We start from the raw sequence: 288358 nt of genomic DNA, 5'->3' as shown, positions 1-288358 counted from the left end.
AGGCCGGTTCGCAGTCCAACGAAAACTTTATATGAAAGTCAATAGCGTTCGCATTCTGGGAAACTTGTCATACCCCTCAGTTTGAAGTGTGCCTCTGAAAAATCTCCGTTTGAAGGGCCAGATAGCTCTACCACTTCCTCCTAACCCTCGTCTGAACCGGAATCGGGACACCCCTACCACTTCACATGAACGCGCAACACGAAGGGTTAGGGCCAAGGCCTAGGGCTAAGGGGGGAATTGGAATTCGTATGCCCAATTCCAATTCTAATTTTCATCCATACCCCTACCCCTAGCCCTTAACCCTCGCCCCTTGAAACGGAGCTACAAGGGGTAGGGTTGAAAGTCAACCTCTACGAATTTGGACACCCCTTAATAATGTAAGACCTGAAACTGAAATGTTCTGCTACCTATTACAGCAAATTTGTTTTCACAACTATTCCTGCACATGAGCTCTGTGATGCGATCAAAGAGCAGGAAAAAAGAAGAGTTTCTCAATGTAAGTTTCTAATTCATTTTGATCGATTAGATCGTCTCAGGATTGGATGTTAGAATTACTAATTGTCTTATTTAAGAGAAGCCCAATCAGCAGTATAGCGAGCAAAGTCAAAGGCCGTAAATCCAGACAGGAGTAATCACTTCCTGAGATGTTGTAGCTACATCTGAGGATCACATCATCTAGTCCACATGGTTTCCCTGGAGGACCTCGCTCTGTCATGTCGTCACATTATGACTCATGAGAGCAAACTCTGAAAACACAGATTTCATCTTAAGGACACGAAACAATAATGTTGTGATGGTGTTTTATAATAAATGTCATTAATGGTGGCTCCGTTCAATTCAGACATCACATTGAAATCATGATACCAGGTCTCTGAGACTGAATGTGTTTAATGGAATTAACACGTTTTATTATTTGCACAAGGTCCAGCTGGTGTTTGCATTGACTGCAAAGCTACTGCAAATGATTCCTCTGGTATACTCTGAATTTATGCACAAGTCATTTGTCCAGGATTAAGTTTTTTTTTTAAAAAGCACAACAAATAAAAATGAAAACAAGAAGAAGCTCTCTATGAAATGCTAATTGTCCCATTGTGTAACATGAATCAGGAGGAAAGAGAGAAGATTACTCAACACCGAGTTAGAACAAGAGAAGTTTAGCGTTTATTATTCATATTGCTGTTAAATAATGCAGCAGGTCTTTAAACACTGTGTGACCTCAGCACAGAGACACAGCTTGCGTGACAGTGTTTATTTAAAGTTTATCATGAAGAAGCAGCTTTCCTTGTGAACCAGCTCCTCTGCCATCTGCCTCCACTTCCTCTTGTCTTGTCCTTGTGTGTGTGTGTGTGTGTGTGTGTGTGTGTGTGTGTGTGCTGCCCACGTTGGCCCTATAAGTTACATGGCCGTCGCATGAGAGCTGCATACATAACAATATTTTTAATCATTACCTCACTTTCCGTGGACGTCATTGCAGAGCCGTTAAAAGTCACAGCGAATGAGAAAATTAAACAAAATGATAATAAAAGATGATAATGACAGCCAAGAGTCACAGGCTTTCTGTAAATGGAGCCGAGGACATTCACCGCCGAACGTTTTATTCTGTATTTTACAGTCGGTGAAGGTGCCAAAGAGCGGCCATTTGCCAGGATTTAGGAACTGACATCATGGGACTGGATTACTTTGTCATTGCATACGTTAGTCCAAGTCAGGGCCCAGTATGAGGACCAACCTGAGCCACTCTCATCTTCTACTTTGGTGATTGGTTACTGTTAATTTAAATTAGTTGGCATCTGTGATTTGCTGTCATTCATTTTGGAAGACAGAATCACAAATCTTTAAAATGACAATGGACATACATGTTTGAGGTAACACTCCATAGTTTTTCTCAACCTGAGAATCACAAGTCAAGTCAAGTCAGTTATTATTTACATGGTGCCAGCTCACAATTGTCATTGATGTGTGTTTGGTTCAAGACCCAACAAAAAACAAAATTTACTCATTTTTAAAGTGAAGAAAAAGATGAAAATATCATTTCACACTGAGTTTTTGTGCATATTGTGCAGCCCCAGTACGAATGGTAACTGTAAATCTGAACACTGATGAAAACTAATACCAGTAGTAATCAATATTATTAATTAACAGCAGGTGTTACAGACATACAGCCTCCAAAACATTAAAAAGGTAAGGTCATCAAGGGAATTCCAGATGCTGCTTTACCTCTGGAGGTTTGGGACCTACAAGTCTTTTTAGGTCCGTAGCAGACCTCTTCATGGATCGGACACAAATTTGTGTGACTTTTTTTTTTTTTTTTTTTTTACTGCACTTTACAAGAGAAAGATGGGGTCTTCAAGAGGAGCAGGAGGGCCAGTGAAAACTCAAATTTTCTTGTAATAGCCTATGTATGCTTTTAACTGCAGTGGAGCTTGATTGAGAGAGATGTTGCAGTCTGCTTCAGCTTTCAGATCTCTTCGCTCCATCAGTGGCACTTGACCTGTGAGTAGTTCAGAGATGTAAATAACTATCAGTGCAAATCTGTTGCATCCGTCCGTCCATCCATCCATAAAATCCTCCCACACACTGGACGACAGGCAGAGTCCACTCCACAGTCTGTTATCACATGTGGTAGCCACTAATTCTCTATGGCTGCCTGCAGCGTAGGCCATCAGAATCAGTGGTTAAACAGTAAAGATTAGTGGTGTAAAATCGGATGCAGTACAACAACTAGCCTACTAACACTAATGCATTACACTCATGAACTGGAAAGTACAGAAAACCCAATTGTTTTTGTTTGAACAACAGGTTAAAGGACTTTATAAAATGAATAACGATGGAACGCACAACCTCAGTAGAATATAGAAAAAATAGGCCTACTTGAATGTGAGAAATGCAATTCAAGAATGATTGTAGGCTAAATGATACAGTCTATGAATATGAATTTTAGTTTTGTAGGTAGAAAGTCAACCCTTCTTGGAGAAATGTTGGCACAGTGATAGCCTAGTTAACTATGTAGTGGTCTGTAGCTAATTCCTGGCAAATGTCTTTGTGTTGTGTAGTAGCCTATGCATCGTCTTTGTTAGGCTATAAACTAACACAAACAAACAAACAAAAAAACAAAAACGATTTAGCTCTGACCTAAGTTTTCTGCTCTTTATTTTGACAGGGGGAACCACAGGAAACAACATCCTAAGTAGGCTATGACTTTTTCTAGGCCCTCTTCAAAAAAAGAAAAGAAAAGAAAAGAAAAAAGACGAATTAATTTGTGCGATAAACTGAACAAGTGCTGTCCCTTTTTTAATAAGTTCCAGCTGGAGGAATTGTATGTTTTGACCTTTTACAGTCTATGGTTTTGACCGGACACTATTTAAGAGGCCATTTTTGTGTTGTGTGTGTGTTTTTTTTAGGACTTCCGGGTTGGTTGCTATGGCAGCACCGTGTACAACACAGAGCACGTAGTGAACATGATGGAGTACAGCACGGCCGCGCGTTTTCACGATTCAATCACTCGGTTTAAAACCTACGAGGATTACCTGGACTCCAAAGTAACGCGGATGGATTTACTTTACCTACAGGTGAGTGAGTGGCACAGGTACAAACTGTTGACGTCTGCCCTCTTTGTACTGCGTCAGAACCGCCTTGATAAAGTTGTCAATTTAAGTTTTTTTGGCCATTTTGTAAAAGTTCATGTTGATAAAACACAAGTTGTGACAAGTTTTCTGAATCTCCAACATCCTGTCTTTCATTCGGCGTGAAACAAATAATCTTATTCGGCCCTATAAACAATAAAAACATCGTTTGTTTCAGCTATAACCTTGTTCTGGCCTACCACGACCACGACAGCTAGAAAGTTGGTTTTAAGTTGATTTTTACGGGATTATCTGTCGTTTAAAACAGTTAGATGATTGCCGAATTGAACATGGTGTTCTTACAATTGTTAATCTGTTTTATTGGACGTTAGACGCTGGCTTTGACTGTTGCTAATTAGCAAAGTAACACGGTTGCTAAAATTGTGAATGGAGTCTGGCCCACGGGGATCCGTAGTTAAAATGAAATATAAAGAGTGAGTGTTTGTATTATTGTCATCGCCGACATCTCTCGTTATTTTGTTGACAGTTTTCATTGACTAACATTCACTTTCCTGTATTTACAGCACTTGTACAAATGTGAACTGTAACAGGAGTTTAGGGTTTGTTGGTGTAGTACCTACGGACAGACGCTAGGTGGCAGTCGCACACAGGCTTGGTAGCAGCGTTTAAAACTATGGAAGATACAACTAATCTGGTTATTTGAAGTCTTTTAACTGGAAACAATAATATGTTATGATTATATAGTTATTTCTGTTATAAAACCAAAACCAGGACTTAATTGGTAATAGGTCAATGGATTGTAGGTATCAGACACAATTTACAGAATTCACCACAAGTCCTATAGGTCCACTTTTACATAATGGTCTCATTGCCACTATTACCATAGTACTCATTCATTCAGTCTTTATTGAGAGCACCTCTCATGGAGGGTTCATAGTAAAAGGATTGAAATTGTAAATTAGGATTGAAAAAAAAAAGGTAAAACACCACAACAAGGCACTGAAATCTGTAAAATGAAACCAAAATGATCTAAAATTAAAACAACATGTCCAATAATTCAGAAGTCTCACTTTATGTCAGTCATTATTATTACAACATACACAGGCCAAAAGTTTGGAAGGAAGATCACATTTTTAAACAAAAAAGATAGTTTCATTGATGACTAACAAAAAAAACATGAATGTTATATAAAGAGTCACTTATCCGAATACATTTTTACTATAATTATAAGGTATTTGGGTTTGTCTTCCTTAGAGTTTGCTTTCTTCAAAGTAAACTCAACACGAGGCATTCGTTCCACAAGTTTTTGAAGGTAGCTTATGTGCCAGGAATTGCACTCCAAGCTTTCTTATGTAAGTTCATCATTGAGAGACTGCTGATTCGTGGGATGCACTTTTCTGACTGATCGATACAAATTGTCCCACACAAGCTCAACTGGAGGGAGGTCTGAGGCGTGATTTTTCGTTTCACTGACCTTTTTCTATCATCATAACTTCTAGTTTCTTCCTCTAGTCTCTTCGGGGTGTAGTGAACTCCTTTGTTGGACACCATTCAGCATTTTGCAATTTCTTTTTTCAGTGTATCCTTCTTTCCTCAATGTCTGTACTCTTGCACTCGTGTTTCTCTCCAGCCATCTCTGTGGTGGTAGTTTGTCAGACATATGAACACAGTTGAGATTTATTGGGACCGTTGTATGCAAACTCCCAAAAGCCAAAGAGTTAAAGTGAATAATGAAAATTGTGATTTGTTTTTGCACTGAAGTTGTGATTCTTGCAAATCTTCTCAACCCCCTTTATTCTGTTGAAGGGATACTTCACCCAAAATCGATAATTCACCAATATTCTACTCACCGTCATGCCAAGGAAGGGTTTGGAGAACTTTCAGAGTCATCAAAAAGCTTTAGGAGTTCCAGGGAGGGTCCAGCTGGCAACGGATTTTCATATAATGGCAGCGGATAGAGTTCACTTTTGAATCGTCCAAAAACACAATATGAAACATCCAAATATCTCCATACTGCTCGAGATTTGCTGCGAGATGTTCATTTGTTGATGTGTAAACACGGAAGAACATCTCGCAGTAAATCTCATGCAGCCACTGGGAGCTGCTGCTACAACAAGGATAAAAACAGAGATCACATTAATTTTTTCTGAACAACTTTTCCATGTGGCGGCTTCAGGACACTTGGGTCAGTACAGACGAGCAGTATGGAGGTATCTGGATGTTTCATAGTGTGTGTTTTAGACAATTCAAAAGTGAACTCTATCCGCCGCCATTATATGAAAATCCGTTGCCAGCTGGACCCCCCCTGGAACTCCTAAAGCGTTTTGATGACTCTGAAAGTTCTCCAAACCCTTCCTTGGCTTGACGGTGAGTAGATGATTGGTGGTGAATTATCGATTTTCGGTGAAGTATCCCTTTAACATTTATTCAGTAACATCAAATGAAGTGCATACCAATGAAAGGCAAAATTTGATCATGCAGTAAATACATAGCAAATACAATACATACTGGTTTAAAGACAGACATTGTGAACAGAAACTTGAAGTTGCTTTCAAACTTTTGGCCCGTAGTGTTCAACATGTTGACCTCATTATGCCCTTAAAATAAAGCTGGCTGACACACAATGAAAGTCCATGTTCACATTTACCATTATTTCAAATGGAGGTGTCAGAGTTTATGTTTACAGCTTATAACAGTGCAGGTTTCAGTCAACCTGCATGTCAGAAACAGGCAGTCCTGCCTTCGGCCAGTAGATGGCACACTTGTTAATGATATACCAAGCTGCTGCTGCTGCTGCTGCTGCTTTGGCCACTTTGTTTGAACACCTGTGTCCACACAGAGAAGAGAGCGTGTCCTATCTGACCTGATAATCAGCTGCAGTCAATCATATCAAACTCAATCACCCCTGTGTTGTGACAGAACCCAGTCAGTCCGGGTCATCTAACCTGTGCGGTCACGCCGACGATGACGCCTACTTTCTGATAAATCAGCTAATTATAAACCTATTTTTTCGCGCCCCCCCCCTCCTCAGATTATGTAATTTTAGGGACTTGTCACAAACTATGAGCGTGAACTCAGGGAACCGAGGTAGTTAGCAACCAGGTCGTATTACAAAGTCACTGTGGCCTTGGCCGTCGACGTTGTGGAGCATTAGTCCAAGTCCTGGTGTGTCGACGGTAAGAAGCAGTTCATTCAAATAGACTTATTCAATGAGCCTTGAAAATGAAGACAATGATTTTCAGGCCAATTTTAGGACCGGGCAAATGTCTGAGACTCATTTCTGGTGAGCCACATCAAAGTTGAAGGAAAATATAACTTTTCCTCTCGGGTGCGGACACGGGCCCGGCTGCGAGGATTTTGGGTAGGAGGACATGTGGCAGAAGCTTTGATCTGACAAGCCACAGGATTTGACAGCAAGATTTGGTTTTTAGATGATGACTTTATGGCTTGGCTTTAATGACGGTGGCTCTGCAAACGGTGATTGGAATAATGTAGCTAACAATCCCTACTACAGAGACACACACACACACACACACACACACACACACTTAGAACATGAATGGACCTGTGTGTGTATGCATGAAATCACACTGAAACCACAAAACTGAACTGTATCTGCAGCTTGTGGTGTTGCAGAGCAGGATATCGCTTCCACATTTTGGGGTAGGGAGGTAAAATAACATCTTTAAGCTAAAAAGGCTTTAGTGGTGAGTAAATCCAAAAATCTTAGTCCGTGGTTGACATAATATCTAATTTCATCTCTTGCAGCGGTGATTAATGAGCAGGACTCAGATCCAGGATGTAAGACAATCTGGATTTATGTTTTATCTAAACCAGCCACTGATGCATCAATCAAAGGAGAATTAATAGTTTAGGTCATTTGTCAAGTAAAAAAATACCAAATATTCTTCTGTTGTGGCTTCTAAACTCTCTTTTCTGACATGGTGAATTGAGCATCTTTATGTTTTTGGGGCTGAAGATGACACCTTGAGTTCAGAGAAAATCTCACCGACATTTTTCATAACTTTTAAAGCTCAAATATTTTCCTCGTCTTCTGTGTTTTTATTTGAAGTGTTGATATGTGTTTTTTTTCAAGCCATAAACCATCTCAGTGTAGTTTTACATCTCCTTTTCAGGCTTTTCTCTCTGGAGGTCGGTGTCAGCCAATCAGAATTGGCCTCTCTTCTGATTGGCTGACTGTTTTCTGAGGGATTGAGTAGAAATATAGTGTAGATTTTTAGGTGAACAAATAGGCCTAATGCAAAAGGTTGGATGGGGGGTCCAGGCGGTCGGGACTTGGGGGCATAGTTGAGTGGTGACTGCTTAGTTGTGACATCACAAAGTGACAGGAAGTCCTGACTGGCTGGTTTTAAGGCTCATTTCTGAATACAGGCTGGGGGCATTTCTTTGTGGACTGAGGCTTTGATACTTTCACAGTATTAATATAGAACCTAAAGCTGCTTTATGATAAAAAAAGAATTTGTATCTCCCTTTATACAACACAAGACCTTTAAATGTTTAACAATAAAAACAAAAAAACACTTGTTTGTTGCACCGTTACACCACATTTCAATACCAAAAACCTCCAACAGTCTCCAGATGTGACTGCGGGCCATGTCCCCTCTCCTTGACTGACTCCTCTCCCTCTCCCTTGTCTGTTGCAGAGCAGGGAGTTGGCTCGTGAGCTGGTGGAGCACGGCCACAAGGGCACGGTCCTGAGCAGGGAGGAATTCGAGGAGAAGAAAGCAGCTGCACAGGCTGCAGAGGCTGCGAGGAGCAACGCTCTGTACAACAGGAGCCGGCCAATGTGAGTTAACTCCCCCCCTCCTCCTCCTCCTCCTAACCCACCACCACCACCACCAGGCTCACTGAGGTGTGGTCTGCAATGACTAACAAGGGAGACAACCTCACACTAATCACCAGGCAGATGCTACATAGAATATCAGGAGACTCTGAGAATGAAGTTTGGTTTGTGTTAGAGTCTGAATGTGGTCGGTGAAATCTGGGAATCAATCAGTCAGTGCGGGCGAGGAGAAGAAAAGTTGCTCCTCTGGTTTCAGCCTCTTGGAGTCGGTGTCCTGTGGTTAATAGCTACCGATGCAGTGTGAAAGAATAATATTTCTTTCAGTGAGTGATCCTCAAGTCTTTTTTCACCCAGAATTTATCTGTCTGCTGCGGTGGTGGAAGCTGGGAGCGTTGTGAAGTCTCGGCTCAGTTTCAGCTCCAAGTCGGGTCTGGTTGTAATTTTATAAACGGATATATACGACAGAAAAGTGGCTCTTAACTCGCTCCCAGTGGAGTCTGATTAGATATTGTGCGATTGGTGTTTTTTTGTGTTGCTACATACGGTAAATAGTACTGGCCACTAGCACTGGACAAAAACAGTGTTTCAGACAGAAAATAGCAGTGGGGTTTTTTTTTTTTTTGCCTCAAGTGGCCCGAGGTGGTGTGGGTGTGTTGTTATTGTCCCCATGTCTTGACAGTTGCAAGAAACAGAGGAGAAATGTTCTGGCTGAATGTATGTGTATTGTTGAATAATGGTACATTGTGTTACAGGAAAAAGTCCCACCGATTTACGCTGTTCTTGTTTTATTTGAAATGTCGATTCCATAAGAAGATATATATATTTTTTTTAGCTGTAAAAAAATCGGAAACAATCCCAGACTCTTCTGATTGGCTGTTTTCTGGGTGTTTCAATAAAGATAGAGCAGATTTTAGGTAAAACATTCAGAGGAATTAATTCCTGTAAGGTTGGATTGTAGATCCAGGGGGGCGGGGCTTGGTGACTTGTTTAGTTGTGACATCACAAAGTGACAGGAAGTCCTGACGGCTGGTTTTAAGGCTCAGTTTCTGAATACAGTCTGTGTGCATTTCTCTGTGGACTGAGGCTTTGATATTTTCACAGTATTAATATAGAACCTAGAGCTAATCAATAATGACAGTACACATCTAACTCTATACAATATGGGACCTTTAATTATCTATTTCGACAGAGAGTGAGGTGAATTTTAAACAAAGTGTGAATGCACTCAAAATCTATTGAGAGCTGCAGAAACAGAGTGAGTTAATAACTGTGCAGGTTTGAAATGTTTGTAGAAATGTGCTGTCTAGAAAAACACCAATGCAACTAAAGATTAATATCTTCACTATCATTTAATTTGCTATTTACTTTACTGATTAATCACTTGATTGAGTTAGAAAGATAGTGATAAAAAAACATTTACCATTTCTTAGTCCACCTGATGCCGTTTACTTGTTTTGATCAAGGTCTAAAGATATTGAATTTATTATGACAAAGACAAACAGCAAATTACATTCTACAAATAAGAGCCAGACGTCAGGTACATGACCTGCATGGAAAAAGACTTTTACTCGCCCCATCTGTCCAAATTCAGATTAAAAAAAAAAAAATGCACCGAATGACAACAACTACAAACTGGAGAGCTGTGCAGAGCAGGCGGCCCCTCCCGAGGAAAGTGATCACACAGATTTTGTTCTCATTCTTGATAAAGCCATGTGGCTGTGGTATCTCCTTTGATGACAAGCCAGAACAGACTCCAAATAAGACCATTCACCACACACACATATACACACACACACACACACGGCTTTGGAGTATCCAAACATTTACCTGCTAGGTGTTGCATTTGATTGAACCCTCAGATGCTTATCCAAACGTGCAGATGTCTCACCGTTGCCTCCCTCCTCCCCCCTCCCTCTTCCTCCAAACGTCTGTGAACATCAGTGACACTGGTGAAATGGGAGCCTCCACACCTGCAGTTACAGTGATATTAGGCCACAAAGCCTTTCATCTTGTCCCAGCAGGATCGGGGGAAATGTTGTACGGGAACACTGGGACGTTATATACACAGTAGTCTGTTCCGTTTCCAAGATCTACATCCATGTGGACTCTGTTTTTGAAAGGCCGCCATCCTGAATGAGATGTGTTTGCGTGCGTCCTGGATACACGATCGACACAACATCCAGTCAGACTCGCTGATTTGAAAAAGGAAGATCTACGAGTACGAGTATCAAATTCTCACCTCGTGTAGGCTCGAAAGCTTTGCAGGTTTTTTTTTTTTACGACGGCTGCTGTAGTTTGTAGTGGATTCACAATGGATTCCAGAGCTACACCATAATAAATCATCTAAAATAAATACTGACATGTAATATATTGCGTTTTTCTGTATTGCCGCTTCATAGTAGGTGGCGGTATATTATCAATCATTTTACAGAAAGAACCTTGGCCTACGTTAAATGAAAACTTGAAACGTGAAAAAAAACCTTGTCAGTCATCAGGTGGGCTTTCCAGACTCCTCCAGAAATCAATACGTTTTGCAAAAAAACTGAAAAAGGAAACACTTGCATATTCAAGTCGTTGCACCATGGCCCTTAGGGAACCAGTTCAAACCGAATCAGTCGTTATATTAACTCACATAATGTAAACGGAAACCAACTCACAGATGTAGTTTGTCAATTTCTGTTTTGCACAAAACTGCGATGGAAACCTGACTACTGCATTGGTGTCAGTATTTAAAAATAAAAAAGTCATTGCAATCAATGGAAACCAGTGTTGTAGATGATGTGTGATCTTTCTGACTGCAGTTTCAGTCCCACATGATCAAACAAACTCCAGATTTCTTTAAACACAATCAGCGAAACACACACACAAAAAAACAATGAATCAATTTAACTGCAGGAGCTGAATATCTTGCTGTAGTATTTTCACACTTGGATCCAGCCGTGCAAAACCAATGCAACTTTTTTTCTTTCCTTAACCACGTGTTTACTGAGCGTCAACACCACAAAGAGTAAAAAAAAAAAAAAAATTTAAAAAAAATGGAGCAGAGTTGCTTCCAGTTTCCTTTTTTTAACGACTGTGGAACCACCAGAGATGTTTGGTGCTAAACCAGCACCTACATCCTTTTTTTTAATTTTATTTTTGGTTGTTGTCTTTTGCCAGGATCAATTATGGCCTGGTTTTGTTTTTGATGGGCGCTCCTGCAGTGGACAGATGGAAATGCTCCGTTAATAATCGGACGTCGCTGGGAAAGACATCACTCAGAAGCGTCTCGCCGAGTGTTGTTGTTCTGAGCCGACCGGACCGCAGCAAGTGGGTTTTGAATCGTCTCCAAGGTAATTAACCAGCGGTGTTATGCTATTTCAAAAGGAAAACACTTTACATTGGACGCGATCCTGTTCTAGGTAAATGATAGCTTATAGCAAATTAATGTAATCTTTTTTTTTTTTTTAACATTAAATAATAATCCGATACGTCTGCTTGTCTTTGAGGCTTCCTTACATTTTTGTCAGTCATTATTTGACCTCGTGACACTTGTGTGAAAAATCTTATTACGTTTCACCTGCTGTTTGGATTACGGCTCCAAAGCTAACAACCTGTAGGTGACTACGAGCCGACATGTGTTTTGTATATATATGTGGTTTTTGAAATAATTAACAGCTTTAATTGCTTTCCCACCCTTGAAAATTTGACATCTTGCAAAAGACCTTGACAAGACAGAAAAAAAAGGAAAAAAAAGTGCAGCACTCGCAGACTTTTTCCATCAAAAGTGGTCAGTTTAAGTCGTGTGCCCCCCCCCCGCCCCCCCAACATGCCTCTTTCTCTCTCTGTCTCAATGCAGATTGCTCTTTCCTCTGTGGTTTTTCTGATTGGACTTCCACCAAACTGACCCCCTGACCCCCCTGTTATGGTCGCACTGTGAAAACACGGGCCCCCAGGATGCAATGTACCACCTGCAAAGTGGCTGAGCACAATCAGTACAGTGTTCACTGCTGACCGCCGCCACAAAAAGCTGGCAGCTGCACGGTAAACAACCTAAATGTAGTAAATCGCTGGCTGCAGAAGACGAAGATGAAGAAGTAGAAGAAAACAAAGTGAGGAGTTGGGAACAGCCATCGATTTGGATTTACGTTTATTATTTAAATTCAAAATTTGCAGGCTTTTTGCACTTGCACACTCTTCCTCCATGCTGTTTTGGGAATGCCTCTGTAGGCCGTAAAGGGATAGTTCACCCAAAATTCAAATTTCACTCATTATCTACTCACCCTCATGTCGACTAAGAGCTGGGAGAAGTTTCAGAGTCCTCCGTGCCTTCTCTGAGTTACGGGGGGGTCCGCGCAGCAGAATTTGTCCATATAATGGTTGTCAATGGATACCAACTTTCTTCGTCCAAAAAGACACACCAAAAAACATCCAAATACCTCCATACTGCTCGTCTGTAATGTCCCTCTTGTATTGAAGCCCCAACATGAGAAATTGTTCCGCCGGTCCGTGCAAATCACGCGAGATTTGCACTGACACAGGAAGAGCAGTGAACCGAGACACTGGGATCTTCCGCTACAAACAAGCTTAAAATATAGAATTATTTAATTTTTTTCAGAACAATTTCTCATGTCGGGACTTCAGTACAAGAGGGACATTACAGACGAGCAGTATGGAGGTATTTGGATGTTTTTTGGTGTGTCTTTTTGGACAAATGAAGTTGGTATCCATTGACAACCATTATATGGACAAATACTGCTGCGCGGACCCCCCCGTAACTCAGAGAAGCCACGGATAACTCTGAAAATTCTCACAGCTCTTAGTCGACATGAGGGTGAGTAGATAATGAGTGAAATTTGAATTTTGGGTGAACTATCACTTTAACCTATGTCTCCTGAGGCATGTCTTTTTTCACTGCTCTGTCACTGCTCTGTGTTTTTCCCCCCCTTCCTTTCTCTTCTTTGTAACCTCCCCTCGCGCCCTTGGAGACCTTTAGTGCCTGCAGGTGTATAAATAGAGCTGTTTTCAATTAAGGCCGAACCTCGCCTGTAGCGTGCATCTGATCAATGAATGCCCCTGCACCTGTGGTAATAAAATACCAAGGGAGTGGAGATAGCGCCGTGAATGCTAATCAGATGTTTGCCCTGTTGTTGCCCTGTCTCATTCTTAAGGACAACACGCTTCCTCCTGACAGCTTGTGAGGCTGTGAGGGGGAGGAAAAGGGGGGTAAAAAAAGACCAAACAAAAGGCCCGGTGCTCTCGTCAGACATAAGTGAAATTCAATACGTTATTGAAGAGAAAAAAAAGGAAAGGAAACTTCAATGAATGAGATGCTTAGTCATGTTGTGTGGTTGTTTGGTTAGCGAGAAACCAAACAGGTCGTCACAATCAATAGCTGTTGAAGACCAGTTCCCTGTTGGAATTTAGATTAAAAAAAACAAAAAAAAGAACAGATGTTTTTGATGTTTGGTCAACTTGTGTTAATTAAACTGTGGAAAGATGAATCTAAATCAATCTGATAACAAGGTCCTGAAATGATTTGAATCTGAACCATGGGGTCAGATTTGATGAAAGAAAGTGTTCAAGAACAATTTAAAGATGTAGGCCATATAGTGTCATGTCACGACTTTTACCACGGCAGAACATAAATATCTTGTTCTTTTTATGTAATATTCTCAAACTGCCAGATGTTGCCCATGAATATCGAATACACCCCCCAAAATTAAGAAGTCTCAACAGTTTAGCATTTTTTCATCACGGAATAAGAATAACATTTGATCTAAAAAGTCAGAGACAAACAAGAGGAGAAGGGGAGCGCTGCTGAGCAGACGTGAGGCCTCCATTTCCTGCCTGCTCCGGCTCTGGCTCGGGCCCAGAAGTCCATGTCAGCATATGTCCTGACCTCGCGTGTGCTCACGGCAGCGCTGCGAGGTTTCCATCAGGCTCCCCGCGATCTCCCCACAGCGCAAACCACAGCCATGCTCATTGTCCATTGTGCTGCTGCTACGTTTTTACAGTCCGCCTCAAGAATTCTCCGCTCTCTCTAACTCGCTCCTCTATATTAAAAGTGAGCCATCACTCGCTGCGCCAAGTAAAACCAGTGCCACGAAACACGCACGGCGAATACATTTCACTTGCTCGGATCCGGCCTCCAGATGCTTAGCGAAAATAAGATTGTGGATGTGACTGACATGAGAAGCCTCACAAAGCTGATCCCATAGGCTCATTTTTAGCGAGCCAAACCACCGCCACTCTCCTCCGCTGCTACTCTGGCGAGGGCCCTCGGGCGACGAGGTTTTGCAGTCTCTATTACATTTGCTGTCAAGCCAATTGCCTTCCTTGCACTTTGCGATTTTGGACGGGTGTGTAAATTTGGAGCTCTCTCCCCTGCAAGCTCTGTCCAGAGAGACACACATCCTGCCAGGCTTAGGCTCACCACCACATCCCACCGCACAGCACATACATCAACACACGCGGCAGTTCAGCAGCAGCTGGTGCAGCAGATAATAAATAACACGCTGCTGTTTGACCTGGATGTTGCCACTTTTTAACAGTCATTTCATATTTCATATTAATGACTTGATAAATGAAGCATGTGTCCTCGCTCTAGGGCTGCATCAAAGACACCAAGAAAAATATTGTGATTTATTTTAAGAAAATAATTCCAGCTAAAAGTGTTGTAGAGATTTTGTCAAGGTGCAGGTAGGTGGACCCAGCGGCTTCCTGGTTTCACTGTGTTCTGCTTGTATTGAATCGCTGCAGCGTCAAACTGACTATTTACATTCACACTTTAATTCTTACAGTAGTAAAATGCTAATTCTGGACAAACACAGAAAGGGTAGGACTGGGATCAGCCATGGCTGTAGCCTCTTAAAGGGATAGTTCACCTCAAATTTGGGAGTCCTCCGTGCCTTCTCGGAGTTACGGGGGGGTCCGCGCCACAGCATTTGTCCATATAATGGTTGTGAATGGGGCTCACTTTTCTTCGTCCAAAAAGACACACCAAAAAACATCCAAATACCTCCATAGTGCTCATCTGTAATGTCCCTCTTGTATTGAAGCCCCGACATGAGAAATTGTTCCGCCGGTCAGTGCAAATCACGCAAGATTTGACACAGGAAGAGCAGCGAAGCTCAGCAAGACACTGGGAGCTTCCGCTACAAACAAGCTTAAAATATAGACTTATTTAATTTTTTTTGGAACAATTTCTCATGTCGGGGCTTCAATACAAGAGGGACATTACAGACGAGCAGTATGGAGGTATTTGGATGTTTTTTGGTGTGTCTTTTTGGACGAAGAAAAGTGAGCACCATTCACAACCATGATATGGACAAATACTGCTGTGCGGACCCCCCTGTAACTCGGAGAAGGCATGGAGGATTTCAATTTTGGGTGAACTATCCCTTTAATTAAAGTATACCTGGAATATATCTGGGAAAAAAAAAAAAAAAATGATTATAAATAAAAGTGTATACTTGGAATGATCCCTATCTATTGACGTATTGGACAACAAAGTTATAGGGAATGTTTATGTTGTTGCATCATTGATACTTGATTAATATTTTTGCGGTTGTTTTGCGACGCAACCACTCCAGGTTCCAATTAGGACTGAATTATGTGACTTCATCAGCATAAATCATCCAAACACTGTGATGACTTGTGATTATTGGTGCTACGTGGTTTCTTCTTTTTTTTATTGAGCCTTGCACTTTTAATATTTGACAGTTTGATTATGTTTCAAGTGATTAAAGGTCCCATGTTGTCTATATTAGTACTCTACTCTGATCGGCTCACCATCTTGTTGTTATTAGACCTCCTACTAGAGAAACTTAAGGAGATGTAAAGCTGCATTGTGACGATTTTTGGTTCTCAAAACCGCAAATATATCTGCTTAAATACTGTAGATAATACTTCAAATAAAAGACAGGCAAAGTTTAAAATAAAGGCCTTTCTAAGTTGGTGGTGTGACCTTTGGTTGGTGTCCATCACTGTCTGTTAGTTAGGACTAACAAGACCCACTCAGGAGGTGAGGCAGGTGTCTGCATAGTTTGTTTCCAAGCATTTCCAGACTGAAATGCAATGCAGGAGTTATAACTAAACTTAACTAAACTAGAAGTGTCCATTAAGGGACTTGAAAACTCTGGAGTGAGATCCATGGACCGTTAGTTGGACAAGATCAAAGACACATGATGAGTTTCTAAATGTCTCTTTGTTGGTTCATCTTCCCAACGTTAGCCCAAAGATTTGTTGCATTTCCAATGGGCAGCGGTGATATGAGCCACTGATCCCACCCAGCAGAAATGATAAAGCTGAACACGTTTGCTGATTAAATCCCACTTTGCAGCATCTCACTTCTTCAGATGCACAGGAAGAGCGAAGCCGTGTTGATGTGCTATTTTGGACCGTACGTGATAGAGGCCGCCTCGCTCTCACCACACCACACCCAGCAGACTATGGCTAAGTGCCCCTGATAAAGGGCAGGAAATGGTTTCCACATCACAGCTTTTCCCATCAGGCTACCAGGCCGCACAATCGTCTTCTCCTTTGTACTCCTAAGGAGGATGAGTGTCACGGATTAAGTGGCCTACAAGGTTCTCCAGGAGGCAAGGTCTGGAGGGAAGGGGGGGGGGTCTCTCATCTGTCGTTGAATTATTGCCACCTTGTTTTAATTGATTTCGGAGCGTAAGCATGACTCCATAGGTTTGGATGGAGTCCCGGCTCCTGAGTAGTTCCAGCAGTTTATAAACCAGAAATAAACCTGTAAGAATTTTCTTGCTAAGGAAATTCTTCGCTAATCAGCAGTTGAAATGAGTTGAGAAATAACTTTTAAATGATTTCATATGTGTTGCTTTGCATTACAATGTAAGCTAATAAACTGATGATGGAGAAACCACACTAGTAGACATGTGCGAGACAGACAGCCACTCAGCGGTGAGGGCCTGCTCCCTCCCTTCAGGACCTACTCCCTCTGAAGAAGATGATCTTCTCAAAGACGTGGAGGCTTCCCGTGGCTCTATCTACACATCCCACAACCTCTATGTCTCTTTCTGTCACTGCTTGGACGGCAGTAGGATATCAATCTTTGAATATTGAAGGATTTGCACGACACGCTCCCCGAATGGAACGCGTCTAAAAGTTTGCTTCAAAAAGAAGTCAGCATGAAAAAGATGACAATGATTTCCTTTGATCCGCACCCAAAAAAACATGCAGTTCGCAAGCAGCACGAAACGCACAATGTGCAACACCCCCCAACCCCCCCAAAAGCCAACGTGGCCACAATACACAAAGAAAACTCAGGTAGAATATCATGCGTAGCACATGTGTAACTGATACATTCAGCTCATTGTAATCAGAGGTGACAGAGGATTTTAGAAAAAGCCCAAAATAAAGTAAATTGTCATGCTGTGTGGAATTTCCCTTGACGTCCACCAGCCCAAAATAATATTTTCCATAAGATTCATTTTCCCAAGCACTCAGGAAAAATACTCTGGTACAGTATGTGTTGTTTCTGAAGAAATCACCGTATTATTGAAAGTTCCCATCTGTCATACTGTCAAAAGCTGCCGGCTAATGAAAGCTTCAATCTGCTAATCCGTCTCCAGAATACAAGGGGAAATTATTTTTCAGAGCACAACGTCTTTTTACCCGACGTGACGTGAAATTAGCTGCTCGTTCGCCAGTTTGCTGAGTGTTTATTTGCAGAACGAAGGCTACGCATTAAGGAGGAACGCCACAGGCCCCCATTCCTCAAATACATTTTGATATGGCATTTCCGTAATTATTATTATACAGGGAATTACTTGCTGGTGCAAATTTTGATATGAGTGAAAATGACTTTAACAACTTGTAAGATTTGACCCTTGTTGAAGTCATTTCGGTCTTCACACCTCCTGCATCCAAAACACTAAAGAACCAGTCTAATTAATGTCTAATATATCCAAGAGCCTGACATTTGCCGTTGCTCTATAAGATCATCAATATTGTTCACTTCATCTGGGGCCTGTCACAAGGCTTCGGCCCAGCGCTGTCCTTCCTCCTCTCAGCTGTGCAAACAGATAATGAAATTGTCTCTCGAGTCCATCACAGAGATAAATCATTGTTGAGGCTGTAGGTCGGTGAGGCTTAGGTTAACACACTTCTGAAGGTGATGGACGTGGATATATTTGGTGGCAAACACACGAACAGCAGGCACTTAGGGAAAGGTGAAAGGGCAAGCGGGCCGGGTTTTACACAGTCGTGTCAACTTTGACAACATAGCACTGAAGGAAGCAAAGTATGGTTGATGTTTCATAACGGGTTCATGTGCATAAATTGCTAAAAATTTTATATCAAAGAATTGTTTTTCAATTGGAATCCATTCCAAATTTCCAAGATTTGGGAAGTTGTGAAGAATCTAGTCGCAGGAAGCACATTGTGGATGTTTTAATCAGCCCTGATTAGACTCAAAGAAGCATCAGAACTTCACTTGTTTTTATTCTCATGTCTTAAAAAAAGAAAAATCATCTGTGCTTAAAGATGTTAGAAATACAGAAATAGGAAATCCAGAGCACGTCTCACGGGGTTAGACATTTACTGAGTTTAAAACATCAGCTTCAGGAAGAAGGAGCCTGGGCTTTGGTATGGTTGAACTGGTTTCACTGTAACGCTGTGTTTACACATGTGTAAACACACTTGGAAGGACGGTCGCTGTGCAGTAACAGCTGTTCGCCCCCCAACCGAGGTTGGACGAAGCGTCACATCAACTCCATGGAGCATTGATTGATTTTTTAAATTCTTGCCAACGGTGCAGTATGTAATTGATGAAATGATCGGAAACACTATCGAGTTTCTACAGCTGAGTTGTTGAGAAATTGATTGTTGTTTATCTAGCTTGATATTTATGGGTCTCTAGCCCCTAACGATAGATTACATTTCAACAGCCTTAGTCTTTATGGATCACGGTTCATTGGCCCAACAACTTCGAACAAACAGCTGTTTCTGGTACAAATCAGGGCCGGTCCTAGGCAGGCATATATGAGGGGTTGGTCAGAAATGTGAAGGGGGCATCATGTGAACACATCATGCTCCAGCACTTTATTTCTCCATGCTTATAGTAACTTCATTGAATTGGGTTGTTGACTATGTGTCCAACCTGGAGAACCGGATTGCACTTTGTCAGGCCTCTACCTTCAGACCTGTCCAACTAGGGGCCGGGGGGGCCAACCAGGGTCTTAGAGCCCAAATTTGTTACTGTTGTAATGCAAAGAGCCACATTATATGGGGGGTTAGGGGAGCATATACCTGAAGATGCATTGCAAACCCAGTGGGGGTAAAAAAGGTGAGTAGCTAAAATTTTGTGATTTTAAAATGTGAGTGAAGCATTCTGGTGTACTCTGAGAAGGGAGGGGGTCTACTATGGTCAAGATTTACAAAACTGAAAGGCAGTCTTATGAATATATATATATAAAAAAAAAAAAAAGAACAGAACATTTTAGAGAAGAACAGTATCCCTTTTTCAACAGATTTTTGTGCTACTGCAGATAATTTTGTCAACTTGTAATAAACACATTTTTTGAGTATATTAAAATGTGCTTTCTCAACTTCTAAAATTTGGATTTGAGGGGGCAAGACATTTATTTGAGGGGGCGCTGCCCCCTCTTGCCCCTGTGTAGCGCTGGCCCTGGTACAAATCTTTCCTCATTTGCATTTTTGAATAGTATTTGCTGCTTAATTAGAAATCTGTATATTTTTAATGAAAACAACCAATACTGTTTTTTTCTGTTCAACTGCTGGGAAAACGTAGATAGTCTTAAGCATAAACAACCAGTAACTGAGCAACACGTTGTGTGGCTGTTATGCTGTTTTGTTAAACCATAGTAACTATAGTAAATAGATTGTGTTTCTTTTCTGTTGAGGAAAGTGTCAGCAGATCCTGAGTGTGTTTCTCACTGTTAACTGACACATAACAGCAACATACTCTTTGTAAAAATAATGTTATATCTGTAGGACAGATGTTCTTTTTTTTTTTTCAACGAGCCAGATGATGACCGTTCACATCCCTTCCTCCATTCTTTTTTTTTCTTTTTTTTTTCCCATAATTCCAGGGCCCACCTGCCTTGACCACAGTCCAAAAACAAGACACTTAAAACACAGGCCCAGATCACAGTTAGCTTAATACCTCGTCATTAGCCACTAATAACCATCATTTAATCGTGAAATTCTTGTTATCCCTCCTAAATGAGGCTTGATAAGAAATTTGTTAATTGACGGGAAACTCAAACTTGCAGCGGTCCATGTGTTTTGCTGAAGTATTATTCACTCTCCGTGACTGTGTGTGTTGCTTTAGCTACTGGATGGGGTAACCCCAGTCACTTGCCTCCTCAACACCTGTGTTTACTTTGGGGCCTCGGCCCCCATGACCCAGCAGCAATCCTTCACTCACTCAGGAGATGGAGTGAAGTTCCAGCCTCCAAATATGTGCTGTCCCTGCACTTTTACCACCGTGTGATTCCTCTTAAGACTTTCATTGTGGGGCACGGGCCAAACGACAAGTATAAATTACAATCCTTTTCCAAATTCTGGTAAATTTAAACATTCAGATTCTGAGCTCTTTCACCATGATGTTAAGCTAGAGCAGAAATTGGCTGTTTGTCCGTGCTTGTTGTGGTTGTTGAGGCTTTTTAAAGTGCTTTGGGAATGGAAAGCGGATCTGAGGAGCCATTAGTGTAGAATATAACCGAACTTGTCTTGTCGTTGGCCCGAGCAGCAGACGGGAATGGATGCAGCAAAATTGTGAATATTCAGCAGTAACGTAAAAAGATGAAAGAAACAGATTTATAACTGGAGGGTTGCCGGTTCAAACTTGCAGGTGTGTTCAAGGAAGTTTGGGATTTTGACTTCCCCCTCACGACTTCTGTTCAAGGCCGAGCGCTCTGGTTTGATTCAGAGCAAATGTGTCTGTAGCAGCAACTATCCAAAACTTCCTGTTTACCCTTTTCCTTTGATCAGATTAGCCCTAATTCAAATCAACTGTATTTCATTGAGACAACGATCCTGCACAGCTTCCTAGTACAGAATTCCACCTTCTCTGGTTAAATGCAGACCAGCTGTGGAGGAGCGTGTTTATATTTCTGAGAGAAAGGTTTTGCAAAACATTTTGTTTTGGTATCGGCGTATAAACTCCTAAACGCTACTTCTGTTTCTGTGTAGTTAGTTTAAGTGTTCTTGAGCAAAGCACTTGATGCTCATCACTACCCAATGATCAGACAAGTAGGTTGTTTGCTCCTGCAGTGTAATACACCAATGACTTCATCAGATAGGAAAATGTGAAAGTATGGGCCACGTATCAAATCAATACCAATAGTACTATACTGTCCTGCTCAGTTAGTGTCAGTGAGCCAATCAGCATGCAGCATACTTGGACCACGATCTAATTGGATTGGCTGTTTATCTACATCCATGCACAAAGACTAGTTTACACCCTAATTTGTAGGTTATTGTAGCTTTCTTTGTGTTAAAAATGGATTTGATAGAATTGGTATTGTAAAATGTTTAATTTAGAGTCAGTATCACTAATTGAAGAAATATTTTTGAAGTTGAATTACTGGAAATTTAAATATTCCATAGTTCACAGTTTGTTTGTTTTTATGTGAGGGTTTGATATCCTAAATAAGATATACTGTATTTATGGTTTTAAGTTAAAACTCATCTCAGTGTGGCTCTCCAGACTCTGAATTGTCATAAAAGTTTAGATATTTAGTTTAGATTATTTGATTGTTTTAAATAAATTTTAAAAAAAGTTCAAAGTAATCCAGCCACTTGTAGAAGACGATGTGTCCGGGTGTCATTCTCGTTGTGACATCACAAAGTTGCAGAAAGGCCTGAGTGTTTCTAATCAGTAAATACTGTGCTTGAAATGAGACTTGAGGTGTAAATTTATCAGTTGACACATGGGAAAAAAAGTCAATTCAAACACATTCAGTTCAGATCAGTCTCTATACTGTACTATGAGTGTACCTCAACTCTACATTTCTCCCCCTCGGTGTTGGTAACCACATGACGGCCTGTTTACGGCCTGTGAGACGTTCACTCGCTGTGGATCTGATGAAAAGTTTTTTGCACAGTCAATTCTGGAGGCAGGCCAGAGCTCTGTTGCTGGTACTGCAGTGTTAACTGTTCAAATATTAGTGCCAATGTTATTTCAGGTGTGGATACGGTCGGTGTGTGCCAGAACCTAGTTTCCATGGAAACGGGCCAGCCGAAATGCAAAAAAAAAGCTGCGACGGTATCGTATAAAGCCATTAAACTCTCTTTTGATTAATATTGCCCTGCGTTGGTGAGATTGGCGCGGGCAGCTGTGACGTTGGTGGGTTTTTACACTCTTCACTCTCCTGTCAGAGCGGGAACGTTGACCTCTCAACAATATTTATGATCATTTCTGTTAAGAGGTGGTATTTGGAGTATTCGGGAGTGTCCCGGGAGCTTGGCAGGTTGGGTGAAGTGCTGCGTTCTGACATACTTGAAGCAGGTCGAGTCGGCCTCATGGCTCTGACTGCATGTCAGCCTCGCTCTCTTTTGTTTTTCTGCACATTCATTCATTGCATTAACCAATTTGATATTTGACTGATCATATATTTTGAAAATAATTCAGCAAATGAAGGTCATTTAGGTAATTGTGAGTGTCGAGTTAGGCCTGAGTACACTGAAGCTACAGTACAGTATATTAAAGGGTGAAAAGCTTCCATAAGGATCCTTTAAGGCACTGTGTGACTTTTTTTTCTCAGGTTAAGAGAAACATTTCAAACCGTTTGAGTGTTGTCTTTTCCAGGACACTGGCAAGTGCAGGAAAAGAACTCAAAGATAACTTCCTGAAAGCCCTGGCAGAGCGCGAGGAGGCCAACCGCACTGGGAAAATGACTGTGAGTACATTATTACAGCACTCCAATTGCTACGTAATGGGATTCCCCTCAAATATTTCTGCAATTCCATTAGGATGGGAACAGAATCCATACTGTGTCAAGTTGAGTGGAAATGCCCCCCCCAACCCCAGCTCACCCCAACCACCTCTACCCCCTTTACTCCAAAGACCTGAGAGCCCGCTGCCCGCCCTTCTCTCACCCATAAAACTATGTTTACCAAACTCTAACTACCTCGTCCTGTGTGTGCTGTTCAGATGGAGCCAGCACAATAATTTATAAAGAGGGCCTCCTCACCTGAGGAGCCTTGAAGGGGCCGAACCAATCTAAAGAGCATTTATGACCCTCCCTGCTATATGTAGTTTATTTAACCTTGCAGCAACACTTTGAATCTTCACAACATAAAGTGTATGATTAGTTTAAATATTAACTTGTTCAAGTTATGGATTAAAGGGAGCGTGGTATGCAAAAACATATACATAACATATATGAGCATATAGTATATTGTGATTTCAGTGTGAATGGTCATTTTCACTTAAAACATAATGTAATGATGATGATGTCTTTGTAGCGACACAACACTTGTTGTTGGTGCTGACAGTGCACAACGTTGTTAGATAGATAGATAGATAGATAGATAGATAGATAGATAGATAGATAGATAGATAGATAGATAGATAGATAGATAGATAGATAGATAGATAGATAGATAGATAGATAGATAGATGCTGCGATTTAGATATTGCATTTGGCCACACTGCAATTTCAGTAACATTACAATTAATTATGCAGCATTACTTACCACCGGTTGTTATTGTTCAAAAAATTAAAATAGCCATTAAATTATAGACTGTCGTCTAGTCTGAAAAAATATAAATGTCCCTTAATTTTACTGGCACAGCATAAGGAAAAACATGGAAAGACTACTACAGCCATCAGAGGGGGGGTGAATAGTTCCTGGTGATTCTTGAAGAGTGCTTTTTCTTGGAATGCCGGTCCTTAACTTCTCGTGGCTCCAAAGGTCTGCTTGATACACATTTCATCACTTATGTCCATTCAGACATGTGTGGACATGTTTGTCACTAGTGTTTTTGGACTTGAGCTGAGCCGTCATAGTAACAGGGCTCATCATCACCTGCTAGGACTGTCTGGGTCAGGTGTGTTGTTAGGAGCTGAGGTGACGCATCGTTTTTGGTGCGGAAAGATTAGATAATTGGTGCAGCTGGTAGACGGTGGTTGATACCATGGATACGGAGAGCAGGAGGAGTTGGATTACAGTAGCTTGCCCATCTCTCTGGCAGACGTCACTGAGGCAGTCTGAAAGGTTTGCAGTGCCAAGGTGGAAGGCACGGCTGAGGTTTGTGTTGAAACTATAGGTGCGTTTACATGGACACAAATATTCGGAATAAAAGGCTGATCCGAATAAAAATGTGTCATGTAAACACGTCAATTGGAAGATTCTGATCGGATTCGGCTCGATCCGAAAGAAATTCTGTTCAGATCGAGAGGGGTGGTTTATACCGATCGTTATTCCGAACGAGGTCCATGTAAACACTTATTCCGATCATTACATCCTTTCCCACTAGCGTGACTTGGCTGTACACGGTTCTACTCGGTTCTTATTTATTAGCCTATTCATTTTTGCTTTTACACACTCCAGTGTGACGTCCGACAGGAATCAAACCCGCTAAGTTTAAAAACACCCTGGCAGCAGCGCACACGGATCTACTGAGACTTGTTATCTGTCACCTGAGTTAACGAGGTGGACGAGTGAGTTTGGAGCTGGTGAGAGGAGAGAAAAAAGAGAGTGAGTAGTAGCCTACCGACCCGATATCGCCGTGTATCTCGCTTTCAGAGTAATCCTGCTTCTTTCCCCGCTCTCTCTCCGTTGTCTTCACCGTCTTCCACTGACGTAACTCCCCAAATGTCCAGAGCGCACATGGCTAATTAATATGCACGTGCTGTTTTGCATTGACCATATGGTTGTGTTTGGGTGTATAGAGGGCGGGATATGGCGTGTTCACATCCGCACTTTTCATGGGTCCGGTGTGATTTATCAATGGCAGGAACAGTAGTAGCTACACGTTGCTGAGTCTGCTTAATAACGATATAGGAGTACAGCAACAGCTCTTAAAATCTGGCGCAGGTCCATTTTGAGTAGGCTACTGAATGGGATAAACTGAGCCACTTCCGCGTTTATTGGTTTGTTTACAGTAGTACAGGAAGTAGGTACAACTCTTCTTCTGCTGTTGTTTTAGGGAAAAAGACAGCTCTGCGCATGTCAAAATGCTGTTATTCTGAATAAAGCTTGGTGCATGTGTACGCACGTCATGATCGGATTATTTGATTTTGCGCCCATGTAAACAGTGGATTCGGATTTTCCGATCCCTCAAATTTTTAATCTGATTAAGAAAATTTGCGCATGTAAACACAGCTTATGAGACCTTAAAGGGACAACGAGGAGTTTCTATTTGGTTATAAAAAAGTCTCACGTTAATGTGGATGAATCTACGCTACCCACACTTGTTAATGGGCCCATTTTCGAAAAAATATATTGTTTTGTCTCTATCGTTATTTTGTTATTATTAGTGGTGGTGGAAATGCTGGTCGAGCCGACTTTCGGTTTCGTGGCGAGTCATGAGAATAACGCCACCGAATCACCGTTTATGGTCGGAACTACGACGGTATGTGATCGTCTTTGAACCTCTGACTTTAATTCTTGATGAATGAAAACATGAGTCTGTCTTGCGCCCGGTCAAAGAATTTTACGGTGCGCGCGGAGGCTCATAAATGTAGTGTGAAAACGCTTCGCTTTTCCAAAACTCCTCGTTGTCCCTTTAACGGTTTTGTTGTCTTGAAAATGTAGGAGTTTCCTGTGGGACTACAGCTGGAAACTAATGAGCTGCTGGAGTGTTTACTACAAGTTGTTCAGAGGTTTGTCCTTTTTTTTGGACCACTAATACCTCATCACAGTTTCTGTTTGTGATCCAGTTTGTGATTGTGAGTGTCCTCTTGGGTTGGCACACGGAGGGGCAGCTGGCTGAAGATGGTCAGAACACGCCTTAAAGCGGTGGTTCTCAGCCTTTTTGGGGTCCTGGGGGGTGGGTGTGAAATTTGATAGAAAGAGCAGAAACTGCATTTCAAATTGCATCATGGCATTAATTCACTCTTTGAGGCAACTATGAGCTTTCAGTTGTAACTTCCAGAACCCCAAATCATATTTATGCAGTAGCTTCTTGGCATAATGTAACACAACAGCATAGTTATGGAGTTTCCAGAAATATGTAACAAAGTCATGTTGCCCTCTGTAGTTTAGGTAGATAAGGATAAGGCAGTTTAAGCTCACATTTGAATAAAATTTGCCATTTCTATAAATGTCTTAGGACCACTGGTTGAGAACGATCAGACTACACGAATTCAGGCCAATTTTCACACGATTTTATTGTGGCCAACAAATTCCCAGCGCCGGGCTCCATTATGAACTAACAGACGTGCAGTGTAACATACCTGACCAGCAGCGATTTTGCATCTAGGACGCTCTACGACGCCCCAACACAAAGTCTAGCATGTTAGAATATTTTGAATTTGAATTTTCTTCGCCTAGTCTGACATCTCCTACGAGTCGTGAACAGTTGTGAACGATGATCGGTCGGGGTGATACTTATAGTGTTGCCAGTCTCCCAACTGAGACACGGCAAGAATGTATGCCACTGTGACTGTGCGTTCACACCAAAAGCTTCCAAAGCGTCAAAACACCGGAAGTCAATTCATTTTCAAAGAGAGCCCGGCGACACTGAGCGACCAAAGCGTCAACTGGCGTCAGCGCACTTCCAAAGCGTCACCAGACGAGAAGCTGAGCCTTGGTTAACTTTATGGTAATTAGCTATGACGCGGTTCGGCTGCAACCAGTCAGAATAGAGATGTCCTTCGGCTGCCTTTTTTTTCTTTTTTTTTCGTCCTTCGGCTCCCCAATGACCAGCGCGATCGAACTTTGATGTCAGTCACGTGACAAGCGACCAAAGAGGCTGAAAATATTTGCTGCGTTGGAAGCTGTCTTGTCTGAAGCCCACCCTCAAGTGTTTTTGACGCTTTGGAAGCTTTTGTTGTACAGAGTCATAGTTTAATCTCAAGACTCAAGACTACTTTATTAATCCCTTAAAGGGCAATTCCATTTGGTGGCTCGCACACCATACTCATAGCACAAACACAGAACAGCACAAACACACACATAACATAACAGAGAAACCAGGAAAGAAAAAGAGAGTTGGCAGCTGTGTGCAAATTCTGCTAATTGCATGTAAGAAAATGAATAAATACATCATTAAAAATGGGAATTCTAATAAATATCACAATTAAAAGTACATCTCTAAGTCTAAATATGAGGTCAACTCTTACCTTACCTACAGTATGTCCATAAGCTAGGAAATCTATCTGGTGTTGGCTGACCTGGATCCTTCTTCTTGGTCTGAGGTGGTTTGGGCCTCCGATCAGGATGTTGTAGACATCCCCACCCAGGAGCAGACCTCGGGCTCAGGATAGTTGGATTACATATCTTTCCTCGGCCTGGAAATGGCCTGGAAATACCTCATAAACCCCCTCCCCTCCTTCCAGGAAGAGCTTGAGAAAGTGGCTGGGAAGAAGGACTTTTTCTTGGCATGACTTGGTTATCTTGCTGCCACCCCGGCCTCCTGCCTACAAGGGGAATATAAATGTACAGATGAAGGGCTGGAAGGTATTTTAATGTTTATTGCCCGCCCGTCAGAAGTGGAGCTTTACTGATTAGTGAGCCCAGGGAGGTGTTTTTAAATCATGGGCAAAACCTGCATGCTTAATTAAACTTGGATGCACTGGGGAGAGATTTTAACCTCTGACCATGAAGCTGAATATTTTTACTACAAACATTACTTTTAACACCGTCCTGTGTCTCTCTACTTACGGTTTATGATGAATGGAATGTGTGCCGTTTGAGCGATTGTACTCGGCATCGGTCTGCAGGGAGTGTTAGTGTTGACACACTTCAAATGATTCACTTCCAAGATGCCGGAGTACAAAAAAAAAAAGCAGTTTTGTTTGACCTCCGTTTACCTGCCCCTGTGGGAATTGCAATTATGAGATCACATGAAGTGCATAGAGGGGAGTAGAGGTAGTAACACCAGAAGTTTTCCCACTGGATGTCCACTGTGTAAACAGTACCATGCAAAGACCCACTCTCCCTCTCTCCCTCTCTCTAAGTCCTTCATGACTTTCAGCCGTTTGCGATACTGTAGAACTGCAGCTTTTTCCTCTCAAAGGAACTTCCAGTGAAGCGAGAGGCGATTTAGAGTATCTCTTCCTGTATACAGAAAAGAGAGCCAGAGTAAAAACAAGCAAAATATCATGTTGTGTATGCCCAACATTGTTTTGCTGACAAGATATTTTCCCACCTCTTCTTATTTTTCATCTCTTAAGAGCTTCCTCTGCTGAAAAATTGGATTGGGATGGTGTTTATTTTCCTTTGAAGCCCACTCTGTTTAAAATTGAACCCACATTTGTGCACTTAATACCTCCTCTCTTTGAAACTGTTTAAGTAACAGGTAATCTTAATACAGTTCGACGAGGCTTGACCTCCTCGGTATATTTACATTACACAGATGTATTCCAGACAACATGTGCACATGTGTGGACATACAGTGAAACATGTGTCGTCTCCTGTTTCGTCCATACGTTTCGGTTGGCTTTTTGTTTTTCAACTACGTATTTTAATGGCAGTTTGCTGGTTTGCATCGATGCATGTGGTATTTATTTCTACATACGTTAAACCTGCTGTTCTCATAAAAACATCTGCTAAAAATTGCAACTAACAACTTTAGTATGAAGGGAAGCTGGATGCGGTTTGGATTTCTTCCCTCTTATCTGCGCTGCACCTTGAATCCTCTCGATGAAAGTGTCAAATTACTCAACGCTGATCTTCGATAAGGTTCAATAATAAGACCACCCGGCTCCGTGGAGGTATCTTTCACACCGTTCAACGTGGGCTTTCTTAGAAGGCCTTTTTCAAACACATGACTCGGGCTCCCATCTGCCACGCTCCTCAAACCCGAGGATCAGTCCCACTAACACGTTCCAGGTCCTCATCGCTCCCTCTCTGCACACGTTTTAAAGCTCTCTAATGCAAAGCAGTCCCTGTCCAACAAGTGTTGTTTTTTTTTCTCTTTTATATTTTATGGGTGCATATCATTGTTGTTTAAGGTATTTAGAGGTTCCATATTTTACACTTTTCCGGAGTTTTATTTGACGTTTTGATAACCATATGAAGACATATTTGTGGTTTTAAGTACCCTCAATGTAGTGATACATCTCCCCTCTCAGGCTTTGCTGTGGTGGAGCTCTTGTGAGAAAAGGTTGATGAGCCAATCAGGAGAGAGGAGACTCTTAGCTTGTCTTCTGATTGGTTGATTGTTTTTTTTTTTAAGGATTTGTTTAAATTTAGAGCAGATTTTAGAATAAAACACTCAGAGAATCCAAATCCTGCAAGTTGTCGGATGGTGTGGTGGGCGGGGCCTGGTGACTGCTTTGTTGTGACATCACAAAGTTACAGGAAGTCCTGACAGCTGGTTTTAAGGCTCAGTTTGTGCATTTCTCTGAGGCTTTGATACTTTCACAGTATTAAAGGGATAGTTCAACATTTTGGCAAATTGGCCCATTGCCATAATCCCTATAGTTTTAGGACTGCTTGATGAAAAACTGCCCCGACAGGAACACACATCAGTGGTTTTGCATGAATTTACCTCTAAAACAACTCTGTCTGGTAACGTTCTGTTATTATCTCATAGTGTGGTGAATGTGCAGGTCACAACTTGTCCACCAGAGAGTTTTGGAGTTGTTGGATTGTGTATTTGATGAGTTTGATGAGGGAAACCAAGAAATCCCATTAGCCTCCGTAGCGTAGCTCTGAGCAGCTCACGGCTCTGCTCCACCGTTTTAAAAATAGCTTGCACCGACCATTAAAGGTAACGAACCTACTGCTATGACTATAGGGATTATGGCAATGGGCCAATTTGGGCCTATCCCTTTAAAATAGAGCCTTAAGCTGCCTCCTAATCAAAAAAACCCTGACATATTCCTTTATACAACATGAGACCTTTAAATATTTAGCGATAATAACAATGAAATAGTGATTGCACCGTTACACAATTCAACAGTCTCCAGATCTGACTGCAGGCCATATCTTCTTGATCGTATAGATCTTCTTTATAATCAAACAACACATTGACATCATTCATTCTTCTTTGGTTGCGACAACAGAACTAAATCTGCACACTCTGTTTTTAACTACTTTAAAATCTAATTCAGGCACAAATTGCCTCGATTGTTTAACTTGGTCTTAAACTTTTACTGTCTTTGTTGTAAAGTCAAGCAGAGTTTACTTCCACGGTCTCAGGTGTCACCTACTGCGTTTATCATAAAGGGCCTTCGTCATTGTTGTGAAGGGTTGTGAGGACACAAGAAAATCATCCATTTCAGCAGCACAATGGGCGAGGAGAAGAGAATACTTAAAGCTGAGTTATTGGCATTCCTTTAAATGGATGACATATTCATTGTCATCTTCCGCCTCATTCATCAGAGAGGTGGGGGTTTGGTGGGAGGGGGGGTCAGTCTTTTGTCCTCCTTTCATGTCACCACTCTGCCTTTTGAAGTCAGGTTGAAATTACACCTGTCAGTTAATACGCCTGTCAGGTTCTTCCCGTCTCTTCTGTCCGCTGTCACAAAAGATTGATATAGCAGACGTGACTCTTGATGAACAGAGCTCATCTTCCCTTTGTGTGCGACCCCTGCCCCCCCACACCCCTCCTTCTCCCATTTCCCCCTCTTTAAAGGGATAGTTCACCTAAAATTGAAATTTCTATTATCTACTCACCCTCATGTCGACTAAGGGCTGGGAGAAGTTTCAGAGTTATCCGTGCCTTCTCTGAGTTACAGCGGGGTCTCGGCGTAGCAGTGCATGTCCATATAATGGTTGCAAATGGATACCATTACCATTAAGTAGATCTTTCAAGCTTGTTTTGTAGCGGAAGCTTCTCGAAAGCTCCTCTTCCCGGTTCGTCCAAATTTGACGAACCGGGAAGAGGAGCTTCCGCTACAAACAAGCTTGAAACATAGACTTATTTAATTTTTTTCAGAACAATTTCGCATTTCAGGGCTTCAATACGACAGACATTACATACGAGCAGCATGGAGGTATTTGGATGTTTTTTGGTGTGTCTTTTTGTTACGAAGACAGTTGGTATCCATTTGCAACCGTTATATGGACATGCACTATAAGCCGAGATCCCCTGTAACTCAGAGAAGCCACGGAGGACTCTGAAACTTCTCCCAGTCCTTAGTCGACATGAGGGTGAGTAGATAATGAGTGAAATTTCAATTTTGGGTGAACTATCCCTTTAAGGTAAAAGCAGAGACATATAATAGAAAGTGAGGCCTTTTTAAAAGCAGAGACATATAATAGGAACATTAAAAATACGTTTGATATCTTTGATATATTTCTTTTTAGGTCTGTAGAAGGAGCTGTGGCTCACAAACAAGAGAGCTGTCATCTCCGTCTCAGGCAGTAACTTTACACAGAGATATGACGTGATGTCCTTGAAGAAATCACAATAAGAAATCAGACTTTGCAGCTGCGTCCTGATATATTTGATACATCATGTAGACAGCCTTGCATACCCTTCTAATGAATAGCTCGATTTATAAACTGGTGATGACATACAGGGATAAAGAGGTTAAGGCCATAAGTGCTAGTTTTATCGGACTGGTCTTTTCTGATTTATTCTCCTCTGCAAAGCTTTCAGGGCCTTGCCTTCATTGTGCTTTTTTTTTTTTTTACTTCCCTGGCCCTGTTGCGAAAGCTGCCTCGCTGCCAAAAGTCACACACAAACAAAAGCTGCACCTGGGCAGCTTTGGCTTTATTTGCACTGGGTTAGAAGTTAAGTTTTTTATCAAATCCAGGTCACACCTGCGCAGGATGCCTGAGGGTGTCAATTGTTGGGAGGTTCACATCTGAAACTGAAGGTGTGCTCGCTGCTCGCTGCTGCAAACGCCCGCCCACCCGGCTCTGTGTTTGTTTCCAGTTTGTTTGTTGAGAGGCTCTGGTGGTGTCAGTGTGAAGCTGCAACACAGACTCAGACTCAGGGTAAAACAGCAGTTACATGTGAAACAGTGAGTCTGACTTACTGGCCAAGACAGATCATCATCATCATCATCATCATACATGTGGAAAGTTTCATTTTAAATCACATTAAGTGCAGTAATTAAGGCAAAAAATGGTGGAAACGCTCATAAATACCTTCAATTATTGTTGCTGTAATTGTTCTGATGGAGATAAATGGATATAGATGCAGATAGATATAAATACATCATAACTGAGCAGATGCTGTTGCTATGAGATCATATTTGTTTGCGTGGTGAGTGAAGGTGAGTTTTATTTCTTTATATGTTTTGAAAATGGATTAATGTACTGTAAGATGCTCAGTAACACACGATGGAGTTGACAATGAATCATGATACTGTATGTTTCACCTTCATCAAGTTGTTGAATCACTATTATTGACTTCTAAATGATTTTCCAGATGACTGAAGTACTTAACGTACCCCGAGAGTAGACTCGACTCGCCTTAAAGAAGCAAATAAATAGGTTTCTCATTCAGTGAGTGAAGCCATCCGTCACTCGGCAACAAGAGGGAACTTCATTAAAACAATGCACCTGGCAAAGTGCCCTGTCATAAAGAGTGAATGAGTGTGTTTGCTCTCAGCTCGTTCGTCCCAGGAGTCAGTTTGTTGTGTCAGTGAAGAATAAATCACACTGGTGAACAAGAAAATCACTTTTTACGCAATTAGGTGTACATTTTTAAAAGCTGATTGACTGGAAGGAGCCATTCATATCTCATAATAAACGTCACAACACCATGATGCGATGAAGATATATGTATATGCTCAGATATACGTTCGGAAGAACAAGAATAAAACATGTTAAGAACATGTGTAGGCTTTGTCCGCTGGAGGCGAGAGTCGGTAATTGCGGTTACATAACGTGAGCTTGTGCGCTCTCAAAGAGCTAATTTCTCTGGTGATCCAGTTGAGCAACAGTGAGACCAAAGTGATGAATTTCTCAGCAGCCACATGAAACACGGTAATTTGTGTCAACTATTATTTTATCAGGCTTTAACATCCAGGTTCTGTTCTATTGTCTGTTGGCTTGTTGTACTTACAAATGACTAAAACATCCAAGAAACTACACTGGGATTGCGAAAGGGTCAAACTTGCTGTGTAACAGAAAACTTGCTGATGGGCAATGATGTTAGCTTTCATTTCAAGATAACCTAGGGAACATCTACAAACTGGTTATTCCAGTTGATGGATGGCTTTTCTTTTGTAATAATGGAGATCCATGATGATGGGAACTGTGTTTGACTTATATTTTCACATATAAATGCAGGAAAAGTCCTCCGACAACCAGCCACCATGACTCGTTTTAGACTTTTTAAAGGATCATACCGTATCTTGCTTCCAAAGCTTCCAAATTTGTGTCACTCACTGGAGAAGAAGTGAAGTTTTCCCTCCTTTAATCTGACTGTTTAGTCGGACTAATTTGACTGTTCAGACATGATTTTTCAGTCTCCCACCCTTTCAGTTGTGGAATTTAGCTGGTTGGCCTGCGCTGTGTGTCTCATGCCCAGAGGGGACATCCTGCATAAAGGAAGTGTTTGTCTTTGGTCTGTGGACCCAGCGAGTTCTGTATTGATAAGCTCCTGTCGCTATAGATAATAAGGTGGTCAGTCATGCAGCCCAGAGATCAAGTATAGCATTGAAATTAAAGAGGAATTCCCAGCGCTATTGCATTACAAGCCATGTGTGTGTCCCCGCTGCCCAGTCCCTTTGTCCCTGTCATGGGCAGTAAAAATAACAATGGCAAGTTTGATTTCAAAGCAGCAGGACCAAGGTGGACAGTCTTTAGAAAGGAAAAGAGTCCTGCAGGGCTATCATATGACCTTGACTTGAATGGTGTCACAGAGTTGTGGAGAGGTGGGGATACGGCCCCCAACAGTTTGCAACCATCTATCAAGTGGACAAAAAGGAACTTTTGTGCGGAGAATCGACCATTGTGATATTTGAGAATCAGCTAATGAGCATCTATTTTCCTGTTTTAGTTCGAAGACTCGATTTCACCCGATACGGACGCAGAAACCCCCAACACGGTCCACCCTTAATGACCCTAACGAAACAACTTAACAAGCTCAGAAACTGCTGCTCTAGCTAATATTTTGTCTATTAATTCATCAGGGGTTTTTGTTTTTCTGTGAGCTTTGAACTGTAATACTCTGGGCTGCACTTTCTCACAGTTGCAGGTTTTGAGGAAAACCATAACACTGGACTGTGAAATATTACTCTTGGCTGATTACAACACGTAGATTTCATGGTTAGTGTCCTAGTCTATAAAAAGAAAATGGATAGCCACAGCATTATGTGTTATGTTAGTCCGTGCGGCCAACATGGCAGCTGTGCCCCGTCTCTCAGTGCACCATATCTGCCACTGAGGGATTTGGAAAGGAATGAGGAAAAGAAAGATTAAACTCACGTTGTATAAAAATCGTCTTTTTTAGAGCCTCTTGATAAACGGCAATCGAAAGATAATGATAGACGACAGTTAATCTCAATCGGCCGTTTTCTAATTATTTAGACAGGGTTTCTTCTGAGAGATGCATCTGCTATCAATAGCTAAGCTTTCATGTGCAATATTTTCTTGAATGAAAGCATAATTAGTTGGTTAAGTTACAAAAGCCAGATCCAGTGAGAACATGCCGAAGGCCATTTGGAAGCTGTTTCAGGGCGGATAAAAGGTTTGTTTACCCATGAAATCACACATCGCATAATACATCAGACCTATCCCAGAATGCAAGTGGCACTGCTCACCTCACTGTTTTGCCACTGAAAAGCCTGGAAGAGCCCCCCCCCCCCACCTCCGCTATAATGATTTCTTCTGGGCCCCCCTCCCCCCTGTGAACAGCTGCTATTGTCCGGAGACCATCGCCCCAAAAATGTGGCCCCTGGACCATTTTCAGAGCAAATGAAAACTGATACACTTAATCTAATCTCTAAGGATTTTTTTTCGTACTTTTTTTTTTACTCATCGTCTTCAGTGGATTTCTTTCAGATACATTAGGAAGACATTTGGGACGTCGGCCAGGGAGATGAGCAGTCATATTAAACTGTCTACTGAGTATCAGAGGAAGTCTTGCATTAAATAGTGGCCATCTGGGACTCTGGATAAACGACGATTGGGCTTGTCACCAGGGATCTTGTTCTGGACACAGTTGAAGATTTATTGAGAGGCAAATTATTACAGGAATTACTTTATTTACTTTTGGTTATAGTTTCTTTTCTTGTAAGAAACTACCCTGCCTTATCTTGTATCCCTATCGCCTAATTCACAAAAACTGTAGATCCGCACAAATTCACAATCTTCAACCTGGGGATTCCTCAACTTATATTTGCTTGGATATGTAAACAAAAAAAGAGACTGATTTCATGTTAGGCATTGAAGTAAGATGAATAATAAGAACTGGTCACTGACCTTTACTTGGGATAAAAGTTCAGTGTTTTTTGTTTTTATTTCTCAACACAGATTTAAGCTACAATCAATGGTCACCTTTACCCAAATACTAATGGCGGTTGTTTTCCCTATATTGCTCTGCTTAGTAAAAGTGTTGGTTATCCTAATCGATGCAGATGAAGCAGTGGTTCTTTCCATTGCTGTAGTGTGATGATTCAGTTTCTTAGCTGCTGATGATTGGTGACTTAGAGGGACCAGACATCTTTACTATTGTTCGGCTACGAAAAGCTGGAAGCCAAACTAATGATGATGTCTAAACATTATTTTGTGCACGTAATATTTTTCAGAAGGTTCCCATCTGACACAATTTAACCACATCTATAGTCAAAGATGAAAGCTTGATTCATGTGTTGGAGAAAAGAAAAGTTTGCTGCAGGAATGTTTTAGAAGGTCCACCTATAGGAACAGAGGTTGGGACCTAAATTAGCAGTAGGGGACGGTCTGCTGCTCCAGAGACTTACTGGCTCTCATATGTGACGTGACAATCTTAAAGGTGTTCATAAATGGCCATTTGTCCTGTTTGTCGCACCTCCTTCCACGAGTTTCCACACGAGTTGCTGCATGAGTTTACCCGAGTAAGGAAAACAAATTTGATTGGGCGTTATCAAGTGGGCAGGATATTCAATGCTTGGGACGGGACCAAGCTCGGTATGTGTGTGTGTGCGAGTGTGTTTAGCTAACGTAACTAACTGTTAGCTAATAGGCTAGCTAGCTACAACTACCCCACTTTAACCCTGGAAAATAGAATTTTGCACAAAGTTTGGGCTACATCGTCTGATTGAAGAGTGATTACACTAATTTTAAGACCCATAGTGGGCTCAAATTAAATTTTCTTTTCTGAATACCTTGAAAGAAGCAGTCTTGATCTCAGATTTGTTATCTTTGGCGACACCTATGGACACATGTGGAAATTACATGTTTTTTGGGCCGCACTTGCAACTGTCACAAACACTGTAAAAAAGTGAAAACTTTTGTGCAATTTCATCAGTGGGTCATAGGGCAAATTCTCGCTGTGTTACCTCAGTGAGTCTGACATAGATAAGATTCTTATTTAAATGAAAACCTTTGAGATGTTTGGTAAGATTTACTAATTACGAAGTTAGTTACTCAGTCATCAGAGTAGCAGGCCTGTGATATGCAGTCCCTTGTCCAATCTGCTTGCAGAGTTCAGTCTGGCCAAACTGCATTGTGAAATTTTCCTTTGACACATCAAGGTCACAAGACTTTTGATATGATCTTGTGCTGTGAGATTGAAATCATCCGTTGCTGTAATCAATCATTATTTACAGTCATATTATCTTTTGCATTCCTTTCATTTGCTCGTTTCATAGACTCATGAGCCTTGGCATGTTTTCACTCCAACTCCCGTCCATGTATTAGAAAGGCACAGGGTGCATGGGCTTGTTAAACAGTATGTTAGGGAGGACTGAACATCTGTGTTAAATACTACCTAAAGGTTTCTGGCCCTGTCCCTGGAGGAATGTGCACCTGCCATGTGCAGCCGGTGTTTTTTAGACTCCTCACTCTCAAGATCAACACTTTGTGTAACAGGTCCTGTAGTAAACCTATTTCACTCTGAAAAATAGTCCCTAAAATACCTTTAAATCAGCCATAATGGGAGAGAAGTGCATAAATAACGTTTTAGATAAAAACATCCTCAACAGAGAAAACTCCCACACACTGCGAAACGCCCTTGCATCAGATTGATTGAGGTTACAAGGTTTCAGTCAGAAAGACCTAGTAGGCTATAGTTAGTTACTCTACCCAATGAAGGTCTTTTCAACCGAAACACTGTAACCTCAAAAAATCGGACTTTGTTGGCCATTTGGACCACCTGTCTAGCGTTTGTGTAGTGCATGCGTTTTTCAATTAGATAAAAGCATCCTAAAATAACCATGGTTTTATTGATTGAGCCATACTTTTCCATCTTTGTTTACATTTCTTCCTCATCTTGTCTTTCTGACAACATTCCTCTGGATTTTCGTCCAAAACAGTGACTTTTTCCAGGTCTCCTGTTGGTTACTCACGGTCTGAGCTCAACTTGAGAGATTCGTCTGGTCCGTGAGGCTGCAGGTGCTGTGAGATTTATCTTTTAAACAGCGGCTTTAACTACTGCATCCATTTTGAAGAAGACAATACATAGCTATAATCACTCAGTCTAAAGGAGGACAGGGTACAAATCATCACTCGAGCTAATGTGTCATTGAGTAGATTTAAATCCAAGCAAATCAAATAAAGGCGAAGGCTCTGTTTTTGATTCAAATCAACAAAATCTCGTTCCAGCTGCAGGCTATACGACAACTTGCCAGACTCAGTCGAAGGCCTGTTCACCATGTTAAACCAAATGTCTTCATTAAAAACAGAAACCTGAACCTGGTTTTTGTTTGTTTTTGAACCTTGAAGACAAAGCCTGAACCAAGTCCAAGAGATTAGTAACCAATACTGACCAAATCCCGACGTAGGAGGTTCAAGATGACGCATCGAGTTTGCGTTTTATTCTGTTGTCATTACCATGGCAACAGCTGGCAAATTTACCTTGAATAGAGCCATGTGGGGACCTTGTAAATGATCGTCAAAAGGCACTGTGCTAAATCGACCATAGATTGTTCTAACACATAGGCTACTTTATGCGATCGTAAAGAGGAACTAAGCAGGATTTCTGCCGTGGCTATGCTACATTTTTTATTAAGAAGGTCCGGACTAGTTGTGATAGTTAACTACATGACTTGTGACTTGTTACAAGTGAGAACGGAGGCTCTGTGCCTTCCACCTAGCATCTCATGGCTGAAAACCAACCTTGCAACATCAGTACCTGGCTGCCTCCCGGGTGTCCCAGCTCTCATCTCTGCGCACTGCGACACAAACGTGCTCCGTAACCCGCATTCTTTTGTTTATGAGAGTTAAGACTACACAAATATATACGTTGTAACATCGTATGTGTTATATAACGTTATCCACCGCTGATTTTTCGCCGGCTTCGTTAAAAACAAATGCACATGGCCATGTGGAGGGTTAGCAAAACAGTGGAAAAGCGACCAGACCTGCATAGTTCCTTTTAAAATCAAGCCAACTTTATTTCTAGAGCGCCTTTAGAGAACATCTTGAGCCCACACTACCGCACACTGGTAAGTAAAATAAGTAAAACACAACAGTTTTTATATTTTCATCAACAGGAACTCTAGAAGGTCAAGAAATCCACTTCCTCCGTACCTCAGAAGTCAAATGTTCGCTGTCTATTGTTTGGCAAAGATGACGACCCGACGCAACCTGACCTCAAACATCATTTCCAATTTTTTTTTTTTTTCAAACCTGGCTCGACCCATCTGGTTCCATCTGGCTCGGGTCGGTTATCCATCCTCCACTTAAAAGCCTACAGTATAGGAATGCAGCAAACCCAACCAGCATCCGACAGTAAATCTGGAAGCAACTCCGGCAACACCACTTAATCAGTCGTATTCTTTGATCAGGACCAAATGATTTTGGCTAACAAGGTAGCCGCCCGCGAGTGATGAACGAATCCATTTATGGTGAAAACGCCGACACTCGATCTGGGAATTCAGCTAATGCTTATCCGGCTCTCAGCAACATATGGAGCACATTCTTCAGAATCTTCTTTGTTTTATCACTACACACTGGACTGCTTTGGCTGTGTATTATTCCACCTGAGTAAATAATGGACGGCATCTCTCCTACTCAGAGCCGTGCACATGTCTTCCAGAGGCGTCCAGTGCAGGCTTCAGCCCATCTACCGTCCCTCCTCGTCTTTCGGCCCAATAAACAGTCACGTACCTCCCCCCCCTGCTATCTCAGAGCAAGTCCAGGAGTTAGTGTTTTTGATTCGTATCCTGAGAGACCAGCTGCTATTGATGGACAGCTTCTCATCAGGTCAATGTCAGTGTGTCTTTCTGTTTCCTGCACAGAGTCCCACTGAAATGCCAAAGAATTGAGCTCATGGTTTAACTTTCAAGCTTCTAAAAAATCTAGACAGGCCAAATTCTCAGCATATTTTCATGTCATTGTAATGCATATTAACACATGTATGAGGTCCATGCCAGAGAGAAATGCAGATGGTTTGAGTCTGTTAACAAATGCAAGAGATTTGAAATCCGTTACATTTGAGCTACCTGCTATTAGAGAGGGGAGATTAACTTTTAAGGTCTGTTTTAGGGAAATTCACTTATTTAAAACACATTTGATTATAAAGTGAAAGCCAGAAAAGCATCAACAAGGCTTCTCCAAAAAAATAAGAAAAGAAAAACAGTCCTTTTATTTATATAATGAAGAGGCACGTGACCTAAAAGCCACAGGGCCGTACCCGCAGAGAAAACAAGAGAGAACGAACACACAGCAATTAGTGCAGCTCATGTAAAGTGAATCACACCCTATAAATCAGTCTCACAATCTATCTGACACCTAAGGCTGCTATATGTCACATATAGGTGTTGAAACTGATAAAGGTATTTGCTTTAATGATCTTTGTTGGAGGGCAAACAAGAGTGAAATGCCGTGCACGCCCGTATTTGTCAGAGAAGCAATATGTAACCTATTTATCTTCTGTCAGATAGTGAGCCCCAGGACGTGTTTGTGATGTGTTTTCAATGCTTCGGGATGGTTGTACATCACTTCAGAGTCAAGTGGTCTCAAAACAACCTTTTTTTTTTTTTTACAATATGAGACCTTTAAAAAACGAGGTGTGGGAACCATGAAAAGATGCATACACCCCAAAAACAATGGTGGTTTTTCAGGCTGTATGATGTAGCAATAATTCACAAAATTGAAATGGAAACTGCATTTTTTTATATTTAGCTGATTTTTGCCAATCATAACTGTGAAGCAGACTGCTGGAAATCCGTTGTCATGTTTGATTAGAATTATATCACAAGAGGAGAAAGTCTTGCTTTATTTTCACGCCATGACTCAGTGGAAACGGAGATCGGTTGCAACTGTGTTTTGTCTGCTTTGTCGTCAAAAATAAAATCACTTTTTGCACAAAATTGCATCGGAAACCCGACTAATTACATCCCAGTGTGTCACGTGTTGGGAAGAGCTGAAGAGACGAGGTGCTGACAGTGTGTTGTGTGAAACAGAGGAGACAGGAGTCTGGTTGGGTTTGGGTCGTTGCGGTCCCGCGCAGTATAACTCACACTTTCACCCTAACTGCTAAACTGTTGTCTAATTTCCCTCCACTTTGCGCTCCCAATTATTTCGCCGAGCTGTGCCAATAACACACGGCCAGATGCGTTTACATGTTGCTCTAAACAGCCTGTCAGAAAGTCCTTTCCCGGGGAGAATCCTCAAACAGGAAGTGCTGCGTTTTCCGGCTGCAGTTAACATCGGTGAGGTCGGAGTAAATAGAGGAAGAACTCGTACACTGGCCTTTTCAGTAGGAGGAACATCTGCCTGATGATGAGGAGACACTTCACCCCCAAGGAGGAACATATCACCCCATCGCTCACCTTTTATTTTGAAGCACAGCGCAGAATAACACTGTTTATTACAGGAGCTTACTGCAGCATGTTTTTGTCTCCACTCCAAATCACACACACACACAAATCCAAACTAACATTTGGCCAGAGTCGCCACAGTGGCCAGCCAGAAACCACCTGCTCCTTTAAAGGGACATTGTGTAACTTCTCCTGTTATCTATTCAGGAAAATCAATTATTTCGTTTAAAAATGTGTGTTTTTCATTAATCAGTAATCACCCCCATCAACAAACTGAAGTGTTCCTTTCAGCTCTGAATTAGCCGTTCATATCATTCATATCTCCATGGAGCGGGTAAGCTCGGTGCTGGCTGCCATGTCGTCGTGTCGCCATGTTTTTACGTTCAGTGGCAGCGTGACGGTAGGAAACCACGGAAACTCAGCAGAGACACCAGAGCTGTCGGCTCAGGTCGAGGTGGCGTCTGTGAAAAGTCACCGCGGTAACGCAGTGAGTAGGAACGGAGCGTTACACTGATGCTGCATTCACCTGCAGTCGGGCAGACGGCCGTCGGTAACAAACCAGACGTCATTTTAGTCACAGAAGTCGAGAGAAAGCCGGTAAAATGTGGGTCAGGTAAACAATACGACATCGCCATGACAACATATTGTCACATGTATTGTTTTGCCTCATGCAGCAGCTGTCGTCCGTCTGCCGTCCGCCCAATTTCACGTGAATGCAGCATGAAAAATACGATTGAGTTGCTTGCGTTATACAACCGCAACGCTAGATGGGAATAATTCCTACACAATGCACCTTTAAGTATTTTCTTTAGTTACGTACCCAAGTGGCTGGTACAGCAGATAAACCAGCCTGAGCACCAGTGGACGCTCCCCCGTCCTGTCCTCTCGGCCCGTCCTTTCAGCCGTGCGCCCCCTCACAGTCCTTCCAGCGCGACTTTATTTATCAGCTCTGTATTTCCAGCCACCATCTGGGCCAGCTGATATCACAGTGGTGGCCTGCTGCTTGTAATATGGATATCCCCCCTCGTTTATCTTATCCCCTATGACAACGCTAACAAAACAAAATCTGCTCATCTTGTCTTAGTCTATCAGCGAGCAGAGACCAGGAAGAGGGTGAAAAAAGATAAACAACGTTTTGCACCACAGCGTTGGCTCTTATTGCTTCGGACACTCTTAGTTAATGTTGTCTTAAACCACAAGTCGCCTTTTTTTTTTCTGTAGTTATTTCAGATCCGCAGAAAGCAGAGATCAAACAAAATCACAGTCTCTATTATTCTTTTCCTCTTGCAGGGCTGAACTGAAGTGCATTTCATGGTTTGAAAAACACAGTAAAAACACTGTGAATTCCTTGTGCTGGAGTGTGACAGCCGGCGATTGCAGGAGTCTCATGGCAAGCCCAAAGGGGGAGCTTCTCAGCAGAGCTGCAGGCCAACTAAAACAGAATCATGTTTGAACACCTATTTCCACTGGGGATGGAGGAGGGAGGGCGGTGGGGATGGGGGGAGGGGGAGCTCCACAAGCTTTAATCAGGATCTTAAAACAGGCGAGCCTTTGATAAAGACTGGGCTCTGTACATTTATCTTATTCCTCCGAGGGCCGCGCTGGCTGACGTCATCCACTTTGATCCCACTTTTTTTTTTTTTGGAGAGTGTCGGACGTATCTCTGCTGCCGATAACACGCCGGACTGGTCAAGTTGTGATGCAGATGAAGAAAAACCTACAGCCCCACCACCACCCCCACTCTTCATATCCGAAGTACATGAGTGTGTGTGGTATGTACTGTAGAACCTCCCACGTACGACGTTTTTCTCTTTTTTTTTCTCCTCCTGTATGGAAACAGTGCCATTAATTTTCCGAGCGCTGTCATAAACATCACCTCCTGGTTAAAGAGGAGCTGTGACAGGGTGCTGCCCCACAATGTGCGAGGGGCAACAATATTTGACTTGGACGTGTTCCTGGTGATGAGGCCAAACCCTGCGAGCAGGCCTCTTGGCAGATGTCATGCCTGAGTGCTTTGGAATAATGCTGATAGGAGCCGAGCCGGACTGGACTGTGCCCATGACAGGCCTGGCTGTTTAATCTGTGCATCAGCATTCAGAGCACACCAGGCACTGGCACAGCACCGCTTCTTCTTCTTCTGCATGGACTCAAGTTGTGTTTTTCACGCTGTGAAATTTCCATCGATAATCCGACCGGTTTAAAACAATGGCAGCTCGAACCTGCACCGGCTGCACTGGAGCTCAAACTGTGATGTCTGGATGTGATGAGTTTGTGTTTGGAGCAACCGAGAGAGCAAAGTTGAAGATGTCGGAAAAAAAACGAGCTGAATAATAACAATACTGCTTTGCATGACAGTTAAAGGGACAACGAGGAGTTTTGGAAAAGCGAAGCGTTTTCACACTACATTTATGAGCCTCCGCGCGCACCGAGAAATTCTTTGACCGGCGCAAGACAGACTCATGTTTTCATTCATCAAGAATTAAAGTCAGGGGGTGGTGTTTAGCTCCCCTAAAAATATATTATTAAAAAAAGAAGAACAAAAAGAAAGAAAAAGAATTAAAGTCAGAGGTTCGAAGACAATCAGATACCGTCGTAGTTCCGACCATAAGCGGCGATTCTGTGGCGTTATTCTCATGACTCGCCACGAAACCGAAAGTAAAGAAAGCTGGTCAGCTCGCCCAGCATTTCCGCCACCACTAATAATAACAAAATAACAATAGAGACAAAACAATATATTTATCGAAAATGGGCCCATTAACAAGTGTGGGTAACGGAGATTCATCCACATTAATATGAGACTTTTTTATTGTCGCGGAATTTTTCGTTCTGCCGATGGAGAAACTCCTCGTTGTCCCTTTAAACATCTTAATTCAGTGTCAGAACTCCTCAAATATGTATTTACACTAAGGCCTGTCTGTTATTCAGCCCACTTCCATTGATTCACATTGGGTGGGAGCATCTGTCAACATAACACAACACACTCAAACAGCATCGCCAACTCCATTCTCCAAATCAGATCACACAGTCACAGAATGAAATCAAATCAAATCAAATCGAATCAAAGTGTTTAACTTTGTTACTCACTTGCAGGGAGAGGAGGCGGGAAAATAAACCCACAACTGATTGTTTGTTTTATCACAACCTCAAAGTGTCTCTGTGATGTTTCCTCCTCAAACCATCTTGTCACTCTGCTCCTTCACCTGTCAGTCCAGTGGAAGCGCTGGTGGTGGTGCACACGATGCTGAATTTCTGAATGTAGAAGTAAACAGATGTGCATGTAGCCTCAGTTTTTAATTTGGTAACACTTTATAATAAGTACACACTATTAAGCATTAGTTAAGCATGAATAAATACTGAATTCTTAATTCATGTAGTTTCTGAACACAGTTAAAAATGTTTTACTCATCATTGATAAGCACTAACTGTATTTATAAACTACATACTAATGAGTATTCATGCGTTATAAATGATGAGCTCAGTATTTAAAGGGATAGTTCACCCAAACTGTTTGTAAAAACGGGCTATACAAATAAAATTGCCTTGCCTTGCCTTGCCTTGCCTTGCCAAAATTGAAATTTCACATTATGAATATAACATTATCTACTCACCCTCATGTCTACTAAGGAGAAGGAGAAGTCTCAGAGTTATCCGTGGCTTCTCTGAGTTACAGGGGGTCTCGGCATAGCAGTGCATGTCCATATAACGGTTGCAAATGGATACCAACTGTCTTCGTAACAAAAAGACACACCAAAAAACATCCAAATACCTCCATGCATCTGCTACAAAACAAGCTTGAAATATAGACTTACTAAATTTTTTTTGGAACAATTTCGCATTTCGGGGCTTCAATACAAGACGGATATTACATACCAGCATGGAGGTATTTGCACGCCGAGACCCCCTGTAACTCAGAGAAGCCACGGAGGACTCTGAAACTTCTCCCAGCCCTTAGTCGACATGAGTAGATAATGAGTGAAATTTCAATTTTGGGTGAACTATCCCTTTAATGCTTAACTAATGCTTAATAGTGTGTACTTATTATGAAGTGTACCTTTAATTTTTGTTTATGTAGGAAAATCATGTCCGACAAAAACATGAGCCATAACAGTATTTTTATATAATAAAACCCAGGATTCAGCTGCATTAGATTTAGCTGCATGTAATGAACTGCTAACTGTGTATACAGAGACTTCATTAGTTGAAAATCCATAGATCCATTATCCTTTGTTTTAAATAACTCAACTCTGGATGAATTCATCACAATGTCAGCTTCATATGAGGAACCGTGGGCCCTAACAATATGGATTTAAGAGGTGCTAATTGTCCCAGTCCGTAGTTCTTGAAAAGATTTAGAGTCGCAGAGTGCAGTTGAACACAGAGGAAGTGCAGCCAGGAAGACAATGGGAATATTGAGAATTCCTCTGCGTCATTAGGGAAGACCAGGATTAGCAGAGACTTCCTGTTTGCGACTAGCTCGGGGGGCCAGACCAGCCTGTGATGTTGGCATTAAAGAAAAAAGACGGTAACCTTTTGAAAGGATACCTTAAACAAGCCGGGCCAACGGGGGGCATGTTTTCTTTCCCATGACACATTGAGCTGCCACTTAACCCACACGGAGCAAGTTCAGCCCACCTCCTTTCCCGGCGTTCCCCCTCAGGGCCAACTGACGGATCATAAACTGATACTAAAGAAAGAGCTCGCAAAAGAGAAAATTTACGATAATGGTTTGTAAAATAACTTTCAAATTACAAGGAGTGGAGGGGCTCTGTTTTGTGTCACTGCGCTGCAGCCGTCACAGCTGTGAGCTGTTTGGTGCAGAGCTCCGTGGCACTTGACCCCATTATCACTAAACATTAGCCGTGGCACCTCAACACGCTCGGCCGCACTTTATTTATTTATCTGGGACTGCTGTTCGTGGCAGTTTGTCACTCACATGTGGAGGAATTTCACCTGTAACGCCTCCGCCATGTTTCTGGTCACACACCATATTCATCTAATAGTTCATTACTGAACAATGCAGATAATTGTGCATAATATGAGATTGGATTTAGAGTATATTCTCCAACATATAACCCCCCACTTAGACTGTTTTTTGACGCCAATAACAATAGTTTCATACTGGCAAACATACACTGTAAAATTGAATTTTTTTTTTTTTTTTTTTTTTAATTAAAGTTGGAAAATAAACAAAGGATCAAATGACGAGATAAGCACAGCATTTCAGTATCCTGGGCAACTTACCTGCTGTAATCAGCCCTGTTTCCAGCTGTTTACAATGGAAACGCTTCATATGAACAACCAACCGTACACGACCTGCCCAGCACCAGACAGCAGTTACTAGTTGCCCAACATGTTCGAAGACTAAGCTGCTAAAATATCAGGAACCGTAGTGTTTTTTTTCATTCTTTGGCTGGATCGCAGTAGTGACACTTAAAACCAGCCTAAAAAACTTTTTTTTTTTTTCAAAGGAGGTTAAATCGAAAGCAACTGGACTTAGTTATTTGTCTAGGAAGACGTTTCACCTCTCATCCAAGAGGCTTCATCAGTTCATCTGACCAGGCTGGGACTGGTCCTAAAAAACACAAATGTTTGTGACTGACTGGCTGAGTGAGTGATCAAGTTACATCAGCTAATTTGCATAAAAGACAGTCACTTTTATTGACAATGGCTTGAAATTGAGTTCCACTTAGCATGAGGTCTTATGTATGCTGCATTTCAATCACTATTTCTGACTTGTTCCATCATTTAACAACAGCTTTAATGTTCTCCAGAGCAGCAAAAAGATTTAGAGCTGAAACTGGCAGACATATGGTGCCAAATTTATTTTATTTGGCGACGTTTATCTACTTTTTGAGCAGATTTGACAACATCCTACTGTACCCCACACCCCAATGAACGTAGGTGTTTACTGTACATCAATTCCACAACAGTTTTCAATGACATTCTCAGTTTCTCACATTATGGTCTAGTCATATTACTGGGTTTAAACTTAGTCTTATTTATCTCCAAGAGTTGGTGGAGACCAAACAAGGGATAGTGAATGAGTCGAACAACGGACAACAACATTCTCCACAACATCTCAATAATTTGACCATAATGTTTCCAGCATGTTCCATCTACAACTCCAACACTGGGGCAAATGTGGCCTCAGACAAGTTTCTGACTAAAAACTGATAACTTCTGATGTAGAATTGGATCGAAAAAAAAAGGCTTCACATCTGGTCTCATGAATGTTTGAACTTTGGATGGTTCGCCTGTGAAGAATGCATTTCAGTACTGAGTTTATGCTACAGTTCTTAAAATTGACCCTGTCTGAAATACTTTGTGTAATGCATACAGCTGTTGTGTAAAATTACGGGAATTATAGTGAAAATCGGCGCAATCAAACCGTGTGAAACTGCTTAATACCTTTCTGATAATGAAAATACGTGGCGATCACGCCACTCTGTTTAAACTGAGACATATTTCTGAGCTGGTTTGACCCTGTTTTTTTTTAAAGCTTCAGCTGTTAGGTATCATGTGCATTGGATGTTTAGGTTTACAGCTTTCACCTCGGTGTGTACCGTTCATAAGATAAACAAGTCATCTGAATTTCTAAACACTGATTGGTTTAAGTTCTGAGAGCCGGACAATGTTGCGGAAATGTTTGAGCTGGAACTTAAGCCTGTGTTAAGAGTGAGTTCATCCAGGCATGTAACGTTTTAACCTTCGCCCGAGGTAAACACAACTAATAAGAACTTCTCTAAATAAACAGGGACCCTTGCATAAAAAAAAAAAGGTGCTGAGGAACAACTGCAGCAGCCTGAAGCCTGAAGGGTCGCCACAGGCCTGGGACCAGAAGACCAGCAGATTGAAACCCTGCACAAAGATCTGTGACGGGGAAGTGAACGGCCGGTGCTCAAGGGCACCTTTTCATTAGTACCAAGGTGCCCTTGAGCAAGGTGCTTAACCCCAGCTGACCCAGTGTGTGGACCCTAGTGTGACTGAGAGTGAGGTTAACTCAACAGACGACAAGTTGAGTTGTAGGATTTTGGATACAATACTGACATTATGTAGTTTTGGTCTTTAAAGGATATTTCCAGTTCTATAGCTGGGTTTACATGGAGCCAAATTTTCCAGTGAGAATCAGTTTAGACGTCCAAACTGAATGAAAATGCTCCATATAAACAGCTCAATAAGAATAAACAGGCCCAAACCGAATGGAGTCTCATTCAGTGTAACAGGGGTAGAATATTCCTTTTCCCAAACAAATCGAAAGTAAAATTATATAATGTAAACTGTGAAACTGAATGTTGTCTGGTTAAGTTCTTTCTGCTCTGCATCGACGTAAATACGTGGTGACGTTTCTTCACTTGCAAATGCTTGAGTGAAGTGTCAAATCAATGACAACTGCATGCAGAGCTGATCAGACCATAGATCTCCATCTTTGATCACTCGCGGGATGTTTGGATCATAAGAGTTCTCAACGGGCCTGGAAACGAAAAATCGACCGGACCGCACCCGCGGGTGTTGAAGCCCGGACTCGATGCGGCTCACTAGCATTAATTTTCGGACCAAACCCGACCGGACTTGGCAAAAAAAGAAAAGAAAAAGACCTGAGTCATTTCTATATAATGTCAGCCCGAACCCTGTAAAATGTCTGTTCTGAATCAATGTAAACTCCAGATCAGATTAATTCATATCACATGAAAACAGTTAGCCCGAAAGAGTCATTCAGAATACATTTAAACAGGAAAAAGAAAAGGTGTCCATGTATATCCAACTTTGTAACTTTGTGCACTAAATCCTTCAGGTTAGGCCTTTAACTGCATCTCACTTTGGTAACAAAGAGGTATTGGCTGGTTTTGTTTTGTAAAAAAAAGAAATCTAACCCTGTTTTTTAGATAGACCTTATAGTGGGTAATTGTAACCCAAAGACACCAGTTAAAAGAAAGCAATTGCTATCAATTGTTTCTGACAGTCGTGTGAACAGTGGAGCGGTCTCGACCACCAAACAGGAGGCCTCTGCCTCGTTGAGATGGTTGGCATTCTTGGTACTTTCTCTGACATGTTTGGTCTGTAACGAACAGGCTCTGAAAGCTTCTGTCAACGGCAGAAATGCCTAATAACGTGGAAAGAGTTTGTCTCAGGTCAAAAGAATTAACCTCTAGTTGTGTGCGTGGCTAAACTTGGATAAGAGTCAGACAAGGAGCATGATAGTCAGGTCTTTCAAGATTTATTTTGGATCCCTCCCACTCTTAAAAACACACTTCAGTTAATTTTGCACGGCCTGCTTGGTATGTGTAAGATTTCCTCCTCTTCCCACCACACACCCTTATTGTTCCCCACATGAGGACACTCAGCATACTTGGAGATTAGCTGAAACCGAGGCTTTGGGGTATTGTGGCTTCACTACCAGGACACATGTTTGCCTTGTTAGCTTATTGATTCTGCTCAGTGGCTTAAGGCTCCTATTTTAAAGAGACGGCCTGCCTGTGGGACTTGTCACAGATGACACTAGTATCACTTTGATTTAGTGACAAGAAATGTGAATGAGAATGAAAAAAAAAGAAGAAATTTAAAGCAGTTTGTCATGAGATAATTAGAGAATCACAATGTAACACAATATCCACAGTGTTTCCTGAATGGTTAAGACATGATTAGTCAAATACGTCTCTGCAATGTGACATCAAACGCTAGGAAATCAAATTCAGTGCTCAGTGTCTGTGGGAACTGTTGGGTTTCCCTCTGTAATAAAGTTAAGTTCAATGGGTTTTGAGGCCTTGGGATAATGCGCCACACAAGTAAAACTGAACTGAATTGAAAAATCCAAGCAGCTCTCTGCAAGCAGCAGCGCATGCCGCACGGCAAAGCAGCTGAGCTCAGCAAGGCAAAGACGGTGTTTGATGCTTTGACTCGCAGTTTCCTGATGCAACGTCAGGCGTTTTGTGTCAGTAATATTAATTCACACTTCTACCACCTTCGCCACGAAAAGGAAGAAAATCATCACTGATGAGATTTTTCTTTCTCTGGTAAAGGCCTGTTTTTAATCAGTCAATCAGTAAAACAAAAGCAACGCATCCACAAATTGCACTGTTACATGTTCAAATGTCTAACCTTTCTCTTGTGTTTGGGTCACCAATGACCCGTTTTCAGGTTTTAACAGGGGCGTAACCACTGTATTCTTTGGGGGGGACATGTCCCCCCCCCAATATTAGGGGAACACCAATCTGTCCCCCCCAATATATATAAAAATATGTGACATACGTTCTCCTTTTAAGAACCCCAGCTGTTGACGCAGCCGTCTCTTGTTATTTCCAATTTATCTTCCATTTAATTCTATAGTTTAATTCATTTGTTAGGGAAAGCTGTGTGTGTGACCACCCCCCTCCCAGCTGTGAGTTGGTAGCGCCCATGCAGTGGCGGCTTGTTTGAAGCACTACATCTCTAAATAAATAGTGTTGTTGTCAAAATGACCGCGATAAATTTTAAATGAATGTGAAATGTGAATCACGTTGTAAACAGGCCAGTGTTAAAGCTAGAGTGAAGATACAGATATCATATTAAGCCAGGAGACTGGTTCTGGTCCTGTTCGACCCGTAGACCGAGACAACAGTGAGAGACCTGTCCCCGACCCGAAGGTGCAGGGAAGCGACCCTCTCGAGAGTTTTAAATACATAAAAGTACCACATACATTAGTTTATAGCATCAAGGCTTTTTGACTTTGTCAAGAACCTTCATTTAAACAAAATAAAACAAAAAACTTTTTTCACAAAATTCTAAAATGCTCTGGTTAAAATTTTGTGGTGTTAGGGTCAATTTTGACCCGGTTATAATAAGATATGATAATTATATATATATATATATATATATATATATATATTAGATATGATAAGTTATGAGTTAAAACTGAAATCATAAGTCAAAACCAACCTTTTAATGGATAAGGAAGCCTAACAACATAACCAAGAGATGAGGAACAAATGGGATGATACTGTAAATAATTGTTTTATTGTGTTTTACAGCTGATTTAAGACTTGGGTCAAAGCTGACCCGAACACCATAGATGGTACTGTAGCATAAAGCTGACAAAAGGAAGGTTCAATTGAAGCCAAGAGGTAAACTGACAAAAAAAAAAGGCCCAGGGCCCCACACCAAAGACTATTAAAACCAATATTGTCATGCATAGGAAGCCTAACAATGTAACCAAGAGAAGAAAAACAAATTGGATGAAAAAAAAAGTTTTTAGTGTTTTTTACAGCTGATTTAAAACACAAAACTGACCCGAACACCATAGATGGTAGCAGAAAGCTAACACAAGAGGAAGGCTAAAGGACTTCTTGTTTACATTTTGTCTTCACTATCGAGCTACAAAACCTGTCAGGGAGGAGCTGAGGAAGCCACAATCAACTTAAGTGTAAACTTGTGACGTCGAAAGCCATCAGTTCATTTCCATCTCCTGCCAATGTTGGTCTCTTTCAACCATGACAAGGTTCTTTCTGTGTCCTCCACCACGACATTCTTCATCCAACCATGACCCAGATCGCTCCCTCAAACCTCCACCAAGCACTTTGGGTTGACTTTCATTAACCTTGACCGAGCAGCCTAAATCTAACCGTACCCACGACGACCGCAGAGGTGGCGCGTCAGTAAACAGTCGCGTAAATCAAAAAGGACGTGTTTTTAAAACCGCTTAGCTCTGGAAGAGGACTCGGACCATGTGGTCTTGGTTGTGACTGAGGCCCGTGTGCGTCTGCAGCGCCGCTCTGATGTATAATCTGACGACGCTTAAACAATTACAGCGCTTGAGAGGCCGTTTGCATGCGGCTCGGTCAGCGCTCCGCCGGCGTATCTCTTCTGTTACCACATGCAAACTGAAGCCTATCTGCATCTTCAAAGGCCTAATCATAACCTTGCTTGGCTGTGTTTATTTCTGTCTGCTGAACCTTTAATTACCAAACTGAAAATCAATCTCTCGCAGCTCTTTCATCTCTTTCTGTTTGACCACCTAAATTATTATCTGCGTTTAGCCACCAATAAAATCCTACCACATGGACGTAGTAGATATAAGAGGGAGACTGAACTTTCTGTCCCTCTGACAGGAAGTGGTGTCATAGGAGAATATTAATATCCATAGCACTGTCACCTCATTTGCCTCTTGCAGTAGTTTAGAAAACAAGACGTAATTGGCTAAGGGATGTCGGCGAATCTTTAAATCTGGAGTTTGCTAAATTGTTGGTCGGCTTATTAAAGCTCTGTTGGAATTGAGGTATTTTTCAAAGTTTCATTAGTTTCTACTTCTGTTTAGTTTTTCAGTTTGCTTTTTTATATCTTATATTCTAGTTTTAGTTAGTTCAACAAGTGATTAAACGGTTCTAGTTTTAGTCTTAACTTTGAGTTCTTCAGGTATTTGGAGAAAAGCCTTGATTTTCTGTGACAGCTCTAAAGATGAACTTTCAAATTTGTGGGATTTTTCCCTTTCAGTTGCCTCCCACTAATGTTCCCATTGGTCCTCATCATGATACATGGGGTGTTGTACGTCATGAAATTGTCCCATTTTGGACTATGGTGTTTTCTTCCTGCAACATTAGCCATTTCTATGAATATAAAAACTAAGCTAATTTAATCTGCAGCTCATTTTAGTTTTAGTTAGGTTTGTATTGTTCATTGTAGTTTGTTTTTTAGTTTTCATTCATTTTTATTTTACTTAAAGGAGAACTATGCTAAGTTCGGTCGCTTTTCCTCTGTGTTGCTAACCCTCCTACCGGCCATGTGCATTTGTTTTCAACAAAACTGGTGAGAAATCAATCCATGGAGCGTTGGATAACGTTATATTATATACGTTTTACTGTACAAAGTGTGTATTTGGGTATAGTATTATCCGTTATAAACAGAAGATTACAGATTACGGGGCCCATTTGTGTTGCTCTGATCTTATAAGGTTGGTTTTCAGAGACGCTGAAGAGGCGCTAGGTGGAAGGCAGAGAGCCTCCATTCTCCCTACAAGTCATTTTCACAATTACTCCAAAGCTGTTTAATCAAGGTAAAAATCTTGTATAGTTCCTCTTTAACTAAATCATTTTTTCACTGCTAGTCTTAGTTTGAGTAAACTACAATAACCCTGGTTGGAATCTGCCTTTAACAAACACGTTTAGCACCAAGTCTGCCAACAAAAAAGTAATTGCATTTAGTGCAAACATTTCTCCCTGCAGCTCTGCCCAGCCCGTGGCCCAGCAGTCATTTGTCTGTCTTAAGAGCTGATTGTGCTGTGTACACTTTCCCTCTCGGAGCCGTCCACCTGCGTGCCCTTGTCTGCCTCGGGAATGTGTCCACAAATATAAGAGCCTGATAACGCTGCACCTGTTTTTATACGTTATTTTAAGCAAGGTAAACAATAATCAGGGAATAACTCATCAATATGCCACGTGCAGGGGCTATTAGAGCACTTATGTGTGCGTTAGCTTCAGTTCTGGGGCGCATAATTCTTTATGCAGCTGCAAAAGCTCAAAAAAACAAGAGTTCCTATTTGAAGTGGGACAAGGCAAGTTTTTTATATTAATGAGTGTAGCGGTGCAGAGCCGTCTCGTGGCTTTCAAAACAGACAAAAATTATAGTCATCTTTTATAAAGAGGGGCAGGGAGCAACGTTCAGACTCTTTTGGTCTCAATCAACCTTCCTCTGTGCATTTTTATGTTAAAAAGCACCTGTGTAATCATCCTAAATCACAGCTCAGGGCCCCAGCAGTCCACTTCCCTTCGACTGGGACGCCCTGTTTCCTAAATCTACATCAGTTGCTTGTGTGGAGATCCGCAAAAGTGATTGGATTAAAATTTATGAAGAAAATAAAAAAAACATATCTCCACACACCGGGGAGTGCACCGTCCAGAGACAGCCGCAGTTAGAAATCTAACATATTCTCATCTCTGTCGTATCCAGCGGTTGTAATTAATACAGACTCTGCAGCTTTCTGAATATACATGAGCAGTATACATTACATTATTAAAGTAAGGGTTAAACTAATGCCTGATACAACATCCTTGGATATGTTTTTCTTTGAGGTATCCACCGCCTCGATCCATGTTTCTGCCTTAACAAGCAAAGAGATTCAAGTTTAACATATGCACACAACTTTTTTTTTTTTTTGCACAAGCCTGACTCAGCTCAATTCAGAAAGATCTAAACTCGACACAGTCCAATTATTTCCAAAACCAGGCTTCATTTCGTGATTATTAAAATAGTACCTCACTCAACCCCACATCAAATAATCAGCGTACATGTCGTGCAGTAGATGTGAATCAGCGTGCGCTCAGTTTGGAGAAGCAGCAGGACAGAAGCTGAGCGATGTGCTGCGGTGGTCGGAGACAGCTGCGAAAACGTCTTATAGCCACCACAGGTCTAATATTCTCAGAAAAAACCCTAATGTACACTTTATTTTAAATATTTTTACCATTGTATCTCTGCTTTAACAGCCCTTCCCTTTCCTTTCCTGTGGAAATAGATTTTTTACAACCGTTGAACTGCAGTACTACGCACAATCTACCTATTGCTCTATTGTATTCCTACTAGGGCCCGAACGTTGTAGATTGCTCAACGTTAAACATTAAAAAACACAGTCTGTAAATACATACAGCCGTAAAAACATTAGATTTTTGGCTATTTTGCTTCCTGCATGTCTTCTTTCAGAATAGTGGAAAGAAAATCCACATTAAGGTGGTTATTTTACTTAATTTTGATTTCATTCGTCTAAAAAAAGTCTGACTGACAATAACAATTCATGAAATTTTACTATACAAATCTTTATACAGTAGGCTGTTTTCTCAAAATGAGTTTTTCCTCAGACTCTGAGCTTGAAATCTCCACTTCAGCAGCATTTACAGACACCAAACCGTCCAGTTTGATCCCTTTCTTTATTCTGAAGGTTTTTACAGAGGGGATTGTTGCTGTGCCATTCACAGCCTGATTTATACAACATTGTATTCTTTAAAACAAGGCAAACATTTTTTTTTAGGGCTATAGTGACTGTACTTTCTCATTTACAGAGTGATAAAAAGAGATATCCAAAATCTCCTCTGTAAAAACTTCTGACTCTAATATGTCAACAAAATAAAACAAGAATTTTGAAAGTAGCTTCATCCATTGTGCTGATTTCAGTTCTGGAAATGTAGGCAAATTAGCGCATATTTGATTAGATATTGCCTCATTTACATATTTAAACAGAATTTAACAAAACTTGTAGAATAATTGTCTTAATGTAAGTAAAAATCTTGGGAAGTTTCATGGTGACATCTGTTAGTTAATTTTTTTTTACCGTATTCGCCTGTAGTGTCTCACCTAAATGGCTTTATGGCAAAATTATTAGTATCAATCAGCATAACAGTTTTTGCAGCGGACTAAAGGACGGGGCGATAACGTTAACTGTTATGTTATTCATTTACTTGAGCACGACATCCTCCCATTGGACAAATAATAGCACAAGGACATCATTTCTATGTAAAACTAAGTCATATTGCACTTTATTAGAGAAAATGGAAACCATTGGCCACCTTTTGGCCGATTAACAATTATTCTGAAAAGGCTATTAAAGCAGTTGTTCCTTAAAAATCTAAATCTAAAATCTAAAATTAGGTACCCTTGTGCTTAGGTAGAGCAGTGGTTCAGAAACTGTCTTTGATGGCATCATAAAGCAGGGACAGTTATCACAACACTTCAACTGACATTAGTTTTGTGTCTGTTAGCTTGTTTAGCTTGTTTTGAATGATCTGAAAGTTGTTTCCTTTGTTTTTTTCTGACTCTGTTCACATGGAGGGAGAGCCGATCCAAATCCCCCACACCGACTGTAAATCACCAGCTCACATCAGATAAGCCAAACTATCAGTTTAACCCAGCCTGATGCTTTCTGACCGGACTCTGATGAAGAGCTACGGGTTTTCACTCCAAACCAGGTCCAAAGAACTGAAGCCAATAAATAATCCACACACTCCTACACGCAGATGTCGATGCGCTGTTGCCGTGGCTCAAACTGATGCCAATTTAAATGGATGAAAATAAACCAGAGAGGCTCAGATATACTATAACCCAACAACGAGCTGATAGATGCTTTAAAGTTGTGGCTGTGTGATAATCCCCTGTGGCCTGAGCGACCCCCCTTTTCACATAAAAGTAGTGGTGTGATCCCCTATAAATACAAAAATATTTAATATAGCAGCTTTAATGTTACGTTATAACGTTTATAGTTTCAGGCTGACCGGAGAGAATGTGTGCAGTAATGCGTTGCAGACGTCTAAAGCTGGCCGTAAAGCGGAGCTAGCTTCGCTCACAATCAATTTCACGTGAGCCTAAGTGAAGAACAGAGGTGCCGACCGATGAATTTTAAAGCTTCATTTGTATCATAAAGGCGGTGGCGGCGGCCCCGGGGCCCCGCAGCGTATCATTTGCACATTTTGGCGTTGAAGCTGACAATCTCGTGCCCGTTTTGCAGTTTGCAGCGAATGAATGAAAGGGGTTTGGCTTGGATTTAACTTGATGGACATATGGGCCATTGCAAGGATCACGCCTGTGACCTTTTAGTTACAAGGTGGTTGCTGTAACCACGAGGCCACCCTGCCGCCTTCAGCGCGCTGGTGGTTCCTGGCTCGACTCAGTTATATTCTCTAAATGTTAACAGACTGGGGATACGGTGGAGCTCCGTGGTGTCACATGCAGCGAGCGGTTTAGGGAGGCTGGTTCTCATTAGCCCGCTGACTGGAATCAATATTGCGAGTATGCGCGCATGCCGCTCGCGCACGCACATACGCATACTGTACGCACTCTTGTTTGCGTGATGTGTGCTCGCACGAATAAACGTGTTGAGATTCAGCTGTGTGTGTGTGTGTGTGTGTGTTTGTGGTTCACGTGAGATCAACAGGCAGGGACTTCCCCCTCTGTTTGGAGCTAATCCCCCGGCTGCACCGGCCAGATTAATGTGCACTGCAGTGGGAGCAAGAGCTGACAATTAGAAAAGCGCTTGTTCACTTCAAACCCTCACACAGAGGCCTGCTGCGACAGACACACACCACACAACCTTCACATCGGGGATCCCGGAGACGTGTAAAAAAAAAAAAAAAAAAAGTCAAAAAAAAGAAAAGTCAAAACGCCTCAGAAGAGGATTTTGTAATAACGCATGGCAACGCTGCAGCTTTGAACAGGAAGATGATTGTTTCATGTCTGCAAATTGCGTTTTGGTAGACTTGCTAAGATCAGACCAAACATTTTAGGGAGGAAATTGTGCCCCACCCCGTGGACTTTGAAGTCTGTTTTCTGTCAGAGGTTTTGACAGTTTAGGCTAAAACATGAGGAGCGGGAACGGCGGGTAGGTGGGGTCGGTCGGTGGTGGTGGAGAGGAAGGGGGAGGATGTGTGACGACCTCATCTAATCACTTTAAAGTCAGATCCGTGTAATCAGCGCTGCACACACTGCTACTGATTGCTGCTGAGTGAATGTTGGTGGCCACAGGGTGACGTCATTATTTAGAGAATTTTCTTTTGGTCTCTGCAACACAGTTTTCTTAAAGGGACATTGTGTAACTTCTCCTGTTATCTATTCATGAAAATCGATTATTTCGTTCAAAAGTCTGTTTTTCATTAATCGGTAATCCCCCCCATCAACAAACTGAAGTGTTCCTTTCAGCTCTGAATTAGCCGTTCATATCATTCATATCTACATGGAGCGGGTAAGCTCGGTGCTGCTGCCATGTGGTGTCTCCATGTTTTTACGTTCAGTGGCAGCGTGACGGTAGGAAACCACGGAAACTCAGCGGAGACACCGGAGCTGTCGGCTCAGGTGGAGGTGGCGTCTGTGAAAAGTCACCGCGGTAACGCAGTGAGGAGGAATGGAGCGTTACACTGATGCTGCATTCACCTGCAGTCGGGCAGACGGCCGTCGCTAACAAACCAGATGTCATTTTAGTCACAGAAGTCGAGAGAAAGCCGGTAAAACGTGGGTCAGGTAAACAATACGACATCGCCATGACAACATATTGTCACGTGTATTGTTTTGCCTCGTGCTGACGGACCACTTGTTTACATAGAGGCTTGTTTATGCCGTTACGTGCCGCGGCTGTCGTCCGTCTGCCGTCTGCCCAATTTCACGTGAATGCAAACTCAACATTAATGTTAATGTATTAACATTAATGTATTAATTGGGCTTTTATTGTGAAATAATGCACAGGAAGATGGTGTTGAATTCACCAAAAGTACAATGTTCAGTGTATAGTCACCATCTTTGTTTTTAGATAAGGACTATGGCGTTTTGTAACTTGTTATCTGTGTATTAGATTTGTAGCGGTGCATTGAATTCAAATTTGAATTAGAAATCTTTTTTCAGATCATGTATTTGGCATTTTTATAAATATATAAAGCTAAATTAGGAAAGTCATTATTTCTTCTTTACTTCTTCCATCTTCTCAGAAAAGGAAGAAAATAGGTCTTAGGTTCTTGTCTGGTGTCTTTCATATAATCATATGACTTTGCTCCAGTGCAAAGATGAGCAGCGTTAAAAGCAGAAACTCAATAAAGTTTCCAATGAACGTCCCGTTATTATCTCATAACGTGGTGAATGTGCAGGTCACAACTTGTCCACCAGAGCGTTTTGGAGTTGTTGGATTGTGTATTTGATGAGTTTGATGAGGGAAACCAAGAAATCCCATTAGCCTCCGTAGCGTAGCTCTGAGCAGCTCGCGGCTCTGCTCCGCCGTTCTAAAAACAGCTTGCACCGACAATTAAAGGTAACAAACCTACTGCTATGACTATAGGGATTATGGCAATGGGCCAATTTGCCAAAATGTTGAACTATCCCTTTAAACACCACACACAGGAGGTCAGTGACGATGTGAGAAAGGAGTTGAGGTCGGCTTGTTGGCTTCACAAACCTCCTCCTCCCCCTGAGCTGAAGTTGGAAAGGTGTCAGCTGAGAAAGGGGGCTGAGAGGTGGAGAGGGGGCAACGGCGGCGGTGGTGGTGGGACGGTGGAGGGGCAATTGTGGTAAACGGTATCAAGATGAACCTTTTTTAAGCATTTACTATGTGGCTTCCTGTATCAGAGGATGCAAGATGTTGAGGAAATGACTCTGAGATTCAGTGATTTTTACAGCTTTATGCGCTTGGTCATGGTTTTGAGTTATGTGGCTTTTTTTCGACATCCTGGATCAGTAGCGTTCGGACAAAAGGGCACAAAGTCTGGCAGCGGTAAACACTCTGAATCTGGTTGATCACACAGCCAGAGACCTACCAAACTACACAGCAGCTTTCAATTGATCATTCTTTACACTAAAACACTTTCTTCTCTCTCTCAGTTGTCAGACAGTACCATAAAGAGGTTAAAGGATCGGCGAGCGGCCGCTTCTCCGTGTCCTTTTCCCTCCGTAATCGGGCCTTTCACAAGCGAACATCTACGCCGCAGTTGGATCCCAGCGCAGACATGTAGTCAGTAAAAAACGTGGGAAATAAAGACACTAAACCCCTTAGTCTCACTTCATCTGACAAAAGCACAACCAAATTTTGTCCAAGACAAAGAAGGAAGGAAAATAATTATGTCTCAGGGGCTTTCTGGCGAGTGTGTTTTCACAGAGGTAATTCAGAGGACAACTCCCTCTCAACATCCTTGGGTTTTTGTGTGTGTCTGTGTGTTTTGTTTTGTTTTTTTTCTTCTCTCCGCCGCTTTCTGCTGTCCACACCTGAACTGAGGCGAACACTTCCACCTGCGTTGGCTCCCATGCAGTCACACCTTTTGAAAGTGTCTTGGATATGATATCTTAAGTTCAGAGATGGAACATTTCTCGTGTAAACAGCCTTTTTTCTTTTTCTCTCTCTCTCTCTGTCTGTGATGGCGTCAGAGGGTATCAGCTGTGAGTGGACTTTACCTCCCGAACGGACGGGATCAGACGAGCCGGCGTGGTTTCAGAGCTGCACATCAAAGAAACGTGCCTGTTGGTTTTACATTAGCAATGTTCTTCGCTTGTAATCTTTGAAGCCGGAGCGGAGACGAGTGGCGGCGGTGGTACGGTACCGAGGGAAGGAAGGAGGGGATCATGAGCAGGTGTAACACCTCGTACCTTCAGAGGAAATGTAACTTGGCTGTATCTGAAGCTGTCAATGACTCCATCACTGATGTGATTAAATCCACACATGCAGGTTTGGTTTGGTCCAGTAAAGCGACTCGACAGCTCAGAGTTTATTTACAGTAGTTGCTTGGCACAGCAGTTTATTATCATTAATGCCCTTTATGCTTTTATCCATTTTGGATGAATGACAGACACAAACAGTCGCAGCGCATCAGACGGTGACTCTGCCTACAAAATAAAAGCAGGAGAAAGTTTTTCTTTCTTTTCTTTTTTTTTTTTTTACAGCGATACAGCTGCATTTCGAGCCAGTGAGAGTTTTTACTATATTATACTCAGGGTTCCTATGCAAGTATGGAAAGTATGGAAAAGTATAGAATTTGATTTTATACATTTCCAGGTCTGGAAAAATGTGGAAAATGGAAGCTATTGTATGGAAATATATTTATCTTAATATTTATAAGGGGTTTGGTGCAAAGTCATTTGGGTTAATTATTTGTATGCGCTGTTGTACCTATCTCCTGGAAATTATTTGGTGACATAATGGCATACAAATTCAGAATAATGAAAACAGGGTTAGGGTTAGATAAAAATATAGAAAAATAGAAAAAATATATATATATCAACCAGTTTCTTAAAGGAAGAATCTGTAACAACTAAATACAGACTTATACAACAGAAATCCTGCTTCATCATCAGCTACGGGCTTCATGCTACCTTTGTTTTGATGTTTTGGTGAAGTCGGGATGTTTCTGGGCGGAGTCGGTGCGTTTTCCTTAGCCAATGACAGAGCGCAGGTGAAGTTTGGCGTTCAGCTTGAATAAAAACTACCACCAAGACAGAGACTGGACGCTGTCAAGCCGGGAGGAATGGCAGATACACACTTACCAGTGAAGGACGGGTGGGGGGGGGGGGTTGAGCTGTTGAGCCCAAGAGGAGGGGCCTTTGACTTTATCTTTGATTATATTCTGCTCCATCATGTAATAGATGTGAGAAAAAAAAAAGCCAAACTTCCTCTGACACCTGTTTCACATCTTCTTGTTCGCATGATTCTGCAAAAATCAGTGTTTTCACAGAAATGCTGTTGTTACCTAATACGTCAATTATATCATCTTTCTTATGTAACAGACAGAGAAAGCTGCTCTCACATCAGATTAGAATACCCTAATCAAAAACAGGGCTGGACAATAGGGGGGGGGGGTCATTGTGATTATTCTGATAGTGTGATATGATCAGGATTTCAGCTTCAGTTGTCATTCTTTCATTTAATTTCTCACTTACTAAACAGGGCTCCAGACTCTTTTTACTAGGAACACCGTGGACCCCTAACTTAAAGTTTTAGGGGCACAAGCAGAACATTTGGGGGTGCACACTGTACAGTAAATCGACTTGCAAAGCAAATATTCACATTTCCGTTTCATTTATGATCCTCACACACATTGGCGGCATCTGTGGTGAGTTTGTCTCCAAAATAAAAGTGTGAGAAAGGTTTTTTTGTTTTGTTTTTTGCAGCCAGCCAGTGAGAGCTTTTACTCTAAAAAGTTCTGTCAGGACATAATACTTCTTTGAGTCGCAGAAATAATGTTATTTATCTTTTCTCAGGGGGCGGTCATCAAAAGAAACTGCAGCTCTTGTGACATATTGTAAATTTAATAATATAATGATAATAATAATAATACATTTCATTTGTAAGCGCTTTTACAGATGCTCAAAGACACTTAACACTTTTAAAATCATAAAATAGAGCAAAGTCAGAGTGGAATGCAATTAAAAACAGTTTAAAACACACAAAAATGATATATTAAAAGCTTTAATTTAAGGTGATGATTGATTATTTGTATTGTAAACCTTCCAGTCTCAGGTGTATGTCAGTATAAGCTGCTGCTGCTGCTGCTGCTGCTGCTGCTGCTGCTGTGTGTTTTCTTGAGGGTGTGTGAGTTCATGTATTTGTGCCACAGTTACTAAGGATTCCTTTTGACACACACACAAAAAAGCAGAGTTTTCCAGTAAGACTGAAATTAGACTTTCTCCAAGTAAACCCTCAGATACCATCATCCCTCTGGAAGGTGCTGGTTTCTCTTTAAACTCTAATAGGTGTCGGAGTGAAAGATCGGAATGTGTTTACTACTGCTGGATCATCGTCATGTGGTTACCGTACCAACATCTGTGCTTAAAGTAGTACGTTTGTGAGCTCGGGGCGCTGCTGTGTCTTGTCGAGCTGCAGATGCAGCTGACCAGTGTAACATGTACTTGCCTCCAATGAAAAATCTGTTAAAACATCCGTCTCAAATAACAGGAAGGGAGTGCACTCGAAAATAAAGTTGTTTGTGGCAGCCGCGTTCGTGCCCACTTTAGAACCAAGGGCACTGTGTAATTTCTGCATAGCAGCGCTGTGGCTAACGGCTGTGCAGTAATCCGGACCACATTATAATGATTTGTCTCCAAGGTGACAATGACAAGTATTTGGACCCACCACCAAGATGAATTTGTTTCTGTTTCCAGCCGAACCGACGGCTCACAGGATGTTTGTAATGTGCAGTTTAGCATCAGTCAGCGCCTGTCGCCGCCGTGCTGATGTGCAGATGCAGTCGCTCCACTTCCACACCACCTAATGACTTTAAGTAGAGTCTGTTAATACGTAGTGTTCATTCATAAATACTAGAGAGCCTGACTGTATTTTCTTTTGTGAAAAGAATAATAAAAAAAGAGTTTAAAAAAAAATACTAGAGAGCCACCTGAAACAAAACACCACTCACTGTGGGTCACATTTAATATCTTGATACATCACAGTATGCAAAGTGGGCATACAGTATATTCCCATATTAATATGAGGATGATTATATTGTTTTCTTTTCTTTCTTTTTTTTGGTTTGTTTTTTAATATAATTTTTGATTTAGTCATATTATAGGTCATGTTTAGACTTTAGACTTAGACTTTAGACTTTAGACCTTTATTGTCCCTCTAGGGAAATTCTTTTTCACATGACCATTTCTTCACATTTCGTTTCACCAGACACATAAAAACACACACAGATTACAACACATTGCCACAAATTTTAAACTCTGGCCAGGTTATCTTGGCCTCTTGTTAAGGGTCGCTATTATTTGTCGATAGTTTTGGCCATTAAGTTAAGTTAAATGTATTAGTCCCATAGGAAATTTGTCTTGGACACATGCTACATATACACATTCCCATTCATGTGTGCACAGTATCTCAATATGACATAGAGGAAACTTATTATACCCTATATGATGATCATATACAAGTACATATAAGAATTACTTTATTTATCCCCAAAGGGAAATTTATTTGTCTGGCAGTTCATCTAAAATTTTAAAATCTTAATGGCTGTAGGTACAAAGGCTCTTATATATCTATTATGAAGATTCATATACAGCCAAACCAATGGGAATAATATACGCTTAAGGATGCACTCAGTAGATATTATTGGATGTCAGCCCAAACCTACCTTCATGAGAAGCTCCATGGAGCTCCAGGATTACGCATACTACATTTTCTATTGTACTTAATGCTGAATATTTGTTGTACATACTGTTCTGTACTCGTATATACACCACCAGTTTGTAATATTGGATTTAATTTGTCCTTCCTCCTCTACAAAACATTTACATTCTACAAATGTGCTTCTCCTTTTTATGTTTTGGAGGAAATGTCACATTTTAAGCTTCACGTTATTGTGTGTGACACCGTTACACATCAACAGAAGTTCACATCCTGCGTCCCACATGTTGTTATAGGTTCATGCAATTAGAGAAACGATTGTGGGGGTTTCTTAATGTTTAAAAAGCTACTGCAGAGCGCTGTACGGTAGATGCAGGACAGATGCTTCACACTGACTCATAACCCACAGGGGAAGTAGAAATCCTGAGGTCAGCCATGTTTTAAATTCTTTTTTGATTTTCCAGTTGCAAGAAAAGACCTCGACCTGTGTGGGGAGTTATTACCCCGGCCCGGTGAGGTGATGACTGACAGTGGTAGCTTCATTGTGTTCGCTCCGTCGCTCCGTCGCGTGTCGCTTTCAGTGAAAACAGCCACTGCTCGTCCACGGTGTTGAATCAGTTGTCGCGTTGTTTTCCTCGCTCCTTTGTAACACAGACTTATGAGAAATAAAATCCTTAACACAGCCGTCGTTACCTGAAGCTCTCGCCTCTGAAAACACAGCAGCTTATACTCAGAGCAGCCCCCCAATGACAAGAAAAACCGAGAAAGACGTTTATGTCAAACATTCATGAACAAATGTTTAAAGGGAAAGTCCATATAATGGTTGTGAATGGATACCAACTTTCTTCGTCCAAAAAGACACACCAAAAAATTGTATGAAGCCCCAACATGAGAAATTGTTCCGAAAAAAATTAAATAAGTCTATGTTTTAAGCTTGTTTGTAGCGTAATCTTGCGTGATTTGCACTGACCGGCGGAACAATTTCTCATGTCGGGGCTTCAATACCAGAGGGACATTACAGACGAGCACTATGGAGGTATTTGGATGTTTTTTGGTGTGTCTTTTTGGACGAAGAAAGTTGGTATCCATTGACAACCATTATATGGACAAATACTGCTGCGAGGAAGGAAGTGAAAAGGATGGTGGGAAGAAGGAAGGGAGAAAGAAGGATGGACAAAGGGAACAGATTAAGGAAGGAAGGAAAGATGGAGGAAGGGAACAGATTGGATCACGGAAGGAAGAACAAAGGGAAAGAAGGAAGGAAGGAAGTGAAAAGGATGGTGGGAAGAAGGAAGGGAGAAAGGAAGGAAACAAGGATGGACAGAGGGAACAGATTGGGTCAAGGAAGGAAGAAAAAGGAAAGATGGAGGAAGGGAACAGATTGGATCAAGGAAGGAAGAAGAATGAAGGGAAAGAAGGGAGGAAGGAAGTGAAAAGGATGGTGGGAAGAAGGAAGGGAGAAAGAAGGATGGACAAAGGGAACAGATTAAGGAAGGAAGGAAAGATGGAGGAAGGGAACAGATTGGATCACGGAAGGAAGAACAAAGGGAAAGAAGGAAGGAAGGAAGTGAAAAGGATGGTGGGAAGAAGGAAGGGAGAAAGGAAGGAAAGAAGGATGGACAAAGGGAACAGATTGGGTCAAGGAAGGAAGGGAAATGATGGTGGGAAGAAGGGAGAACGGAGGGAAAGAAGGATGAGGAAGGGAGGAACAAAGAAAGGAAAGGAGTGGAGAAAGGAGGGAGGAAGGAGGGATGGAGAGACAGAAGGAAGGGAGGAAAGAAGGACCAAGGAGGACAAGGGTTAAAGGTGAGTACAGCTCTTTTCTTTTTTGTTGTACGGTTCCTAATAGAGAAGAACAATTTAATATCAACTGCATCCGTCTTCATTGGATTTTTGGTTTTCCTGCTTTCTTTCATTTGTAGCAGTTATTAGGGTGAAGAGATGACGGGAAGAGGTGTAAAACCTTGTGTTCTTTAGTTAAACTAAACTTTTAAAATCCAAATATGCAATAAAAAACTAGGCTTCAAAGAGTATCATGAGCCATTTTGCACACAACACATCAGACTCATTAGATATCTCCAAAATAACAAAGTCTATTGCATTTATCTAAAATAAATCAAGATAATCCAGGGGGGAAATTTGTCTTGGCCACATAGTGCAACATAGCTGCTAGCATAAAATAATATGCAATATGAATAGGAGACGGAGAAGAAGAGTTGTCATTTGAGTTTTTTTTACCTTACACATGTTGGCTGAAGTCCTTTCATAAAGATACAGCTTAGATACTATAGAGACACTTCATGTACATTCCTAGAAATCAGTATATTTATATTTAATTACCTCTAAACAAACTGCAAGTTGATTTCTTGCATCAAACATGACACATTCACTTTGTCTCAATCATAATTAGTATACAATAATTAGATTGTCATGCGTTGGTGGTGTTTTAGGATTAGCTTTTATGTGAAAAGGTTTTTCAAAATAAGACTCTTATTTTTAGTTAAAGAAAATACTCCACATAGATAAAGAGAAGACCTATATATGGCTTTTTGTTTGGACAAAAAGTCTTAACTGATCAAATAGGTTGTATTTCATAGAATTTAGGATGTCTACTTTTACTACTGACAATCAAAACTCCAACAGTGAAGTTAAATGAGCCTCAGGAGTGTGAATAGTAAGAATAATTAGATGTAACGGTTAATTATTCTGCACAATCGCACCATCTACAAATATCTCTTGTGTGTCGACTGTGACAGTAGCAGAGGAGCAAACGTGCCAACCTGAAGGAGCGTCTCTTCATGCAGCATTAACCCTCAAAAACTCTGCTTAGTCAGACAGATGGGCTGTTTAACATCCAGTAATCCATGCTGCTGCAGTTCAGGGGTGATAAAAAATGTTTGCTCTCTGCATCTGGAGCAAACCTGTGCTCTGCCTTCTCAGATGTTGTTACGGGTCAGATTATTTAGATATTCAGAATTCAAAATAGCCTCTCTTTTTTTTTTATCAGGCAAGTGAATCTTTGGCGATATTTCCAGACATGTGGACAGTTGGTGCGATGTGCCAGCGCGACCAAGTTTAGCCCTCGGACTTACACATTAAAATAAAAACTCCTGACAGGAAATGCAACAGAGAGGATTAAAGTGCCCACAGAGTTAATGACACCATAATCCCAGTTTTTTTTTTTTGCATTTCTTCAGAAAAGCTTTTCGCAAAAAAAAAAAAAAAGCTCACCAGGGGACCAGCAGCAGCTCCGTTGCACTGCTTTCACATATATTTTAGGCTGAACTTGTATTCTTCTTCCCACTGGTAATTTAAAAGCCAGTGGAATGTGGAAAATGATTGTAGGAGTGGAGGGGAGGGAAAAGATATGCCTTGCTTGGTCACTTTGGTGTCTGAAATCCGTAGCTGAGATGGCGTTTGACTGATTTGTGTTTTGACCACATGTGCCAGACCCGCCTGCTATTCTCAACCCGTAATTCCTCCCTGGATTCCGGCATGCGACTAATTTACTGTAGGGGCAGGATTTTTTTTTTTTTCTATCCCAGGGAGCAGTAACTTTACCCCTTTTCTGTTACAGGGCTCTGCGCTGTAAGTGATGCCACCTGTCAGACTTGACAGCTTATTCTCCATATGGGGAAGGTCTTTATCAGCTGCAGTTGCAGAGACCAGGGAAATGTCTGCCACCTGCCAAGGATTTCAAACCTTTAACTCCGCTAAACAGGCGGCATACTTGTGATTCCATTAGGTTGCCGATCAATTTGTCTTTTTTTTTTGTTTGTTTTTTGCCCGTTAATGGAGCAGTGAGGTCTGGACAGTGTATGTTAGTTGTTGTTGTTGTTGTAGTAGTTAGATCAAAGTGCAGTTTGTTTCAAATGCACTCCTTCCTGTTGTGTCACACAGCACAACAGATGGTCGACTGGAACGGATCTTGCAAAAAGAACCTCACTGGTTCTGTCGCCACAGGTCTCCATTTATACACATTAGACTTTTCTCACCTCTAGGTTCAGTTTTGAAGAACCCATACGGTATAAAGGTAGATGTTTGTATCAAAGCTCCATACAGTATAAAAGTAGATGTTTGTGTCAAAGCTCCATACAGTATGCAAAAAATAATAACTTTATACTAAAGCTCCATACAGTATAAAGGTAGATGTTTGTATTAAAGCTCCATACGGTATAAAGGTAGATGTTTGTGTTAAAGCTCCATACAGTATAAAGGTAGATGTTTGTATTAAAGCTCCATACAGTATAAAGGTAGATGTTTGTGTTAAAGCTCCATACAGTATAAAGGTAGATGTTTGTGTTAAAGCTCCATACAGTATAAAGGTAGATGTCCATGTGTAGTGTGATTATAAAGCAGCTCTAGGTTCTATATTAATACTGTGAAAGTATCAAAGCCTCAGTCCACAGAGAAATGCACACAGCCTTTATTCAGAAACTGAGCCTTAAAACCAGCCGTCAGGACTTCCTGTCATTTTGTGATGTCACAACAACGCAGTCACCAAACCCAGGCCACCACCACCTGAACCCCCCATCCAACACTTTGCAGGATTTGGCTTCTCTTAGTGTTTTTTTTCTGAAATCTGCTCTATTTTTATTGGATCACTCAGAAAACAGTCAGCCAATCAGAAGAGAGTCTCGGAGCCTCCTCTCTTCTGATTGGCTGACACCAACCTGTCATTACTAGAGCTCCAGAGAGAAGCTGAGAGAGGAGATGGAAAACTACACTGAGATGGTTTTTGGTTCCTAAAACCACAAATCCTGATCAGATCTTCTTATTGATCAACTCTTCAAATACAAACACAGAAAAAGAGTAAAATATTTGAGCTTTAAATAAAACTTTCCCTTAGTTGACCCAGGGGGGAAAAATACCATAGTTATACGTACGTGAAGGGCAATCAGACTTTTGTTTTGTCTCCTTATGACAAAAATCAACATTGAAACTGGTTTTTGGTTTTAGGGAAACTGGTCTAAGGTCATGTTTTCATGTCTTTTTGCTGTAACAGGAAGTTGCTTTGGCTCCACTACAGTAAGAGCATGGTGTGACTCTGTTGCTCTTTCCCATTGAGCTCTACAGTTTAATACTCCGGTCCAATATGTCCTCCAAAGTACAACTGTAGCTTCCAGGTCACAAACCGTGCAAGCTGCTGTTTTTTTTCCAGTTTCAACTACAGTGTTTTCCTTGCCGCCATGCCTACAGTACATTGAAATGCATTGTTTGTGAGGACAATGAAAGAGCGTTCGGCTGCTTCCAGACCAACGTGAATTGACGCAGCCAGAGGAAAATAGCAAAGCTGCGCCGAGGGCCAAGTTAAGGAGGTTTTAATAGAATTTCTAAAACACCAATTGCGAAAAGCAGGATAGCATTTTCTGATTCCGAGTGCCCTGTAATTTGAAGTGTGTGGGTTCAAGCCACTTATTTTGTGGTGATGCCTTTACTGGCGGGTTCTCCAAAAAGACAGAGGCCGTTGCGAGCCTATGGGTTGAGCTAGCTGCCTTCGCCTTCCTTACTGATTGACTTGAGCCGCTTCCCCTTTGGTATCTGGCCACGGTCGCTCTGCCCTCATGGCTAACCTCACTGGGCGTAGCTGTCCACCATTGGGTGTTTAGAAAGCCCAATAGGAGGACACCTGCTTCTGGATTTATTTACTTCGTCTCTTGCACAAACAGCCGAGCAGTCTGTTTATGGATGCAGATGGAGAACACATGAGGTAAACAAATGCACAAATCTGCCTTTTTTTTTTTTTGCTAAACTGACTTCTAAACAACAACCAAACATCCTGGTATTCCAGCATCTGTATTTGCTGTGCATCACTTGGAAATATAAAGAAGCGTATACAGTATGTTGCATTATTACCTAATCTGGGCCCTAGGTCAAAAATGCTCCCGGCACGCCATCCCTTGCATACTTTGAGAATTTCCCAGAATTTCCCAAAATTATGGAAATACTTGTGGTCTTCAAGGACACAGAATGACAAACAAATGAACAACCAACCTTTTGCATAGCGCATGCACCAACACGCCCTTTATTTGATGTGCAAAACCACACGCACTCATACACGTTGTTACGACCCAGATCTCTAGGAAAGAACAGAAACGCAGTACTGTAAAGCCAATGGGAATCTGACAGTAAAGTAATTTATCGTTGTAGTAGATCATTAACAAACTTAAATGGAATAAGTTCAAATATTTGAGAAGGAATGAGCAGAGGTGAGCTGAGCTACAAAGGAGAAGTAATTGAACAAAAAGCGAGAGAGGGAAAAAAGCCTCTAATCCGATGCATTGCACAGAATAAAGCAAACGTTTCTTACACCTTTTTGTGTGGTCTGGCTGGGCCTTTGTGCAGGGCTTTAAGAGAATACAGATATAACATTAAACCACAGTGCAGAGCAAGAAGTCCTTTTGAACAGTTCACTTGTGCATTTTTGTATCCGGTGCCAAGACATCTGTCTAGTGACACACCCTGTAATTATAAACGAAAGGAAAAAGAAATGTCTTTTGATTATTTCCATCCTTATTGCTTGCACACACAATCAGGCCTGTTACGACAATTACAACAAGAAGCCGTGGACAGCTGTACATCTGTGCGACAGCGAGACATCTCCCTAAAAACCGACGGCTCGGTGGAATCCCAGACGGTGACAAAAAATGACGAGGTTTAAAATACCATGTTTGCATTGTAGAGACTCAAATATTTGAAGTCATAGTGGCCACTGAATCTGTGGGGCAGAACTGAAAACGGTTCATCTCTTTCCATGACGGAAACAATCAAAGCCCCAAGCCTTTATTTATTTTTGTAGATATATAGACCTGTTTTAAAATTAAACTCGCTTTTAGACTTTTTAGTGGATGGAAAAGCGGCGGCATTTGCCAGGAGAGAGTTGTAGGGAGGTCTGGGAAGGGTGGCTGCAGTCTATCAGCAGCCCATGTGGAGGGTTATGATGAGAGGGTATGTTAAAGGGTGCTCAAACAGATTATGGTGACTCACAGCGCTGTGCAAACAGCTCACAACCCTGCACGAGTATCTAGAAGGAGCGCGCGCCGACACATTTCACAAAGAGCGAGTCCGTACAATAGGCATGTTTGTGTGTGCTATCTGTGCAGCTCGGTATCTAATGTCCATCAAGAAGCTCTGATAGAAACTGAACTCAGCTGCTCAGACTTTAAAGTTGTGCTGGTTTCAGTTACTAGTATGTCCATCAGACTCAAACACTGACAGGACTTCTTTTTTTTTTTCTTTTTGACTGTAAAATGTCCGGTTCCTCTTCCAGTGCTTTTGCGGCTTATGCATCATAACATTGTTTTAACTCCTAGTCGTCTAAAAGACATGATGTCAGTTGCAATAACCAAAGGAAAACATCTGTTTTTGGCAGATCCACAGAGGAAAAAAACATAAAATAGAATCAAATTTCATCTCAGGTCTCAAAACGAGGATCTGTTTAAAATAAAGAAATGTTAGAGATATTTTAGGTTACTACAGGAGATGGTACAAAAGAAAACAGGCCATCACATACAGCTGTTAAAACATGGGAGTGGAGTTTCCATCAGTGTTTGTGGGTTGCAAAAAAACATATCCCATTCAACAGTCATCGTTATAAATACTCATCCTTTCTCATTGTGGCAGATAATCTTGTTTTAGTTTGTTTGTAATGGCGTTAACAACCTGTGCTCTAAATCTGAAGATATGCATTACCTCTTGCATTACTCAACAATTTTATTGGTGTGTTATCATGGACTTATTAGTGTCAACACTGATAATAAAAATGAGTGTAATGCGGTTTCTGAGAACATGTTTCACACTCGCATTAAAATGGGCAGAGCATAGAGTCATGAAGGAGTTACCGTACGCTGCATGGCGCTGGCTGATGCAGGTTAGCGAGGCCTTGATGAAACCGGTTCAGGCTCTTCGGTGTGTGAGCTCTGGCTCTGAGTCACATCCTGCAGGAAGTGTGATTCAGGTAGATAGATGCCCATGGCTGCAACACAACACACCTCGGCACATATGGGCTCATCTGTTACACAGGATGGCTGTGTGAATCACTTTCAAGTCAAATAAGCAAAGGACCCTTCCTCGTCTTAACTCCTGAATCCCTCTCCCCAAACTGCCTGAAAAACACACACACACATGCATACACACTCCTTGAGGAATATCCAGAAAGGGGACATGAGTAAAGCCTGCCAGAAAAAGGGCTCCCACCTAAAAACATTCCTGTAGTACAGGCCATGTTTTCCTTACCCCAACAAATTTACACAGTTGTTAGTGATGGCCCGGGATTCCTCCTAAAGCGCAGCCCACCAATAATAAACAGTATGGCAGCTGACACCGCAAGACACCTGCACAGCTCCCTGACACTGCAGGATTGTTCCCAGGGACTGGGTGGGGGGATGGGGGGATGGGGGAGCCGGTGTGGGCAGAGGTGGGCTGGAGGATGGGGGCAGGAGGGGGCCATGGGGGCCGGCAGACAGGTTGGTGGTGTCGGTGTGTTTGTATGTATGTGTAAGGGGGGTATTTAAAGTACAAGCAGTCAGTGGTGCACACTGGTTTAATTACTTGATTTGATTTACCTGAGGAACCTTTCATCTCATGTATCAAGTAAAAATACTACAGTATTAAATTATATTTCTACGATATTAGATACTCTTACTTTGAGAAAAGTTATGTAAATGTGGTTTTTATACAAAAATATTTTCAAAAGAAAAGACACCACTTTGAAGCTTTGTGAAATTACTGAGCAGTCAGACTTACAAAGCTACATAGCTAGTGTTAGCGTTAACAGCTCTTCAATGACCAGTCCTCCTGTCTGGTCCAATAATACGCAGTAGTTCCTGCAAATTTTTCAGCTACTTTAAATTCCTTTCAAGCTTGAAATATAATTTGAAAAATTTTTTTTTAAAACAGGGGCGATTTGTAGGTTTTGCTAATGTTACATAGCTAGCGTTAGCATTAACAGGTAGCCTACTAATCAGTGTTGCAAAGAGCTTCAGCCATTCTTGAGTAAACAAGAATTTATTATACACCCTCTGAACAACTTTACTTGTTCAGTGCAGACTGGACGCAACTGTGAATCACATTTAGCAGTGACAGGGCTAGCTGGTTAGCATGCTAACTTACGCAGAAGAAAGAAAGAGATTGAAACAAAAAAAATGGGTAGTGACCAAAAATGGTAAGTTTGATGCTTTACCTTCTTCAAGACTAGTAGCCTACTGTAAGTAAACAGCTGCTAATGCTGTTAGCTATGTAGCAATAGCATAACCCACAAATACTGTAGCTGTGACAATGCTATGACAATGCTGGAAAGTTGAACTACAGAGTATAAAAATAATGCATCGGACACATTTTCTTGGTGTTACGGACACATTTTTGAGGTTTAATACCCAGTCCTAGTGGTTAGCTGTAGTTTGACTTTTTGCACTCATTCTGTGGTGCACACACACTCACACAAACAAACACCTACACTCTCTCACACTCACACACATTCATGCACTCCTCATGGCACAGGATGTCAGGTGGTCCGGCCATTGTGTCCTCACCTGTAGGACATTGTCAAAGCACAAAGGAGGGGCGCAGTACGTGTCAGCCTGCTGTCAGCTTCTGTTTGACTTGAATTTGTAAATCCCTCTCTTTCAGCCACGGGCCTTTGAAAGATTAGCCACAGGTTTGTGGAGTGGTTCACATCTGTGTGGGTTTTACTTATTGTCAAGAGGCAGGGGATCCCTCCACAGTTTTCACAGACCTCAATAATTACAATTGTCAACACTGTTCAAGTTTCACTGTTTGTTTCCGAGCACATAAACATGTTCCTTGTGGATTTTTTAGAGGGCGGAGTACCCATGAGGATTTGAGATGCTTTGTTGTGTTTATTAACTTCATGGATCATGGATTTAAAGGCAACTCCCGCTCTACTGTTCTTTACGGGTTTATGTAACCTTCATCTTAAGGTCACCGGTGTTTTGCTTCCAGCCAGGTGAAATTTCAACTGTGTGCACACGAGAAAGAGTTTCAAAGAGGAGCAAACCGTATATTGAGTGTCACAAAGGCACAGAGCCTGTCCTACCTGGGACCTGCGCTCCGCTCAGCTTCTCAGGCACTATAACCAGACTGATGTTTGCCATAAAGCGGGGGCCTCTCGCTCGCTGCCCTGTGAGGTCACAGCACCTGTTCTTGGTAATTGCTGGCAGGTGACGTAAGGCTTCCACTTGTTTTCCATGGTGTAAGGTGGAGGTCCCCCTGGTCTCCCTCCCACACTGACGCTGGAAACTCATGTTGCTTGTTTGCAGCAAATAAGCGGCGGGGTCTGGCTCGGCCGTTCTGCTCCTTCAAGTTCCCTGAGAGTGGAATGAACTTTGGCTTACCTGTCAAGAGGCGAGTTAGCAAAGCACAAGTTATGTGTACATTTTTCTTCAAGCAGTTTCCACTGAAAAACACGTGGAGTTTTTCTTTATTTATTTTTTTATGAGCAGATGGATTTAAAAGCAGAGAACATTAGATCTGATCCTGAGATTTTGATTATAACCAACAGATGTTGCGACCAAAACCTTAAATTGTCAGAAACTATGTTCCAATTATACTATGAATCTCTCAGATTTAAGACTTTTAATATCTAGTTTCCATTGTTTTTGTGATTCACTGCTGCAACATATCAGTATTATTTGAATTGCCAGAAAATGGCAGGTCATACTAACAGGTAGGTAAAGGTTTCATCTGGAAGAAAAAAAAGGAATATATGTGTAAATCGACCCATAACCAAAAGTAGCTAACTTTTACAGTTTGCACCAGTTACTGGGTCATTTGACCTTAATTGATTAAAGACCAATTTAGCTGATATTTTAATGGCCACAAACCAAATGTGGCTGGCCTCTTTTTGCCAGGTCCACCTGATAATGTCTTTTCAAGGCTGGCTGCGTGAGGACAGAAGCCAGTAGATAGGGTATCTAGCCCAGGCCTCCAGCCAGCTGTAAACCTGATAGCATCTGTTTTAAACGTTTGAGAGACGTAGAGAAAGGAACCCTCTTTTCTTCTGAGCTCTGGAGCACTAGTTATCTCACGCCTTTTTTTAGTGAAGGGATCCACAGATGGCCCGTGTCCTGACAGTTATACAAATGCGATATCGCAAGCCGAGGCATTCTGCTTGGATCGTCTTTCTGTGTTACTGTAGGCCGACAAGTGGGACTCATTCATGCCCGTAGTAAACAAGACTAGTCGGACACAAAGGGAGTCGTCCTCTCTCAAGGCAAGAAGGAAAGAAAAGCTGTTTTATCTTTGTGAAGGCAGACACAACAAGCTCTTCACACCTGAGTGTGCTCTCTGTTTGGAGTTCTTCTCATCCATTGTCATCATGTGTTATCTAAACCATCAAATCGACATGAAAAGATCATTTCATGTTCTTCTGTCACCCGAGGGGGTTTGGACAACTTCCCTTTCATTTCCTTTGCCTGAATCAGGTGACAAAACCATTTGTCATCCTGTTTTTTCTCCACGTTGTGTCTGGTCTGAGCTCACTTCAAAGACCTGCACTCTGATGAGCAGCTGGGAGATTTATTTGTTTTGTTTGCATTTGAGGAACCCAATCTTTTCTTTTCTGTTCTGTTCTTACTTATTGTTTTCTAATCAGAAATCAGTGTTTGGACTATGAAGAGCCCAAGGGTTGTTCCTCAACAATTTCAGGAAAGATCAGACATGAACTGGGCCTGTTGCTTTCATATTTGAAGTCAAACATGATCCACTTGTGTATTCTTTGTACCACTGAGCAAATGTGCCTCCAACACTCTTAGTAATGCTTGTTACCGTGACGATGAAGGTCAGATAGTCCGAGGGGAAGGGAGGGTGATTTTTAAAAGAGGTTATGTCTCTCTGGTTTGGCTTGGTTTCAGATTGAGTTCAGAGGCCTGAACATTTAGACGTTGGTCTGTTGTTTCCATCCGTTCGCTCTCATTTTACTTTCGTCTTGTAAAGACAAAACTTGGTCTGCTACCGTCAGCTGGAAGGTTGAGTGGTCCATCACAGCTGATGCTTTTATTCAGCCTGAAATCATGAAGGTTGTGCAGGCCAGACATGATATGAGTCCCTAGACTCTCAAATTGTAAATGGAAAAAATTGAGAAACCTCAAGTCTAAAGCAGTCATCTGCATGATGTAGAGTCTGTAGCGTTCAAAGAAACTGAATCTAGAAGTTCTGGTTTCATTGCAGGTCAATCCGTCAAAGGGATGGCCCTAATACTAAACCCATCTAAAGCGCTGTTTTTGTCTTTACTTGAGTTCCATGCCTCCTCGTTTTTCCCACAGTAATTAGCGCAACGTATAGTCTAAAGTTTTATCTCAGAGCTCCACATTGCATGTCATTACATTCTCGCCCTAAACGTAGGTGTGTTGGAACGGAACTGAGACTCTAGTTTCTCTAAGTCGCTCGAGTCCCACGCACTTATCTGAGCAGGATACTCTGTAGACGTCCCACCTCGGTTATCCCGGGCCATCGCAGGACAGCGACACAAGTTGGAGTCGTTTCTGATTTGAGCCCGATTCAAAAGTATAACATGAGCCTTTGTATTTCAAAGTGGGAGGATTTGTAACAGATCCCTTCTATATGTCCACTTTTAACAAGTGACATTGGCCCCGCTGGCTTTTACTCAGGAGACATTTGATGGCCATGATTATTTACACAGAGGCTTTCCTTCTTTCTCTCTCTCTCTTTTTTCTTTTACAGTCGGTCATTTTCATAAGGGATCATAATACTCTTGGACAGGAAGTATCTGGCTATATAGACTACGCCCACAGACTCAAGACCCAAGATTTTGAACCATACTTCAGCGGAAAGAAGAAGCTCATGCCAGGACGTTCGGATTTATGGTAAGTCTCCTTCCATTGTAACATGTCCATGTTGGTTGGGGAGGCCCTGACTCGAGTGGGATTTGACAAGATTTGAAGGGTAAGGAAATCTTATTATCCAGGATTAAAGATTCAGGTTGACGTGAGAGACCAATATAGGCTTGGAAGGAGCTGTGCAAAGGGCCGGTGTAGTTAGTATGTACAGCACCAGCCGTTGTGGCTTCAGCACAGATGTGGAATAAATATACAGTGCTGTAAGTGAAGCTGAGTAGCGCTGCCAAAGTGCTGAACCTGTCTGGACAAGACAGACGTGATTAGAGTCAAGATTAAAGCAGCCTTAAACCATGAGATTTTGATCTTCTTTTAATGTGCAGTGAATTTGTCATCACAGATAAGTGCAAAAGATTTGATCACCTCAAGCTTAAACCAACTAGATCAGTTAATTGACGGATTTACTATTAGAGGGTACTTTATCTTCTTGCTGGTTTGATGGGGACAGGACTCAACATCAAAAAATGGAAAACATGCACTGAGTCCAACTTCATTTTTGTTCCTTTTTAGTTTTAGATGTTATATCAAAATGAAGTTTAGGCTGTTGGTCAAACTGAGAGTGTGACGGGTAAAATTGTCAGTGCTGTATTTCTGTATTTCCATCCACAAGTTCCTGCTTATGTTGCCAGGAAGTCACTTGTGACAAAGATAAACACCATTTCTATGTGTCCCAAGCTTTTTCAACACTTTAACACAACTGGTTTGGAAACCTCAGTGCTTCTGCATTGAGGGAAATGTCCCAGTCTCCAGATATGAACCTATAGCTTTAAACCATAAACTGGTTTGGACGTAATGTAACGTTCGTGAGACAGTGCTCTCCACCACCTTTATCATCTCTACTCATCATCAGTAGAGTTCCTGGAGAATCATTGACAAGGAAGTAATGAAGCCAAAAGAGGAACAACATTTGTTTTAACATTTGTGACCTTTAAAGGTCCAGTATGTAAAATGGGGGAAAACCATGACATCCAGCGTTTAAATTCTAGTTCACAGCACTCACTCGCTCGCTTGCACTTCCTCCTCCTGTCGGCAAAGTGACGGTGGCCTCCGAGGACAAAAACACTTGTTTATCATAACTGAGACGACTGGGAGTATTTCAGGAGCATGGAGCGATGAGGTAAAGATCTGAACCATTTTACAATATGTCTGCTGTTTCCTCCTCCTCCTTCTTTCCTTCCTCCTTCTTCATTGTTAGTTTCTTTATGAACACGAAACTCTTGAAACGTGCTCTCTGACCCTTGTATATATAAAAGAAGAGTTATAAGGCTACGAAACGAAACACATTTTATTTTATAGCGATTATACACTCAAATAAATATATTCATGGGTAGTATATTCAGATTTTGCCAATAAACCTTGACAATTATTACACACTGGACCTTTAAAGCAGAAGTAAGCGGTCCAGTCATTTTGTCAGCCGATGGAGTTAGCAGTCCCCGCCCTCGTCCCTACATCAACACATTCACGCGCATCCCTTGGCTGCACACACAGAGAGGACCGCCCCTTTATGCCGTTCTCTCTCCTCATTGGATAAAGGTTGTAGGATACAAGGAAAGTTTTCTCCTCGGCTTACAGCAGAGCAGAGTGACTGACAGACCCGCGTTTCGGACCAAACACTCTATATAAGTGATTGCTGTCGGAAGATATAACTATTTAAGACTTATATTAACACAAACATTCCGCTTACTTCTGCTTTAAGACAAGTTAGCCTAACTTTAATGATCAAAATGTAAGTTTCATATTTGACAAAATAAGTATAAAGAAAAAGACTTGATACCAGAGTGCTTTCAACCTGCTATATTTAGTCAGGATACATCATGTGCTGCATGTTGGACGACCTCATGCGTCGGTGCCAGTCGCACAATTCCAGCAGCGGCCACAGACGAACTGCTGACCTTACAGGTGTAAGCTAAAATCCAGGGCAGGTACAGTACCATCTTCATAATCCGTAGTGCAGCAAGGAGAGTCTGTGTACACAGAGAGTTGTCAGCAAAATTACCGGAGCCAAAACCATTCCCACATTCCACACACTCGTGCATAGTAACATATCGCCAACATTTTAGATACGTGCGAGAAATCCCATGAGCGCAAACACGACTGGACAGGGGGTGAGAAGGTGTCGTACATGGTTTTATCCAGAGTTCAGCCAAACGGCAGCCGACCTGTATAACCTCACAGTGACACCGGGGCAGAACATGGACGCCGTGTGCAGCTTCATGTAACGTATAGCACAGGTTTTATATCCAGAGAATCTCTTTTTAAAGGGACATTGTGTAACTTCTCCTGTTATCTATTCATGAAAATCGATTATTTAGTTCAAAAGTCTGTTTTTCATTAATCAGTATTCCCCCCCATCAACAAACTGAAGTGTTCCTTTCAGCTCTGAATGAGCCGTTCATATCATTCATATCTACATGGAGCGGGTAAGCTCGGTGCTGGCTGCCATGTCGTGTCGCCATGTTTTTACGTTCAGTGGCAGCGTGACGGTAGGAAACCACGGAAACTCAGCGGAGACACCGGAGCTGTTGGCTCAGGTCGAGGTGGCGTCTGTGAAAAGTCACCGCGGTAACGCAGTGAGGAGGAATGGAGCGTTAACACTGATGCTGCATTCACCTGCAGTCGGGCAGACGGCCGTCGGTAACAAACCAGATGTCATTTTAGTCACAGAAGTGGAGAGAAAGCCGGTAAAACGTGGGTCAGGTAAACAATATGACATCACCATGACAACATATTGTCACGTGTATTGGTTTGCCTCGTGCTGACGGACCACTTGTTTACATAGAGGCTTGTTTAAGCCGTTACCTGCAGCGGCTGTCGTCTGTCTGCCATCTAACCGATTTCACGTGAATGCAGCATAAAAAATACAACTGAATTGCTTACGATCTACAACCGCACCGCTAGATGGGAGTAATTCTTACACAATGTACCTTTAAATAGAGATTCAGAGTTGTTGTATAAGCACAGCGTGTTGGTTAATATTGAAAGCACGATATCTCTGGTTTACTGGAAAACCGCTGTGGCAGTTAAAAGACAAGTCTGCCTTTTATTTTTGGAAGTGGTTTTCCCTTTCTTTGAAACCAAAGTGTCAGACATGCAAAGCTTTGTTGTTTTATTTATCCATCTCTCACCATGTGTCCCGGCCGACACACACAGGCCGGCTCGTGGCCTTGAACTGGTCCCTCCTGTCCGGCCGGTGGAAGCCTTAACAAGCTCCTAGGTGTGAGTCATTGGGCGAGCGCGCAGCCTCCTCCCTAACGATGCTTTTATGAGGTCTCCCCCCATCTGACATCTGACTTCACACCCCCTCCGTCTCTTTTTTCACCCCCTTCATCAGATTTACACATCTCTCTCTCTTTATTTCCAACTTTTCTAACCGCGTCTTCCATGCTTTGCTACCTCTCCCCCGTTCTCCTCCCCTGCTCCATGTCATCCTCCCTCCCTCCCTCGCTCCCTCCCCTCCATTTTTTTTTTTTCATCTCTGTTGGGAACAATAACACCCAGTGTGGTTGCCGCTAAGAGGGAGCAGATGCTGGAGCTGCTGCCCACTCAGTGCACTAAACCTCCCACCGCAGGACTCTGAATCCTGTCCCTCCTCCTCCTCCTCAGCCACAAAGAACACAGAGCAGCGACACCAGCGCCAGCTCCGGCCTCTACCTCCCACCTCCAGCAAGGAAGGGTGGATAGGTTCACATACACAGTCTGCAGAGTCTCCAAGAGAAGAAGGAGAAAAAAAAGAAAGAGAGAGAGAGAGAAATGGCAGAGTATCTCCCTTGGAGCAAAAGTATGTGAACTTAGAAGACAAGAAGACGAAGAAGAAGAAAAAGAAAATATTGATTTTTGTGAAGTGCATGGAAAACCCAGCTCAACCCAGTCCAACTTTGCAAATTGACAGATTGAAGACGTTCTCCTTTGACATTTCCTTTCAATTCAACTCCCAAATTTTGATCAAGACGCTGCGCAGAAGTTTTGTAGAAACGTTCCCACATTTTCTCAGTCAGTTCCATCTCAAAATAAGTGTCATTTTTATATTAAAATGTGCTTTATTTTGAATTTTACATCACTTCCAAGAACAGGAAGTAGAGCCCACTCTCTCAAGACCATTCATTTTATGTTTTGTCATTAATAGATGTTAAAGGAAATGGCTTAAGTCTGATATGACTTTACGACTTTATTTCAAAGGATTGAGATACCATCTAATTTACGAGGGAGTCCTTATTAACAACAAAAATACAAAATAAGAGTTCAATCATCAATAGTACATGTTCATAATAGAAAGTAAACAAAAAAACATAATACAATGTAGAGACACAGACGCCCATTCACACATGCTCACACACTACAATGCTCCACCGGCAAAAATAAATACATAAACTGAAATAATGGGTGTATATGTGGGATATGGGATATATCCGCACTATCTAACACATCTATCTCTTAAATGTTTTTGTTTGTTTTTTCTCACTCACCTATATTCTTTAAGAGGCAGCAAAGAGTAAAAATATCAGCTCAAAGGGGCTTGATTTATTTTAGCAGGCACACTGGGTGGGTGGGTCGTATAAACATCATTTGTAAAGGCACATGTTGTAAGCCTCTGACCTCTTGGGGAAACCTGGGTAAATTAAAAAAAAAAAAAAGTGGCCATCAGTGGCTATGCTCAAAATCTTACCAAGAATATTTGTCTTATTTCTAGTCTAGTCAAATCTCATTATACTTAAAATAAGACTCATCACATTAGAAAGTAGCTTGTTTTTAGACACTTTTTACTTCTTTCAAGCATATTTTCACTTGAAATAAGTAGAAAAATCTGATAGTGGAGCAAGTTTTTCTTTCTTATTACAAGCACAAAAAACTTGCTTTCACTGGCAGATTTTTCTACTTATTTCAAGTGAAAATCTGTTTGAAACAAGTGAAAATGATCTAAAAACAAGTTCATTTTTAGGCGACGAGTCTTATTTTAAGTGGAAAGAGATTAGTTTTGACTAAAATTGAGACATTTTGACAAGAAAGAAGACATATATTCTTAGAAAGATTTTGAGTTTTTGCAGTGGCAGAAATCAAATCCAGAATTTCCCTCTCTGCATCTGTGGAGAGTTTCTATGCAAAATCAGTTAATAACACAAAACCACAACAATATTAACAAAAAAAACTTTTCTCTTGGCAAATGTTTACACACACTGATACAATAACCTAAATTGTGACACTGATACTACACATGACTGTAGGGAAATAAATACATCTACAACATCATCTGTGTTCAGAGGCCAAATCATTACAGTTCTGTCTCCATTACTTTTTACTGTGAGCTTCCGATATAGACACACACACACACACGCACACACTTTTAAATGCACACACACTAAAGTCCTGACCTTCATCTAATTATCCCACAGATCTGCAGCTCCGTGTACCCAGCTTCCTGCCACTCCAGATGTGCCTACAGCATCTCTGATGTCTATTTAATGTTCCCCAGCAAAGTGACCATCTGTTTATGCGCTCTGGCTGCTGCTGCTCGCCTCCTTCCTCCCGCTATCTCTCCCTCTCCCTCTCCCTCTCCCTCTCCCTGTGTTTAGTAGAGAAGACGACATATATGGCAGTCCTAATTGACTCCTTCTCCTCTTTAAGTGTGTTTTGCAGGAAAGCTTCAAGCACATTACTGCCTCTAAAAAAGAAAAAAAAAAAGTTAACAAGTGGATTTTTTTTATAGCTGTGGTTGAATCTTTCGACCTCGCAATACAAACAGGCTGATTTTTATCTGAGAGAAGCAGCAACCATGCCTTTATCATTCAATTAACCTCAACAGCTCTTTGCTAAGCTGGATCATATGACTCTCTTTCTCTCTGCCCTGCGTGCATTTGGCAAAAAAGGAGTGAAACATTGAACTTGAAGGATCTCCTGCGAACACAGCGCATGCCTCCTCCGCGGCCAAACCCCATACTGCCTCCACCACGCTCGGCCTCTGCAACGCACCTGTGTGTCTGGCTTCGTTCTCTCTGCTGTGAAAATATTTGCACTGCTGTCCTATTTTATTAACTTTTAATACAAAAGAGAAACTGTTCCAGCTCCGAAGGTGATTTGGCAGCTCCTTTCGGCCCTGCAGCAGCATTGTGTCTTGTGTGTGAGCTTTAATGGCGGTCGGTGTGATACGTTCTGTGTCACGTTGTGTCGATCTTCACACATGGCGCACACGCACTTTATTAAGAGCTGCGTCCTGGGAGGGTGTAAAAAAATAAAAAATAAAAGCCAGTCGGGACTGTTTGTTCTGAGCAGCTGATACTGTTTGGACTGTGTTTGACAGATTAACTCAATGTTCCGCCGGCTCTACCTCCAAGACCTCCTGCCAAGTTTGATTGGCTCCGTCCATGTCGTTAACGGTGAACATCTGAAATGGTGGCAGTGACACCAGCAGCTCTTATCTATGAGCATAAATCCTGGTCGTCATGTGTGAGTGTGTGTGTGTGTTATCATAGCCGACTGATAAGCTGTCATTAACGAGCATTCTTTGAATATGAGTTAATAAGACGCTGGGCCGGTCCACTGTGTTCTTTGGGACTCATTTAACAAACAGGAGTTGACCTCTGACCTCGCTCAGTGGAGGTGATGTTAGCCTCCTGAGCTCCACTCACAGACATTACAGGATAGTATCACAGTGGTTTGTAATGGTGTGTGTGTGTGTGCCTTGATATATAACAATAGACAATATTTAGCTCATCTATCTGTTTCTGTTAAGTGTTTAAAAGTCATTGAGTTCACTTTGTTCCCATTTTATCAATGCCATGGGTAACTTTATTTATATAACATCACTGTGTTTTACATATAAAGACAAAATATACACATATAAAGACATATGTAACCCAAAAACATGTAACAGCATCAGTTTAAAACAATTATCACCTTGATTTTATATCCCTGTTATATCCTCTGCTGCCTGTTGGGCAGATTTTTATTATTGATTTATCAAAAAAAAAAAAAAAATCTATAGATTCAAGAAAAGTAAAAAAAACAAAAACAAAAAAACCTAGTGAACATATATTAGTATATAGATAAAGAATCTTCAAATACATTAGAAATTGATCAAATCAATAAACAGTGATTATTACATTTTATTTAGTGCACTGATTAATGAAACACATTAAAAGATTGTATTTATGTATACACTAAAAGAAAGTCCAGAGTAGTGTTAGTACAGACTGAAAAAAATATATTTTTAATCTGATATTCAGTTAGTTCTTCACTTGAAACTGATTTCTCTAACTTTATTTGATCATTTTCACTGAACAACAAAAGCGACAGTAACAGGAACATCCCAGCAGTGCACGACCCATGAAGACGGACACACGTTACTCGTGCTTTAATATTAATAAATTCCCAGAGGAAACTAAAACTAACAGGAAAATGAATTAAAGGCGTTTGTATGGGTTTGTTAACGGGGTCGTCAACCATCTGCGATTCGCCGTTGAGTCAGTCAGGCCCATGACACCCCCACAAGGCTTAAAAGTAAATTCAACCCATTACACTCTGCCTCTCAACACCGAAGAGGCCTTTTTTGTGATTTATACTGGAAACATTAACTTCAGAAACAGTTACTGGACTTTTACTCTTCGGCCTCTACAGACAGAGAGAGAGAGAAGAAAAAAAAAAACTGAGCGAATACACATTCTAGGTATTTGCTCTTTTATGATATATATCGTCCAGCGCAGAGAGTCCAGCTCCTCTGAGCCCTATAATGAGACTGTTGACATTACCCTGGAAAATGACCGCCTGGAGATAACAATAGAGCTAAGCACGGTAACTGTGGAAAGTGAAAGGACACAGTGCACGTGTCAAATAGCCATGGTAAATGCATAGGGAACCATGGACGCGGCGCTGGGAGCACCGTCATTGTTTCCACCAAATCCAGGTTCTCACACTTTTACTGGTCCATGTGTCTGGGTGTGGTGCCATCCAGCTGCAGGAGCTTTCTTTGTGACCAAATGTGCACCGACCGTGCAGTTAGTTGCCCCGGTGACAGTTCATATGGGACACTGAGGGAGGTGGAGCCAATAAACACATCCAAGTTAACGTATGAACAAAATTGTCGGCGTTGCTTCAAAAAAAAAAAAAAATCCCTGTCAGTCTTTTTCATGTACAGTGTTAAAATATCTCACATCTGTCCCATTCTCCAGCAAAAGTATAGCGGTTCACCATGGAATAAAAGTGGTTGACCAAAAAAATGTTAATTGTTGTATGGCATCTCGGTATAAATAGTCACTGAAACACTGTCAGATCTAATTTACAAAGAGAAGAAGTTATGCATGTGTCTGAGAGCAGGTTTCAGACAATATAATTTTAAGGGAAAAACCTCAATTTGTATTTCATAATTGGGGCATTGCAGCAGTCTATTCTCAACCTGCTCTACTCAGCTCCGTTGGCAACTTGAACAAAAAAAAAAAAAAAGAAGCCAGACCTCTTGTTCTATCATACCTTATAATTTTATGCATCAGTGTATTCCCCCAACACTGTGTGTACTGGTCAGAGGCATCCAGGGCATGTGTTTGGTGTAGAAGAGGATCATGCAACAGCTGCCAGGAGGCGTTCAACCGATATCTGAGACTTGAGGTTTAGTTGTGTTCAATGTGAGTGACACCTACAGACTCACCTTCATCTATCAGATCTTCATCCAAGTGGCAAATATGAACAAACGCAATGTGTTTCAACCCATAACACTGCTCTGAATGGAGCCTCAATAAGGCATCATTCAAAGATTCACAGTGTAGGATGAAAAAGAATGACCAACTCATTAATCAGGAGGCAGAAGTTAAGTCCAGTCGTGGAAACGAGGTCGGAGCTGTGGGTTGAAATTAAAATAAAAACGAGCTTTGCAAACGAAGATCCCAGACGACTGAAGATCACGTCTTGTTTTTTGCATAAAGCTGAAGGGATTACAGAGTCATCTCATTGATTACAGAGTTCAGGTCTATATCAGTCCACAGTCAGACAGACAGACTGTCTATAAATGGACACCATTTGGTTCTGTGGCTTCTCTTCATAGATGAGGACGTCCAGCTAAGACGGCTCCAAAGACACAACACAGCATGATCAGTACCATGGCGGAGAACCGGAGGAACTGCTTAAGGCTTAAAGACTCATTGAGGCTGGTCAACTTGTCTGTTCATGGGTCGACTGCACTCAGAGTTTTACAAAGACCGGATGGATGGATGGATGGATGGATGGATGGTGAAACAAAGCTTTAATTCTTTGGAGGAACATGTATCACTCTATGCAAAATGTAAGGCAATCTTTGTATGCAAAAATGAAAACATCTTCTCCTCAAAGGTGAAGGACACGTTATGATTTTTGACTTTGCCTCTGGGATTTGGCTCCGCGTCATCAAGGTCTCTTGCTCCAACTCAGGACGGATGTCCACCTGCTGAAGCTCAGGAGAAGCTGGCGATGCAGCGGGACAATGACGTTGATTTATTTGAGAATGGTAAAGTCAGTCAAATAAAGCCCAGACCATAATCCTGTTGAGATGCTGTGGACTGAGCTGAAGAGGAATATTCAGACCAGATATCCTGAGAAGATTGCACCAAAGTTACTACTATTTATATCACGATCAGTTCAAACTTTATGACCATTAAATACATGAAAGGGTTCATTAACTTCCCCCCTCAAAATTCAACAACCATTTAAATATAGACAAAACTTCTAACACTGTTCATCATCATTAGGTTTTGTGATGTAGTAGATTTTACAACAGAATTTATTCTTTTAATTGATTAAAGTAATGTCTGTTTGATGCATTTGCTAATGTCTGGTTCTTTTTGCTTGGTGTGAAAACTGTCAAGCAATCTGTTCCAGACGAAATAAAAAACAGGTGTTAAGTCATTGGAGACGTCCATATCAAAGTGCACCAAGTTTATAAGACATGAGACTCGTCCTACACTTGTCACAATTAACTTAAACTGTTTTAGAAAGTCTCAAGTCAGAATCAATCAAGACCGAGTCCAAAGAAAGTCTTTAATAAGTGTTTACCTGTCACCATGAAAGTATTTTACATAGTCCTGATACATTTTTAATTTGTTTTGCAGTTAAGATTGTAGCTGTCTTTCTGTATGTCTCTGTTCAGCACTTTAGCCCGCATTTGTTGCCATGAAATGTGGTCTGCAAATAGACTGAATTTTTCCCCCCGGAGCTGGATCTGGGTCTAGATCTGGGTCAAGATATTCAGTCCTGGTGCAGGCCTCCAGAGATGGAGCGTTCCCCCTTATTCAGAAAAACTGTCTTTGAGAATATGACAAGTGGCCAATCCAGGAAAACCATGCAGCGAGCAGTAGAGTCCGTCTCTGAATACCTGGCCCTTTTCATAGTCCAATCTGCAAAAAATAAGTATTTACATTTCCCAAAGTTGCATAGTAGGGGTCTGTGGGTTTTGGAAAGGCCACATGGGCAAGTTTTTATGTTGCTTGAACTATACGTTTGCTTTTAATTTGTAGGGAGGCATGCCTAATATGTTGCAGTCAGAAAATATTTTCACGGCCCAAATGCAAATGGGTATTTGCAAACAGGTTTTTATGTGCCACAAGAGATTACCTCTGAAAGAAGATCCTGCAGAAAACATCTTGACACCAGCCAGACAGCCAAAGACAGCAGAGGTTTCACAATATAAATGTAAGTTGTGAGATATATTTTACACAGTGTAGGTCATTAATTCTTTATGTGTAATGTCCATCATGTGTTGGCTCCGGTAAAGCATTGCAGCAAGTGCCATATAATCTGCAGCATGCTGGCACCTCTCCACAACGTTATGGTCCCAAATTTACAGCTTGTTTCTGACCCCCTCTTCATCACTCCCACCCCCCCGGCTCACCCTCCACAGCACAATCTACCTTCTCCCAAATTTACACTGAGCTTCCTCCCTGAGGTGCAACTTTGTTCTTGGAACGCAAACTGTTGCTACGGCTGAAGCAACTCTTGTCGTGTGACATGTGGTGTTGTGTTACTGTGCTGTACAGCTCTGTAAGATACTAAAGCTCCACACAGTATAAAGATGTTTGTATTAAAGCTCCATATGGTATAAAGGTAGATGTTTGTATTAAAGCTCCATACAGTGTAAAGGTAGATGTTTGTGTTAAAGCTCCATACAGTATAAAGGTAGATGTTTGTGTTAAAGCTCCATACAGTATAAAGGTAGATGTTTGTGTTAAAGCTCCATACAGTATAAAGGTAGATGTTTGTATTAAAGCTCCATACGGTATAAAGGTAGATGTTTGTGTTAAAGCTCCATACAGTATAAAGGTAGATGTCCATGTGTAGTGTGATTATAAAGCAGCTCTAGGTTCTATATTAATACTGTGAAAGTATCAAAGCCTCAGTCCACAGAGAAATGCACACAGCCTGTATTCAGAAACTGAGCCTTAAAACCAGCCGTCAGGACTTCCTGTCACTTTGTGATGTCACAACAAAGCCCCGCCCCCTCACCACCTGGACCCACCATCCAACACTTGCAAGATTTAGTTTTCCTAAATGTTCTGCCTGAAATCTGCTCTATTTCAATTACATCGCTCAGCAGTCATTCAGCGAATCAGAGAAGCTCAGAGCCTCCTCTCCTCTGATTGGCTGGCTCTGACCTATAGAGCTCCAGAGAGAAGTATTTGGTTCTCATTACTCCAAATATATCTTCCCTTGGACAGCAACACTTTGAATTAAACAGAGGAAAAGTGTAATAATAATATTATGTGCTTGTGTAAGTCTTTTCAAAACAAGGTGTCACAGTATATATCACATTTCAGAGCAATAAATTAACAATAAAAATTTGTACAGTGCAAATAAAAAGTGGTTTGGTACATAAAGATGTTTCAGATGAATCAGATGAATTGAAAACAGACGGAGCAGTGAAGCTAAATCTGGACTCATTTCATTTTGATTTTTCTTTTTTCTTTTCATTTTTTTAGTTAAACCAATTTTAGAGACTTGTGTCTTTGGTTTTCTCATTTCCATGCCTGGCCCCTCTCAGCTTCGACGTTGTGCTGAATCCAACCTTAACATGGGAACAATGCACCATTCAACAACTACCGTAATGAGATGTTTTTAATTCCCAACCAGCCCCATTGTGTTTCACATCAACACAAAGGAAAGATCTGCCAAATTAATGGCGGGGGGGACGTCAAATAGATATTGATCTTTGCTCGAGGAATCTGCACTTGATCAGTGGACTATCAAAGTAAAAATGTTAATACATCACATCCTCAAACCGATAAACTCTTAAAGCACATTAATTCATTGCGAGTGTCCCTTTGACTCCTGCTCTGCCGTGTCAAAAATAACAGAAAACCTAAAAGCAGAGCAGGATCCAATCGGATGCTGTAAATTAATCGGCCATTTATTTTGGAATTCAACCCTTTTCTTTGGTTTCAATTGCTTATTACCCACAGCTTTACTTTAATGCCGGGCTTGGCGAACTCCAACGCAGCGCCCTCAAGATCAAATTGGAAACAGACTTGTACCTTCTCTCTCCTTCTTTCTTAGAAAAAGATACAGAACTCTGCAGGTTGCTTTACTTCCTCCTCTTCTCTGCAAAGCAAAGATCTTTTATTTTAACCTGCTGCTGCTGCTGCTGGATGTCGATACGGTGACGGCGGCTGCGTATTAATGCGCTGTAATCCGTGAAGTTTTCTCCCCCTCTGCGAAACCCGCCGAGTCGTGACCTCAATGTGATGTGGTGCTGGTGTGTGTTGTCTCGAAGCCTCCTGCTGCTGTGAGACTGTAAAGGGAAAATGATCCAGATAAACAGAACGCCACATGGTTCAGGTAGCACTCACCACTTCCACTGGATATCAGTCAAACTCCTCTCCAGACATGATTTAAATATCCATGAACTATTTACCCAGTAAGGGGGGGAAAAAAAGGAAAATGAAGGCTGGGAGCATCTGTGGTGAAGGAGTGGATGTATCACAGAGATTTAGCTCAGTTAGCATCTTTTATTTGTGGTTATGCTGTATATTAGCTTTTACCTGGCAGTGGATGACACAGTGTTAGTGGTTGTGCCAAAGCAAACTCTTCAGGTTGGTTTGGCTCCGCCCCTCTTCCCCACGAATTAAAGTGATAGTTCACCCAAAATTGAAATTTCACTCATTATCTACTCACCCTCCGCTACAAAACAAGCTTGAAATATAGACTTATTTCGCAGTTACTTCGCATTTCGGGGCTTCAATACAAGACGGACATTACATACGAGCAGCATGGAGGTATTTGGATGTTTTTTGGTGTGTCTTTTTGTTACGAAGACAGTTGGTATCCATTTGCAACCGTTATATGGACATGCACTGCTGCACCGAGACCCCCTGTAACTCAGAGAAGCCACGGAGGACTCTGAAACTTCTCCCAGCCCTTAGTCGACATGAGGGTGAGTAGATAATGAGTGAAATTTCAATTTTGGGTGAACTATCCCTTTAACAGGATTGGCTGCTTAGATCTGTGACACAAGAAGCCCCAGCTTTCTGCATCTGTTTTTTATGAGACTGTTATTGGTTTAGTGTAGGTCAAAATAATGTCTTGATACGTCTTGTTTTATATAAAACACATCGTGAGGACATTAAAATCATTGTAATCTTCAAATCGTTTTTATCTTCAGAGATGTGACTGTCAAAACACTGCTGAAACACAAAGTGTCACTGAGTTCAATTTGAGACGAACAAATAAATAACATGCTTACCTTGCAAAGTTTGACTTGTATTTCTGCTCATGACTGGAAAATGGCACCACACCCGTCTTTTCACTGTTTCACGAGTTGCAGCGATGCAACGAGACGATCAGAGTCCAACCCAAAACAAAACTCTTGATGCTTTTGAGTTTGAGGTAAATTCAGAGACCTGTCAGCTGTCGGCTGTTTTGACTTGCTGCGCGTTTGAAGTACGTCAGCCACAAATGTCTGTGAGCGGGGTTGTGTACTGTAAATCCATTATTATCTTATTAACTCAACAGCCCTTGACGTGTTTCACCCAGAACTCTATTGATCGTGTCCAGACCATTAAGCGCTCGGCTCCAGAGAGACATGATTACATCACTTCTGGTTCAGCGGCTTCTGGTTTGTTTGTTTGTTTTAGTTTGGTCCAGTATGCTCCTTTAGATATTCAGGAGAACTTTTTAAAGACGTTTTAAAGAGATAGTTCAACATTTTGGCAAATTGGCCCATTGCCATAATCCCTATAGTCATAGCAGTAGGTTCGTTACCTTTAATTGTCGGTGCAAGCTATTTTTAGAACGGCGGAGCAGAGCCGCGAGCTGCTCAGAGCTACGCTACGGAGGCTCATGGGATTTTTTATTTAACCAGGAATAATCCCATTGAGATTCAGAATCTCTTTTGCAAGGGGGTCCTGGGGGTCCTGATTTCTTGGTTTCCCTCATCAAATTCATCAAATACACAATCCAACAACTCCACAATGCTCTGGTGGACAAGTTGTGACCTGCACATTCACCACGCTATGAGATAATAACACAACGTTACCAGACAGAGTTGTTTTAGAGGTAAATGCAGAGACTACTTGCTGAAAAACTGTCCCTGAAGGCAACGTGCATCAGCGGTTTTGCATGAATTTACCTCTAAAACAACTCTGTCTGGTAACGTTGTGTTATTATCTCATAGCGTGGTGAATGTGCAGGTCACAACTTGTCCACCAGAGCGTTTTGGAGTTGTTGGATTGTGTATTTGATGAGTTTGATGAGGGAAACCAAGAAATCCCATGAGCCTCCGTAGCGTAGCTCTGAGCAGCTCACGGCTCTGCTCCGCCGTTCTAAAAATAGCTTGCACCGACAATTAAAGGGAACAAACCTACTGCTATGACTATAGGGATTATAGCAATGGGCCAATTTGCCAAAATGTTGAACTATCCCTTTAATTTCCTGGTATTGTTTTTGAATTTCTCTTTGAATTACTGTGTGGTTGGTTTTAGTGGTTTTTATCTCCTCTTTGGAACCTAGATACTGTTGTAGGTAAAGATTGTTACATCACATCCATAGTGAGTATTTCCAGGCCTGGACTCTAGTGCGTCACAGCTCAGAGTGAGAGAGCGAGAGACAGTGAATGCAAAGTCAGCAACAATACGGATTGGTTTTCTTGGTTTCTCATGTAAAGCTGACCTATTTTCAACTGTTTTTATTTGACAACAACAAAAAATAAAAACATGAAACCACGTCGCAGCACTCCCCCACCCTGCCTGAATTCTATGGGTTGCATCCTTTCATTGAAACACGCGAGTTTCCAACTGTGTCTCATCCATAGACTGTAAAAAGAATGGACGTAGCGTCCGTGACGTCACCCATTGGTTTTGGGGAGTCGTTTTTGTGACTCAAATATGGCGGCCTGAACAGCGCCATGTTGGATTGGCTGGCCGAGAACCCGCCCACTGGCCTCGAAGCAGCCTGTCTCCGGAGCTGCTCGGACCTGTCACTCAACGTTTCCGCGCCCTAATTGGTCAGAGTTTTAACCTAATAACAGTAAAACGGTAGAGTTAAAAAAAAATTCACCCCCCTCAGAGTGTGTGCGGGGGTAGAAACTATCGATTTGAGACAAAAAAACGTTCTGACACCAGGCTTTTAACATGTTTACTGAGGATGTAAAGTCGGCGATTTTAACATGGGGCTCTATGGGGAATGCTCCCTTCTGACACCAGCCCCCAGAGGAATTAGAGGGGATTGCAGTTTTTTGAACGCGGAAGTGAGCTTCACTTCTCAGACCGACAACTGCCCCCTTGGCCTGAATGGCAGCGCGACACAGACGGAGAGCAACATAAAAATGACTCAGTGGCTTCCAGTCATTTTTAAAAACACCTAACTCTTACTGTTATGTACCGTTTCCCTCTGCAGCTACTACAACTGGAAGACGCAGACGTCCACTTCCAACTCCAGCCCAAACTTTGAGGTGATTTACGACGACCCCAGTGGCCTGCTCTTCAAGAACAAGAGGGACAAAAAGATCCTGAACGTGGACCCTTTGGTAGGTTTCCCATCTTGTGTGTGTGTGTGTGTGTGTTGTTGCAGTCGTCCTGTTTTGTTTTAAAGCCCCCAGGGAGACAAATGGTCCGGCTAATTAGATCAGTTCACCTGTTGGACGGCAGTAAAAACGTCCCTGGAAAGCAAAGAGGCTATAGGTCAAAACACAAAAAAATAAAAAATAAAAACTCTTCAAATTCCTTTTTTTCTGCTCCAAGAACAGTTTTATAAACTGATTCATGTGTCCAACGACTGACTCATCATGTACCCACAACGTCCTGTTGGTTTAGGACGACCCAGGATGCTTTGAACGCATCACCTCCTCCTACAGTACCGCCTCTATCCAATCCATTAAAGGGATAGTTCACCCAAAATTTTAATTTCACTCATTATCTACTCACCCTCATGTCGACTAAGGGCTGGGAGAAGTTTCAGAATTTTATTCGTGCCTTTTCTGAGTTACAGGGGGTCTTGGCGTAGCAGTGCATGTCCATATAATGGTTGCAAATGGATACCAACTGTCTTCGTAACAAAAAGACACACCAAAAAACATCCAAATACCTCCATGCTGCTCGTATGTAATGTTCGTCTTGTATTGAAGCCCCGAAATGCGAAATTGTCCCGAAAAAAATTAAATAAGTCTATATTTCAAGCTTGTTTTGTAGCGGAAGCTTCTCGAAGCTCCTCTTCCCGGTTTGTCCAAATTTGACGAACTGGGAAGAGGAGCTACAAACTACAAACAAGCTTGAAAAATAGACTTAGTTAATTTTTTTCGGGACAATTTCGCATTTCGGGGCTTCAATACAAGACGAACATTACATACGAGCAGCATGGAGGTATTTGGATGTTTTTTGGTGTGTCTTTTTGTTACGAAGACAGTTGGTATCCATTTGCAACCATCATATGGACATGCACTGCTACGCCGAGACCCCCTGTAACTCAGAGAAGCCACGGAGGACTCTGAAACTTCTCCCAGCCCTTAGTCCACATGAGGGTGAGTAGATAATGAGTGAAATTTCAATTTTGGGTGAACTATCCCTTTAACGTTGACACCTCTCTACTTGGCTTTTAATGAGTCTTGATTAATTGAGATCAAGAGAGACAGAGTACATTTCTGGGGGGGGGAGGGGGGGTCAACGCTGTAGGAGAATCACTTGTAGAGAGAAAGAGAGAGAAAGACAGAGAGAAATCAGTGGGAGGGAAAGATATTTGCTTTCCACCTGCACAAAGAATTGAGGATCAAGGGGTCGAGACAGGTGCTTCCTCCACCTCGCAGCCTGACGGGGGCCCTCGGAAGACTAACGACTGACAGACGCTGTTTTTTTCTCTCCAGTTTCCCCTCTCTGCTGGGGAGGGGGGTGTGGGAGGGGGGGGCTGGTGGGGCTGCTGAACTATTTTGAAATTGCCGACGGAGCTGTGGGGACTGCGTTTTTGAGGCCAATCGCCAAAATGGCAGCACTAGTGTTCTAGCTGCGGTCGAGCACCGCCCCGACCAGGCTGTCTATTAAAAACACAAGAGAAGGCATAGGGAAGCCAGACACAGCAAACCACCCCGTGTGCCCAGATCCCAGCTCAGCTCGGCTCAGCCCACATTGGCTCGGTCGGCACGGAGCAGCGAGCGCACAACCGATCCGGCTTTTTTAACCCACCATGAGCTCACTTAGCTGCTCATGTGGCCGCATTGCAGATCCGCAGGGGGAAACCTTTCCAAAATCAAGACTCAACATCAACTCCGTTTGGGTGGTTTGTTTGTTTTTCTGCCTTTGTCATATACCATGACCACTTTTTTTCTGTCCGGGCCAAATAAAAAAAAAAAGTGGGTTGGGGGGAGTTTGGGCTGGTTCATATTTCACTTATGACAATGACTTGATTCAATTGAAGCAAAACCTCTTGAAGCTGACGTTTGAGGAGCAGAGGAAGCTTCTGGGATGACGTGAGTGTTAATGACACATGTTGGTTTCTGTAAAAAATAGACGCTTATCATTTAAGTCCGCCAGCGATTCCCATTTTCTCTTAATGCGTCTATGATGTCGTTTTATTTTTTGTTTTTTCTCTTCCTTTCTTTTTTATTGGTCTATTTTTATTGATGCTCTTTTGAACTTGCAAAGGAAGACCGCCTCACTTATTAGGACACCCACAAGTGTGTTTGAGGTAAAAGTGTAAATTGAGTGTAATGGTTGGCCATGGATCCACTCCCACTAGAAGCTTTTTGACACACTTAGCCTTAAATAAATGCTCCCAGCTGCCAGTGGCTTCACATCTTGGCGGTGGGGCCGCGTCAGCTCGGACGTTCAAAGTAACGCAAAACATCTTTGGTGGAAAATGAAGCGTTACGATCATTGTCAAATTATGCAGCGTTCCACCTCCTCCTTTTTAACGCACTACCTGTTATTATAAAGAGATGTGCTGTGGATAACTGCTAACACACTCTCTCTCTGACAGCTTTGCATTCAGAGATGTTTTCTTTAGATTAACACTGAATCAAATTATTCTGTCTAATGGGAAACACACTGTATGTATGTTAACCTATCTATAGACTTTGTTAGAAACTATCGTATTTGTCCAGCAGCTGCCACATATAAATGTATTTCCAAACAGTGTGAAGAAGGGTATTATGGGTATCGGCAGGTTGTGAAGGCTAAGATAAGAACCAACGTGCACAAATCATGCAGACCTGCACATCAGGATTGAACAATTAGTCAAAATAATATCAAAACTACAGTAGATACAGTGTTAAATACGTCAAAATAGACTATATCATAAGAATTATCCAGCTACATAGACAAATTGGTACAAAATCCAATCAGCAGCATCACTCATTGTATTTTTCAGTGATAATTAAATGTAAAAATTCCCACTCCCTCTAAAAGCTAAATACCTAATGGTTCAGTAATGCAACGTCCCTCAAAACACTTTGAAATGAAGGTGTTCAACACGATTTCTACAACTTTATTTGTCCCCAATGGGGCAATTCATTTGCAGGAGTGGCATAGAACATAAAACAACATACAAACACAAAACACTGACATAAACAATGAACAGATCACAGATGTTGATAGACATAGGCTATAAATAATCGATAAAATTGAACACACTGTGCTGTTGCTAGACCAAGATGGCACAACGGAAGAAAAAAAAAATCACCTTTCAATGGTAAAATAAGAAGTACAAACAGCCGTCGACCACCCTCCATGCAGCCCAGAGGAACATGTTTCAGCTTCAAGTAGCCGCTTGATTACAACTTCAACTGTGACATGGACCCATCGCGGGTGAAATTAGTCTAATGCTTCTTTAACGAACCTTCCTTCACGGTATGTTCAGCCTGAAAGTGAAGCTTAATCGTACAGGAAGTGTAAATGTAAATGTAAAGTCAACGGAAAGTGGCAGAAGTGGCGCCCGTGAATCGGCGTCTTCCACACGGACCTGAAAACGTTAGCTTGAGCAAACATTTTTCTAATAAGAGGGAAAAAAGCAGCAAAGGACTTGATTTTTTTTTTTTTTTTTTTTTTGCGTTACGTTTTGAGATCGGTCCAAGTTCAGACCGACGAGCAAACACGGCGAAAAACGTGGATTTAAACGGAAGAAGCAAAGTGGAAATTCACTTTGCATTTTAGTCTGAATGCACCATTATACACTAGTATAGCTAACACTGTCCAAACAAGCCCTGCATGCTAACTGCTCCACCTCTGTGCTGCTGGGTTGCAGTGCGGACCGGGCGAGGACTCACACAGGACATTCCTGCAGTCGGACCTCTACATCCATGTCGTCATCTACGACCACAACATCAGGACAGTCTGAGCTCCAGACTGCTGCTGCTGCTGCTGCTGCTGACACGTTCCTACATATGGCACATATTGGAGTGCACTGGAAGCCTCTAATTTGACCGAGTCGCTGTAGTCGCACCATCATTTACAAACTGTTCCCCTCATATCATGCATGCCATCTGGGTGGAGGTGCTGCAGTAAAAAAAAAAAAAAAAAAAGACTTTAAACTGAGGATTCCCAGAGGAAGAAGTGGGCGGACTGGTGTGACAACTTGGATGTTTCCTTTACAAATAACTTCAGATTTGTGACATTATTTTCCTTCTACACTGCAAAAAAGGGTCTAATTCTAATCTAGACGTGGCCCCTATTTCGTTCTCTTTTTTAAAAAATGTATTTATTATTATTCCGCTCTACATAGTGAGGACCGAGGCCCAGATTGGCTCCGTTTGTTTGACATTCCCTGAGCAGCGGTCGTAGTTGGGGGCAGGAACCTGCTCGGGGGACCCCGGGCTCGTTCCATGGTTTTAGCCTGGCATGTTTTGGGCTGTTTGTCTAAACAAATTAAAGGCGTAAGAGCTTTGAAAGATGATGGGGGTTTGCTTTTATGTCCTCCCCCAGGCTGCGGTAGCTCCAGTCGGACTGGAAGAATGGGTAATGGGCTTAAAGCATTCCGCATGTTCCCAGATGCAGGGCACACTTTGCAGGACATCAAAGTGCTCTATCATTTACATATTAGTCACTCACTCTGACATTTTTTAATGGAAGACGACTCCACAGCTTCTTCTTTAAAAAAAAAAAAAAAAAGATTTAGGATGTACTGAGGAAGTTAGGCAACTGATTCCCTTTTAATTACTGGATTAAATTTTTTATTTTTTTTGCTTTTACCATTTAAGCACATGGTGGGAAGCTCTTCCAGTAACATTATCTGTGTTTACAAGCAAACAAATTACAGGACCGTTGTTATTTGTTCATAAGTTAATTTTCCGCCGACTCATCAGAAACAGACACAAGCAGTTGACTCAGTGATGTAGGCTACTTTCTGTCGGCTCCTTGAAAACAAACGGAAAACAAAAAATTCACCTTTCATTGGTGAAATAAAAGAAAAGTTCGACAATACTTTTGGAAATATGTTTATTTGCTTTCTTGGAGTCAGATATCTGTTCTAGGGACGACTAGACGTCCACTTGGCCCCCGGGGCGATGGACATTTTGGAGCCTTTCCTAAACTGGAGGCGTCGTATGGGGGGTGCGTTTCATATGACGTTGACAGGCCTTCGACCAACCAGAGGCCTCAGGAGACAGCGAAGTAACAAAATCCAACCTATCTGCAACTTTAAAGCTCATAAATTAACATTTCATACTTTATTTTTAACGCCAACAATAAAGTTTCTCCTTTGAAACAGTATCATTTATTTTGACCTGCAGACTCGGCTATAGGCTGGCCTCACAGTAAGCCGAGCCAACTGTTTCCTGGTTTTATCTAGAAAACAAATAACTTTATTTCCTGCTTTAAACAACTTAGTTCTTTCTAAGAAAAACCTCTCACGTCTCCTCTGAGCCTCGCTGATACCAGAGCAGCCTCCGCCGGCCGGCTGCATCTGTTTGCCTGTTGACTAAAATCGAACCCCACTGGTCTCATTGAAACAATATGTGACACAGGGATATGGGTTTTGGTTCTGTAATAGCAGAGGGTTTGAGGAATGGGGGTCTGGTTTGGGGTTTTCCTAGTTAGTGTTTCTGTTTTTTGGGGTTTTGGTTTTAATTTTTCTTTGATTTTTTTTTTTTTTTCAAAGATGTGAGTTCTGGGGTTCAAAGTATGTCTTAAAAAATAAAATAAAAAATCTGTGATTGAGTGGGTGAAAAAATGATTTACTTTTTTTTCCCTTTTTCTTCCAACATATTTTTAAATGTGTGTTTTGAGCTGCTTCTGATAAAATGGCTCTAAGAAAAACTGGATTGTCTTTGCTTTTGTTTCAACAAAACAAACTGGACGGACCAGGATTAGAAGCACATTTAGATATTCATTTTTTTCCCCTCCAGCTCTTTGTAGAAGCCCAGATTTAACCAGGACTGTCCACCTGACCTCCTCGCTCTCCAGTTTCTGTGTCGCCGGGCGTTATAAGAACAGAAACAAAAAACTAAAAGAAAAAAGTTACTGGAAGCGCACCCAGACAGATCATGTGTCTGTAAACTAATGATTTCACAATAAAGTCTAATTTAAATGGTTATATCCCTCTTCATTTCTTTTACTGGGCTTTTAAGCTGTTGGGGTTTCAACTGAAGCGTGGTTTTATTGGTTTGAGGCCTGACTTGCCCCTAATATACACAACATGAGGTAAAGAGGTGGATTCAGACTGAACTGGGCTCGACATAGTGCAGCCACTATTTAGCCAGTTTCACCCTATTTTGGTGTCTCGACCTCTGTGGCATCTTTAAGTATCTGACGTTTCATTAGCAGCTTTTGATGGATGAAGACTAAACAGCAAAGTTCTGCATTAAACCAAAAGTGCTAAAAACAAATCATACCTATAAAAAAAATATATAAAAGTTGAACAAATGCAGTTTTGTGACCAAATTTATACGACTTGGATTAAGACAGTTTATTTCTAGCATGAGGATGATGATGTGTTGGCCGAGGAGTTACTGGTGCCGACAATGCCTGGATGAAACTGATGTCTAGCTCTTAAAACGTGTTGTAAAAAGTGAAAAAAAGAAGATTCAAGAACGATTTCAGTACAATTGTTTGAACACATATCAGCACTCGCTTTAAGGCCTTGTTCACACTGCTGCTCCAAATTGGATTTTTAGTATATCCAGAGTGTATCTAGTCTGAACGACTCTGCAGTCGCCTCGGTTTCTGTTGCTTCCTTGCAATTAGCCGACTCTTTGAACTGCAGCTTCACATGAGTTGGGACAGAAACAAGCACAGTTCACCGTCTGTGTTTGTTGGGTTTTTTTTTCTGGGCGTAGCCTGTTGCCATAGAAATCAATGTGGATAAGACACATGCATGCAGATCAGATCAGGTCTGATCACTTGCAATATGTCATGTGGACTGTCCATCAGTGAGACCAGATTCTGTTACACTTTGACATGACACCTGTCATAAACATCAATAAATACTTGTGACAGCTGTCGTTAAGTGTCATTCGGTGAGTTATGTCACTTTTGATGTAAAGTTAAAGCAGAAGTAAGTGATCCGGTGGTTTTGGCTAACTTCCTGTCAGCCGATGGAGTTAGCAGTCCCCGCCCTCGTCCCTACGTCACCACATTCACGCGCATCCCTTGGCTGCACACACAGAGAGGAACGCCCCTTTATGCCGTTCTCTCTCCTCATTGGATAAAGGTTGTAGGATACAAGGAAAGTTTTCTCCTCGGCTTACAGCAGAGCAGAGTGACTGACAGACCCGTGTTTCAGACCAAACACTCTATGTAAGTGGTTGCTGTCGGAAGATATAACTATTTAAGACTTATATTAACACAAATATCCCGCTTACTTCTGCTTTAACATTGTTTGGGATGTCCTTGTTATGACAGCTTGATATCATTTTTAAAATTTGGCAATTAGGTCTGCTATGACAGGTTATGTTGTCTTTATGCCAAGCTGTCATAACAAGGTCTCAAACAATGTTAACTTTGCATCAAAAGTGACATAACTTACTGAATGACACTTAACGACAGCTGTCATAAGTATTCAGGATAAATGTTACCCCAGATTCTGATCAGATTTGCAAAAAAATCAGATTTGGGCTGCAGTGTGAACAAGGCCTAAGAGACTCGGTGATGACACCAGGACACATAGTTGGTGTCCAGACCAGTCGCCACCTCTCTTCAGCCCAAAACAAAACAATAAAACATCATTTAAAACACAGTTTTTCCAGCCAACAGCCATCGTTTAATAAGAGACGCTTCAATCTCTCAAGACAGTGTCTCTGTGTTTTGTTCATACTGGATTTAAAACCTGTAACATCGGCCTCTGAGCAGGAAAGTGATTCATGGTGAGTGACGAGTTCTCTCGGTGCAGCGCGTGAACCAAACCTCCGGGCCGTTCAACAGGCGTCACGTTGACACTCATGAAGACGGACGACACTTTAAGTTCCCGCCTCACTGTGCTGCTTTGTCTTGTTGACTCTTATCAGGAGCTGCGTCAGTTCCAACATGTAAAAACTTATCTGTATTATTATGAAATATAATATTAGTCATCTCATTTTCTTATCACACCTACTCAGATCAGCTTACAGATCTGATACTTTTAGATCATAAATAAACACATTTAAAGGGATAGTTCAACATTTTGGCAAATTGGCGCATTGCCATAATCCCTATAGTCATAGCAGTAGGTTTGTTACCTTTAATTGTCGGTGCAAGCTATTTTTAGAACGGCGGAGCAGAGCTGCGAGCTGCTCAGAGCTACGCTACGGAGGCTAGTGGGATTTCTTGGTTTCCCTCATTAAACTCATCAAATACACAATCCAACAACTCCAAAACGCTCTGGTGGACAAGTTGTGACCTGCACATTCACCACGCTATGAGATAATAACAGAACGTTACCAGACGGATTTGGTTTCGAGGCAAATGCATAGACTGCTTGCCAAAAAACTGCCTCCGGCGGGAACGCGCATCAGCGGTTTTGCATGAATTTCCCTCTAAAACAACTCTGTCTGGTAACGTTGTGTTATTATCTCATAGCGTGGTGAATGTGCAGGTCACAACTTGTCCACCAGAGCGTTTTGGAGTTGTTGGATTGTGTATTTGATGAGTTTGATGAGGGAAACCAAGAAATCCCATTAGCCTCCGATGTAGCGTAGCTCTGAGCAGCTCGCGGCTCTGCTCCGCCGTTCTAAAAATAGCTTGCACCGACAATTAAAGGTAATGAACCTACTGCTATGACTGTAGGGATTATGGCAATGGGCCAATTTGCCAAAATATTGAACTATCCCTTTAACTCCTGACATTCAATGGCTTGTGGATCACAGGTGTTGTGATTATTGATTGATTATTGTGAGTTGGCTCCAGCTGACGTCACTGCCCGTCTCCTCCATAGGTTGCAGGGAGAGGAGAGGCGCGCGAAGGACAAGGCATGCTAATATTATTGCCATCAGATGTCCAAGGGCGGGGAAATGCCCTAATCATTTCCTCCCGAGTGCCCCTGAAAGAGAAGCCCAGTGGCGAGAGGGGGGGGTGTTTAAACCCGCCTGCATGGATGGGCTGTTTGGGGTGAGTGGGGTAGTGGTGGGGGTGGGGGGGTTGGGAGTGGGGACAGTACAGCATCCGGATCGGACCGTGATGGTACAGGATGTGTGTGCTTAACTCCATTGAACAAAACTAAATAGGGGAGAGAGCCTTTAATGCCGACAATAAGCCGCTTCATTCAGCAGCGCGGCCCAGACGCACAGCTCAGGAACCAGGCAGGGAGGAGGGGGCTGCTGCTCTGCTCTGCTCTGCTCTGCTCTGCCGCAGCACTTTGGGAACTGGAAATCAGTTCAATAAATCGATGGAATGTCCTTTAATAAAAATATTTTTAAAAATCCGCCTCGAATCAACTGACAAAACAGCCTCCTCCAGCTCCTGATAACACCAGATAATTTGTCCCCAGGCTGAATGTGCGTAAAAGTATCCCGAACAGGAAACTCTCTCTCTCTCTCTCTCTCCCTCTCTCTCTCACATACACACACACACACACACTCAGAGAGAGAGAGAGAGAGAGAGAGAGAGGGAGAGAGAGAGAGAGGAATACCCAGCTGGTCCCACAAGCCCTATAATACCAAGCACAACATGCTTTACCTTCAATGAAAGCTGAGACGGGGGCACGGTTGACTGCTGGTCCCAGAAATCAGCTCAGAGCTCGGATACTGAACCAGGAGCAGCTCGGCTCAGCTCTGTGGGACTTTTATCATCTGCTGCCTGCAGCACGTTTAGACCTGCAACTTATCAAAAGCAGAGAGACAACTTTGGATAACGCTCTTATATATATATATTATTATATATATATTTGAACTTTCTTGTCCTGTCCACCTTCCTCTCTCTCGCTGTGAACTGGTATCAGAGGTGATGGTCTCATTTCCCCACAGAGGACTGTTCCTCAGGTGATGGTATGTCCTTTTGGAGATAGGGACAACTTCAAGGTTTTTCCACAGCTGTTTTATTTTTTATTTTTATTTTTTTTATCTTTGCTACCTTCGCTTTGGCTCGAGCATGGCTCTCTACTCTCGGTTTGTGGTCGTGCTGCTTTACGGATGGAGTTATCTGTGCGTTGGATACTGCGCGATGCTGAAGACAGACAATATCCCCGAGAGACGAAAGGTGGATTTTACGCATTCGGTGGATAAAAAGCATCCGGCGAAGGAAGAGCAGGATCTGCTTTTACAGGATACAATGACGGAACACATGCAGATGCTTTACGCCAAGTACAACCGGGCTGGATTTCCCTTCAAGGACGGAAACACCGTCCGCAGTTTCAAAGCGCACTGGGGTACGTATCCAAACTTTTACGCATGTTTACACCACCGGGTTTGTACCAGTCTAGAGAGGGAACACGTACACGACTGAATGTATAGACACAGGAGATACTTTTATTTCAGTTTTGCTCACTTTGATTTATACGCACAAGTGCAACAACGAGCCTTTTCTTTGTGGAGCGTGTGCGCAATTTAACCGTATTGTAAAAAGAAAAGAAAAAAAAACACTAACGTCAATAAAGAAAGAATAATAATCCAGATTTTAGCCTTAAAACTAATAAACTAAGGGTGGAAATCGGTGCCGTTCATGTGCAAAAGTCTGCTGAGCTGAAACTGAAATCCACCTGTTGATCCAGTCATGGAAATGTGATCAACCTGTTACCTCCTCCCTCCCGGTGCCAGAGGCAGAGATTCCGCACCACATCTCCGCATATAACTCAAAATTGTTTGCCGCCACATTTGTTTTCACGCCTTAAGATTTTACTGTCAGATAGTCTAGACAGATTTTCCCTCGAGCCAGCATCTGGCAGCTGCCCAGTCTGCCTGTGTGTGTGTGTGTGTGTGTGTGTGTGTGTGTGTGTGTTGCAGGCAGCAGAGTGTGTGTGTGTATGTGCATGTGTGTGTGTTCACTGCACACTGAGATTCTGCATTTAAAGTGCTTTTACATGTGTTTTCTCCGGGATGTGTTATAATAAATTAAATCTTATGAGGCCGAAATGACTTGGAGGCTTCGCTGTGTTGTTATCACCGGGACACGGAGACTGGTGAAGACAGTTTCCACTCGGGGTCAAGTTTTTCTTAGATTATACTGCCTCCTATCGCCTGTTAGCTGCATATCAAAGCTTATAAAGGGTCAGTTCACCCAAATTACTAACATGTTTTTTTGTTTTTTTTTTCTTTTCTTTTCACTTAACCCCCAGTGGTATCAAGCCAGGCAGATGGTTTTGGTTTTATTTGGCCAGGTTCTGGGATATCTTGAGGTTACAGCCTCCACCCCGTTACAATGAACATGAGAGGAATTTAAATGGTGTTGCTTAAAGCACTGGAATACTATTTAAAACAAAGTCTCTTTCCAGAAACATTGTCCTGGTTACTCGGGATGATTCACTGAGAAAGATTTTCCCCTGGAACTACTATCCTCAGAAGAAAGGGTCCATTTTACAGCTGTTAAAAGTGTGGACTGTCCTTAGAAACCAGGAGGAAAATCAGTTTATGTTCAGTTTTTAATCCGATCTTTTCATAATTTAAAGACACAAACTATGGTTTATCAATAAAAGCATTCTTATTTAATAAGATCATGACCATCATAAGTGATAACTGTGTTTTCCTTATCGTTATATGCACAGGTACCATCAACAAGAAGCAGCTGCAGATTTTCAACCTCACTTCTCTCACCAAGTCAGAAGACGTTCTGTCGGCCACTCTTCATTATTACATCGGAGACCTTCAGAACGGCACCCAGGGCTGTTCCCGGTCCAAAAGCTGTGCTCGCCACGGCCCCCGGAGGCACAGCCACATCCACATGGTCATCTGGAGCTTTGCCTCCACGGATAACAAGATGAGGACTCTTGGACACGTTCGAATCAACGTGTCCACGCTCTACAGGGACTTCATATCTTGGCAGTGGAAGGACATAACTCGCGTGGTCAACCAGGCCAAGCACCACGACGAGCTGCTCATCGGGATCGACGTGGCTTCGCAGGGGCCCCAGCCGTGGAAGAAGCTCCTGTCGGACCGCTCGCCCTACGTCTTGGTCTACGCCAACGACTCTGCCATTTCGGAGCCCGAGAGCGTGGTCGCCACCCTGCAGAGACACCACTCGGTGGGAGGGGAGGGCTCCGCCGCACACGGCTTCCACAAACTGGGACTGCGTGAGCACAACAACACCGAGCAAGAGCAGCCGCAGCCCAGACAAAAACGCTCGGTGAACGTTCTGCTCCCGTTGCAGAACAACGAGCTCCCCGGGCCCGAGTACCCTTACGAGACGACCGGCTGGGACGAGACGAGTCCGTACGAACCTTTTGAAAACAAGCAGGCCCGCCGGCCGCGGAAAAAGACTCGCAAGAACCAGCGGCACAAGATGCCCCTGCTGCAGTTCGACGAGCAGACGATTAAAAAGGCGCGAAAGAAGCAGTGGAACGAGCCCAGGAACTGCGCGCGGAGGTACCTGAAAGTGGACTTTGCCGATATCGGATGGAGTGAATGGATTATATCGCCCAAGTCGTTTGACGCATACTACTGCTCAGGGTCCTGCCAGTTCCCCATGCCAAAGGTGAGACTCAGAGTCCTGTAGTGACCTAGTATGTATGCAAGATGAAACTTAGATAAATCAAAATCAATCAAGGCAGCAAATTTAACACTTCCACCAGTACTGGTTCTTTTGTCTTGGGATTCCAGGCCTTTAGATTTTATTTGCATGAAACAAGAGGGAATAACTCTGTGGTTGACCCAATCATTACCCAGAGACCTTTACACCTTTTCATAATGAGGGTTTGAAGGCCTGAGGTTACACGCCAGGCCTTGGTCCAACACTTCTAACATACAATCTGGTTTTCCCAACCGATTCTAGACTGTAGGCCAGGAACTGTTGACCAAACGGCCTCATTATATGTTTTTTTGCGCTTTATTCATGCAATATGGGAAACATTATGTAAATATAACAGGCTACGCTGGGCTATTGCTCCCTTGTTTACTGCCACTGTTACTGCTCTGTATTATGTTAATTCAGAACATTTACATCAGAAGCCCCTGAGGCCTATCTGTCTTATATTATAGATGATAATACCACAGACAGAAATGTATGCCATCTGCTTTAATCTTCAACTGCCAAAGATGAACCAGATACACTGGTAGCAGTTCCTCCTCCTGCCTTTTATCCCGCGTATAGAATATTGAAGGAATGAAGATCAATAGGTCTTTGAAGATTTGTATCAGAGCTAAATTTACACAATTTAATAAACAATGATTAGTCCAAGGTGAAGACCTACTGTGCTAAACGTGCAGCTGAAGTGGTCAAACTTCCAAAAGGAGCAGGTGGAAGACCTTATAATAGTTCTTGAGGCAAGGCAAGGCAAGGCAAAGTAAGTTCTTGAGGAGGTCCAACCTTGCAGGGAGGACCTTGAGGAAAAGTTTCTCTAACACCAAGTGGTTCTGCACATTTTGACAGAGATCACAAAGAAATAAAAGAAACAAAAGAAGAAAAAAAAAAACTTGATGTTTAACACCAGCTCCCTCCTGCAGCTCGTGGCCCCCTGGTGACAAGATAACATCACAGGTATTTTAAACACGGCCGGAATGCACGAGCTCCATCCACTTAATTCATTACCTCGGAGTCACCGGCCTTTGTAGTTGGATGTAATTAGTCCCAGAAGTAAGGCCCAGGGCCTGAGGCAACCCCCTCCTCCTCCTCCTCCTCCTTCCCCATCCCTCCCTCTCCTGAAGGTTTGCCGCTCAGTCCGACAGGCCTGTGATCCTGTGATGTTGCTTCTCCTTTGTCAGGTCCGAGCTTTAGAAGCTGCTAAATAGCTGCTATTAAAAGGCGCTCCGTGACGTGCGGGAAGATCCCTGCTGTCACTTTAGTGGATCCCACTAAGACCTGAAGCAGCTGATCAGGTGATACAGCTGTGTGTGGGAACCGCTGGCTTCCTCTCAGGCCGTCACCACTTTGATCTACCTGCAGCTGCACGTTGGATGCACTGTTAAATCATAGGTATGCTAACATGGCAAATAAACTGTGAAAGTTGTCAGCTGGGATCCAAAAGGTAGATACCTTTATATGATGGAAAAAAAGAAGAAGTTTATTTCAACCTGGGTCTTAGTTCTGTGTATTTCACCTCTGGTTGCAATAAGACTGCCCCCAAAAGTTACATCAAATGAGCATTCAGATGATCAGACTGACTGCAAGATTAAATAAACCACTTTATGCACCTGAAATGTCTAAAACTACAAGAAAACGATTTGCATCCACAATTACGGCAAACACACTAGTTCAAAATAGAATTAAAAACCTAGCTTGTAAGTTATTACAAATGCTATCAGTGACAATTGTAAGATTCTCCAATGGTGCTTTCTGTGATCTTGGTAATATGTTAGCGGGAGGAATGAGTTTTCAAAATAAAACCCAAGCTGTCAGATCTTTCCTTCAAGTTTGTCTTAAAATAAAAGTTACATAACAATACAATACTGAATAGTGTAAAAGGCAAATGTTTGCTTTACAGATTTATTCCTCTTTTCTCAATGCATTTTAATTAAAACCTTTGATAAAGTTGAATAATCCTCTCGTCCCTTTTGCTTTAGGCTCTGAAGCCCTCTAACCACGCCACCATCCAGAGCATAGTGCGGGCAGTGGGCGTTGTCCCCGGCATCCCTGAGCCGTGCTGCGTCCCAGAGAAGATGTCTTCCCTCAGCATCCTCTTCTTCGACGAGGACAAGAACGTGGTGCTCAAAGTCTACCCCAACATGACTGTAGATTCCTGCGCCTGTAGATAGTTTTTTTGTTTTGTTTTGTTTTGTTCCTTCAAAGCCTTCTCACATAAAACTAAATGTCACACAGAAAAGAAAGAGAAAAAAAAAAACAAGTCAGCACATGCAGCCAAAAACAACAACTCTCTCCTCCTGTTCCTTTTAGTCTATACACTCATTTCCAAACACCCATTTTGAAACGCAACTTCCCTTTTGCACTGGAGGAGAGCTTTTTTTTTTACTGCCTGTTGTTCCGGGTGAAGAGGAGACTGGTCCGTTCGTGGGAAGGGATGGATCGTGTGAGTTATCCTCGTGGAAGATAACTGGAATGGAAAAGTCAAAATCTCCACGCTCCGATTTCACCTCGACTGCTTATTATCCCCCCGTGTCTTCATCATCGCTGCTCAGGTGGGCGATCACAGCAGGGTGAACGCGATCACAGACTCACTCTCAAGATATTTTACAAACACAGATCGAGGCATAAGAGACAAAAACTGAAGGAAAAATCACTTTTCAGGAAAAAATGATCTCAGTTTGAACTGAGGTGGGGGAGGGGCGGGGGGGCGGGGGGTCATTCTCATCTTTCTCTTCTTCATAGCTTGAAGTTGTCTTTGGTCATTACCACAAAGTCACCTCTGCTCGCACTTGCATGGTTTTTTGTTACTATGTGTATGTATTTATGTCTGTACTATCACTGTGTTATTCACTATATGAGAAGTTATTGTATAATTATTGGCTTGGCTGCTATAGAGAGATATATTAGGTTCCAAAGCCAGAATTTGTGATGTAGACGGTAGATAGCCTTACATATCTGTGTTTAGATCACTGCTCCCGTGTTTGTACAGAAAACCCGCATTTTAAGAGTTTATTATATCCGGAAGAGTAAGCTACTTTTCATTCGTGGTCTTCATTAACAGTCGGCATGGGCAGTTTCTGGAGGAGACACACGATGCCATTGCTTCGCCATGGGAAAACGATCAAGCTTTACGAGATTTCATTTTTGAAAGATAAAGGGATCGAACATATCAAGAGGAGAAACTACTATATTAAACAAGAGCTACAGTGCAAGTGTAAAAAAAAAACCCATCGGACTCTCAAAGCCACTTGATGCTTGTGTGGGATTTCGAAACCTTTGTTGGACCCAATCATTTCAGAGAGGAATCAAATAGGTCACGGGACTTGGTGTGAGGGGACCTGGTTTGTTTTTTTGGCTTTGTTTCAGTTCAGAAGATGTTGACATTACAATTCAGAGTCATACAGCATGTAATGACATTTACTATGAGGAAAAACTATCATAAACTCTCAGAATGCCTCTAGAAAAGTCGGTATCGAGTCAATATAAAGTGCTGGTCTGGAATCAGTGTTGCCTTGAAAACATTATCATCATCATGTTTTGTTTTAGCTAATTTCATTGAAGTATGCCCAGATGTTTTCAAGGTTGTGATGGTGACGTACAAATCAAATTGACACTGTTTACATCACTGGTGGCTCACAGGCCAAAACCGACAGTGATCTGTCTAATCACATTATTAGACCTCACACAGTCGCTGTAGTGCACAGTGCAAAGAGCGTATTGGTGCTATGACAGTGCTCCATCTTGGCAATAACAGTTAACAACAGAAAACATTTCTCTAAGTGATTTCCCTTCATAATAAACACACAAGAATGTTCAGTTGGTATTTGTTTTTTGTTTTGTTTTTATGAATTTTATTTTTATTCTGGAAAAAAAAAAATTTACCAGGAAGTTCCAAATGTTATGTTATGCTTGCTTGACAGACCTCTGAAGCAGACGTACAATACGTGATATAAAGATATATAAAATATGTGACTGTGGACCAGAGCACCATGTGAACAAACAACAAAGCAAATTCCAGCGTAAATGAGCCTAATTGATTAGAGAGAAACTTGCCGAACCTCTGGTTTACAGTGAACGGGACTATCTTGTGTGGAAGGACACCTCTGAGATAAAGATACAAAAGAAAAACAAAAATGAGCTGTATATTGTGAGCCAGAGAATTTTTTCTTTTTTTTTTTGACGGCATAGATTTTTTTTAAAAACCTACTTTTCTCAGCGGTTTTCTTAATAAATAAATAATGAATATGATGAGCAATACATATAATATATAATTGATTGATCAGGGAGAGCTGATCTGTTTTTCTGGGTCGCATTAACCCTTTAACGTTACTGTATAGAGTGGTTTTTACATAAATCATGAGGAGATGTGTTAATTGATCACTTGTAACTTACAACAGGTCAACTTTAAACATCTGGCACATCTGGGGGTGGGGGGGTACAGCCAACGTGTCGTAAACGTTGCCTCAGGTCGTGCATTATTGTCAGAGTTCATCAAACCAAATGTTTATCCAGAAACATAGCAGCAACCTTTGTTTTTCTATAGACTTTGTACATTGTGTTTGTATATAGCTCCCTGTATGTCGATGACACTCTATTGTCTCCTCGAGATGGAAGTGCCTTTTGAATGGGTGGATTTCTGCTTTTCAAAAGTTTGATTTGATTCATGAGCTGGTCAGAGGAACCTGGCTGTTCTCAGCTCAGTTTGCTATGAAGCTGAAGTCAAAGCTGAGAACCTTTTTTTTTTTTTTAATGGTACAAAATAGTTGACAGTGAGTGAACATAGTGCATATTCTTTTGATAAGGATGCTCGTCAGTGGAAATTATTCTATTATGTATTTCAAATAATTCACTATTTTGATATTACAGAGACATTTATTTTGTGTCAATAGCTATGGGCAGATTGTTTAACTTTATATATTTTGTACTGACACTTTTTTTTTTTCCAGTTTGTGCTTCCTCATCTTGTGCCAATACAGATTTTTTTTTTTTAGCAATGCATGCTGCAGAGTGGAGTGGCCTCCTCTGATTGCACCAGTGCAACACTGCAGCCATGACGCCTGCTGACCAGTTGTTTTATTTTTTACAGAGCCTATGCTTTTTGCTGCATTTGAGACTCAACCCAGGTCTAAACTTCACTAACGTCTGTTGGAGTGCAGGTATCACAGACACGTATATACAGGACAGTATATCAGCAGTTTATAAGAGGTTATTCTACTTCACTGTTCAATCCTATCTTGTAAATGTTACGCTGTAGGTAAGAAGAAAAAAAAGAAATGCTTGTACAATAAGCTTCATAAAATATATTTGTATATGGAAATGACCTTTAACATGCATCTATTTATTTTCTGTATGTTGCATATCTTGTGGAGGTGTGGTCTGGGACAGGGAGACTGAAGCCCCGACATGTTGATGGTCTTTATATCTGTGATGGACATTTGTCACTACTGATGTGAAGGTGTGGTGAACTGTTTAAAGGTCTCCCCCCTCTGAGCTCTGACCCTCCTTACAAAGCATTCAAAGACATGAATAAAAGTATGCAAGACTCAGATCTATCCAGGATCTTTTTTCCCCCATTTGCAAACTTGAAACTTTGGAAGGAACGTGGCAGAAAAAAACAAGAAAAGAAAAAAACACACACACACAGCAAAATACTCCAAATTTATTCCCATTGTCTCTCTTGTTAACCATTATCCATTTCATACAAGTTCAATATTTCTAAAATTCAGTAGCAAAACTTAGATGCATACCTCTATTTACATTAATCTTGGTTACTTAGTGCTCAAAAAAGTAGATATTTACATTTTTTAAATAAATGTACAGGTTTTTGCAGGATTGCACTGGATAAATGTAGTATGTGGTGAAACAGCCTAAAGCCTGTGCATAAAATAATAGCAACTACAGCATTTTTACCAAAGTTTAACATCTTTTAAAGGTCCTGTATAGTATAAAGGTAGATGCTCCATACAATATAAATGCAGATGCCCATGTGTAGTGTGATTATAAAGCAGCTTTAGGTCCTATATAGATACTGGGAATGTATCAAAGCCTCAGTCCACAGAGAAATGCACACAGCCTGTATTCAGAAACTGAGCCTTAAAACCAGCCGTCAGGACTTCCTGTCACTTTGTGATGTCACAACAAAGCAGTCACCAAGCTCCGCCCCCCACCACCTGGACCCACCATCCAACACTTGGTTGGTTTCTCTGTTACAACTGATACCTTCCATATAGCTGACAATGTTCAGTATCCGTATACACGAGGTTTAAATACGTTATGAGGTTTGTGTAAAACTTTATTTTGAGGTACAGTTCAGTCAAAATCCCACACAAATGAAGCAACGAATGCTGCAGCGACGTCGTATTAGTTGTAGGCCGACCTGGACGTTAGCATTGACTGTCCAAGGCAAATTTCCCTCCGGGGACAATAAAGTTTATATTGATTGACTGATTGATCACCCTGGTTCCCTCAGCAAAAAGTGAACAGGATTTTTACAGCAGTTCTGGGATCACTGCAGAAAATCAGATCATATATGACACATTTGATTCAGTGGGATAATCAACCCTGATGAACCACATCAAGGTTCCTTTACACCAACTACACCATCATCAAATGACTTCAACATCGCCTGAACTGATTCTCAATTTCAAATTTGATTTAAAGTTGTGCGCACATTACTGTAATTCATTCACAGAATAAAGCGTGAAAATGTCTTGATCGTCAGCCATCCAAACAAAAACCCCACAAACTTTGGGTTGAGGGAACCGTATGTGCTGAAATTTAAAGACTAATGTCCGGGTCCTGTGGCGCTCTGTTGCAGTAGAGTCGGTGTAATTGACATTTATTTATTTTTAAACACATCAAAATCCTGAAATCAGTCTTTATCTTAAGGCCACAGCTCATCCAGGAAACTCAGGTGCTTCCATACTGCAGACACACTGTACATATACTGTACACACACATTCACCTGTCAGTGTATATATACATACATATATATATATATGTGATATTTACAAAGTTCACTCACCCAGTTTGAAGGTTTACAGAAAGGAACACGTAGCTTGGATTGTATAAATTGTGTATTTTTCATGATTGTGCTTTACAGTATACAGTATATACATAGACACATGGTGCACCGTCCACTTCCTGTAAACCTCAAGTGTTTAAAAGTGGAAAATAAATGTCTTTTTTTAAACCCTGACCCCCTCATACAGTAGTAAACCCAGAGGGTTTTTCTGCTCTTCGCTGCTCCGCTCCTCTTCCTCCTCAGCGCCGCAGCCCGAGCTGAAAACTCACTTTCTGTTTAAGAAGCCGGGAACCGCAGAGTTGACTCAGCTTCACAAAGGTAAATATTTCTTCAGGTCAAGCACCGTACCGCGAGACGCTCACACTCCATAAGTGGAAAAGGTGTTTCTCTGTGTGTGTGTGTGTGTGTGTGTGTGTGTGGAGAGCGACACTGTTAGCACAAATTCATTTGAATGTTTGGCGAGGGTTAGACGAGCGTGTGTTTGCCCTCCTCGCCACCACCTCAGCTCCTCAAACAAACTGCGACAAACCAGAGGGAGTAAATGCAGTAGCATCTCTAAACCACATCTGGAGCCATCGTGTGGACCCAGATGAAAAAGAAAAACAGATTCACAGGCTTCCGTAGATTCATTAAGGGATGTAGAGACATATAATACTAGAGAGATGAGACACGAATTTACTGCACAGTATGTCTGCTTCTGTCTCAAGGCCTCTGTCAGTCAAAACAATAACAGCAGACCGAGCTTGGTGACATGGTGTAGCAGCGTGGGATCATGGGAGTTATTATCTTCACCACCAGTTGTATTGGGATCCCTCCATCATTCTGGAGTTGTTCACTGACGTCTCCTCTTCAATCTGACCAGGTGATTAAAAAGCTGAATTAAATAGTTTTGCGTCAAAAATCTGTGTCATCTGAAGTGTATGAAATGTGGAATTGAAACTGTTGTTTTCTTTCATTAATTCTTGCAGGTTATAATTGTCGAGTCTGTTACGATGCAGAGTTTATCTCATCCCCTCTTAAATCATCCAGAGTCCCAACTGCAGCATCAACATGGACTTGATCCCTCACTGGCTTCCCATCCCATCCCACCACCACTGTGCCATAGCTGTGTTCGATTCAGGTGAGTTTATCCACTGCAGCCACACACACAGAGGTGACATCAGGTTGCAGCTTTGCCCGTTCAGTTGTTTTTTGGTGTTGAGGATGTGAAATCGGAAGGAGAAACGGTGACAAGATGGAGCAGAAGGTCTCAGAAGTCCACGTCCCAGCCAGACAGCTCGTCAGGAGGACTGTCCTCGTCCGGAGGGTAGCTGTCGAAGTAGCTGTGATCCGTCGGGCCCAGGAGCTGTCGAGGGAGAGGAGATAGTAGGACGGGCTGAGAGATTTTTTATAGAGATACGTCAAACCACCTAAACTCACAGTGACAGTTTTTGTCAAGTTCATATCTTCTACTAGAAATCAACAATCAGGGGTTCACTCCTGCATCTGTGGGCACAGAAATGTTTTGTCCTCTCGTCTAGGGAGCAGGTAGAGCTGCTGCACACTCCTGACAAACTCTGATACAAACCAAAAAATCTCACTGTAAAAATATTATCGAAGTATTTTAATGGATTAAATTCACATACACACAGGACAGATATATTTTAATGCCTCAGAGCTGCAGGGATATTGTTTTCTTAGATATGATATCTCCATAATGCCTTAATGAAACTTCTTCAGATGTTCCACAAATGTCCACTTGGACCCGACAGGGAACTGATTTTGATTTTAATGGTAGAATGTCAAAGGTCAAATTCAATGTGACCTCACAGTCCCTTTGAATTTGGCACATATGTTCACTTTGGATGAGGTGAAAACCCTTTGGATAAATATCTGTACTACTTACCTCTCTTTTGAGTGGAGATGGTAGAGTCCTGGCCTTCAGTCCTTCCCAGTTGAAACCATTAAACCACCTACAGAAACATCACAGTTAAAAGACGTACACAAATACTCCTGTTTTAAAAATGCATACCTTCAAACAACATAGATATCTACACATACAGTATATATTCAATAGGGATGGACATATCAAGCAAAAGCACTATTCCAAAACCAATCGGGAACTATTCAACCATTCTTCAAATATTTGACACCCTGTCTTGGAATCTAAGACTCTCTGTCTTATATAAGATAAGATAAGATAAGATAAGATAAGATAAGATAAGATGTGAGAATGGTGGTTTCCTTGATATTGTGACTTTGTGAACATTTTCCCTCAACCCTTTTCTCTGGAAGGATGTATCTGTATCGGTATCTGTATCTGAGCCTTCAAATTGTCGTCATGAAGGACAATAATCCTGATATGGTTTGATTATTAAATTCAATAATGTAATAAGTCTTTTTGAATGCATTCCTCATGCTCATGCTCGCGTGCACTGTGCTCAGTGATCATCTAATTGCTGAGGTCACAAACCTCTGGTCACATTCATAATGTCCAGTTAGTGCTAATTTGTGCAGCTAATCTTTCCCCGCTGAGATCAGCAACACAGTGAGTCAGTTCCAGGAATACTTTACCTGTGCTTCTTGATGTCAGTTATTCCATTTTTCAGGTTGCCCAGTCGCTCCGAGGGATTTCGCCTGTAAAGTTCAGCAGAGCGCAAAATGAACAAATTACTGTATGTGACTCAAGAGACTTTGGTAATCTACTCCTGCATGGTCCAAACTTTGAGCAGATCTAGCTGCATGTAAGGGTCTCAGTTGCACTTCAGACTGGATCACATCGTCACATCTAACTTGTTTTCTAACTTGTGTACCTGCAGAGTTTGCGTATGAGGTCCTCAGGTCTCTTGGTGATCTTCTTGGGGAAGTCCATCTTCTCAATGCCTTTTAAGATCAGAGTGTAGGTCATCATCTGGTCACTCCCTGTGAACGGAGGACTGTGGGACGCACATAGGAAAGATATGTCATGTCTCAGTCTACGTGGTAAGTTTTGGTTGACACTTTTAAGTCTTGCTGTGGACTGGATCTACAAACCTGCCAGTGAGGAGCTCGAACACCAGGATCCCCAGAGACCAGAAGTCCACACTGAAGTTGTGGCCTTTGTTGAGGATGATCTCTGGGGCCACGTACTCCGGGGTCCCACAGAAGGTCCAGGTCTTTTGGCCACATCTGATCTTCTTGGCAAACCCAAAGTCAACCTGGGAAGAAGAACTGATAAGTTCACTGAGGAACGATGTCGTCTTGGCAGCGCCTGGGGACGGACTCACTGTTGGAGCCAGACTCTAGTGGTCATTAGAGGAACAGCAGGTTCTGGTATTTCCATGTTCATACCAAGGGGGGAGTTGTGGGTTCTACAAGTGAAGACCACTTCCGTGTTCAAAAAGCTGAAGTACCCCGGCGGCCTCTGGGGGCTGGCTCCAGAAGGGAGCAACTCCAATTGAGCCCCATGTTAAAATAGCCGACTTTACAGCTTAAAAAAACATATTTACAGCCTGGTACATTTTTTTTTTTTGGTCTCTACCGATAGTTTCTACCCCCGCACACACTCTGAGGGGGGTGAATTTTTTTTAAACTCTACCGTTTTACTATGATTAGGTTTAAAATTCTCGCCAATTAGGGCGCGAAAACATTGAGTGACAGGTCCGAGCGGCTCCGTGGACAGCTGCTTCGAGGCCAGTGGGCAGGTTCTCAGCTGGTAAATCCAACATGGCGCTGTTCATTGTCCTGGAACTTGTTGTGTCAGTTGTTCCATGTCTTCGAGATACTTTCAATGACTAACAACAACACACTCACCAGTTTGATGTACCCCTCGGTGTCCAGCATGAGGTTCTCGGGCTTCAGGTCTCTGTAAAGGACGCCTTTGCGATGGAGGTAGTCGAAAGCCTCCGTGACGCAACCGACACAGAATTTGGCAGTGGGCTCATCGAAGCTTCCCCTGCAGACGAGACAGAACGTCAAGTGTTTCTGCCGACAGGGAAAAGGTCAGCAGCTCCGAGAGCGTCCGGGAGGCTTCATCACACGCACGCACCTGAACCCACTTCCAGACTTCCAGCTCTCGATGCGAGACAGGGTTCAGTCTGAGCTGCTCCCTCATTAGACGGTAACTGACACTAACACCATCACTTTACGCAACAAGCCGGTAACACAATTACACCGCGACTGATGAAATTATGTTGTTGTTTTTCGAAATGTATGTTTCAGAGCTCTGTGTCTCCTACCTGTCTCTGAGCAGACTCCAGATCTCTCCACCCAGACAGGCCTCCAGCAGCATGTACACATACTTGTTGTCCTTGAACGTCCGGTACAGTCTGCAGAGAGAGGAAGACGCAGGAAGTAAGTATCAAAGCAAAAGTATCAATGGAAAGGAATCAATGTTCTATTGCTCTGCATGTTCTTTATTAGTCAATATTTGCATGTTTAGCAATTTTCAGGTCAAATATATGTTAGAGCCACATTGAGTGCAAATAGGAAATCTTGAAGACATGAAAATATTTTCAGCGGGACCAGAGGAAATAATCAATTTTAAGGATATTACATGCTCTCTAAAAAAGAAAAAAAGTATCTGAAACAATATACAACCTAGAATTTTGAATTTATTTTCAGAGTCTTAAAACCCATTTTTATTCCTTGGCTTTCAACTCAGCATGAGACTCTACCTCTGTTTTAGCGTTTTATGGTCTGTTTTATTTATTGTTTTTATTGGTTTTTATTTGAATTGTCTTATTTAAATTGTAAATTGTTTTATTGCTTTTAAATTGTTTTAAAAGCAATAAACAATTATTATTTTATATTTATTTTTCTGCTAATTGTTTTATTTCCATATGTTGCATTATGTACAGCACTTTGTTTCAGCTGTGGTTGTTTTAAAGGGCTTTATAAATAAAGTTGAGTTGAGTTGAGTTGAGTTATGACCGTATCCCCATAATTGTTTTCCTCTCAGTGTGACAAGTTAATAAAAACTCCTCTGGATCATTATTGTAATCTACTGCAGTGGAAAATCAAACATTTAAAGGCCTAATTTCTCTAATTGTAGCTTAATGTTTGATCTAATTTGTCACTAATTGGTACTTGCGGTGTGATTAATTGTTAAAAGCAACTGAGGAGCATGTGCAGCTATTATATCACCCTGCACCCTGCATCTGATCCTAGATCAGTGAACATGAGAGCAGATTAGAAATATGAAGAGATAATAGTTAAAACACATGGAAAGAAGGTGAAATAATCACAGAGAGAGTGTATGAAGAGGACGTCGGTGGGGGGTTCAGATGTTGAAGAATGGCTTTAATATCGGAGCCTGTTCACTGCATTCAGTGAAATTGGATCATCAGTAATCTCACAAAAGGCAAAGAAAAGCTGCTGCTGCAATATTTCAGAACAAGTAACTAGATTTTCACAGCAGACGTCTCAATATCCCGCCGCCGCCCTCCCCTACCGAGAAGATGTAATCTGCTCGAGCCCTCCGCTGTGATCTCATCAAAAACTAATAAGCGCCGCGCTGGTTTCTCAGACTAATGGAGCAGGGTTTCATCACCGAGGATAAGAAATGGAAATGTGTCTGGGACGACGCACTTGACGACAAACGGCGAGCGCGCCTCGGCGAGGATCCTCCGCTCCGAGTGGATGTGCTCCTCCTGTCTGTTGTCCACCACATGCTTCTTCTTGATGACCTTCAGGGCAAAGGTGATGTCCTTGCCCTTCACCTTCACCTGCAGACGGCAACAACAGAGTGAGGTCACCAGATAACAAGCGTTTACAGCAGACAGATGAGGTCCAGTAAACTCACTTCAGGTCTGAACCTCAAACAACAAATTGACTCAAGTAACATCACATGGGAAAACTGATCAAATTTCCCATAATTCCCTATGGGGTCATAATAGGTTTTACACAACTGAATTGCCGTACTACTCACCAAAGAGAACTTATTTGACTTTGTAGAATGATATTGTAAAATTTTAAGATGGTATTGACAAACCAAGATGTGTGTTAGCATACAGGCTAATAATAACACCAACAGTGTGAGTAGTCAAAATTAGTAAAATTAAAAAGTAAAATTGTAAACAAACATTTTTTTCTAGATGGCAATGATTTGTTCTCACTAACTTCATTGTTTACGGCTACATTATCATTGGGAGACCTGCTGATGAACTAACTAGCTTAATTAGCAAACAACAACCTGGCTAGCCAATAACTTGGCTATCTTAAACAGTGAAGCAAGCTAGGCTAAGTTGCTAATACCTTAAGTTATTAACTGAGATAAGTAGGTAGCTAGTCAGGTAGGTAGCTAGTTGGGTTGGGTAGGTCGGTCGGTAGCTGGTTGGTTGGGTACGTAGGTAGGTTGTTAGGTTGGCAGAATGGAAGCTGCTTGGGTAGGTAGTTTGGTAGGTCGATAGGATGTCAGATAGGTAAACGGTTTGGGAGGTAGGTGGGTAGAGGTAGGTAGGTAGCTGGTTGGGGAGCAGGGCCTAGGAATTCTGGGCCCCCTGAAAGTATACTAAAGTGGGCCCCTGCCCCCTGACTTTTCCACTTTTTTTCATAGACTACGTATATGTATTATCATTTCTTATTTAGCCTACTTTGTTTTGATGCTAATGCAGCATTACTATGAGTATCAGTCAGGGTCTTATGCAGAATAATTCAGTCATACAAAGATTAGACTGGGATTTTTGTGGGCCCTACTGGGCGCTGGGCCCCTAGAATTATCATCACCTTTCTCCCCTATACAATGGCCCTGTTGGAGAGGTAGGTTGGCAGGTAGGTAGCTGGTTGGGTAGGTAGGTCGGTAGGTCGGTAGGATGTCAGGTAGGTAAGTAGGTTGGTCATTAGCTGGTAGGTAAGTAGGTAAGCAGGCAGGTAGGTAGCTGGTTGGGGAGGTAGGTAGGTTTGCTGGTAGTTGGCTGGTTGTTGGGGACATAGATAGGTACTAACTAGTCAGATAGGTAGCTAGTTAAGTAGGTAGGTAAGTAGGTAGGTAGGTAGGTAGGTAGGTAGGTGGTTGCCCAGTCGGTCGGTCAGTTGATCTGTCGGTCGGTTCATCTTTCAGGTCTTACCAGTTCTACACGTCCAAAGCCACCGACGCCGAGTGTAGCAACGACTTCCAGGTGGTCGAAGGGTCTGGACGGAGAGAACACCGACACCATCTCCTTCAGCTGGAGGACGTCAGGAGACAGCGGCTGACTCTGGTGGCGTGACACCGACCGCCTGGATGGAGATGAAAACATTAAAGACGACTGGAACTCCAAGCAAAGGTGTGTTTGGTTTCTGTTATCACGACTTATATTCTCCCTCTTTCATAAAACCTACAAACATCAATGAATGAACAGCCTTTGTTCATTGATAGATGGATCATTAAAAGAATCAAATCTGCCTGACTAGGGTTTCATCCGCTTTATTCTGCCGGCACCACTTCTCCAGAACCACTCCACACAGGTTTTAGTATTTGATCCATTTCTATAAAAGCTCTCTGTTCAGATCTCCGGCCTGAGCTTCTGGCGCCGCGCCCACCTGGCATGTCTCTTCTTGTCGTCACGATCGAGTGTTGCCACGTAGCCTTGGAGGTACTTCTGCAGCTCATTGAAGGTGCCCACCGTCTGATCAAATGTCCTGGAAAAACAAAAACCGCACGTCAACAATAGAGCCACTGGAATGCCAGATGTGATATACTTCACAAACCCCCGACTTTGATCCTACTGAGATAAAAGAACAAGGAAGATCACACCAGCACAATGTAGATGTTTCTCTCATCACAGCGCAGGGTAATCGGACGACACACCGGACCTTTCATCTCCAGAGGTTTTACTTTAAAATGATAATTTACAGAACAAAAGTATGCATCAAGAAACATCCGGATACTCACTCTCTGTCGATGACAAGGCACTCCACCCCGTTCTCCTCAGCCACGATGTTCGCTGACCTGACATCATCACTGAGAGACAGATAGATGGACATCACAAACACATTTTTGTACATAAAATGAAAGCGAATCAAATCAACATAAACACATAACATGTGGGATCATGGGAGCTTCTCCCAGTTTGGATTCATCCAGGAGCGTTTAACCTGGAGCAGAGGTCTCCAACTTTCCAACTCAAACAGACCAGGTGATAATAATTATTATAAACACAGAAAAAGCTATTTCACAAAATAAAGTCAGTGTTTCACCAATGCCGTACGACATCTGATAACTCATGGACCAGATGTACAGGAGTTTTTTGGGTTTTTTTTTTTTACCAGCAGCTGGATTATCAGACCAGGAGATAGAAACTGGTTTCACTTTAGACATCAGTGATTCAGCAACAACTTTGGATGTTTGAAGTTGAGCTGTTTGATAGTTACTCGGCTTTTTCCTCTGATGAGTTAAGATCCAAAATCCTTTAACTCGTTAAAATATATAATTGAAAGTATTTAAGATTAGGATTTATGTTCACAATGTGGCTCAAAACTGGATGAATGTCAATTTTTTGCATTGAACACACAATGCCAAGAAAGTAAAGGAGTGCACAACTAAGGTTTTTAAATATTTATAATACAAGATTTAGTCATTTTTAGACATTTTATATCAAAAGTTACTTGATAAAACTTAACTGTGGCTGTTGCGTTGTTGTTTATTCTCAAGGTGACAACACACATCGGTTAAATGAGTAGTTTTTACCTTATGAGCGCTTTCTCTCCAAAGTATTCTCCCTTCTGCAGCGTGTTGATGATCTGCGGCACCTTGTGGGCCTCAGTCATCTGAGTCACCTTCACCTGCACAACACACAACATCTGGAGTTTTAAAGCCTCTTCACAGCTTTGGCTTCACATCTGCTTTCAACTGGTTTTACAGTTCAAATAGTCAATGTGTTTTGGTTAAAGTATCATCAGAAAATCCAGAATTCATTTGTAATTCAAAAACACAAAGAACATTATGCGCTATTTACAAAACCATAACAGAATAAAAATGTTTATCCAAAACCAATCAAACCATTTTTGTTTGTTTTAGCATTTTTTTTTTATAAATCCTTTTTTTTTTTAGTTTGTTTGTTTTGTTTTGAAAAATGAATTAGAAAAAACATAGATTTTTATGTTATTTTAGTTTACGTAGTTTGGAAATAAAAATGTGTTGAGCACACGATTTTTGGTTTTTCTTTTAAAAATCAAATAAAACTACATTCATTTGTATTTTTGGTTTCAACCAAAATAACAGTGTTTTGTTTGTAACTTAAACATGAGTCACAGAAATTGATAATACTCAAACCATATTCAGTCATGATAACAGTTGTTAAAACAGTAGTGGCGTCATGAGTTTGTGAAGCGTTAAAAACCACTGGTCCATCGTGGCCATGGTCACTCGTCCCACTCGTGGCCACACAGTGACATCACAGTGACATCACAGCCTTAACGTCCATGGAGCGTTTTAACTAAGTCTGCCGTTTGACCTTGGTGACCTTCACTTCCCCTGTTTTTCCTGGTGGCTCTCCAGAGTTTATCCCCTCCCAGGTCGGCTAGTGAGCTAGTTGAAGAGGGGGGGGGGCAACACAGTGGAGCCATTTCCTGTATTAACCCCCCCACACACCCCTTCACCGCCTCACCCTCCCTCCCAACCCAACAGCATGTGTCCTTCTCTGGTTGGGCTAGCTTAGCGCTGAGGAGCCGCTGTCTCATAATGGCATTTTCAAAGTCCCCAGTGGACGCTGTGGCCCCTTCTCCATCTCCCCTCGCTCCCCGGTGTCAGGTTGCTCACTTATCAGACAGACGGGTGGAGGATGTGAGTCTGGGGGCGTCCCACTCCTCCCAGACTCTCGTTGTTTTGGTGGAGCATTGGGCAAAACTGGTTTGTTCACTGCAAAAATTCAAAATCTTACCAAGAATATTTGTCTTATTTCTAGTCACAAAGAGTAGACAAGGTCTAAAAGGTTTAAAAGGTGATGTGTGTGGTCTCCTTTTTTGCCTTTCTTATTTCTAGTCAAAATGTCATTTCTAGTCCAAATAAATCTAATTATACTTAAAATAAGACTCATCACATTAAAAAGTAACTTGTTTTTAGACACTTTTTACTTTTTTCAAGCAAATTTTCCACTAGAAAAATCTGATAGTGGAGCAAGTTTTTCTTTCTTATTACAAGCACAAAAAACTTGCTTTCACTGGCAGATTTTTCTACTTATTTCAATTGAAAATTAGTTTGAAACAAGTGAAAACTGTCTAAAAACAAGTTAAGTTTTAGGTGATGAGTCTTATTTTAAGTGGAAAGAGATTCGTTTTGACTAAAATTGAGACATTTTGACAAGAAATAAGACAAATATTCTTGGAAAGATTTTGAGTTTTTGCAGTGTTATTGTCATTGTCTTTGATCTATTATTTTGATTATAGCTTTCATGCATGAGATCAATATTGCAGTCTTTGCAGTGTAGAGCTTTATTCACACTAAAACGAGTCCTGCAGGACTTTTTTTCTGCAAGCAGCGTCCTCATTAGTCCAGCAGAGACATCGTGCAGCATTGTGTGACCAGGGAAGTAGAGGATTTATTATTCTGTCGTGGTAAAGACAGGATTACGGCTCGTGTCTCCGGCCCAAATGAGCGCCATTGTTGTTGCAGAGATTGAAAATACACCGTCAGCAATCTCCACAGCTCAGCTCAGCCCAGCCCGACTTGGGTCGAACACATTTTCATTTTCTCTTGTTTTCCTCGGCGGCTTTTTATTCACTCAACTGCACAATTATCTGTTTTTTAATTAAGAAGTCTAACCTGAGAGAAATGAGTTTATCTGTGTTCAGCAGAGACTGTGAAGGTCACACGATGAGACGACCAGACAGTCAATAACACTTCAGACAATAAAAGACACAAACAAGCAGCACAAACTGTTCAATAGTTCTCCACTGTGGTCGGTTCGAGAGGCAGATCAGTGTTTGGTTCAGGACTGGAGGTAGAAAAATGAATCATGAAGTGAACTAAACAGTGTTCGTGCTGTTTGTTTGTGTCGTCTGTTATGTATAAGACACATTACGTCACCTTCCCCTGCGCGATGATGAAGAAGGTGCTGCCCTCCTCTCCCTCACGGATGATGTACTCTCCCTTGTCGTAGTATTCCTGCAAGGGGGGAGAGAGAAAAGGGGGGAGAGAGGGTGTGTTAGTGCAGTGGTTCTCAACTGGTGGGTCGGGACCCAAAAGTGGGTCGCGGACCTGTTCTGGATGGGTCACGGACAGCTGGTCAAAAAAAGTAAATATTTAATGAGCATGTGATGTTGGATATGTCTTTTATTTTGAAATATAACTTATTTTGAAAGGCACACGACACTTGCGCACATGCAGTTGCATCTCAGCATCTCAGTTTCTTATTATTTGCTCTGAATGCAAAGATATCAGTTTCTTATTAATGTGGCCTGAATGCAGTGAAAATACCTTGTTTTGTTTTGTGGGTCTTTATTTTGTGCAGTTTGATATTTATTCACTTCTGTGAACATGCTCTGAATGCAGAGATGCATTAGAAGTCAAATATATCATTTTGTTGGTCTCCATTTTGTGCAGTTTGATATATTTGTATTCACTTACATGCAGTTGTCATGGTAACTCCTCAGTTTCATTCATGTGCTTTGAAATGCACTTTGCTCAATAAAGAGCTAAATTAGTTTTTAAAGGCTTTTTTTTTTTAAATCTTGGTTTAAATTCTATAAAAGTGGGTCGTGACTTAATGACCACGGGAAAATGTGGGTCCCAGAGTGAGACCAGTTGAGAACCCCTGTGTTAGTGGGCATTGGGTGGGAGACAGCAGTCAGAGCTGAACCATTACATTGATTTAACCATCGACCGGGTTGGTCTAATTCCTGGTAGCCGGTGCCCCTGCGGGAGGAGAGCCGGAGTTCAGCCGTCGATGATGTTCTCTCTCCTCACTTGAGCCTCTCGACCTGCCGCTCAGGACGAGGCGTTCGGGGGTCGTGGGGTTAATGACGCATTAAAAATATTCGTCAATAGTTTATCAGTGTTTTCGGTGTGTGTCACGAGGGTCGTTAGGATCGCGTTCAGTTTGTCAATGTTTGCGGTTCACTCAACGGTCTGTGTGTTAAATTAACTAAATGTATACAAACTAATTTCTTGAGCACACATCAGTAAAAAAAAAAATATATATATATATATATATATAAATAAATAAAAACATGTATCAATCAGATTTTCGCAGAGGTGATCAACTAATCAATACAATAAAGTCAATTATGTATCATTAGCTTCAAAGGTGTTTCCAGTCTACTCTGTATACATCTCCTTCTATCATTTCAGCACTAGTTCATTTAAGTTCATTTGCTGTTGTTGAGCTCTCAGGGCCACCGTAGACCTCAGCATTGTTGCCACGGTTACCTGAAAGTGAACACATTTATTTCATTGTGATTTTTTTGGCCCATTGCCATAATCCCTATAGTCATTGTAGGTTTGTTACCTTTAATTGTCGGTGCAAGCTATTTTTAGAACGGCGGAGCAGAGCCGTGAGCTGCTCAGAGCTACGCTACGGAGGCTCATGGGATTTCTTGGTTTCCCTCATCAAACTCATCAAATACACAATCCAACAACTCCAAAACGCTCTGGTGGACAAGTTGTGACCTGCACATTCACCACGCTATGAGATAATAACGGAACTTTACCAGACAGAGTTGTTTTAGAGGGAAATGCAGAGACTGCTTGATGAAAAACTGCCCCCGACGGAAACGCGCATCAGCGGTTTTGCATGAATTTGCCTCTAAAACAACTCTGTCTGGTAACGTTGTGTTATTATCTCATAGCGTGGTGAATGTGCAGGTCACAACTTGTCCACCAGAGCGTTGTGGAGTTGTTGGATTGTGTATTTGATGAGTTTGATGAGGGAAACCAAGAAATCCCATGAGCCTCCGTAGCGTAGCTCTGAGCAGCTCACGGCTCTGCTCCGCCGTTCTGAAAATATCTTGCACCGACAATTAAAGGTAACGAACCTACTGCTATGACTATAGGGATTATGGCAATGGGCCAATTTGCCAAAAATATCCCTTTAAAGCATAAATTCTGAGTAACTGAGCTTTACCTGAAGGGGGCGGAGAAACACAGAGACAGGAAGTGATCAGAAATAAACCTTTACTGTTTCTGGTTAGAATCAGAAAACACACTCCAGTTGCTGCAGAGTAAAGATTTGACTGTGAGTCGGTGTTTGGTTCAGTTTTATGAGCTTCATAAAGCTGAACGACGTGGATGAATTAAACACTGAGGTGAACAGTGTGTTCCTCTCTCTGAAGCTGAGTCAGCGAGCTGCCAGATCACCTTCCATTCTAAAGCTTTTAGGTGAGGTGAGACAGAACGAAGGTGACCAGGATGATAACGGCCGTCCGTTCTCTGGGACGGACGCCAAAACCTACTCTACATCCCCCCCGTCCTCCACCTCCTCCTCCTCCTCCCAGCTGAGACAACCAATCATGGCTCTGATCCATTCGACTGGAGATGACCGCGGTGAGAAGTGAACAAACAAATCAGGGCAACCAAAGTGGCGTAAACACGTGTCCCTGGCTGTTTACTGTCCAAACTCTCGACACAAGTGGCGTTTTCCTCGAGCGTCCGAGCCTGTTTACGTCCGGTTTGACGCCCGGAGACGACGAGCCAGGGTTTTGTTTATAAAGCCTGTCGGGATGATGCAGTGGCCGTTGGAGGAGAGCGACAGGGGTTGAACTGAAACCTCCCCCACCCCTCCACCTCGTCTCTTCTGCACCGTCACCTTCCTCTGCTTTGGTTTGGTTTGATCCGTGTCTGTGTCGTCCCATAAGGTTCTATCTCTGTTTAGGGTAGTTCCGAGATATTGAGCATCAAAGTTCCAACTTGGAACCTTTGTATTTTATGAATAACTAATCAAAAAATGTTGAAAATTTAAAAATAACACCACACAGGCATTAACAGACCACTAATGGATGATATTATGCAAAAAACACAGATAGAACCATATAATTCTAAGCTCACGCATGATTGTCAGTGACAGTCAGTGGAGCAGTCACAGCTCATCCTCAATCTGCACATCTAAGTGGAGGAAACACAGGAAGAGCTCGACCTATTTTTAAGACGACCAACAGCTCCCCTTGAAAGCATCGTGCCGCCTTCGAGGAACTGTTAAATATCAGTTTTGACACCAGCACACGTAAAAGAGTCAAACTGGGGTCAAATGTGTCAGTTGCAGTTTGGTTACGATGGCCCTGAGGGCTCAGTCCGCATGGTACAAAGTCAGAAAACAACTTTCCGGGGACACAAAAAGTTGACGGACTGACTGAGTGACTGACAGTGTCCCATCTGTCACCGTCAGCAGTGAACTACACATCAGGACCATCAAGACGTTTTCCTAGAGGTTTCACAGTCGTTCTGACCTCGAGCTCTCAACTTCACCAGCAAAAATATAACAAGAAAGAATAAATGGACCGACCAATCAGATCCACTGATCTGGCAAATAAATCTAATGGTGTGCAGCAATCCAACCTATAGCAGCCGTGTGTTCACAATTTAAGAAGGAGAACACGTGACACATGCAGCTAAATCATTCTTTGATTTTTGTGTTTTGTATTTTGTGAATTTGGAGAACTTTCTTTTACCCTGGTGACATCATTGCCAAATTTAACCAATGTTTTTTTTTTAAGGGGAACTATGCAAGTCCGGTCTTTGTTTGCTAACCCTCTTCCCAGCCATGTGCATTTATTTTTAACAACGCCAATGAGAAATCAATCCATGGAGCGGTGGATAACGTTATTTATCATCTACCATGTTACCATGTAGAGTAGAGTAGAGAATACTTTATTCATCCCGAGGAGGGAAATTCATATTAGTGTAGTAGCTCACAGTAGTCTTATCTGTCATAAACAAGAGATTACGGGCTATGGGATGCGTTTGGTGCCACGAGAGCCTCCATTCTCCCTCGTTACAAGTAACAAGTCATTTATTTAACCATCACGATTACTCCAAAGCTGTTTAATTAAGGTAAATATCTTGCATAGTTCTTCTTTCAGCCTCTAAAATCAGAGGTCTGTGTGAAAACAGTGACCTCAGGTGGAGTCAAAGTCTGTTTAGAATATAGAATCTATAGTTAGTAAGATTTCTTTTAATGTTTTTTCACTTTCCACCCACATGAAAACTCAAGATTGAAGACGATTATTTCTAAAAACTCAGAGATTTGAGAAAACTCTGAGTTTAGGTTAGGTTCCTGAACGTCACATCACAGTATGCAACAGAAAATGCTTTGACGTCAGGTGTGTGACCTTCATTTACTGTGAGATCTCATAGATAGACAGAGCTCCACGTTGTGTAGATAAATACGATCTGGTGTGTACGATGCTGTTATTGAAAACAGAGAGGGGAAAAATCTTTGTTGTTCAAATGAGCCAACTTCTACGTGTTGTGTTCGGATGCATCGTAGGATCATCAGTGACTGAGTTGATTCTTATTTCTCTATTTTACGTTTTCACTTTCAACAGGACTCGTCTCATTTCTCCAATGAATCGCTTCAATTCAATATCCAGTCTGCACTAATCAGACCCAAAACCTGTCACAGAAAGTCTCTCTCTCTCACACACACACAAGCAAAACACACTAAATTCCATTCTCCCACTGTTTGACAAGAAGCTTCAATATTATCTGGCTGGTTCTCCATGAACATCTGCACCACTATTAGGTTACAGCCCCGCTCCCCCCTCCTTTCCACTCCCCGACAGCCCCTCCCTCCCCAAGACTCGGCTCCATCACCAACGACGATGACTGACTGTGTGTGAGGAGTGAGCGAGGAGTGTGAAGCAGCGGGGACGAGCGAACGACCTTCAGGTTTTTTCGTTGTGAAAAGACGCTGAGAAAAGCTGTTTCTGACCCCAAAGCCGTTTTTTCTCATTCGCTGTTGAAATACAATGCTCGTGGCGGAGAGACGGAGGAAGCTGCTCTGCTGCACGTCTCAGCACACACACACACACACACACACACACTTTTCCGCACTTGTGTGTTCTCAGACCAAAAGCCTGTCACTGGCACATCTTTTAGAAATCACTCGTCCCCCATTTGAATAAACACCTTCTGGGGCCTTGGTCAAATAATTATGGTAACAATATACAGCGGCCGGCGATGACAGGAATAACATCGGCTCTGTTCATCAACAAGTTAATTTGCGAGGTCTCGCCAACTGGAGGCAGAGCGAATATGCTGACACGCAGTAATGGTATATGGCCAAATGGTAATGATATTTTGACAGCAGCTATCTGCAACGGCCGGGGCTCCCACGAGCTGCCAGAAGGGTTGTGCAACGCCGAGGCAGCAACGAGCACAACGAAAAAGTCAAATTGTCCCGCCAGTGGAGTTACACAGAGTTTGACAGAATGACTTACCACCTCCAGGCAGTCCACTATTTTGCTTAGCTTGTCCTCTGGTAGATTAGCCAGGAGTGAAACGCTGACAGGAAAGACAAAACACACATGAGCAAACATTCAGTTCTGTATCTGCAAACAGTCACACCATGCCAGGGACATTTTCAGCACATCTACATTCAACGTGTCAAAGACGTCAGGTTAATGCAGCACTTTTATAAACAGTGTAGTTGATCAAATTGTTCGTGAAGTCAGAATTATACAATCACCAACTTTTCTTTTTTTTTATAGGCTACTTTGATTTGCACCACATTTTACAGATTTCCCCCTTAATGTCGCACATGTGGATTATCGGTAGGTGCTGCAATTTACAGATATCATCCAAACGTCTCATATGCAGAGAATGAATAGATGCTATAATTCACAGGTGTCCCCTAAATGTCTCATGCAGATCTTGGTAAACTAGAAAAAGAAAAGTATTTCCAGCAGGAAATGCGTGTGAATGCTGAAAGGAGCTGAACGCTATTGCTGAATTAATGCTGAATGTGCAAAAGCAATGCTGAATGAGCTGAAGAAATTGTTGAATCAAAGCTAAATTAGCTTAAGAAACTGCTAAAGCAATGTTGAAAAAGGCTTTTGCTAAAGCTGAAACATAACTTGTAGTATGAGATGAATGCCTTTGCTTTCAGCATTCACACTAATAATACAATTAATACAATCAGATGTCCCACGAATGTCTCATATCCAGATTTTATACACTACAATTTACAGATGTACTTTAAATGTTTCACGTGCAGACTACTGGTAGATCCGAAAATTTGCAGCTGACTAAAACATCTCAAATTGAAACTGTCAGTAAGCACTACAATTTACAGATGCCCCCTAAATGTCTCATATGCAGATTTAAGGTTGATACTCCAATTTACAGATGTACTGTAAATGTCTCACATGCAGACTATTGGTAGATCCTAAAATTTGTCAGCTTACTAAAACATCTCACATCTAAACTATCAGTTAACTTTTTACAATTTACAGATGCCCCTTAAAAGTCTCATTCTCATATGTAGACTTTTGGCAGAAGCTACAATTTACAGATGTCCCACAAACATCTCATATGCAGACTAACGGTAGATCTGGTTACTTGTAACTAACTTCTGAACGTCAAAAAGTGTCATTCTCAAATAAACTTTTGGCAGATGCTACAATTTACAGATGTTCCCTGAAGTCCTCATATGCAGATAAAGCTACAGCACACGTCATCCACTGCTAGCTCATCGTGATGCTAACCTGCGCAGGAAGTTGCGGTACTGTTCGTGTCGCGTCTCGGCCGTCCTCCTCATGATGTTCTGAAACACCTCCCGGTCCAAAGCCCATGTCCGCACTTTGTTCACCGCTGTAAAAAAAACACAACAACAAAACATTCATCACAGACAGTGGGACATAGTTTCAGATTGACCTACTGACCCATGACCTGATTAGCAGATAAACTATGAAGGAGTGTTCACCAGGAGAGACATGTCAAACTGTCAAGGTGTTTCCAGTTCACCCTTAATATTATTGAGGTCACCCCGAGGGCTCAGCAGCCAGTCAGCTACTTGGTTAAATATACAAACCTAGACAAAGAGCACTCTCACAGTTCATGGTATTCACTCTACAGAGGTGAAAACCAATCAGAATGCAAAGCTGTGGATATCACGCAAAGCCTTTGTCAACACACCCACACACACACACACACCCACACAAGCTTGTTTACTTCGCTCTAATGGTGCATCTGATTGTCCCGCTGTCATTATCGGGCGAATCCTGAGCTTTAGGAAGTCATGGAGCTCAGAGGTGTCGGATTACAGAGAAGATGTGATGTTGAAGGGTCTTCAACAGGATGGGAAACACACAGCGCTGGGCACAAAGGTCAGTAATCTAATGTAACAAAACGTGACAACTTTAGCATCTTTTCAGCTCAATATCTTAGTAACCTTCGATATCTGCATACCGGTAAACATGACTTCTTATTCTAATTTTTCCTGTGGTCAAATGAAATTATGTTTTTACTTTTTTTACCTCCATTTTCTCACCAGTTAAAAGTCGCTAACGAAGCAACAAGGACGAGAATCCCTCACTGGCTTCCCTCCAACAAACACAGCTGCAGTTTTTACTTCCTCTTCATGTCTTGCTACGATAAACAGTGGTAGGTAAACACGTCTATTTAAAGTTGGAGTGGTATTACTGACACAACTGTGTTCAGATCCTTCCTTGATCGTTGGTTTCTTATCTGCACAGTCGTCCATTTTCTGGGAGCCATCTTGGATCATATTTTCCAGGCAGACGTCTTAACACATCTAAGGTTCTTACCAAAGTGTTTCTCCACTCGCTAGAGATTTGTTTTGTGTTATTAAACGGACATACACTCACTCTGGACTTCTGAACAGTGGCTTGGACTCAAAACATTGTTGGAAATACAGTTGTTGCAGATTTGTCCACTGCACATCCACGGTGGGAATTTCCCTAGCAACTTTTTTTCCAATCTTGGTTTGAATTGTCGCCCCCATTTCCTCTTGTTGGCAACAGGAGTGGCGCCTGGTGTGGTCATTTGAGTTACTGTTGCCTTTCTGTCACCTTGAACCAGTCTGACCATTCTCCTCTGACCTCTGGCATCAACATGGATGTTTATTTTCTCTTTTTCTGGACACTGTACAACTCTAGAGATGGTTGTGAGATCAGCAGACCCTTTTTCTTCCCTGTTCTGATGCTCGGGTTTGAATTTCAGCAAATCGTCTGCACCATGTCTACATGACTAAATGCAATGGTTTGCCATCATGTGATTGGTCTGTTAGATATTTGCCTTAATACGCAGTTGAATAGGTGTGTCACAGTCCTAATTTGGATTATTTGTCTTATGATATTTATGATGTTTCCCTGAGATCTGTGGTGGCGTATAGCTCAGGTCTGTCGAGTCTTTACCTCGCACCGAAGCCGTCCGGGTGCAGTTGTACAGGATGGCCAATTCCCCAAACGTGGTCCACACCGTGATCGATGTGAGCAGTTTGTTGTGCTGAAACACGTCCAGCTTCCCGTCTGTAAATATGAAACAAGGACGATCAATAGTTTGTTATGAACCCACATTTAGGACACAGACAGTGAAGAGACACAGGAGACCGGAGAAGGACACGTGCTGCGGACAGGAGCTAATTAACACTGCGGCATCTGTCGGGTCAGTGAAGACAGAGACGACAGACTGGTTGTGATTTTCATGGTGTCAGCAGCAGGTGGAGACAGACAGAAATAAAAACACCTGCAAACAGCTGCATGACTCAGCAGAAACACACCTGCAGGTTTCACAGCTTTACTATGATTCTGAGACATAATAATGATGCAATAATGATGGAATAAAGGCAATTCCTGCTGAAATATACACCACTATCTGCAAACAGGTGACTGGTTTTAAAGGTACAGTGTGTAATGTAGTGTATTATCCACCTGATATTCTTTGCTTAAATGTTGAGAATTATTATCAACACATCAATATACCACAGTAACTTATTTGGCTTTTTATTAGCAAAAATCATATATTGCTTTCATAAAAACTTATTTATGGAAGTCTAATCACAATTGCGTACAAATGAGAGCTTTCTCGTAGCTTAGAATGAGTTGTTTACAAAGACAGGTGGCGGTGCACCCAACCGAAGCTGCCATGTTGCATTGTCATCTTTGAATACGGCAGCCAAAAATCCCTGTGTGTTGTCGGGGGCGGGGAGGGAGGAACAACTGAAAAATGATACATAGTTTCATTTTTCAGTTGTACACACGTTTGTTTTCACTCGCCACACAGCTGACAGGGTGACAAGTTTCCATGACTGGAAAAAGACGCGCGTGACATTATGTTCAGGCTACATGACTCAAGATTGGAAAAATTAGACTCTAAAGTATCGATAAACATTAACAACAGAGACATACGTACGCAGTACATAGGTTATTTGTAGCGTCGCTCATTTTGTTTAATAAACGGACTGCTCCAGTTTGGCTGTAGCCGCTAACGAAGCTAACGGAGCTAATGGAGCCAAGTTTTTTGGTCCTCAGAGGCCACCGTCACTTTGCAGACGGAAGGGGTGAGTATGAGCGAGCGCTGCAATCTAGTTTCTGAACGCTAGATGTCACGGTTCCCTCCCCATTTTACACACTGGACCTTTAATGGTCTGACTGGGTCAAAATATGAAGCTGTGGTAAATAATTAAAACAACAAATTAACCTCTTGAAAATAATCACTTTTTTCCACAGTGAATGAACGAATGCATTAGCAGTTTCAGTTTGAACACTACTGATAAAGGATCAATGGATCAAAATTGGATAAAATCAACAGATAGAATACCTAAAATGTAAAATGTGCTCTTATCAATTCCCATCACTTCCACATCATGTGCTTCTTTAAGCCAATAAGGAGTCAGCAGCCCAAACAAGACTCCACCCACTGATGAAAACACCTGTCGACACCGTCACATGTTCCTCTAGCTTCTCATTGGACAGTAAGTGTCATGTGATGTTTAACCACAGTTAGTCATGACGATGATGATGCACTGCAAAAACTCAAAATCGTCGAAATAGTTGTCTTATTTCTAGTCAAAAATGTAATTTCTAATCAAAACAAATCTCATTATACTTAAAAAGTAGCTTTATTTTTAGGCACTTTTAAAAAAAACTTTTTTCAAGCAGATTTTCTCTTTAATTAAGTAGAAAAATCTGATAGTGGAGCAAGTTTTTCTTTCTTATTACAAGCTCAAAAAACTGCTTCCACTGGCAGATTTTTCTACTTATTTCAAATAAAAATGTGTTTGAAACAAGTGAAAATGATCTAAAAACAAGTTAATTTTTAGGTGATGAGTCTTATTTTAAGTGGAAAGAGATTAGTTTTGACTAGAAATGAGACATTTTGACAAGAAATAAGACAAATATTCTTGGAAAGATTTTGGGTTTTTGCAGTGTGATGATGATGAGACCCCTACCTGCCAGAACGAACAGGTGGTTGCCCGGCTCCCCCTGCTTGATGACGAACTCCCCCTGCTGGTAGGTGCACTCGTACATGCACTCCACCATGTCTTTGATCTGCTGCAGCTCCAGCCTCTTCAGGTACTGGTTCTTGTTCAGGGCGTCCGTCAGCAGCTTCTTCACGCTGTCGACGACACAGAGCACAACCAGTCAGGTGTTTGAAATTTGAAATAAAAAAGAGGGTTTGATTCCCGCTTCCTCCGGTCCACATCATGTCAAAGCGTCTCTGTGCAGGATATTGAACCTCAGAGCGTGAGAGAGATTGAGAAAGTGCTGTGTGAGTGCTCCTCAATGTGGTTTGTAAAAGTGAAGCTCTTTATGTGGTCGATAAGAAAATGTTCAGTATAAGTGCAGTGGATGAACTCATATGACATCACAAAGGGAAACAGGAAGTGCCTATTCTTTTCTACTCTATGCTTCACCCCCAGTCACTAATCAATCAGTTCCAGTTAATTTCTTACATTTCTATGCAGACGACACACTGTTTTATTGCTTATCCTGTAAAGCACTTTTTCACTTTAGTTTAGAAAGACGATTTATAAATAACATTTAATTAGTTTACTTTCCTTTTCCTTCCTTCTTTCCTGCATCAACCATCTGAAAATATAAACATCCTCAAAGCTGTGAGGAGTGTTTCACTCTTCCTACGTTTTTACTTTTTACTTCTGGAACTAGTTGATGTTGACTTGTTGGATGTTTGGATTGGAGCTGCTGCTGTCTGTTTCTGTCTGTGTAGCTGCTCAAATCATAAAAGTTTTTAGAGTTTGAATCAAAGGCAACTGGATTTCTTTTAGGTTCTTGAAGATGTTCCACCTTCAATCGGTTCTTCATTTCTAAACCCTCTGGTGCTGGGTTTTTCTGAACATCTAGGCTACGTCTAAAGCAGATGGGACGCTCGTCTGAGGATGCAGATGTTCATGTTGTGGACAGAGATGACAGATGTTTCAGAGACCATCTTTGTTCATCTGGAATGACCATCATTGCAACAGAATAAGCGGCGGCTTACGACAGTGATCATCACCTAAAACACAGTCTGGAGCTCCTTCTCTGGTGGGTCAATGGTTCTCTGGAGGTTAAATATACCCACAACAAGTGTTTAGAGGTGAAACATCTTCAAGAACCTATAGAAAAAGAAGTCAGATTGTCTTTGAATCCAGCCTTTAAGACTTAAGACTGAGTTTCCTCTCAACAAACAACTGTGACGCTGTTAAATTCTTTCTCTGTGGTTCGATTCCTGAGCCACTGCGACGCCCACATCCACATTTCTCACACAAACGATGCCCGTTCGTTCACAGCCTCTGGTTTCCCCTTCAATGATAAATCAAGTTTTTTTTTTTTTTTTTTTTAAATGTTAAAAAACATAAAATAATCATGAGCTGTCAGAGTTGAGCGCTGTGCATTTTAACAGCTGCGGTGAGAGGCCTGTAAGAAGACGAGGAAGAAGACATCACTTGCTTCGGGGAGCAGTAAAGCAGTGAGGGTTAAGAGCCCCGGCTGAACGCAGACTGTAGATCACGGGGGCGGGCGGCGCAGGTGGTGGGTGGTCTGTTTATCCACCTTATCGTGCGCAGTAAATTATCACTCTGGGCTTTATAAAAACACCAGAGCAGATGACAAGCAGCTCTTCATCTTCCTCTCCTCCCACCTGTAGCTGTGTCATTACTCCATCTGCAGCTGAACACTTTGAGTCTTCTCCTTCTTCTTTCTTTCTTTTTTCTTCTTCAAAGGCCCAGCCTGCATGAGAGGGTCCCTGAATGCCTCATCTCCATCGGCCTGGGTTATATAATCCAGCCCGGTGCTTATTAGCGACACATGTTTTAACCATGAGGATTAGATTGAGAGACGGAGACTCGGCACGCTCACATTTTATTCACTGCAGCGGCACCAGAGGAACAATTTGGCTTTCATGTCGGAAAAATACAACACGACTTCCTGCTCTCATTAGATAATTCTCTTTCTCTGTGTCGTCGTTGCCGCTGCTGCTGCTGCTGTTGTTGTTGTTTCTCGTCAGACACGAGCTGGTCTCGTCACGTGACGTGAGGTCGCACATTCAAACTGGATCTGATCCCTAATGAATCTCTCCTCACTCCCTGCTGTCACGTCGCCAGAACAGAAAACAAATGTGAAAACACGACTGATGAATTTGGCTCTGAGCTCGTTTTTGTGTTTGTTCTCATTGAAGCTGCAGGGGGAGAAAATAAAAGGCTCGATGCCACATCAGAGGAGAGGATGTGGGTGGCATGTGTGTCGACCGGCCTGCAGAGCAGCCAAGGTAAAGTCAAGAGGTGTTTTTTTTATTTTTTTTTATCTGTTGGTCATTACTGATCCACATTTTAGGTTTTGTCTGTCACCTAAAGTAAACAGCACTGATATGACTGGTTTCATTTGATTTTAAAACTTAGGCTCAAACACATATGAAGCGTTCAGGGCCTTTAGGTCGTCTCAGGTGAACTGAGATCAGCTGTCATTGAACACATCACTGGAAAATCAGATACCATGTTTTGCATTCGTAGCTCCTGGTTTAATGTAATTGTTATGACTTAAATTGATTCAAAATAGTTTTTATTGATTTTTAAATCTTATCAATGCTCTGTTATTTAAGTCACTTATAGCTACTGTGTATAATATGTGTCAACTTTACAAAAACATGACCTCAGAACTTTTTCTGAATGTGTTGAAAGATTAGATTTAGATTAATATGACACCGCCTCTCCTTCTTTTTAATTAACTAGAAAGCTGATGTGACTTAGGTTGGAAATGTGTCACCCATTATACAACCCTTTATTGTCCAAATATATTTCAGCTTTCTTGTTTTTATTGTTTGTAGTTGTTCATTGTTTTATACCCTCATAACCGTCATGTGACTAATAAAATAATCAACATAAATAACATGTATACTGACTAAATATCAAATATCCCATTGTCATTAACCTAATTCCCCTCTTTTTAAATGTGAAAAATATCTTCCCTGCCGTACTTTTATTTTATTTTATTTAAATATGCAATAAACTGAGATTCAAACACAAAAATAAACAGCAAGGGAATAAAACCAACATCTGTTTAGCAGCGCAGTGAGTGAGATGAGACCAGACAGCCCATCATCAACATCAAGCAGATCAGTGAAGTGTCAGTACCTGCTCGCAGCCACCAGGGGGCGTCCTACACACACACACACTTATTATTTACCATCTCCTGATGCAAGTGAACTATTCGCTTCCTCAGTTTGTTGTTACTGTCATTATTGTGAATTCCATCTTAATATAAATGATACTAAATGTCCTTTTTATTTCTTCTCTGTCCCTTTTTAACGAGGTTTGGGGCCTTAACGCTCCCATGATGCAGCATTTTGAGATCAACTTACTCCCTTAATTTGATATAGTGTATACTTGCTGGAGGGGTGGGGCTTCACAGTGACACAGAGGTGGAAGCACAAATCAATGAAAATGCAGGAGAAATTAAATTTCATTTGATGGTGGAGGGTGAGGGTGGAGGTGGAGCTCCGGTTTAACTGGAAACACACTCAGATTCAAGTGTTTTACTCCGGCTCCTTTCTCTCTGTATCTTCTGGACAAAATGTATGAGGTATGAGGTTTTATCCAAACCTATAAACACTGATCTGGGTTCAGTCTTTTGTTGAATGTGGCTGCAGAGATCTGCTCCCAAGATCTGGGTCACAGTTTGACGGACACCAAACTGGGAAAACCATTTCTTTATAGAGACGCAGCAGAGTGAGGTCCTCATGAACCATGATAATACCATGACGACAGGCCACCACTGTGACAAATCTTTTATCACCATCAACACTAAAATCTTGCTGCCCACCTTCCACCCACTCCTCCTCCTCCTCCTCCTCCTCCTCCTCCTCCTGCTGCTGCTGCTGCTGCATTTTTAAAGCTGATCCACAGAGATGGACTCAGCCTGAGGGAATCAAGGACCTTTCACCACCTGCTGTCTGCTTCCTTTCCCCTCATCTTGTGTTTTGCACCTTCCTTAAAAAAAAAAAAAAAACAAGAAACAGAAAGAAAGAGAAAGACAGAGAGAGAGAAAGATAGAGAGAGACCACTAGTACATCTCACCTCGCGTCCTTCGGTACCCGGGCGTTCTCGAAGGAGAACTTGGGCAGGCCGCTGGAGTCGTAGGTCCTGGACGTGGGCTCGGCCGACACCCCGGCCTTGGCGCCTTTCCGTCTGTTGAGGGTTTCCTTGATGCGGACGCTGAGGTTGGGGCTGCCCTTCCCCCCGGTTCTGATGGACGGAGGCCTGGATGCCAGACTGGCCGAGGCCTGGGCCTGGGCCTGGGTCTGGGCCGAGCTCTGGTTCCTCATCACGTCCTGCAGTTTGCTGAGCTGGATGCACTTGTTCTGCATCTCCTCGCCGAGCTCGGCCAGCGCCCGGGTCTGCTTGACCAGCTGCTCCTGCAGACCTTTGACCTGCTGCTCCTTGGCGCTCAGCTCCTCGTCCTTCCTCTTGCCCTCGCGCTCCAGCTCCTCCACCCGGGCCCTCAGGGACTCCACGGACCAGTTCTTCACGCTGCCGCCGTGGTGGTCTTTGTGGGCCCGGCCGTTGGAGGAGCCGTCGGCGTGTTTGTACCTCTTTGATTTCATCGAACCGTTGCCCATGATGTTGGCCGCCAAGAGACTAAAAAAAATCAAGTCAATATTTGGTGAGGATGATTGAGAAAGTGATCAGAGGGCAGCGGGCTCGTCCATCCAGCAGCTCTGTGACATTTAGGTCTTCACAGGACAGGACAGAGCTGCAGAGTAAAGAGACGGAGAGAGAGCAAATCAGTGTGTAATGGTCAGTGACTGTGTGTTCATGTATTATGCAGAAGGCAGGAAGTATTACATTACATCAACAGTCACTCCCTGCCGGCTGCTGCTGCACATGAAAAATCACATTTCATCCAGATAAGAAGCTAAAAAAGAATAAATAATAATAATAGGCTAATAATAAAACAAAAACCCAACTTGAAGCAATAACAGCAGCTTCTGTACTCTGTGTTTTCTGAGCTCATAGTAAAGAGGGAAATGTCACAGAACAATCCTGTGTCTTGTTGTTGCGCCCACTCACACCACAGCCTACAGTCCGCTTCATTCATCACATTCCTGCTCGGATCGTGTCGGATCTCACTGTGAAGCCCCTCCTCAGCCTCTCCCACTACCACCACCACCACCTCCCCAATACACTTTATTCTGAAAATCCAAATCATTCCCACACCCGTTTTTTTCACAGAGTTATACCTCCAGTTCGGACGCCTCCTTTAAAATTAATAACACATTCAACAGATTCACTCACAAATACTACACAAATCGCGTTTTTCTCTAATCGGAACATTATCGATATTTATTCTCAGAGTGGAGGAGCAATAAAAATAAATTAATTAATTTAAAAAAAACTAACTCCAGTTTGTTGAATGACTCACCTGCAGCTCACGACGCCTCCTCGCGCCTCCTGAGATGAACAGAGTAGTAGTTCAAAGTGCTCACCTGGGTCAGTCTTCATGTGAGCTTTGAAGAAGAGGAGGAAGAGGAAGAGATGGTCCTCTGGTTACATCTGAGCATCAGCGGAGACTCGGTCCCTCTGCAGCAGCACTGGTCGCATCGCATCCTCTCCTCCCTCTGGCTCCCTCCCTCTCCCTCCTCTCGCGCTCTCCCTCCTCTTCGGCTTGTGCGCGCTCTCGCGTGCAGCGCGTCGACCGGGGTGTGATTGGCAGGTCAGGTGTGAGCGACGCACACGCCGATTTATTCACGTGTCAGAGTGATGTGACGAAGTTGAACTTTTGATATTTTGCTAAAATATTGATTATTGAAAAGCTCCATATGGTATAATGGTAGATGTTTGTATTAAAGCTCCATACGGTATAAACGTAGATGTTTAAATTGTATTAAAGCTCCATACAGTATAAAGGTAGATGTTTGTGTTAAAGATCCATACAGTATAAAGGTAGATGTTTGTGTTAAAGCTCCATACAGTATAAAGGTAGATGTTTGTGTTAAAGCTCCATACAGTATAAAGGTAGATGTTTGTGTTAAAGATCCATACAGTATAAAGGTAGATGTTTGTGTTAAAGCTCCATACAGTATAAAGGTAGATGTTTGTGTTAAAGCTCCATACGGTATAAAGGTAGATGTTTGTCATATAAAGGTAGATGTTTGTGGTATAAAGGTAGACGTTTGTGTTAAAGCTCCTTCAAAATAAAGGTAGATGTTTGTATTAAAGCTCCACACAGTATAAAGGTAGATGTTTGTGTTAAAGCTCCATACAGTATAAAGGTAGATGTTTGTGTTAAAGCTCCATACAGTATAAAGGTAGATGTCCATGTGTAGTGTGATTATAGATCAGCTCTAGGTTCTATATTAATACTGTGAAAGTATCAAAGCCTCAGTCCACAGAGAAATGCACACAGCCTGTATTCAGAAACTGAGCCTTAAAACCAGCCGTCAGTACTTCCTGTCACTTTGTGATGTCACAACTAAGCCCCGCCCACCTTGATTGTAAATATCAGCTACCGATTAACTAATAAAACAGACTCACTTTTATCATTAATTTGGACTATGTAATCATGACTGATGAAGGTTTAATCATCACTTAATTCTGTTTGGGGCTCCACCAGGTACGTTACAACATCAGACTCTTTATATTATTATATAAAATGATATTATTATATTCAACAGTTAGTTACAGAAGAGTGATTTGATCCGTTGTTAATACAAAGATACTGATTGAAGCCGCTTTAAAGAGATTAAAACAATCATAAATTATTTTAAAAATGAAAATATTCAAATGATAAACGACCTCATTAATCCTTTTTGTTTATGTGTGTTTGTGTGTGTGTGGTCTAGACCAAACGCTGCAGTCCTTCACAACTCCACATCCAGAAATGATTAATTGGTTTTCCCAGTGTTTGTCTGTGACGCTGGCTGAACAGTCTGGCCTGCAGCTGATTCCATTGATAGGCCCAACAGAACAACAGTGGCAGGTGGCCAGAGCTGATGATTCATCCGCAGCAGCAGAGTGACGATGATGAGGATGAGGATGAGGATGATGATGATAATCCAGGTCATTGACTCCCAAACCTGAACCAGAGAGACCGACCAATAGAGAGCTGGAAACTTGTTTTATTTTATTTATTTATTTATTTTGAATAATGAGTAAACATGAGTCTTCTCCCAGGCGTTTGCTTAAAGGGATAGTTCCCTCTGCATTTTAGTTCACCCAAAATTCAAATTGCACTCATTATCTACTCACCCTCATGTGGACTAAGGGCTGGGAGAAGTTTCAGAGTCCTCCGTGGCTTCTCTGAGTTACAGGGGGTCTCGGCGTAGCAGTGCATGTCAATATAACCGTTGCAAATGGATACCAACTGTCTTCGTAACAAAAAGACACACCAGAAAACATCCAAATACCTCCAGGCTGCTCATATGTAATGTCCGTCTTGTATTGAAGCCCCGAAATGCGAAATTGTTCCGAAAAAGATTAAATAAGTCTATATTTCAAGCTTGTTTGTAGAGGAAGCTCCTCTTCCCGGTTCGTCCAAATTTGGTGTGTGTTTTTGTTACGAAGAAAAGTGGTATCCATTTGCAACCGTTATATGGACATGCACTGCTACGCCGAGACCCCCTGTAACTCAGAGAAGCCACGGAGGACTCTGAAACTTCTCCCAGCCCTTAGTCCACATGAGGGTGAGTTGATAATGAGTGCAATTTGAATTTTGGGTGAACTATCCCTTTAAGGGCACACTGGCAGCTTCACATGTTCAGACTGGAAGAATTGACTGTTTGTGCTGCGGCGTGGCTCTGTTTTTTGTTGTTGTTGTTTTAATGAACCTGCAGCAGCAGCAATCAGAGTGTGTGTCTCCAGTTTTTGACCTTTAGTTGTCGACTGGAACATTTTGCATGTTTTGATTGACAGGTCAGATCTAAAAGTGCCTTTAAATGTTAGAGGACATGTTGTTAGTTGTCTAAAAAATATACATTTCTAAAGCTTATATTAGAGGAATGTGTGAAAATAAAAGTATAATTTTATGTATTTTCCTCAGACTGACTGGATTCACCTTGAAACACACATGGTTTGATTTGTAGTTGTGTACTGATGGTTTTGTACTTTTCTGGTACATTTAAATGATAATATACAGTATTTTCTTCAGGTGTCCTGTGTTGTTTATCATTGTTATCATGGTTGTTTAGTTTGATAGTTGTGTATATGGTTTTATGTGCTTGCAGGTCAGTGTGTAGATGATGCAGCAGCACTATCCCTGCTGTGTTGGTGTGTGTTCAGATTGATAAACAGTCATTTTAGTGCTGTCTCACTGTGTGATGACAACTTCTCCTCCAGCTCTCTCAGTTGTATTAACTCCATATGACCACTAGGTGGAGCCAGATACGTGTCTTTGTTGTATACTTCACCCTTCTGCAGGAAACAGCCGTCTCTATTTCTTTTTTCTGTGCAAGTTTGAGCAGTTTCTGAGCTGCTTAAAGGAATAGTTCACAAAAAAAAAAAATGAAATTCAGTCATTAGTGACTCACCCTCATGCTGATGAATACTCTGGACTCGTTTTTTATTCCTCAGGAGTGCATCTGGAGACCCGGGAGGCCGGTTCATAGTCCAACAAAAACTTTACATGAGCGTTTATAGGGCCCAACACAAAAACGTCCATAAAATTACACAAAAAACATTTAATTGTCCACTGCAATCCAAGTGTCCTGATGGGATATAGTCCAGAGTTTCCTCGAAACGACGTCATTTAGGACATTTTTACAGCCTGAGGCCAGGTGTTCCCTGGTATCTCGTGTTCTCACGTTAAACTCCACACGGGAACGAAACACCTAAACGGACCCACGAAGCGTAGTTGCCTCACACGACATTTTCCTGTTGTTGTCGTTTACATTTAGATTTAACATTTAGTATTTATATTTATCATTTAGGTGTAACATTTAATGTTTAGATTTAACTACTTGATTAATTTCAAATTTAACAAATATTGTGTTAAATGTGTTTTAAAAAGTGGTGTGAATTTCTGAAAGTCACTTTTTTAACATGGTCTGACGCTAAATATGACAAAATATTGCTGTTATTTTCAGCAAGAGCAGCTTCACAAACGGCACCCCATATGTATGCATGTGTGTGTATAAATGTATGTTTGTATGTATGGATGTAAATATGCGTGTAGGTATGTAAGTATGTATATAAGTGTTTGTGTGTGTATGTATTATGTATGTAAGTTGTATGTTAGTATGTGTGTGTATGTATCTATGAAAGTATGTAAGTATGTATATGTATGCAAGTGTGTGTGTATGCATTTTAATGAATTCAAACAACATCCAGTTGTTACTTTTAAACATTCTTTTATTAACTTTCTCTTTTTTAAAACACAACTAACTCATTTAATAAACTGATCCTCTATTGGATTTTAACAGTCCAAATACAAATGGTTGAACACAGCGAGCGGGAAAAGAAACAAAACGTACAGTATGTACACAATAAAACACAACAGCACTCTGTGGTGAGAGGAGCATCAAGGCAACAAACACACAAAGTCAGTCAAAGAGCTTTAACTTCATACTCTGAGCTGGTACCTCAAAAAAAATAAGTGTCTCATACAAACTTGTATAAAAAAATAATAATCAAACCAATATCCAATGACTACTTTAGCATGTTATGTACCTAGTACAAAATTAAATAACAATAAAATAATAGTACATATTGGCATGAGGACATGATGTGACTACACATATAGATTCATAAATTAAATAAACAGGGAACAAACTATACTTTTGATAATCTGGAAATAAAAAACAAAAGGATATTATTCAGCCTGTGTAGGTTTCAAACAAGCAAACAAACAAATAAAAAGAAAAAATCCTCAGTTCACATTTTTCAACCACACAAATCCATTCACTTTTCTGACTGAACCACCAGGGGGCAGCACCACCACACTCACTTTCTACATAAACAGGGAACAAAAAGGGGGGGTAAGAATGAATGTTGGCCCCACAGGGTGATAACACAACTTTATACAACACAAACAAATTAACCAAAAAAAAAACAAGTTACATCTTTAAAATGCAGCCAGTGCATTATTCCTCTTAACACATCACAATAAAGAAACTCAGGTGTCGTACAAAAGGACAAAGACATAAAAAAAAAACAACAACAAACCAAACGAGGAGGAATGGCGTCTTAGCTTAACGATGAACAGTGTGGCGGGTTAGAGTTCGACTTCTCTGTACAGAGTGCTGGCTTATGGAACCAGAGAGAGAGCGTTTAGCGTTTGTGTTGCGTTAGCCAACCAGCAGCTAACGCCTGTAGCTTCAGTGAGAAAAAAAAAAGAAGTGTTGTAAAAGGAGGTTTTTCTTTCTTTTTCTCCTCCCGTGGCTTTGTATCGTTGAAGGTTTTGTGGCGGTTTGTTGTTTCTTCCTTTTTTTTTTGTTTTAGTTACAAAAAGACTCTACAAAGTCGTACAAAGATGAAAAAAACAGCTGTTTCCTGAAATATTCAGCACAAAGAGCAAGAGATAAAGAGATAGAGAGAGGGTAAAGAAAAGCAGAGCTGGGGGGAAAACACAAAACGGTCCTCGCCAGCCGAGAGTAGAGATTGTCATTTCCCTTCCAACACGGGGATACTTGGTTCGGACAACAGCGACGCCGAGCGGCGTGGTGCAGTGCAGCGCAGCGCGGCGTAGCTAGCTTGTCGGGGTTTCGACTTTAATCTGGAGTCTTCAGTTGAGGAGTTTAGACCCTGCTCAGCAGAGTGGACCTGTGGACAAGAGGACAGAGGGCAAAGGTCAGCCTGAGCAACAGAGATATCTTTAACTCTGTAACATTTATCATGCTATTTGTTTGAGACATCTTGACAACAGAAAAGAAATTGCACTAGCACACTGTAAAACTAAAAAACTTAAGTTAACTCCTGTTCTTTAGTGTTTTGATCTGAGAAAACATCAAAACACTTGTGCATATGTAAAATTTTAAGGCAGCTAACTTTGATGTTTGCCAACAGATTATCTTTTAGTTGGATCAACTTTTTCTTTAGAACAAAAATACTGTGTATATTGTGTGTACCAATCAGTGAACATCAACACATTTTATGAAAAAAATCCTTGTTGAACTGTAAAATCACTTAATATGTGGTTGTAGTTTAAGTTGGTTTGGAGACTTACAGTATGTAACTTCATTTGTGTTACAATTCAGATTTCTTGATTTAATTATTTGTTTTTTACAGTGTAAAAAAACAAAACAAAACAGATCTGATCAATTTTTCCCTCCAGTGAGAATTTATTTATTTATTTATTTTCAAACAGACGTTAGCAACAGTTTGTCTGTAGTGATTGTGTGTGTGTGTGTGTGTGTGTGTGTGTGTGTGTGTGTGTGTGTGTGTGTGTGTCTGTGTGTGTGTGGCCCGTTCTGCTGACGCGGCTCAGATGGAATAAAGTGACAGATCGTGTCTCAGCGGTGGCAAAGCTTCGAGGGTGGAGGGAGCTGGCTGACGATCAGAAAACGTGACAACACACACAAACACTCACAAACACACACACACACACTCACAAGATTCTGGATCCAAAACCTGCTCTGACCTCTGACCCCGCGCCCACACAGTATCTGACACATGGGTGGTCGAGCAGGTGGGCGGAGTCAGATGTCTGACAACCTGCAGCCTGATTGATTGACGGCTCTGAGTCTTGTGACACCGACTGGTACTTTTACATCACCGTGTTGTTTGTTTGTTTTGAACTATTTCATCTTTTTCAATAAAAATGTTACCAAAAAATGTGAATAAAACTAAAGTATTGGTGATTGATGAGTGAACTGTTGCCGAGTTACACAACAACACAGCATCCATCTGGACTAGGGTGTGTGTGTGTGTGTCACATGTCGTCTATTCTTAGCTCTGTTTAACCAGTCTGATGTTTCCCTCTGGTATCAGACAAAAACCACAAACTACAACATCTTATCCTCCTATTTAAAGGAGAATTCCGGCCATTTTTGACCCCTAAACCATGGCTACCCGGCGCTCGGGATAGCAACAACGCTAACCTATGGGGCCAATTCTTTCAACCACAAAAAACACTGAAAAAAAAAAACAATCAAATATTAAACGGTCGAGCAGTGCAGTGGAAATGTCCATAATATCTCCGACCGTTCATTTTTGTAAAGAAATCATCACAACAAGGACAAAGTGTTTGTCCCACCAACACTGGGAAACGATTTAGGGGTCAAAAATGGCCTGAATTCTCCTTATATTCTCCTCCTAAGACTCAATCTTCAGTTCGTAGCGCCTCCTTGTGGCTCCAGCTCCACTGATATTTACATTTATTTATATTTATTTGAGTTCAACAACCTAAAACCTTCCCGTGTCCTCGTGAGCGCGTGCGTTCTGGAGTTTCATCTCGTCTCTGGAGGAACTGAAGTGAACGTCGCCGACTCAGTTTGTGTCAAATTAAAGTTCAGGCGGAGGAAAATCTCCCTCTGTCAGCTCTCTGGGGCGTCCTGCTCCGAGTTAGAGCCCACCGCACAAAACACTATTTACTCTCATCACACACACATACACACACATACACAGACGCGCTCTGATGGGGTGTGTGTGCATCAGATGTAATTGCGTGAAAATGACTGATGTCCTTTGTGTCCTGTCTGCGCGAGTGATGGTGTGACGGAGAAGACGGATGAGTGTGTGTGTCTGTGTGTGTGTGTTTAATGCATTTATTGAGCAGCGTGCAGGTCAGCACCTCGGGGTGACCTACATCCCTGCAGGAGGAGGGACAGTCGAGATTGAAAGACTCAAAACCCCCGAGGGTGTGTGTCTGTGTGTGTGTGTGTGATCATACACACCTCAGAGACTTCCATCTGTCCTTCTCCATGTTGTTCTCAGGACCTTCACTCTCGTACGATGCCAGATACAAAGCTGCAGAGACACAAGTCAGAGCATCGTCAGAGCTGCTCCTCTTATCTCTAACACATGAAGCTGAAGTTCATTCAACTGGTTTATTTACATATTCATTGATTTATCTATTTATTACTAATTTTTATTGTGCACTTTACTTTGAGTTGCACAGTTAATTGATGCCAACCCCTACACATGTGCCTTGGTATCATTATTTCCCCTCATAGTCTGGACTTTTATTCATTCTTCTTCATATTATTTATTTGATCATGTATTGTATTGGGTGAATGTTTTTATGTCAGTGTGTGAAGCCCACTGAAACAAATTCCACTGAACGATGTTGAAATGGCAATAAAGTATTGAAACTTGAAACTTATTTGACATTTTATTTCCTTTCTCCCTTCATTTCTCTGATTTATCAGTGTTTTTATGGCAGGAAATAGAAGAAAACGGGTAAAAAGACTCCGTTCATGAATGTCTTTTATTTCTTTTCTTTTCATCTTTGGATTTCCAGATCTGAACTCTTCTAGTTTCTAGTTCCTGTGGGTTTTCCTCCCTTCTTTAGCCGGTCTGTAGTGAAGTGCACAGAGCGACGACTGACTGACTGACGGGAGGATGTTCACTATCGCCCTTGTGGATAAGAGGCGCTCGCAGCTGATTGGTCGGTTTCGGCCGGACTGAGTCGGCCTTCCTGTGTCTCTGTGATAAGAACCAGAACCAGCGACACGAGACTTTGATGTGGACCGAAGACCACCGAGACTATCAGAGCTGATAGAGCACGAGAGCTGATAACAAGGTGTGTGTGTCTGTGTGTGTCTGGTTTCTACTGACTGAACAGGTTTCAGTGTCTTAATGAATCTGGATTTTACCGTTTAATGTGTTTCCTGTGTTGTTTTTATTGTAAATAAAGATTTAAATCCACACATCCAAAACCCTGAATGACCACAAGTCTCAGTTCCTTTATTGATCCACTGCTGAACTCACCATCCTCGGTGAAGACGGGCGCGGTGAGCAGGTACTGCAGGATCTTACGGTCCTTCTCGAACGGACACTCCACCTTCTTCCAGGTCATGAACTCACTCACTTGTTTGGCCAGTTCCCAGAATTTCTGAAAAACCAAGAAACAGACAAACAAAAGTTGATAAAGGAATCATATTTCATAATTCATACTTTGTCTCCAAACATTCAGCAAAGCTTCAGTAATAAAAGTCCAGTGACATAACTCTCTCCTCTGAGTCTGACGTGTTCAGCTCAGTTTCCCAGGATAAAAACCGATGCCCTAAATAGTGTGTGTGTGTGATTCAGTGGAAACACTTGTGAATCTGTGCCCACTGGTCAGTGTGTGTGTGTGTGTGTGTGTGTGTGTGTGTGTGTGTGTGTGTGTGTGTGTGTGTGTGTGTGTGTGTGTGTGTGTGTGTGTGTCCATGGAAACAACGCAGCTGAACTCATCTGACACAGTTTCTACTTCTTCATTCTCACTCGACTCTTTTTAGGGAAGTGGAAACAAGTCCATCGTCTTACGTAGTAATGAACACAGTGACGTGACGAGGAGGAGGAGACCTGGTGTGAACGGTTGCCGCGGGAACATTTACCCAGTGAATGAGAATTTTAAATATATAAATAAATAGAGTAAATTTCAATTCACCTCAAAGTTGACGTGTCCGTTCTGCAGCCGGTTGGCACATCCCTCGTTCAGGAAGTAGATGTCTTTAATCAGCAGGCTGAAGAACGGGATGACGATCTGCAGGAGGAGAGAGAGGAAGAGATTAGAGATGTGAAGAGGAGGAGGAGGAGGAAGAGGAGACGTGTAGCAGCCAGACACACACACACACACACACACACACACACACACACACACACACACACACACACACACACACACACACACACACACACACACACACAGCTGGTGTTTCTAGGAGACTTTCCGAGCCCAGAGAAGTGAAACTCTCCTGTTAGATAATTCATCATCAGAGGATCCAGGTCGGAGCAGGACTCACTCCGTTCAGACCACCGTCCATTTTTATTTGAAATCTGAATCTGGGACTTTTCCCCCGGTTGCCATGGCGAACAGTCGTGTAAATAAATAAAGGCTTCAGCCTGGCACGGTGACCGATCGAAGCTGGAAGTCTTTTAAACCCAAACACAGCTGAGTCAGAGGTCGGGCATGAATAAAAACCGCCTACTCCCTCTTCTCCTCAGAACAAGTCTCCTTTTCTTTTCTTTTACTTCTGTTATCTCGTTTAATTCGGCCTTGAGAAAACATCCCTCGAAAAATAACAGCCATAAGCGGAGGCCTGCGTGTCGGCGTGACGTGAACGCTGCCGTCATATGTGCACATCCTGAAAAAAGCTAAATAAAGTGACCCAGCAGAAGCAGAGAGGAAGTTATAATTATTACTATTATTATTATTATCATACATGATAATTTCATAGCGTGGTGAATGTGCAGGTCACAACTTGTCCAACCAGAGCGTTTTGGAGTTGTTGGATTGTGTATTTGATGAGTTTGATGAGGGAAATGTGGAAATAGCTCACGGCTCTGGTCCGCCGTTCTAAAAAATAGCTTGCACCGACAATTAAAGGTAACAAACCTACTGCTATGACTATAGGGATTATGGCAATGGCAATGGGCGAATTTACCAAAAATGTTGAACTATCCCTTTAACAATCTCCTTATACTAATAATAATAATAATAATAATAACCCATGATTCATGTTTTCCTGACTTCCACGTGTAAACAAGCAGCTGTTCACCGATCAATGAATCAATAATGGTAATGATGATGATGATGATGATGATGGGTCTTTATGCTTCCTGCTGTTAAACGGAGCAGCAGCGCTCCCATTCCCATTCCCATTCCCATTCTGGGGTTTTGTTGATCCTCGGACGCCTGAGGGAGGGCGGGGGTTGGGTGGGGGGTGGTTGGTCATAAACAGCAGCCAGCCAGCCAGCCCCCCTCCCCACCCCTCCGACCCCTCCGACCCCCCTCCCTAAAAAGGAGGAGGTCAACCAGAGCGGGAACATACCAGGGCTTCTTCTTGGGAACTTTCCGTTTCACGACCTCGACCTCTCTTGTGTTTGCATTTCTCAGCTCCACAAAAACATCCCAGCGACGGACGAACGGCCGGTACACTCTGTCCACTCTGCCTCCTTATTCAGCGTGTGATGACGTAATAAAGGGAGGGGGAAGGAGGGGGGAGGGGGGTGAGGCTGACCGCTGAGGCCTGGCAGCGCGAGTCGGGCCGAGGCCGGGGGCGCGGTCGGAGAAGAACACTATGTGATCTGGCAGCAAGTCCTATTTTCTTTATTTTCCTTTTTTTCTTCCTTTTCCCCCCTCTTCACAGAGAAGAAGGAAAAGGAAACCGAGACCCTCCTCACGTCTTCTTCTTTTGACCCACTTATAGCTCGACCTCGTTACACAACATCTGTCCCCGCCGCTCCAGAGTGTAAACACAGCGGGAACGCGGCGTCCACTCTGGACGAAAAAAAAAACGAAGCTGAGCTGAAACGAGGCTCAACAACAACATCAGTCCACTTCCTCCGCTCTGTGTTTCTGCTGCTGCTGCTGCTGAGACGGAGACGATGATAAACGCAGCGCGATAAGATAACCATCAGGTCTTTACGTAACTGTAATCAGTGCACAGACACACACACACACACACACACACACACAGAGAGGCCGCAGCGGTGCCAGCGCTGAGTTCAGGGACACTCAGAGATCATCAGATGTTGTGAGGTTTCAATAAACGTTGCAAAAGTAGCTACTATTCGATAATCGCAGGGTATTAATCGATCAATCAAATCAATGAAGTCCTTGTCGCGTAGTAATGAGCGCTCATCTTAACGGGGAATTAAGTCTTCTCTCTCCCGGTGTAAAACTACGTCAATATTTTCCGGTAGCTTCTTGCAAAGTTTGAGCTGCACCTCAGTTTCACTTGTTTTCACTTTCACGACATTTGAGTTTCACACAGAACTTTCTGGTGGAGTCTTTTTTCATGTTTCTCCTTCTGCGACAGTAAAAAAGGAGCATTTACATTTTTTCAGACAAGATGATTGTCTCATAAACTATTCGATTTTTTTTTTTTAACTGAACGACTATTCGAAAATCATTGCCCATCCCTAGTGTGGATTTGGGTTTTTACTCAAATTTCAACCTTTTCTTTCGTAGCTGGTTCGTTTAATAGTCGCTCCTCACAGTGCGTTCAGAATTCAAAACATTCAAAACTTTAGAAAAATGGTTAATAGGGACCTCATCCACCTGCTCTAGTGGCGACCCAATCGAATACAAATCACTGATGATGCCTTCACTGTCTCTTCTGGCTCTAAACCAGCGACTTAAAGAGGAACTATGCAACATTTTTACAGCTCCAGAGTCCTAGTGCTGGTTAAATCAGTGGCTTGTGACTAGTTCCAGGGAGAATGGAGGCTCTCGTGGCACCAAACGCGCCTTCTAACCCATAATCTCTTGTTTATGACAGATAAGACTACACAGATATACACATGGTAACATGGTAGATGATAAATAACGTTATCCACCGCTCCATGGATTGATTTCTCACCGGTTTCATTTTTAAGGGACTTCCCCTTTAAAACACAATCATGACACCAAAGTGTCGCCTACATGAGGAGATGTAAATGTAAATGTAGAACCTCACCTTCTCTCTGCTGCTGTTGGCGGTGATGGAGCGCTGCGTGGCTCCTCTCAGCGCCGTCCTGTAGTTGTAGAAGTTACTGGACGGATCCATCTGGTGCTGAGGAGGAAACCATGACAACCACAACATCATCAGTCTTTAAAACCTGCAACTTCAACTTCTTCCCTGTTTATTAAGTTTATTAAGTCGTCGTCACCTTGAGAACTTCTCCTCAAGTAAACCAAGACTTTTTTTTCTTTTTTTTTTTGATTAACGCATGATGTGAACTAAGTGATAATTAATTAAAGTCGTTCAGTATTTGCATATTCAAACTGAACTGACCCCCCGTGGTGAACCGAGCTGTATATTAAAGGAGTCATCACCTGGTTTTTTATGTATCCAATCCCCCTGTAATTGCTTTGAATCAGTTCTTAAAACTTATTGGAAACATTTTTTAAAAAAAAATTCAAACATAGAGCTTGTTCTGACACTTTTTCATATGGCAACTTTCTCTCGTGAGAGTAGGCGCGAGGTTTTGACTGGTCCGGATGTTCATTGTATTAATATGTAATGAGGCGCGCATTGATTGGACGCAGGGAGGACAGAGCCGGAATGGTGGCTGGCCCTGTGGGCTACATGCAGGCTGTATTGGAAACCGCATACTATGCTGCTCTGTCGTGTACCGTAACCATGTTATAACTTCATAAAATAAAACAAAATTGTATCGGTTCATTGTAAAACATGTATTTATTGATGCAAATGTGGTGATTTCTGTACGTAGGCTACAGAGCCCCGGTGCAAAGCTGCTGCTGCTCTGTGTGAAGCTTCACTTTTCATTCAAACAAACTAATACGACTGCCACAATTGTTAGATTTCATCAGTGAGACAAACGTTTATCACCTAAAAAGAATTTAACCAGTCGGCGGTAAACCTCTACAAACCTGCGGGTAAGTTAATTAACGACCGTTTCCTCCGCGGGCATGACAACGTAGTTTGACCGGTTAACGAGCAGCTGCAGGCGGGTTGCTGACGAGTCACTCTCCGCTCCTCTGCCTCGCTGAGGCTTACTTCTCCCAACGCGAAGCAAACTTCTAAGCCGTCATTTGGATAAACTAACCGCACATTGGGGATCTAAACCCTTACTTTCTCGCATGAATAAATATTAAAACTTAATAAATTAACGACCCTTTCCTCCGGCGGCACGACGACGTTGTTATCGGCCGGCTAAACGAGCACTGCAGACGGGTTGAGGAGTCACTCCTCCTCCGCTCCTCTGGTGCTGGCTGCAGCTGGCTGCACCTCACTTCTCCCAACGCGGAGCTAACTTCTAAACAGCCGTCATTCGGATAAACTAACCGCACATTGGGGATCTAAACCCTTACTTTCTCGCATGAAAAAATATTAAAACTTAATAAATTAACGATAGTTTCTTTCGGCGGCATGACGATGTCGTTCGGCCAGGTAAACGAGCGCTGCAGGCGGGTTGAGGAGTCACTCCTCCGCTCCTCTGGTGCTGGCTGCAGCTGGCTGCACCTCACTTCTCCCAACGCGGAGAAAACTTTAAACAGCCGTCATTTGGATAAACTAACCGCACATTGGGGATCTAAACCCTTACTTTCTCGCATGAAAAATTATTAAAACTTAATAAAGTGACGAAATAACAGCGCTACAGTGGGAAATAAAACAACCCGTAATGGCGGCGCGGCAGAAGTCGGGGTGGTGGAAGAGAGGTGTGTTTATGAAAGCAGGCGCCACGGTGACGTCACCGTAGGCGCAGAATCAAAATCTCGTAATGTTGAGGTGTGCAGCCTCATGAGCTGCTCTGGCTTAAACAAAGAGCCCAAACGAAAAAACTCAGCCACTTTCAAACCCCAGGTTTTCAGGCAAGTTTCCACTGAGGTCCAACACCAGTATACATGTTTTAACAAGGAAAAATGCGATTTCCGGGTGATGACTCCTTTAACAAACCCCTCGGCGTGGCGGAGGGAGTCGGGAGGTGGTTGATACCATCGATTGTGTGTGTGTGTGTGTGTGTGACCTTGAACGCACCACGAGCTGCAGCAGTGGAGCAGATTACCTCCACTGAGCTTAGCAGGAGAGGAGGTTCAGGTCTGAGCTCAATGAGGCTCCGAGGGAGAGGAAGAGGAGGAGGAGGATGACTGACAGGGATGAAGATGAACTCCAGAGAGGGAGGGGGGGTAAATGTGATCTGAAACTTCTGGAGAACTTTTATTCACCTTTTTCTGAACGTCAAAAACCTAATATAAGCCTGTTTTGCTCTTCCGGTGGAATTTTATGTTTACGTTTCCATGGTTTTGGTAGTCATGGTAAATGCATGGATTTTATTTTTTTTTCCCTCAATGAAAATCTGTAAAACGCATGGATCATCACACAAACTGACATCCGTGTTAAAAGCCAGCGTTAATAGATCCACGCGTTTAAACCACAACTATGACTGACTAAAGACTGAAAACCATGGAAACGTAAACGTACAATTCCACCGGAAATGGAAAGCCGGCTTTCCTTCGGTTTTTTGACCATAGATGACGACGTCATCGGAAACTTGTGGATTCAACAGCTCCGTTTTCTATCAAACTGAACTGGGAATCGGATCAATAAAGTTGTATTGATTTGAACTGAGACGTTTGATGCAGTCGTCATGTTTCTAAAAACTGTTTGAAATGATTCAGCGATTAAACAAAGACGGAGGGGAAAGTTCTCATGCGTTTTCCTCTGAAAGTCAAATTCACTGATTTTGTGTGTGTGTATTAGTGTGTGTGTGTGTGTGTGTGTGTGTGTGTGTATTAGTGTGTGTGTGTGTGTGTGTGTGTGTGTGTTGCAGCGTCCGACACATTGTCAATCAACCGTTGGGAACAGGAAGCCGTGAACTCACCTCTAAGATGTCGAACTTGGCCGTCTTCACTTTGCTCCAGGTTTTCTTCAGCCGAGACACCGGACTCATGTTCATCCCCGCTGTGATGAGACGACACCACACACACACACACACACACACACACACACACACACACACACACACACACAAAGACACACAAAGGAAGAAGGAGGAAGATGATAAGTGATGATGTCACACATCCAAGGAAAAACACCCAAACACCATCACAGCTTTAACACATGGCATTTTCCCATTCTGCCAGACAGATCCTCCTCCCCTTCCCTCCCCCTCCTCCACCCTTTCCTCCCATGACAGTCATCCTTTAACCCCCCTCCTCCTCCTCTTCTCTCCCCCCTCCTCCCCTCCTTTTCTTTCCTCCTCCTGATGCAGCGGCTGCAGGAACAATGGCGTTAACTCACGGCTGGCTTCCTGCAGCTCCCTGCTTCCCATATGCTCATCCTCCGAGTCTCTGTTGCTACTTATAAACTTTATTTCGGTGTTAATGTGTCGACGCAGCGGCCAAGCAGAGACACTGCTCGGATTTAAAGGGACAGTTCACTAAAACGACGCCAAAGTTGTCGTTTGAAGAGATAAAATGATTCAAATAATGTTGTTTGAAACTGGTTTTCTCCGTCACGTTCGTCCTGATCGTCTCTGATTTGAGTCCTGATCAAAGTGGAACTTATATTTGGAGGTCTGGCTTTGTTTCTCTTGTTACATAATCATCATCTTTTTTATTTTATTTATTTATTTTTTATTCTATGGATATGTTTGCACTGAAGGAGAGCTCTTTATCTCATTGTGCATGTGTATAGTGACAAGAAAGGCATTCTATTCATGTTTGTCTCCTGTTCTGTCCATCCTCTCATCTCCTCTCCTCTCCTCTCTGATCACTTCCTCTGACCGAGCTGGAGGCAATTAAGGAAATTTGCTTTTCCTGATTTGAGTGAACGAACCCTTTAATCACGGCTCTAATAAACCGAGAGTCCCAGGAGACGAACAAAGCTTCTCCTGTGTCTCTCTCCCTCTTCCTCTCTATGTCTCTCTTATGTGGTTCTCCCCTGAGAGAGAGAGAGACAGAGGACAGCTGGCACTCCCAATATCCTCCACTCTCCCTGTACCCTCTCACCCCCCCTCCCCTCCTCCTCCCCCCTCATCCCCCTCTCCTCTTCCCCCTGAGCTCACACCGTCCCTGGTCAGTGCTGACCATCTGCCTGGATGGGTTTGTTCTGCATCCTCTTCCAGCTGCCCTTCCTCCCCCCTTTCCTCCCTCCTCCCTCCTCCTCTCTGGACACTAACACCCCCCCCCTCCCCATCCCCTCCCTCCCCTCCCCTCCCCTCCCTCTCTCCCCCCTCAGGCCTCATGAGGACGACCACAGCTCCTCTCAACAACACTCAGCGAACGCTCATCATCGTCTCTCCTGTCTCTGAACTCTAACTGACAGTAGACTAATGTCCGTTTTTAAATAGACACATCTTGCGGCGACGACGACTGGCCACTGTGAGGGAATTACAGTAGACTACTAGATTACCCACAATCCTCTGCTGCAGCTACTCAGCTACTGCACCAGTGTCCGTATGCATGTACACTAGAGAGTGCATTGACGCAAATGTGAGAAAACAGAAAACATTTATTCACTTCTGACCAGTTTCTACTCTTACAGTTTTTTGCATTAGCTGCTGCTAAAACCCCCTCCTCCTCCTCATCCTCCCCTCTTCATCCCCCCTCCCACTGCAGAGCATCACTGATATCATTAGTCTGGAGTAAATTGCGTAAGTTAGAAATGAACTGAGACAGAGTCATGAGAGGTTACAGCAGAGAGAGAGATTATCGCTGCACTGATCTGATCAGATTTAGTGACGAGAGGAAGAAAAACCAGCGTCTGAGCAGGAGAAACAGATACGGACCATGACGTGTGTGTGTGTGTGTGTGTGTGTGTGTGTGTGTGTGTGTGTGTGTGTGCGCGCGCGAGACACTCACAGATGATGGCCATGAGGGAGTTGAAGTTGCCGATGTTGAAGCATTCTCGCGCCACGTCGATGAAGAACTCGATGACCCGAGCTCGGTGCTTCTTCTTCACAGGCTGCGAAAAAAACCAAGACGACACAGAGGGACGTTAGTTAGTTAGTTAGTTCACTTCACTAACACAACTTTGTGCAATAGAACTTATTTTTGCAGCTCTTCGTCTTCTTTTTATGCTAAAAAAAACAACTTCTGGTTTAAACAGTTGAGCTTCCCTCAGTTTTATCTCCACCTCTTTCACTTTTCCACCTTCAGATTTGAACATTTTTCACCATTTTCCAACAAATAACGTATCATCATCATCATTAAGGCTGCAACTAACGATTATTTTCACTATCAATTAATCTGTCGATTATGTAAACAATGATCGAATAGTTGTTTGGTCATTAAAAGGTTGAAAAATATCAATCAGTCTTTCCCAAAACTCAAATGTCTTGTTTTGTCCACAAACCAAAGAGAGACTCAGTTTATTATCATAAAGGAACAAAGAAACCAGAAATATTCACATTTAAGAAGCTGAAATCAGAGAATTTAGACTTTTTTTTTCTTTAAAAAAAGGGTCACTCCCTCCTAATCAAACTGATTATTCGATTATCAAAATAGTTGTTGATTAATCGAATAATCGATTATTGTTCGATTAAGCGATTCATTGTTGCAGCTCTAATCATCATCATTATTATTATTCTCTGCAGCAGCAGCAGCGTCAGTGAACTCATCGTCACTCACCATGCAGATTTCTGTGGCCACCAGATAACTGAGTCTGTTGAACCATTCCACGTAAGCCTCCAGGTTGCTGGCCTTCTTGTGATCACTGAAGCAGCTCTGCAACACAACAACAGACTTTTAATTAACACTGGAGCTAATTACAAAGCAGAAATTGTGCTGAAGTGGAAAAAATAAATCCACTCTTTGCTGTTTTTTTTTTTTCTCTCCCCCTTCCCTTTCTCTCTCCTCTGATTGGACGGCTCAGTGAGCATGAAGTTAAACTCTACAACACAATAAGAGTCCAGATTATTCATGCTGCTGCTTTGTGGCCGCTGCTCTTCATCTCATTCCACACATTCCTTTGGCCTTACGCCACTCGGACCCCCTCATAACCCCCCATAACCCCCCACCCAGCATGCAAGGGTTTCCCGCCAGTGGACACATCGCATTTTAACATGCACTCTTTTCTCTTTTCCAAGTGGCTGGTTGTGGGGTGGAGAGGGGGGGGATTCGCCCGAGGCACAAAGGCAGCTTTAACCCCCCCACATCACCTGGCTTCCAAAAAAAAGAAGAAAAAAAAAAAAAAGGGGTCTGTTGCTTAGCAGCCAAACGCCAGACAAGAGAACCCATTGCCACACACACAGAGAGACACACAGACATCCCTTCCTCAAAACAAACCCTTGGCAGTAGTGGTTGCTAGGAGATGGGGTGCATGCATGCCCATCTAATCTAGACACTGGGATGGTTGGAGGAAATTGTCGGTGAGACGTCTGAGCGTGTGTGTGTGTGTGTGTGTGTGTGTGTGTGTGTGTGTGTGTGTGTGTGTGTGTGTGTGTGTGTGTGAGAAGGCTGCAGAGGAGGATATGTGGTCGTCTGCAGCTCCAGTCTGGAAATCACCTGTCCTCCCTCTGACCTGAGTGTGTGGGTGTGTGTGTGTGTGTGTGTGTGTTTCTTATCGTCTGTTACCTTAGCGTTGTCCAGCGGGTCTTTCTGGACGAAGGCCTGGACGAATTCCTCCGGTCCGATGTAACTCAGTCTCTCCTGAACAGTCAGGGAGGAAACATGTTTTTTAATCTCCTTAGAAACAAGCTCATTCAAACAGTTTGTGTGTTTTTTTTTCTTTAACCTGGACAACATGTGGACTGGGTGTGTTGTAATCTAGACTGCTCCAAAGACTGACTGCGACTGTACAGAGTTGAGCAGAAAATTATGTTTTTGTTTTACCAGAGAGCGTCATCAGATATGTTCGGTGTGACTGTTTGGTTTGGGAACCTCCCTGTTTCAGCTAAATCTAAATCTAAGCTACTGCGCCTGGTTCAAACTGCTATAAAAAATGATTGGTCTCAAAGATCATTACAATCTGCAGTCTCTGTTTGAAAGGTGTGTACTGAAACTATCTATCTGAAACTATCCATCTATCTATGTATCTATGTATCTATCTATCTATCTATCTATCTATCTATCTATCTATCTATCTATCTATCTATCTATCTATCTATCTATCTATCTATCTATCTATCTATCTATCGAGCTCCAAATTCTCCTCCATGCAGAGCAACTTGTTTGTTTTGTTCTCTCAGACATGTAACGGATATGAAGATGTAGTGAAATGTCGCTGTTTCTAATCAATGCTGCGTTCACAGCTGGTTTCTAATCCATCATACGTGTCAGCTGTCCGATCTCTCCCCCTCGCCCCCCCCTCAGGATCGATTCGTCTTATTCTCTTCTAGTGTGACTCATTGGTTCATTTCTGATTGTTCTTTTGGAGGATGAGATTTACGTCTTAATGTGATCCGACGCGTCACAAACGGGTGATTGATGTGGCTACAGCTACAGTTACAGCTACAGCTAGAGTTTTCTGTTCTGGTGGTTGTGATGTGATGCGTCTCCTCACCAGCTCTATGTGCGTGAGCTGCTGTGCGACGGTGAAGGGGTCGTTGCAGATGGACAGCATGTCTCTCTGGATGGCCGCCTGCGGCTTCGCCTTCAGGGCCGTGAGCCGGTCGGCCGCCGTGGCGTTGATCTTCACCAGCGCCTCCTCGTACTGGCTGAGCACCGTCAGCCGCCGGATCAGACCCTGGCTCATCTGGCCCACCGCCTTCCTGTAAACCTGAGGAGAAAGAGGAGGAAGAAGAGGAGGAATAACGTTAGTGAGGACCCATCATGGCTCCCTGAGGAACGCCTCCAGAAAGGATCGGCGATAAACAACAGTCTGTTTTGTGTTTCCTGCTCTGCTCTGATTTCAAACACGATTGCAACACTTGTTCTTAGAGACGATTACATCACTTTTCAATTATATTTGGTAATTCAGAGCAGAGGGAAGAGACAGAGACGCCTCAGTGTGATACAAATATATATCAAACCATCGTATTAGCAGTGCAATGCAGACGCAGCTGAAGGCGTTTCAGGTTCATTCCCGACCGCTGCCGCTGCTCTGTGGCTGAGAGCGAATTTACAACAACAACAACAACAACACGTTGAGTTCACGTCAGCAGAACTGATGCCATGCAGCTCTCAGGACGCCTCTGCAAGGGTTTTTCTTTCTTTTTTTTGCAGAACAGCATCCTCGCGGTCAAAGCACCAGGATTCACTTAGCCATGTTACACAAGTGTCTCCCTGCCAGGAGTCATTAGGGCCTCTCGGCTCGACGGGGGCCGAAGAGGAGGAGGAGGAGGAGGAGGAGGATGAGGCCTCTTGGCTCCGTGGCCTCAGGGGTCGAGGGTCGTCCCGTTTTGAACCGTCCCCTGACTGAAAACAGGCCTCGATTAGATAAGAGCTCCCTCACTGACACAGTTAAGCACCCAAGTTGCATAAGAGGACATGTGAGTTCGATTTAGCAGCGGCCGAGGAGAAAACTGTGTTGAGATGAGCTGCACCAAGGATCTGGGCCGGGGTGGTGAGGACGGTCTCAACCACATCCCCTCCCTCCTCCTCTTCCTCCTCCTCCTCTGGACTTTTCTGCCAAGTCAGCCCCCAGAATCTGGGTTCTACAAACAAGAACCCAGTTCAGCAGGGTGGAAGAGAAAACACAGCGAGCTTTGTAATGGATGTGGAGGCTCGGTGCCGAGACGGCAATCAAATCTGAGTTCTCATTTTCTCTGGGAAAAAAAACCCCCAAAAAAAACCAGTGAACCCTCATCACTCAGGGCAGGGGCTTTTATTTTGGAATCCACTTCCCGGCCGGTGGCGTGACTGATGCGTCTGTCTGCACCGTGATGTGTCCGTGATAGGTGCGGCGGTGCGGCGGCGATGGCACAAACACATTTCACATGTCAGTCCATCCATCGCGGCTCTTTGGAAATTGAAGTTTTGGCAAAAGACGAGCGCAGGAGAGGGAGGGGAAGCGAAGTAACAGAGAGAAATGAGGTTTTATATCATAAAACAAGTGGAGGAAGACGAACAACCAGAGAGAAAATAATGTTAATGTTAAGTAGATTTTTCTCTCTGGGTGTTTTATCAATTCATGAAAGTCCTGAACCCAAAAGTATTCAATATGAAAACAGAGAAACAAGACATGTTTGTCATTTCTTGCATAATAAATGACTTTAATTGGGTTTCCTCTCTTTTTATGACTTCGAATTAAAAGTATCTGTAGGTTTTTGGGACAGTGAAGGCATCACATCCATCTTCTCTGATCAAAAACAGAGCGATTAAAGGATGAGAAATACCTTCACTGTGATATCAGTGCAAACACTGTGCACACTCAGCTAACGCTTGACCGCGCTCCGGCACAGTCGGACAACAGCGCAACCGACCTGCCACCAGTGAAAACTGCTCCAGTTGCCACTTCAAAGTCGACCATCTGCCATCGCTTCTGTCCCCACTACAAACAACAGACTAGAGGACGGATAAATATAGCCACAGATCTTGGGAGACAACAGCATGCCTGACATTTCCAAAACAGAAGAGGAGCCACGTTCTCTCTCTCCTCCTCCTCCTCCTCCTCACGGCCCACTGGTGCTATACGACCACGACCACACGCTCCCTCAACGCCGCCCATCGCCCCTGGCAACGATCCGGAGGTGGCAGACGGCTGCTCGTGGTGGCGACGCTTCGTGCCAATCGAAATCACCGGAGGTCGTGTTTTTCTTGGCCGAGCGGCGTCACTTCCTGCGGATCTCCACCTGACCCAGGAGGAGGCCAGGCTGTTTTTAGCAGCTTTAGCCGAGCGGCACTAATGAACAGAAGAAAAACTCTGCACCATTTTGTTTTTTTTGTCCCCAAGATGATGAAGCAGCATCCATCCAGGTCAGGTAGTTTCAAAACAACGTGATTTGCAAGTCACCTCTGAATCTTTCAGGCCTGCTGTGGGTACAAAACTATTTATAGTCGAGTCTTTAGAGAGTTAACTCGAGGCTCAAAGCTCTTGTTTTGATCCAGTGTGGAGGAATTTGCTCGGGTGCAAAGAGTTTTCACCTACAACAACTGCAAAAACTCAAAATCTTACCAAGAATATTTGTCTTATTTCTAGTCAAAATGTCATTTCTAGTCAAAACAAATCTCATTCTACTTAAAATAAGACTCACCACATTAAAAAGTAGCTTGTTTTTAGACAGTGATAGTGGAGCAAGTTTTTCTTTCTTATTACAAGCACAAAAAAAACTTGCTTTCACTGGCAGATTTTTCTACTTATTTCAAGTGAAAATTTGTTTGAAACAAGTGAAAATGATCTAAAAACAAGTTCATTTTTACGTGATGAGTCTTATTTTAAGTGGAAAGAGATTAGTTTTGACCAGAAATTAGACATTTTGACAAGAAATAAAAGAAATGTTCTTGGAAAGATTTTGAGTTTTTGCAGTGCAACAACTGCTCTCAGAGTGTAATCTGTTTTCAAAGGCGCCACATTGCACAAAGATTTAAAATCACAAAGTGTGGTGCAGAGCCACCTGCGACTGTAGATTAAAAACACTGAAGTCTGGTTTATATCAAGTGTACCAGTGAACCCACACACTGAATATATAATGTGGGTTCTGTTTAATCTGCCTGAGTTATCATAATAAAGCAAAAAAAAAAAGTGGTGCAAAGTAAAAACTGCACATTTTGAGGGATGTTGAGAACCGCGCAGCAGCAAATGAGGTCAGATCAAGATCACAGCGCTTGTTTTCTTCTCCTCTGCTGCTGCTGCTGCTGCTGCTGCTGCTTCCCTATATATCCAACGACCACATCCATAATGACAGTGTGTTACTACACAGATCAAGGTCCTGGACTGTTTTGAATGTGGTCTGGACGCAACTTTGACCAGATGTTCAGGGACATCTATTTTGGACTCGAAACCCCTGTACTGTTTCTCAGAGCGCTGCGGTCACCGCTCTCAAGAAGCAGCAGCAGCAGCAGCAGCAGCAGCAGCAGCAGCAGCAGCAGCAGCAGCATCTGACTCTAAAGATCCAGATTTCCTCCTGGTTTGAGCTTTTTTGTTGTTTTCTTTTCCAGAGAAAGTGTGAGAAACACGGATGCAGATCAGATTAGATCCAACCTGCTGATGTCAGTGGCCCGTTTCCCTGAATTTCTTCTAAGAAAACGCCCACGGTGGGTTTTTTTTGTGCTACCCGCAGCGTGGAATCATGTTTCATTATCACGGGTTATCATCTACGATAACATGAATAAACAATATTACAACTTGACTTTCTTCAGCGTTTGCTTGTGGCAGTTTTAAGAAACAGAAGGAGCCTCAGTTTCCATGAGAACCATTCATTTAAAAGAAAAAGAAAAAGGAAAAGGAAAAGGCCATTCCTGGGTCACGCTGTGCTAATCATGAGCACAAAGATGAGCCCCGTGGCTTTGCCCATATCACAGCACGTCCACGGGGCGTTTAAGTACTGTAATAAAAAAAATAAAAAGGTTTCTTGATCAACGTGGTGCATGCATCAAGTGTCAGAGAAAGGCTTTCTGCACATCGCTTCGCCTTTCACCCATAAATGACGGAGGGAACTTCCACAACACATGATATTTTAGAGTGGGAAGATGTTGTGACAAGCTCGAACAAAGTCCAACAGCTCAACTAATCTAAATAAAGAATAGCTATAAAAGTGAAAGTTAAATCTTACACAATCATCTGGCTCAACTGTCACCGTCTTGCAGTTGGATTTTCCATGCAATGACGGATCTTAAGCAACTTCCACTTTCAAATAAGAAGAAGCAGCTTGATGATCAAAGAGGAGACGAGTTGAAGCGTGAACCTGGTTAACGAAGGAGAATAAACCACTGCAGGTGTTTTCTAATGACTCACAACATTACAGCTTTTTGTTCTTTTTCTTGTTTGAAGCTACAGGATGTAAAAATGTTTTTTTTATTTGGATGCACATGTCTTATCTCATTCTGTTTACTCTGCAGAGTGTGATACCACCTCACGGGCCAGTAGTACCAGTACATCTTGTGCTAAGCGCCTGTTTTCTAATTTTTTTTCCTCCTCGGTCTGAAACCGTGACAAATAATATCTTCTGAAGTTGGTGAAGCCAATGCCAACTGCAGCCGATCAGCTTTGAAAATAAATAAATCACAAGATGTGTGTGTGACCATGAGGACACAACGAAGCGTGTCTACTGAATGAGACAGCGTGTGTGTGTGTGTGTGTGTGTGTGTGTTCAGTTGGTGTTTGTCAGCGTTTGAAGGAAGGAGCTGTGAATGTGCCCAAGTGACATGTGAGAAACTGATTGATTTCTAGATTAAATCAGGATCAATACTCGGGCTTGTACTATTGATGAGTCATGCGGGTCCTATACGGTAAAAGCAGTGGGGGCGAGGGGGCGGGGGGTGAGGGTTTTTCTTGTCCTGAGCTATGTGTCTCGACCATCAGGACAGATTGAATGGATGTGTGTGTCCTCCATCACCATCACTCACTGTCTAGTCCTAACCAGTCCCTGCTGGTTTATCGTTAAAACACCCACCACCCCTCCAAAATAAATAAATAAATAGCCTACACACACACTTAACTTGGACACGCAACTCATTCCCACATGTGAAAACATCAGGACACGCACTGAGACGACCCTGATTCATCCACGATGATGACTAACTGAATTATTTGTCTAGACCGGAGAAGAAAAGTGAGCTGGGAAAGAACATCTGATGTTCTACAGCCGCCATGCTAACACCAAGATTAGATTTAGACGGTTAAGTTAACTGTCATTTAATAACATCCCTGAGAATAGAAAAAACAAGGCTACTGTAAACGCTGCATGCTACCAGAGAAGATGGATTGCAGCGACTAGCGCAACTAGCGGCTAGCAGCTAGCAGCTAGCAGCCAGCTAGTTGCTTTAAACACACAAGATGCAGTTATGCTGCATTCAAGACAAGTCAGAACTCAGATTTTTCAAAACCTCCTACTTGGAAAAAGTGCAATTGAATGCCGCTCCCACTCGGGAAAGAGAAAAGGAAAAAAAATCTACCCTGACTTCTTCAAGAATGAGTTGTCTGACGTCACACAACCATCTGCAAACGCGCAGAACCACACCGCCAATGGTAAAACATAGGAAATGCATGTTATTTCTCTTCAATTATCCTTTTTCATTATTGTAAAATGCTTATTTGAATCTTTTTTAAGTTGTTTTTGTAATGTTTTAATGCCTTATTGGCTGTGTGAAGCACTTTGAAGGCAAAGTTTGTCCCGTTCCGCCATGTTGCTGGTTATTCTAGTCGTGGTGCGTCTTCAATGCTTTGAAGTCGGAAACCGTTTTCAACTGGGAAACTCTGAGTTCTGAGTTGTCTCGAACGCAGCATCAGTGCTAACCAGACTGATCTAGCTCTCAAATTAGCTGAGTTTCTTTTTTCCCAACTTTTAAGTCTTTTCAGAGCGAAGTCACAGTTAGCTTAGCTTATGTTAGCACTTCCTTTCAGGGGATTCAAAGCGTGAGTCACCGCTTGTCAAAACAACTTTTTCTTTATCTCAATGTCCAACAGTGGAGGGTCTGCACAACACAAGAGTGTGCAGGACAAAGACCGGCGTCCCGTAACCCACTGTAACAGTCCGCCGCTGTCCAAACAAGCGCGCCGGAGGCTAACGACACGCTAAGCCGGCGACATTCAGCTCTGCAGAGGTGGAACAATCTGAACTGCTGCCGCTGGGATGGAGCTATACCCCAGAGATGACACATAGAGGGAAAAAAAGCCACCCAACTGCTAACAATGGGGCTTTTCTCTCAGCGCCGCCGGCCTCAAACCCCTCTGGCCCGCACCGCTATCTGCAAAAAAAATCTGCCTGCGCCTGTAGCTTTTGCTGCACGTGCGGTGTGTGCACAGCCGGCCTCCACCTCCGTCTGTGATAACATGCTACAACTGAACAAGCAACACAAGTCTTTTTGTTTTGTTAATTAAGTCATTTCTGACAGCGAGCTGACCTCGTCTCCACTGGCCAGCCGGTGGGTCAGCTCCTTCAGGCTGCGCATCATCCTCTCGTCCCTGAAGTCGTACGGGAAGGTTTCCGTCCACTCGGTCAGGAGCTGGAGGATCTTGGGGGCGATCTTCCTCACTCTCATCTGAGGAAAACAGCGGAGGGAAAAACAAAAAACAAACCAAGGATGTGTGAGTTATAAGATGAGTCATAAGTGTTCCAGAATATACTGATTATTCCCTGGCTGGAAATATGAAATCACAAGCACTGCAAAAATCTTACCGAGAATATTTGTCTTATTTCTAGTCAAAACAAATCTCATTCTACTTAAAATAAGACTCATCACATAAAAAGTAGCTTGTTTTTAGGCACTTTTTTACTTTTTTCAAACATATTTTCACTTGAATTAAGTAGAAAAATCTTGTTTTTCTTTCTTATTACAAGCTCAAAAAAACTGCTTCCACTGGCAGATTTTTCTACTTATTTCAAATGTGTTTGAAACAAGTGAAAATGATCTAAAAACAAGTTAATTTTTAGGTGATGAGTCTTATTTTAAGTGGAAAGAGTTTAGTTTGGACTAGAAATGAGACATTTTGACAAGAAATAAGACAAATATTCTTGGAAAGATTTTGAGTTTTTGCAGTGAGGAAGGGGGTTTTGCTGCAGTCTGACTCCCACCTTGTCAGCCTGTGGATCGCTGAGCCGCTGCTGCTCCATGCACATGTGGCACACCTTGGACATGAGTTCATGCGGGTGGAGGAAGAGGCGAGAGCTGAGCAGGAAGGTGAAGATGTACGTCCTCTGTGGAGAGAGACGAGAGGACAGGGAGGTTACTACAAAAATAAACTTTATATAATATAAATAAACATTGAATCCCTGGTGTGGAGACAGAAAAAGAACAGAAAAGAAAGTACAAAGTCAACACTCACATCTGGATAATAATCCACAGTTGGGAGCAGGTGGTGGATGAGGGCCTCCAGGGACCCGGACGCCAGGTTGTTGTCATGGTAATAGAGGCCGGCGTAGCCCTCCTCCTTGGTCTGGTACAGGTTCTTGTTGTAGCCGCTGGTGTTCAGCTGCCCCGTGAAAGGTGGTGTCTGAGGCATGTTGTCCTGCAAGACCACACAGAAAAAACACAGGAAGAGTCAGTCGGCAGTCGGCAACAACGACAACAACAACGACGACGACGGCGCTGACACAGGAAGAAGTAGCCAAACAAATCCAAAATAGCTCCGAGACAAAAACACAGACGGCAAAAGGTTTGTTTGGGAAAACGGTTTGGATGCAGTTGCCACCCTTCCTCCTGTGGATCCTCACCTCCCCTCACCTCCCTCTCTGCACACGGTCTATCTTAAGGTTTCAGGACTTTGGGTTTTTATTGTATTTGGACGTGTAGGAGCTGAAATAAAAACAGTGGTTGGACTTTTTATGAGTCATCTGCAGAAGGAAACAAGAATAGACGACTTGCAGACGCTTTGTTGAGCTTTACAGGAAACTGGACTCGGCGGCATTAGAGCGTTAACCCCAGATTTGCAGCAGCAGCAGCAGCCTTGGTTATTCATTCATTCATTCAGTTATTTATCTAGTTACTGTAAACCTCCATTCATGCACACAGCTGCTGCGTCTGCATGTGATTCAACACAAAAGTGAAAGTACATCAGCAGTGGCAGCATCGTGTACAAGCTTGTGAGGCGTTCTTCCGTAGCTGCGGGTTGTCATGACACTGACTGTCTGTTTATTTTCATGTGTGTGTGTGTGTGTGTGAAGAGGACTGTGTGTCCGTGTCAAAGCGGCAGCAGAACGAATCACGATGTACGACGACGAGCAGAGGAACCACGTGTATGAATCCTGTGCAGACGGACACTTGATCAAAGAACGACTGAAACTGATCCTTAGATCCAGAAGAATCGTCATCTTTGTAGTTAAAATTTCTGATCGGATGCTTCAACAGGGTCTTCACAAACACACAACAACAACAACAACACACACACACACACACAGACACACACACTCTTTCCTCTGCCAGCTCTCCTGACCTCTGAACCTGGCACTCAGGCTCTGTCCCCTGCCAGGCAGACTTATGGCTTGGAAACACAAAGGGCCTTTTCACACCGGGGGAGGAGGTGGTGGGGGGTGGGGGGGGGGTCAGTGCAACCCCACCCCCTCCCCACACACACATAAACACACCCTCACATCTCCACCTCCTTGACAATATGCTGATCGGTGGCTGGCTGCCGAGTCAGGAAGCCTTTCAGGCTGATGCAATGTGAAGCTGAGCTGCCAGGGGCGGATGCAGGGGGTTGGGGGGGGGGGGGGGGCAGGAGGTGTAAAGTAAAACCTGCACCTGGCATGAGAGCTGGGGCAAATACATTTAGGATGTTATTGTCCCATGAGGGAGGAAACCATCCCAACTTTATTTATAAAGCACTTTAAAAACCCAGTGGACCCAAAGTTCTGTACGAAAACACAAAAATAAGCATAAAATGCAATAAAATACCAATATATGAAACCAATAAAACAAGTTAAAACACAAAATAAGTAGACTTAATGAATAAAAGTAAGTAAGAGCAAATTAAAAGTCAATTTATATGGAATCAAAGGCCATAGAGAACAGCTGGGTTTTGAGACGTGTTTGTCTTGAGACGTCAGCTGATCAGACTGTAGAGAAATGAAACTATAGGGCTGCAACTAACCATTATTTTCATTATCGATTAATCTGTCGATCATTTAAATGATTAATCGATTAGTTGTTTAGTCAATAAAATGTTAAAAAATGTCAATCAGTGTTTCCAAAACCACAAGATGACGTCTTCAAATGTCTTAATATTCACATTTAAGAAGTTGGAATCAGAGAATTTGGACTTTTTCCTTCTTAAAAAACTACCCAAACTGATTATTTAACTATCAAAATAGTTACAGGGGTGCAAACTCATCAGGGGTAAAAAAGGTGACAAGATACCGACCCCCTAGGGGGGTCCGGGGGCATGCTCCCCCGGGGAATTTTTTTTAAAAACCAACTTTAAAGGTGAATTTACAGTCAATTTTAGCATGAGACTAGGGTCCAGATTTACTCAGGTTTTCACATCTTTTGCTCCTGTTATACCTGCACAATCTGTCTCTCTTGTGTTTGGTTTTGAAATATGTGAAGGGGGTCTTCAGCCTATGCAGGTTTAGCATGAGCAAAAGCTGTGCAAAACTTGGAGAATCTGTCCCTTGATGTCCATCAGATGAACCTTGCAAACCTTGCCTTCAAACTAAATAAAATTTAATACAGACTGATTGGTTCATTGTGAAACATTTATTTATTTATGTAAATGTGTTTTCTGTACGTAGGCTATGCTCCGAGGCAGCGCTGCTCTTTCTGTCCAATAACACACATGAAGCTTAAAAATGCCATAGGCTACATAAAACATATTAAGCGGCAATATGTATTTAAAAGATGTTCAAGCAAACGGTTCGGTTCACGGTTTTGTGGTCATGGTTTTCGGTTCGGTTTCGTATACTTTGATCGTTGGGAAAATCAATCATGTCTTTGAATATTCAGGTTAAAACTAAAAGAATGAGGCAGTCTGACATCTGATACATTATAGTGACAGTCTGAGGTTAAAAGTAGTGAGATTCTGGCTGCAAGAGAGGAGACATTGATAGTTCCAACATGTTTTAATTTATTGGGAAAAGAAAGTTATCTAACAAATGCTAAGAACAATTAGATATTCACTGAAATATATAACCTATATTTATTAATTGTGGTTCTTACAAAAAATATATCTTATAAAATATAAAAGTTAAAATGTCTTTTGCTCTGCCCCTTTAATTAGTGCATACAAAATAATTTAACTTTAGCCTACTACTTTTACAACCACATTATTTACCAGCAACATAAAGTGAAACAGGGGCAGAGGTGTCCTGCCACAGTCAGTCAACCTCCTCCTCCTGCTGCTGCTGCTGCACAGGTCGCACTGGAGCTAGTCTCGCTGCCAGACCCTCCTCCAGAGAAGGAGACACTGGAGCTAATTAATGCTAAACGCGCTAATCGCTAATTGGCCGCGATCCCGATCATCACACACACGCGGTCCCATACAGCAGAGCAGACCTATACAACGCTGCTGGCGCATCTTCTAGCTCCGACTCTTTCACTCGCCATGCTCAAAAAGTCGCGTTAGTTTTAGTCTGTATTATAAGTGAAGCTTCAGGTGTGTATTGCTGGACAGAAGAGGAGCGCTGCCACCACTCGTTGTCATCCAGATAAGGTGCATGCGCCCTTAAAGAGACAGGTGCATTGCTTCGCTTCGCCTCGCCTCGCCTCGCCGGACCCCCCCCCTCTCAAATTTTTTTTTATTGCGGATTTACACGAATCACACAAATGACCAATTTGGGATCCAAAACGGCGAATTTCGCCGAAAGGTGACAAGTTTGCACCCCTGTAGTTAAGGATTCATTAAATAAATAATTGATTATTGTTCGATTAATCGATTAATTGTTGCAGCTCTAGTCGAAACTTTTAAAAGAAAATTTTAAAAAAGGCACATGTTGCTGCTGCGTTTGCTTCCAAAACATACTCCCCCATCCCTAAACCACCCACCCCCCCGTGCACTTTCACACGCCTGCCGCGGCCATAATGCACACGTGCACACGCCGTCCATCGCGATTATTCAGCGAGACGACCGTAGGGCCATTTCCATGAGAAAAGAAGGAGCGAGCGCCAGGAGTCAGAGCGCAGCAGCAGCCCCCGGCATCTGCTGCACCATGTGGCCTCCCCAGCACAGAGGAGGGGGTGGGGGGTTGGAGGAGGTAGAGGGAGACGATGAGGAGATCACGAGCCCCACGGAGGCAGAAGAGGAGGAAACAACTGACACAAGTGGACCAGATCTCTGTTTACTCCTCTGAGGGTTTCCAGCTGAACTTTAAGAAGCTTCTGTTCTGTTCTCTGCAGCACCACAGGCTGTCTGGTCTGGTCTGCTGGTCCCTGAACGCACCGCCGAGGTTCAGACGAAGAGCACACAGCATCATCAGCATCCTCATCCTCCTCAGCAGCAGCAGGTGATGCAGCACTGACTGAGAACAAGGCTGCTTCACTTTTCCCAGCTGGTGGATCTGAGTCCCACGCTCTCCTCCTCCTTCCTCATCAGTAGCTAAACGGGTGGTGGGGGGGTCGGTCCGGTGTTTAGAGTAAACACATAAGCTCCAGCTCCTCCAGAGTGAAGATTAATTTAATTATCATCCAGATGTCGAGTCTCAGAGCAGCGACGTGTGGTTTTTAAACTGGGATCAGACTGCAACTCCTCTGTTCCTTCACCACACACACACACACACACACACGTCTTCTCAAATGAAACTACTGTCTGAGCCTCAGATGACGAAGGTGACGGATCCTTCGGTGTCATGACGACATCCCTCTCTCTGTCTCTGGAAACACAGTGGATTAATCTGCTGCTGCTGCTGCTGCTGCTGGGGGGCAGGTGGGACTCTTTGAAGATAAAAGCTGTGTCTAATACAAAAAAAAAAGAAAAGAAACTACCTGAGACAGACTAGAGGACACCTGCATGACACTCTGTCCTCGTCTCTCATCTCCAGTCTCATCCGAGCGGTTTGAGTCCAGCTCCTCAGGCGTCTTATCAACTCTCCTACATTCATATATTCCTTTATATTCCTTTATCTTATGGCAAATAATAATCCCATTTTGTCTGGTTTTGTGTTGCAGATAAAAACAGTGTGTGTGTGTGTGTGTGTGTGTTGTCCTGCAGCAGCTGCAGCCTCCATTATAATCCTAAAAAACAAAGTGCATGCAGGACACTTATAAGCTGCGACAACTGATTTACATTTGGCTTCCAGGTGTCGTGTGTGTGTGGTAGCAGCAGTAGTGGTAGTTGTTGTTGTGTTGATGGAGGAGGATTGGGGGGTTGGGGGGTTAGAGGCAGGGGCATGTTGGGGGTCCTGGGCCCCTCAACACGCTGGTGCTGTTGGTTCAGAGCAGCTGAAGGTAAACAAACTGAATGCCAAAGCTTGCAGCCCCATGTTAGAGGAGGAGGGAGGAGGGTTGTTTAGGCTGGATGGCTGGTTTTAATTATAGCCTCACTGCTCCTGTGTGTGTGTGTGTTTGTGTGTAACCACCTGCCTCAATGTGTGGTGGTTAGGGTTGCAAAGGGGTGGAAATTCCCGGTAAATTTCCGGATTTTTGGGGGGAAATATTCCAAATTGGAAACTTTCCATGGGAATTATGGGAATTTATGGGAATTAACTGGAAATTGGGGGTAATTTTTTATTTATAGTATATATATTTTTGGGGGGGGTTATTGCCTTTAATTGATAGCACAGTGGCGAGAGAGACAGGAAAGAAGCGGCAGAGTGGGGGAATGACCTGCAGGAAAGGGCTGCCCGATGCAGGATTTGAACCGGGGCCGCCTGCACAGCGCATGTCGGAGGAATGGCCTCAATAGCCCTGCAGTAAGCAGTGTGCTGTGTGCATGTGATTGAGGAATAGCATAGATATTCAAGTGTGTATAACCCTATCTGGTTGTTTTAGCCAAGATTAGATTGGATTGGATTGGATTTATTCCCATATATTCCCATCAATTCCCATGGAAAGTTTCCAACTTTGAAAATTCCTGGAATTTTGCAACCTAGTGGTGGTGAATTCAGTCTGGATGAAGCAGCAGAAGACGTTAAAGTCTCTGCTGCTAGTTTCTGGTTTACGGCCTCTTCACTCATCACTCTGATATTCTTTAAATATTCACACTCTGCTCTATTTTTACACTCACACACACACGCACACACAAACAGAAACACACACACACACACTCTCTGCTATTCCCACTTCTGCTATTGGCCGAGGCCGTGGCCGGCTGATGATCACATGGAGCTGAGTCTCTGGGATGACGGCGCTGACTCAGGGACGACTCGTGGTTCATCTGAGGGACTTTCTCTGCTGATTCCTGATATTTACTTAACTTCTCTCACTCTCACCTGCTGAAATCTGAAGTGAAACTAAAACTAAAAAAGACATTTAATTATTTAATGATGCATTGTGGGGAAGTTCAGTTGCATAACCGGTCTCAGAAAACCCCTGAACCTTCCCGAGCAGGAAAAACCCCCTGCATGCGTTTACCTGGAAGCACCTCCTCCAATGTGTTTTCAGGTAATTGTGTCTCCAAATGCCCGGGTGGAGCCCACAAACACACACACACACACACACACACACACACCCAGAGAGAGAAAATGATGCAGTCTGGTCTCTATCTGGCAGCCCACCCGGCCTCTTCCCGCCCCGCCCGCTGTGTTTACGACCGGCGGTGATGAGCAGCCATCAGCAGCTCAGAGGCCGTTAAAGAAGGAGAAGGAGATGCAGGTAGGCTATATTACGGTTCCCGTGGCGCTCTGAGCCTTTTCGCCATCATCAACCATCAGCCAGCTCCAAATTACAGCACTTTAACTGAAGCTGGGAGAAAAAATATCTACAGATCTTCAGGTCAAAGTGGCGTAATGTAATGAAAGAGCAGGAATGTGGAAGGTTTTTCTGCTTTTATTGGGACGAGACGAGAGCAGGAGGAGGCTGGGAATGTGAGGGAATGTGATCTGGGCACAGCAGCAGCAGCAGACGTACTTTGAGGGAGCAGTAGTAAATCAACAGCCCCCCCTCTCCTCTTGCCTCAACCACTCACCCCCCCACTGCACTGCGTAAACACTGCTAGGCATGAGGAATCTCACTCATCCATGGCTGGAGGAAATGAGGGTGAGAGATAGCTGAGCAGGAGGGTGAAGAGGCCACAGAGGAGGGAGGGAGGGTGTGTGTGTGTGTGTGTGTGGGCAAACTAAACTAAACTAGACCAATGGGGGGGTATTAAAGTAGAAATGCACCTGCACCTGGGCAGGAGGGGGCTGTCGGTGTGCATCAGGCTGCAGCGACGTGTGGTGTGTGTTACAGAGGAGCTAAGCTGGATTCTCCTCGTGGCTCTGCTACATTTTTACCTTCATTAAAAGCTTCAGAGTTATTGTGCTGGTTAAATCAATGACTTGTAACTAGTTCCAGGGAGAATGGAGGCTCTCTGCCTTCCACCTAGTGTCTCTTGGCCCCGTTACCCATAATCTCTTGTTTATGACAGATCAGACTACACAAATATACCCGTCGTAACATCTATCCACTGCTCCATTGATTTGATTTTTCGACCGGCTTCGTTTGAAAACAAATGCACATGGCCGAGAGGAGGGTTAGAGACACAGAGGAGATGAGACCAGACCTGTATAGTTCCTCTTCAATACAGTCCAGCAACTGCAATCTGCAAAACTATCATGCAAATATGCAAAGTGCAGTTCTATATTATGACCAGATATATGCATCACATGATGTTTGCTATGGCAGGGTGATACATCACAGTGACGATCAGCCCAAGACCAAGTGAGACTGATGTTGTCAATTCAGCACTAAAGTGTAAATCAGCCTCTAGAGGAGGGGGGGGGAGCCGTCAAAATGTGATAATAAAAAAAACAACGTTGCATCTTTCAATCCAACTCATTAACCAGACGGAGCTCTGATGTTAATTACAGATACATTAACACTGAAGAAAATCACAGCTTGAGATGAGAGAAGACAAGAGAAGAGAAGAGCCTCCAGCAGCAAAGACAGAGAGAGAAAAAGATACATCACTGTCTCACTTAACCTCTTCACCTCCACTGTCCTGCTGTGAACTTTAACTTTGTTCAAAGCCACAGAACTAAAGTTAAATGTCGGGGTTAAGTTGTGTGAAGTGACCGAGTGATGGAGCAGTTTCTGGGTTTGAATGGATCTGACTGTCCACAGGTCACAGCAGGAGGAAGCTGAGGTTAAAACTGCTGTTACTGTATGATGCAGGAAATGACTCTGAATCTGACCTCTTCTTTTTTTCATCTCACATTTCATCCATCAGCCTGATCTGGACCTGCTGCTGTCGACTGGAAACCCACTCTTCTCTCTTTCTCATGTCTGAGAAACAACAACGGGATTGTGCAGACTTTTTCCAAACCGTTCAGCATCAACCACATCACTTCCAGAAACAGCAGCAGTGAGTCTGACTCCGATCGGTCGCTGTTTGCAGCTGTTGCACCGGAGCGGCAAAAATCACAGCTTCCATCTAAGATCCTGTCACCTGGAGTCATCATCAGACTGACTGACTGACAGACAGAAACAACAAGTGTCTTTAAACAACAGTGTTTAAAGATAAAGAGGAACCAGTGGACCATGTGTGTGTGTGTGTGTGGGGGGGGAAATCCCTGAGCTCAAAGTTGTCTCTGGAAATACAGATTTAACAGCACGCAGCCGGTTAAAATCCTCTGCAAACAGCTGAAATGTGAACTTATCCAATGAGGGAAAAGTCCCAAAAACAGAAAAGCTGGTGATTAAACTTCATTGTGGGATTATTTTGTCACAAATTTAGCCCCTCATTTAATAAAAGCTTGGACGTTTCGTGACCTGTGTGAGTGAATCTGACGGACAGATTGGAGCACAGCTGGGACTCACTACACACTTCTTTTTTTTTTTTTTTTAATTCCCAAAGCTCTGCACACACTACACTCTCAATTTTATCTGCAATTACATCACAAGTACCAAACACCAACCAACCTCCTGTCACTTCTGTCTATATAAATAGACACAGAGGACAGGAAACCTCCCATCCCATCTCCCAACATGCATGAGCACAAACAAACAAAGCCCGGTACAGTAGCAAGCAGCCATGTAATCCACACACACAGCAACAATAATAACTCATTGGAGCAGAGCAGAGCAGAGCAGGCAGCCTCTCTCTCCATTGTGCCAAATAATCACCAATAAACGGATTTAACTTGTCAGCACATTAGGAAAAAACCCCAAATGCACGCGTGTAAATACCACAGAGCAGCAGTGGACAAGCCAAGGAGGACAGACAGACAGACAGACAGGAGAGATGCGGGATTAACTTCACTGATCCCTGGTCTGTCTTATACCGGGGGAGAGGAGACGGGCAGAGAGGGGAAGGGAGGGAGGGAGGGGTGAGAGGGGGAATCCTCTTAGCCACAGGGTTGTGGGGGTTAAAAATAGTCCGCCATTGACACTGATTTCCAAAATCCCATTATTGGGGAACATTTTTTTTGTGGGTGTGTGTGTGTGTGTGAGGGAGAGAGAGAGAGAGAGCGCGCGCATCGGTTTGTTTCAGATCCAGAGGATGAAGTCTATACAAAAAGCGCGCACATTGAACATAATGGATCAGTTTAAAGGGTTAAAGTGATTTTTTTATATATATAATCACGGTGAAGTTGAAGAGAGAGTCAGAAACCACCGCCTCTGTCTCTCCACCACCTGCGCGCATTTTGGAGCAGCCGCGTCTCCAGACTCCGCAAACACACAACACACACATAAACAAACACACAGACGCACACATTCAATAAAGCAATACACATATAATAATAAAACAGAGGGAAATCCCCATCATAACTCCTCAGCTCACCTCAACAACAAGCAACGCGCTCCTCCAGGTGGAAGAAAATCCCCCCTCGTGTCCTTTTCCACAAACAAACAGCAGAGACTTTCTCCTGGCGCGCTCCCCGTTTCTCCTCTTTAATAATAACAATTAACAAAACAAAACAGTAGAGATCTTCTCCGGTCACTGCTGCTGCATCATAATCACTCAGAGACGTTAAACCAGTTTTATTATTATTATAATTATTCCCGGTTCTCCAGAGTCCGTATCGGAAGAAGAGGAAGCCGCATGAATGAATGAATGAGAGAGAGAAAGAGAGAGAGAGAGAGCTCCGACTGCTGCTGTGTTCACTCCGACAGCGACACCGCCTTCTGTTGTGTTTGAGCTGCGGAGCCGAGAGCTGAACCAAGACTTTACTGCGAGGGGAGGGGAGGGGGGAGGCAGCAGCCAATCAGAAGGCTGCTCTCTCTCCCCATACACACACAGTACACACACCACACCTCCCTCTCTCTCTAATCGTGCTTCTCGATTTCAATTTCATTTCTCTTTCCCTTTCTCCTCACTCACTCTTTCTCCCACTCTTGACGTTTTTTCCATCAGTACCCCCCCCCCCCTCCACCCTCCACCCACTGTATGTTTCGATTCCCTCTTCACTTTGTTGCATTTACAAGAATTTCATATTCTGCAAATTATAAAGCCTCTGATTTCAATTCAACATTTTTGTGAGAGCTAATAATAATATTTCCTAGGAATAATAACAGACAGATTGACTTAGAATTAAATTGTGTGTCTGATGCAATTAAAGGTGCAGTTCTATAGCAAAATGAATTTAGGCTATATTCCTATTTTAAGTGTCATGATGATTAGTTTCTTCTTAGTAGCCTACATGATGGTGATTTTGTCTGTGGGGTTTTTAAGGGGGAGTTGATGAAAGTGAAACGACTTTAAAGGGTCTTTTCCACAGAGACTTTCCCAGTTTCTGCTGTTTTTTTTCTCTCCACTTGGCATTAAACGTTATCTGACACATTTACTGTCACTGAATCCTGAGCATCAACAGGAGAACCCCCCCTCAGTGGAAAAAACATAGATTTACTGGAACAGCACAGTTCAACTTTTTAACTATAGCCTATAGATTAAATTGATTTGTTAAAAATGAAAAGATTAGCAGTTTAAAGCCACAACCAGAGTGGAAATAGTAGGTTACAGAAAACAATTGTAGGCTACATTTTTACAGCCCAGCTTTACAGTTTGTGAACAACGGAAACATTAGCAGTTAGCATACAAAATGATGCTGTCATTTCATTTATTAGCGTTGTTTCTAATGTGATATAAATATAGCCTAAAGCACCCGCACCGCCATGATAGCACCATTAGCGTCGTTAGCATGCTAATATTTGCTAATTAAGACAAAACATTAACACGTAGCCTAGAGATGTGTGTTTCTTTTTAAACCAAACTACTGGAAGAAAAAAAAACATTGACCTGATGATGGCGCTAGTTCAAAAGTTAGTAAAGATTTAGCAAAATTGAATGGCGATTTAAATACAAGAAGGCTAAAATATCTAGGCAACTCCAATTAAAATATATAAATTGCTCTATAGATGGAGGCTATGTCCTGTCCTGGTGGTTTTTTTTATCTTTATTGTTATGAGCTCCAGAGTGAAATTAGCTCTGAGCTAACAAGGTTACAAGCTCACATATTCAAATTATCACTCTTGACCTCCTTCCCTGTTTTACCCCTCCTTTCTCCCATTTACTCTCAGCTCCCCTCCCCCCCATTCTTCTTTTTTTTGCATGTCTACATGACAGGTTATGTAAATTGAAGCTTCGTGAACTCCAATAGAGACAAATTATATCAGTGGAGAAGCTGTAGCGGAAAACGTCCACCCCCAACCCCAACACGACAACGTCTTGTTCACATCGTAAAGCCGACAGTGATGCTCATTGTTTGTTCAAATAACTCGAGGTGACAACTGTTTCTAAGTAGAGGGGACGTCTCATTGAATTTCTACAAAAAAAATAAAGAAATAAAATAAAAGGCTGTGCACGGATTAAATTAAATATTCATGCAAAACACAATCGTATTTAAATGACGACTGTATTAAATCCTTTTGCTGCAGTGTAATCTTGGCGCTGTCACGGAGCTGAGTTATAGAGGCCCATTGTGCGATTGCTGCTGGTTTAGTCGTCTTAATGTAGTAATTAATTTAACCAGGCAAGCCATTTAAGATCAACTTCTCATCAACAATGAGGATTAATTGGCCATAGAAAATGATGCAGAAAATGTGTCACAGTGCATTTTTTAACACAAAAGACTCATTTCATCTGTCGTTGTCTATAAAGAGGAGCAAATAAACTCCTTCACAGAGGTTAAATGTGTTAAAACTGTAAAGAAATGTGACTTAATCAAGGGCCACGTACAGTAATAAAAGGTTTTGTCTGCACTCGACTGACTTCTTCCATGTCTGTCCAAGCAGAGTAGTAATAAGCCACGGTAAAATAACAGCAAATCATCCTAAATCTCGTCAACATCCAGAGGTATTACGTAATCTGGGATTAGTGCAGATTTACGCATAGATGCAGTAATCCAGCTTTTCTTTCACTTAAATGACTGCACAGAGTTTGACCACAACGATCGGGATGACAGTCATTGTGTTGGACTTCACAGCGCAGCACACAATACATGTCTGCTGCAGACACAACGAACGAGGAGCTGCTGTGTGCGATTATTTCAGATGGAAAGTCAAGATTGTTTCTTATATAAGGCAACAGAAATAATGGAAATAATTCATAGCTATCAGTTTGGATCAGTTCGTCTTTTACAGATGAGTTTTGGATCAGTTTTCCTAAGAATCCGCATCAATAAATCACCCTGAAAAACAACCACATCCAAAAGAGGAAGAGCAAAACCTCAACATTTACGCTGTGGTAATCTGCTTCTTTGTCAATCTTAAAAAGCCCCAAAACATCAGTGTAAAGATAGATGTTTGTGTTAAAGCTCCATACAGTATAAAGATAGATGTTTGTGTTAAAGCTCCATACAATATAAAGGTAGATGTTTGTGTTAAAGCTCCATACAATATAAAGGTAGATGTTTGTATTAAAGCTCCATACAGTATAAAGGTAGATGTTTGTGTTAAAGCTCCATACAATATAAAGGTAGATGTTTGTGTTAAAGCTCCATACAGTATAAAGGTAGATGTTTGTATTAAAGCTCCATACAGTATAAAGGTAGATGTTTGTGTTAAAGCTCCATACAGTATAAAGGTAGATGTTTGTGTTAAAGCTCCATACAGTATAAAGGTAGATATCCATGTGTACTGTGATTATAAAGCAGCTCTAGGTTCTATATTAATACTGGGAAAGTATCAAAGTCTCAGTCCACAGAGAAATGCATACAGCCTGTATTCAGAAACTGAGCCTTAAAACCAGCCGTCAGGATTTCCTGTCACTTTGTGATGTCACAACTAAGCAGTCACCCAAAGCCTCACCCACTATCACCTGGACAACACCATCCAAAAACTTGCAGAATTTGTTTTCTCTGAGTTTTTTTATTCTGAAATAATCTCCAACCAGTGCTCTGGAGAGAAATTCAAGAAAAGAGATGTAAGACTACACTGGGATCGTTTTTTAGTTCTTAAAACCACAAATATAGCTCATTGAAAAAGATAAAATGTAAAATATGGGGCTATTTAAAAACAAAAATGTGTCGTTTGATCTTTTATAAAAGGCAGTAATTCAACAATTTCCTAAAAGAAAAAAGGAAAAAAAGATGCTATGGGATGAAATTGTGCCATTTTTGTGGGGAAGACTATTTTCGGTGGTGGATGAATACACATGTGGTTCTCTGAGTGCGACTGAATCAAAATGAATGTTATGTGTGTTCATGCCGAAGCAGAACGCGTCACCTTGAATAATAACAATAATTCTGGACAATAATGCAGCACACAGGGGGTGGATACCTGTTATCAGGGATTAGCAGTAATTCACTGTTGGGTTTGGTCTTTTTATTTATAATGAAAAAAGAACGTATCAGCAGCCATATCTGGGTTTAAACCTGTCTGTCTGTGAATCACAACACCAGTCTGACCAGTGTTGATTACAGTCTGGTTTTAGCATTTCAAAAGCCAAAAAGGAAGTGGGGAACTCGTTCACACTCTGCCTCCAGGGCAGAACGGCTGTTGAACGGCCCAGTGATGGATTTCTAGTCTGTCTATTCAGGTAACAACCAGCTCCAACCTGGAGCTTTAAAGGGATAGTTCACCCAAAATTCAAATTTCACTCATTATCTACTCACCCTCATGTCGACTAAGGGCTGGGAGAAGTTTCAGAGTCCTCCGTGCCTTCTCTGAGTTACAGCGGGGCTCCGTGCAGCACTACATGTCCATATGACGGTTGAGAACGGAGCTCAATTTTCTTCGTCCAAAAAGACACACCAAAAACCATCCAAATACCTCCATAGTGCTCGTCTGTAATGTCCCTCTTGTATTGAAGCCCTGACATGAGAAATTGTTGCGAGAAAAATTTGATAAATCTATATTTTAAGCTTGTTTGTAGCGGAAGCTCTCAGCACTGCTCTTCCTGGTCCGTCCAAATCTTGCGCGATTTGCATTGACACCGGTGCAAATCTCGCGAGATTTGGATGGACCAGGAAGAGCAGTGCTGGGAACTTCCGCTAGCCCCGTTCGCAACCGTCGTATGGACATGCAGTGCCGCACGAAGCCCCGCTGTAACTCTGATAAGTTGAATTTTGGGTGAACTATCCCTTTAATAAGCTGGATTCTGAGTTGAAAAGGAAGGAAGAACAAAAAATCTTCCCACTGTAGACAGGAGTCGTTTGTTTGTGAATCACAAATCAATACAGTCACGGAACTGTAAAAAGGTACAAGATGTCCGTGTGTGTGTGTGTGTGTGTGTGCTTTCATGCTCGTTAACGTGCTGTGTGACTCAAGGCATCAGATGTTTGCCGTTAAGAGAAGGAGAAGAGCCTGACTGCAGTGTCAAAACTGGGCTAAAGGTCTCTTATGCAAGCGTGACATCCAGACTGGTACAGTACACTGCTGCACTTGAAACATTCCTGCAGGGAAATAATAATAAAAAAATTAATAAATATTGATTTTATGTTTGTGCAGTATTTCCCCCATAAACATCTTCCCATTCGGTGCAGCAGCTTGGTTAACGATCTGGTGCTTGTTCACGGACACTGGAACAAACATCTGGATGGAAACGATCAACACTTGTTTTTTTTACGCTAAGTTGTTGAGGGAACTGAACTTGTGACTTTCTGGTTGTCGTTGTGTATTTTTTTGAATTCAAACAGATCGCAACGGAAAACAGGAAGTGGTTGAAAATATCTGTGATTTCTTTATTTTCCGTAAAGTGCATTCAGCAGCAGATCAGTCACATTTGGTACAATCGAAGCACACTCTCCTAAACCTCTGGCTTTAAATGAATTAAAGGGATAGTTCACCCAAAATTCAAATTTCACTCATTTTCTACTCACCCTCATGTCGACTGAGGGTTGGGAGAAGTTTCAGAGTCATTGAACGGGGCTCACTTTTCTTCGTCCAAAAAGACACACCAAAAAACGGCCGGTGTGACATAGGCCGAGTAGTGAGTTGAGACACTGGGAGCTTCCGCTACAAACAAGCTTAAAACCTATACTTGTTTAATTTTTTTGGAACAATTTCTCATGTTGGGGCTTCAATACAAGAGGGACATTACAGACGAGCACTATGGAGGTATTTGGATGTTTTTTTGGTGTGTCTTTTTGGACGAAGAAAAGTGAGCCCCGTTCGCTATACCGTCATATGGACATGCAGTGCTGCGCCGAGCCCCGCTGTAACTCAGAGAAGATACGGAGGACTCTGAAACTTCTCCCAGCCCTTAGTCGACATGAGGGTGAGTAGAAAATGAGTGGAATTTGAATTTTGGGTGAACTATCCCTTTAATTAATCTGCTTATTCTCACAGTTTTATTTGCACTTTGTCTTCTGAAAGTGGTTTGTTGCAGTATCAGTGTCTATTATTCGGTTCCACCTGAGCTTGAATCCATCTCCTCCTCCACCTCCCAACAGATCTTCTAACTTCTGTCTTTGTCTTTTGCACCGGTCGCCGCCGCCGCCGCCTCGGACCCTCCTCCTCCTCCTCCGCATTTGCATTTGCAGCCGTGGTCTCGGGCCAGGCCGGTGAGCAGCTCCAGGACTCGGATCTCGTGCTCCATGCGAGCCTTCTCCCTCCTCTCTTCCCTGTCGGCCGCCTCGCTCTGCCGCCGCTCCTCCCTCTGCAGCCACTGCGCCACCAGCTCCTGGTGCCAGCGCGCCTGCTCCCGCCGCTGCGTCTCCAGCTGCAGCAGCAGGCCCCGCGTCTCCGCCACCAGCCGCTGGAAGCTGTCCAGCAGCCGTTGGAGGACCACGGGCTGCAGGCGGGGGGAGTCTGGGTCTGGGGGTGCAGGGAGAGGAGAGGCAGCGTGTGGTGGTGGGGGAGGAGGAGGAGGAGGTGAAGGAAGAGGTGGAGGTGGGAGTAGAAGTGGTGCTGCAGGTGGAGTGGAGGGAGTGCTCGAACCGTTTGCCACTGGTGTACCTACGACACAGGATGAAGAGTTTGAGATGATTAAATATTAGACAGGAATCTATTTGGAGCTGAAATAGTCCATTTATTAATAGTCAGGAACAAACTAATACAAATCTGCCAAATCATACCAAATATTCTCCAGTTCCAGCAGAAAAATATGAATATTTGCTGTTTTGCTCCAATTTTTGTGGAAATAAATTAAGTTCTTAAAGGGATAGTTCAACATTTTGACAAATTGGCCCATTGCCATAATCCCTATAGTTTTAGCAGTAGGTATGTTAACTTTAATTGTCGGTGCAAGCTGTTTTTAGAACAGCGGAGCAGAGCCGTGAGCTGCTCATAATGTCTAGAAATAGCCTAGAAATAACGTTCACTTTCATAGTAATTGAGAAATCTAGCCAAGAAATAATGATTGATTGTATAGAAATAGCCCAGAAATAACACTGAATCAAAACTTGGTGGAGAAAAATTCTGGCCTTTCCCAAAAAATTCAAAGCATGAAAAGCATGTGTAATCTTTAGCCTTTTCAGTTGCCGCTCCAAAACTGTGGAACGAGCTTCCTCTCCACATCAGGGAGGCCTCAACACTGTCCATTTTTAAAACTCGTCTTAAAACCCATTTTTATTCCTTGGCTTTCAACTCAGCATGAGACTCTACCTCTGTTTTAGTGTTTTATGGTCTGTTTTTTTTATTGTTTCTATTGGTTTTTATTTGAAGTGATTTAAATTATTATGTTATTATTATTATTAAATTAAATTGTTTTATTGCTTTTAAATTGTTTTAAGAGCAATAAACAATTATTATTTTATATTTATTTTTCTGCTAATTGTTTTATTTCCATATGTTGCATTATGTACAGCACTTTGTTTCAGCTGTGGTTGTTTTAAAGGGCTTTATAAATAAAGTTGAGTTGAGTTTATGAAAAACATGACATTACTATAAAATTGACCGTTATTTCTAGGCTATCATCACTCTAATTAGCAGCCTGTAAATTAAAGGGTTACTTCATGTTCAATTCATATGATAACCTCAGGACGTACCACTCATGTCGCGGTGCGTCGGTGACTCCAGATAAACTCTGTGGCATCTTTCTCTGGAGCCCTGTGGAGACCCCAGGTTATCAAACTCAAACTCCTCTGAATCTTCTCCGACCTCTAACTTGACGTCCGAGTCGAGCTGCCAGGTCTGCCTTCCTCCTCCTCCTCCTCCTCCTCTTCCTGTCCTCCCCAGCAGACTGGTGAGCTGGTGTCCAGTAACCTCCGTGTTAGAGTTTAAATCCTCGGTGACGTTTCCTTTCCTGTCCACGGAGTCGGGGTGACGCTCCGCCACAAAGTAGTGCCCCCCCACGCCTCCCACCGCCCTGCGGCCCAGCACGGCGTCCATCTCCGCAAAGTACTTGAAGCTGCACGGCTGCAGGCTGTCGACGCTCTTCTGCAGCTTGGCCCTCACGTAGTTGGCCTTCAGCGTTTTGACGCGCAGCCGGCACTGGTGCGGGCTGCGGCTGAAGCCCATCTCGCTCATGCGGGCCGACAGGTGCTTGAAGACGTGGCGGTTGCGGAGGTTTTCCGCCAGGCTCTTCTGGACGCGCTCGTCGCTCCAGGCGCACAGCAGCACCTGCGTCTCCTCCACCGTCCAGTTCACCGAGCGCTCGGCCTCTCGTTTCCCTACACGCACGGACACAGAAACAGAAACACACTCGTTATTAATCAGCATTTATGGACCTGCGCTGGACCGCACACTGTTTTAATTGAATTCACAGCCTGAGGAGGTTTTTACTTTCATAAAACTATGAAAACATAACTGCAATGCTACAGTCACAGGGTTGTAGCATATGTACAATTTTCCAACTCAAAAAAACGTTTTACATCAACATCTAAATCATAAATATGCCTGAAAAACCATGGAGACCAACTAGACTCCCATTTATAATATGATTTTACTGCAGTTAAATAAACACAGTGTTGTATTGTTAAAGGGATAGTTCAACATTTTGGCAAAGTGGTCCATTGCCATAATCCCTATAGTCATAGCAGTAGGTTCGTTACCTTTAATTGTCGGTGCAAGCTATTTTTAGAACGGCGGAGCAGAGCCGTGAGCTGCTCAGAGCTACGCTACGGAGGCTAATGGGATTTCTTGGTTTCCCTCATCAAACTCATCAAATACACAATCCAACAACTCCACAACGCTCTGGTGGACAAGTTGTGACCTGCACATTCACCACGCTATGAGATAATAACACAACGTTACCAGACAGAGTTGTTTTAGAGGTGAATACAGAGACTGCTTGATGAAAAACTGCCCCCGACGGGAACACGCATCAGCGGTTTTGCATGAATTTACCTCTAAAACAAATCTAAAAATAGCTTGCACCGACAATTAAAGGTAACAAACCTACTGCTATGACTACAGCGATTATGGCAATGGGCCAGTTTGCCAAAATGTTGAACTATCCCTTTAAGAGTCTTAACTTAATTTTTGTATCCATAAATTATGGCTCACTCGGTGTCCCTAGTAAACTGACCGTCTGTGTGTGTATCACTGTCTGAGCCACACAGCGCTGCAGTGAGACATAAATCTGTTTAACCATGTGACGTTAAATTCAGTGAAACAACCAGAAAATGAAAAGATTCCAGTCACTGGTCTGAGAAAATCACAACAACTGAAGCTTTTTTTTTTCCAGCTCGGCCACATTTTACACTCACTGGTCTCACTGATGAGGAAAATAAACAAACTAGAGAGAAAATCACATGCAAAACAATCTCAGGTACAGACTGACTGGTGCTGTACACCTGTAGGGTTTTTTGGGGTCACAGTGACACATGATTGACAACAAGGAATTCAGACATTTTCAGCTTCTATTTCCTCAGCATGATATTTAACTATACAGTGATATAGAAGCTAACTACTGAGCTAATTATATTCATTACCTTTAATTATCGGTGCATGTTGTTTTGAGATCAGCGGGGCAGAGACGTGAGCTGCTCAGTGAACACAACGGAGGTGAACGGTACAGGTCCCCTGTCCCTCATCAAACTCATCAAGCAGTCTCTGTATTTACCTCTAAAACAACTCTGTCTCATAATTTTACATGATTATTTCATAGCGTGGTGAATGTGCGGGTCACAACTTGTCCACCAGAGCATTTTGGAGTTGTTGGGTTGTGTATTTGATGAGTTTGATGAGGGGAAAGCGAAAGTACCATCCACCTCCATTGTGTTCACTGAGCAGCTCACGCCCCTCTGATCTCAAAACAACATGCACCGATAATTAAAGGTAATGAACCTACTGCTATGACTATAGGGATTATGGTGATAGGAGAATTTGCCAAAATATTGAACTATCCCTTTAAAATATACAGTAAGATTAAGGCTAACTCAGCTATTTATCTTTATTACATGTGTGTTTCTTTGTGTGTGTACTTTCCACCAAACTCACAAACTGACATACACAACAGATAAATATTAAGATATCAGTTCTGCAGATTAAAGATTCATAAGTTGTATTTATCACCTGTCTTCAGGAGATATCATTAATAACCATGGTTACTCATCATTAGCCACAGAGCAGCAGTAGGCTGTTACATGAGAAGTTGCTAGCTAATTCAAATACACACAGTATTAACACTAACCTGACAGCACGTAATGCTATTCACAAGGCTTATAATGTCTTTGGGTGAGCAAGACTGTAAAAAAAACCAGGTGTTCAGAAGCTGTGAAGCTGGAGTGAAACCAAACCAAACAGCTGCCCCCTCAGTGAAGCTAACAACAGCTAGCTGACCTAGCTACACGTCTGTTTCAGCCTGAACATCAACAACAAACAGATAGACAGACAGATAGACACGCTTCGTGCTCTTACTTCTTGTCGTTGACACGGAGTTGGTGGAGTTGATCATCGGGGGGTTCATCTCGACGAGCCTCTCAGCAGCAGCAGGATGTAAACAAACCTCGCCTCGCACACGTGACGCTGCGACGCTCCGCTCTTCCGGGTTCGACGCGTCATATGACGTCGCTCAGAGACGATGACGTGATAAAAACACAAAACTCGTTCTCACGTTGTACTGAAAAAACCTGTTGATATTATTGCGAGGAGATAGTAGACCATATAACAGCTAAATGTACATTTTTAGGCAAATTTAACGTTAGATGGTATAAATTGGTTGTTTATGCATTTGTATCCATTTTGGATCATATACACGTTGTTTCTTTTCTCTCATGATTATGAAATATTTGATTACTATTTCACTGCTATGATGAAATATTTGACTACAAATGGGTTCCCACTGATTATACTTGTGTGTTTTTATGGGCCCAGTTGTTTAATGATAGTGTATGATGTTTTCTATATTTAAAAGATTTTCTATATTTAAAAACTGTATATTTAAAACTATATATTTAAAACTGTATATTTAAATACTGTAAGCTGAAGGATGTGCTCCTTACCTTCAGGCTCGCCCCTCCTCACCTAATTGGACCTCACACCTATACACCTGTGACCCTATATAGGGATGTGACGTGAGCGTTCCTTTGTTCTGTTGGCATCTGAAGAAGACCACACGGTCGAAAATGTTTGTGCAAGTGCTAATAAAATCACTGTGACATCCTTTAAGAGTGTGCGGGCAACCCTCTCTTTTTCTACGATACTTTTTATTGCCCTGCACCTCAATACAGAATGATGTGCGTATAAAAACCTCCTTTTTCCAGATGGTATAAATTTAACAGACAAAAAATGCACCAATAGACAGGAAACTTTGCCAAGAAGCTATTACCCCATCAGCTAAACTACTCTGGAACTCAAAATTTATAGACATAGATATAAACTGGAACTCAATGTGGACTCCAAGCAACATATACTGTGTCACAAACAAGAGGAAGTTTCTTTTAAAATCATGCATTCAATTTATCCTGTCAATCAGGCCATCTCCAAATTTAAAGATATCAATGTCAACATACTTTTTGTGAACAGGAGGAGGAAAATATTTGTCATTTGAATGTTGTTATACTTATTTGTTTTGGATGGAACTAGAAGACATGCCACAGTGAGTAATTATACTAATAATAATACAAATGATAGTTTATAATAAATGATGAACAACGATAATTCAGTGCGTGAGTGGAACATGAATCTAAACATTAAAGCAGTTTAAAAAGTGCTGATTATCAACACAACACATATAATATCTATACACATTACCCTCTATATTAAGATTCATGCTCAAAGACAGGAATCAAATTTAAGACGTAGCCTACAAAATGTTCACACACAAGGATACTGTATGAGAGTTCAGAAGCAGCGGGGGGTGGGGGTAGGAGTTGGGGGGTTGAACCAAGGTGCATGTTAAACATTTCTGAGCTGCGTTCACACAGACAATAGCTCTGCATGAGGAAAAATGCAGCCGCCTCATTCGTTTCAATGAGACAATAGTTGTCACAGTGGGAAACAGAGAGAGAGAGACAGAGAGCGAGTGAGAGCCTCGGGCTAAAAAACTGAGTTACAGTAAAAAAAAATAAAAATAAAGGTGAAGCAGACTCATGTCAACCAAGTCAGATACTAAATTATTATCATTTTTTATTAACCATTATAACGATCAGTCCTCACTCCACCCATCACTTACTTTACAGGCAAAGTCAATGTAGCCTACAGTATTTCCAAATCTTAATAAATGAACAGAACATTTTATCAATGATCTGTTGTTTCCATTACTTATACCTTTGTAAATAGCCTAGTTTTTTTTTTTTGCCTTATCTGCTCTTAACTGTCCATCGATTTATTTAATTATTTTTTTTACTGTAGCCTATGTTATTTGTCTGCATCATAAATCATGTGATGGACGGAAAAGTCTTAACAAAAATAAATCAGATCTCTCCATGTGAAGACAAAGAGAAAGAGGAAGTGTCTTAAAGTGCACTAGCTAATAGTGAATTTGCTCACATGTATTGTCATGTCTATGTTCATTCAGATGTGTTTGCTCTTCTTGACTGTAAACGTATCTCAGCTTTGAATAAGAAAAGCGGTGGACGGACGTGGAGGAAACGGCTCCTGAAGAGGCAGCAAGGTGTTAATGAGTCGACTCTGAACGTCTGCAGAGAGCGTTCAGACCTCTGGTGTTCCTCCTTCTACATCACTGCTTCACCTCCTCAGTCTTTCATCCACAAACACAGCAATTAGTACAGGGAGGGAGTGAGGGAGGAGGGGTGGGGGTGCTAATGCAGATTCAGTCTGCCCTCGTCTCGTGCCGTCACATTTGCATGTGGAGCCTCCAGCCTTTGTTCTGTGACACGGTGACTTCTGATGAGCAGTGTCTTTGTAAGAAAAGCTCATTTTCTTTTTCTCCCTGCGTCTACTCAATGAGCTGCAGAGTCAGGCCTCGTTGTCCACACAGAAACAGAGCTTCACCCAAAACCATCCTATTCTTGTTTGTGTAAGAAAAAAAAGCTCTGTAAACACAGCATTGTTTCAAAAAATATCTGCATAGCCTACACACGGGTCCACTGGAAATGACTCAAAACGCTGTTGTAACTACATACTCCAGGCCTGTGTGGAGCTGTAATGCTGCCACACATAAACACCAAAAACAGAGAAGAAGACTTAAAGGAGAATTCCGGTCATTTTTGCCCCCTAAATCGTTTTCCTGATGGTCACGCAGTGTTGGGGGGAGCAAAAAACGCGACTAAAATTGATGCAGGCAAACCGGAGTTACACCATGGCTAGACGCTAGCGATAGCAAAAATGCTAAAGTATGGGGGGAATTCTTTCAACCACAACAAACACTCAAAAAACAATCAAATATCTAAGGTACATGACTGGAATCCTTAGAGACACCACTGAACTCATATAGTGTACAGTATAAACAGTATAAACTTTGTGTTTTTGCACATAGACACTAGCCGAACTCTGAAACGTCCTGGAGAGACATTAACTATAGGCCTACTATCCGATCGCAGAGTGCTTGCTCTCCCCGCCACAGAAACAATCACTTTTTTCCTTGTTGTGATCTTTTCTTTACAAAAATAAACGGTCGGAGATATTATGGACATTACCACTGCACTGCTCGACTGTTTATTTTTGGCAATACGTAGTGGAATTGGCATAAAACACGATCGCAACTCACATTTTTCTGGCAAAGAATTGTTTCCATCAGCATTTGTCGCATAGGCTAAACTTTGTAGTAACTTTTTATCGTTATTCATTATATTTAGGCCTACTTGGATTTTACTGTTTCCATAAGGCATTTTAATTCGATATTTCTTAATGCGAATAAAAACGTGTGGATGGAAACATGGTTAGAGAAGGAGAATACTGTTTCCGCTCTGTGTTTGATGCTAGTTTTTTGTCATTAGCTTAGCACGAAGCATTCACATTCATTTACATGGCTGAGAGCAGCAGAGGGAGGAGAGACTTTTTTTCTAGGACAGCTCAAACTTTTTTAAGGACATTTTTTTTTTCTGTTTTCTCCATGACTAGAAAATACATTTCCAGCTTTTCCAGGACGCCTTCATGTGCGATTAGCTTATTATAGCTAACAGCAATAAGCTAACACACGAAGCTGGAACAGATTCTGCTCAGTGACATGTTTTCTGTAACAATCGCTCTCTGTACAGGAACAGATACTGGGACCAGATCGATACCACAGAGGAAGGAGCTACTAAAGGGGAAATACACATGAGAAAGTCCTTTTGTCATGATGGAGTAAACTTCCAAGGTCGTTCCTCCCACAGAAAATCCACCCACCGCCTTTGACCTTCTAGGAACCTCAATCAGAAAAATTTCAGCCACATGATGAACCAAGTTTCACTTTTCAGATTTATTTTCTGTCTTCCAGAGAAGCTTGGTGCTACAGAGGGGGGTTGTGGTGGCTGTGGGACTTTTCTACACAGTGTTTGTCAAAGAACTCCCATCTGTGTTATTGACATTTTAAATCACATTCACACATCCAGACTCTCTCTTTCCCTCGACTCGTGCTCCATCTCTCCACGTCTCATTTACAGTAAAACCACACAGCGATTGTTCTTTGGTCTTTTATCCGGCTCCAAAAAACTCCAGATCAAACGAGACGTTGTGATGAGTTTGTGGTCACAGCTGTTTGATTGTAGTGGAATCCACTAAAAGGCACTTCCTGTTTCTGATTTAACGGCCAGACTTCAGAAACTTCCACAGAAGGGACTATTTTTTGTCAAGTCTGCTGATTCTGGTCACACTAAAATCTCTTTGGGTCTGGACTTTGACTTCTTGTGAACATACACATTTAAAGGGATATTTCAACATTTTGGCAAATTGGCCCATTGCCATAATCCCTATAGTCATAGCAGTAGGTTCGTTACCTTTCATTGTCGGTGCAAGCTATTTTTAGAACGGCGGAGCAGAGCCGCAAGCTGCTCAGAGCTACGCTACGGAGGCTCATGGGATTTCTTGGTTTCCCTCATCAAACTCATCAAATACACAATCCAACAACTCCAAAACACTCTGGTGGACAAGTTGTGACCTGCACATTCCCCATGCTATGAGATTATAAAGAAACGTTACCAGACAGAGTTGTTTTAGAGGTAAATGCAGAGACTGCTTGCTGAAAAACCATTTGTTAGTCCCGATTCTTTGTATTGGAAGCCCAAGAACAAACCAGAGAAGTCTTTCGTACAAAAGTAGTAGAGTTTACTCAGGTCACAGATAAAGTACATCAGCGCTGGACTCTGTCTGGTAACGTTCTGTTATTATCTCATAGCGTGGTGAATGTGCAGGTCACAACTTGTCCACCAGAGCGTTTTGAAGTTGTTGGATTGTGTATTTGATGAGTTTGATGAGGGAAACCAAGAAATCCCATTAGCCTCCGTAGCGTAGCTCCGAACAGCTCGCGGCTCTGCTCCGACGTTCTAAAAATAGCTTGCACCGTCAATTAAAGGTAACGAACCTATACTGGATTGTGGCAATGGACCAATTTGCCAAAAATGTTGAACTATCCCTTTAAAATAAGTGTACAAATGATGAGCCCACCACAGCATAGGTAATTACAAAGGAGGGAGGGAGTGTGGAGACAGTCGACTGGACATTCATCTCATTACTCACGCATCCCTCCAGGCTGTTCCCTGCAGAGGAACATCATCACACAACCTCCTCACACACTCTTCTCCCTTTAAACACACAAACACACACACAAACACACACACACACATTCATGCTGGCAAATACTCTGAAAAACACACCTGTACAATCAATGTGTGATGCAGATTTCCTAATTACATCGCTAACAACAGTAAGTGGCGTATTATTATTCATGAAATGCTCGTTTAGAGGCGTAGGCGTGCAGACATTCTCTGCATATTTCTTTTTTTGCAACCCAGACTACGGGCTGACCCCTGAGCAACCTGCTAAATGTGAGCAGGAAGAGGATAAAGGGAGGCTCCTGAGGGACGCATCTATTTTACAAAGGATAATTTATTTATTTTTTAAAGTACTGCTGCTGCTGCTGTGAGGCTGAACCCTGGAATCGGGCTAATTAATAGTCCGAGTCTCTCCCTTGATCCGTGCAGACAAAACAAAAAGAGGCAGGTTTTCAATATGTGACCCGACTATATTAGATGGATAACTACAGAGTCTGCACTGTCTCATCATCCCCTTGTTTTTTTTTATTTTTTTTATTTCCTGAGCCAGAGTGGAGAGAGAAACCAGGTCAGTGAGCACACGGCAAAGGAGGAGGAGGAGGTAGATGTACGACGACAAGGAGCTACAGACGGTTCACACACTTACGTCAGCTGATCCAGGAGCAGAACTGAGGGCTCCCGCTGCGGAGGCTCAGGATCCCTGCCTGCCCTGCTGCTCTTTGGCATGGCTCCATTTTCTTTCCCTCCCTCCTCTTCCTCCTCCTCCTCCTCCTCCTCCTTTTCATGTCTCCTGACAACCAGCAGCAGCAGCAGCAGCAGCAGCAGCAGCCGGGGTTGTTTAGATCAGTGGTTCGCAAACTTTCACACCAGACACAAACAAAGACTCGACATGGGAGCTGTGCAACAATTTGTGGAATCTGAGTTTTTTTTTTCTCTCTCTCTCTCTCTTCAAGCTTTTGGCCTCAGAGGAATCAAAGTGATGTCAAGTGGAGCCTCGTCGCTGCAAGAGCTCCTGGTTTATTTCACTTCTTTTTAAACATAATTATTCAAATGCGAAATGCTGACGACCACATTCCTCAAGTCGAAGCATCAACCATCGCTGAACCATCTGAGATAATAAAAAGAAACAACACACACTGGTTCAGTTTGACTTAAATTGTTGCTGCTTGTCACTGAAAACTTTTTTTTACAAGAAAAAAATGTTCTTCATTTCTGTAATTAGACGTAGCCGGGGACAGAAACCTGTTCACGTCAGTCTCCTGGTTGTAATGTTGTAGGTGTCGTGTATTTTCTGACAGATGAAGCATCTCCTGGGCTCTTATTTTGTTAATTAAATGACAACTCAGGTTACATATCCTATCTCTGTTGTCATGGTGACAGTATCAGGAAGGTAACGCTAAGGCTGACCCAAAATGAGACGGTCGGCCTTATGTCTACGGTGGGTTTTTTAACGCCATGTGTCAGCTACATCGCAAAGCTGGCCTCCTGTCGGCTAGCAACCTTAAAGGGATAGTTCAACATTTTGACAAATTGGCCCATTGCCATAATCCCTATAGTCATAGCAGTAAGTTTGTTACCTTTAATAGTTGGTGTAAGCTATTTTGAGAACGGCGGAGCAGAGCCACGAGCTGCTCAGAGCTACGCTACGGAGGCTCATGGGATTTCTTGGTTTTCCTCATCAAATACACAATCTAACAACTCCAACGCTCTGGTGGACAAGTTGTGACCTGCACATTCACCACACTATGAGATAATAACAGAACGTTACCAGACAGAGTTGTTTTAGAGGTAAATTCATGCAAAACCGCTGATGCGCGTTGCCTTCAGGGACAGATTTTCATCAAGCAGTCTCTGCATTTCCCTCTAAAACAACTCTGTCTGGTAACGTTCTGTTATTATCTCATAGCGTGGTGAATGTGCAGGTCACAACTTGTCCACCAGAGCGTTTTGGAGTTGTTGGATTGTGTATTTGATGAGTTTGATGAGGGAAACCAAGAAATCCCATGAGCCTCCGTAGTGTAGCTCTGAGCAGCTTGCGGCTCTGCTCCGCCGTTCTAAAAATAGCTTGCACCGACAATTAAAGGTAACAAACCTACTGCTATGACTATAGGGATTATGGCAATGGGCCAATTTGCCAAAATGTTGAACTATCCCTTTTGCTGCTCTCTCTCCCAATCCAAGTGGTGAAGAAGGTGCCTATATGCACATGTGTCTGTGTCTATGTTTTGTTTATTTTGTGTTTTTTTGTTTTTACGCCAAAAACCAACTTCCCTACAGGGCCAAATCTTCTTCTTCCTTCAGGTGTTCAGTCCGGTCCTGATGCCTCTGCGTGGTGATCACAACCTCATCATCTTGTGTTGATACTACTGCAAGCGGTGCAGAAAGCCTTCCCTTCCCCTGTAGCCCCGGCCTGCAGCTGCAGAGCACATGCCAACTGCAGCAGGGCGGGATACCGAACCGCAGGGTTTCAAAAACACACATGGACGAACCGCGACGGCAGGTCATTTATCAGCCATAAGGAGCCCGGCCGCAGCAGCAGCTCGTTGTGATGTGGAGAGCGTGAGCCCCTCGGTATCCACAGCCCCACTCGGATGGATTACAGAAGTCCTCTGCTCTCAGGCCTGGACGCCCTCTAATTTGCTTTTATAGAATCCACCAATTTGCAGAGGCCACTATGAACCTACGATCGGAGGCATCTGCGCTTCCAAACATTTTCCCACCACCAGCAGCACCATATGTCCATGTCTGAGGAAAAACATCACATGCACCTTATTCAAAACAACCCAGATCAGTCTAGAGGTGAAGTGCAGGAGATCACATCAGCCCAGCTCTCTCATCTGTGCAGCTAAAACCGTCCTCGGTCACACACACATCACACTTCCCTGACGTCTAATTTGAGTCATGGTCATCTGAAAATCTGCGTAACTCTGCGGGCATTTCCACCTCGAATTCCTCCTTTCTTTGTTTCGCAGCTTCAAACAGGAACTGAGCGGCTAAAAGTGGAACAAAGAGTTAAAAAGACGCCTAAATATATCACTGTTGCTGCTGCACATAGTAGTCGCATTCCTTCAGGGTCTTTTTTCTTCTCTTTTTTTTTTTTTTTGACCAAATTAGGTAGGAAATTCTTCAGTCAGGAGGGGGAAAAAAGCTGTGACGGGTTTACGTAACGGTGAAATGTCGGTCAGTGCCCTGAGAAACTGTCCGCTGTGTGTGTCCAGAGGGCCGGAGACTCGGCGCTGGCTGGTTACATCACAGGGTCGGTTGGTTGGGATGTTCGGCCGGCCGGCGTGACGCTCGTATCGTGCAGACGAGGCAGAGTGAAGGACTGAAGGAGTAAACAAGCTGAATGAATGAATGATTCTCTTTGTCCGCGGCCTCGGTGGTCTGCACTCTGCAGCTGAGAGAGGAACATCCGCTGTGGTTAATGATATTTGAAGTGTCCTGACTCAAGAACACTGTGACCTGCATTTCACTATCCCGAGTCGACCCCCCCCCGGTATATCGTCTTGGCTCGTCTCAGCTCTGTGACACTGTTTAGGTTTAATAATCCCATCGTCTGCAGGTCGATAGCCTTTTTACACACCGAGGTCAGAACTAAAAGGGGGAAAAGTTTTCACGCATGTGCCTTAAAACAGGATTTTATTACATCACAGTTTGACCCTCATTTTCACTGCTCCTCTGCTCACTGTAAATGGGACAAAGTCAAACTCTGATCTGCTGTGTAGTGGCAGCATCAGTTACATCTGAAACATATAAATGATAGGATTATATAACAACCCACTCTCATTATATTACCACAATACTTAGGCTGCACTAGATTTTTCAATGGAGTCAGTGGATCCGTCATATGTTAGGCTACTTCTTCTTTACTTTGTTTAAGAGAGAATTAATGTACTTTATTACTTGACTGACCACTGTTCAGACCAAATCATCACTTGGTAAAACACAATATATAAAGTTAAAATCGGCCCCAGTCAGGATTCCCATTAGCTGCAACTATGGTATACAGTAGGTTTGCTGACCCCTTTTCCACAAATTAAAGTAGCTCCCAGGTGCCTTAAAGACATGAATGTCATGATTTTCTTTTTTGGTCAATTCTCACATTTTGGGGGCCAGATCGGCAAGCCAAATGTTAAAGAGCCTTCAAATTTATATTTCTATAATATGTCCCCTTTATGTTGATTATTAACATAACATAAGCTAAACTTACAAAAGCTCTTTAAACAGTTAAACCCACTAACAATCAGCTTTTGGTGGCAGTGGGAAAGGTGCACCGACCCGCGTCGACCCGCGTCAAACCACTCGGCAAGCGACGCGGGTTAAAATCGGATACAATCGGCTCAGCTCCGATCGGCTTGTAGTGGGAATGCCATACCCGGGTCAACCCGCTAATTTACGTGATGACGTTGAGCGTTACGTGACGCCACATCATCGCTCCGGTCGCATATCATGTACCAAAACATCTCATCCGAGACTGGGATCAAAAGATCAAACAACACTGAACAAAAACGATTGAAAAAAAACAAAAGAAGCGACAGTCTGTTTAACTGACGTGTTGTGCCGCGGACATCCGTCATATGGCCGCGGCAGACCCGCGGTCCTGGTGCTCCAGGTCAACCAGACGCCTTGTCTGCCTCGGCCGATGGACCTCACACTCCGCGGCGGGCGGCTGTAGCATGACAACGGTGTTTCTTGCACCGTGGATGAAAGCGGAGCGACTGGTTTATGCTCTGTCTGATCCCCCAGCGGGAGGGTCAGACTCGGCTCATTTTGGTCAATGGGAAAGGGGCCAAATGCCGATTGTTAGCGGGTCGACCCGTGTTGAAAAAACCTGCGTCAACCCGCTAATTTTAGTGGGAAAACGGCTTCAGTGACATGAGCTGACAGTGATGCTTTTCATCTCAGTAGAAACCGGCCTCTACTAAATAAACACACGGCCAATGCTAATGTTAATGTAAATGTTAATGTTAATGTAAATGTTAATGTTAATGTTAATGTTAATGTTAATGTTAATGTTAGTGTTAATGTTAATGTTAATGTTAGTGTTAATGCTAATGCTAATGCTAACGACGCAGCAGTAGCAAAACGTAGCCAAATCTCCTTCGGACGCTCATTAGGCCTACCCGATAGCCTATTGTTCTAGTTTTTCTCCCAAACCTGGAACATCTTGAACCAGTGATCCAGATTCCAGTATCATTGACCCCCACTCCACCTCACCCCACCCCCTTCTTCTTGCTTGGATCCCAGCGGTTGCTAGGAATGCGTCGGTCCATCCCACCTAAATCACCCCGGCGACCCCCTTTTGGTGTCAGAGGAATTCCTGGCGTTTCACTGCTCTGGACTGTTTTCACAGCGCAGACAAGTGTCCACATTTCTTCTGGTAAACTGATCCCGACCACACAAGAGGAGCAAACCCCCCTAGACCCCCTCCCTACCCCGCCCCCCCCTCTGCACAGCCACCAGCGCTCCCACATCCAGCTCCCCAACTACTGTCAATCAACACCTAATACTCCGAGCACAGCTGATCGAAACCACGTGGAGGAACTGCTGCTTCCAATTGAACTAGGAATGTGCTTATATAACAGTAACTTTAAGAACTGGGCCATTTCCATGGGTGGGGGTGGTGGTAATCTGGTGGTGGGGGGGTTATATTCCTATGGCTCTGAGTTTATAGGAGGCAGAGCAAAGTTGCACACAGATCAAAGACCAAGAAACAAGGTTAAAAAGTTTAAGTGAGACCAGAACATCATTCACTTCTCAACTTCTGCATCATGCAAACTTCTGCCACCATTAACAAACTGAAGGACGGACAGTAGATAGTAGGCTCATAAATGTAGTGTGAAAACGCTTCGCTTTTCCAAAATTCCTCGTTGTCCCTTTAAACATCGAAAAATACTCAAAAAAAAAAATAAAAATCAAAAGTCTGTGGATGGCGGAGAGAAGATGGATTTGAAAAAAATACAGATGTAGCCTTGAATAAATGACCACAGATAATCATAATATTGTTGTGGCCTTCTGCTCTAAGAACCAGTGTTATATGAAATGTACAAGTCAACAAACCAAAACTGGAAAAGTCTGTGTTTCTGCAGATTTAAAAAAAAATATTCACAACATCAGATCCACAATGTGACAGGTACAACTGTCTCAGTGTAAACAACATTCTCTGCTTCAGTTTTTTATTGCATTTTTCTGTGAAAAGGCTCCTCTTAGGCTACTTGTTTTTATTTGCCAGGTAAATGGGAATAAAAGCTCAAAAGATCTGATATTTTTGGCTGAAAACGGTGAAACTGTGAACGTATCGAAGCAGCAGTTGAGTGTGCAGCGTTCAATGTTGTCATTAAATCTCAGTTTGCAGCTACTGTGACATTTTCCACTGATTTTCTTGGTGGCGATGGCTGTGACCTGCCGTTCAGACCGGTCTTTATCTCTCAGCATCTCTGGGTTCAGACCGGGTTCCTCATCTCCTGTTTCTCTCTAACAACAAGGACGACCTCAGGATGACAGATCATCAGAGACAGCGTTCAACTAGACAAAATTGATGGCAACAACAAACACAACTTTACATTTTCTGTTGAGTAAAATCAAGTTCAAAGCAATTTGAGTTTGTTTTTTTATAGCTGATATATTTACATTTGCTCTGGCCAGCTAATTTTCTGCTCGACTTTTCAACTCCTCAGCGCCAAAACCAGTTATGCAACAACAGACTTCACTTCACACTCAGTCTGAACATTTCTTAAAGGAGCAGTTTGATGTTGACATGCTGCTGATTTACAGTCTGGTTGATGATGGAGAAACACAGTGCAGCTGAACCCGACAGTGGAGAGTCTCTGAAATGTACATCTTCACATTCAAACCTCAAAACAAGACCAACACTCTTGTGTCTGCGTTTAAAATACCCTCCAAATATCATGTGTTACATACATCTCTTTCCTTCAGTGTGATGGTTACACTGTAAAAACTCAAAATCTTTCCAAGAATATTTGTCTTATTTCTTGTCAAAATGTCTCAATTTTCATCAAAACTAATCTCTTTCCACTTAAAATAAGACTTGTCACCTAAAAATTAACTTGTTTTTAGACAGATTTCACTTCTTTCAAACTAATTTTCACTTGCAATAAGTAGAAAAATCTACTAGTGAAAGCAGGTTTTTTGTGCTTGTAATAAGAAATAAAAACTTGCTCCACTGTTAGATTTTTCTACTTATTTCAAGTGAAAATATGCTTGAAATAAGTAAAAAGTGTCTAAAAGCAAGCTATTTTTTAACGTGATGAGTCTTATTTTTAGTATAATTAGATTTGTTTTGACTAGAAATGACATTGTAACTAGAAATAAGACAAATATTCTTGGTAAGATTTTGAGTTTTGCAGTGTAATAAGACCTACAGGAGCACAGAGGCTTCATCACATTAACAACAACACAACAATATACAAACTAAGTGGGGAGCAAGGAGGAGGGGGGGCAGTCTGTGAACCAAATCTGTTTCCAAGCTTGTCCCTCTGTGTTTCTCCAGCTGTCCCCACCCCCCACCCACCACCACCACCCAGACTGCCCCTCTGCTCCGTCTCATAAACAGCATCTCCAGCAGCCAGACACAGTTTGTTTGCACAGATCAGCCTCAGACGTCACAGAATGTAAATGTGGTTGTTTCTCACTTGACTGAACAAACTGGACTCAGAGGCCGAAGCCTGAGACTGAGCTCAGCTCTTTTAGACAGTGAACACACACACTCAGGTCAGACTAGTGAGGACTAGTCAGACCGATGCGTTACCAACTGATGAAGCCCCTTGGATGAGAGGAGAAATGTCTTCCTACCTAGACAAATACACCTGCACCTGACCTCCCTCTGATTTAAGGGTTGAAAAGAACTTCCCCATTGCTCTTTAAAGAATTGCCACACCCTACCCTTTCACCAGAACGTGCAAAACCCAGTGATATAGGGCCAGAATCCAGTGGAAGTGCTCAAAATGGTTCAAGACAACTTGCAAATTGGAAAAAACAAGCTCAGAGTTGTGAAAAATGAATTGAATGATGTCAAACTCAGTACAGCCCTGTGATGTATGTGCATGAATACACATTATTACAAGCCCCTTTTACTTTCCAACCCCCAATGCCTGACACATTTAAAAAAAAAAAAAAGGTATAGTGTATTTATAAGCTGGGCTTTGGGTACAGTTTTTACTCTGATTGAAACGTTCAGTTGCCAAAATCAGGTCCCAGAGCTGCAGCGTGGTCCAGACTGGAAGGACCGGGAAGACGTCTGAATTCCCATCAGTTTCCTTTAGATTCATAAAGATGGAGGTGTTTGTTTTTTAATGCTCCACCATGTCACATTAAACAGTGGTACAGTGGCATCATGCAAAAGTTTGGGCACCCCTGCGCTGCCTGTGTGTGATAGCGGTCTCGGACACGAAAAAGAAAAAGACGAAGAAACGACTGTGGAGCTGTTTCTGAGTCTGGTGAAGAGGACAGTCTGGACTGTCTGTCCTTCAGAAAGAACCCGATGTACGTTAACAAAATTAAGCACCTTGTAACTTTGTTTTGAAAGGTGCTCTATAAATAAAATGATTATTATTATTATTAATTACACGGCTACATAAAGCAAGCTAATGTACATCACATGGTTTGGCTTCAAACTAGGCAGAGAAAAATGCAAACTTGCTAGACTTCTAGTCTTCAGTTACATTACACAACACGTCCGTTCGTCGTTGCCTACATCCATATTCGGGCCTGATGCTGGAAATTTGTCGGCCACAACAAAATTGTGTGAAAATCAGCTACAATTTTGTGGCATAAAGCTTCATCTACACTCCCACGTTTTTGTTTTAACATATTTTCTGTTCTGAATTACGTTGTTGTCTGGATTGAGCAAAAACCCTGAGATCTTTGGGAACAATGACGTAGACGCCCACGCCCTCTTCCTGATGGGATCTTATCTCCATCAACGACCCGTGGAGAAAGGTCCTTAGATAATGATTGACCAGAGTTTAGCTGTTAGCTGTTGTCCAGTTACATTCTGCATGTTAGCTCTTTGATCTGCTTCCTGTTTACACCGGCTCATCCACATGCAGTTCTCTTAAGTGTTCATGCATAAACACATTTTCAGGTGTTAGAATCTGAATGGACACGGTTTTCATTCAGAAACTGTGTTTTAAAATGAAAATGTAGCAGTGTAGACTTACATAATTTTGTATTATGGGGGAAACATGTTGCACATGTCAACATAAGGCTCCACTGTACACTTCTATAAAACATCCTTGTAATATGGTAAACTGGTAACCAAGGGTTACTCATGTCCACACCATCCATATAATATAAACCTACGACCTCCCTGGGAACCAAATCCTGTTTATGTTGGAGGTTAAATGTTATATGTTGGCAGCTTCCACAGATTCTGGTCAAAGTTAAGTATTATTATTAAAGAATTAAAAAAAAAAAGTCAGTAACAAGTTAAAGCAACTCTTTTCATTTCACATAATTCCCAGCAAAACTTATTCAAATATAAAAACTGTTGACGTCGTAGCATTAACATGGTCTAAACCTTCTACTATAGTTATCTATAGACTCAATCTGAATGTCTAAATAATAAAAATCGTAGTTTTCAGAAATATTTCAGCAGCTGCAGGTGGAGACAGTGACATTTTCTGCCAGAAATAAATCAGAAATTAATTAAAAATGAAAGTAAATCCAACATTGAAGCAGCCTGTGAGGTTTATGTACAGAGACGAAGCTGCAGCGACATGTCAGTGCATCTTGGGTTCAATTACATCATGTTGATTAAAGCTTTACACTCTAAGCAAAGAGTAAAAATGTAAAAGTCAAATATGCGTCAGTGGAAAGTCGTGAGGACAATCAGCCTCTGTTGTTTCACTTAATTAAATAACAGTTGAACCTGAAGCCTCCTCGTCTGGACTGGGATTAAACACCAAGATCGGATTTTTCTGCCAACAATAAATTATCATCAGACGTCTTTTCTTCTCTTTCACCTGCCGTCAGCACAGCAGCGTTGCAGACAGAAGCAGGTGCATGAAGAGGAAGACGAAGACGAATACAATAATATCATTAACTTCAGGAAAACACAGGGGAGCTCGACTGGAGCACCGGGGTTAGTGGACTGGGAGCTCTGGTAATTAGCCTGAGCAGCTGCCAGACTGAGGTGTGTGTGTGTGTGTGTGTTTTATAGATAGATATGTGTGTGTGTGTGACAGCTCCATTATATTCACCGAGGGTTTTATTGGTTTGACACAATGATACAACAGAATGTCAGAGCAGAAGGTGATGAATGAGTCAGACCTTTGTTATTTAAAAGATCATTTTTTGCTTTTGGTGCCGAATTCACTGTGATAATTAAGTGAGTTTTTATAATTATGTCTGTGATTGTCTGCCACTTCTATTCAGATTTTAATTAATAACCAAACAGATTCAAAATTTTCATGTCGCATCTGAATTTTTCATTTGAAATGTATTTTAAAAAAAGGCAGAAAAAAACAACCCTGCAGACTTTTAATTTGGTAAAAGAGTCCAAAAACTCTCCAGTAATAATAATTTTTAAAAAAGATTAAATATCTAAATGAGTTGTATTTTTCCAGAGATGGTCGACCTTTAGATTCAGATGTCAGATGTTCCTGTGTGTCTCCGTTTCAGTCCATGTGTTTGTGTAGTGGGGGAAGTGAGTCGAGGAAACCAGGGAAACAATGAGACACCGCCAAAACAAACCACCCCACCCATCTATCCTCATCCCCCCCGATACCCCTCCTGTGATACCCCTCCCTCCTCCTCTTCCTTCACTTCCTGGTTGCCCTCCTCCCTCCACAGGGACAGCGGAGGATGCTCCACCCTGATCAATAAGGAACAGTCACAGTGAGGTTAAAGTGATAGTTCACCCAAAATTCAAATTTCACTCATTATTTACTCACCCTCATGTCGACTAAGAGCTGGGAGAATTTTCAGAGTCCTCCGTTCCTTCTCTGAGTTACAGGAGGGGGGGGGGGGGGGGGGTATTGAAGCCCCGACATGAGAAATTGTTCCAAACAAGATTAAATAAGTCTATATTTTAAGCTTGTTTGTAGTGGAAGCTCCCAGTGTCTCGGTTCACTGCTCTTCCTGTGTCAGTGCAAATCTCTCGTGAATTGCACTGACCAGCGGAACAATTTCTCATGTCTGGGCTTCAATACAAGAGGGACATTACAGACAAGCAGTATGGAGGTATTTGGATGTTTTTTGGTGTGTATTTTTGGACGAAGAAAGTTGGTATCCATTGACAACCATTATATGGACAAATACTGCTGCGCAGACCCCCCTGTAACTCAGAGAAGGCACGGAGGACTCTGAAACTTCTCCTTAGTCGACATGAGGGTGAGTATATAATGAGTGAAATTTGAATTTTGGGTGAACTATCCCTTTAACGTAGCACCAGTTTATAGTTTTAGGCTCCTTTTTGGTTTTTTAAAATGAATTCATGAAAACAAAAGGGGAGAAAAAAAACAAAACAAAGACAACTCGTGACCGGGCTCTTAAAATCCTGGTTTGGCTTCAGGCTGACAATTAGTGCTCATTAGCATCATTAGCATCATTAGCTCCAGAGTCCTGCAGGAGTTCGGTGAAACCAGGTGCGCTGGATTGAGGTCTAATACGAAATGTTACGACATTTAATTTATCTTCCTCGGTGCTGCCGGCAGAAAGAAACGAGCCATGCAGGATAAGTTGTTGTCAGCAGAACTGGGCCAGAGGCGGCTTAGTGCTGGCACACTTGGCTGGACGGCCAAATGTGAGGCGGCTCAGGGCCGGCTCATCGTGGCCGTGGAGATTTGAGGAGTGGATTTTTTTCTGTTTCCTGCTCCAGTCCCAGTCCTGAACCCCGACCCCTGTTCTCTGGATAATAAAGTAATCTAAATAAATACATCACATCTCAAATATCATGTTTTCAACAATACATCTGTTACCTACTGAACTGCCCACTGGGATAAATAAAGTTTTCTGACGGATGGACTGATTACCAGTTTTCTTAGTGTCACGTAACATAGTTGTACGTCGGTGGATTTTGGATGGGATGAGGTGTTGCATTTTTAATTGTATGAAAAGTGCTACAGAAATAAAGTCTGATTACTGGGTTTACATGGAGCCAAATACACCAATTAGAATCGGTTTAGACGTCCAAACTGAATGAAAATGCTCCATATAAACAGCTCAATCAGAATAGACAGGCCCAAACCAAATTACATTTCAGAGAGGTGGAATAAACCTTTCCTTAAACTGAAAGAAATTTAAATTATGGCATGTAAACGGTGAAAGTGAATGTTGTCTGGTTACGTTCTTTCTGCTCCGTGTCGACGTAAATATATGTGTAGTGACGTTTCTTCACTTGCAAATGCTTGAAAGTGTCAAAACAATGACAAACAGAGACCATAGATCTCCATCTTTGATCAGCTGCAGGATGTTCTGATCAGAAAAGTCCACAATGGGCCTGAAAATTACAACCTGATGGGGCTCACTAGAATTAATTCTCGTCCCGACTCGGCCAAATGTTCTCAATAAAGGCAGTGGCTCATGCGATTAGATCATATCACATGTAAACAGTTAACTCCAAAGACTCATTCAGAGTGAATTACATCATAAAGATGAAAAAGTGTCGTGGCGTGATGGAGTGAAAACACAACATGAAATCAGCAGAAACAGAGCGAGTGGTGGAGATAACAGAGACAGAGCTTCTGTCCCATCAACCAAATTGACTGAAGGTCGGTCGAACCACTTTTCCAACTTTTTCTCGTTAGATGAATGTGAAGTTTTTCTCTGAGACGGAGCGAACAACGTGACCCTCTGACCTCTCAGTGCAGAGACCGTTTCTCCACACGGGGGGAATCGATGAGGTCGATGATGAATATCTGTATTCAGGAGCAGATTCTGGATCAATAAAAAAAGACATGGATGTGTGACGTGAATCTCTCAGCCACAGACTGGAACATTAAATCCTGATGAGGCAGCGATTGACACACAGCATGAAGACATGTTGACGCTCCAGAGAAGCAGCTGTGTCCTCATCACTGTAATAGTGTCTAATGTTACATATACATTATGTATGTCATGTCATGTCATGTGCACTTTGGGCTGAACTGTTGAGCATCAGATGACGTGATGCCTTCATGAAATCCAGTTTATGTAACACTAATGCACAGACACGCTCAGTTAGAAACATGAAGCTGCCTGGATTATTGTCTCATCAACACGACAGAGGAAAGTCGTTAAATAATGGAACTTAATGCGAGATTGCAAAATGTAAAACCTAAATGTGAAACATAAATTTAGCATTTAAATTAGCTTTCAATATATACTTTTGTGTGTTTTATACTGTTTTTAATTGTATTTCACTCTGACTTTGCTCTATTTTATGATTTTTAAAGTGTAAAGTGTCTTTGTGTGAGCATTTGTAAAAGCTTACAAATAAAATGCATTATTATTATTATAAACTGAAACGTTCCAAAACCTTTTTTGTACAACTGCACTATTGATCTGCCATTTTTGCACTATTCATTCATTTAATTCCATGCGTTCTGAGGCATTTTGATCTGCGTCTGTTGGACACAACTCTTGGGGAAGGTGGTCAAAAACAACTCAAACATCATGCAGCTTTTTAAAAGATGAACTCTCCAGGTCTGGTGTCTCCTCCTCTGTGTCTCTAACCCTCCTCTCCTCCATGTGCATTTGTTTACAATGAAGGTGGATAACGTTTTTTATCATCTATCATGTTACCATGTGTATATTTGTGTAGTCTTATAGATCACGGGTTACGGGGCGAGTTATGTTTGTGTGGCGGTGCCGCAGACACGAGAGCTGGGACACTGGGTCGGATTCTCTGATCTTACAAGGTTGATTTTCAGCCAAGAGACGCTAGGTGGAAGGCAGAGAGCCTCCATTCTCCCTGGAACTAGTTACAAGTCATTGATTTAACCAGCACTAGGACTCTGGAGCTGGTTAACTAAGGTAAAAATGTAGCATAGTTCCTCTTTAATGGTTGTTGTTTAGGTGCAATTAATCAAGATTCAGTAAAAGATGAAAACTGGCTTGAAGCTGCCAGAGTCCTGCTCAAACTGAGACTTTAACCAGTGAAGCCGCTCCAGGGAAACATCAGTTTGTCTTTCTACTGCACAGCAGGAACCAAAAACACACAGCGCACCTCGTCTGGTGAGGGTTTCCAGCTGGACAGATGTGGTTACACGTTGTTTTACAGAGACAGAGACAGAGACAGAGACAGGAGGAGGTGTCTCTCTCTGTGTCCTGTTCCTTCCAGACTGATCAGTGTCATGATCTCAGCCGTGAAACTCGTCGCCGCCCTTTTCGCTTTGAATCGCTGATCTGCTGACGCACGGAGGGAAACAATGGGTAAACACCAAGGAGCAGCGCTTCTCAGCTCGCTCACATCTCCACTGTGTGTGTGTGTGTGTGTATGTAAGAGTGTTTGTGTTGAGCCTGGCAGGCGAACGGAGCATCGGCATCACAACTAATGAGTCTCAGGCCCAGCGGGTTGCAATTCCAACACACCCTCCTCCGACAGACAAACACACACTTGTATGAATTATCTCACTCATGCACTCTCACACATACACTTACACACATTTACACACACACACACACACCACTGCAACCTCATCATCACCCACTGGCGCTCGTATGTTGATCTGGATGGAGGAGAGGGGCCGAGGGTCACACTGCACTGCAAAAACTCAAAATCTTACCAAGAATATTTGTCTTATTTCTAGTCAAAATGTCATTTCTAGTCAAAACAAATTTAATTATACTTAAAATAAGACTCCTCACATTTAAAAAGTAGCTTGTTTTTTAGACACTTTTACTTATTTCAAGCATATATTTCACTTGAAATAAGTAGAAAAATCTGATAGTTGAGCAAGTTTTTCTTTCTTATTACAAGCACAAAAAACTTGCTTTCACTGGCAGATTTTTCTACTTATTTCAATTGACAATGAGTTTGAAACAAGTGAAAATTATCTAAACACAAGTTAATTTTTAGGTGATGAGTCTTATTTTAAGTGGAAAGAGATTAGTTTTGACTAGAAATTAGACATTTTGACAAGAAATAAGACAAATATTCTTGGAAAGATTTTGAGTTTTTGCAGTGTGAGAAGCTGCAGAGAGAGAAACTGTACGAAAAACAAGCGCTCACTAATCTGCCTCTCACTCTCTCTTCACTCCTTCTTTCATCCGTCCATTCATCTGTCCGTCCATCCGTCCGTCCAGCCCCGGGGAGATGGTACCACCCACGCAAAGAAAATAGACGACTGGACAAGATGTCCAAGATTACATAATTTGGAGGCTTTATGTAACAGAGTCAGTCGGTTGGAACAGTCCTTTTTAGGCCTCCCCTCTCTCTCTCTCTCTCTTTTATGTCTCGTTGTTTCCTTTTAGGAAAAGATGGATGACCGGACGGACGGACGGACGGGTGGTTTGTGTGCCACTGGCGATGCCCCAGAGCGGTACCTCTCTCTGCGACAAAGAATGGCACAGATGGCGGCCCAGGGCTGGCCGGCGTTCAGGGCACCAAATGGCACGCCACAACAGGTCCAGATGGACCCGGGCTCCCGCGCCTTTAGTTCTGCCTTTGAATAGTTGGTGGATAAACAAGTGAAAGACAGAGAGAGAGAGGGAGAGAGGGAAAAAAAGAAAAAGAAAAAGAGAGACTGAGGAGAAGCTAAAGAAACGAAGAGAGACAAAAGCTTGTCGACAAAGATGTGGAGGGAAAGTGGGAGTGTGAGATAAACAACAAATCGATCACACCAACGTCTCCATCTGCTCACCGCTTGTGTTTTCACTCCTACACATTTTCACCAGCTGCACCACAGACACACAACTGACACCTGATGCACAGAGTGACAACAATTAATCGGTGCAAAAAGGGACAAACATTTTACTTTAAATGTCTCTTCTGTCTTTGCTTTGATAAAGAAACAGTTTTTTTTCCAGTAATATAATTTACAGATGTCCCCTAAACACCTCACATACAGACTATCAGTAGACGTTATTGCATATGGATGTCCCCTGAATGCCTCACATACTGTTGGTAGTCATGACAACATACAGACGCCTTCAAAACGTCCCACATTACAATTTACAGATGCCCTTTAAACGCCTCATAGACAGACTATGTGTAAAAAAAAAACACAAACAAAACAAAAAAACTACATCATACAAGTGACCGTTAAACATCTCTCACACTATAATTTCCAGTTTTCCTTTAAATGCCTCACATCCAGACTGTTGATAGACATTATAACATACAGATGTCCCACATATTATTGGTACAAACTTTAATTTACAGATGTTGCCTGAACACCTCATATACTATTGGTAGTCATGACAATCTACAGATGCTCTCGACACACATCCTATTCAGACACTATAATTTACAGATGTCCTTTAAACACCTCACAGACAGGTTGTGACGGGCCGATTGGTTAAGGATCAATAGACACTACAATGAGCCTTAAACACCTCATACAGACACTATAATTTAAACGCCTCACATCCAGACTATTGGTAGAAACTCTAATGTACAGATGTCCCCTAAACATCTCACCTCAGTACAACTACAATATGCAGATGTCCCTTAAATACCTTACATATCAGCAGAAACTCCCATGCACAGATGTTCCCTGAATGCCTCACCTGCAGGGAATCAGTCGATGCCACAGGTCAAACTATCAGAGGCTTTTTTTCACATTTTTTAAAAACTTTTTTTTACATTTTTATCCAGGAATGTCTTTTTGAATGAATTTTTCCAAGAATTCATGCCACTGGCAGTAAATTGAACGTACACTGACTAAAAAAAGTAACATTATTCGGTCTCAGAGCAAATATTTCTTGTGTTTGTTTCAAAATTTTGTCCAATAGGAGGTCCGTGGTCTAATTTGTGTCAGTTTAGGGATCCTCGATGAAAAAAAGTTTGAAACCACTGATGTAGGGGAGTAAATGAGTTTATTATAGGCGTCACTGCAAAATGTGGTCAAGTGGGTTCACTAAAATCTACTTGACTTGTGTCGGCTGCGTTTTCTTGAATCTCGTGCAACGTTCACAAGAGTCACAGTTGCAAAACTGTTGCAAAGTATGTTTCAATGAAAGACGGAGAAAAAAAATGTACAAAGTAAACAAAGGAATTCCTTTGTACCATAACGAGGCAGTCAGTAAACACAACACACAGCTACATCTGTGTGTGTGTGTGTGTGTGTGAAGGACAAATGTAATTACACAGAGGTCAAAAAGGAAAATCATTCTGCTGAACTAACTCCAGAAACCGTCTGAAGACCTCGTGTTTGTGCGAAACGACTCCTTTGAGAAAAAGAAAGCGAGTCCTTCTCACGCTCATTATGAAATATAATTGTCTGAGGACGGAGAGAGAGATTGTTATTTCACAGATGAAGCGTTCAACACAGCGCCAGAAAGTAAGGAGAGGAAGAGGAAGAAGAAGGAGAAGTTGCAGATGTTGAGGGCGTCGTTCGCTCTCGTTGCCGTGGTGGTGGTTGCCGGGTTGCGTGGAGGCTTGAACATGTTCAGAAAAGTGGAGGACATGGAATCAGATATGAATTATTAAAGTGCAGTGGTATTCCTCACAGATGAGCCAGAAGTAGGGCAGAGGGGCTGCTGGGAGGTTTTAAGGTGGAATGTGTGTTTCTGCAGAACAAACTGTACTGGAGCATCATGTACTGACTGTACCGCTGCCTCCTCTTCCTCCTCTTCCTCCACATCCTGTTTCAACCCTGTTCAAACATGTGTGTCCTTGTACCAGTGTGTGTGTGTGTTTCCCGTCCATGTGGGTCAGTCATGTTGTGTTTCTCCTGGTTGTGGAGTGAAGAGGAAACCGAGCCTGTATAATTAACACTGAGCTGCAGCACTGACACATGTTACATCTGACTGCACTCACAGGCTCCGACAACAACAACAACCACGACGGGTTCACGACCGGCTGCTGCTCTGGTTTAAAGGTGTTCAGAAAATAAATACTGATACTGATACTGATACTGAAAATAAAATTGATTTTGAGCCCACTATGGGTCTTAACATTAGTGTACACTGCAAAAAATCAAATATCTTACCAAGAATATTTGTCTTATTTTTAGTCAAAATGTCATTTCTAGTCAAAACAAATCTCATTACACTTAAAATAAGACTCATCACATAAAAAGCAGCTTGTTTTTAGACACTTTTTCCTTCTTTCAAGCAGATTTCCAGTGGAAATAAGTATAAAAATGTGATAGTGGAGCAAGGCAAGGCAAGGCAAGGCAAAAAACTTGCTTTCACTGGCAGATTTTTCTACTTATTTCAAGTGAAAATGTGCTTGAAACAAGTGAAAATGATCTAAAAAGTGGTTTTGATTCAAAAGTCTTATTTTAAGTGGAAAGAGATTATAGTTTTGACGAGAAATTAGACATTTTGACAAGAAATAAGACAAATATTCTTGGAAAGATTTTGAGTTTTTGCAGTGTAATCACTCATCTATAAGACGATGTAGCCAAAACTTTGTGCAAAATTCTGTTTTTGAGTAAATCCGGGGTGAAAGTGGGGTAGGTTTTTTTCTGCATTGGATAATGCAGGCGAACGAATTATGTGTTGCTCACGATTCATCAGCCAATGATATTGGATCCATCATCCGTCAATAAAAAACGAGAAGACTCGTCCACCACCGACACAAACTCTCCTCTGTCCCTCCTCCACTCTCCTCCTCTAGATCCCTGCGCTCCATCACTTAGCCTCACTAGCTAAGTTAGCAAGCTATAATGTAGCAAGCCTACTAGCTAACAGTTAGCTACATTAGCTAAACACACACACCGAGCTTGGTCCCGCCCCAAACATTGAATATCCCGCCCACTCGATTCGTTTTCCTTACTCGGGTAAACTTGTGCGGCAACTCGTGGAAACTTGTGGAAGGAGGCGCGACAAACAGGACAAATGGACGGCCATTTCTGAACACCTTTAAAGCTAAACTCAATATTTTATCATCATTTTACAACTCTGTGGACTTTCCTGAGAGAGTCTTCAATATAAGATACACAATTCTCTCAGATTTGTGTTTGCATATAAACAAATAAATATTGTGCATTTAAAAAAAAAAGGTAGAAATAAACATAATTTAAAATGTCACTGCTCTGGGTTTCCTCCTCTTACAGTGTCAGAGTTACAGCTGTTGGAGCAGATGTTGCAGCGACTGCATCCAACACAATAACTGGTATCTAATCAAAGGTGACAAGAGCAGCTGATGAAGATGATGACAGAAAGGTAAAACTCTGACATCTGACAGTGACCGCAGAAACCATAACATATTCTATTAACCACACATTTTTCTTTTGTGATTTTATGTTATATTTACTTTCTGTATTTGTGCATGTACATGTTTATCTTTAATTTTCTTTTCATCTCCACTTTATATTCCCTCTTCTTCACCACTGTGACTCGACCTAATTTTTAATTCTAGCTACTAAGAAATTCCCGAGCCGTCTCCTCGCTGAGAGTGTGAGGGACGTTCATGTGGACAAACCGAAAACAGAAACACAGAGGGAGAATAAATTATGGTTGTCGTTGTGACTAATTTTCTCAGTTGTAAATTCACTAATTCCCTGATCCATCTTGTGTTTGAAGCTTTAAAATATATAACTCCGACCATAACACAGATATTTCCTGACATCTTCCTTCTTCCAGTGAAAAAACAAAACAAAACCATGAGGCACCGTGGGGAGGTATCGCTATAAATCTATCTCTTCATCTTCTCCTCTTTGAACTGGTTTTTCTCCTGACAGACCTTCTCAGATTGAAACGTGTCTGTCGTGGCGTGGTGTCAGAAAGCAGGACAGGTGAGTTCATCAGGACGTCAGGTGTGTGACAGGAAGTGGAACAGATCTGATTCACCGCGCCGCGACGATTAAACAACAAAGACTGAATCCTGCACATAGGAAACAACCAAAACACACACACACACACACACAGACACACACACTAAAGTGCATGTTGAAGCTCTGTGCAAAAACAAACTCACGCTTTGTTTGTTCTTCTATTTTTTTCTCCTCTTTGTAGTGAAGAGTTTCTCCGCGCTGAAGCGAACGCTCAAATTTACCAGTTTAGTGGCTTTTTTTTTCTTCCTCCCGCAACAAAAGCAAAAATGGGAAGAGAATTATTTTTATCTAGTTTTTGTTGTGTGGATTCATGGTCTTCACTCTGCACACTGGCACACGTTCAACCTAAAACACACTGCCATTAAAGTCCCATTTAAAAAAAAAAACAGGCTCGCCGCCGACGTGCCGTTGTTTTTTTCCCGCACAAACAAAAGGCCGTAGGAGGCGACGACTGACTGTGACGGACGCTCTACCAAAAATATCAACACCGAGGAAAAAGCACAAAGGACGAGTTAAAAAACAATTTGCATAATTTGCGAGGCCACGTTCGAGAGATAAAGAGAGGAAATGTTAAAAATGAGTAAAAATCTGTTCAGGATAGAAGCTCATCATGATCACTGCAGCAGTTTGAGCTAAGCAGCTATGAAAAATCCTCTATCATATTTCAGCGTCATTTACAGCAGCCATGTTTGTGTGTGGGAAGCCGGTGAGGGATTCTTGTCATTGTTGCTGCAGTAGTGACTTTAACTGGTGGAAAAAGGAGGCAAAAGTAAATATAAAAGTAAACCATTACATAATGTTTATGCAGATATTGTACATCACTATGATTTGTCACTATGTCGAGCTGAAAAGATGGTTTCTAGAAAGTAGTTTGTCCATTCTGCAGTTGATTGGTTGGAAAAAATTCTCTGAACACAAATCAGCAAAGAGCTGCAGAGGTAAAATACAGAACTGAATTTGACAACAGCTGCAGAAAAGATTACAAAAGTCAGCGACACTTTGATTTTACAACAATCAGGGAACGACTGTGGACGTTTACATCATCGTGTGGTCAAACTACAACATAATGCTCCATTTTTTGTGCTTTTAAAAAAACACTAGAGTTGTGTGGACGAAAGGGTTCAAACGACTGAAAACAAGATGAGTTCTCAAAGAAAGAAGCAGCAGCATGGACGGAGTCAAAATTAAATATAGTGGCATGAAGCCAGAGCAGCTGTGAGGTCACAGAAACACACTACAAGGAGCATTTAATCCCGGAATAATAATAAATTAATTGAAAATGCACAAATTGAACAATAAAGCTTGTTACATTAAAGCATCATTTGGGCGCTTTGTTAAAGATCATGAATATGTTTCTATTGTTTTGTTGAATCAAGAACTCGTCTTCTTTTCAAACTAGACATGCGTCCACCGAAGGACAAAGGAGGAAACGTTGAGCACATCAAGAGTGACGGTGATGTAAGACTGGATGTGGAAACACGAGACGCTCTGCAGTGGGTTAATCCTATGGAAGTTACATAACCAGCTGGAGCACTTTAAAGAAAGACCAGAGGGGATGATCCTGCAGGATTAACTCCACTCACAGACCATAATATGCCTGTGTTTGTGTGTGTGTGTGTTTTAATGTAAAGAATTAAACCAGATTCAGGCAAAGTGGGAGTACAGGAAACATCCCATCTCATCAGGTCAACAGTTTTGCCCTCGTTGGGGGTAAATTCATCCGGAGTCGCCTCAAAGTGAACGAACGTCTCCATGAAGCTTCTCCAGCATCTGACCTGCATCGGTTCAGTTGTTGTTCTTCCTGCAGACCTCAGCTCTGCTCCCACGCCGTCGAAAACCTCTCATCCATTATCCACGTCAAGCACACTTCACATATGAGAGGACGCTTTTATTTTGGAATCACGATTTAATGACTTTAATGACTTAAATCCCTAATAGCAAAGTTCCTTTGGCTTGGATGTGGCCCAAATAAACAGCAAAGATCTGGCCCACTTACGGAAGTGAATAAATTTCATCTGGCCCACTTTTGGAAGTGAATGAAGGGCCACATCTGGCCCTAGGGTATATAAGCCCAAACTGAACCATAACAAAACCAGACTTCTACCAGGAGTATCACATACAGAATACGTGTGGCTCAGTTCTGTTGAATCATTGTGGCCCACATGTGGTTGACAGAATAAAACTGGTACTTTTTTTCAATCCTGGCACCAAAATTAAAAAATGATAATTTTAGTGCAATAGCAGTACTGATTAAGTTGTTCGATACCTATATAGATCACTTAAATCACACAAAATCAATATAAGAAATTAAGAAACACACAAGTTTCCCTTTAAAATTGTATTTTTACAAGAACAGTGTAGAAATATTAGAAATGAAGAAAGTTTAATTTGTGCATCAAAACTGTCTGTCTTAACTGTCAGTTTCAGCTTGTATTTTTTGTCTCTCTTTTTTAAATCGCGATTAATCTCAAAATGTCCTAAATCGTGATTAATCGCATCGTTTTCTTTTTTGCTTGAAATCACAGCAAATAAGAAACATAAGAAACATAAGAAAAGAAACATCTGGATGTTTCTTATGCTTTCCATTCATGGTATTGTGTAGTCAACATGCAGCTTTTCTGTAACATTACAAGACGGCAACGGCTGAGGTTCCAATGTCACAGCGTTAACTTAATCGTGCGTTTTCTTTTTTCGTGTTATTTAAAAAAAATTTAAAAAAATTAAAATTAAAAAAAAAAATAGTGCCGTTAAAATCATTTTTGCGTTAACGCGTTTATAAAAAACATTGTGTGAAGTTCCGGTGAATCAAAATAAAATAAATCAGACATTGGAGTAACTTAAATCAAGCTTTTTCATCCCAGGAGCAGTAGCAGTAGTGTTAGCAAAGCTGCTAAAGCTGCTAACACAGTCATAGCCTGTCTCGCTATTAAATTAAAACCGAGTTCTGTTCGGCTAACTTGTAGCTTTCTCCTCTAAAGATGTAGGTCTAGTGTGTGCCATTAATTATCAGTAGTTCAACAAAAATGTAAAAGGAGGTGCTTTCCAAATTTGAATACCTGTTTTTCTGAGTAATTTATATTTTGGAATAATATTTTCTGTTTTTCTGACAATTTTTTTCGTGGTAATTTTTTTCCTGACTTAATCTGAATTTACTGGGAACACAGTGAAAATAAGAAAAACAAGTGGGGTTTTCCTTTGAAAATCTACAATGCCGGTGATAGCTCGACTGTATTTTTTGTTGAGCATATCCATGGATGTATCTCATGGACCTAAGGTCTAATAGATCCGTGATGAAGTGGGTTAAACGTTACTTTTGAAATCTCGTTAAGCAAGAAAAAAATTACCCCAAAAAACTGAAAAAAATTACCATGAAAAACAGAAAAAAAAATTGTCAGAAAAACTGAAAAAAATATTTTAAAAAACAAACCAAAAAATAAATTACAGTGAATGCAATACGCTCCCGTAGGAGACAATAACTTCTCCCTGCAGGAATTTTGACAGTTTTTACTGGTCAAAATAAAGATATTTTAAAGAATCTGTATGAGTACCATTCATCCAGGACTATGGCTTTGGTTTTATTAGGAATTAGATCAAGAGGAAAAAATATAATCCAATTAAAGTGAGCAGCTCCACTGAGGCCGACTGTCCACATGACTGAAGTCAGACCGGCTTTAGTCCCAGTTGGCGCTTTGTCAGAAGTCAAAGATCTGTAACAGTTTGGTTTTCTTATCTGCATATTGAGCCTTAAATCACAAATACACAGCTAGAAAATGGACGCCGTTATATCAGTGTTTGGCCAAACACATAGTTTGAACCAGTAACACTGGAGAAACTTCCCTTTAAAGCCCCAGTATGTAACTTATTTGGCTTTTTATTAGCAAAAATCAAATATTGCTTTCATAAATACGTATTTCACTGAAGTCGAATCACACCTGCATACAAATGAAAGCTTTCTGGTTCCTTAGAATGAGTTGTTACAAGTCGTTACAAATACATAAGTGGGCGACGCACCGAACCGAGGCGACCATGTTGCATCGCCATTTTTTACGTTCAGTGGCAGCGTGGCCGTAGGTAACCACGGAAACTCAGCGGAGCTGTGGGCTCGGCCTGTTAAAACTGTCACCACTGTGTAGTGTGAGGAAGGACGGAGGCACTGGTGTTGCATTCAGGTGCAGTCAGGCAGACGGCCGTCGGCAAACAAACCGGATGTCATTTTACTCCACGAGAGAAAGACGGTAAAACGTGGGTCGGGTAAACAATACGACGTCACCATGACAACATATTGTCACGCCTGTATTGTTTTGCTTCGTGCTGGCAGACCACTTGTTTACATAGACGCTTGTTTATCCTGTTACATGCAGCGTCTGTTGTCTGTCTGACGTCTGCCCGATTTCACGTGAATGCAACATCAAGAATACGTTCAGATATGCAACCGCATTCCTACACATTATACCTTTAAGATGCATTTTGAACAAATTAAACAGTGTGTGATTAACTCTGGATGGACAGCCAGTTGGATTCAGAGCTAGAACCGGTCATATAAATGGGTTTTCCACTGGTTTTTGACGCTGGACTCCCTCTCTCTAGGATGGGAGACCTGTTCTGACTTTCCCCACGAGGCCTTGAATGCAGCTCAGTTTACAGCTGACTCTCAGGAAATCAAATGAAACCTTGTTTGTTTGAGAAGAAATGATAAAACATCCGACATACTGTAGACTGCAGCTGATTGAGATTCTCTGCTGTATTTGTCATATCTTCTCCTCCTCTTTCTTTGTTCACCGGGGGAGTCGTATCCTGACAAGCAACCCCCCCCACTCCCTTCCAGAAAGTCAGGAGAGACTTTCTGCTTCTCTGCGGGGAGAATAATTAGCCTCATCTTCCTCCGTCGCCTCCTTCATCCCCTCTCTCCTGCCCGTGGCGATGTGTGTAAATGAGCTCCCTCACACCTCGCTGCGACTGCGACTGGGGTTCCTGCGCTCCAGAAGCTCATCCATGCTTCGCCTACATAACGAAGAGTTCGGCGGCTTTTGTTCTTTCTGTTCTTCTGCGGGAAGAGTCACACGCCGGCGCGCCCCAGTTTTTCCAGCCTCCTCAATGTCAACCTCAAAGAAAGCCAGGCAGGCAGCGACTCCTCAAAGTAATTAGACTGTGAAAGTAGCCAGGAAGTTAGAGGAGAGACGGGGACGGATGGCAGCTCAAGAAGCAGACGAAGAAGAGGAATATGTGTTTACTTTACTGCTCTTCAGTCCTCGTTGATCTAAAATAGAACCTGTGCCGTTTCTGACTTTATTTTTGTCACAGATGAAAAAGAAATGAAGATGACACATGGGATCAGATTAAAGATATTTTCCTGAGCAGTGTAACATGTGTAACTGAACCAGTTGGTGTCAGTTCAGAGCTGTAATTTGACATTTTCGGCATCTTCGCTCTCAAAACATCTGGAAACAGCTGGAATAAAGTGACAAAATACCAAACTTTGTCTTACTTCAGTTGGAGTCGTGTCTAAAAAAAAAGATAACTATAACTATAAGGTTTGACATTTGTGTTATAGGTTATCAAATGTACGTTTGTTTCTAGGCGACCCCTAGTGGTCGTAGTTATTATGACAGGAGCAAAGGCTTAGCAGCGAACTATGCAAGTTGGATCGTTGTTTCGGTTACTTTTTGTTCTCTGTACTTTTTTTGACGAAGCCAGAGAGAAGTTGATCTGTGAAATGATGTCTACGGAGGTGGGTAATGCTAAAAAGAAATTACAGATTAACGTACGTGTCGGTGTCATAGTGCCGTTAAGCAGTCCATGTTTCTCGCAAGACGAGATTGATCTCGTCAGATTGATGAGCTTTAATAGCCCCAAGGGGCAATTCGGTGTACAGCAGCAGTTGGCACAATAAACACACCAGATAGAACACATAAAATAATAATAAATAAATAGACATACATCATATAATTATTACATAGCAATACGAGAAATACCTAAATACATCATAAAAGAGAGATCTGGGACACCGGGTCGGAGGCTCTGATCTTACGAGGTTGGTTTTCAGCCAAGAGCCTCCATTCTCCCTGGAACAAGTCATTTAACCATCACAATTACTCCAAATCTATTTAATTAAGGTGCAAATCTTGCAAAGTTCCTCTTCAAGTGCAGCGATACAGAATAAAGAGACAATGGTCAATAAATCAATAATGGGTATAACCCGTTGCTGCACTTAGGCTACTACAACTCCTATCTCCTGGTTCATCCATGAGCTTCACTTCTGATCAGGGTCACAGGGGCCGGAGATAATCCCATGGACAGGTCTCCAGTCTGTTTTTAGTGTCACGTTCATGTCTCTGGACTGTGGGAGGAAGTCAGAGAACCCAGAGAAACAGAACGGCCTCAGGTCTGGGGTTCAAACACCGGGGGTTTGTGAGTCAACAGATTTATCTCCATGACGCCCTTGTTTTGGAGGCCAGTTCATCTTTTTCTACATCAGTGGATGCATCGTCTCTCCTCTCTCCTCTGCAGAGTCTGGCTGCTGGAGGACTGATGGCTTTCTGTGTGAACGTGAAACAAGCTGCTGCTGCTGCTGAGAAGAGCAAACACGCTCTGTCAACATCACCTGGGCGGATCGAGGATGAAAAAGACGACAGCGTGTTTCACCGAGGCGACAGTCGGCGCAGCGAGATGTTTTGAAGTGTTAATGTGGAAGCAGGCGAATAAAGATTTGCCAAAAGTTTACATTGCGAAGACAAACAGCAGACGAGCTGCAGGCCAGATTACTCCAGCTATAGGAGCCGTTAGAGTGGAAACACAGAGGCTTAAATCACAACATCTAATGAAAGACTTTGTGTTTTGTTGATCGCCGTAGTTCAGAACTAAACAACCGACCTTAATTCAGCTGAACTGTCCTGACCAATACAGGACTGAATGCTCACAAAGAGATGACCAGTTTAGGTATGCTTGCATTTGATTGGCTGAAAAGGCCGGGGACTCTCTATTCTAGAGGCTCACGTCATGTACATGTAGAAATACCAAACACCTACTACGACCAGACTCAGAGGAGGTGAGGACAGATCAGTGGACAGTGAGTTTATCAGTGTCGGTCCAGACTTGAGTCAAGCATGGCCGCTGACTTCCTGTCCTCACTCGCTCTATGTTTTCATTTAATTTTGTCCATGTGAACATGAGAAGAAACATCAGGAGCTTCTTCACCACCTTCAGCAGTAGTTCATAGTGTGGTACGCACAGGAAGGACTTGTCTCAGGTGGTGAAGACGGCCCGAGATCCACCAGGAAAGAGATTTTAAACTCTAAGAACTTGGACCACAAGGTCAAGGAACAACTTTCCCTAGAAGTCAACCTTCACACATGGACAACATGTCTAACAATATGCAATATCTGAACCCTGAAATGCTGCCTTTATTTCACATAAACCCCCAATGCACCGTAAACTGTTGCTGCTGTTTTATTTCATCAAATGTTGATTTGGATCTTCTTATGAGAGTCTAAACTGAATTACACTGTGAATCGACAATGACAAGAAGAACCTGCTTAACTGTAAATAGGAGGTACGGCTGGACGCTTGATCGAATTTCATGATTTCGATTTTGGGTCCAAACGATGTCAAAACTTATATAATCGAAGAAGAACGATTATTTTGTGATTTTCCTAGACTTTTGTTTTTTTTTTTGTTCTGAAAGACACCCACATGTCAGTAAATTCACAATGGTAAATATAAAGAATCACTGTCGGCTAGTAAAGCTCCTCTGACCTGTTGATGCTGGTTCATAAAGCGTGCAAATCGCTGGGACAATGAAGCACATATACTGTATATACATAATTGGGTAAAAAAATTAATAATCGTGAATTCAATATTGACCAAAACTAATCGTGAACTAATGATCCAGCAGCCACTGGTTTAAAAAGAGAGTGTTAATACAGTTACATCACATGTACAGTATTTTAGTGCTATATCTGGACACTACTGTGTTTAGTTTTTATCTATATGTAAATCCAGATGCTACGGAGTGTTTGACATTATAAAGTGGTCTTTGTTTTCCAGGGTTGTTGGGGAGTTCAGTGAGCGAGCCTCCTCAGACAGATAGAATGGGGTTACTGCATGTATTACAGCACACGTCCTGGCAGATCTTATTTAAACTGCTGCAAGGTTTATTAAATAACACTCTGGGATGTAGGGCAGCGCTACGCTCCCCGTTCACATCCTGAAATAGGTTTTTTACTCATTTGCACCTGCAGCATTTTGGCTTAAAGGAAATTTCTCTTGTACTATGACTCGAGAATGTTAATTTAGCAGAACGACTACATAGGAAAAAAAAGGAAAAAAAAGAAAAAAACATTTGCATGATCAATGCGTCCGTCCTCCTCATCCCTGAAGCAGGGCCGAGCCGTGTGCATACTGATCCTGTGTCAGGGCAGCAGCTGTGGTCAGCTCTTCAAAAGCAGCATCGTGGGGTGATTGTGCTTAAATCCGACAGCGGGAGGTTCAAATGTGGCCTTTGCAGATCAAACGGCCGCCGCCATCGCCTCGGGGCGTCGAAGGCCAGGCGCAACCGTGGCATTTAGAGCTTGCGCAGTATATAAGGCATGAATATGTAGCTGCCCAGTTTGTAATATAGAATGAAAAAAAAAGAAGAAAAAAAAAGGAGTACTCCACTTCCCATGTGAGGAGGGATGGGGGTTAGAGAAGGGACAGCGGTAGCCTAAAGTTAGACGTGCAGGTTGGTGACTGGAGCGTCGCCACCATGAGCCTCAGACCTGCCAGACAGAAAACTGACAGCGAAACGCAACATCGCGGCTGTTCTGTTGCCCTTGAGAAAGGTGTTAAATGCTTGATAGGCCTGCTGCAGCTTCAGTGGATCGTACTCAGCAGCTTCCAACAGGAACATTTATTTAAAGGGATAGTTCACCCAAAATTGAAATTTCACTCATTATCTACTCACCCTCATGTCGTCGACTAAGGGCTGGGAGAAGTTTCAGAGTCCTCCGTGCCTTCTCGGAGTTACAGCGGGGCTCCGTGCAGCACTGCATGTCCATATGACGGTTGCGAACGGAGCTCACTTTTCTTCGTAACAAAAAGACACACCAAAAACCATCCAAATACCTCCATACTGCTCGTCTGTAATGTCCCTCTTGTATTGAAGCCCTGTAGCAACCAAAAATGTAATAACGGCCAATAACGTAATAACAGCCAATAACGTAATAATTTTGGCCATTTTAAATGTAATAAAGCCAATAATGTAATAACATGCCAATAAAGTTATAACATTTTTGAGCTAATAACGTAATAACTTTTTGCCAATAATGTAATAAGTCATTACATTATTGGCTGGTTATTACGTTATTGGCCTAGTATTAAAAAAACCTTTGAAAATGTAATAACTGGTACCGATAATGTAATAATACATAAATATGACTGCAGTTCTTGGAAATAAAAGGCTTTTTTGCAGTTTTGTGCAGTTTGCTAATCAAAAATAGGTATAGTGGATGACATAGTCGTCATATTTATTCATCCAAGATGAATGTAATGTACTATCTTTCACCAAACAGAAGAAGTAAGCATTGTAGGCTATCAACAACCTCCAAAACATAACCAAACTTGTGTATTATTATTATTATTGTATAATTTTGGGTGAACTATCCCTTTAATACGAACATGCACGGTGTGCGGAGGAAACAGACACGCTCCAGCAGCTACTATTTCAAAGTCGTTATTATCTCCTATGTTGTGTGTTGTCATTATTTGTGACCTTTACTACTAATCCTCTCATTGCGTAACTCTGGCCCCTCTGTTGGAGACGAGTCGACGACGCCCTGACTGGGTCACATCGCTCGCTATCTGCACATGAGAGGAGTGGGTTTCTGAGAGGAAGTGCCCGAGGCTGTCCGTCACCCATGGCTGCCATCAAAGAGCCGTTGAATAACCGCAGAGTCTTGAACCTGCACAGCGTGACCCAGAACTCTTTATGTAATCCTTCTTTTTCCAGGCTGCCACCGCCATGAAGTGGAGGCTTCACATCTAGGTGACATGTTTGCGTTTCAGAGGGCGTCAGTGTGTGATGGATGGATGGTTGTCAGTCTAGTCTGGCTGTTTTTACTTCCACAGCACTGTGAGCAGGACACGGTGTTAACAGAGCAGCGGTCAAGTGTTGTGTCTGTTCCACCGGTCTCCTACTGTTAGATCTTTACACAAACAAAAAGCTTGCGTTCGTCCAAGATGCCAAATTGCTTTACAGAAACTAAGTCACTTACAACGGCATACAAAACAATTACTAATCCTATTTTCATACTGCAAAAGAAAGCCATTAGAATTATACACCAAAAGGATTACTTAGCACCAACCAATCAGCTCTTCATCAGTACCAAAACATTGAAATTAGCAGACCTGGTTAATTTAAACACTGCTATAATAACTTATAAAGCAATAAACAACCTACTTCCACCCTGCATACAAGAGCTGTTCTCAACTAGAGAGTCCCAGTATGACCTCAGGGGGACCTGCATTTTAAACAAACCAAAAGCAAGGACAAATACTAAAGCCAAATGCATTTCTGTTATTGGAGTAAAATTATGGAATAGCCTTGACAATGAATTAAAATCATGTACAACTATTACCCAATTTAAAAGGATGTTTAAAATCAATGTATTGAATAAATATTTAACACTAGGATAAAGTAAGAAAATTATTATTACTAAATGGTGGTTCTGCTTGTTTTGTTTTGATACTATTCACTTTACTTACTCTACTCTTCGAGTGTAATTTTCCTACAAATTTTGTTTTATTGATCATATTGCATATTGATCATGAAATTTTGACTTGTTTGTGTATGTTTATGTTTTGTGGAATGGACGAATAAATCAAATCAAATCAAATGTGTTCAGATTTACACCAAACCAAAACCAAAGCTCACATTAGCTGCCTGTCACTTCCTGTTCTCACATATGGTTCTTAGAGAGCGGCAGGACGCTGAAGTCAAATCCCAACAGAGACAGTCAGTGTCAGACCAAACACACACAGAGTGGCATCTTTTACTCAAATAATAAATAATACATAATCAAACATATATAGCTCCAAGGAGACTGCAGGGCTGCTTGGACTTTTCCTTCAGCAGCTCTGGAAGGTGAATGTTTCCAGTAAAACATCTCGACATCTACGTATCAACAGACACAAGGTTTTGGCAATTTCAAGTGCAAGACCCTACAATAAACTGCGCTAATGTTAGCCTTTCATTTAGCGAACAAATAGGCTAGCCTACCTGCAAATCTAATGATGTTTCCATTAACTGTGATGATTGGTGAGCATTAAAATACCAAAATAGTGTGAAAGGGGAAATCTATTATACACCTGCTAAACATCAGCATGTTAGCTTTTGTCACTGCAAGCAGATTAGCATGTCAACATTAGCATTTAGCAGGGATTGTAAAATCATTGACAGGTTTATAGCGACATAGACAAACTGCAGCATGTGAAACTGAACTAAGGGAGCTTTTTGTACTACGTTTTTGTACATTTTACTAGTGCTACCTAGCATAGCATTAACACATATTTCGTTAAAGGTAGCAAAAAACAGTTCTAGCAGGCCATATTTTTTGAAGTCCAAGACCCTTTCCTCAGACTTCTCTCTGAAGCCTCCAGAGCTCAGGAACACACAACTGTTGTTCAGCGTTGGGTTCACATCAAGATGAAGCCGCCAAGGTGTCGCAATGTAATCCCAACGTGAGTGACGCGGCTTTCCGCAATTGTTGCATGTCACTGCGCAGCATCGCTAACTTTCCTCCAGCTTTTTCTCATGGCTCATTCACGTGAAAGCTAGAAAACACCTAACATAATAATAAACCATCCAGTATCAAGCTTAGAGCTACAGCACCAGACTTCAGTTTTACATTGGATCACTGGCGTTACCTTTTCCGCGGCCGTTAACTCGTTGAAGACTGTGATCGCACCCGTGCAGTGAAGTTCAGAGGCAGTTATCACATTAACCAGGTGAGAGAAATTATTTGATGAGCTATTATCTTGAATATATATATTTCTATATCGGACCTTGAACCGAGTCTCGTATTCAGTTGGCTGCTGTACGTCACGGAAATCAAGGGATAACGGCATACTGAAATATATAAACTGGCATTTTTTGGGGCTGCCCTTATTAATGAAAGAGACTGCTGCAGCTGACCCTACAATTTCTCTCCCTATCCGAGCCAAAGGCGGCCACCTCTGTGATTTTGGTCTCCTCCTTGGTTAAAACATGTGTGTCTGTGCATGGGGGCCATTCAGATGTAGCGTCTTTAGTGCGCACATATCACAGATTACTTTCAATGGAGGATGCGCTCACAACCCAAGGCGACGGTGACACGCATTCGGTGCGGCGACGCCTGGGGGGGGGGGGGGGGTTGTTGTGGCTCCGAGTGGGTTTCGATATGTTGGGAAAGGGCCCAAACGGCTCTTTTAATGCTAAAGGTTGCCAACCCCTGGTCTAGAAGAAACGTTGGGAGTTCTGCATCAAACTGTATTTGTTATGGGCTGTGTCCAGCCATAGAGCCAATCTGCAGGGGGGGGGTGATGGAGGTGATCCCAGCTGGCATTGAGCGAGAGGTGGGGGAGGGGGGACCACTCTCTACAGAGGTCACCAGTCAATCACAGGCCTGACACACAGGGACCGACAACCACTCACCTAGAGGCAGCTGCAGGTCACGTCTCCGGGCTGTGGGAGGAAACCAGCGCAGGAGAGCGACACGGCTACAAACAGGAAGTCATATAAAATAAGTAGAAGCTGCGTGCGTTTTTTATTTGCAGGATACGACAGAGAACAGAGGTCGAACACATCCTGCAGAGCTTTGGTGTCTCCACAGCTCAGAGAAGACCGACTCTACCTGCTGCAGTCTATTAATAAAAACACTCAGGCAAGAAGTGCCACGGACATTTCTGGTATTGGAAAGCGGGTTCTGCTTTATTCATGAATGCATCCTGGGTCCGGTGGGATCAAAGCGCACTCTGACAATAGTGGTGTCAGCACAGGGCTCAGAGCCTGTCAGTCAGGACCCAGGGCTGCAGGAAGGTCACTCATTTTAAATCCCCACCGAGCGGCTGCATCACCGACACCGTCTTCCTCTGTGCTGCCTCTGAGCAAGGCACCTCACCGTCGCCTGCTCAGTGGCAAACACAAAACAGAGGGAAGAAGCCTCTCTCCTTTTTTTTGTTTTGTTTTGTTTTGTTTGTTTTTAAATGTCAGTGCAGCTGAAATCATCGGTTGCTACAGTCGAATCCCTGGTGGGATTGTTAGTATTCATTTATGTCAAAAACAGGAATACATTTCTCATAAACCTTTGTGCTTCAAGACTGGATTTCAATATTGAAAATGTCATAAGAGGTAAACAAAGCTTCGGCTGGGAGATGCAGCGGAGAGTTCCCATAACCCATTGCTGGCTGCTCAATAGTTAGTGGTGTGTTCAAGTACATTTTGGAGAAAAAAAATCCAGGTTTAATCAGATGCCACTGAGTATAAACTGTAAATAGAAATGTACTATGGATATTCACGCCCATTTTGGGCCAATAAGAAGTACCTGAATTGAGCCATGATGGCTTTCATGCAGTTTGTAAGGAGGAGCTGGAGGTGCTGGTTCAGGTTCAGCTCCATGTTCTTCTTCAAAGGACTGAGACCTGGACTGGTCCGCAGCTCCATGTGAAGAAGAGTTCATCATTTATTCATCTGTGCTGCAAGAACTCCAGCTCTTTATTTTTTTTCCAAGACTAAACTGCAAAGAAAACTTTAGAGGTGACACGACTGCGTGTGAAGACGTGACTGGACTGAGAGTTGCTTTATAAATCTATGGAGAAGAGAAGAGAAGGAGAAACGTCTGCAAGTTTCTGGATCAGTCGGAGGCCGAGGGGAACAAGTTCTGTGTGTCGGTACAAACCAAAAGACATGTATGTCAACCAGCAAATGATTAAATAAAGTTATTTTATGGCTGCACGAGGTCACAGACTGTGTTATAACTTAACGAGGACTTTCTTTAAACTCCTCATGTTCATCAAACTCTCAGAGACTGGGATCTGCTACTGTCCAGCAGCCAAATCTACACTGATCCCAATATATTTATAACTCATTTCACTGTGATGCGTTCAAGAAAAGCTGTTGGCTTTGGTTTCCCCCGGAAAGAGATTCAACTTTAAGGATGAGCCGTAGGCTGTGAGTATAATCCTGTCACACTACCAACAACAACAACAACAACCTCCAAGCTGCAGCCCACACACACACACACACACACACACACACACACACACACACACACACACACTGTACGTCTTTACAGGGAATTAAACAAGTTCCCCACTGACAGTATTTTTGCAGGAGGCGACTCGCGCTGTTAATAAACACAAATGTGAAATTTGCACGCTGCTGTTATGGTTCACCTGGATTGCGGCTCTTAAAGGAGAATTCCGGTCATTTTTGACCCCTAAATCGTTGTCCTGATGGTCACCCGGTGTTGGTTGGAGCAAAAAACGCAACTAAAATTGATGCAGGCAAACCAGAGTTACACCATGGCTACCTGGCTCTAGGGATAGCGACAACGCTAACCCATGGGGGCAATTCTTTCAACAAAACAAACACTCAAAAAACAATCAAATATCTACGGTACATGACTGGAATCCTTAGAGACACCACTGAACTCATAGTGTACAGTATAAACAGTATAAACTTTGTGTTTTTGCATGTAGCCACTCATCTCAGATAGTCTAACTCTGAAACATCCTGGAAAGACATTACTATCCGATCACAGAGCGCCTGCTCTCCCCGACACAGAAACAAACACTTTTTCCTTGTTGTGATGATTTCTTTACAAAAATAAACAGTTGAGCAGTACAGTGGTAATGTCCATAATATCTCCAACCTTTTATTTTTGTAAAGTTTTGTAAAATGCCTGCTAGTGGCGTTTTTTGCTCCCCCCAACACTCGGTGACCACCAGGAAAACGATTTAGGGGTCAAAAATGGCCGGAATTCTCCTTCTATTTCACCACTTCACCGAACAACTAATTCAACAACAACCAAAAATAAAGTCATGTGTTTAAATAATTAAAAGCAAATCTAAAACCATCTCATTTCCGGACACTGTAGCCGACTCTGTTATCTTATAAACAGGAAAATGTCCGTTTTCTTATTCAAACCGTGTGATGCAAGGTGGAGGTGGTGTGTGTGGGGGTAGTTGTGTGTGTGTGGGGGGGTCGTTGTGTTAATGACCTGACAAAGAGGAAAAACACAGTCGACTAGATTCTCCTTCTTGTCTCCCGTCTGATTATTCGGTGACGTTTCACCTTTCTCGGGCCGAGCCCCAGGTGTTCACACTGCTCTCCGCCGTCTAATTGGTCAATTATCATTATTGTGTGGCGGGTTGCAGACACACACTCACTCACACGCACTCAAACACACACACACACACACACACACACACACACACACACACACACACATATATACAAAGCCCTCCATTATTCATCCTGCAGAAGAGGCAGACGGTGCACTTCTCTCACCACAGCCCACCTCAGGGAGTTATTACCACTACACCTCCTCCTCTTCTTCCTCAGTATCTCACACTGTAATTTCCTAGCTTGGGATCAATAAAGTATACAGTATCTATCTATCTATCTATCTATCTATCTATCTATCTATCTATCTATCTATCTATCTATCTATCTATCTATCTATCTATCTATCTCACACACAGGAAACTGATTTTTGTTCCTCATGTGTCTTAATAAACATAAAACATCTATATATGATCGTTAAAATAAAGTCACACCTCCATGAATCCAACCTGAGCCTCTGGTGAAGAAGATGAAGAAGGAGGAGGAAGGTGTAGAGGAAATGTTGATGTATTTAGTGGAGACATTCAGTCAGACGAGGCTCAGGAACGAACCGGTGTTGGCTGACGTTTTGTTTGAAGAAGACATTGATGATAACCAACTGCAAGGACATGGACACACACACACACACACACACATTTGGACAGACAGTGTCTCCTAATCTTAAGTATTTCAATGACACATTCTTGGTGGAGTTGAGCAGCAGCTCCTCGTCCTCTCCTCAGATATTTAACTTTCTTTGCGTCAGCTGCTGCTCGTCTCCTTTGTGAAGTCACCGAGCATTAACTCAGAGACGATGCTGCTGCTGCTGCTGCTGCTGCTGGTCTGAAGTCTGCCTTCCTGCATTTATTCATTTATTTACTGATTTATTCATGTGGCGGATCCACATTAGCAGCAACTATACTCATCCCGGGTCCGACTCGAGTAAATGTTACATCATACTGCAAAACAATACAATAATCAAAATTCAGTCAAGTCAAGAAAATAACGACAAATGAAGCAACTGTGAAATGACTGATAACAAAAACTAAAGCAGTGCCACTGAAACCAGCAGGTACACTGACTGAAAGAAAGAGTTATATGAAAATGAAATGTAATTCCTCATGAATTAAACATTATGTAGTAGAACTAGACCTATTTATGGCCTCTGTGATATTAGATATTTCCTTAAATCGACTTTTTCTTGTTAAATATGAAATATTCTATGGCAAATCACTCCATACTTTTGCTCCTAATAATATGTCGAAGTGCATTACTCTTTGCTTTAGATAAAAGTTGTGAGCATCGCACAAAAACACACAGGACGTGTGGGAAATATTTATTATACAACAAAGCAAAGAAAAAAAAAACGTCCACGCTGAGGTTCCAGCTCAGAGTCAGTCGTGCAGCTCCGCTCTGCACCAACTGTTGTGTTACATAAGGCTTCCTTACACAATATGAGATGCCAGCACAGACACACACGCACGCAAATGCCAAAAGTTGCACAAACCATCTGACAATTATATGAACGAGGCAGAAAAGTGAAATCGACATGTATTATTTTGGTTTATCGAGCAAATTCACAGATAAATTGTGGATAAATCAAGATGCAGTGAGAGAAACTGTGCGGAAACACAGCTGCAAGATGACTTTTATTCAGATAAATGTTTTTAAATTTCCCTCTCCTCTCGATCTGCTGTGCGTGATAAAGTGTGACAAGGCCACTGTGAGTTAAAAATGCATGAATAACATTTAAACAACCTTTTTTTTGTTTTGTTTTGTTTTTTTAAACTCAACACTTTCACTGATGGCGTGTGAGCGGAGCGCCGACGTGTCGCATGAAGAGTGCTCGTGTAATCCCGAGGCCAAAGTACAACTATCAGTGGTATGTAAGCATCCTCTGGCATGTCAGCCTCAGCTGCTGCCAAGCGCCCTGTGCGGTGATATAACAGTTCAAGGACTCTGTATCCGAGGCTAGAACAGCGATGGAGCTGATGTTTCTGCATAGCAGGGATTTTTGTTTAACGCAAACAGGGACTGGAGTTGTTTATTCATCTTTAAACAGTTCAACAGTGGGTATAAACAATAGTTAGAGCAATTGTTTCATTTATATAACCCTGTTTTTCACCCCGTTTGGTCTCATCATGAACTGGGTGAAACTGTGTGACTGGACTCTTACACGTCTTCTCGGGAGTTTTCAAACTGAAACGCTGTGGATTCGCATTGACAAGAAGTTTAAGTGCATTATAATCTAAGCAGCGCTGCGACGTAAGGAAACTGGAGAGTGCAGTGACTCGGTATCAGAAAGTGTTTGGATGGGCGGGCCCACCGGTAGTAGCTGGTTAGCATGCTACTTTAGCGGAAAAAAGAGCAATTCACAACAAGACAAACAGCTTCTTCTAGTCTAATAAGTTAGTTAGCATCAGTAAGCCATGGTTAGAAGAAGTGACAGAAATAAAGGCAACACATGAATTACCACGTTAAGACCCCCACATAGTCGGGCAGAGCGGGCTCATACTCGATGCGGACTCAAAGCGGATGTCCACCGTACACGTCCTTGCAAAGCTCAATTGATAGCTTTCATGTGACGTCACGGCCCGTATGGAACGCCCCCCTGGCGGTCAAAACAATCCACTTCCCCTCTGTCTGCGGCTTAGGACAAGGCAGAAAAACACACACTGCTCCCTGCTGCTTCAAAAATACCGGTGTTATGGCCCAACTGGTGTCTGATTTAACTGGTTACCGTACCGAACAACAGCTGTGCTGCACTTCCGTCCGCAGATTTGTCACAAATTCACAAATCAAGCGGCAGTTCACATGTTACTGCAGCGAATATGCTTCTGTGAGTGAACCTGTTCAGGCAATCTACAGTCAGTCAGCGCCACGCTACTCTCACTCTGCACAACACTGCACTATGACAAAGCCTGTCATGTTAAAGTTACGAACTAATGGAAAACACTCTGAAAATACAATAACAACATCGTCCTCGCCGCGCCGCGGTCGGTCCCGACCCCCGTTACCGTGTCGCTGCCGCCGCGGGCGGTGCTGTTGCCGTGTCCGGTGGCGGGCGGTCCCGCCGGGTTACCATCGCCGCCGCCGCCGGTCCCGCTGCTATCGGACCGCCGCCATCGTTGCCGTCGGTAGCGGTGCGTAGCAAAGCTCCGGGGGGTAAAGGGGGGGGCAGCTGGTCACCGTGCAGCCCAGCTAAGGGCTCTGGTTTGTGGGTGAGAGGAGCAGGGAGCCTGGGCTCAGTGGGCTGGAGCTCAGACTGTGGAGCTCAGCGGAGCTGCGGTACCAGGACGGTGTTCCCACACAGGAAAGTTACAGGTACATTTCTACCACTTCAACGAGTTCAGAAACATTATTTTAAGATCAAAAAAACTACAAAATGGGGCTTTTAATCAGACACCAGTTGAGCCATAACACCGGAAATATTGGTTGCAAGCGGTGGAGGATGATGGATTCTCCACCAGGTAAATGTAAACATCGCCCAACTCGAGCTTCGGCAGGGAACTGGTCATTTTAAACAGCTGGTATACAGCAGCTGGTGTTGAATATGGGTCACAAGTGCCCAAAACTTCAAAGCTGTTTTTATATCTTTCTTTCTCGGCTGCTGGCAGATGATTTAAGTCATTACTCGGTTGTTTGTCCATAGAAAGTCCATTGCGGGGCCACTTTGGAATGTTGCTTTTGACCGCCAGGTCCCTGGGAAGTGACGTCACTGAAAGCTATCAATTGACCCTTTGTCAAGGCCCCGCCCCCCACGGTTACTGTTGCTAGGTTGGACAAACAATGGTCACGGAAGGGTTAACTCCCATTGGAAACCATTGAAAATTAGGCAGATTTAAATTGCTTGTAAGGAAAATTTGAATTAACTTATAGATCAGAAAAATAGTGTCCATGATAGAGGACAGACGTGGCTCAATAGCGATTGAACGGGCATTACCTGACTTTTCCGAAAAATGGGGAAAAATCATTGTTTTGGTCACTCACTAGCTAGTAGCTAACGACGCTAGCTAACGTTAGCTACAAGCTAATCTCCGCCGATCTCCCGTTTCTCCTCGTAAAACTTCACAAAGTTCAAAAGACATTAGCAGCGGTAATGTTACGTTTGCTAGATAATTTTGAAGGTATTAGATCTTCTGTGTCTATGAACACGACCAGAGAGTGGACTGGAGGATGAATGAGCTTCAATAGCACTCCAGTACAGCCAGGGAAAAACGGGCTCACTTCTCATGAGGACTGCACAACAACAACAAACAAACCTATGCAGTTAACCCCTGACCTATGCCTACAGCTCCCCCTAGTGGACCACCCCCAAACCCTATTATTAAGCTCAACTAAATACATAATGAAGGTTAAAGTAATATGTATGCAGTAGCCTACATAGGGTTTATTGATGTCTTGGGTTTGGGGAATGGGATAAAAATGACTCCGGGAATATGTTCCAGATATTGTGAGTTGCTATTGCAGGAACCCCAGGCACATTTTAACCATATTGAAAAATTATAAAGTAGTTTTTGCCGAAAAAGTTGCTGTCTACCTATCTCGTTTCATAGGGTTTCATGCCAGAGTTGTCCAACCTTAGAATGTTGCGCAACAAGTGACATGGGGAGAAGCGCTCTGATTGGTGGAACAGCAGACCAATCAGAAGGCCAACAAAGGGTCAATTTTCACGACCGCATGGACTCCGCATACGCGTACTCAGTGTCACACAATAGACTGCTCGGCGGGAAGTCTTCACATCGACCTGTTTTAAATGTGACACCAAGCTGATACGTCTTGCTCGACTATGAAACCTCAAACATCCGCGGACAGTGCGCGGCCGACTCAGTGGTAGCCTTTAGCTTTCACCTCTGGAGACAGCTATTTGTAACTAAAGGAATCTCTTCTACTTGACTGGTAAGTAAAATACCTGGTAATGCTAACACCTGCTAATGTAGCATTAGCAATCTTCCTTAAGAAAAAAGTTCTTAAAACAGCATGCAGATGTTTCTAGCCAATCAGAGAAGGTAACCATTAGGGGACGGGATCTCCGAACAGTAGCCTATGCGAACACGCCTCTTGTTTAAGTTAACGTGAGCTTGACATCTTCATATTTAGCGAGTTAAAGATCCTGCATGATGCAAGAAGCAAAGTCGCGTGAGACAGCATTTTATTCTAATTTTACAATCTAAATAAAGCTAGACTTTCAATAATTAATCAGTTTGTTTAGTAATTAGACATGTTGTGTCATTCGGAGTCGGTCATAAACAAGATGTTTAGAAAAAACAAACTGGGCTGAATGTTATTTACATGTTTAATCTAAATCAAACTTCATCTCCGTTGGTCAGATTTCCCTCGACTGTTACAATTAATTCATTTAATTAATTAATTAATTAATTCACACTCGTTTCTTGTTAATTTAATGAAGGAAAACTTAGTAACTGTGTCAAAGCTGCGTTCAGAGCCGTCCTCTCTGCAGACTCCACTGTTACATCTTTTTTTATTTTTTCCGTGGCAAATGAATAATAATAATAATGTCTAGAAGATGAAAAAGACATGAGCCGCCTGATAAAACAGATTAGTATCATCAGTGGACTTTTTCAACCAAAATAAGATCAATTATTCCAAGTAAGTGTGTGTTCCCAGGTGGTTCAAATCCTGTGTGTGTGTGTGTGTGTGTGTGTGTGGTTGAAAACACGTTTCATCAAGTGATATCATTCACTATGCTCTGGTGCCAAAGCTTTATGCTAACCAGGGAGCTTGTTAGTGATTATAACTCAACTGACTTTGACGTCTTAAGTCCGGATTTATACTTTGCAGCTGCTGTTGGTGTTTTTTAAAAAAAGAAAAAAGAAAAAAAAACACCTTTGATGAATGATTTAGTCGATCACTCTCCGCTGGATCATAAACCTCACATGAGAATCACGGAAAAAGTTCACGAGTTCATGGTTAATGTGTTTTCATGCTGCTTCCACACTCTTAACTTCTGAACTCGGAGCCAAAGTATTAAGTTGATTTGATTAATCGCAGCGAGAGGAAAATATGTCAGATCCTTCCTGGTGTCGAACCACAGGAACCTTGTTTTTTTTTTAATGTCGCTGCAGTCGTGTGGTTTTCCTCCAAAGCTGCAAATAAAAATATCTCCTCTTGCTCCTCTTGCAATATTTACACAAATAGTGAAGTTCAGCTGAAGGTCATATGAATATTGATGAATGCCAAAAACATCTGGATCACCGTGTGCACGACTGATTTTTAGCAGGAAGAGAGGAAACATGAGTTTTAACCTGCTTTTGAACGCATCTTGGACTTCATATGTAGAAATGTGACACCAGCAGAAAAGGACGCTATTGATGATATTGATTATCAAGCTCTCCAGAATATAATGGTATCACACCGCACCTATCTAACAGTTAAAAGTCTCTTCTGTTCATGTTCTCCCAAAACCAGTCACATAAATTCATAAAATAAAGTGCAGAGGCAGCAAACAGCACCGGAGGAGATAGAAGAAGGAGACGATCAGAGCGTGGTGGTGGGTGTCTGGACCTGGAGCTTGTTCAGCAGCTGAAGACTGAGACGAGAGCGAGTGGGAAGAAAAAAAAAACACTCCAACTTCTTCTGAGAAAGTGAAGTTTGTTTGTTTTTTTCAAAAGAGGTAAAGGAGCTGAGAGAGAATCTGAAAGAAGAGACGAGAACAAGAGCCGGTCGACGAGCTCAGAGCCTGAACTCAACAACCTCAAAGAAGAGAAGGACGATGACTTCCTCCATCACTAACAGAAGAAACAGAAAAACTATCAAAAACTATCATAATTCACACTTCATGCTGGACTCTTTGAGTTTTTAGATTCACAAACATCTTCAAATTTGATAGAAACATTCAAAAGACGAATTGAATCTATTTTGGTGGTCAAACGTAAAGGGTGCAGGTCAGTGGAGGCAGACGTCTAGGTTCTGGGTTTGCAGGAATCTGTAAAATATACCTACGATTAACTTTAACCTTAAACACGTGACAAAAACAACAGACACATGAACATAAACACGTGTAATTATCTGTTTTTGTTATGTGTCTCTTATGTGTGTTTTCAACATGATTCTGTCAAACCCAGTGTGGAACGACAATCTGACTCTCACTGATGTGTTTAGTATGAAAATGAGAAATAAATCAGATCATAATTCAGATTCTAGATGCTTAATCCTTAACGTTACATTTTCAAATGAATAAATCCGCTATAAATAAAGCTCTTTATTTTGAACGAGGGTGTTGTCACTGTCATATTTTGCATCCTTCACACCGTCACTAAGGTAGAAGTAACTGCAGCAGCCGCCGCTCATTAAGATTCACAGGATTACAGATTTGGTTTGCAAATTAGGCCACACACACTAACACATACACATATATGTATATAGACACACACACACACACACACTAACACACACACACAATATCCAGCCTCCCCCTGGAAAAGGCCCTGTCAATCAGAACAGGGTGGAAAAGGAAACGGTGAACCTTCGGTGACATAATGGATGAACACAAACAATAAACCTGCTAATTACTCAGTCATTAATTATCTGGCAGCTTTACAACGCGGCCCTTTGGATCAGAGAGCTGAAAACAATCGCTCCTATTACGCTTCTGCAAACAACCGCGCACTTGACCTTTAGAAATCAATGAAAGCAGAGCGGCTGGCATTTTACATGAGCTGCCAAAAAAGTAAAAAGCAGGAAAAAAAGAAAAAAAAAAAAAAAACACGTTATTGTTCGTTCCCCTCGGAGCTCTTTGGGAAACAACCTGGCATCTGGGAGATCATTATGGTCTGTTGATAAACCAAACTGGATTAAAGACATTGTGCGTATACAGTTTACCTGACGTGGATCCAGATGTTACAGCTGATTACGGTGCATCGACACACAAAGACGTCTGCAGCGGTTAGGACATGTGACGTAGGGTTGGGCGATATGGACCAAGAGTCGATATTTTTTTCTGTAAAGTAATTAGAGTTTCCTCCAAAGTGTTATAGCCTAGCAGCCCAGCTTTTTGTTTTTTCTGAGGCAAACCCATAAAGAAAAAAAAGACAGCCAATTCTAGGTTGGACGATTTAATCGAATTTGATTGTAATTTCAATTTTGGATCCAAATGATATCAAAACTTATATAATCAAAGAAACTTTGCCATAGTTAAAGGGATATAGTAGATAGATATAGATATAGTCTTAGCAGTAGGTTCGTTACCTTTAATTGTCAGTGCAAGCTATTTTTAGAACGGCGGAGCAGAGCCGTGAGCTGCTCAGAGCTACGCTACGGAGGCTAATGGGATTTCTTGGTTTCCCTCATCAAACTCATCAAATACACAATCCAATAACTCCACAACGCTCTGGTGGACAAGTTGTGACCTGCACATTCACCACGCTATGAGATAATAACACAACGTTACCAGACAGAGTTGTTTTAGAGGTAAATTCAGAGACTGCTTGATGAAAAACTGTCCCCGATGGGAACACGCAGAATTTACCTTTAAAACAACTCTGTCTGGTAACGTTCTGTTATTATCTCATAGCGTTGTTGGATTGTGTATTTGATGGGCGGGATTAAGCTAGCTGGTTAGCGTGCTACTTTAGCGGAAAAAATTCACAACAAGACAAACAGCTTCTTCTTTTAGTCTAACAAGTTAGTTAGCATCAGTAAGATGTGGCCAGAAGAAGTAAAGACGAGACAGAAATAAAGGCAACACATGTTGCACCGACAATTAAAGGTAACGAACCTACTGCTATGACTACAGGGATTATGGCAATAGGCCAATTTGCCAAAATGTTGAACTAACCCTTTAAATTATGAAGTGAAAATACAGTATGTTACTATTTCAAATGCATAAAACTTTATTTCATTGTAAAACTGTACACAACCCCTGCCCCTCACACACATAACCACACACTGCTGACAGGCCTGTCTGTCAATTGGCTAAAAGCAACAACACACCTGATGAATTGCTTACAAAGCAGGAAGTGAGGTGGGATCACAGGTCGTCAATAGAGACGCACGTGGAGACGCATTTTAAAACGAAGTGTAAACAGACGGATTTAGAGCTGATCACTGTGATCGATCACTGAAGACACCGTTTGGAAGAGGAGATCTGGGCCCAGACTGTACGACAAACACTGTAGCCTATCTCTGCAGGTGTTGCCGTCGCCTTCAGCTCTGGTTGATGATGACAAACATTTCCCAGTATTTTCCGACATGTGTGAGACGGAGCAGTTAGTGTGTCGGCCGGTCGCTCCGTCAGCTGAGTCAGTCCTCACGTTTCCTCCTCGTTCCTTCCTTCCTGAACTCCGTGACAGTCGTGCCAACTAAACCAGCGCCGGTTGTGCCAGACAGTGCGTGCAAATTTACACAGCTTTATCCTGTTGTACAATTTAACAAGCGACTAAACAAATGTAATCTCACTTAACTGAATAAAAAGCCTTCGCAGTCCACAGGCCAGGATTTATCATGAATAAAACATGAAGCAGCCCTTCCGTCCCCTTAATATTAAGAGAGAAAATCCCCCCCCCCCTCCTTCCTCCCTCCCGCTTTGAGGCCAACGTTACGATTCCAGTCTCCTTCACAATGGAAAACAAAGAGAAACTGTTTATTATTTGATCTGGAATCCCATTAGTTTAATAGCTGATGTATGCACGCTGCAGCCCGCAGCATCTTCAATGCATAAATTTAAAATGAAATGTTTTCTGAGGCTTTGTGCTTGGACATGATAAGAGGAGCTGTTGTTCTGCTAACCCCGGGCTTCACACAACATTTCTTTATTGCTTCTGATACTAAAGCACAATTTTGGGGAAAAGGAAAAACAGTGAGAGAGACGTTTATAACCGCAGAGCTGAAACAACATAGACAATACTGTAAAATGCATTTGACTTCATACACACATGCAAACTGTCATGATCATCTTAAGAGTTGCTGCCACACTGTACTACCTCTACTTATTGTGTTATTGCTTGCATCTTTAATTCTTTGTCTAAAAAAACAGTTTTTTCAAGCACTGATCAATTTTGAGATTTTGGGCTATTTTTCTTCCTTAACATGTATTCTTTCAGAAAAGTTGAAAGAAATGGTAGAAAATCCACATTAAGGTTTTTATTTTACTTCATTTTGTCTCTTTTGTTGGTAGATTTCTCCTAAATTCGCCAAAAGTTAGCAGCTACTGTGACAAACTTACAGGCACCAAACCTTCCAGTTTTATTCCTGTCTATATCGTGAAGGTTTTTACAGAGGGGATTGTTGATATATCATTCAAAGCCTGATTTATACAACATTTTATTCCTAAAAACATGGCGAAATTGGATTTTTTTATGGCAGGTGACAGTATTTTCTCATTTTCAAAGTGATAAAAAGAGATATCCAAAATCCCCTCTGTAAAAACTTCTGACTCTAATATGTCAACAAAATAAAACAAGAATTTTGAAAGGGGCTTTATACATTTTTCAGATTTCGGTTCTGGAAATGTATGCAAATTAGCGCATATTTCATTAGATATTGCCTCATTTACATATTTAAACATAAAATTTGACAAAACTTGTGATACAAAAAATATTTGTCTCAATGTAAGTGATAAACTTGGGAAGTTTCATGGTGATATCTATTATTTAAAATGTTTACCCTATTCACCTGTAGTGTCTCCCCTTAAAGCAGAAGTAAGTGATATATTTGTGTTAATATAAGTCTTAAATAGTTATATCTTCCGACAGCAATCACTTACATAGAGTGTTTGGACTGAAACACGGGTCTGTCAGTCACTCTGCTCTGCTCTGAGCCGAGGAGAAAACATTTATCGTATCCTACAGTTTTTATCCAATGAGGAGAGAGAACGGCATGCAGGGCTGTGTGTGCAGCCAAGGAACGCCGTGAATGTGGCTACATAGGGACAGGACTGTTATGGTGCGTTCAAGGAAACTCATATTTTTCCGACCGTGAAGTGGTACCAGTTCGATCTGGTACGAGTTCACCGGTCGGAAGTTACGAGTGGCCGTTATAGTGACTTTCACCGGTAAAACAGGTCAGAAAAACACGAGTGGGTTGCCTGGAACGCTACAAAGTCGTAAGTTGTGACTTGAAGCTGTAATTTACGATTTCAAAAGCCTGCCTGGAACGCAGCATTAGTGAAAACGACCGGACCACTTACTTCTGCTTTAATCTTTTGTGCAAAAATATGTTTTGTTTGGATTTTGTTTTGTCCTTTCTTTTATTTTCTGTTTTCCTGTCACTGCATTTCTTTTATCTCTGATTCTCTTAATTCACCTGAACCTTGTTTTTGTCGCAGGAAACACAAGATAAAAACATGTTAAATGATATGTTTGCGTTCCTTTCTTTTCCTGATATCAAATGCAGCAGAGATTCAAGAACAAAACAAAAACAAACATTGGACATCATCGCTCTCATTGTTTTTCCATTCTTGTGAAGGAGCGAGGAGGTGAAGCTTGACGCTTCCGCCCCGTAACGTCAGCTGACTTTAATACGAGAGCTCACGGATCAGTGGCTAAACTCATTACCCTCACTGTTTCCACCACACCGCTGTGACTGCTCATAATTAGAGGTGTCTGACTGACGCCGGCGTCGCTCTCAATGACTATCACAGAAAAAGTCTGCTGGTACAGGAAGTTGTTCAGGTACAAACACCAGTAACAGGTGGAAACTGAATTAAACCCACCACTAACATGGATGCAAAAAAGAAAAGAAAAGAAAAGTTGTATGTTTGCAGATGTAAATCATGTGTATTTTCATATTACATAAAAAATAAAAAAAAATCCTTTCATTTCAACAACCACTCATTAGGTCGTTGGTCTGTTGTGACCATCACACAGAGACAAAATTGTTCTTATCTGCTAATATTGGATTTGTTTATTTGTCCACAATGGAAAAAAGGTGCAATCAGCATCACTCCAGGTCACATGACTCTGCAGTAGATGTAGCCTAGTGCATTTACTCTCTGATTGGCAGTTATGGAAACACAACCAGAAGCACCACTGCTACAGCGCTCTGAGGATGAGAGAGTTGAGCTGCAGCCTCTGAATAAGTTTGAACAACACACAGTCACAGATTGACAAGGTTTCTATGGGAGGATCCGACTCTTCCAGGAGCATCAAACCAAACCAGAGGAGAAACTACGGACGGATCTACAGGTTGGCACAGGCACAGGCTATAGAGCAGCTACCACACAGAGCAGTCCAGACTTTCTGCAGGTTCAACAATCCCAGGTAGTTTATGTATGTATTTTATTGGATTAATCTTCCATGAAAACTCAACCACTTCCACCCTACAGGCTTTTTTTGGTCAATTTTCCACCTGAAATGACACGCCCCAAACTATATCAGCGGATTTGAATGTGGAAAATGTATTACATATTTCAAGGAAATTTAAATTGAATGCAAATGGACTTAGTTATTTGTCTAGGAAGACGTTTCACCTCTCATCCAAGAGGCTTCATCAGTTCTTGTTCGCATCTGACCAGGCTGGGACTGGTCCAACTATCTGGTCTGGAGTAGGGCTGCCACAAACGATTATTTTGATAGTCGACTAGTCACCGACTATTTTTTTCGATTAGTCGACTAATCGGATCATACGTAAATTGAATGCAAAACATACAGATTATCGCACCAGCATGCAGCTGCTCTTATATACCATTATTAGCTTTCAGCTTGAAGTGTTTAAGGTATATGCTAACTAAAAATAAAGACAATTAAGATGATAGTTCATTAAACTTTTAATGAAATATGCAGCTTTAACTGTAGCATAAAGTGCAAACAGCTGAGTAAAATAAGGATAAGGCACTGGCCTAAACAACACCAAAATAAATACTTAAAGGTTTTTTAGGTTTTTCTTTCCTTCATTTGTCTCTGGCATTAAACATAGCTACATTTAAATAAAATGAGGTAGACACCTGAAACTAAGGAATTATTCACAATAATAAAGTTTTGGTAGGCCTATCATTCAAATATAACTTGTGCTCAGTGTAAATAATAGTCGTTCTGTTAAAAAAAATCGAATAGTTTATAAGACAATCGTCTTGTCTGAAAAAAATTAAATGTTCCCTTTTTACTGTCACAGAGGGAGAAACATGGAAAGACTCACCAGAGAGTTCTGTGTGAAACTGTCAAATGAAAACAAGTGAAACTGAGGTGCAGCTCAAACTCAGCAAGGTGTGGACTGTGATGAGAAGCTACCGGAAAATATTGACGTAGTTTTACACCGGTAGAGAAGACTTCCTCGTTAAGATGAGCGCTCATTACGTGACCAGGACGCTGTGACCAGACGCGGTAACGTTCCAATATTCTCCAAAACGAGTCTCAAAGTCCGCGATTTTATTTTTAAATGACGAACGGCTGTTTTTCAGTCCGTGATTTAAAACGATGGAGCAGCGGTACCGCTCCTATATCGCTTCTCATTTAAAATGACAGAGAGAGAGAGAGAGAGAGAGAGAGAGAGAGGGTGAGGAGCGGTGGTGGTGGCGGTGGTGGTGGCGGCGGCGGTGGCGGCGGCGTGGGGGGGCTACACCGGTGCCGCTTGATGAGGGACAAGACAGGTAGAGAGAGAAAAGAGAGAGAACACCTATGTGTACTGAGTGAGTGAGTGCATGTGTGTGTGTGTGGTGGGCGGCTGCAGCGGTGGATGCGTGTGTGGAAGGTGCGGCAGCAGTTTTGAGAGAAAAACAAAATTAAAAAAAAAACAACAACGACGCATCGACTATTAAATTAGTTGTCGACGATTTTAATAGTCGACGTAGTCGTGACTAGTCGACTAATCGTGGCAGCCCTAGTGTGGAGACCCAGGTATTTCACAAGACTGATGATGTCACTGGATCCCTTTGTGCTTTTTGTATGAATACATGAAAATGTATTACCTTTTTTTTTTTACATCTTTGTTTTATTTTGCAAACTTTGTTTGATCGATTTCACCAAAGATGGAGGGACGTCACGTACATACTATACTGTACACTGTATGGAGGTAAGACTGGTCTTATCTGAAAGAGGAGAATGTTCTCATGTGTTTTGATGTTATAATATCGTGATATAAAGTTACAGCAACAAATCTAGCTCCCTTTTATTATTGCAGTCGCTCATGCTCAAGGTGCTATAATATTAAATAACACAAAGTGTTTTTAATTGTTGAAATCAGACAAAACTTCCGGTGGACTATTCAATCACAGCTGTTTAGACTCACTCCAGGTCTTCCTGTAGCAGAATAATAAAAAAAAATCCTTGTTTTATCTTCGTCTTTGTAAAGTATGTGTTCAACATCAAACTTCACTCCTTTCACCAAGAGCTCTTGAAAACATAAATCATGTTTCATATCCACCAGCTGTTAATACAGATGTTGCAATATGAAAACAGCTCCTTCTTGATTCTGAAAAACACTTAACATTTCTAAATCATCATCACTTGTGATGTAACATTGATCAACTGTCCAGCTCACATTATTGATGAAAGTAGTTCACTGACAATACATCCACGTCACGATGTCGTAACCGAGCTGAAAACACAACTTACATAAGATTTTTGGAGCCAGATTTATTATTTTTTTTACTTCCTGCATTGACTCATATTCATAAAACCGGCATTGCGCTGCCTATAAAGTCAAGCTTTAATAAGATAACTCTCCTTATTGGGGTTAATCAGCTTAAACTGTTGAGCGCTGTGTGCCGCTGCCTCCACAGACAGGTCGCAGAGTCACTAAGCCAATTTCATTTCCTCTTGGATTACAGGATTTGGAGACGGGGACGGGGATGGGGGGGGCGCAGAGAGAGAATAAATCTGAATATTAGTGAGCGTAATACTGTATTAGAGCCAGGAAGTCATCATTATTGTCAGAGTAGTAGGAGCTAAATATCCACGTCCACCTCCAGCTCTTCTGACCTAAAAACAACAACAACGGTGTCACAGTTCAGCGGCTGCACACGTCTGGTCAGAGATAAGAGTCTGAAGGTCAGAGGTCACAGGTCAACCTGGCCTTTGTGTTCAGGCCGGGAAGTTTAAGTGAAGGTGTCAAAGTAGAAAGAAGGAAAAACATCCACTGCAGCCTTCCATCAAAGCAACAGACGGAGGAAGACGACTTCACCAGGAAGTGTCTGACCTGACTGTGCAGTTTCCCATTCAAGAAGAACTTGGACAACAAAAATGAAGTGCAAATAGGTTTTTAATCTTCCCTCATGTAGCTACTACTACTACTACTAATACTGCTGCTCTCATTTGTATGGAGATCTGGGGGAATTTAAACAAATGCAAATGTAATTTTCTAACTGCAGAAGGAAAAAAAAAGAAAGTTAATCACTTAATCATGAACCGACGACCCTGCAATTTATTCATTTATTCATTTGATGCAAAGCTTGATGATCTGGCTGAGTTTAAAACTGCTCAGATACTGAATACTGTAAGTTAAATATTGAACTATTAGGTATAGTAATAGAGGCTGGAGCCATAGGGCACAATAATAACTTACTATAATACACTTTATTCATACTGAATTACTCCTAAATGGATTAGATAGATGTCTGTTTGTCTGATAAATTAATATAAAGCTGAGATACGAACATATGAACTTTAAGTCCAATTAGATGCTGTTATCTGTGACTCTACACTGGATGAGCTGCAACTTCAGCCTAAACCTTTTCCTTGTTATTCTTTATCTCTATGTGCATTTGTATGTAAAGTAACAACTGATAAAAACTATTAAAAAAATTAGCTGAATTGAATAAATGTCTTTCTTCTGATGACGTTTAAACTTCTGCAGAGAAGACCGGACTTCAGGTAATCTCTGATTGTGTGCATTTACTTTCCTCTTTACCAGCCTCTTTATGTACGTTTTTACTTTCCCCTTGATATTTTTGCTCTCGTCTACAGTCTTCATCTTCATTGTTTGACTGTTTGTTTGTTTATATACAAAATCAAAAATCAATAAAATAAAAAAAAACACGGACACGACAACGTTTCCAGGAAGAACCGGCGCTATTTTGACTGGAGCAGGTCATCGTCCTCGTTATAGAGGAAGAGGTCAGCAATTAAAGCAGAGACACATGTAGTGTGTCTGTGTGTGTGTTTGTGTGTGTGGTTGTGTCTATAAAACAGAGTACAGACACTTCCTTCCCTTAGTTCAAAGCAGAGGCATGTGGAGGATTATACAGCGTGTCACTGAATACCAGGTATTAAATGTGCACAGCGGGGACAAACACACACAAACTCACACACATACACACATTAAAAAGAGTACAAGTGGAGCTTGCGGCCTGTATCCAGGTCATGAGTAATAATCACAAGACCAGCAGGCTCTGAGACCGGCTCGCATGGGGCGAACCGCTCAAAATAAACACTTACACACACATGCACACAAACACACATGCACACACACACAGATCCACCTGATACAGCCGCTGCCGCCCAGCCGTCTAATTTGATCCCCGTGGCTCAGTGTTTATCTGTGTGTGTGTCCATGTGGAGACATGAGCAGAGCTGCTGTCACACACTTACATAACATCTCAAGGCAAGTGTGTGCGTGTGAGTTTGAGTGTGAGAGACACTGTCCAGTCAGATGCCAGCAGAGGGATATCACACACACACACACACACACACGGCTCAGAGGCAGTGATGGTCTTTGCTTCATTCATGGAGGATTATTAGAAAACACATTTTCTCCTGATTTCTGACAGAAGTGACCAGTTCCTCTGAAATCAATTATCTATCTATCTATCTAGGTTCTTAGCAATCTATCTTTACATCCATCCATCCATCCATCTATCCATCTATCCATCTATCCATCTATCCATCTATCCATCTATCCATCTATCCGTCTATCTATCAGAATCAGGTTTTATTGCCAGGTATGTGTGAGCATACATACAAGAAATTTTTCTCCGGTTCTTAGCTATCCATCCATCCATCCATCCATCCATCCATCAATCAATCGATCTATCCATCTATCAATCCATCCATCCATCCATCAATCGTTCGATCTATCTATCCATCCATCCATCCATCCAGTCTATCTATCCATCCATCCATCAAACGTTCGATCTATCCATCCATCCATCCATCCATCTAGTCTATCCATCCATCCATCCATCCATCCATCCATCCATCCATCCATCCATCCATCCATCTAGTCTATCCATCCATCCATCCATCCATCCATCCATCTAGTCTATCCATCCATCTAGTCTATCTATCCATCCATCCATCCATCCATCCATCCATCCATCCATCCATCCATCTAGTGTATCCATCCATCCATCCATCTATCTATCCATCCATCCATCCATCAAACGTTCGATCTATCCATCCATCTATCTATCCATCTAGTCTATCCATCCATCCATCCATCCATCCATCTAGTCTATCCATCCATCCATCCATCCATCCATCTACTGTAGTCTATCCATCCATCCATCTCCATGTCTGACACAAATAACTGTTAGAATATAAATGTACTAATGAACCATGGGAAGCAGGAGATTGGTCGAGTCTAGAGAGGCGTTTATATGAGGTCATGACACTTGAATTGGCCGTAATTTAATCCCATCACTGGTTTGTTGGTCTGCATGTAAACACAGTTTGTTTGCATGTTGTAACCATGACTTCTTGGCTTTATCCGACAGTCCGCGTACTTTTATACGCCCTTGGCTCATGCCTGCTGCTAAATTAGTTGCACACACAAACGGATGAGGAGGAAAAAAACAAAACAAAACAGAAAAAAAAAGCAGTGCAGCGCTCTGGTTCTGGTTCTGGCCCACGTCCACGCTCCCAGCAGTGGGCTGCTGATGTTGGAGGAAGATCAGGCCTTTGAGGGAACGCACTTTGGTTTCTGACTTTCTTGAGAAACACGTTTACATAAGCAGTGCCCTTCTATCAGGCTTATGCAACCAGCCTGGATGGGAGAGTTAAACACACATCCTTCATGTGCCACATTCTGACCATACCTCTCTCAGCTGGCCGGAGTTATGCAACCGATGCTCTTGGGGCTGCGACATTAGCGAAAGGGTGAAGGGACCAAATGTTAAAATTAACTATGAGAGTCGAGCTCGAGCACGTAAATATAATTCTGGCTTCACACACCGAAAGACAATCGTGTCACTGGGAAAGTCCCGGGTTCAGTTCTCTGCACCAGACAGACATGGCCATCACAGGACGTCAGTGTCACAGCAGCTGGACTTCACATCAAAGAGGAATTCATGTCAAAGCTGCAACAAGGATGCCATTATGCCATTTGTCCGCCCACAAAAACCTCCAAATTAAAGCTTTTTTCTGCCGCTTCTATTGCTACAAAATAAAAGTCTCCATCCGAGTTTTGCTTCTCAGGCGCAGCTGCGTGTTGGGTTTATCGGCTCTGCAACAGTGCAACGTCCATATGGGTGAAAAGAGAAAAAAAATCAATTAGGATTTAGGCACAATTCTGGTTTTATTATTAGATTAATCCCACAAAGACCCGTGATGCATGAGAGTTAAGCCGTGTGTGGTGATATCATGGCGGCTGCCTATCCCACTGAGAGCGCTATTGTTCACTGTCCGTGGCGTTAGCATAATCTGCAACCAGCGCCGGCCTCCACCTGGATACTGCATACAACACCCCCCCCCCCCCCCCCCCCGATCTAAACTCACAGCGCTTCAATCAGGAGGAAGAGAAATGAACCGAAGTGGATCATCTGAGAGATTTAAAGCAGCGACAGAGAAATCCTGGGATTATGTAACGTGGTGCTTCTCAATAGACTTAAAACCCCACACACTAAAAAGTCTGATCTGTGACCCCTCCCCCTTCTCGATTGGCGGACACATGCAGAGCAGGAAGTGGCATCAATTGATGAATATAAAGTCCATATTGTTTTCACCACTTCAGCACAAAGGCTGGATTAACAGGGACGGATCAGACAGGAAATGAAAAGAGTTTCACTTGAACATCAAATCATCTTTTGAATTTTGTAACACATCCTGAAATGTCTTTGATTTTTTTTGTCCGTAAAGTTGCAGGGACAACAGGTACGACCGTGACGCTACAAAACTAAACCAAACAAACAGAAAAAAAGAAAACAGTGTTCTTTAAAGGTCCAACACAGAACTGGATTGAGAAACAAAGCAATTGGGGGAGTTCTGAAATCTGGGTCCAAGGAGAGATGTAAAAAAGTGTAGTTTGTAAAAAAAATCAAGACTAAAACAATGTAGAAAAAAGAGAGCTGGCTTCAAAGAGGCAGTCTGACGCAGTCTGAATGTAGTATAATAAAAATCCTTTCTTTAACAGGGATGAAAAAGGCACAATAGTGACATATATAGTGAAATATGCACATTTCATAACAGAAAACCTTTTCATAATAAAAAAACCTTTGGTGCACACCAAAAAATAAATTGTTTTAGAAAATGAAAAATCATGAATTTTTGGAGGGTTTTATTTGCAAACAGCGAATAGCGCTGATCCTCCCCTGTCAAATATAACACACTTATACTTGAGTTAAAGCAGCAGTCGTATCTAAAAGATGTTTTTCTTTGCCAGCTTGTTGTTGTTTTGTTCCACGTTGGCTGAACTCACTGACTCTGAGACGACCTGACTGACCAGACTGACCTGGCTGACAGACCCCGAGCAGTAAAACAAAGCCTTCACAGAACTAGACAGAAAAACACAGTTAATCAACAAACAGAAAGACGACGGCCGATGTTGTTTCTGTCTTTTCCATTTTCACAAAAACAAGAAAATGTATTGAAGTTGATTGAATAGAAGTCATTTGGAATGGGTTATAATGATAATGTATTGACAATAAAATCTTTGGAAAGTAAAGTCAAGTTTATTTCAGATCTTGGCTGTATAATAAAACCGTCTCTGACAGTCGAGATCTCTCTCTGAGGAAGCGGAGGCAGCAGAAGTTTATAGCTACGGTAAAAACGGTAAAAACCCAAAGTGTTTGAGTTTGTTCCTCAGACTTGGACCGGTTCCACCAGAACAAACAAACGCCACCAAAACATCAATCCTGCTTCTCCTCTGGCTTCAGACCAGATTCACATCTTCATGTCCTCAAAGCGGTTTAAAGCGGTGGTTCTCAACGTGGGGTCCGGGGACCCCCAGGGTTCCTTGAGAGGATTCAAGGGGGTCCCCAACTTTTTCTTGAAATTGTACAATTTTTTCTAGAATTGTTATAACTTTTTTTTTTTTGAGAATTCTTTATTTATTTTTAGAAATTTTACCACTTTTTCTAGATTTTGTTTTTTAACTTTTTTCTTCGAGAAGATTTTACCACTTTTTTTTCTAGAAAATGTTTAACTTTTTTTTTTGAGAATTTTACCACTTTTTTCCAGACATTTCTCTATAATATTTCAAAAAATCACACCATTGGCCTTAATTTGAATGTACAAAACTTGATTCAGTCTAGGAACAAATATTTGTGTATTTCTGGTGTTTGCTTCAAAATTTTGTCCAATGGGGGTCCATGGTCTAATTTGTGTCAATTTAGGGGTCCTTGATGTAAAAAAGTTTGAGAACCACTGGTTTAAAGAGTCTTTTATCATGACTGGACCTCTGATCCTCGTTGTACCTGGGAACCAGCCGCGGACCGCCCACCAGCCTGCCGTGGTCCGTCCAATGAGGTCGGAGCGCAGCGATCCTGCTGAGTGGTCACTTACAGGACCCGAGGGTGCCATGGAGACGGAGCATGAAGGGACACTTATATTGTTTCCTGATAAATGGGAAATGGACGAATCCATAAATCTGCCGACTTCATTCGGTGCCGCTGGGCTAAGTAATTAAACGACTGATGCCAGTTGGCACCGGCTCACCAGAGACAGAGACAAACCCCCCCTCTACCACCATCTCTCTCTCTCTCTCTCTCTCGCCGACAGATCTATCCAGGCAAACAACGGGCCGGCTTAATAATTCCCTTTGTGGCTGGTTAATTGACTCTCTGTGGCGTCTGCCATCGCCATTTGCATTTCACAACAACACGAAAATCTTTGTGTCGCATCAAAACGAGGCGTCATCCACAAAGAGAGGAGGATTCATCCGTCTGTCAGGCAGAAACTCATTTCACCAAGTATCAATATGAACAGAAAGGCACGTTCCAACACGTTCAGAGACACACACACACACACGTACAGTATGCACAGTAACACACACATCTGTTGCTGCTCTCAGGAATATTTATCCTCAGGAATTTCGGGGTTAATTAAAATTTCCCCTTTGTGCTGTTTTTCAGTTATAACCAACGTCACCATGGCGACCCGGAAACCCAAACGCCATGACTTTGTGTCCGTTCTCATATCAAAAAAGAAAAAAAGGAAAGAGTTCATGTAGAGGCGACTCACCAGTCTGTTGTCGAACCGCGTCCTCTCATTGGTCAACGGCCCAAAGATGGTCGGCTGAGGGAGGGAAGAGGAGAAAGACTCATTATTTAGTTATAACGGAGAGAAGAATCAATGGGATCGCCATCTGCAGTGATCAGAAACGACAAGTTATTGAGTTTTCAAAAAGAGACGCTAGACAAAGTTTGTGTCTTGTCACATCCTCCCTATTTTCTCCTTTTTATGTTTCCCTGTCATTTCTAGTCAAAACTAATCTCTTTCCAATTAAAATAAGACTCATCACCTAAACATTTACTTGTTTTTAGACCATTTTCACTTGTTTCAAACTAATTTCCACTTGAAATAAGTAGAAAAATGTTTTTGTGAAAGAAAAACTTGCTCCACTATCAGATTTTTCTACTTATTTCAAGTGAAAATATGCTTTAAAGAAGTAAAAGTGTCTAAAAACAAGCTACTTTTTAATGTGATGAGTCTTATTTTAAGTATAATGACTGGAAATGACATTTTGACTAGAAATAAGACAAATATTCTTGGTAAGATTTTGAGTTTTTGCAGTGCAGGACTTTTTGTTGGAGACCTTTTTGTGTTTTTGCCCTTTCATCCCCAGTGAATGACTTGTGCTCATGTGTTTTCACCCAAAATTGTGCCATTAATATTCAGGTTTTCTTTAAATCTGAATTGTTGCCAAACAGACATTGAATCCTTCGTGACTTGACTCTGCTATGTTGCTACTTCCTGGTTGTTATTTGTAAAGTCCAACTAAGTATTGACAACTGATATTTTCAAAATTACTTAGTTTTTCATTTCATGAACGTTGTGGGTGTAACCGCTGTCATGTGAAAATGAATCATGTTGGAGCTCGTGGGCAAGTTACACCGTCAACGTGAACAGCATGAAGCACAGAGTTCAGTCAGTTCCTACTGAACAAACTAACTAAAGACTAAATACAAGGAAATGTTTTGTCAGAGGAAAAAAAACCCTCTAACCACAGTTCACAGTGTTCCTGAAGAGACAGTGAAGGCAGCACAGGAACTCTTCTCTTCCTGTAAAACGGCGTAAATGGATTCATCACACAAACAAACAGGACCGGCCGCTCCGTCACCGAACCTCTTCTGTAATTCCTAAAAAGCAACAATGAGCTTGTGACCCACAATCTGTTCTTCCTCTTCGATTAGTCCCCGCTCCTCCGCCACATGCATGAGTCACAGGCCTCGGCCCGGGCCTGTGTTATTAATAATAACTAATAAGGCTAAGTGGCGTGAGGGAACAGCTAGTTCGCTGGTACAGCACGGAGGTCAAAAAGGTCCCAGATTACACCGGTCACGCAAACACGACAAAAACTGTGCGCTGGCTCCCAAAGCGGCCGGCCATCGGGTCGGACGCCGTCATCGGAGCAGCTGGCGGATCCCATGGGTCGTTTTGGGAGTTATTCACAGCCGTGCAGCCTCATATAGCAGCGTCTGTTTATAGTATAGGCTGCATTGTAACAGTAAGAAGAAGCTACATTCAGATTTTTTTTTTTTTTTTTTTGAAGTATGACTTGATCTCTTGATCCTGGGGTTAGATCATGCAAACGACGCACGGCCGCCGCCATTTAATCAGATAAATCCTCCTTTCTGCTAATATGGGTTAAGAGGATTCCCTCTATACGTTATTATGGCTTCATTTCCTGGGAGGAGATAACTGTGCATCATATGTTGCACATACTCCTCAAGGTTTCACACACACATATTCACACACACCTCCACTCCATCGAGGGCGTGTTCTCGTTACCTCGACCAGAAGGAGGGAGTAAACGCAGCATCCAGCGTGGCGGCATCAAAGTGGCCTTTCTTATTGATTTCCTGTTTCTGTGTCACAGAGGAACAGGTTGGCTAATAGGCCCAGTTATGCAACCGCATGCAGCTGCAGAGCTTTCACCCATAAATCCCTGCCAGCGCTCAAGTAGAGGAGATTAAAGTTGAGCGAGTGCCCACCCTGACAGCGGCTGCTGCAGGGTCTCCTCTCATTTTAAACCTCTGCTGGAAAAAAAAAAGGAAAATATTTGAGTGTTCGGATGCTAAATGATAGGAAAGAAAACACATTTGTTGTTTCTCTGTGATTAATTTGTAAAACCAACTTGTTTGGATGCTGAGAACCAACAGTCTGTAACATCACTCTGTGTTTGCGCTGCTTCGTTTCTTCAGCACAAACACGTCGGGGGATGTTTTCATGTTTTCAACGTCGGGACAAACTGTTTATTACGTGCTGGGTTAGGAGAGACTATATGACGGTGTGTAGAGTAATCTTGTGCGTCCCTTTGTTCAGCAGCATCAGGTCGGAAGGTGCGACTTGCAGAGGGAAGCACTTTATTCTGCTCCGTTGGCTCTTTCTGTATTTAAAGCTGCAGCTTTAATTAGTCTGCACGCGCTGCCCACAGTCAGGTCCACATTAAACCCAGATGACGACCATCGGGCTCGGCAAAAGGCATCTGTCCCGCTGTAATAAATTTAGATTTTTTATTAGCATCATTATTCCCCCCCACCCACCCCTCCCTCCCTGGGCTCTGTCTGCAGCTCAGCAGGTTTCTTGCTCGGCCGCTGCTTCGTGCCAAAAGATTTATGTGTTTTACCTCGTTGGATCGGTTTGGTCCGACGCACTCGGCCGAGACGAGAACGTCTGTCGTGTCAGAGTTGAGGAGATCTACGGTTTTACCGCTGCTGTCTGTCACAGGGACCAGGCTGGTTAGTTAGCAACACAATGTCACTGTGACAGAAGATGAAGATGTCACTGGAGGTGGGAATCCCCACAGGATACAGTATTATCTTTGGTATTACTATAGTAGCAATAATTCTGTCATATCCTAAGTATGTCTATAACATATTGCAACACTTTATGACCTTTTTGCTACAGCTAATTATAACAGGAATACTTGGTCAACATCTGGTTTAAAGTTCTCGGACTGTTCAATCATTTTAATTCTTGCCAAGTGGGATTGTCAAACAGACAGACTGACCAACACAGTCAGAAAAAAGCTCTAGTAATCTAGTGTCAATTGTAATGGAAGTTTATAAAGTTAAAGATCGATACTTGGTGTCCGTGTATCAATCAAGATTGCCACACAAACTATCACTGATCGATCACTTCCCAGACTTATTGGTTTTGTGGACTTTTTTTTAAGTGCAATAATCTCTAATCAGCAGCCTGACAGTTTGATGACGTGTTCAACACTAATCCGAAATGCAAAATACTGTATATCTGCAGGAATTAAAAGTTGGATTCAGGTGAATCAAAAAAAAAAACACCACATTTTCTGTGGAGAAGCTTTGAAGCTGATCGTTAGCTGATCCGCTGTCACCTTCTTGGCTCCGCCCCCTAACTGCTACAAAAACTGCAAAACTTTGAGCTTTAAAATTTTTTTTAAACACACGAAGAATTCACCTGCACTGTCGTTATTATGGGGGAAATTAGCAAGGGTGTAAACATGTTTCTTTCTGCTGTAAAGTCGGACAATTTAACATGGAAGTCTATGGAGAATGACTAGCGCTTAGCGCTACACTCTAGTGGTCAGGAGAGGAACTGCAGCTTGTGGTTCTTTCAGCCTTTAAGAAGTCGCTGCTCAATCACAACCCTCTTGGTCATTTAAAAGAACAAAGCAAACGTTGTTCACCGTTGTTTCAACTCTGAACATCACTGCTGACGACTGCTCATTGTCCGCCGCCCCCCGAGGCTGAGAAGTGATTCAGAGACTGAGAGGAAAGTAAGAGAAACGGAGGTCAAGAAAGGAACAATGACGACAACAACAACACGTCCAGTCGCTCTCAGCGTTTTCATCTTCCTCTGCAGAAGATAATTGCTTCGGGGACTTGAACCTCAAAGCGGTGCTTCTACCTGCGACCTTTGACCTGGACTACAAAGCTGCTGATAGAGGAGGACGACCACGGGGAGACCACCGCCCCGTGATGTCTTATCCTGATGACAGAGTGCGGCCTGAACTAGAGCCGACCTGAGCCAACTACTAAAGCTGAAAGTCCAGCGTTTACGGCCGAGAGAAGCCCAGAGGTCCTGACCCTGCTGACCCCGCCCCTTCATCCTAAATGACCAGTCAGTTGTTTTTTCTATTGTACATGAACATTAGGCCTAATTACTACCTCTGCTGTTGACCGCTACTCATTAGTTCAAGCCATTAGACCTTCAAATAATTACTTTAATTGGTATTTTGAGGGGGAATCTGAGTTCACAGATGAAAAAGAGAAACTGCAAACATGAACCTTTAAAATATGAACTTTACTTTCGTTCACCTTGCCTTCTTTTGTCCTTTAGCTTCTTGAGATGATCCCTCACTTCTTGCTCAACAAACCGTCATGTTATAACTGCCACAGATCGTCTTGGGTTCGAGGCTTGTTTTGATATTTGGGGTAATGTGTGTCCCTTAAGAGTTGCCGTAAGGAAGGACAAGTTCCTGTTCAATAACCACAGAGACCAGCTGTGTAAAAGATGTATAATGTCCTGCAACCAACTGACCAATCAAAACAAATCGATGATCAGGGAAATTGGTATAAATTGGTACGATGTTACTAGGATATGGAAAATCCTTGATAAAAAAATGTTAAATCCTGCAAATCTTGCAAATTTGTGACTTTATTCTATCGATTATGGCTTTTTTTCTTGTAATTTTTCAAATGTATGGTAGTAGATTTAATTGTAACCTTTACCTTTTCATCAAACTCATCAAATACACAATCCAAAAACTCCAAAACGCTCTCGGGAAACCAAGAAATCCCATTAACCTCCGTAGCGTAGCTCTGAGCAGCTCGCGGCTCTGCTCTGCTGTTCTAAAAACAGCTTGCACCGACAAATAAAGGTAACAACCCTACTCCTAAAACTATAGGGATTATGGCACTGGGCCAGTTGGTCAAAATGTTGTACTATCCCTTTAAAATCTGAGGTGCTTTGGATCAAGACTATGATGATGTAATAACATCTATACATAAGGGATCAAAAGGTCAGTTCTTTAAAACTATATCTGCCTTTTAAAACAATTTATTCATTCCCATGTTTGAGTTTCCAATTAAAAACGAGCTCCGATGATCACTGTGGTTCTGATCTGAACTCTGAGCCGCCTCCACAGCTTCAGCCTCAGGACTCATGTAACAGAGCTGCAGAGACCAGACAGGTGTTGTGTAAGAAGGTTTGGAGGCCGAGCGGCGGTCGAGCTCAGATTCACACACACAAGTATCTGGAGGAGCTTTCACTACAAAGGAACCTCAGCTTATGTAACAACAGTTGTTTGAAAAAAAGAAGCGGACAGCCACTGCCAGCGCGGATTAGGTCAAGTGTGGACACAGCAAAAAAAAAAAAAAAAAAAAAATCCCTGTCTTAAAAATCCCCAAATATGGTGCAGAAATGCTTCATCTGTGAGGCTGAGACGTCTTTTATACCTTCACCTCCAGCTGACCCTGCTCAGACCGGTGGGGTTTTTTTTTTTTTTCCTCAGAGGCCGTCGTCATGTGACGCTGTTATAAAACTTGGTCAGCAGTCAGTCAGTGTGAGATTGTGTGTGATTTACAGACAGCTTTCCCTGCCCCAGTTTGAAAAGACTTTGTGTATACTGTAGCATGTGACCTGAGTCCGTCGGTCGCCATGAACCAGGTCACGAACGAATCAGGCCACGGCACTGGCTCTCTGTGATTGAGGTATTTATAGCCAGTGGTGTTATTTGGACGTTGGTCAGAGATGGACTGTGTGGTTCATGTGGCAGCTCTGAGATGTTCCTCCTACGACCATTTAGACCCAAAGAGAAACATGAAGAGGACGTGAATGAATGAAAAGATCTGTTAGATATTAAAACTGTAGAGAACTGGTTTAAAGGAGAATTCCGGTAATTTTTGACCCCTAAATCGTTGTCCTGATGGTCACACAGTGTTGGGGGGAGCAAAAAATGTGACTAAAATTGATGCAGGCAAACCGGAGTTACACCATAAACGGTGGAGCAGTGCAGTTGTAATGTCCATAATATCTCCGACCGTTTATTTTTGTAAAGAAATCATCACAACCAGGAAAAAGTGTTTGTTTCTGTGGCGGGGAGAGCAGGCGCTCTGTTATCGGATAGTAATGTCTTTCCAGGACGTTTCAGAGTTCGGCTGTCTGAGGTGAGTGGCTACATGCAAAAACACAAAGTTTATACTGTTTATACTGTACACTATATGAGTTCAGTGGTGTCTCTAAGGATTCCAGTCATGTACCATGGATATTTGATTGTTTTCTGAATGTTTGTTGTGGTTGAAAGAATTGCCCCCATAGGTAAGCGTTGTGGCTATCCCTAGTGCCGTCTAGCCATGGTGTAACTCCGGTTTGCCTGCATCAACTTTAGTTGCGTTTTTTGCTCAACCCCCAACACTGGGTGACCATCAGGACAACGATTTAGGGGTCAAAAATGACCGGAATTCTCCTTTAATTCCACCAGGTGCACATTTATCTAAAAAGAAGAAATTCAGTTTCACCGGCTAAAAACCTCTCTGTTTCTGAAACAATAAAGGTGTCAGAAACACATCTGTTTGATATAATGTTACCAGTGGCATGCACAGACTTTTTGAAGGGCAAGGGCGAAAAGAAAAAAAGGGCACTTAGAGCGTGTCCTCGCCATTGAAGAGGGGGGCACTTCAGCACGCGATTTTCAACAATTGGGCCGAGGAAGGGGGGGGTGGGGTGACCAACAGTCCAGAGTCACCGACTCCACGAACGTGTGACGTGAAATTGAAAATATTCACAGCGTCGCCATCTTTCCTTATGTCATCACTCGGGGTGGGTAAACAAACCGTATAAGTCGTACAAACTGCTTTTCTTTCATCGCTTCCTGGTTGATACAGATTTAAGGAAGGCATCGGTTGTTAATGTATGAAGGGACATCGGGCGAAATTTCAAAGTAAAACAACATTTGGGTTAAATTGATTTGTATTAAGTTAGCCGGCATTAGCTGCAACTGCTAATGTTAACATTATGTGACAGCGTTGAATCTTCCCACCCCGAGTGACAACGTAAGCAAAGATGGCGACGCTGTGAATATGGCTAATAAAGAAGCTAGCTGACTGTACAACACATGGCATAACAAACCAGTGTGGCTACCGTCTCCATGGCTACCATCAACAAAGTACGTCAGATCACGTTTGATCACGCGAGACGGGACGAGATTCTAGTGTGTCATGAGACAAATCTTTATGTGTGTGGTGTGCTGTATTTGGAATATCAGAGCACACCACACAACACGATGAAAACTGTTCAATAAAAGATTTTTTATCTTCATGTGTCACAGATAAAAAGAATCTGTTGAGATTTAGAAAATCTTTATGTGTGTACCAGGCTTAACTGTCCCTCTGTGGACTGTAACTGTCTGACTCGGTCCAAAACAGAGTCAGGACGATGAGTGTGTACCTTGTGTTTACCTCGGCCTATAAAATAACAACAGAGCTCAACACACACACACTGTTTAAATTGGAAACTAATCTCATGGGCTTCAATGCAGACAGGACGTGTCCACTGTCGGTCCAGGAGGAAATTAAAGTGGAATTAGGCCTCAGCAGCAGTAAAGACTGGTAGGAAGCAGATGTGTCAGTGGACTTTATCTATTCATGTCCCCTGTTGTTCATAAAGAGTAGGGGAGACCGGGGTTGGTTGGCACACTTTTCACTCTTTGCCATAGCACTCTGGTATCATTTACTGTAGGCTATGTGAGAATATTCAAACCAGCATTAAATGAAAGGTTAAGGTCTCAGCTTTAACTAAACACATTTCAATGACCACAGTTATATTTTAAAATCAATTTATTTATTAATAAAATCATACTGCACACTTGTGCCAACCAGCCCGACACAAGGTTGGTTGGCACAATGTAAAAATGAATGGATGAAGCAACCAATATAAAATAAATTGGAAATTTAATTGTAACAATAAAGAGAAATACTCAAATTTAAAGCAGAAGTAAGTGGTCCGGTCGTTTTCGCTAATGCTGCGTTCCAGGCAGGCTTTTGAAATCGTAAATTACAGCTTCAAGTCACAACTTACGACTTTGTAGCGTTCCAGGCAACCCACTCGTGTTTTTCCGACCTGTTTTACCTGTGAAAGTCACTATAACGGCCACTCGTAACTTCCGACCGGTGAACTCGTACCAGATCGAACTGGTACGACTTCACGGTCGGAAAAATACGAGTTTCCTTGAATGCACCATAACAGTCCTCGTCCCTACGTCGCCACATTCACGGCGTCCCTTGGCTGCACACACAGCCCTGCATGCCGTTCTCTCTCCTCATTGGATAAAAACTGTAGGATACGATAAATGTTTTCTCCTCGACTCAGAGCAGAGCAGAGTGACTGACAGACCCGTGTTTCAGACCAAACACTCTATGTAAGTGATTGCTGTCGGAAGATATAACTATTTAAGACTTATATTAACACAAATATATCACTTACTTCTGCTTTAAGAAGATTGCATGTATATGGAGGCATATATTTGCATGTATAACATTAAAACAGGGCGTTTTTTACTTTTGGTACTAAAAAACTGATATTTTGCCCTCTGCAAAAAAAGGTGAGTGAGTTTCAGATTTTTTTTAACAAAATATATTAGTGCAGATCAAAAAGATGATCATTTTGATGTCACATTTGTGAGTCCGTGACCAACAGGGGTGTGCCAACCAAACGGTCTCCCCTACAGCTAGTTGTTACGCCCCAGTCCTCTGTTGGCCCAGAGGGGCATAACAAGGGACCCAACAATGACCCAAAATACAAAGACAAAGGCACTAACTTAACTAAAAGAGATTTAATACAAAAAATATGCAGATACAACCAAGTAGACAAACTAAAACAGAAAGCCATGATGGGAGGCAGGCAAGCCCAGCAGTCCCCAGCACTGCCCCCGCCCTCTGGTGTCAGCTGCAGGGTATTTAGCTCAGTGGACCAGGTGAGCCTCGTTTCGCTGATTGGGACCTGGGTGGAGCTGTGGGAGAACGAGGGGGAGAGAAAGACACAGACAAGGCCGAACCCCTTCCGGCCGTAACACCCCCTCCCTTAAGACAATGAATAAAACATCATGTTACATCAAAACACCATACTATTTATTCATTGCAATATCTAAATCTAATATATTTTTTTTATCTATAAAAAAGGATGACTGAACCTGGCCTCAACACCAATAAACACATTTATCAAAAATAAACCCTGGGACTGCGGTCAGGACAACAAAAAGGTCAAAGTGGATCCAACAAGATCAAAATACAAAAAGGCCAACCAACACACTGCCACTCGATGTAAAGAGTGAGCAGCCAAACAGTAGCCATGCAAGTGGGTGCCACTCCCACCAGATAACTAAATGGCTACCACCATGAGGGAAACTACGAAACGAAGTAAACTTACTAAACACTGCAGGTGACCAAACACAAAATCGAGCACAGCCACAACCTAAAGGGTCACTCAAGTTGCTGTCTATCAACACACAAAGGCCCGAACAAATTGAACTGCCACGACACAAAATGGCCACCAAGCAGTCTGCCATTAACCAACAGACACAGACCTTATAATTCACCAAGTCAACTCCATCACACAAAGATCCACTGATCTATGGAGAGACGCACACGAGGTCCAACGAAGCCACAACTAAGTAAACAGTAACATACACAAGTGACTCAACCGAAAAGTGGACTGCAACAGCACAACACAAGAGGTCACACAGTAGCCACTGCTACACAAAATGTTGCCAACTTACACCTAAGCTGCAACCGAACGACCCAACGAACGCACTGTGCAGGTACCACACAAAAAGTCACATCCCAAAAGTTACTGTTACTATTTTACACAGAATCCAGACGAAACTAGAAGTAGAAGTAGAGTCAACCCACAAGAGATTGTGATTACACTGCTGTGCAACTCTGCTAAAGAGTGACGTTGTGGAGAGGCACCCTGTAATGTGGTTAACTATCTAGTCTTCAGTGGCTTCCCGGGAGGCTTCTTTAAACGTTGAACTCTGCAAGTGAACAATGGACCAAGGCAAGGCCCACTGCCACACAGAAAACGTACCCACACCCAGGTTTCACCACCAAAAATAAGAAAGGCAAAACAACAAAGTGGCAAGAGTCTCTCTCTGCCCGACGACTACCTTACAGGGAACTCTCAAGCAAACACAGACAGGCAATTAAATCACAAACCATCTTGAAAAGAAGACTAGACTACTACCTCACACAACAGCTACAAACCTTCACTTCACCTCATGGTTGTTCAGATCCCGGACGAGCCCCCAATTGTTACGCCCCAGTCCTCTGTTGGCCCAGAGGGGCATAACAAGGGACCCAACAATGACCCAAAATACAAAGACAAAGGCACTAACTTAACTAAAAGAGATTTAATACAAAAAATATGCAGATACAACCAAGTAGACAAACTAAAACAGAAAGCCATGATGGGAGGCAGGCAAGCCCAGCAGTCCCCAGCACTGCCCCCGCCCTCTGGTGTCAGCTGCAGGGTATTTAGCTCAGTGGACCAGGTGAGCCTCGTTTCGCTGATTGGGACCTGGGTGGAGCTGTGGGAGAACGAGGGGGAGAGAAAGACACAGACAAGGCCGAACCCCTTCCGGCCGTAACACTAGTGATGAAAATGCAAAGGGACGAAGAGGAAGAGGAGGAGGAGGAGGAGGTGGGTGGATGGATCGATACAGGATGAGGCATTTTATTTTGAAATCCAGGATGATCCCATAAATTACACACAAACACAGGTCAGTTTGGAAGTGATAGAGCGAGATTAGTCAGGTGATCAGAGTGTGTTTTTTAATTTAAGTGTCATAAAAGTGAATTGTCAGTCAGTCAAACTCAAGGCTCTGACTGGAAATAATGAACTGAAAAACTCCACACATTACATAACAACTTAAATGTCACACCTGCACACACACACACACACACACACAGGTGTTTTTTCTCCTGACATCTTTTTTTTTAGATCATAACTGTAAACATGACTCAGATCCTGCTGTGACCCACTGACACACAAACTGCTGCCAGACCAAACCATGGGTTTGTTGTTTTGTTTTGTCTCCCGGCGTTTTGGGTTTTTTCCTCTTTTTTTTTTATCCGAGCACCTGCTCAACATGTGGAAGACTATTTTAATATGAAAATGAGGAAACAAAAGAATTCATTTTTCCAAAAAAGACGTCTTGTGCCTGTTCTTTGACCCGTTTACGCTGTGTATACGAGGCCTGATGTTCAGTCTACTGATACAAATCTGGGTTTCACCAAAACAAGCCCAGCGTCGCTCCTCCGCTTTGATCTGGATGAGCTCAGCGCGACGACGACGACCCACAATGCTCAGCGACCCCGGGGCGCTCGCTGCCTGAAACCCGAACCGGCGGGATTCAGACTCATTCAGGTTTGTCTAACACTCACTACGCTGCTGACAGAGGACGAGTGAGAGGAGAGGGTGAGATGAGTTCAGCTGAGAGGAGGAAGAGGAGGAGGAGGAAGAGGAAGAAGAGTCACTTAGTGAGATCATGTGATGGATGAAGAGGCGGTGACATCACAGAGGGGGGGAGGAGGAAGGTGGAAGTCAAACAGAGTGAGAGAAGATCAAAGCCGTGGCCTCTTGTGTTCAGTGTGTGTGTGTGTGTGTGTTTGACCATCTTCAAAGACGTTCAGCCGTTGCCGTGTGTCCCCGTTAACCCCATGATGTCTCGTCTTGTTATTCGGTGTTTTAAGGTGGAATTCCAAGGATTCATTCATTTAAAGTGGGTTTATCCACAAGTTTCCGAACGTCATCTATGGTCAAACCCGGAAGCCGGTTTTGCCGGTTTGGTGGAATTGTACGTTTATGTTTCCATGGTTTTCAGTCGTTGTCATAGTTGCGGTAAACGCATGGATCTATTAACGCTGGCTTTTAACACGGATGTCAATTTGTGTGATATCCACTGTTAAAAGCTGGTGTGATGATCCATGCGTTTTACAGATTTTCATTGAAAAAAAAAAAAAAAAATCCATGGATTTACCGCGACTACTGAAACCATGGAAACGTAAACATAAAATTCCACCGGAAGAGCAAAACCGGCAAAACAGGCTACGTTTTTGACATTCGGAAAAAGGTGGATAGCCAGGTTCATTACACCTAGCATCAACAACATTGTTACCGTAGCAATGGTACACAAAGATACAGTAATATCTGTGACATCTGCACATCTTTTTTCTCTTTTTTGTTTGTTTTTTGCGTTACCGTGCAAAAAGTGCACGTAGCTAAAGCCTATGCTGCGTTCAAAACAAACTCGGAAGTCGGAAAAAAACGAGCTCCAAGTTGTAAAGAAATGAATTGAACGGTGTCGAACTCGGAAATTACAGGTCGGAAACTCGGGTATCATCTCAGAGCTCCAACTTTCCGACTTGACATGTTATTTGTTGAGGTTTTAATGCATATATTTTGTGTATTATTGCAGTATATGAAATACATTTATATTAAGCTGTGATTGTTGTATTGTGTGAAATTGTGGTCCTCGTATGTAACGGAAATAACATTTAACTGTTATCAAGGCTATAACATTATGTGCACTCATCTGCAGCGTCTCCTCTCCTCTTCATTTGCCTCCAAAATAAACATAATTTACTGCTGCATATATTTTTCGTATTCAGCGATGAGCCACAATATGCCAAACTTCCTTCAGGTATCCATGTTTTTTCTCTTCCGAGTTTCTGCAGCGAGAACGCAATGATGTCGGAAGTCGGAAATTTCCAAAGTCCAAGAATTCCGACCTCCGAGTTGTTTTGAACACAGCATTAAAACTGAAATCAGCTGCATTGAACTCACGGTCAAGTTCATCCTGTAACCACGGCAACACAAGTCACACATGGATTTCCATCTGAAAGTGTCAGACGAGGTAAAAGCAAACGTGCTGTGTGTTTGTGTGTGTGTGTGTGTGTGTGTGTGTACCAGCAGTCACACTCCTGTCACATCGTGTTACATAACAAACAGGCGTCTTGTTGTGTGTTTCCATAGTTACAGTTACAGTTACAAGACCGATCAGAGAACGTAAACAAACACGTTAGATTCAGTCAAGTGCAGCATCAACAGCTGTCAATCACCTGACCCTCTGCTACTACACACACACACACACACAGAAACACACACACACACACACACACACACACACACACACACACACACACACACACAGCAGAAACACACACAGCAGAATGATCATCTTCATCATGTGATGTTTTGAGCCGAGTTATCAGCACGTCGTGTTTTGTGTACACTGAGTGAACTCTACAGTACGTTTTGTACCGGCTCTGTGTGTGTGTGTGTGTGTGTGTGTGTGTGTGTGTGTGTGTGTTGACCTACCCTCTGTCTGGAGGAAGGCCTCAGGCCGAGGTGGGTTTGGCTCCGACACTGCAGGGACAGAAACACACAACACAGGGTGAATATCAAGGAGGACACACACACACACACACACACACACACACACACACACTGAACTCCTGTGTGTTAGAAGATTAGAGACGCAGCTCTGACTTTCCTTTGTACAGAACAAGTTGTTTTATTCAGGTTGTTGTGGATGTTTTAGTTTTATAAAGAGTTCAACCTGCACAGTCACCTGTCTGAAGCGACCAATAGGAGCGAAGCATCGCAGGTTAAAGTAACGTTCATGTGCAGAGCGGTGAAAACTGAAAGAGACAGATCAACACATAAACAGCAGAGTGGTTTGAATCTGCAGCAGAGCAGCTTGTTGACTTTGTACTCAGACCCCAGTGCCTTAGGACTGAAGCTTTTCAAAATAAAAGCAGCCTGGTACTTCAAAGATCCAGATGATCCTGAAAACACAGTGTTTTTACTTTTCATTTGATTTCTTCAGATTCAGATTTTATTTTGTTTTTTAAAATGGGAACAGTAGGCTACATATTGATGAACACTATCGCGTAAATATGTGGGATTGTAGCCAAGTGGTTAATTTCCAGTCCCATTGGCAGGTTGATGTTAGACATAAAAACAATGAAGATAAAAACACAAGAGGTGGGATTACAACAATAGAACAATGCATCATGATAACACCTTGACATCTTACACAAACATACTACAGTATATGACATGAACAACATACGTATATTAATTGGCCTTCATTCCAGTCCTGGGATTGGAAAGGAGCAGGATGAAGAGAACTTATAACACCTGCTCCTTTCTTAAAACAAACAAAAAATGCTGAATACCATAATAATGAACATGAATACTCACTAGTATGTAGTTTATAATACAGTTAGTGCTTATCAATGATGAGTAAAACATTTTTAACTGAATTCATAAACTACATACTAATACATATTTACTATAAATGATGAATTCAGCTTTAATGCTTAACTAACACTTAATAGTGTGTATTTATTATAAGGTGTTACCTCATATTTTGACACCTACCACAGAAATACACACTTGATTTAACTTACTCTTTGCAATTTGGTGCTTGAAATTATTATTTTTTCTAGTGATTGTCGTCCTGTGAAACTGATACAAATAACTTAAAGTCCACTTTTTTCATCTCTACAGAGCTAATACGTGGATTTAAATGGACGTGGATAAACATGGACAAGTCAAAACCAAAAATGAAAGTATGAAAGGTCAACAAAGACAAAAAAGAAAAAAGAAAATATAAAACATGTGCACCACAGGTCACCAGAGACAGAGACAGAGACACTGTGGTGGGTCTGAGAGACGGAGGCCCTTTCTCCGCCTCGTTTAGTCGCGTTAGATTCACCTGCACACACACACACACGACGTGGATGTGTGAGTTTAAACTGCAGCCGCTGAGACAAAGTGAGACAAATGGAGTCATTAGTGAAACCGGGAGACAAAGACGAAGACGCCGGCGACGTCTTCGCTGAGGGACGACGAATCCTAATGAGTCTTTAAAAGGCTCAACGCCAAGCTCCCACAGGAGTTATTTACAGAGAGGAGAGCTCGCTGAATGCTAATCAACACACACACACACACACACACACACACACACACACAGACAAAGACATCATTTGATCTAGAGATTTTAAGATTGTTACTTGCAGCACACACACAGACACACAGCAGGTCATCTAGTGTAACAGATATTGTTTGATGTACGGCTTCACACTTTCTCTTAAACACACACACACACATACACACACACAAAACAAACGCTCCTTGTCTAACATCAGATAATTGAACACACACAGACACACACACACACAGAGGAGGTTATGCTGTTTGATCCAGAAACAGAAACAGGAAGCAGCCGTAAACCTTCAGGAGGAAGCTGGTTGGATTTTTATTTTACGAGCTGCTGCATCTGGAGATTTTCTATTTTTCTTTTCCTGAGCAGGTGCTGCCCACATTCCTGCCCTGTGTGGATGGATGGAGTTTGTTTAGGACACGGTGTCATTTCACAGACGTTCAACAACTACAGTTCCCATGATTCTCCTTGTTTTTTTCATTCTTTACAAGTAATATAATGATCCGACATGTGATTTAATGAATGAAACTGACACTTGTTAGTTTCATAACGAAAACTACAAGATAATAACAACAGGTGTAGGGTGTTTTATTATGAAAAACAGGAAGATTTGGTGCTGTGACCCTAAATGTAACGGCAGCCTACAGAGGAGTCTTCAGGAATCAATCAATCAATCAATCAATCAATTTATCAAGAGTTATCCACGATAAATCAGTTTCCATAGAGTTTCAATGCACTAAATATTGATCTGTATCATTTTAACTTTATATTTAAGTTTATTTTGGGTCAAGTTTGTGTGTAAACAAAGTCAGAGAGTCACTTTGACTAAACTGTAGCTGTTCATCTCTATATTAAAGGGATAGTTCACCCAAAATTCAGATGTCATTGTGAACGTTGTGTGCTAATTGTGTTATCTTAGTGGGTCCGTCACTCTTTTGTGTCCCCCCAGAAACACGTCTGTTGTGTTGTTCTGATGTTTTCTTGCAGCTCATGTGTCGTCAAACTGATGCAAGTTGTTTTCTGTATCTGTAGCACCTTTGTCTGCCTGCTTGTGTTTTCTTCAGCAGCAGTGATCTGACCTCTCAGGGCCACCGTAGACAATATAAATCAGAGGGGAAAAAATCAATTTAGGCTCAAATTAGCATAAGATTAGCATCATCAGTGTTTCTGCTTGGAGATGAAAATTATAGATACTGAACAGACGATACATTTAAATATACAACTACATCTTTATTTTTACTCCTACTAAAGTTGATCTTCTTTTTCTAAGCTCTGTTCACCTCCTTTATTTCAGACGAATCATCCAAACACCTTCAGTTTACTGACGTCGGCCTCGGCAGCTGAAGGTACGAGACAGGAAGTTGATGTTTCAGTCAGACAGAGACGATCAGATCAGAGGAAACTGGGAAAGTGTTTCATCCTCGTTCTGTTGTCTTGGTTTTTCTTCTTTTTGTTTCACTCCTGCAGACAATTGCCGTGACCTTTAGAGGAATATTACACGGCGCAGAGGAGGAGAGTGTCAGCGGCAGCAGCAGCAGCAGCAGCAGCAGCAGCGGCGGGTTGTGATTGAGCATCTCTTTGATAGGAGGAGAGGGACGAGGTGAGGAGACGCTGGGGCGAGGAAAATGAGAAGTGTGTGTGTGTGGGAGGGGAGGGGAGGATACGGAGGGAGAACGGTGTCGTGTCGCTCCTCATCCGATCACAAGCTCAGCAGGACGTTCTGGTTTTGACATTTTGGTTTTTTCAGACGTCTCATCCATCTTTGGAGGGGAGGTTTGTTTCCTGTCGGTGGCGATAGGGGGTTAGTTTTTTGTTTTGTTTTTGGTTTGGAGCTTCACAAGGAATGAGGACGGAAATGTTATCACAGGGAAAGACATTAAAAAAGAAAGAAAGAAAGAAAGAAAGGAAGGAACAGACGATTCAGGAGGAAGTGAGATTTAAAAAAAACAGATCATATTAAAAACAGAGTTCAAATTACTGTAGATCAAACCAGAACATGTGTTTTTTCCTCCAACGGCTCAATGCTACCTGACAAAACATTAACGGCCTTGTCGCTTCAAATTTGTCCTCCAATAATGTAATAATACAATATAAATATAAAAATACAAATGTTGACGCTCATGGATGCTGTGATGTCACTGTTCATGAGGCTGTGACGCTTTCTGTGCTGAGAATAAACGTTAACATCAACGGCAAACTGAAGTGCTCACAGCTGCAGTTCCTCTCCTGACCACTAGAGTGAGTCGGTCTCCATTGACTCCCATGTTAAACTGTCTTTGAAATCTTAAATTTCTTTCTCACACGTCTTTTAAAAAACATGTTTCTTTGGTTTATTGTTCCCTTCTTTTGTTATTGTTTTTATGTATTGTATTACTTTAGTGAATTTCATTGTTATTCAGCTCAGTTCTAAACTTGTTATGATGCTCAGTTTGGATTCTTTATATCTGGTCGTACTTTTCTTTTGAATAACTTTTTAACTAATAAGAAAACTGGGTAACCCTTTCATTTCCGCCAAGAAATAACAAGTAATTGCATCATAATGTCTAGAAATAGCCTAGAAACAACGGTCAATTTCATAGTAATGTTGAGAAATATAGACAAGAAATAACGATTGATTGCATAGAAATAGCTGAGAAATAACAGTAATTTGCAAGAATATTTTGTGGAGAAAAATTCTGGCCTTTCCCAAAAAATTCAAAGCATGAACAGCATGTGTAATCTTTAGCCTTGCATTACTATTAAATTGACCGTTATTTCTTGGCTATTTCTTGACATTATCATGTAACCGAAAACTGCTACATAAATAAATTGCATTACCATCATTATTGCTATTATAAAGTACAATTTATGACTCAGGTGCTCCAACGAAACTCCATCCAGAGTGAGACAGCGACCGTTTAACAACAAACCAAACGTCCAGAGTCTCAGAGGAAAGAAAAATCCCTCAGGCCTCTTAATACAGGCAGAGTCGGGTCGACAGTGACGGTGCTGAATCGAGTGGAGACGGTGGAGTCGGTGAGGACGTCGCTGCTCTGCGACCTTCAGGTCAGGAAACACACTCGTTACGAAAACTGGAAAGTGGAGGAGAGGTCGCCGAGTCGCCGCAATCAATCTGTTTCTGTCTCATGGGAGCATGAACGTGTCACAGACAAACGACCGTCCAACACAAAACATTGAGGATTTTTTTCCCCCTTGATATTATTACTATATTTGAGCTTTTTTAAGACAAGATGATTAGAAAGTTTGCAGTTTTTGCATTACAAATATGAACATTTCAATGTCTAAAGATTAAAACAAAGGATAAAATGTTCAGTTTTGCTGTTGCACATTGTGTTTTAGGTGTTTATCCTGTATTTGGTAGAACAGTAGCAGCTGTGTGGACACAGTGCTTGGCAGCAGGTAAATATACAATTATCATATCACACTGTGTCAAAAACAAAAAGATAAACTCATGCACTTTGTAGAGGGAGAATACACACCAGTGCACCGAGGTGTGTTAGATTTACACATATAAAACACAACAACCTGACTCTGCTCTGTATGAATAAAAGCTTTGTTATCTTCTCTCTGGTTTCATTACATTTAATCTATGTCAGCTGTTCCTACGGTAACCGGCGATAAATAAGACGGAGTAAATGTCTGTCATCTTCAATAAACCGATACAATCAGCCATGAACCAGGTCAGCGGGTCTCACACTCGTGTGTTTGTGTCCGCTGTGGAAGGTCAACGGCAGACATGAGTGTGTGTGTGATACAGAGAGAGTGTGTGTGTGTGTATAAAGGTCAGATGGGACCTGAGTGTTGCTGTGGTAATGAAGTACGAGGTGTTGGTGAGGTCACAGAGCGGTCAGGGTCAAGGTCAACTCTGTGACCTCTGAACCCTGTTGTGGATAAATGGATGAGCTGCTTCTTATTGTTGTCTATCATCATCTTTTATTCCTCATCTTTATCTCCTCTTCCTTATCCTCCTTTTGTATCATTTCATTCCTTTTAGTGACTTTATCACTGTCGTGCATATCTTTATTTTTTTTTTATTTGTCTCCATTGTTTTATTTCCTTTTATTCTAATCACTTTTGTTGTCTTACTTTACCTCACAGTCTTTGCAATCTGTTCTTACAACTTTACTTTTGACGCAATTACTTGATTCAACTCCTTTTATTTTAATCTAATACACCCCACACACCTTTTATTATCTTTCCATCTCATTTAACTGGCTATGAAACTATGGCATTCACAAAGCAAAGAACTGAGAAGTTGTACAAGTATATCTCAGTTTAAGAAAATGTTTAAAAAAGAAAAAATAAGCGCCTACAAAAAAGAAGAAGGAGAAAGAGAAAAAGAAGGGAGATGGAAAGACGAGCTGTGTCCACTGCTATTTTGCTTGTTTGTTTACTTGTTATTACTATATGTTTCATCATCTTTATTGGTGTTGATATTAAGCCAATGCAATTATAACTATAGAGAGGGGCAGGTGCTATTAAGTTTTTTTTCATCCTGCTCCTTTTCATTTATGGTGACTATGTACATTATGTAAATATGTGCAACCGTGTGAAGTATGTAAACCATGAATGGAATAAATCGAAATTAAATGAAATGAAACTGCATGTTTACATCTTATTTTGGTTGCATTATATGGTTGGGTTCTTGTATTGTCTCTTTTGCATTTTGTAAACTCTTGTTTTTAAAAGGTGCTGTATAAATACAGTTATTATTATTATTCTCATATAAACTCCACATATGCTCCTCCTCCTTCATCTCTGAGTTTAATTCTGCAGCGTTTTCTTCTTGCAGCAGAGTTGATGAAGCTCCATGTTTCTGCTCCAGGAGCATCATCACACCTGCAGACGACAACAGAGACGTGACCGGTGCAGGGTCGAACCGCTACAGCCAATCAACGTCAAGTGTTTTCAGTTTGGTAACAGACTTGTTTTTCAACGTTCAGCTCTTCTGCACTGGAGCTGCTGTGAACATGCACATATTGATGTCTCCAAACGTATATGAGCATAGCATACAGTATGTATATGCAGCATTTGTTTCTACAACTGATTGTGTTTGTGTGCATGTGTGTGAAAGATGGCCAAAGAGCCTGTGTGTGTGAGATAGTGTTTTATATGTGTGTGTATGTGTGTGTGTGTGTGTGTGTGTGTGTGTGTGTGTGTGTGTGAGACTGGCAGGGGGTCTCCTCTTCCTGAATGCAGAGCGCATCCAGAATATCTCATTGCTATTCATGTGAATGAGTCTCCTGGAATCAAACAGCAGCCAAAAGCATATTTGCACAGAGTTGAAATGCAGGCGGCGGCGGTGGCGGCGACAGAAATCTGCAGAGTTTCCTCCAAAATGAAATCTCCCTCCCTGCATCACGTCGCCTCCTGTTTACAGTCCAACTGTTGGAGACGTTCCCTCCATCGTTTAATGGCTCTTCTCTGCAGCTTGCAGCTCTCCATCCATCCATCCATCCATCCATCCATCCATCCATCCATCCATCCATCCATCCGCCTCCTTCATTCCCAACCATTTTTACTTCTCTCCTAAACTTGAGCTGCAGAATTGATGTTTTTTTTGTTTTTGTTTTTTTAAATCAAAGGCTCAAACCTCAGTGTAAAATTCTCCAAAGTGCTGCGATGTATTTAAACTCATGTTGATTTATTGATGACGAACGTCTGGATCTTCAAACAAACATTATGAAAACAGTTCATGGAGGATTTTGAGTGAATCAGAAGTTTAAAGAAGCTTCAGCTGATGTTGATGTGACCTGAGCTCACACCCCAGTAAGACAGTGAACTCACCTTCAGTGTGCAGTTATTACTAATCTTTCTACAGGAGATTGGAGCCGAGTCCATTATAACACAGTGTGATGCTCTTAAAACGGGAGATAAAAATGAATATTTGATGTAAAAATTCACTTGTAATTAAAAATACGCAGTGGGAAGAAAAATGGGGGAAATGGAAAATGTTCACAAATTAGCTGAGATCACGTTCTGTTACAGTTTCTTAGTCAAGTTAAAATTCAAAAACAAAATGTTTTACAAAGAGATGAGAGTATGTGATTGATAACTGTAGTACTGCACGGACATAATAAGCGGATATAAGTAAATTAATGTTAATTTAGCCGTCGTCCCAGCTACACATGCCCTTTGACTAAATCTCATTACTTTAGATGATTCTTTGGCCTGTGCTGTTATTACATCGGTCACAGTGATGATGCAAACAGGAAACACGGGAGACGGGAGGGAGGGGGGACATGGACGGGATCAAACTGGGGACACTGTGATAATATGGTTCATGTAATAAACACCAGGACGTCAAAGGTAAATCAAATCTAATGGTGCGTTCCATTACAACTCGGAAATTGGATTTTCCAAGGTTCCCAGACGGCTACGTCATCAGAGACGCCCCCTAGAGTCTGAATCCCAAACTCAGAAACTTGGAGTAACCACAAGCTTGCAATCCAAGATGGCCGACACTCTGTGCATCAACAGTGAATCAAACGTGCACTGTTTTTGTGTCATTGAATTACTAGTACCGACAGTATTGTGCAACGTCTGTGTGTTGACGAGTTGTTTTGTTGCTTTCACATGTAAACTGTCACGTGGTGTGTCGTTATCCGCTGGTGTTAGCTAACAACGCTAACTACAACAGTAGCTAACAAAATGGCTGCTTTTCTGACTCGATACAAACTCGTAACTGGAACATGGTCGACTTCTGACTTCTGAATCGTTTTCCAGGATTTTTTCAGGATATTTTCAGCGATGAGCTAAATGTCACAAACCAATTAGCATATTCATGACGCCATCACCTTGTTTTTGCACTTTCTGTGTTCACAAATATTTTAATAGGCCTACAGCTGTTTCTCAGTCACATATTCTTCAGTTTCTGTTGTTAGACAATGGAACAAGTGAAATCCTGAGTGAACTTTCACCACTGTCACTTCCAAGTTATTTGCTGCTGCTTTAAAACCACAACATCATCTGACAAAACCACCAACACAAACACACACCTCCACCCAATGTTGTCCACTGAGGGCGGCATGAAAACAGACAACTCCTATGCAACCTTTACAAACTGTCACAACAAAGGTGGGAGAAATGATTTTCCAGGACCACTCAAGGTTTTCCGACATGTTTTACGTTCTTCTCTCATTCTCCAACGCTGGACTATCATGTAGCCTATAAGAATAGAAATATTCCAGGTAGCTAATAGAAACATGTTAATGTAACACACCATTTAACCAGGACAACTCCACCCTCTGAGGAAGAGTCTGGATCACATCCCTCGCAGGAAGGTTAAGTGAATGCATCACTCTCCTCTCCTGGGAACGTTTACGGGGCCATTGAGCAAGGCAGTGAACCTTCAGCAGCACTGACGGCCAGGCTGCTCACACAATGACGGGCAGATGGCGATGCCCCCGAACTGCCGTGTGAAACTCCTTATCACTGCGTTCCCTGCAGAGCCCCCACTACACCCGACTCCCAGCGCCTCCCTTCCCTCCTCTCCACCCTTCCTTTCTTTTCCTTTCCCTTCCTTTCCCTTCCTTTCCTTTCCTTCCCTCCTCTCCTGTCATGTTCACACCGACATGAGTCAGGAGTAGATTTCTGGCAGCATCACTTGCTCTATTATTTACAGCGAGAGGTTTGAGGCAACGGTTCAAACTGAACATCACAGCTCTGAAATAAAAGAGAAAAACCACATCAAACACACCAGTCCAACGTCTGAAACACACACACACAAAAACACCTTTTGTGTTGTTTTCTTCAGTCCCTTCGCTGCAGCTTTAGTCTGCCATGCTGTTATTAAATCATCCTTTTATACATTATGCATGGAAATAATAATAATAATAATGAATCATGCAGCTACCGTCACTAGAGGCCGAGTGTTAAGTGATTTCTTTGTTTACAGGTGCAGTAATTAATATGTCTGAATGCGTGTTTATGTGTTCAAACATGTCTGAGCTGCATGTGTACTATGTGTGTAATATAATATGTAAATATCCAGTTGCTGCTGTCAGGAGCCTCATTAATTCTCTCGCCTGACAAAGTCATACAGAGGTTTAATGTGTGCGAGTGTGTAACAAAGTGTGTAATCTCATCACCCGTCCTCAGAGGATGAATACATCCTTTGATATAAAACCTCAAATGTTTTTAAAAAAAGAGTCCATCACCTCCTGAACTCTGTGGAGCACATGCAGTGAAGCAGTTCAGTGTGTTTTACATGTTGCACGCCGCCCCCTAGTGGTTAAAACGGCCCATACACAGAGTTTAAACAGGGGGAGAGCTCCTATTATGCAGCTTTTAACTTTTAAAATTACACTTTATTAAGGTATTTACACTGGAAAATATAAACTTGGGCGAAAATGAAGGAGAAGAGACCTTAGAGAGCAGTCAATAAAGGTCATCACATCCCAAAATATCCCCCCCTTTGGTCCTTTCAAATGATAGAAAAGACTTTAAAGCTTATTTGTAGAAACTCTCTGTGGTTTCTCTACAGTTTCCTTGGAGCTGGATTCTTGCAGCCATTAGAGGACTTGTGTCTTCAGGAACTTTTCACAATGCCCTCCATCATTCATTCATTCATTCATTCAGTCTGTGGTGGTCAGCACTTGAACACAAATAGCCGTGGATAATGGGGAAAGCTGGTGGCTCTAGTGTTTGGCACGTCTTTGGAGGAAGCACAGCTGTTTGTCACGGAGAGGAAGCAGGCGGTGGTGATGACGGTCTTCATCCACTCACTCGCCGCTCTGCCGGGCAAGAAACACAAAAGAAAAACCTCCCTGATTAGCACTTAGCTTTGACTCACACCTCGCTCTGAAGGAAACATCTACTGAATCACTCGGTTGTGCAGCTGCTGTGGCTCAGACCAACAGCTCTGCTCCTAATTTAACCAAAGTCACAAGTGTAATCAGTAGACGGCAACAATTGTGTCTTGAAAATGTGTTGTGAAAGCACAGGTGGAGGTTCACCAAACACACTATCAAGTTGGACAGATTTCCGGCTTGTTTTGCGTTCAGCCTGAAGTGGACGGATCTCAATGAAGACACTGAGATCAATGGAAACTCGTTAATACATCAATATCTGACTTCAGTGTCAGGTGTAAATGGAGTCGGTTGTATCTAGGTTCCTGCTCCAGGTTGAGCTTCAAGTGCATCCAGGTTCTGCAGGAGTTCTGCAGGTTCTTGATCCTGTGCAGCCAAACACAGCCATGAACACATGTAGCCATGCAAATATAAAAAATGAATATTTCCCTCCTCTGTTTCCATTAAAGCAGAAGTAAGCGATCCGGTGGTTTTGGCTAACTTCCTGTCAGCCGATGGAGTTAGCAGTCCCCGCCCTCGTCCCTACGTCACCACATTCACGCGCATCCCTTGGCTGCACACACAGAGAGGACCGCCCCTTTATGCCGTTCTCTCTCCTCATTGGATAAAGGTTGTAGGATACAAGGAAAGTTTTCTCCTCAGCTTACAGCAGAGCAGAGTGACTGACAGACCCGTGTTTCGGACCAAACACTCTATGTAAGTGATTGCTGTCTGAAGATATAACTATTTAAGACTTATATTAACACAAATATTCCGCTAACTTCTGCTTTAATAACATCGTACTCATCATTTAAAGATCTTCATCTACACAAACCTGGATAAATACACCATCAAGTGCCGTCATGACCTAGAGGCCAAACCTGTAGGGGGCAGTGTAACAGGAAGCACAGAGTCAAGCTAGTTGGAGTAAATTAAGTGAGTTCAGAGCTCCTCCTCTTTATCCACATTTAGCCTGCTCCTCAATGTAACAGAACAGTTGTGTTTCTAAGTGCAAACAAGCAAAAAGCATCTGGACGAACGTTTATAAGAGCTCTGCTTTGACAGCATCGTGATCTCATCGTGAACAAAGGTCGCACACCTGACGTTAATGCATTTTCTGCAACATATGGTTATATTCAAGAACCTACAACAAGTTTTTGTGTGGATTTAAGGTGAAAATGCATTAAAAGGTATCAGTTTTTTCACATTCAGGGGTTAAATGTCAATATTTTAAAGGATTTCTCAGTTTTAAACCAGAAACTGAACCGACCTGAGTGTCCTGTTATTTACTGTCATAGATACTCTGTTCACTACAGTTCCACCTCAACAAATCTCCAACCTAATGACTTGATAACAGCTGCTTCACTTTATACAGTAAGTCGAATTACAGCACAGGGCAGAATTAATCAGGTCGTAACTGTTTCCTCCATGTGCTCCTTTTATATTGAACCATCCAACACAGGACAAATCAAATATAAGTGGTAATAAACAGTAAAATATGTTAACTGTTCATGTGCGTCGTACATCATTACACTCTGGATCTCACTCTTCTTTCTCGCTCAGATCTCCTGAACACAAATGTCTTTCCATTTGACACATATAACAGAAGGTGAGGCAGCTGCAGCTATAAAACACACACACACACACACACACACACACACACACACTTTCATATTACTTTTACTTATGTTTCCATTGAAAGGCGCCCGTGGCAGCAGCAGCAGCTTCTCCGACAGCAGCAGCTGATACAATAACTGCCAATAAGTGTAGCGCTCAGCTCTGTCAGGGACACCGTGGTTCCTGTCGCTGCTCGTGTGTTGAATATAAATGTGCTTTTCATTGACCACATACACACCACAGGTCTCCGCGCAGACCCATTTCCCAAGAAACCCGAACATAATCGCTCTCATGTCCACAATTTTCTAGTCCTGTGTTTGGATTTGAAGCCGTTTCACACTCCAAAAAAAAAAAGAAAAGAAAAAAGATTCACATGAAATGTAGTTTGACAAAAAATAAAAAGTCGGGAAGCTTTTTCGTTTCCAGATCTGCGTGAAGGACACGACCCTGTTGGAGAGCAATCGAATGAAAAATAAAATACAGCAAAGTCAAGGTGAAACGCCGTGATAAAAAAAGTAATAATGACTGACGGACGTTTGAGCAGCCGCAGCAGAAGGTGCGCTTGTTTTCAGCCTCTTTGCATCAGGATGAAACGAAGGTCGACGAGACGAGGTCGTACTGAAGTTACATTTTGTTGCCAGGCGACACCTAGTGGTCGGGATTATTATAACCGGGGAAAGTGCAATGGAGGTTGTGGTGGACGGACGAGTCGACCGAAGAGACGGGAAGTTCACACATGGAGACTGGTGTTTGGTTCATACGTCAACTAGCAGTTTGTTTTTATCGTTGTAACCATGACAACAAAGATCTTGTATCGTGTATGTGTTGTAACCTAAACCATGATCTTGCCCCCAAACCCAACCATCCCATGACCACTGATTTCTGTAACTAATGGCAACAAAGGACTGCTACAGGTAGGTTTATTATATTTTATTAATATCTATATTTTATTATCGATCCTTGTATTTATTTATCTATTTATTCATTTCATTTTCAAATCCATATTATTTCAAATATTCATGTATTGAATGTCGTACAGTCCATTGATTATTTCTTTAAACTGCATTTAAAACAGCATTTTGGTGCTTTTTAAAGTCTGATTGATTGATTGATTGATTGATTGATTGATTGATTGATTGATTGATTGATTGATTGATTGATTGATTGATTGATTGATTGATTGACCTGGTGCTGTAGGAACACTCGCCTTTTAGAGGGTGAGACAAATTGCATTAAACAAAACACTGCCATAAAAAAACAACAGCAAAAGGTAAAAACTCAGATTTGCATCTGTGACTTCCTTCAACAAGTCGTCCACAAATCAAAAGATCGGTGGTTCGAATCCCAGCTGCTCCAGTCCAACAAGATAGTGAACTCCACGTTGCCTCTGATGTATCATCATGTAAGAAAGTGACATTATAAGTGTAGGAACAAACACTGTGTGGGCACTGGGCGTTAAAGCAGAAGTAAGTGGTCCGGTCGTTTTGGCTAATGCTGCGTTCCAGGCAGGCTTTTGAAATCGTAAATTACAGCTTCAAGTCACAACTTACGACTTTGTAGCGTTTCAGGCAACCCACTCGTGTTTTTCCAACCTGTTTTACCGGTGAAAGTCACTATAACGGCCACTCGTAACTTCTGACCCGTGAACTCGTACCAGATCGAACTGGTACCACTTCACGGTCGGAAAAATACGAGTTGCCTTGAACGCACCATAACAGTCCTCGTCCCTACGTCACCACATTCAGGCGCGTCCCTTGGCTGCACACACAGCCCTGCATGCCGTTCTCTCTCCTCATTGGATAAAAACTGTAGGATACGATAAATGTTTTCTCTTCGGCTCAGAGCAGAGCAGAGTGACTGAGAGACCCGTGTTTCAGTCCAAACACTCTATGTAAGTGATTGCTGTCGGAAGATACAACTATTTAAGACTTATATTAACACAAATATATCACTTACTTCTGCTTTAACACTAGAAGAGCTTCATTTAAATGCAGTTTATTCACAGTCTGCTTTGATTTCAGGAGTATTTTTCATTTCCAGTTTCCTCTCTGTCAACAAAATCATCTCGACGACGTTCATTCAGCTACTTCTTCCCAGGGAGAAACTCCTCCTCTCTGCCTCTTTACTGTAGCTGTCATATCTTCTCTGCTCATCCATCTTTATATAAATAATGAGTGTGATGGATCGACTTCCTGGGACTTTAACACGATCCCTCCCTCCCTCCCCCGGCCTCACGCTGAGCGTTTGTCTGAGCTGATGATTTACAGCAGAATTTAAAAACAACCGTCTGAGCGTCTGAGCCCTGAAGTGACTATTTAAGATTTTAGTTTCACATTCAGAGAAATGACTGTTGGAGAATTTAAATGTCTTACAATAATCCAAAACGTCCATCAGCGTGAACTATAAATGTCCTCACATTGACATTTACAGGATGTGAGGATTTTTTATTGGACTGCAAAAAAAAAGAAAGCTGATGAAAGACGATCTGAGCTGAGCTGTAAAAGCTGACAGACACTCACAGGTTCACTTTCTTTTCCCAGTGTCTGCATTTCTCACACACACACACACACACTGACATTCAGCAGGAGGCAAAGTTCAAACTGAAGCCAAACGAGCGCGACGTTCCCAATAATGTGATATCACGACACAGGAAGGAGCCTGAGTTTCTATTAAAACAGAAGTGGAGCGATGCGTTCAGGAAACTAAAGACATAAAAAAATATCTAAAGATCTAAGAGCAAGGCTGAGACACTGACGCCTGAACTTGACGGGAGAAGAGTTGGAGCTAAACAGAGAAAATGTGAAATGTTTTTTGGGGGAAATGTCAGAAATTAAATATGAACTGTTACACATACAGATCTTTATCTGTCTCTGTAGCTCCATGGAGTCAGTCATCTTGTAAAATAAAATAAAAAACAGAAGGATGTGAGGAAGAGCAGAGCTAATGACAAACAGTCCTTCTAGAAAATGTTTGTTTTTTTTGTCATTATGTGGTGGGTTTTCCTAAAAAAAAAAAAGAGCTGGAATATGCAATGGGTATTTATTTAAGTTCTCAGACAAAAAGAAAGTCCAGAGTGCTCAGAAGAGTCATCTAATCATGTGACGAAGGTGTTCTTTGGTGGGAAAAGGAAAATCCAAGGCACTCTTCTTTAAATGTATAAAAAGCCTTTATTCAAAAATGGCTATTTCATATAGAAAAGATAAAAACATAAAGAAAGTGGGTTACAGCCCACGCGTTTCACTTTCGGCACAAAACATTTGCGCCAAAAAAAGTTTTGATGGATATTTATGTAATTTTAGGCAATGGAATATGCAGACATTTGACATTGGGTAATTTGTCATTTCATAACTTTACCAAGTTGACAGAGAGAAAAATGGCTGCTTCCTCCTGTGCAACGTAAACATGCAACATTTTTTTAAACTTTCTGGGAAGATATGCAGGGACTATGAAACTATGCAAGCCCCACATATTTTACATATTTTGCACGGGAATCGGCAACTTATGCAGCAAAAGTACAGCATCCTATGAAAAAATAAAATACACAGACTTTGGCTGATGATGCATCCCATAGTCATGTTTTTCTTCATGGAGGGACTGGACAACGTGGAACCAACGTCTGAATTAATTAAGAAATGGAATAACAGACACATTAAATTAAGATTACAAGAAGCTCAACTGGTCATAAAAAGGAGAAAATGAACTTAACTCCAACTCAACTGGACTGATAAGTTCATGTTTATCATTTTGTCTTATTCATCTTGTGTAAATAAAGTTTTTTTTAGATATAAAACAAAGTGAGATGTTGGAGGTGGACGAGGAAACATCGACTCTGTGTTGCAGAACTAAAACCCAGTGAAAGTTGTGCAGCATCTCTGCCTCGTGCAGCCGTTTCAATGGTTGTCATAGTGACAGCTTTTTACACTTAAGATTACCTTGGCTCTCTATTCTCTCCGTCCGTCGCCTTTCTTTTCTGTTCGCAAAATACTTTTTTCTGTGTCACTTTGTTCCTCCTCTTCCTCCTCTTCTCTTTCTCTCTCAGATAGACCCACACAAAAAAAGAGTTGCCGTGACACAAACACACAAACAAACACTTGAACACCGTCTAACATTTGCACACTACACACAGGCTGCTTTGGCTTCTTTCCCCCACAAAACACACTTGACATAAAAGGCTGGTCCACATTCAGCTGCACACACACACACACACAATCATCATCATCATCAATAGAAAAGGCTGTTGAGTGCGGAGGCAGCAAGGACGAGACATGACGCACAGTCGACCGTACACGTTACACACAGAGGTTTAGGAATGCAGAATAAAAGCAGGATAAAGCTGCTGCATCATGGGAAGTATTCTTTTCACATTAACGTGCGTCACTTCAAACCTTGAGGTGTAAACTTTTGCTGCAGTGAGATAAATCTACCTTTACATACATAATCATCACTGCTGCATGGTTTCCATATATATATATATACAGTATTGTTCCTGTAAACTTCAAAATAAAAGCTCCATCTCTCCAAGGCGATGCGTTTCAAAGGTTGTCATAGGTCACAAGCGGACGAAGGACGACTAATAATACGACTCAAAAGAAAAAGGCTGCGTCTGAACTGTCGTCTTTCATTTTCTACCCATAACAACTTGATTCATATTCATCCACATGCGTCTGTTGCCTTCACTCGTCACCAGTAATTACAAAAACATATTTATTGGCAAAAACATTTTAAAAACAAATCCACACAAATTCATCTCAACAGATGAAGCATTAGAATTTAATTACAGGGAACAGGATGCCCCGATGCACCGAGCGTCCTCGTCCTTTGAATACATTAACTAACAATGCACGCACACACACGCACACACATGCACACACACACACACACACAGTTGTGTTTCGGCCATTTTCAATAGAAATGAATCTAATTTCCTGGAGGCTTACAGTGTTACAACCATAACAAGTAAATATACTTGTATATTTCTGGTTTTTAGGAAACAAAAACCATCTCAGTGTAGATTTCCAGCTTCTCTCTGGAGCTCTAGTGACAACAGGTCTGTGTCAGCCAATCAGAAGAGAGGAGGAGGCTTTGATCCTCTCTTCTGATTGGCTGACTGTTTTCTGAGTGATCCAATAAAAAATAGAGCAGATTTCAGAATAAAACACTCCAATAAACCAAATCCTGCAAGTTGGTGGGTCTAAGTGGTGGGCGGGGCTTTGGGTGACTGCTCAGTTGTGACATCACAAAGTGACAGGAAGTCCTGACGGCTGGTTTTAAGGCTCAGTTTCTGAATACAGGCTGTGTGCATTTCTCTGTGGACTGAGGCTTTGATACTTTCACAGTATTAATATAGAACCTAGAGCTGCTTTATAATCACACTACACATGGACATCTACCTTTATACTGTATGGAGCTTTAATACAAACATCTACCTTTATACTGTATGGAGATTTGATATAAACATCTACCTTTATACTGTATGGAGCTTTAATACAAACATCTACCTTTATACTGTATGGAGCTTTAATACAAACATCTACCTTTATACTGTATGGAGCTTTAATACAAACATCTACCTTTATACTGTATGGAGCTTTAATACAAACATCTACCTTTATACTGTATGGAGCTTTAATACAAACATCTACCTTTATACTGTATGGAGCTTTAACACAAACATCTACCTTTATACTGTATGGAGCTTTAATACATCTACCTTTATTTTGAAGGAGCTTTAAACTGAGACTCCAAACAAAAAAGTAATTATTCCCATCATGATGATTTGAGGAAGTTCAGTCGCCACAGTGTGAGAAATATAAGCCAAGATACACAGAAAATAAGTCTTCCTGTGGCAACACCCTGATATTATAATACAGTACATGCTGTCATGTACATGACTTATCCTCCGAGGTCACAGTCCAGAGTGTTTTTCTCTAAAACGTTCCCTTTCTTGAAACCACTTCCTCGGATTCCTCTGGATTTTCACAGACATCGTTTCAAACCCGCAGACAGGCCTTGACAGTACAGCGATGTTAATCTTTCTCTCTGCCCTGAGAAAAAAAAAAAAAAACGCACTGTGCTCCACAAAAACAAGCTCCCCGCCGCGAACAGAGCCTCACTTAAATTCTGCAGAAGAATAAAGAGGAGGAAGAGGAGGAGGAGGAAGAGGCCTGGCAGCAGCAAGAGACAGTGTTTGAGTGAATGACAAGATAAGAAAGGTGGGCAAAGTGCAGAGAGCAAGGGAAATAAATGCAGAAGAGAAGGACAGGCAGATAGACAGAGAGAGAGAGAATGAGTTGAATGAAACAAAAGCTCAGATTTTAAACAAGCTGCTGCTTTTCAAAAGAAAAGCACTCACTCGAGTGTCGTCGTCAGGAGAAAAAGAATAACTCGCCAACCTCGGTGTGAGTGTTGATAAAGTGGAAAGAAAGTGACGCAAATACACTTTTTTTCTGTTCTTCTCTCCCTAAAAGCTTCATGTTTCTCTTCAAATCAAAAGGACTCACTGATGCCGACACAAGCTAAGATGAGGCAGAGATGTCACAGTAAATGCAGCTGCAGACACAGTGTGATTGACAGGTGTAGCACCGGGCATCGAACCTAATACTTCAAACAAACCGATCACATTAATTTGATACGATTGAGCGCTGAAAAACTGTGCACCACTCCATACCAGATAACGAAAGACTAAATCTCATCAGCGCCAGCGAACCAATCAGCATGAAACATGCAGGAACGAAGATCTAATGATGCAGGGGATTGTAATGAAGTAACAAAAAGCTTTTAAAACAAGTAAAACTAAAACTTGTTGTAATTTTCTCTTCATTAAAGGGATAGTTCAACATTTTGGCAAATTGGCCCATTGCCATAATCCCTATAGTCATAGCAGTAGGCTCGTTACCTTTAATTGTCGGTGCAAGCTATTTTCAGAACGGCGGAGCAGAGCCGCGAGCTGCTCAGAGCTACGCTACGGAGGCTCATGGGATTTCTTGGTTTCCCTCATCAAACTCATCAAATACACAATCCAACAACTCCAAAACGCTCTGGTGCACAAGTTGTGACCTGTGACATTCACCACGCTATGAGATAATAACAGAACGTTACCAGACAGAGTTGTTTTAGAGGGAAATTCATGCAAAACCACTGATGCGTGTTGCCTTCAGGGACAGTTTTTCATCAAGCAGTCTCTGTATTTACCTCTAAAACAACTCTGTCTGGTAACATTCTGTTATTATCTCATAACAGTTGAACTATATGTTGAACTATCCCTTCAAGACAGATTTGATACATTTGGTGCCTAAACTTAGGAACTACATCTTAGTCAAGGGACTTTTATTTTGAAAATATCTGCAGCTTAAACCTAGTCGGACATCTTCCTTGAGGACACTATATTTACTAGTTAAAGGGACAACGAGGAGTTTTGGGAAAGCGCACCGTGAAATTCTTTGACCGGCGCAAGACAGACTCATGTTTTCATTCATCAAGAATTAAAGTCAGAGGTTCGAAGACGATCAGATACCGTCGTAGTTCCGACCATAAACGGAGATAAACGGCGTTATTCTCATGACTTGTCACGAAACCGAAAGTAAAGAAACGCTGGTCGGCTCGACCAGCATTTCCACCACCACTAATAATAACAAAATAACGATAGAGACAAAACCATATATTTATCGAAAATGGGCCCATTAACAAGTGTGGGTAGCGGAGATTCATCCACATTAACGTCAGACTTTTTTATAACCAAATAGAAACTCCTCGTTGTCCCTTTAAAAATAAAAAAAAACCTCAATCCTACATTTCCCATAATGCCTCATTCACATGATATGAGAGGGACGGTATAGACGGAAACCAAAGGGCATTTGTGTTATCAAGACGTGTAGTTCTGGATTTCGTTTTATGAGGATTTAAGTGTGTGTGTGTGTATGTGTGTGTGTGTGTGTGTGTTAGGGGGTTTTCATAATATCGACCATCCAGTGAAACGGCTGCTGTGTAACCTCAGATCTTCTCTCTCTGTTATGTTTGTATATTGAAGATGTGCAGTTTGAATCCTACAGGCTTTTCTATGTGTTGTCAGCTCTGCTTCTTTTCTCTGTGTCGACACTGAAGCCTCAAATAAAAAATGTTTTAAAGTTTTATTTACACAACCAAGTTTCTCTGAGGCCAAAAGGCAACAGTGCACCATCGCCGACAAACAGCCGCAGTCATTTGAGATGAAAAAAGTAAAAAATAACACAAGTCAGTGCGGTTTCTGTTCGATTTCTAATTATCTAATGACCCTGAAGATTTATCTCACGTCACAGCAGAACCACCAGAACTCAGCCTACTCTAAGAAATAAGAACAATAAAAGGGATAGAGCATATTAAAGTACACAAAGAAAAAGAAAAGACCTTATTCATATTTAATGAATGAATAGATTCTCTGGCCCTGATTCATCAGACGTACGTAGCCATCACATACAGAACAGTTGTTTTATTTCTCCTCTGTAATGAAATGACTTCACCTCTGTCTCTTCAATATATTCATGGGTTTTAAGGTGGAATTGGAAATCAGGTTTTTATATAACGGGCGGCCGGTGAATCTAATCTTTGTCCGTGGTAAAGCCGAACAGAGCAGGTCATGATTTCATTTTCCCAGAAGTCGCCACGATGATCCTCTCCGACACATTTCTGAGATGATTTTAATACTTGACTTGTGTGTGTATGTGTGTGTGTGTGTGTGTGTGTGTGTGTGTGTGTGTGTGTGTGTGTTAGGCAGATTGAGATGATGCCTGGTGGATTAACTATCCTGTGGTGCTGCTGCTGCGGCTGCTGGTGCTGGTGGTGGATTACAGCTGGTGTGTGTGTGTGTGTGTGTGTGTGTGTGTGTGTGTGTGTGTTGTCCGATGAGATCAAATCTAAAACTGTTTTTTTTTTTTCATTTGGAGCCGTTGTTATGCAACGACCGTGTCAGGACCTGTTCTCCACATCGGACACTGAAAAACCAATTGTGTTTCATTCTGAGGAACGAGTTCATCAGCCGCATTATTACACGACATCATCATGCAACACGTCTGATCTCATTTATACAAACAGAAATATTATGTTTTATATGAAGGGATGGAGAGATTCTGCAGAGGAAATAATGATGTTTAGTTTGTTGTTTGTCTCACACAGTAGCTATACACGTCGGCCATCTTCCCAAATCGAAGCACCAGGCTCAGGATGATTCTCAGTCAGATCAAATATCTCAGTATTTCACAATAAGAAACACAGGTTTCTTAAAGGGATAGTTCAACATTTTGACAAATTGGCCCATTGCCATAATCCCTATAGTCATAGCAGTAGGTTCGTTACCTTTAATTGTCGGTGCAAGCGATTTTTAGAACGGCGGAGCAGAGCCGTGAGCTGCTCAGAGCTACGCTACGGAGGCTCATGGGATTTCTTGGTTTCCCTCATCAAACTCATCAAATACACAATCCAACAACTCCACAACGCTCTGGTGGACAAGTTGTGACCTGCACATTCACCACGCTATGAGATAATAACACAACGTTACCAGACAGAGTTGTTTTAGAGGGAAATTCATGCAAAACCACTGATGTGTGTTGCCTTCAGGGACAGTTTTTCATCAAGCAGTCTCTGTATTTACCTCCGTAGCGTAGCTCTGAGCAGCTCGCGGCTCTGCTCCGCCGTTCTAAAAATAGCTTGCACCGACAATTAAAGGTAACGAACCTACTGCTATGACTATAGGGATTATGGCAATGGGCCAATTTGCCAAAATGTTGAACTATCCCTTTAAAAGAAACTGTCATTTTGAGGGGAAACTTCCTGTTCTACCTTCTGATCAAACATCAGACAGGTTAAACACAGTCCACCTGATCATCTCTACATCAAAACAACTCATTTAAAGCTTTCACAATGTCACACGGAGCAGCTGACCACCTCCTCCTCACAACAACAGACACACACATCTCAGAAAAGTCAGAAATAAACAGAGTAAAATGAACATGTTTCCTTCTTCTGAGACCGATCCTCAGGCCGGAGACCAACGTCATATTGAATCACAGTCAGAGAGAGATTGAGTCAGTAGAGGGATCATCAATAACAGTCTGCATCTGGTTTCACAGCAGCAGGTTCTGGTTCCCAAACTCTATTTTGAACTGGCCGGCGCGTTCAGACCCAAAATAACTATCTTGTGCAATGATAAGATATTGTTAAAGGAGCTAAGTCTACTACAGTACTTTAAGCTGCCTGAGGTATTTTCCATTTTCCATTTTCCATCAATAAACTAACAGACAAACAAAAACTCTAGTTTTTTCAAAAACTAGTTTAGTTTAGTCAAAAACCCAACGACACTTTTAATATAAGGATCATAACAACATTTGGCTCCTATATCGACTCCATTCTAATGAATCATGTCAGCAGTGGTTCTATGACATAAGGAACAGATGAAGGGACAAAAAAAGTTGTGCGTTTCTTTATAAAAACCCAGTTATTGGACAAAAAAAAGCAGATTTATTTATCCATACACAGTCCTCAGGCTCAGGGCTTTAAGGTAGAGAACAGGTGCAGTGTGTCTAGATGTGTGTGCGTGTCTAGATGTGTGTGTGTGTGGCACACTGACCCACATACCAGCAGCATTTTGAGTCTCAGCCATTTCTTACGAGAGACGCCGCTCTCTGGCAGCGACACGCGCACACGACTTAGCTCCTGAGAGAAGCAGCAGCAGGGTTTCCATAATCATCCTGAAATTATTTTTGGCAGGAAGCATCAGCGAGACCATCACACACACACACACACACAGCAACACACACAGTGGCAGGGACAGGAGATAGACAGAGCCCACAAAGCGAGCCATGCAAGGTCATTACAAACTCATTATGAGCAGCAGAGATAAAGCATAAGCTGACATTTTAGGAATATTACAGAGGTTTTTCCGTGAGCGTGTAAAGACGCAAATAATGCGCATTAATCCGCAGCCTCGCGGCAGTTTGCAGGATAAACGTGTTGCCGAGCTGCAGCCTGCAGCAGCAACAGCAACAGGGATCACTGTTGTTAATGAAGTGTTTTACACCTTAGCAACTGTCAATCACATTGATGAGCACAGCCTCAGCCTCCCGTTGCCATAGAGAAGTGATGGCGTGTGCCTGAACCTTCATCTAGGCTATATGAACTATATTTTGTGAAGCGGAGTGTGTGTTGGTGATGAATCCGCAGGTGTGTGTGTGTCTTACCTCGAACAGAGGCGGAGCGCCCTTGTCTGGAAGAGTGCATCCCAGTAATTCAGCCAGGAACTTTGCCATATAGAGGAGATAAGTGTCGGGTATTCCTGAAACGTTGCTGCACTGAGCTGAATCAACAGGAGATCCTCTTCTTTCTTTCTTTCTTTCTGTCTGTCAGCCTCGTCAACTTCTTCTGTGTGGCGTTCAGGGACCCTGCGCGTAGCTACATCCCCTCCTGGCTGCAGCTGCCCCCCCACAAAAAAAACACAAAACCCCGAGAGGAGGCAAGTTAAGACACAGGAGGTGAAGAAAGAAAGAAAAAAAAAGCCGGCGGCGGCAGCTGAGCACTGCTGCTGGATGTGGAGCTCGTAGCGTCCGGGGTTTTCCTCCTCCTCCTCCTCCTCCTCCGTCGCTGAGCGGAGTCTCACCGTGGGGCCGGCAGGGGGTGTGGGCGGGCCGACGTGCAGTCAGGTGGTTTTCAGCGACAGGTTTTCCCCACCAGAGTCGGAATTAAAGGTGAACATGCACCTCCTGGCTTCAACATCAAATTCATCATGTGTGATTTCAATTGTAAACCATAGTCTTTTAAAGTTTAACCACAAATTAGCCAAATAAAAAAAACTGGCTTTTGCATTTTATTTCACCAGTCAGCTATCGTTTGTTGTTATGGTGGGTAGTCCGGTCGGCCATCTTGGACAGCTAGCTAGGCTAAGGGCGTGGATCGGACTAGACTCACCTGACGCTGCTGCCCAATGACAAGGCGTCCCTTCACGGCTGCCATCTTGGCTCAGGCAACTCGGCAACTCTCTAGCTACCTCAGAACATTAAAGGGATACTTCACCCAAAATCGATAGGCTAATAATTCACAAATTTTCTACTCACCGTCATACCAAGGAAGGGTTCAGAGAGCTTTCTGAGTCATCAAAACGCTTTAGGAGTTCCAGGGGGGGTCCGGCTGGTATTATGGTTTTTTAAAAATGGCGGCAGATTGTGCTCACTTTTGAATCGTCCAAAAACACACACTATGAAACATCCAGATACCTCCATACTGCTCGTCCATATGATGCCATGTAAAGCCGTTTGAAACAAACTGTAAAAACGGCCTATACAAATGAAATTGCCTTGCCTAGCCTTGCTTTACTGACCCAAGGGTCCTGAAGCCCCAACATGAAATAGTTTGGAAAAAATGAATTTGATCTCTGTTTTTAGCCTAGTTCCTAGCTCCAGTGGCTCTGTTGATGTTTGTGTGTATGCAGAAGATAGGCTACTGTATGTTCGTTCATTGTTGTTTGAGTGTATTAAACCATGGATGTAAAAGAACATCTCGCAGCAATTCGCACAAACATCAACAAAGCCACTAGGCTACTACTGCTACAACAAGGCTACAAGGTATAGGCTATGATAATTAGCTATGATATCTAGTCTCTTCACTGCTTTAAAGGTCAATTTGGGTGACAAAGATGAGTTAACACGCTCTAATTTGTGAAATATCACAGTAAAATGCAGCATATGAAAAGTCTTTGCTTTTTAATTTCCTGTTGAGGTTGTCTGAAGGTCTACATGTGCGATGTTATCAAAGAGCTGACACCAGCTAAACGTATTTCTCTGTAAAATGACATCACAACCTGACTTCACTGCCGTCTCGCTCTCTCTCTCATTGGGTTTAACACGGATTCTATTCATGTTATCACTTATAATGCAGGAAGTCGTCTGTGCAGCTTGTACTGTGAGCAAATTAAACAGTCACCAGAGGTTTTGTGGGTGAGTTGAATATTCATGGGGCTCACGCAGGAAACCCTGCTGGACTCTAAGACATCAGGAGCATCAGGAGGTTTTTAATATGCTCTCAGCATCTTATTTAACTGTTATTCTCATAAGGCAACTGTCATCCTGTGAGACAGTGATGCATAGGTTTGTCTCCTGGCGTCAAATTTGTCTTTATTTTTTATTTTTTTGCAATATTCATGAAAATTTGATTTGTCATGTAGAGCTTTTTGTTTCTGTCCTGGACGTATCAGAAGGTGAAAGATTAAGAAACCAACTTTATTTGGACTTCTCTGTCTAGTCGTTTTTCTGTGAATGGACTCAACTCTCTTTTATCGTAAAAGCATTAGCAACACCTTAGGAACTGGATTAACATTGCACAGACCCAGTATGTATGAAGTCCTTTAGATTCACACAATGAATAGATTTTATTTTTAAATCCCCATGAACTCTCCTGATCTTTTAGCGAGTAGCACTTCTCTGAGATGTAGCCGGCGTCTGCTCATGCTCCCCAGGTATGCTCTTATTCTGTCAAACATCTTTCCTGAAACCTCCTCTTCCTCCTCCTCTACCCCTATTTCTTTGTCTCTGTCATATCTGTCTAGTTTTCTCTCTCTCTCTCTCTCTCTCTCTCTCCACTGCGACGTGGGATTCATACATGTTTTGTGTCAGAGTGAGAGAGGTCAAAGGGTCGAGCTGCATGATCCTGTCAAACCGAGTAGATTGAAGTGAATAAGACGGTGATTGTCATTGTTCTGACAGCGACACAGATGATGAAGATGATGGATCATGAAGTCCGAACAAGATCTAACTTTGGTGAAATGAATGCGATATATTGTGTTGAAGTTGTGTCGAAGTTTTGTCTCCGCTGCACCGGTGTTACCCAAGATGACTCAAAGCACAACTAATGGAGCCACTTTCTCAGATTTAATTGACTGTGATGTTAGATTTATCTCTGGTCGTCTTCAGGCCTTTCTGCATTGTGGTGCTTGTTCCCGTCTCCATTACACTGCGATAACTGCTGGACCTGTAATGGCCTCTATTCATCACCTCTATCTAAAGGGAATCTCCTCCAGCCATTAAAGGATTGTGGACTCAGAGCCAAATGAGTCCAACAGACATTTCGACACAGATTAGCTCCTCGAACATGAAGGGATGGAGGTCTTTTCACCTGGTGTATCATGTTACTGATATTTATCATTTTACATCTTTTCTGTTTGTTTAAGTGAACTAGAGACACCGATGGACTCAGTGCCACTGCCACCTGACCCGATGATAGTGGTTTTCTTAGTGGTCTTCTAACGATACTCCAGAGATCAGAGAGTGTGGGTCGGCATCTTATGATTCAATCTATCTCTGTTAATCTGGTCAGCGTGCGTAGGAAGCTAATGCTGCTTTGTATCAAAGCCTTTTAATGGCCAAAGGAAAAAGAGTAAAACGATATAAAAGGATGGAAGGAGCTGAGACTGAAGATGAAGTAAGTTGTGAATCAATAGTGTTCTGCATAACACACTGAATGAGCATCATTCACTGAACACCATTATTTATTGGTGAACTTAAAGGGATAGTTTAACATTTTTGACAAATTGGCCCATTGCCATAATCGCTATAGTCATAGCAGTAGGTTTGTTACCTTTAATTGTCGGTACAAGCTATTTTTAGAACGGCGGAGCAGAGCCGTGAGCTGCTCAGAGCTACGCTATAGAGGCTCATGGGATTTCTTGGTTTCCCTCATCAAACTCATCAAATACACAATCCAACAACTCCAAAACGCTGTCGTGGACAAGTTGTGACCTGCACATTCACCACGCTATGAGATAATAACAGAACGTTACCAGACAGAGTTGTTTTAGAGGTGAATTCAGAGACTGCTTGCTGAAAAACTGTCCCTGAACCAGCGGTTTTGCATGAATTTCCCTCTAAAACAACTCTGTCTGGTAACGTTCTGTTATTATCTCATAGCGTGGTGAATGTGCAGGTCACAACTTGTCCACCAGAGCGTTTTGGAGTTGTTGGATTGTGTATTTGATGAATTTGATGAGGGAAACCAAGAAATTCCATGAGCCTCCGTAGCGTAGCTCTGAGCAGCTCACCGCTCTGCTCCGCCATTCTAAAAATAGCTTGCACTGACAATTAAAGGTAATGAACCTACTGCTATGACTATAGGGATTATGGCAATGGGCCAATTTGCCAAAATATTGAACTATCCCTTTAACATATCTATTTGCATCTAATTCTCTCTGGCGCTGGTCATGCATGAAAAAGTTGTTTGCTAGCTGCCAAAAATCATTACAAGAAGACGAAGAAGATGATGACAGCGATGGCCAGTACTAGCAATACAACCAGAGGATTTTTGCTGA

The 288358-nt window shown here is 42.2% G+C and overlaps 5 protein-coding genes and 1 long non-coding RNA gene across 9 annotated transcripts in view; 2 read left to right on the top strand and 4 right to left on the bottom strand.

Moving 5' to 3' along the window:
* The window catches only part of LOC146980968 (uncharacterized), a 330839-nt gene extending 318110 nt beyond the window's left edge, over positions 1–12729 (bottom strand). For both annotated transcript variants that reach the window (XR_015036562.1, XR_015036563.1), the window contains exon 1: positions 12651–12729. This is a non-coding gene — a long non-coding RNA (uncharacterized LOC146980968). The remainder of the gene's footprint in view (positions 1–12650) is intronic.
* On the top strand, positions 3434–96821 carry cfap299 (cilia and flagella associated protein 299). The gene is made up of 6 exons (XM_085785892.1): positions 3434–3569; positions 8249–8391; positions 23174–23264; positions 76582–76724; positions 92595–92724; positions 96426–96821. Exons 1-6 carry the CDS (start codon positions 3459–3461, stop codon positions 96516–96518), a joined length of 711 nt encoding a protein of 236 aa, XP_085642018.1. The 5' UTR covers positions 3434–3458; the 3' UTR covers positions 96519–96821.
* A 5366-nt stretch (positions 96822–102187) lies between these two features.
* On the top strand, positions 102188–108592 carry bmp3 (bone morphogenetic protein 3). Its single transcript, XM_085785890.1, has 3 exons — positions 102188–102953; positions 104286–105211; positions 107236–108592. The coding sequence occupies exons 1-3, from the start codon at positions 102677–102679 to the stop codon at positions 107425–107427; spliced, it is 1395 nt and encodes a 464-aa protein (XP_085642016.1). The 5' UTR covers positions 102188–102676; the 3' UTR covers positions 107428–108592.
* A 3526-nt stretch (positions 108593–112118) lies between these two features.
* Positions 112119–138239, bottom strand: prkg2 (protein kinase cGMP-dependent 2). The gene is made up of 18 exons (XM_085785882.1): positions 137681–138239; positions 133562–133728; positions 131526–131639; positions 129855–129960; positions 128589–128652; positions 123244–123321; positions 120907–121001; positions 120112–120180; positions 119760–119858; positions 119306–119456; positions 117828–117964; positions 116477–116566; positions 116052–116193; positions 115293–115456; positions 115073–115195; positions 114834–114896; positions 114166–114232; positions 112119–113625 (listed from the first exon to the last, which is right to left on the bottom strand). Exons 1-18 carry the CDS (start codon positions 138220–138222, stop codon positions 113530–113532), a joined length of 2367 nt encoding a protein of 788 aa, XP_085642008.1. The 5' UTR covers positions 138223–138239; the 3' UTR covers positions 112119–113529.
* Positions 138240–142927: 4688 nt separating this feature from the next.
* On the bottom strand, positions 142928–284334 carry rasgef1ba (RasGEF domain family, member 1Ba). 3 transcript variants are annotated; one of them, XM_085785886.1, is made up of 16 exons: positions 284247–284334; positions 261001–261048; positions 247666–247719; positions 165994–166176; positions 165743–165865; positions 165072–165209; positions 158632–158847; positions 157704–157778; positions 156759–156854; positions 155991–156093; positions 154010–154089; positions 151141–151236; positions 148128–148223; positions 147467–147590; positions 146431–146503; positions 142928–144358 (listed from the first exon to the last, which is right to left on the bottom strand). In XM_085785886.1, exons 1-16 carry the CDS (start codon positions 284313–284315, stop codon positions 144334–144336), a joined length of 1599 nt encoding a protein of 532 aa, XP_085642012.1. In that variant the 5' UTR covers positions 284316–284334; the 3' UTR covers positions 142928–144333. The 3 variants fall into 3 exon arrangements, with proteins under 3 accessions (XP_085642012.1, XP_085642014.1, XP_085642015.1); XM_085785888.1 differs by lacking the exons at positions 247666–247719; positions 261001–261048; positions 284247–284334 and adding an exon at positions 175519–175873; XM_085785889.1 differs by lacking the exons at positions 247666–247719; positions 261001–261048; positions 284247–284334 and adding an exon at positions 175525–175873.
* On the bottom strand, positions 181558–186054 carry LOC146980964 (uncharacterized). The gene is made up of 3 exons (XM_085788091.1): positions 185919–186054; positions 183104–183727; positions 181558–182072 (listed from the first exon to the last, which is right to left on the bottom strand). The coding sequence occupies exons 1-3, from the start codon at positions 185965–185967 to the stop codon at positions 181573–181575; spliced, it is 1173 nt and encodes a 390-aa protein (XP_085644217.1). The 5' UTR covers positions 185968–186054; the 3' UTR covers positions 181558–181572.
* Positions 284335–288358: the final 4024 nt, after the last annotated feature.

This window comes from Trachurus japonicus, chromosome 9 (genome assembly GCF_045865225.1).
Source record: "Trachurus japonicus isolate A0001 chromosome 9, Traja_1.0".
Classification (NCBI taxonomy): Eukaryota; Metazoa; Chordata; class Actinopteri; order Carangiformes; family Carangidae; genus Trachurus; species Trachurus japonicus.
This window is presented reverse-complemented; position numbering and strand designations above follow the sequence as displayed.

Excerpts from the sequence above, each read along its gene's own strand:
- rasgef1ba (XM_085785886.1), bottom strand. The coding sequence starts at position 284,315 with ATGGCAAAGTTCCTGGCTGAATTACTGGGATGCACTCTTCCAGACAAG. Across the intron at positions 156,094-156,758 it reads TGGCCACAGAAATCTGCATG|CCTGTGAAGAAGAAGCACCG; the intron begins GTGAGTGACGAT and ends TTTTTTTCGCAG. Across the intron at positions 144,359-146,430 it reads GACAGATGGAAGTCTCTGAG|GTCCACTCTGCTGAGCAGGG; the intron begins GTGTGTATGATC and ends TCTTGTCCACAG.
- bmp3 (XM_085785890.1), top strand. The coding sequence starts at position 102,677 with ATGGCTCTCTACTCTCGGTTTGTGGTCGTGCTGCTTTACGGATGGAGT. Across the intron at positions 102,954-104,285 it reads CAGTTTCAAAGCGCACTGGG|GTACCATCAACAAGAAGCAG; the intron begins GTACGTATCCAA and ends TTATATGCACAG. Across the intron at positions 105,212-107,235 it reads GCCAGTTCCCCATGCCAAAG|GCTCTGAAGCCCTCTAACCA; the intron begins GTGAGACTCAGA and ends CTTTTGCTTTAG.
- cfap299 (XM_085785892.1), top strand. The coding sequence starts at position 3,459 with ATGATGGAGTACAGCACGGCCGCGCGTTTTCACGATTCAATCACTCGG. Across the intron at positions 8,392-23,173 it reads TACAACAGGAGCCGGCCAAT|GACACTGGCAAGTGCAGGAA; the intron begins GTGAGTTAACTC and ends TGTCTTTTCCAG. Across the intron at positions 76,725-92,594 it reads CCAGGACGTTCGGATTTATG|CTACTACAACTGGAAGACGC; the intron begins GTAAGTCTCCTT and ends TTCCCTCTGCAG.
- prkg2 (XM_085785882.1), bottom strand. The coding sequence starts at position 138,222 with ATGGGCAACGGTTCGATGAAATCAAAGAGGTACAAACACGCCGACGGC. Across the intron at positions 131,640-133,561 it reads CCACCTGTTCGTTCTGGCAG|ACGGGAAGCTGGACGTGTTT; the intron begins GTAGGGGTCTCA and ends TCATATTTACAG. Across the intron at positions 120,181-120,906 it reads GGAGAGAAAGCGCTCATAAG|TGATGATGTCAGGTCAGCGA; the intron begins GTAAAAACTACT and ends TCTGTCTCTCAG.
- LOC146980964 (XM_085788091.1), bottom strand. The coding sequence starts at position 185,967 with ATGAACCCCCCGATGATCAACTCCACCAACTCCGTGTCAACGACAAGA. Across the intron at positions 183,728-185,918 it reads CTCCGTGTCAACGACAAGAA|GGAAACGAGAGGCCGAGCGC; the intron begins GTAAGAGCACGA and ends CCGTGCGTGTAG. Across the intron at positions 182,073-183,103 it reads GACGCACCGCGACATGAGTG|GTACACCAGTGGCAAACGGT; the intron begins GTACGTCCTGAG and ends CCTGTGTCGTAG.